This window comes from Sylvia atricapilla, chromosome 3, assembly GCF_009819655.1.
Source record: "Sylvia atricapilla isolate bSylAtr1 chromosome 3, bSylAtr1.pri, whole genome shotgun sequence".
In the NCBI taxonomy this organism is placed as follows: domain Eukaryota; kingdom Metazoa; phylum Chordata; class Aves; order Passeriformes; family Sylviidae; genus Sylvia; species Sylvia atricapilla.
The window spans coordinates 33994510-34276779 of NC_089142.1; the positions used below are offsets into that span (position 1 = coordinate 33994510).

General features: G+C 38.5%; 5 protein-coding genes and 1 long non-coding RNA gene across 9 annotated transcripts; 4 read left to right on the forward strand and 2 right to left on the reverse strand.

Moving 5' to 3' along the window:
• The first annotated feature begins 4626 nt into the window (after positions 1-4626).
• DOP1A (DOP1 leucine zipper like protein A) lies at positions 4627-64644 on the forward strand. Of its 3 annotated transcripts, XM_066315074.1 has the most exons (39): positions 4627-4688; positions 15719-15910; positions 17031-17212; positions 19391-19561; positions 20907-21096; positions 21710-21808; positions 22898-22997; positions 25328-25437; positions 27421-27529; positions 29845-29965; positions 30667-30786; positions 32441-32555; positions 32978-33007; positions 33421-33654; positions 36070-36691; positions 39565-39839; positions 40465-40621; positions 42699-42795; positions 43998-44257; positions 44943-46950; positions 47050-47161; positions 48054-48236; positions 48523-48648; positions 48979-49113; positions 49424-49479; positions 49972-50076; positions 50792-50858; positions 51607-51751; positions 51989-52068; positions 52615-52724; positions 52885-53034; positions 54301-54362; positions 54946-55098; positions 56389-56525; positions 57832-57887; positions 58756-58920; positions 59862-59991; positions 61886-61945; positions 64048-64644. In XM_066315074.1, the coding sequence occupies exons 2-39, from the start codon at positions 15773-15775 to the stop codon at positions 64351-64353; spliced, it is 7476 nt and encodes a 2491-aa protein (XP_066171171.1). In that variant the 5' UTR covers positions 4627-4688; positions 15719-15772; the 3' UTR covers positions 64354-64644. The 3 variants fall into 3 exon arrangements, with proteins under 3 accessions (XP_066171171.1, XP_066171172.1, XP_066171173.1); XM_066315075.1 differs by lacking the exon at positions 32978-33007; XM_066315076.1 differs by lacking the exons at positions 32978-33007; positions 61886-61945.
• On the reverse strand, positions 64636-72603 carry PGM3 (phosphoglucomutase 3). The gene is made up of 13 exons (XM_066315077.1): positions 72398-72603; positions 72060-72265; positions 71175-71359; positions 70800-70867; positions 70370-70503; positions 70018-70213; positions 69062-69219; positions 68573-68656; positions 67840-67938; positions 67404-67520; positions 67128-67250; positions 66210-66383; positions 64636-65616 (listed from the first exon to the last, which is right to left on the reverse strand). Exons 2-13 carry the CDS (start codon positions 72261-72263, stop codon positions 65530-65532), a joined length of 1629 nt encoding a protein of 542 aa, XP_066171174.1. The 5' UTR covers positions 72264-72265; positions 72398-72603; the 3' UTR covers positions 64636-65529.
• Positions 72604-73056: 453 nt separating this feature from the next.
• On the forward strand, positions 73057-76616 carry RWDD2A (RWD domain containing 2A). Of its 2 annotated transcripts, none has more exons than XM_066315084.1 (3): positions 73057-73132; positions 73929-74147; positions 75650-76616. In XM_066315084.1, exons 2-3 carry the CDS (start codon positions 73950-73952, stop codon positions 76325-76327), a joined length of 876 nt encoding a protein of 291 aa, XP_066171181.1. In that variant the 5' UTR covers positions 73057-73132; positions 73929-73949; the 3' UTR covers positions 76328-76616. The 2 variants fall into 2 exon arrangements, with proteins under 2 accessions (XP_066171181.1, XP_066171180.1); XM_066315083.1 differs by lacking the exon at positions 73057-73132 and adding an exon at positions 73618-73656 and having other exon boundaries at positions 73915-74147.
• A 2476-nt stretch (positions 76617-79092) lies between these two features.
• Positions 79093-233986, reverse strand: ME1 (malic enzyme 1). The gene is made up of 14 exons (XM_066315082.1): positions 233815-233986; positions 195535-195668; positions 188183-188332; positions 169347-169422; positions 168039-168200; positions 148141-148244; positions 115660-115769; positions 105653-105750; positions 103752-103865; positions 91127-91232; positions 88229-88371; positions 86008-86181; positions 81299-81397; positions 79093-79448 (listed from the first exon to the last, which is right to left on the reverse strand). The coding sequence occupies exons 1-14, from the start codon at positions 233917-233919 to the stop codon at positions 79290-79292; spliced, it is 1734 nt and encodes a 577-aa protein (XP_066171179.1). The 5' UTR covers positions 233920-233986; the 3' UTR covers positions 79093-79289.
• A 14748-nt stretch (positions 233987-248734) lies between these two features.
• Positions 248735-255466, forward strand: LOC136358921 (uncharacterized). Its single transcript, XR_010743180.1, has 2 exons — positions 248735-249129; positions 255341-255466. It is a non-coding gene; the product is annotated as an uncharacterized lncRNA (long non-coding RNA).
• An 18679-nt stretch (positions 255467-274145) lies between these two features.
• On the forward strand, positions 274146-278374 carry PRSS35 (serine protease 35). The gene has a single exon (XM_066315086.1). The coding sequence runs from the start codon at positions 274155-274157 to the stop codon at positions 275394-275396; it is 1242 nt and encodes a 413-aa protein (XP_066171183.1). The 5' UTR covers positions 274146-274154; the 3' UTR covers positions 275397-278374.
• Positions 278375-282270: the final 3896 nt, after the last annotated feature.

Below are 282270 nucleotides of genomic sequence, written 5' to 3' on the forward strand. Positions count from 1 at the left end.
CATTCCCGCTAGTCCTGTCACAGTAGGCATGGCAGACCGGCCCCCAAAACCTCCTTTCACGCAGTTCTAGAGAGCAATGAGGTCCCCCCGATTCTCCTCGGGACTTAACCCCAGCTCCCTCAGCCTTTCCTTGTAAGACGTTTTCGGGACCCTTCGAGAGCCTTGTTGCCCTTCTCTGGGTGCACTCCAGCGCATCAATATTCCTTATAAACTGAGGGGCCCAGAAACTGATCACAGCACTGGAGGTGCGGCCTCACCATTACAAAGTACAGAGGGACTATCGCTGCCCTGGTCCTGCTGGCCACACTATTGCTGGCCAAGATGCTACTGGCGTTCTTCGCCATCTCGGCACACCGCTCGCTCATACGGGCTGTCAGGCAGCCCCCCGAACCCTCTGCCGAGCAGCTCTCGAGTCACTCCTCCCCAAGCCCGTAGCACTGCATGGGGTTGCTGCGATCCAAGTGCAGGATCCAGCAGCTCGGCTCCGGGGAGCAGTGGCGGCAGGTGTCCCGCGGTCTGCTGTGCCCCGGGCTTGGCCGCTGCTGGCGGCAGAGTCAGGCCGGGGCGCCCAGGGATGAGTCCCTCCGGGTCTTGAGCCGAGGGTCAAGGTGTGCACAACCAGCTTGTCTCACGGGGTTTTCTTATGCCCAGTCGTCTGTGTCAACGTCGGGCTGTGATCTGCTTTCCTGCCACAGCACCGCCGGGAGGAGCCCGGGTCCGTTCTCTGGGGCACCTCCCCAAATGGACTGTGGGCTGTGCCTGGGGGTGTGTGCTCAGGATTCGTGGCCAAACAGGGTTGATAATGATAATAAGACTGCTGTTTTAGCTATTGCCGAACGGTGTTTGCACGCTGTCAAGGCCTTCTCAGTGAATCACTGCACTACCCAGCAAGTAGGCTGGAGATGGGGAAGAGTCTGAGGCAGGGTGAGAGGTAGCGCAGCCGACTTTGAACCGACCAAACTGATGTTCCATGGCAGGTATCATGCTTGGAAGTAAAACCTCGGAGCATAGTCTTTCCAAAGTGACCATTGCTCAGAGACTGACTGAACATTAGTAGTCTTGTTGTGGGAGGTGCTGAGTGATTTTCTGTAGGTTTTGGGGGTTTTTTTTGTTTCTTTTCCCCCTCATCTCCTAAAACATTATTGTCTTAACCCACAGTTTTTCTCGCTTTTGCATTTCTGATTCTACCCCTGAGCTAAGAGCTGGCTAGGGTCACCCTATCATGACTGTAAGGTTCAGTCTGAGCAGAGGCCTCTCCTGAAACACGGGCAGGCTCCCCAGCACTGAGGACTGTGTCCTGTGGCAGGTCATGCACCACTACTCAACCCCTGCCTTGTGAAAAAAAAAAAAAAAAAACCCTCTCCACTCTTTCTTGCAGCTTTACAAGTCTGCCTGAATTCCTCCCAATGCATGTGCACCCAGGCTCTTGAATGCTGACATGTACTCATAGCAAACAGGCTCTCAGCACCGGCAGGTGCTGCTCTGGGGTGAGGTTTTCTAGTGCCTCTCATGAGATCTTTTATCAAGAGGCTGTAAGTCCACCCTGACACACCTAGGTGACTTTCCCTTACCTTATGAACACTGTCACCACTGCACTTCATCCAGGATGCCGCTCTCACAGTATGTAAGAAGTTGATGTTCAGTATTCAAAAAACACCAAGGAAAGAAACTTTCCCCTTTCGTAAAAATGGAGTCTTTCCACAATGTAAAAAATGTTTTCTTTTTACGAAGCTAAAAGACCTGCTATGGTTGTAGAGAGTTGCTTGAAAACATGATCTACGTATCTTCAAAAATAGGCTCACGTTACCTTTTTTAGCAATTTATTATCAAAGACATGGTTATATTGAAGTGTGCTTAGTTCACAAAACCAAGTTATCAAAACCAAGCAGAAGCATCCCAAACAAGAAAATGGAGTAAAGTTATATTTTGTGGGAAAAACTACAGTCAACAATTTCAACTGAGTTATTTTGTTGGTTTTTACAAAGCATGAATTTATTGAAGTATTCTAAGATGGGACTATACTGTCCACTATGCTGTTCTGAGTGTGGTGGTTTGGGGTTTTGTGTTGTTGTGTTTCCTTTTTTTAAGGAAAAAAAATAATTAAGCCACATGGTGGGTTTATTTCCAATTAATTCACAAACAAATGTACATATTGTTGGCAAAATTATTGTGGACAAGTAGGTCAGACGTCAAACATAAACCCTATGTAATTATAAGAGAATTGACTCCTAGTATTAGTAAAAGGGCCTTTGATGTTGCAAAGGCTTACCCAAGGCTACAAACTTATGAATAATCTTAAGTGTTTGCAGGGTGTGAACTCATTCAAAATTATCTATTATAGGTCTCTCACTGTTTGTGCTGTGAAATAATTACAGGGAAAGGAAGGTAAATTTCCTATAGAGCAACTACACCCAACATCAGTGCTGCACCCAGCCCAGTATTTTGACTCCAACATCAGTAGAACAAGGTACTAATAAGGAAGAGCTCCATAGTGTGGTTGCTTTCAGGTACTTCCCCTGTGGGTACATCCCTACCCAATTCCTTTTGGTGTTCACTTATGGATGTGTTTGTCATCAATACGATTAATGTACACTTCAGCCTACAGATAGTTTCCAAGTCCCCAGCCCCTGGTGCTGATATGATCTAGAAGTTTTCTACTTTGCAGAGAAGAATTTTCTGTGCCTCCTCATTCTCCTACTGTGGGGTTTGGTTAACAACAACTTTGTTGCCTGTCATGATTTTGTAGAGTTTGATCAATCCTCTCCCCTGCCTTCTCTTTCTGCATTGAACAGACACAGTCACTATTGCTCTTGCTGTAATATAGCAGTGACATCTCTCTACAGTGCCTTTCCCAACTTCTGTACATCTCTCTTGAGCTGTGAAGACAAGAATTGATGCCGTAATCAATCTGAGGCTGCACCAGCCCTTTACACAGCAGCCAAACAACTACTTCTGTCTTGTTCTCAATATTCTTCCCAATGACATACAATGGTTTTTTGATTGCCACTGCACATAAAGTTGATGAAATAATTTGAAAAAAGTGTTTTGGAGCTCTGAGGTGTAACTGCCACTACTAAATTCAGCACAAGGGAAGCTTAGAAATCCAACCACTCTGCAGTGCAGTAGCATGTGGAAGCACATGGTCAGTTACTGACAGTCAATTCCCCTCTGTGAAGTTCACCACTGTTAAATAGCTCCAAAAGCATGATCAACCTAGTTAGCAATTACATCTCAAAGGCATTTATAAGTATCTTCAAAGAAAAAAAATAATTTTAAGTACACCATTTTAATTAAAACTACATGACACGTAAATTCATAGTTGATGCCTCAGAAAACCAGTGGAAATTGTCAGCTTTCCACGAAGTAACTATTTTTCCTGTACTGATTCCTGGTGTAGTTTAATGAGGAAAGGAATTGCATTTACTCTTTATTATTATCCCAAGTCTGGAGAATAAATTAGACTTCATTAAATTTTGGCTGGCAACGTAAGTCACCGAGTAGAAGATTTATAAATATTATGAGATTTTCCCCTGGCAGTATTTTAGAAATATCCTCACAACAGAAATATCCTTTATCCTCAGACAAAGCCTAAAATATTAATCACGTAAGCTGAACACACCTTTTTTTTTTTTCAGTTACTCAAGACATTTATAATCATAAGCTCTGTTTGCTATAATGAAGCCTGCTTAAATTTGAGAAACTGTAATCATGACTTTAAAACTAACAGATTACGCTCTAAAAGCTGTACCCCTTATACTGTGGAACTGGTTGGTTGAAAAATCACTCTTGCAATGCAGTAAAAAAATTCCTTCCGATACCATCCATGTGGGCACCCATACACTTCTGTGTGTAGTAAGGATTCAAGCATTCTAATCACAATAAATTTTAGAAAATTCCCAAAACAGCTGCTGCTAACATAAAGATAATATCACACCATAGCATCACAGACCAGTTTGGGTTGGAAGGGATCAGGTGGGAGTTGGCCTCTTCTTGCCAAGCAACCAGAGAGAGAAGAGGACAGAGTCATAAGCTGTGCTAAGGAAGGTTCAGGTTGAACATTCAGAGGCAATTCTTCACAGAAAGGATGGTTAAACATTGGAATGGGCTGCCCATGGCAGTGGTGGAGTCACAGGTCCTGGAGGTGTGTAAAGAAAGTCTGGACATGGCACTTAGTTAGTTCCATGGTGTGGTTAACATGGTAGCGTTTGATCCTGATCATAGGTCGGACCCTATGATCTCAGAGATCTTATCAACCTAATTAGTTCTATGATCTTAGGGGTCATCTCCTTCCAACCTCCACTGCCACGAGCAGGGACACCTGCTACTAGGCCAGATTGCTCAGAGCCCCATCCAGTCTGGCCTCGAACACTTCCAGGGATGGGGCATCCACAGCTTCACCGGGCAACCTGTTGCAGTATAATTTTCTAAAGAACCACCCACCTTCCATTTTTACCTGCGCTGTATTTGGTAAACTCAGTAAATACCAGGCAAGATGAACAAGCACACGCACTCGCACGGAGCGCGCTGCGCGCCCTCGCCCGCGGCCCGCCAGGGGGCGCAGCGCTGCCGCGCGCGGCGGGCGGGGCGGGGCGGGGCGGGGCGGGGCGCGGCGCGGGGCACGCCGGGAGCTGTCAGGGCGGCGCGGGGGTGCCGGTGGCGGTCGGGCTCTTCCGGCTCGGGTCGCTCAGGTAACGCCGCTCCCTCCGTTCCTTCCTCGGGACCCTGGTGCGGGCACGCAGCGCGGTCCGGCGGCGCCTGCTGCCGATCCCCTGCCTCCAGCCCCGTCGCCGCGCCGGTGCTGGGGAGGGTCCGCCCCTGGAGCCGAGCCGGCCCTCTGCTCTGCTGTGCCCTGCTTTGCTCTGCGCTCTCCTCCGGCACCGTCGTGGCGAATGACCGCCGAGCCGTACTGGGCTGTGTGCGAGGGGCAGATGCTGAGGAGCCCGGGGAGAGCTGTTATAGCCTGTTAATTGCACTGCATCAATTAACCTGTGGCACCTGCCCACCGCTCCCCTTGGGGCTCTGTGGCCCCGCAGCGCGGAGCGCGCCCGGGGGAGTTTGGGGCGCAGAGCCGCGCCCCGGCAGCGGCCGGCGGGGCCTGGCTTCGCCCTTGGTGGGGCAGCCTCCCCAGGGAGCTCTGCCCGCCTGCCTGGGAATGCGCGTGGCCTTGGGCTGCCAGGGTCGTCCTGCATTGACCTTGAGCGTCCAGGGGGCTGCGGGCCTCTTTTAGGTGAGATTCCCGGTTGTGGGAGTTACTGCGTATGGTATTTGGAAGGATACGTGGGACATACGGCTGTCACTGGGTTGTGTGGTGCAGGGCTAAATTTCATCTGTTGATGCAGAGATGGCCTTATATCTCGTGATGCCAGTTTGGAAAGCATGAATATATGACAGCTTCTGGTGTTAAATGTTTTTCAGAAAGAACGTTTTCATACGTGGGACAATAACCAGAAAAGCCTGAGCAATTTATCTTTTTAACAGACCTAAAATACATTAGATATGAGGTGCGGGTTTTAAAGAGCTGATTCTGGGTGACTCAACCGTTGTTTTTGTTGCTGATTGCAAGAACCCTTTCAGTCCTGGATCTTCTTTCAGTATGCAGTGATAGTGAAAGTGTTATGGTTTCAGATTAACTGCAGAGTGTTACTGATACCTGAATTCAGGCTGTAGGAGTGTGAAGAGTTAGGAACACTGTAGAACACTCTTTAGAAAGAGTGACAGGCTTGATGCTTGCAGGTAATAAAGGACCGCATTATAAGGTTGAAGATCCTGGTCTTTTCATTTTGCTGCCAAGGCTTGGCCTGTGTTAAATACTTAAGCAGGTTTGGCTATCAAATTTGCTCTCTTTGATTGTAGGTTTGGTTTGGGGGGTTTTGGTGGGTTTTTTTATGTTGGTACCTTTTAGAAACAGGATGGAATACAGTAGACCTTTTGCTAATAGTGTGATACCTAAATACTGTGATTATCCAAAATGTACAGTAATTTTCCATATAGCGTGTATGAGTGTTATGAGGGGGAATGTCAGTTTTGAAACAGGCAGAATATTTACTGCATAATTTGTGGTTTTGTTTTCATTGACATGAGAATTGGCACCTTTGGAAGCTAAGCAACCTGTAAGTGATATGGAGAGAAGCTGCATTTCCAGCTCACTGCATGTCTTGCTTTCCCGACTTGTTGGTAGCACCTCTGACAGTAGATATTTAAACAGCATTTTGCAAAGAAAGGGTATCTTATGTCTTCCATTGCTGAAGTGGCTGTGCATTTGAGTGGATGGTTCTGTTCACAAGGTAGGCAGTGCTTTTCCAGTGTAAAAGTATTGGCATGCTCTGTGGACCATTGGAAATGCTCACTGCAGGCACAGCAAGCTGTGTGGGTAAGGTGGTGCTGTGGTTCAACCCCAGCCAGCAGCCAAGCCCCATTTCTCCACCTGTGGGACAAGGGAGAGAATGAGGAGGATAATAGGAGGAGAACTCATTGGTTGAGATAAGGACAGTTTAATGGGGAAAGCAGCAGGCACACAAGCAAATCAAAACAAGGAATTCATTCACCCCTTTCCATGGCAGGAAGGTGTTCCATCTCCAGGAGAGCAGGGCCCCATCACACCTAGCAGTAGCTTGGGGAGAAAACAAACGCCATCGCTACAAATGTCCCCCCTTCCTCCTTCTTTATATGCTAGGCATGATGTCATCTTGTCAGGAATATCCCTTTGGCCAGTTTGGGTCATCTGTCCCAGCTCTGTCTCCTCTGATCCTTGCATGCACCTCCAGCCTGCTCGCCAGCCTGGCAGTACAGAAATCAGAAAAGGCCTTGGTTCTGTGTAACCCTGTGCAGCAATAACAAAAACATCTCTGTATTATTGACCACTTTTAGCACAAATCTAAAACAACCCCCTAGCAGCCACTACGAAGAGAATGAACTGTGCTCCACTGGTGTAAGTGGGCTCAGTCTGTAATCTCCTGTCATTGTTTTCTGTTTGAATACAGGGAGGACACTTCTGTGTGTTCATCACTGGTTTAATTCTCTTGGCCACCATTCCTGTTGTCCACTTTTAGTGTCCTCTCGCTTAGCCAGGAATGACTGCTTGCTCTGGGTTGGCTGGCTTAAAATGCTTATTCTTTTATCTTTTTTTTTTTTTTTTTCTCTCTTTGGTGGAGTTGTATGTTAAATCTGAATAGGAGATAGAAAAGAGGCTGCACTAAGTGATACCTGCTAAAGCATGAAATAGAAAAATGGAAGTAATTTTTCTGTATGCACTTAAATTGTCTTCCAGATTAATAACCATGTTGCTTTGACTTGTAGCTGAAAAGGAGCTGAATGATAAATAGGGACAGTAAGTGATATGTTTCCCTCTGAGAGGCTGGGGAGAGAAAACACTGCAGGATCAACCATTTTCTCCCAATAACTGAAACAAGAACACACCAAGGAGAACAGTAGTTTTACTAGTCAACACATTCCTATATTTATCAGAAACTTGTAGTTCCGTATAAGCATTAAAAAATAGAAGTCAAGGAACAGTGCTTTGCCAAACTTGGTTTTTCATTTGCAGAAACTATAGGGAATTTAACCTTTTATTTATGACTTTTCAGGCATACTTCTGAGGATAAAGAGAGTGAACAGGTTTTGGTCCAGGCACCGTTTTCAGAATAGTCAGAACAGCATTTGGCTTTACAAATTCCTTTGAAATCCACCTCTGGAACTGGGAAACCAGATGCATTGTAAAATATAACCACAGTGTAGATAATGCAGAGATATATGCATGGCATATGACACTATTTCAGAATTAAAATCATAGTAAAGTTACAGAAATTAGTTGAAATTTGAAATTAACGAATTACTAATACCTTAGACCTCAGGATATAATCAAAAAGGAAGATGGACAAAGTCTTGCCCAAATTCATTTTATTTGGTTATCCAAGTAAGGTAGGGATAAGGATGTAAGAGCTTCTGACATGCCTTTGTGAAAAGACCTGTAAGGATTTTTTGGAGGCAGGATGTTAAACCCACCTGAAGGTACATATTAGAACAATGGGTATGGATAAATGAAAGGCTATTGTGAGCAAAGAATAAATTAATAAAATACCTGGCTACCACTATTTTAGTGTTGATTTGGTAGATTCTGCGTTAAACTGTGTATCAGAACATTTAAAGAGAAGTCTCAATGTGAAGGCACAGCATTACCCTGGAAGCAAAGCTGCTCTCTCAGTACAGAGCACTGCAAGTGTAATGTAAGACAGTGAATCTCATCGAAGTCCTTTTTTTTGTGTGTGTGTGTGTACTAAGCTGAAAAGTATCCTGAAGTTGGCAAACTCACCTTTAAAACAGTGTACTACAAACAGCTGTAAAAGAAGTGATTCTGGTTTGACTTGATCTCATTGTTATGTTTGCTATGGCGCTTTTTTTTTTTTTCCGTTGTTTATTTATTTAAAATGTATTACATATTAATTTGACTTACTAATTTGATAAGAGTAAAAAATATGCAAGAAAGAAAAAGAATTTCTCGAAGTAAGCCTCCTCTCAATAAATGCTTGGGAAAGAAAAGCTAGCCAGTTAAAAAGGAATTCTTTTCAGAGAGAGTGTAAGGACCATTTGAAGGCACAAGGCTGAAACACACAAAAGTGAAAAATTGCAGTTTATTTTAGGAAGCCTGTCCTGTTCCTGTGCTCAGGCAGCTGGAGAGAAGATAACTATTTGATGTTGTGTACTTATCGAGCACTACTCAACAGGGAGGGCAGTGGTCCCAGGGCCCAGCGGGTGTGTGTGAGAGCTGGGCAGTTCTGCTGTGGGTCTGGGAAAGCACAAAGCTCACGGTGCTCACAGGTGTCTGCACTCTCATTCTCCCTATGGTAGTGCTTTTTCCAACCTGCTGAACTTGTGGTTTCCATGGATGTGGCTGTGTCAGGTAAATACCTTCCATATCCTGTTCAGAGTAATCCAAACAGCCTTATTGCTATTATTCAGTCTCAGGAGCTCTTTATGAAGGTGAAAACTGACACTGTGGTGTTGCAGGTTTGACTGTGGATGGCTGAAAAAGGCCCTACGAGCTCAGAGAGCAAGCCGACCTTTTTTTTTTTTTTTTTTTTTTTTTTTGGAGCATGGCATGGCAACAGTTTCTTTTGGTCCAGGGAGCGCAGTAGTTGATACAGTATGTACAATGTTACACATAGCTTCAGGGTAAGGATTTTATGTTTCTGTTTCGCTCAGCAATGTGAAAGTGACTGGTGACTCCAGGAGATTCAAATTCATGTTCTAGTTGAAGGTGTCCCAGCCCATGGCAGAGGAGTCGGAGCTAAATGCACTTTAAGGTCCCTACTAATTCAAAACATTCTATGATTTAAAAAAACTTAAATTTTTGGTATTGTTCAGATGTCAGCTCTGTGAATGAAATTATTCTTTTTAACATGTCTTTAATCAAGTTGTTTACATTTCTTTGATGGATGCATTGCTGCCAAAATTTAATACTTAAGTTGTTTGGAAAGATGCAACTCTGAGCTGAGATGAAAATAAAGCTTAAGGAGGCAACACTCTGAACACTTGTCAAATTGAGCGCATGGTAAATTCTAGGTGGTTTTTGTTTTGGGTTGTTTTTTTTTTCTTCAAATGTGTAATTGAATATAGAGGAAAATAGTGACCAGTTCTAGATTTAGACTGGAATATTGATTGTTCAAATACAGTGGTCAACAAAGGGAGGAAGGGGGCAAGAAAAAGCACTTGAAAGTAAGTGTTGAAGAATAACCACGATTTCAAGGAAGAATTTTTCCATTTTTCTCTATGTTGTTTTATTCTGACTTAAATTGCCATCTGTTTTTTAGTAAGATGTGTTAGATGTTGAGCATAATTTAGAATAAGAAGCAAGGCTATCTGGAGTTTTGTTGATTTTTTGCATGTAAAATGAACACTGATTAAGCTGTAATGTATTACATAGATAATTCAAGAATCATTTGTTGTAAGAAAGGAAAAATGTTACTTTAGTAAGAAGAAAACATTTTAGTTAATAGTTGACCTGAGTTGTAAGAAAGATGCAAATCATCATCTTTCATTTACTGAGTGACATAAGTTTCGATCTGTGAAATCTGAATATGTGATTTGATCTCATGAAGAACGATACTTTAAAAGTAGAGACCCTAGTTTAAGATTCTGGCATTCATGAAGTGCAAAAGTACTTAACTCTAGAAAAGATGATGTCTGCTATACTTTGCCAGAAACACTAAGATAGTCCTGAGCAGTATGCAGGCTGTAGTGCTCAAGGCTTGAAGGAAAAGGAATCAGTAGTGTTCTGTTGGTGGGTCTGGAGTCAAAATCAGAATTTTGGTCCAGTATATCAAACTGTTTTGTAGTTCACCTGTTACATATAGAAGCTGTTATAAAATAGAATTGAGTAGAGGGGTTAAAATGTCACCCTAAACTCAGTTTTTAAGAGGTAGTTGGAAGAGATACAGCTTTGTCCATGAGACTGAGAAGTCTTTGGTCATTTTCTTCTCCCCTCTGACAAATAGACAGCCATAGATTTGCTTTTTTTTTAATTTCAGAAAAATTGTGCTCTAAAGCATATTCGTTTAGGGTTTATTTATAATTGTATTTTTTTTTGTAAGTAGAAACTAGAGCAGTCGAATCCTTAGAAGGTTTGTTTTATGTTCCTTATGAATTTTTGGACTTACTCCTTGCTCCTCTTTATGAACTCTTAATGTGTGGTGTAAGCCACCCTTTGGAAGACCGTATGACAGGGGTAGCAGAAAAAACATTTTACATACCTGATGTACTTGCATCAGACTATGCTCAGTGATAGACTTAAGTTTATTCCAGTCTTTTTTCTGTGAAGAACATGCAAAAGAAGGAAAAATGTGCTCAGCTTCTTTTTACTGACTGTTTGATTTTTTATGTAATAATAATTAAACTTGTTTTGTAGCTTCATACGTAAGGAGGATGCACATCTAGTAGGGTACCTAAGCTAACCTAAGAATAACCACGATTTCAAGGAAGAATACAAGCCATAGGTTTTACTGCATTTCATTCTTTTTTGATGTGAGAATCACTCCCAGGAAAACATCTTGTGTTGGTTTAGAAGTTGCCTGTATGGGCAATGCACAGATTATTATATGGATTTGATTTTATTTAATATTTTTGTGAAAGAGATTTGAACACTTGGAACAAAGCTGTTTTTTTCTGTGGAGAAATGTAATGTGCTCTGTCCACTTGTGAATATGACTAGGTAGAAAAACTGTACCGAGAAGTTATTAATCACAGTATTAAATCTTACTCAGTGTTGTAGACTGTCACAGGGTACTAATGACATAATGGCTAGTTACAGTTAATAATACTGCCAGATGGGATTCTTTGGTTTTGTTTGTTTGTGTAGTATGGGGGAGATTCTTCTTTCATTATTCTACTGAATAGCACTTGGCCAAAATAACAAGCTCAAATGGGTCTTATTCTTCAGAAGAAGTTAGAAATTCCTGTTTGAAAAATTCTGAATAAGAAGACTCTGTGGAAAGTCAATCTAGAAACAAAGTAATTAACTGTAATTGGAAAATCTTTATCTGTGGTTATAGAAGAGTGTATGTATTTTATATAGTTGAATTTTATCTGAAGAGTCTGGTGTGGGATTTGCAGGATGTATTCATGTTGTTAAATGCTTCTGAGGGGAAGCAAAGCATAATAAATTACCAAATGACAAGGCTTCTGTTTTCTGTGTATTCAAATTTGTGTTTGTATTGAGTCTATTTAAATACAAATGTTTTTCTGCAGTTGCTGACTTAATATGTGGGTACTATACATGGCTTAAAAAGCAATAGCACTACAGTGAAATCAGGGGGTTTTTTGTCATTTGCTTTTTAATTGTCTACTAGTTTTTTTACTGTGCATCCTATAGCCACCCTTGAAATGGTACACAATTTTAAAAATGCCTTGGAATATTGCATTGCAAACCCCGAGAAATTCAAAGGAGCAAGTTTGTGAGCTCAGATTCTTGCAGTGCTTGGAACAAATCTTGAGATTTCTTCAAGTGACTTGATGTATGCAGATTTGTGCTCCACAATCAACCACTGGACCTCTACCAGTATTTCAGTATTGCAGATTAGTGTGAAGCACACAAATAGAGCAATTATCTGATGCTTGAAAAATATGAGAGTGGAATAGTAGCAAATCAAACCTGAAGAGGAGTTTTGGGGTAAAATAGATAAGAGAGAGCTTATGAATCAAATCTTATAACCTTATGATTAAATCAAAACCGAATCAAGATAAAAGCTCCATTTATGGAATTGATTTGATGAAGCTGCTGTTCCTCTCCACGTTCCTTTGGCTTCAGTGAAAAACATTTAGAGCCTCTTAAACAGGTGAATAGTTTGTGTTGAGGTGAGACAGAAGGCGCTGAGGTACAAAAGCTTTGAAGAATGAGCACTTGCTGTGGAAACACAGCTGAAGCAGTGTTGTGTTAAAGTGGGTTGGAGGAAAACCAATCCAACCTCATCGGTGAAGGGAACTGAAGGCTGCTCTGTGAACACACTGTGCTCAACCCCCAGCAAAAGAAGATCCACGGCCCCAGACCTCTGTTTTCCTTGTCAGTCATGTGCAAAGACTCCACAGGCATCCAGGGTACCCAGAATCGTGTGCTTATCTGTATTTTAATCCCTGCTAGAAGGTGAAGTAGAAGGTAGTTGGTGTCAGGACCTACTTCTTCAGTCACCTATGATGTAAATATAATTATATGAAATTATTTGAAGGTGTATAGTACATCTTAGGTAATTTCTTCCTCCTTGATAATAAGCTTTCTGCTGGGGCAGAAAACATATTTACTTTTTGACTTTTTTTTAAAAAGGCATGACCATCTAACAGGTCAGCAATTGCTTATGCCAGACTCATGAGAATGGCTTAACCTTCAACCTGAGAAGCTTGGCTCGTCTCATCTGGTATACATAAAAAGAAAAAAAACCCCAAAGGATGGTGCTATTCATATCTTTGTTTAAAAAGAGAAACAAATAGAGAACATTCCCAGGAAAGTTGGCCCTCGGGCCAAATGGTTGTTGGAGTCCAGGCCGAACCCAAGAAATGGTGGTTGTGTAATGACAAGACAAATGCTTTATTCTATGGGCTGTGTGATGGTGTAGCAGAAAATCCTATTTTTCAAATTTATTTTATCTATCAAATTTTATTATTTATCTTTTTTTTTTTTTTTTTTTTTTTTTTTTTTTTTTTTTTTTTTTTTTTTTTTTTTTTTTGTAAGCAGTAAACTATGGAAGAATAAGGGTGTGATACTTGTAAGGAAATAAACGCTACCAAGCTTTACATTGTATTGAAATACCAGCTGTAAAATCAAATGTTTTTAAATCTACATTTTTATTTTAGGTGAACAGAGCAGGAAAATATTGGTAAGAATACATTATAGAAACATGAAAAGATATAAAACTACATTGTGGAATATCTTCAGACTGAAAAAGCAAACCATAGTAAGCAAGTTTATTTTTATGTATGAGAACTAATAACAGTGGGCAATCCTATAATTCTAATGATTGTAGAATAGAAGTAGTCCAAGGTTTAGAAAAATAATATATAACATTTACATAGTATCCTTGGGTGCTTCACTTATTATGGCTAGTCATGATTTGTCTAAAAGTGGGACTTCATTGAGGGAAAAAGTATGCAAGAAATTCTTTGCATAAATTCTTCTTTAAAAAATCCAAATTTTTTTTAAGATAGAAAAATGAGACCATAACTGTAGACTAGTAAGAAAACTCCATATAAAACTTCATAATGATTAAATTTGCACAGCCAGTGTACAGTAGACTTGTCTAAAAGCATAGTTATTCAGTCTAAGATGTTAATGCATTTTTTTCTTTAAAATTAAGGGATTGTTATGACTAGTTTATAAGTCTGAAAGGAAGCTACCTGTTACACCCTGTGCTCTTCCTGGTTTGTTTCATCGTTGATAATCCTTTAGGAGACCACTCTCAGCTCTCAGGTCTTTCAAGCACTTGAGGAAGACAGAGCCCTATCTTCCACTCAGCTGTAATGGTTGTGTTTATACCTTAGCAGGATAAAAAGGATTCTGATGCATTCTTTATTCAAAAAGAATTATTTACTGTCCCAAGTTCTTTTTCCATCTATTGTGCCTGGAAAATTGGAATTGTGCTGCTTTTAGATGTTGGTTCTTTCTTCTTTTTTCAGTGTTAAAACTTTATTTCCCTTTTGGAGATCAGACTTTGGTGGTTTGGTACAACTGTCTCCTTGAGAAATCTGTTGGAATTTTACAGGTTTTCCAGAACAAAACTAATCTTTTTTGGGATTTAGTCCAAAAATGGTTATTATAAAACAAAACCACATGAAAATGATTGTTTTGGTGTTTTGATTTTTTTTTAAATAAAAGCGATATCTAAGTGCTTTATGCAGGTGAGATATTGTGAAATCTATCAATTTGACACTCAGAATGTGCTTTTTAAATAATGGTTTGCGTTTCTGATCCATCTTGGAGAGTCTGTCATTATTACTCTGCCATCAGAGTCAAGAGTGCAGAAACCTTGTAAATTTTGGCCTTTTTATTCACTCCTTCCATCCAGGTCTTTTCGTTTTGTCTGCCACTCTTGTTTTTCTCTGTTCTTGCAACTTTCCTTATCATACCTGGAAGACAGTCTGATGAATAGTACTTCTTTATACCTGTGCTGTGGTTTGTTTGGATTTTTCAGTCATGCTTCAGCCTGCACTTCTATACACAATTTTCTAACCATTTCCCTTTAATTGAGACAGAAGAGAGCAGCATCTGCTGAATGTGAAGTCTCCTCTGAAGCAAAGTATAAAAGAGATCCCAAAAGGTTGGGATCTCTTTTATATAATACTCCCATTAAATAATACTCTCATTAAAAGGGGCACCAAACCTGCCTTTTTCACAGACGTGCAACAATAGCATTTCACATTGAAATCGTATTTGCTTGAGGTGAAAGCAGCCTTAAAAACTCATTTCTTTTAAAAAGTTATTGAACCTCTGTTATAAAAAAAAAAAGTAGTCTATGACCTTTAAAAGTACAGGGTGGTGTTTCTGGAACTAGAATATCTTAATTGCTTGGTGTAGACTGCCACACAAGGAAAATATGTTGAGCAAATTACAAAAGCCTATGATTACAAAACACTGGTAAGCATGTATTTTTGTTGTGCCTGGATGACAATAATACAAAAACAAAGTAGAGTTGCATCACTGGATTAGAATAGCAAGTCTTGTAAAAGGAAGTGTTGATGCACAGAGATCCTCTTGAATACTGTGTAACTATTGTATGTATCCTTCAGTTTGTCTTCTGCTTGGAAGTGATTCAGAAAGATTGGTGTCTTCTGTTTGCAGAAAGGCTGGTTTGTTGAAAGGTGGGGGTTTCTGGTGATGGACCCAGAGGAAGTAAAAAAGAAAATGAAAAATTACTTTGTTGCATTGTTTAGAACAAGCAGTGCTTTACGGGAGAGACAATGCATTAATTTTCTAGACCTTTTTGTTTGGCTTGTGATGTTGTGATTTTTAATTATTTGCTTGGGTTTTTTAATAAGACTTGATCTTGGATGTGTTAAATATTTGTTAATATTTGTTTGCAATATGTTAGCTCTTGTTTATGGTTTGTTGTAACCTGATTTCAGATTTTTTTTAAGTCTGATTTTTCTTCCAGGAAAATGTAGTGGTTTTTTTACATATTTTAACAATATATCTCGGGAACAATTATTTCAGAGCTTTTTTTTTCTTTTATATTTTGAGTAGGTAATGTCTGTACATGAATTGCAAGCTGGTCTCTAGTGGGGACACTGTGGGAGGATGAACACGGAGGAGCTGGAGCTACTGACTGATTCCAAATACAGAAACTATGTAGCAGCTGTTGACAAAGCACTGAAGAACTTTGAATATTCCAGTGAATGGGCAGATTTAATATCAGCACTTGGGAAGTTAAACAAGGTATGCCTGGCAAGTGCTCTTAAAAAAGTTCAGGAATTGCAAAAGTAATAGTACAGAAGTGTGAGGTTCCAGCCATCTAATACTCTTGCAAATATTTCAGCAGTATGAGCCAAATGTTGGGTGTGTGCAAGGAGCAAATAAATCAACCAAGCACCTTCCTAAGACTTAGAGGTGAACCCTTTTGTAACTGTAAATAAAGGGAGAAGTTATTTACATTTCTAGTGGAAATAAATGCAACATCTCTTTTATTAGTGACATTTACTTCTAATATCATTCAGTGTTATAGAAATGATGTGAAAAATAGTAACTGTATACTATTTATGTATAAAATGTTCTATGTATAAAATATCAGCAGTAGTTTTATAAGGCATGAGTTTTAAAATAAGGCACAAATCATTCATGAATAGAATGTTATCATTCTGATTAATTTTAGCACCTTAGTTTAATGGGCAATATCACTTTAATCTTTAATAGCAGTTTACAAATGAATACAAATCCTGATATCCATAAAAGTCTTGTCTTAGTCAGTCATATGTGTTACTAGGGAGCCCCTCTCAGGCAAATGACACTACATTTGGAAGTGGCATCATTATTTTGTATAAAGTCTCATTTCTATTTTTTTTTATTGTAGCAGTTCTTACTGCATGTTTGTGCAATGTGAAGGCTATGATACAGAGAAAAAATAAAAAAAAAATGTAAATGCAATTCTGGTTTCCAATTCTGAAGTGATGGTGAAGTTCTGTATGTGATCTCACTCTCCAGCATTCTTCTAAAGCTATCCCATAGTCTTCTTTGAGCTGGTGATAATAGATTTTATCAAATGGAAATAGCAATTTTTGTCCTCAAATGGATGAGTAAATGACAAATGGAGAAGCTGTAGGCAAGAAGCCCATTGCAAGTGAAGTTTAAAATACCTTGGCAATTTCACCTGTAATGCATGTACAGGTGAAAAGCATGGCAAAGAAAAAGCTCCATGGTACATTTTAATAGCATTGGGTTTCTTCTTGTAACCCAGGTTTGTGTGGTGACTTACTGAACACATCCAGGAACTCCTTTATAAAATGTGCATTTGATGTTTAACTTCTTTTGTGCTGTTTTTCTTTGTGTGCTGACTTCCCAGGTGCTGCAGAACAACGCCAAGTACCAGGTAGTACCCAAGAAGCTGACGATAGGCAAGCGCTTGGCACAATGTCTGCATCCAGCCCTGCCGGGAGGGGTCCATCGGAAGGCACTTGAAACATATGAGATCATTTTTAAAATCATTGGACCCAAGCGCTTGGCCAAAGATCTGTTCCTCTACAGGTACAACATTTTAAACAACTCCCTTCCAAATGCATAGTCAAGATCCTTTTGTTTTCCTGCATTTTATATTCACAGTATTACTTTAAGGTATAGCGAGAATCAATCAAGAACCTATTTCTTTCCCTCATGTTGTTGGTGATTGTCTAGTACTTTTCTTCTGAATATTGTATAATGGAAGATGAACAGATCACCTAAATTTTTGTTAGGAATTGGTTTTAGTGGAAGAAAATGTGGAGTTTATTATCTTTTTCACTGAAGTAAAGTTTTCTGCCTGTATGTACGGTATGTATAATAATTGAAATGTTAACACTTCATTGTATTAACATTTTCCTATTTAAGTGTTGTTGGAAAAGAATCTGAGTATAGTTTGTTGCAAGAAACTTTATCATCAAATTAACAGAACAGAAAGATTTTGTTTTGTTGGCATGGGGAGGCAACCTTTTTCTCCCTGGAACTGATCATAGTCAAAAGGAAGGATAACCTTGAAAGGTTAAATTGTGTCAGCATATACTGGTTCCTAAACCTCCATTACAAGGTGTACATTTTTGGTTGGGTGGGGTGGACAAGACATTATTTATTACATAGTGAATAGAGGGGTGTGTGCACACTGTCACAGATGGTTCTTAAACTTGACTCGTCCCATGAGGTTAAAATTTCATCAGTTTGAGAAATAGTGGGATAAAATAGAATTCTGTTTAGGTAGAAAAGGTGTGCATTGATGCCTTAACATCAGCTCTTCTGTCTTGCATTGTCATGTCTATATATAATGACACTGAGAAAGGGAGTGTGTCGCTTCTCTGTTTCCACATGTTTTAAAAGATGCTGTGACCTCACAGGTCACTTTTTTGCTTGTATGGTGATTCAGTAGCTGCAAGATCTCATTAACAGTAAGTTCTAGGGTAATGGAAAATGCTACCTTGTATAATCTAACTAAAAGCTATTGTTCCTGCTACTAGACCAGAGACAGACATTCACATTAACGCATTATCAAAGATTCCAGTATTTGTCATGAAAGCAGAATGCCAGTGTCTGAACATTAAATCTTGAAGTGTGAGTAATAGCCTTACAAAGAATGACTGTGGGTTAGTAGGCTGCTTACTGAACAAAAAGACATTTTCTGTAGAAAAAAGGAGCCAATTGACAATGGTAAAATACAAGTTCTGCTAGACAGATAAAGGCAAAAATAATTTTACCAAAATTTTTGTATTTTTGGAACAAGTTTTGTAGGGTTTTTTTCCTCTATCATGGACAACATCTATCAGTATGGATATTTCTTTTAATAGTAGATTTGTAGGTGTACATTTTAAGACCCTTTCCTTAAAATTACCTTTTTTGCTATTTGATTTTTTTCTTCATATGTCAGGATCTTCTAATCTGAGTCCTCAATGATTTTGAAAATTGAAGTTGTGTTAACATGCATTTGATTACTGATGTAATTTGTAATAATTTATGATATTTAGTAGCAATAGCAAATATTATTTTAGTATCTATCTTTAGTATCTTCTCCTTAGGAGATCACATTTATAACTTTTGTGAACTCACAGTTACGTTCAAGTAAATTCAGAACACCCATTGCTTTCAGTCCTTTACAGGCCGTGTTATGAACAGCATTGTGAATAGAGTTTATTGTTAGTTTTAGAATCAGTTTTCAGATTGAATTTCTGAAGTAAATATGTCGTTTGATGCTGCTAACCGTATAAATGCCTTAAATTTTACCTCATGGTTACTTGCTGAAGTAAAACACCATGATTTTTCTTCCAGAAAATTATTTCTATAAATTTCCTCAAATTTTTCTTATCCAGTCTTGGCTTTTTAAGTGCAAAGAAAATGTAGTTTTAAATATTATTTTCATTGTGATGTGGGCAAAATTAACATTTTGTTATGCAGAGATGCTTCTGGTTTATCATAATTGATTTATTGGTGAAAGGCAGTCATCTCTAGGCCTTCAGGGCTTGTTATCACAATAGTAATAAAGCTTATAATATTAGCCTTGGGATACCAACCTGTCCATGCAAACGCAGTCATATTGTGTGACGGTCTATGCTTATACAAAATTTTAAGATAAAAATCTGATGCTTATAATAATTATACTGGATGTGCCTGTAGCAGTCTTTAGAGACAAATAAAATAGTCACATTAGAAGCTTCTTTAAAAAAATATAACATTTATTTTTCACAGTTCTGGACTATTTCCACTCCTTGCCAATGCTGCTATGTCTGTGAAGCCAACATTACTGAGTCTGTATGAGATTTATTACCTCCCTTTGGGGAAAACATTAAAACCAGGACTGCAAGGACTGTTAACTGGGATTCTGCCTGGGTTAGAGGAGGGATCAGAGTATTATGAAAGGTAAGGATACCTATATTAATAAGGTGATATGCTTCATCTGGGGGGGGAGAGGGGGGCATGTTGCTGTAACTTTCCACTATGTGCTTATATGTGGATTTTATTGTTTTCAAGGTGGTTGCTTTTTAATTTGATACTGTCATATTATTTGCAACAGAATGGTATGGTAGGAGGTTCTCAGCATTAATTAGGACAAATTAACTGTTAGTTGTTCCTGCTAGTAGTTATGGAAAGGGACCTGGCAGTAAGCAGACCTAGTGTTATATGCTAGTCTCTTCTCCTAGGTAGCAAGCTATAGAAAAAGAGAAAATGGCTTCAAGTTGTTCCAGAAGAGGTTTAGGTTGGGTATTAGGAAAAATTGCTTCACCTAAAAAGTTGTCAAGCCTTGGAACATTGGAAGAGGCATAGTTGAGTCACCATGCCTGGAGGTATTTAAAAGCTCTGTAGATGTGGCAGTTTGGGACATGGTTTAATGGTGGATTTTGCAGTGCTGGGTTTGACTCAATGATCCTGAGCGTCTTTTCCAACTTAAACAATTCTGTGACTCTTGATATGGGTTGACATAAATAACTGCAGCATCTGGGCTGCTGAGGTAGCATCTTATCATAATAAAGGGTGAAGTTACACTCCAACACTTAAAATTCTTGGAATTGTTCACATGCTTACATATTCTTGATATTTCCAACTTCAGAAACTTGGATTTTGACAACTTGTATGTGAAGAGCACTTCAACACTGTCTTTTTCTATTTTTGTGTAGGCAGATACACACAGTGTAGTTGGCATCACTACAACAGGGAACAAGGTCTTTCCAGCTTGCCTCCTGGGGCCTGCCATAGGGAGTAGAGGCACTGCCACATGAGTTGGAGGAAATGAGGATGGGGAAGGGATTGCTTGTGCTCAAAGAATTGGGATTTTTTTATGCCCTGTTATTACCAGAAGGACTCAGTGCAAGAAGTGAGAGTGCAAAAGCCATCTGCTTTGATTCTTTTCTTCAACAGCTATGCTTTCCTGCTGTCTGCCTGAAACCTCTGTCTGTAGCAACACTTAGCTTGAGGTAGCAGATGAAGGAGCTATTTGGCTCTTTGAACATAAGGAGTACATAAGGAATACATAAAAAGAAGCTGTGGGCAGGCCAAAAGCATTTTGCAAGCCAGATTGGCCCACAGGATTGCTAGCTGGATTGCTCTGTTCAGGCTGCATCATAAGGTTCAGTGTATAACTGGGTCTCTTGACCTCTCAAAAGGAAGTTTTGACCTTGCTGTAACAATCAATGTACTTATTAAAACTGGAGGCAGGGGCAAGAGCAGTGATACATGCCCTGATTCAGCTGGCTTGGTTTTACTGCAGAACGAACACACTGCTGGAGAAAGTTGCTTCAGCTGTGGATCAGTCAGCGTTCTACAGTGCTCTCTGGGGGAGCCTCCTCACCAGCCCTGCCGTTCGCTTGCCTGGCATCACTTATGTCCTCTCCCACCTGAACAGGAAGCTTTCCATGGAGGATCAACTCTACATAATTGGCAGTGACATTGAACTAATGGTAATGTTTTAATGGAACAATGAACTTCTAATAAGTAAGTAACAACGTTGAAGTTACTTACTTATTATGTAATGTATTTTGGGGGAATTGAGATGTCTTCTCTGTCTTTGAACTTAGCCTTTGAAGAGGATAAAAATGCATGTTTATTATAGCTCCAGTTAAACTGATGTTTTGGTGCATGATAGTGTTTCAGAGCTGAATTAACATTTCAGAATTGCTTAGGTTTTATGTGGAACTTTGCATTCTTTACATGCTTCAGCTGAACATGATTGAGTTTTGTTGCAGGTTTTGGTTTGGGTTATTTTTTTAAAGGTGTAGAGAGTTCTTTTGTCTTTTAAACTTAGGATATTCACTGGTAATAAAAAAAAGCACAAGCTTAATATTTGTATAGTTTAGAAAATGTGTTGATTCTGTGTTTTCTCATGGTGAAACTTTGTTTTCCTGTTTTTATCTTGTTTCATTATTCAAAATTTAAAATAATTTAATTTAGTACTTATCATTATTGATAAATATATATATATATATATTTTTTTTTTGTTTAGTGCTGTCTCCTTAAAATCTGCCTTCTTAAAATAATAAATAACTATTTTTTGGGGGGTTGCCATTACTGCAGGTGGAAGCAGTAAGCACTTCAGTGCAAGATACCAGTGTTTTAGTACAGAGGAGCACATTGGACCTTATCCTTTTTTGTTTTCCTTTCCACATGAGCCAGGTAGGTTATTAACATGAGAGATGAGTTGACAGATTCCTGAATATACTTCACTTCTTAAGTCAGTAGCAGTATTTGGTTGGTTTTTGTTAATGATTTTCTCCAAGCTCCAACAAGAGTCACAAGAGTTTCTCTCATAGGTTTGGCTGTTCTCATGTCATGATCTCTGCTTTTTAACTTAATGTGTTAACTTTGAAGTTAACTTTAACTTCTGTGTATGTAAGCTTGAATTATGTTTAGTCTGTGCAGAAGCTTTTAATTTGCTCCAATATGATGAGAAAGCAAATTACCTGTTCATTTGCAAGTTTCCAGTTCCCAGTGTTCAAAATCAGCAAAAGTTAATCCTCTTAGCACAACAGATTCAGGACACTAGAGAATTGAAAATGGTTTTTGGTTTTGGGTGAGTGGTTAGCCCTGGCAGTAGTGGAAGATAGACCTTACAACTTCTGGGTAAATTTTTCTTTTTGGAGTGCACTTATTGTTAGTTGTCCTGTTTTTAAATGATCGATGAATCATTTAACTCCTAGAGGAAAATTTATACAAGACTGATTCTCATCTTATAAGAAATTAGGAAAAACCTACACTTTTATGTAAAAAAGAACTGCGTTCTTGCTTGTGGAAGTGCTTCATTCACATTTATCAGTTACTGTAGGAGTATTTAGGATGTCTCTGTTTAGGTACTAAAAAGCTGTAATTATCAATACAGCATTTTTTCGATATTAAGACTTACACAAGCCTTTCAAGTAGTAAGAAACTGAAAAAGTGCTTCAATTTTTTTTAACTGGATTTTAAGAATTTTCTTCCAATGCTTTTGCCTCATAGTAAAATGAAACATTTTGTAACAAAAAGGAGCTGTTAGTCAAATCTCTTATTTTTGTTGTTCTTAAAAGGTGTGAGCTATTATATAGTATTTGTTCCAAACAATAATCATATTTTGGTTTCCAAAGAGCAAGACTGTGTTTTCTTGTACTGTGCTGAATTCAGAAATCTCAAAACATGAAACTAGTTAGGTTTTAATGAGCATTGAGCTGCTAATATAGAAAAAGCATGACTTTTCATAGTTAAATTTAATTGTGTTTCCAACTTCTTCAGGCAACACGTCCAGACATGATCAGAATTTTGTCAGCAGCCCTTCATGTAGTGCTGCGCAGGGATATGTCACTCAACCGAAGGCTTTATGCATGGCTCCTAGGTAGGTTTGTATTGCATTCCATTGGCCACTAAAAGTGGAGGAAGGATTGTATTTTCCTTAGCAGTGTTTGCACTTCTGTGTAAAAAGAATCTTGGAAAAACGAAATACTTAATTTCTTTCATAAGAAAGAAAGGCACTTTCTTTCGCCATGGACATAGAAGATGAAGAATGTCATCCTGGAACTCATTCCTGTGAGAAATTGTTGGTGCATTTTCCTCTAGCAGCAATTACGGGCCACATTCAGGGGTAGAGCCTGGTGTAGTAGGCTCATGGAAATAGGCACTCTGAAACTTTTTCTCTAAAAACATAGAATGGACAGAACAGAGAACAGGCATTATAGAGTGTAAATGGTATTTGGAGCACAACAGTATAGAAGATATGAAAAGAATGCTGAAGAACATTGATATTACAGTTTGAGTATGCAAACTTTAAACTTCAGTAGGTCACAGATTACCAATCACTTTTCAACAGCTTTCTGGAGTAAAAATTGAGCAATTGGGAGTACAATTCTACCAAATACCATAAAATCAATACAGTAAAAATTTATATTTTTGTACGAAACCAGCATGTAATCAGGAGGGTAGCAAAGAATTATAGCTATTAAAAGGCTCTTAACTATTCAGGAAATAGTTAGAAGACCAGAAATCAGAAAATTTTAGAAAATATTTACTCTTATTCAGCTGTGTTATTTTAAGGAAATGAAGACTGTGGTCACATGAATCTGACTAGTTACTCTTTAAACCCATTTTGAAAGAAGTCAAAATCATGGAAGTTCTTAAGTGTGTCCCAGGAATTGGAGACTGAATGGGGAAACATGAAGTGGCTTCTCGACTTGATATGTTTTGCAGTCTGCTGTTATCTTCTTTGTTTGACATCCCAGCTCACCAGCAGTAGTTCTTGGGCTACTCAGAACCCTTCCCAGCAGCTCTTCTACCTTTCCCAGGTGATAGTTAAGACATCAGAGGCACATAGCCTGTGGATGACTGGGGAGAAAGGACATGAGTAGCAAAGGGCCCTGAGGAAGAACTGAAATTTTGAAGGGAGAGAAGAAGGGTTTTGCATTAGGGAGTTGGTTGTGTTGCTGTAGGAGCTGCAGGGGTTTAGAAGTTAAATATGAGAAAATCCTGGCTTCTTTGGTTAATCATTCCTCAAGATACTGACTTGAATCCTTTAAAGAAAGTAAATGAAATGCAATATTATGCTCCAAATCTGCATTTTCAGATTTAGGGAAAAACTAGTCTCTAGATTAAACACTGCACTTATGTTTCTAAATCCATCTAAATTTGATGGATTGGATATGTCTTTTGCTATTATTGAAAAAGCTATTTTGTGTATTTAAAATATGCTGGTTTTTTAGTTGAGGAACCTTCTTTTACACCTATTTCATGAACATAGTCTCCACTGAAAGTCATACAGCTTCAGGGAGTACTTTTGCAGTGACTTCCAGGTCCTGTGTTGTGAACAGCTACTTTCTCTTTTTTGCTATATATTTGGACAAGCTTTCTGACAATATAGGATTTTTGCTTTTTTTTTCTTTGGATTTTGTGCTGCTTTTCTATTAACATGGTACTCTGTTCCTGATATAAGACATTGCAGATGGACATCAGTTATGTTGGAAGACTGTCTGAATTCTGTTGTTCTGTATGACATTATTTAATTCTGATGTTTACTATTCCTTCCTGTTGTTTTACAGCTAGAGGTGACCTATTAAGATTCTCTATGAATAGAAATCACATACATCTCCTTAAATCAGGTTATCTTAACCATTGTTAACCAATTGATTTTTTTTCTTATTTAACCCTGTTTTTTGGGCAATAAGAACTTATTGGGAAAAGAAAAGAGACAATACAAAGGTCCATCTCCTTCATGTAATTCTGAATTAAAAAAAATTTTTTGTAGTGTAGCTGATATTCTTTCTAAGTGCCTTAGTCATGTCAGTGTGTTTTGATGATCATCTCTATATATTTAAAACACTGAATTTTATCTTCTCATTAATATTGAAATATTTTTATGTGACAGCTTGTGGGGTTTTTAAGGATTGTGGGTTTTGCAGCATTTGTGAACATTTTTCTTTTGTACAAGAAGTAATTGTTTGATAATATTGCATAAGACTATTTTTTTTTATTTGTGTGCAAACTGCTTATGTGAAAGTATAACTTAGTTTCCCATATTAAACTCTATAAAATCATCTTTTCCTTGCCAACATGACTTGGACTTCATATTGGTAAGTTATCAGTGCTAGTGTGTTGATTTCTAGTTTAAAGAAATTCACAATATTTGTTCTATTAAACTACAAATATTTATCTGTTTTGTCTTTTGTTTGCCTGAAGGTTTTGATAACAATGGTGCCCTTGTAGGACCCAGAAGTACAAGGCACAGCAATCCCGAGGAGCATGCCACTTACTATTTCAACACCTTCTCTAAGGAGATGTTAGTCCAGGTAGCTATACAGTGTTTTATTGGGGCCTATATTTTTATAAACAGATCCTGGTCAAAGTTGCTATAACTTTATCTTTTGACTTGCCAATGAAATGTGACAATGTAATCCTATCTTTTTGTGATATTTGTGTCCTATTCTTCTAAAACTTTCTCAGTGGAAAAAATGAAGACATGACATAATGTGTTTCTCTAAAACAGCAAAATGAACAGAACAAATATTAGATTTCTCCCTTTCCTTTTCCACAATGAATGAAGCATATGTGGATGTCATTTGATAATGAACCCAGCACACTGGGGTCTGTTCTTTCATGAAACTGAATTGTAGAATTCTCTACTGTAGATATGGAAACTTCTCTGTGTCTTGGGAATAAGAAAAAAATTGATCAGATGGCACTCAAAGTCTGTGTTAAAAGGGTCGTTCTCCCTGCTAGGAAAAGGGAGCATCTTCTGCTCTCTGTTAGCAGCCAGGAACAGTTGAGAAAATTGGCAGTTAAACTAGTTTACCCTTAAAGCCTTGCTGTATGAGCTGGTTCTAAGAACTGTACTGCTTTTCTCGCAGTAATCGAAATACAGATGTCTTTTAAACTGCTGTGAGTCTGATCTTGATGTCAGGAAGACATTTTGTCATTAAGGCAAATTGATAAGGTCAGGATTTTTCTGAGTCAGAACTGTGATGCTATGTATGGGAATGAGAGTGGCAATTCTAGCAGTAGTAGCTGACACAAGAATATTCAGCTTCTCCCAGTTCAAAGCTGACACCCAGCATCGAGCTAGCACCTTCAGTTTTATCTGAAAGTTGTGAGATCTGCTGTTCCACTGATGAGGAAGAGACCTCAGAATTCCAGTATTCCAGCAGCAAAGATCTCATTGGCACTTTCACCCTTCTCTTATCATCTTTCTCCCTTCCTTAGCAGATGATTCAGAAATTATTCAAATGTAAAGAAGAGGCCTGAATGAGCTAGTTTCACCTGTACCTTATATAAAAGAAAAACATAATAAGCTTTCAGCAACATTTAGGCATGATTAATGGTTATGGTCTTTTTAAATCTGTCCATCTTTTGAACTTAACCAGTGTCAATAAAGCTTTTGTCTGAAAAGGGTATGGACATTAGAATCAGTGCCTTGCCTATACATAATACAAATGACATATGACTTCTAAAACCTTTTGCTGCCTCTTGAAAGACTTCAAAAGCATTGCTCCTTTCTGCCTTCTTCTCTAGCAGTCTCTTTGTGGTTTTTTTTATCCAGTAACTCATATCTTATTCACAGATACAATGGACTGAAAATTCTGGCCTTCTAAAGGCATATGAAAGTACAAAAGATTTTTCTTTTAAGATCCTTGCTGATAATACTTGGTTTGTAGCAGATAGCAAGGCAAAACTGGTATTCATCTCACTTTTTTTCTTCTTTGTCCTTTTTTTTTTTTTTTTTTTTTTTTTTTTTGAAACTCTAAGTGAAACAAACTAGCTCAGACAGTCAAGTCAGCCGGGCAGAAAACTAAGCAAAAGCTGTGGTCATCTCATGAGTTTTTTTTAATTCTGCAGCACATTCCCTAACCTGCACTGTATAGAAACTCAGTCTTCCCATTTATTCCCAAGCTGTCATTGCTATTTAGTCAAGAAAGTTTTCATCCACATCACTATATCACAGGACAGATGGTGTTTTATTAAGCCCTTAATATCTACCTGCTTTATCTTCTCAAATAATTTGTTCATTAATGCTCATTTCTTCTCTTTTTATTCTTAAAAATTATTAAGTTATCTGCTTATAATACTTTATTTTGATTTTGAATAAATACAAGTTACCAAGTTCTGTTCCACAGAAATGTTCTCAAAGGCAAAGTTGAGAGAACTTAATCATGGAAGACTGAGCTACAGTGAGAGGCATTAGTGGTCTCCACTACTGAGAATTTTCCCTTTATGTGTAGCTTTTATTGCTTTCTAGCTTTCTTTTTGTTTTCCTGATATGTTTTTGCTCTTTGTAGGCAATGGTTGGAATATTACAAGTTAATGGACAGGGAGAAGAAAGCACATTAATGCAAGACTTAAAGCCTTTTCGAATTCTTATCAGTTTGCTGGATAAGCCTGAACTAGGTAATTTTCATTTACTCTTTTTGGTTTGTTTCATGTGATTTTGCTTTGAAAATTTCTCTCTTTTTTTATAAAATTGAAAAAGTTATATGCCTGGTGCTGGCAGGTTAGCCAGACTTCCTAGATCTTCCAAGCTGTAGCTATGTTTTGTATTTAATTTAATGCATTCATCAGATTTACCTTTTACCAAATGCCATTTCTTCTACTTTCTACACAGGAAACAATAAGTCAAAGTCATAGAAAGAACTAACTGTGTGTTGGAAGAAATGCAGATTGGATCTTTTTCATTTCTTTTATCAAATAATGACTTTTACTATTATAAATCTCAGCTATTGCTTTTGGCAATCACCTGTTCTTTCTTCCAATATACATGCAGAGATGATAGCTATTAACAAGAAAACAGTTAAATTTTTTTCAGAAGAACTTATGCAGAGGAAGCAAGGGGTTTTTTTTGATTTTGTCGGTTTGTTGGCATGAGTTTTCAGTGTTTATTTTAAATTTTCTTTTCCCCTATTTAAAGTGTTTAAATGCCCTCTTTAGCAGATGAGTGCTGAGGACTATGGGACAAAAGTATTTACAGTTGAGACTTGGATACCTTGCCTTTTTCTTTGGAATACAGTTTTGAAGGTGACTGAAAAAAATTAAAATAATTTTTAAATCTTTTACCAGATTTGAAGATGGGATAATAAAGCCATAAAAATACAATAATCAGAGAAAATAATTGTTAGGACAGAAGAACTACAAGGAACAAAATATCTGTCAGAAATTTGCCTTCTTCCTTGTAATGTGTGATTTCTGGGGATCAGTCTAAATGTTCAGAGGCAATGTGAATGTTAAGATTTTATGAAGTAGCAAAACTTTAAGATTCTTTCAGCAAAATGAGATGGAATAAGCTAAAAGGATTTTTGCTTAACTCCGTGAATGTACTCTTATTGAAGCCATCTCAGTGAGGCTAGGAAACACATAAAAAAGTAAATTATATCTCAAGCAGGATTACTTTCTAAATTCCTTTCAAAATAATTTGGGTTTTTTTTTCTACAAAATTGAGATTTAGCTCAAATCCAAAGGAGAGGCTGTTTTATAGGCTCATAGAATGTTTTGCATTGGAAGGGACCTTACACTTCATCCAGTTCCAACGTCCCTGTCATGTTTCTCAGGCAGGGAAACCTCCCACTAGTCCAGGTTGCTCAAAGCCCCATCCAACCTGGCCTTGAATGCTACCAGGGATGGGGCATCCATGCCTTCTCTGGGCAGCCTGTTCCAGTGCCTCATTACCCTCTGGGTAAAGAATTTTTCCTTAGGATCTAAGATAAATCTCTTTTCTTTTACTCTAAAAGTGTCTCCCCTTGTCCTACTACCATCTGCCTGTATAAAAAGTCACTCTCCCTCTTTCTTCATAAGCCCCATCTAAGTACTGAAAGGCTGCAATGAGGTCTCTGTGAAGCCTTCATTTCTCCAAGCTGAACAATCCCATTTACCTCAGCCTATCTTCATAGGAGAGATGTTTCAGCTCACTTGTTATCTTTGTGGCTCTCCTCTGGACTTGCTCCAGCAGGTCCATGTCCCTGTGTTGGGCATCCCAAAGATGGATGCAGTACTTCAGGTGGGAGTACTATCTATTCTTCACAAGAGCAGAAGAGAAGGTCAGAATCACCTCCCTTGGATTGAGAGCCATACCTTTTCAATGCAGCCCAGGCTGCAGTTGGTTTTCTGGGCTGCAATTACACACTTCCAAAAATACTTTCAAAAAGTACCCTGCAGACTGTATCCTGAGCTAAAAAAAATCCATGCCTCAAATTAAAAGGAAGGATAATGCTCAAAATATTTTATCTTGTATTTGCATTTAAATATTTGAGTGTATTATCCATATGCAAACAGCATGAGATAGCTTAGGGGTGAGTATTTCAAAGTTTTTAGACTGAAAGCCACCTCTGATCAAGAATCCATGAAGCCCATTTACTTGTTCCTGAGCTGAGCTAATAAAAAGGGTGTGTTGGCTTGAACATGCTCTGTACTGCTGTGACGGCACAGCTTTTGAATTTGGTGTGTTTGTATCCAGCTGCCATTGCACACACATTGAACACTGGGCAAAAGGACCCTGCTTGTGCTTTGTGTTCTCCCAGGCACTGCAGTTGTCTCAGTGTTTCTGGAATGCAAACAAACCACACCTTAGGACATTCAGGTAGTTTATGAGACTGAACCAGAAGAAATTTTGTGGTTTCAATACCCAAAGCTAGCTAATGATTTCAGTAGCTTTCATCTGTGGACTGTTGGCAGTGCTATAATGCAAGAGTGTGACTGCTGGTATTTCTCTCTAGGCCCTGCCATCCTTGAGGATGTACTGATTGAAGTGTTTCGGACATTATACACACAGTGCAAAGCAGAACTGGAGCTTCAGACAGAGCCATCTTTCAACAAAGATCACACACAGCTAAGCAGGTCAATAATGAGTATTATGTATTTTGTATTAAAAATATATATATCTTTGTTGCTGGAACCATGACTGTGAAGCCTGTGGAATTGTGATATGTTTTCTTCATGATGCAGGATCTATTGACATTAATTGCAGCTTCTGTGTTCAGTGCAAAGGTGTGAAGTGGTTGGCTTTTTATATAGATATATTTTTAATATTTAGAAAATATTTTATTCTTTATCCATGACAAAAATATTTGTTTGATTGTGGATACTCTTTATATCTGTGTTCGTCAAAACCAAAATAGACTGATGAGTTTTCTTGTAGTAGAAAAATGAAGACTGCTACAAGAGAGCTATGGAGTGGGATATAGAGTTTCAGGATCTGAATTAAATATTGTGAAAGATGGAGAGGAGAGGGGTGTTCAAAGCTGGAGAAGGGAGGAAACAACTGTGGGAACAATTATGGTAAAAACAGATCTATTAAAAATGTGGTTAAAAGATAAATATTAAGGAAAGGATAGACGAGAAACCTAGCAACTTTGAAAAGACACTGGTATGAGCAGCCTGCCAATATCCTGAGCCCTTGAGCAACAGCTACTTGTAGGGATGAGAGGAGGATAATTTGTCAGTGTTACTTGACAGTGAGTAAACTCACAGCAATGTGTAGTTATATAACTTGAAAAATAAGTATAAAAATATAAAATGTCCTTTTTGGTTTTTTTCAGCAAACTGAGAGAAAACAAGAAAACTGCGGAATTGATTAAAACTGCCAATCTTCTTTTCAATTCCTTTGAGCCTTATTATATGTGGGATTACATTGCTCGTTGGTTTGAAGAGTGTTGTAGGTAGGTGATAATATTTCTTCTCTGTATGTGTAAAGTTGAACTTAACTTTTGTTTTATATACTTTTTTACTTCAAAGAAGTCAGTCTCATGAGATCATTTAGCCTGTAAATATTTTTTTCCTCCCATCCCTATAATCTATTGGCCAGTTTTCATCACATGTGGTTGTGGGTCTTAGCAACATGACTTCTCACAAACTCAGTGTCTGGGTTAAATCTAGAGACAGAATTAACCCCGCTACTGATGGGGAGACTCCTGAGTGACCTCAAAGCCACATTTTGTTCTGTTTGGCCAGTACAGGATTACTCATTGTACAAATCACTTCTGGTAAAACTGACAGATTTGCGAGACACTTGATGTGTCATCATTTCTCCTGCTCTTTTAGGGAAAAAGAAGGGTGGGAATCCTGTGCATAACAAGGAGGGCTGCAGGAGGAAAAAAAGCTAACCATAAATCAGGCAAATTGAAAATATTAACCGGAGAGAAGGGGATGGAGGGACCAGAGACGAAAAGGGTTTTTTGCTGTGGCAAGGGGTAGATGAAGTAGAGATGTCAAATGATAACTGTGGAATTTTTTTTCATTGCTTATGGAATTTCTTGATAAAATATTAAGATACTTGGACATGAATTTTCCTATGAGCCAGCAGTGTGCTGTCATAATTAAAGAAAACTGTGTCTTGGGCTACATTATGAGGACTGTGGGCAGCAGGTGAAAGGAAGTTATTTTTCCTTTCACTTAGTGTTTCTAAGGACAGACGTGGAATATTGTGTCCAGCTTTGGACACGCCACCTAAGGAGAAGTGTTGAGAAACTGAAGAGACTCTAGTAGAGAAACTGCTAAGCTGGTCAGTTATAGGACACTGCCTTGAAGGTTGAGGTAGGTGAGTTTGGTTTAGCTTGGCAAAGAGGGAAATTGAATGGCACCCTATGGCTTCCTGAAGGACATTTGCAAAGTTCATACAGCTATACTTTTTATAACAGCTGATGGAAAACAAAGGACAGCAACAAGTGGTCAGGTTGGACTTTGAGAAAAGCTTTGCTAAGGACATTGTGCAGCAGTGGAAGAGGTGGAACAGTGGAAGCCAGGAAGGCTGTGGAGTTTTCTTGTGAGATTTCCAGAACTCTGCTAGACAAAACTGTGGACCAATTTATCTAGCATTTTTATCAGTCCTGCTCAGTGTGAGAGGTTGATCTAGATGACTTAATTTTTGTGTGTTGGGCTGAATTGCTAACATAAGGAAAGTCATCTACAGACATGCAGGTGAGCATTCCACTACATATAAGTAGTGTTACTGTCAACATGGATACAAAATTGCATTATAAATAAATGACATCTGGAGAATTGGTTTTGTTTGGTTTTTTTTTCTGCATGAGTTGCTGTATTGTCTAAGTTTTTGTCTTCCATGCTTAATTTTCTGTAGCTTGAATTTCCTTATTTTACTAATGAAGAGAGTTTGTTTTACACCAAAAGGCTGGTTACTGCTTTTTCTGAAATAATGGCATGGGGCCAAATAAGCCACTTAACAGTAAAATGAGAAATTGCTTATTGGTTTACAGTGATTATCCCAAATATATACAGCTTTATATTAAGTTACAGAAATATGGTCAATGTAAGGGGGAAGGGAAAATATTGTGACACTGTCTTTGAATTTTGCAGGAGGACTTTACATGCCAGACTTCAAACTGGGCCTGGAGGTGACAGTGAGCAATCTGAATTACCTCTGACAAATTTCTGCTTGTTAGTGGATTTTTTGTTGGATATTGTTTCTTTGGTAAGAATTGCCTTGTTCATAACTACTATTGGGATTCTGTATATTTATGGTCTGCAGAAATACTATATATGTACTTTATTAATTGCTTTTCCTGAAAATATATTGATATAAATTGACATTAAAGAAGTTTCTGGTTCATTGTATGATTCTTAGTAGACTGGTTAGACATAGCTGAAATGGGTTTTGTGATGTTTATACCTGAAAATTTTAGTCTATCCTCATTTTCTTTTCTGTGTATTCCGAGTATAGTCTTTTGTAGTTTGATATACTACTTTATATGCGCAGCTTTCTTTTAAGGATCTTTTAAATGTCATGATAAGATGTATCTTCTTTTTCTGTTGTCATTGCTTAATGTAGCAGACTATTGGAACTGTTTTTTCTATAGCTGTCTTTCCTCAATTCTTTGCTTTCTCATTTCAAAGCCTACTAGAAGTATGAGAGTGCTGTGTCAGGTATGGCAATCAGCCTGTTCTTCCTTTAGTTCTTAATAACTTGTTTATCTTTGATTCTTAAACTTTTATCTTAAGATTAATAAAATAATAGTAGCATTCTTCAGCCTTCTTATGATATTTTTGAATATATTTGTTGTGTAATGAACAATATGTACTAGTTTGAAAAAGAGCTAAATATATTTCTATTTGTTTGTTAGCCAACTTTAAAGTTAATTTTGTAAATTTTTTTTGTAAAGCATGTATTTCTTATTCTTGTATTTTAAGATGTTAATTTTCCTTTTTCCATGTTCTATATGCTTAGAACACAGTTAAATAAATGATTGGTAGATCTATTATAGAAAATAAATTTCAGGGTGCAATTTGGCATGACAATTAACAAGTCTTTATTATTACTTTACTACTCCTATTATTAGGAGACTTACATTGAAATACAGACAGAACACTTGCCTCAGCTGTTGCTCAGGATGATTTCTGCATTGACAAGCCATCTTCCTACTTTGCACTTGTCTGAGCTTACTGATTCTCTCAGGCTCTGCTCAAAGATCCTTAGTAAGGTTCAGCCTCCGTTGCTCTCTGCTGGTACAGATGGTATCCTGCAGCTTCCTACTGGACACAGCAGCTCCATCAAAGAATGGGAAAATAAAAAGGTAACTGATTAGATTTTGCAACGTCTTGGAAAATTGCTTCTTATGTATTAAAAATAAGTGGGCTTTCTTAGCCTATGTTGAACACCCTACAAATCTTTGATTAGATATCACAATATATGTGAAACTTGGGTAACCAAAATAGCTTATAATTGTGGTAGAATTTCTTGATTCTTGAAGAGGTTTTATCCAAATTTAATACTATACCTGTATAAATCACTTCAGAATCAGGGCCTAAGAAAGAACTAATCAACTAAAGTTTGTTATGCACTTCAAGAGTATGATGATGTAAAAAAAATGATGTATAGGTGAAAAGAATTCACCTATAAGGAATATGTGAATTCTCCTCTTACCCAATTTATGTGCATTGGTTTAATACCCATCTCATATTTTACTGTCACTGTTAAGTTCTTAGAATAATTTATTAAAGAAATAAAATAGACCAGCCAGCCACTATTTCTCTTTTAACATTGTCCAGTTTGTTTTGTTCTATGTAGTCATGGCTCTGTGAGGTATGTGAAGTGACATGCCCTGAAATTCTTGTTTTCCAGCTGAAGAAACTTAAGGAATATCATAGATTAAATTAGGTTGGAAGTGACAGTTGCAGGGCACTGCTCAAAGCAGGGCTGATTTCAAAGTTAGATTTTACTTTAAAGCTAGGTCATGTCACTCAGGATCATATTTGTCTGAATTTTGAGTGTCTCCAAGGATGAAGTTACCATGATTTCTCTGTACAGCTTGTTTGTTTGCACTGTTATTTAATCAGAATTTCCATTGTTGCAGCTTGTGTTAGTTGCCTTGTGTTCTTTCACTCTGGATTTCTGAGCATATCTCCATCTTTTCAACTGCCTAGTAGGAACTCACAGAGAGCCAATAAAACATCATCACCCCCTTCCACAACTTCTAGCATTCTTAAAAGAGCTGATTAAGTCCAACTCTGAGCATTCCTTCTATGTCTAGAGCACCTGTGGTGACTTTCCATTGGGCACACTCAGTACATCAGAGTTTCTTCTGTACTAATGAGTGCAAAATTGGATACAATATTCTGATTGTGGACCTAAAACTGCTGAGCGGAGGGGATTAATTACTTCCCTGGATTTGGTGACAGTACTTTTGCTGATACAGTCCAAGATGTGGCTGGTCTGCTTCACCAAAGGAGTCTACTGCTGGCTTGTGTTCCCCTTGTCAATTAGGACTCCAGCATCCTTTATTCAGGATCTTATCCTTATTCTTTCTAGCTAGTTGATACCAGCCTTGTTCAGTTCTTTCGGGGTTTTTTCTGGTTGCCTGATTTTTATTTTTTTTTTTAATAAAGCCTGTTTTAATTGAATGATGTTGCCCTTTGAACCTTCATTGGCCTTCTGCTTCCAATTACAGCTGTCTTATATGTGGCCCTTGTTTCTCTTAAGAGATAATGAAATGATTTGCCATACTTCTAATAACTTTTGGATTGTATTTTGTAAAATGGAGCCAGTATTTGTCTCTTCAAGTTTTTTAGTACATAGCTTTCACTATTTTCTGCAGTAATAGCTCAAATTTCCATTCTTATTCCATCTTTGGTAAAGCAAAACGTTCACTGTAAACAATAATGTCACGTTTTTTATTTATTCATGAAAAACTTTTTCATATTATTACATGGTGCTCAAGTTCTGTATTTAATAAAGCTAATCATTACAGTCACAACAAATTCTGGGCCTGTTAGGTCCCAGGCAACATCTGCCATCCCTGGTAAAATGCAAGATGGGAAGTAAGTGGGCACCTGCATTCAGGGCCTCTGGTTGATGCATTTCTGTTTCAGTTGTTTTCCTACTTCATGTTCTCAGCAGGAAACAGAGGCTATGCCAGCTACTAAGACTGTAGAGGGCTAGAGCGGTGCAAAAAGCCACTGTTGGTGCTTTCTGAGTAAAAGCCATTTGTCTATTTGTGCATATTTTGAACTGATAAGGAATTGAGACATTTAATAAGTCATGAAGAACTGTTGTTATTGTAGCAACCCCTCTTTCTCATTTCAAGGAGATGATTTATTTTCTTTCTGGTTGCAAATTATTAGTAGTTTTTAAATGAATTATTATTTTTGTAATTATAACTTCATATTTGACAGTTTATGATGCTGTATAAATTGATAATACATATGCCTATGTATTTCAGCATTCTTTCATAATAGAGTAGACATGGTTATGGTATGAAGAAAATGTTAAAACCAATCATATTTAAATATTTTTCTTGATAAACAATTTTCTTTTAATGCTAACTTAGTCTGGCAGGCTTACAGAAACATTAACTATCATTTTGCATAAAATGTATTTGTATGAATACATTTAAAACTCTGGAATAAAACTGTTGCTTTCAAATGGTTATTGTTTTGCTGAGACCTAAATAACCTATGTTGAACAATCGTTAAACTTTTATTTTACTCAGGTGCCATCAGTGTCACTTGAAAATCCTAGTGATGTGTTTGAAGATGGTGAGAATCCTCCGAGCAGTCGATCATCAGAAAGTGGATTCACTGAGTTTGTACAATACCAGGCAGATACAACTGATGATATTGACAGAGCACTGAATGAAGGTCATGGTGCACCTGGCATCCCTATTGTTGGCAGCACATCCTCAGAGACTGAGACAGCATCTACAGTGGGTTCTGAGGAGACCATTGTACAGCCTCCTTCCGTAATGACACAAGGGACAGCAACTCGTGGTGGGAAAACGATCCAAAAGACTGCAATGCAGTGCTGTTTGGAATATGTCCAGCAGTTTTTAACCAGATTTATCAACCTGTATATCATTCAGAGTAATTCCTTGTCTCAGCCCTTAGGGGCAGAGCTTCCAGCAGACCCCACTAGAGCGCAAGGACAGAGCACCAAATGGGACAGAGAATCACAAGATGATGCTAAGGTGAAGAAAACAAAGAAGAAAACACCGAAAGAATATCTACCTGCCTTTATTGCTGCTTGTCAGCTCTACCTTGAATGTTCGAGCTTTCCTGTTTACATTGCTGAAGGAAATCGCACTTCAGAATTACACCCTGGGAAGCCTGAAGTTGGTAAGCTGCATTCTCATTTGTTCTTTGTTTTTAAAATAATAATTTTTATTTTTCAGCCAAAGAATTTTTAAATAATGATATCATACTTTGTGTGTGTTGCTCTTTGCTGTTCCTCTCAGAAATCTAAGTTTTCTTTGTGTCAATTGGTTTACATTTGGAAACAAAATTATTTTCTCATAGATTTTTAAGAATATTGCTGGCATGGAATTTGACAGTAATTAATATTGGGGTGAAAAATATAAACTATGCAAATGGGAGCCTGAGAGTAGAATTTAGATTGTTGAATCTTTCTCTTTACTGTATGGATCCACAATGGTTTTTTGCCATATTTTGCAATAACCACAGCTCATTTCAAATATGTTTTTAGCTTCCTTTTATCAGTTTTGGATTGATGTGCACATTAATCACTTTGGCAATACATGGAAATTGTGAGCTGTTGTCCAATAAAAATCATACCAGCTAAGAAATTTAATTGATTTTACTTTGCTCCTATTAAAGGAACAGTTCTTGCAAAAAAATTCTTCTAGCTATAATTACATTAAGAAAAAAAATAAAAATAGTGAGTTTTGGTGTGAGGTGATAGATGTTTGGTGTTCACAGATAGATGAAATTATTCAGATACAGACATGATTATAACATTGGCAGTTATCAATTACTGTAAATTGTGACATTTTAGGATGAACAATTCTTTTTAGTTCTACTTTACAGTTCCAATTTTGGATCCCCATCTGATCTGCAGTCTGAGAGTTGCTCCTTAAAATGTTTTCATAGTAGATATGCTTGGAGCATGCAAGAAATAGTAACACTAATTTTGGCTACTGTCACAGTCATCTCTAGTTTTTTTGTTTGGGTTTTTTTTTCCTAGGAAACTTCCTAGTTGTAGCTTTTTGTTCTTATTTACAATTTTCAAATCAAGGCTAAGTGGTGGGCGCTGCTTGGAGATGAGTAGTTTTTTGATTTTGGCAGCAAGCATGTTAATTTAACATGACTGCTTCTGTTTCTGCAGTCTTCAAGATATGTCGTTTATGTCTTCATTGCAACCAGGAGCAGAGCATATATTTGACTTTGTAATGTCCAGACATATAAAGTATTTGTCAGTTAAAGGCAATTTGGTTATAGCTGTTCATTAGTTACAAGTATGACAAGGCCAAAGATCTGCTACCTTTTGTATAAGATCTGAGAGTATTTGTGCTTTTATAGTATGACCTTGAAAATGCTAGATGTTTATTTATTTCTCTCAAACAGCCTACAAATGAGTGTTGTGTCCAAAGACCAAAATGTCAGCTGTTTGCTTACTTTTTTGGTGCACCTAGTGCTTGATTATCACTGCCTTGTGCACTGTAGAGCAGAGAGCCTGTAGAGCTTGAGTGGTATGTGCCTCATATGAGGGCAGTGCTTCTAGGAATTCTTTTCATTTTCATTAAATGTCTTGGATATGTGCTTCTTGTTCATCGTCTGAAAGTTCCTATTTGCGAGATATCATTTGCAGTCTCCTGAACAGTGTAACTTTGAGAAATAAGCAGAAATTGTAGGGGGGTAAAACCAACAAGAAGAATTTTGTTCCAAATGAAAACATCTGTTGTACAGAATGGCAGGGCAGACAGGAATAGTGCTGAGCCTACTTCCCATAATAGAGAATTGCACTGGAACAGAGAATGGAAGAAGGTAGTTACCAAAATTCTCACACTACCCTATCTAGTCATATGAGGGTTTTGTACTGCAGAAGAGGCTGTTCATTGAAGGGTTCCTAAATTTGGAATGTATTTTGAAGGCTTGCATTAATGATACATCCCAATAGCTCTTAATCACTGGTCAGTCTGTTTATTTGAGGGAGGGAAGTTAATCTGATATGTATAGAACATAATTGTGCTTTAATTCTGCCATATGCTTAATTTCTCAGGGATTTTTAATTGAAGAAATTAAAAAGGGAACTGAGTGAAACTGAAAACAATGGTTATATCTGTAAACTCTAGAACACAATATGGAATTGTTAGGTATATTTAGACTCCAGTGGAGCTGTGGATATAAATTAGAAATTGTATCATTTTTCTCTTGAATTTAAAAGGGTGCCTATTAAATAACACTTCTTCACTTGTGTGAGATTCTAGATACATTTGCCTTTTTAAGAACGTGATCAATAGAGTCCTTTCGAAGTTTTAAGAGAAGTTACTTTGGTATCTCCAAAGTAAAAGGATGCAATATCTGCTTGGAGGGTTGACTGTGAGCTTTGGGGAAAGACACTTTCAGTATCAACCCAGAATATGGCTTGATAAAGTGAGAGGACAGGAAAAAAGGGGAAACAACCACCTACATCGAAAAACAGAGTATGGCCTAATGGATTTTGATTTTCACAAAAAACTACTATTTTTAGTGTTGCCAGGCAAATCTATTTTTTGTCAATTTAAAATTAGTCTGCATGTATATTATATAATATATTAACCTAGGCTGTATAAAATATATTACAGAATTATTCCAGACTACTATCTAGAGTGGTAAGATTTGATTGCTGGTGAAGAATTTTGTGAAGAAGAAAAGTGTATTTTAATATGTGCCAACTACTAAAAGTTTAGCTTTGCCTGAAGCAGGAAATCATCTGAATGCATTTCCGTACATTTTTTCTTTTCCTTTTTAAAATTTTTCTATTTATTTTTGGTTACTAAATGTTTGAAGTGATACAGTGTTGCGTTCCTAATTGGATAATTTTAAAGATAAATCAGGAAGTATCTTCCTCTTGCGTTTGTTTTCCTAAACCCATATAATGGGCATATTGAAATATGAAGGGACAATTGCATATACAATTATGGAATACAAGAGGAAAATTCCATAAAATTTAGATTGTTAAATAAATGTATAATCTGTGATTTGTATTTCAGACTGTGAACAAGTACAGCCTCCACTGTGGCTACAGACTTTAATGAATGCTTGCAAGCAGGCAAGCGATTTCAGTGTTCAGGGTGTAACTATTTCCCTCGTGATGGACTTGGTTGGATTGACTCAATCTGTTGCTCTTGTCACTGGAGAAAATCTGAACAGTGTGGAAACTGCTCAGCCTCTTAGTCCTAACCAGGGAAGAGTGGCTGTTGTCATCAGACCTCCTCTTACTCAAGGCAATCTGAGATATATGGCTGAAAAGACAGATTTCTTCAAGGTTAGCTTCAGTACCTCATTGCTGTTTTCTTTAGACTTTTTCTGTCTGGTGAAAAATAGGTCTTGGCCCCTTTACCATGCTTGATATACCAAATTTTCTTGCTGAATATTTTGATAACAGTTGTAACCTGTGTTAGAATCTAAATAAAATACACAGTAAGTTTCCTGCTGTGATTCTCTTACTGACCACTTGTGTGAAAATCCTTGTTTAAATGAATATTTTAAAGATATAAACAAAACCTGATTGAATAGCAGTATTAATTAGCAAAGGTATGAAACTGAGATGTGCATAATCTTGGTCTCTGGTAAACAGTCTTTTTTTTGTGTAGTTTATGTAAGAAATCTTTTGCAAAATATAATCAGCCACAGGGTCTGTTATGTTGTTAATTATATTTCAATGAAAATTTATTTCTGTTCTGACTCCTTAACAGGAATTTTTTATGTAGTAAGTTATTGCACTGTTTGGAACAGTTCATTCTGTTCATACAAAAGGAACCATTTTACAGATTTCCTCTTGGTCATAGGGTGTCATCAGATGTTATACCTCCCATTGCTGCTTAGAGCAAAACAGGGTATGATAGTCATTCACTTGTGTCTCTTGCAAATTTTTCTTTTCATGTATAAAGCATATAGCTTTAACTCTTTGGGACCAGCTGGGTGATGGAACTCCTCAGCATCATCAGAAGAGTGTGGAGCTCTTCTACCAGCTGCACAACCTCGTCCCATCCTCCAGCATTTGTGAAGATGTTATTAGTCAGCAGCTGACTCACAGAGACAAGGCAAGTTGTTCATGTATTTACTTAAAGTATATACAGATACAGAAATATATTTAGAAAAAGGACTTTGTCCTGCAGAGGAAGGCATTAATAATTTCATATTGAAAAAACCATTTCCTTACTTTGTTCAAATGTTATTTTAGGTTTGTGATGGGCCTCTAGTTTCATGCTAGAGAAAGGAGGTTTTTCACCATTCAGCAACAGGCTTATGCAGGAAACTTTCTCTTATCAAAGTCATATGATGCTTCCCAATACTTAAAGTATGTCCTTAGTTTTTGCTGTTGGTAGGAGTCCTTGACAGGTATTTTACTTTTTTTTTTCTCACCTAGAAATTTGTTTCACATAGGGTTTGACATTCAAGTTGAGACCTTTGTAGTGCTTTAAATTTTAGGTATATGAGCTATTTTCATAGCTCCAACAGTATGAATGGCAAGAGATTACTTGCTTACACACTCTAGCAACCCATGGTTGTGTGGCTTCTGGAATGCTTACCTTTTTGCCATTCTGTTAGAGTAAGCAGGTGAACAAGAAGTGAATGTGAGCCAGTCTGTCAATCAGTGCAGTTCACAGCTTGCCATATTGTTAAAATTGGTGATGATTTTTAGTTTTGCTTAGGCTAGTCTGTAAACTGCTTTGACTGTGGGTGTAGAACTTGCTCATTTCTGCCCACCTTCCTGAGAAAACAGCAATTTCTTATATCTTCACAGCAAGGATTGCAAGGGCTTACATGAAGTCATATCAATGTATTTGGGAATTGGCATTTTCACTCTATTCAATAAATGTCAGTGAATTATTTTGTGTAACTGTATACATTTTGCAGCAGTGTTGTGGATTATATTCCTGTGAGAAGCTTTTTTTTTTCTAAATACAGATGATGTCTGCTTGACTTTCTAGAATGCTGCTATTTCTTTTGGAGTTTGGGTTTTTTTTTTGGTTTTTTTTTTTTTTTTTTTTTTGGTGTGGAGAGGTTGTTCTGTTTTATTTTTAGTTTGTTTAACATGACCTGTTTATTTTTACTTAAAAACTTTAAGTAAAAGAAAACTTTTAAAATCACAGAAAAGACAAAGCTTTTACTTAAAGTTTTCCTTATTGTGGCAGATGTTGGATAGATAAGCTGTTGCAAGGCTTCTGAAGTTGTATGATGTAAACTAAGTCTGGAAGTATGCCAGATTGACAGAGATTTTAACAGTTTTTAGTTTTGTCTCACTTTGGTTAAAGTTAAATATACCTACTGTTCATTCCCTATAACCATATATTCTAAGAACAAACAAGTAAAAATCTTTGTTCTCTTGTCTTTGCTTATCATCTAGTAGTTTAATTTAAGCCCCTATAGTACTTGAAGTAATGATTTATTTGGTGTAATTGTCCTGATTGGTGTGCTTTGTTCATTCCTACAGATGCTTACTAGCTTCCTTGTCTTTTGGGTAAAACTGTTTTTATATATGTGTTCAAATCATATCATTACATTTACTGTTGTTTGCAGCCTTGCTGGAATAATTCTTTGTCTGGGTCAGCCTCAGTAAAGAGAGAAATAGATCAACTGTTACTTTACACCATTTTTACCATTAAATATCCTGAGCTGCATGCACTTCAATGATCCATTCTGGTCCCTCCCAACTCAGGATATTCTATGATTCTATGATATTCTGCATATTATAGTGACTAGCATACTAGTCATTATGAATCCTTTGGGCAGTAAGCATGTCCTATATGTCCAATTTGTTCAGAGCTAAATTTTATGTTAGTGAAGAACTCCATCTACATGTCTAGCTAGAAAATTCTTCAATTTCTTTCTAGTACGGCAATAAAGGAATAAAAATAAGGTGACTAGAAAGAGACAGGCTAAACTTTAAGGCAAGATTACAATAGGAGGGAACCCTTTCATGGTACTAAATTGCTCACAGACACCTATTGTTGGCTACTACTGCTTTTAAGATTAAAAACTGTGCCTAAATACATAATCAAAGAAGTTAATTTCATTATATCTTACATCATTTAGGATGCTGTATTGCTTTCTTTTTCAAGATCCTATCAGAAGTTTTTACATTCTGGCAGATCTAACTTATTATTTGGTTCACAGAAAGTAAGAATGGAAGCTCATGCCAAGTTTGCAGTGCTGTGGCATCTCACACGAGATCTTCATATTAACAAGTCTTCTTCCTTTGGCCGCACCTTTGACAGGTTGGTGATTGCAAGTCTGACTCACTTGAAATAATTCTGCTTCAGAATCTTTGTATTATACTGGCAACATAGGGAGGTTAAAAATTGAAGAACTACAGTGTAGCTGTGAGAAGAAGGAAGAAGGACAAGAAATGAATTTGTGGACAAGAATTTCTGTTAAAAAATTGTTTTCACAGTGATGATTATGTAAGATGTTATTTTTTTTTCCTGGAAGCTATAAAGGGTGGGGAAGGAATGGTATTCATTTACCATCAATATGGTTCAAATCACTGTGGTCTATATTGAGCTTAATATCTGAGTTCTTGATGTGTTTTGATAAAAACAGAAGTAGGAGAGAGAAATCAACTCAGAACTGAATTATATTAAGTAGAAAGTAACAGTAAAACTGAACAACTTAAAAACCAAATTGCAAGGAAGTGCTTAAATATGAGTTTTTTTGTTTAATCTATGTTTTGTGTAAGAGGTCATTTATGGCAAGCAGCAGAGGATTTCTGTTTTGTGTTCAGGTATTGGACTATCTTCATAGAAAAGACTGAAGATCTGGACTCTGAACTACTCTTGTCTTCCTCAGCTAGCACAAATGTTGTGGAAAATGTTTATTTTGATTTTGTATTCCATGCTTAGTTGTAAGGAGTAAAGTAAAAAGGTTATTTCTTTGTCTTATGCTGTCACTCATTGCATAGATGTTGATAAATTCTGAGCATACAGCTAAAAGCTTATCAAGTTGTACTACTGGAGAATGTAAAACGGTAGGTAAATTTCAGAGTCCAATATGAATATTGATTTTCCATAAGTCTAAAAATGAATCTCAACACTGAAACTGTTAAAAGAAGAGAATAATGGTGGTAGGAACTGCTGAATTGTCAAGTATTTTTCTCCTCTCTGTTTTTGAAGACAGTATCTTTGAGTGTTTGCTTTTCCATATATTCTTGTGAATTGGCTTTTAAAGTTGTATATTTTTTAATGGCATACCACTTAAAAGCCAACAAAGGCTTGTTATGCTAAGAACTGTACAAATACTTGATCTTGCTACCTTTAGAGCACCTGTTATAACTGACTTTGTTACTAGCTCTTCCTGCCCACTCCTTCATTAGACTAGACTAAAATATAAACACCAAAGCATTGATTCCAAAGAAAATACTCCTTTGTGTGGAAAATCTAGTGTACAATATCCACTAGATTTTTTCTTCTTTCCATTCTAGATCTTTGTTTATCATGCTGGACAGCCTCAATAGCTTGGATGGTTCTACTTGGTCAGTGGGACAAGCCTGGTTAAATCAAGTGCTTCAAAGACATGATATTGCAAGGGTTCTTGAACCTTTGCTCCTTCTGCTTCTCCATCCAAAAACTCAGCGAGTTTCTGTCCAGCGAGTACAGGCTGAATGTTACTGGACTAAATCTCCCAATCCCCCTGAAGAAGAAAATGAAAAGCAGTTCATGCAGAAGTTCAGCTGTGCTGATGGTATGTACACAAGAAGACTGTAGGAAGTTCCCTAACTCCTTTGCTTGCTGTTTACGTGCAATGTTAAAAACACAGTAGAAATTTTTGAGGGTAACTGAAAAAAGTGTTGGAATAGCTGTGGCTTATATTTGCATTTGTGTGTTTTTTTCCTCATTCAAGTTTGTGTGTCTCAAGTATTGTTAAAAGTTTCATTGTTTTTACATTAAAATGATATGCAAGTATTTTGATTCAAAGCATTTTGTTACATCTTGCAGAGTCTTGGTAGAATGTAAGAATATGGCTTGAAGCTTAACCAAGTAATTAAACATTTTTTATGAATGATATGGGACTGGCTGAAAACATACCAAAAAGTTTTGAAGGTGTTTGCTTGTATTGTGTAATCTTAGTGTAGAAATTACTAATTCTGTTTTTTGTGAAAGCAGAAGCAGGTAAGACTGCGTAATGTTTCACTGAGAATGACATTGTTTTGCGAAGGTGTACTACTAAAATAATTTTGCTTTGTTTTTGTGAATGTGTCATTTACTTATTAATGTATTTTTTCTTGTGTCAAATAAAATGACACTATTTACCGTGCCTTCATAATTTGAAGTCTCTATAATAGTTTAAATTCTTAACTTTAATTCTGAATTCTTATTCTGAAGAACAAAATCTTATATGTGTACATTTTTTTGTGTTCTTCTTCAAGCATTCTCCCACATGCCTGTAAGCCAAGGACAACTTATTATACCTAAAGAAGGCAATGAGAAACAACTTGGTGTGGATGAAATGGAGAACTTCAGCCTGACTGTCAACCCTCTGAGTGACAGGCTTTCCTTGTTAAGTACCAGCAGTGAGACCATACCAATGGTTGTGTCTGATTTTGACCTTCCTGATCATCAGGCTGAAATACTGCAGAGTTCTGACTCTGGCTGTTCTCAGTCATCTACTGGAGACAACATCAGTTATGAAGTGGAAACAGAAAGCCTGAGTGCTCAAGATAGCTCTCAGACTCTGAAAGAAGACTCACCTGATGAAATAGTGCAGCAAGTGGTTACAGATCTTATATGCAAGGTTGTAAGTGGTCTTGGAGAAGAAGTTGAACCAGTTAAAGATGATCTGCATTCTGAGGATGCTTTATGTAAATTCAGCTCTTTGGATAGCTCTGTAGAGGTTACAAAAAGTGATGATCAAAATATTCAAAGTAGCCAGAGTAGTTTACTCAGTAATGACAGCTCACAGTTACTATCAGCTTCAACTGAGACTGGACTTGAGAGCTTAGGAGATGAAATGTCCAGAAATAACTCTTCACCTTGTATTGCAGAAAGCCAGCAGTCTTTCTCTGATCTTACTCTTTCTTCCATTGAATCAAAGTCTAGAAAACGTAGCCACAGTAGTATTCAGTTCAGCTTTAAAGGAAAGCAACCAGAAAAAATGTCAGAAAAAGAAACAATTGTTAAAGAGGCTGGTAAACAACCAGGTGCAAAGCCTAAGGTAAAAATAGCCAAAAAGAAAGATGAAGAGAAGAAGAAAGCACAAACGGAAAAGCTTAAACAAACAAATGTCTTCTTTAGTGATGGTCTTGATTTAGAAAATTGGTACAGTTGTGGAGAAGGAGAAATTTCAGAAATAGAAAGTGATGTCGGATCCCCAGGAATGCGAAAATCTCCTAACTTCAATATCCATCCACTGTATCAACATGTGCTGCTTTATCTCCAGTTGTATGACTCTTCAAGGACATTGTATGCTTTTTCTGCAATTAAGGCAATTCTGAAAACAAATCCTTCAGCTTTTGTAAGTGCCATCTCCACTACCAGTGTCAATAATGCATACACTCCTCAGCTTTCGTTGCTCCAAAATCTTCTAGCCAGGCATCGAATATCTGTTATGGGCAAGGATTTCTATAGTCACATCCCAGTTGATTCTAACCACAACTTTCGGAGCTCTATGTACATAGAAATTCTTATCTCCTTGTGTTTGTACTACATGCGGAGCCATTATCCAACTCATGTTAAAGTAACCTCACAAGACCTCATAGGAAACCGCAACATGCAAATGATGAGCATAGAAATTCTCACACTTCTCTTTGCTGAGCTGGCAAAAGTGATAGAAAGCTCTGCCAAGGGCTTTCCTAGTTTTATTTCAGACATGTTGTCCAAGTGCAAGGTTCAGAAAGTGATCCTGCATTGTCTGCTGTCTTCTATCTTTAGTGCCCAGAAATGGCACAGTGAAAAGATAGCTGGAAAAAACATAGTGGCTGTAGAAGAAGGCTTCTCTGAAGACAGCCTTATAAATTTTTCTGAGGATGAGTTTGACAATGGTAGTACTTTGCAGTCACAACTTTTGAAAGTACTTCAGCGGCTGATTGTGCTGGAACACAGAGTAATGACTGTGCCTGAGGAAAATGAAACGGTGTTTGACTTTGTCATAACGGACCTGGAGCACATTGGTCCCCAGCAGCCTATGACTTCGCTGCAGTATTTGCATTCCCAGCCAATAACCTGCCAAGGCATGTTTCTGTGTGCAGTGATACGAGCTTTGCACCAGCACTGTGCCTGTAAAATGCATCCCCAGTGGATTGGCCTTATCACTTCTACGTTGCCTTACATGGGAAAAGTTCTTCAAAGGGTCGTTGTTTCAGTGACTCTTCAGCTCTGCAGGAACTTGGATAATTTAATTCAGCAGTATAAATATGAAACAGGATTATCTGATAATAGGTATGTGTATAGATGTATAATCTTTTAAAATACATCTGATTGTGTTGAATTACTTTACTATCAGATTAACTCATTTAAAAAAAATTACTCTTCTTTTAGGCCTCTCTGGATGGCATCAGTCACTCCCCCAGATATGGTTCTCACTTTATTAGAAGGGATCACAACAATAATTCATTACTGCCTCCTAGATCCATCTACACAGTATCACCAGGTAAAATTATCTGGGTGTCTGAGAGATTCCTATGCAGTACATGTCAAGTCAAGGACTGTGATTATATTAGCAGTTATGAAGATCTGAGTGACAAAAATAACAAATGTGTTGTCTTGGGTCTACTGAATATGGGGGGTTTATTAACAATACACACATTTCAAACAGAAAAACAAGTTTCTATGGATGATACTTTTAAGAGAACACTCTTAGAGTTGTTTTCTTCTTTTGGTTGTTTGGTTTTTGTTATCCTGAAACAACTAAGGTATGAATTCCTTAACATCAAGACCTTTAAAATTCCCCTTTTTAGAGCTGTCTTCATTGTGTTCATCGTGCAATATGTCTAAACATTATCCTTCTGCTCCTTCTGTATATTCACAATTTTTATTTTTAGTCATGCAATATTTTTAGATCTGATATTCTGAGCATAGGGTCTGTTAAGAATGTGGTCCAGATTCCCTAAGCTTTTGCCCTGTTTTCTCAGTTATCTCGTTTTTGTGCTTTTTTTTTCCCATTTTACACCCCTTTAATTTCCATTGATTTGATAGTGACTGAAAGTGGGTTTTGTTTATGTAAATAAATAATTTTGCCTAGAGTATTAGCTAGACTTAAAATTCTGAAATAATTGTTTTGCAAAGGTATAGGCAGAGGATACAAAATTGATGGCTGTAGATATGAGGGCCCACATGTTCAGAGTACATTTGATATTGGACAACTCAATCAAAAGTTTCTCTATTATTTTCAAGTCTCAAAGCTGTACATATTGTAAGAATTAATGAAAAACTTCTGAAAAAGAGTTAAGGTTGAAAGCTCCCATGTTAGGTAAGGCTAAATTTACTCTATTTTAAATATGCTGTTTATGTAGATATTTAATACACCTCTCCTCTCCCACTAGCTTTTGGTTAATGTAGATCAGAAGCATTTGATTGAAGCACGCAATGGGATCCTCTCTATCTTGCATATGATAATGTCTTCTGTGACTTTACTGTGGAGCATCCTGCACCTTGCAGATTCTTCGGAGAAAACTGCTGCTGCTGCTGCTGCATCCATTACCACTATTAATCTTGGGTCAACTAAGGTCAGAACGTCAGGGATAATATCATTGAAGTTGTTCATTAATACCTTTGTCAGAATAATTTCAATTCCTTTCCCTTAAATCTGAATTGAATTTTTATACCTTTGTCCTCGTCTATTCACTCACCATAAAAACCAGGCTTTTATAAATGACTATTGAATATGCTTTTAAGCTAAAATGTATTAGTTCCATGCAATATGTCATCTCTTTGCTTTCTGCAGAGAAAATGTTTCAAACATAATGCCAAGGTGCTTATCTAAAGGGTATGTGTTCTGCTTTCATATTTCAGAATTTGAGGCAACAGATTCTGGAACTTTTGGGTCCAATTTCAATGAATCATGGTGTTCACTTCATGGCTGCTATTGCATTTGTATGGAATGAAAGGAGGCAAAACAAAAATACTTCAAGGACAAAGGTATGTTTATATTACAGTGGTCACTTCAAATAGTGGTAATACTTTTAAGTGATTTAGTGTTAGGAAGAAGAAAATTCAAACATTCCAGTGGAAAAAATACAATGAAGTATGGACAATATTTGTATTTCTTATTAGCAACTGTACTGTCAGGGAGGTACCACTTTAGAATGGGATAATCTTCCTGACTTCTTCAGCGGAAGAGTAGATGATATCAAGTCTCTGCATGAACTGTTAGTCGATAAAATTTCAATCCCATGGGCACATCTGCCTTAGTTTTGGCATAGCCATTGTCTGTGGTGATAATCTGTGACATACATCTGATTCTTTTAGGTTATTCCTACAGCAGGGGAAGAGCAACTTCTGCTGGTCGAGCTGGTTCGCTCTATCAGTGTTATGAGAACAGAGACTGTCATCCAGACAGTTAAAGAAGTTCTGAAGCAGCCTCCAGCCATAGCAAAGGACAAGGTATGGGAACTGTAGAAATCCTATTGTTTATATGATGTCCTCCTGTAGAAGTTTAGAACACTGATGATATGAGTACTTCATTGACAAAGCTGAGCAGCACAGTGTGATAATTTTCACTATATCTAAGAGATAGATAAAGAGAAGTATAACTTTATAGAAGGATGTCTGAATGGACATTTTTAGTATTCTATTAAATTAGGCTATACATTTAGACATTGCAGTGAAATTATAGCGTTGTCAATTTTACCTTGGTGAGGGGGGAAAAAAAGCCACTTCTTTCTGACCACACAGATTTCATGTCTTTTTCTAGAAACATCTTTCGCTGGAAGTCTGCATGTTGCAGTTTTTCTATGCGTATACTCAAAGGTGAGAGAAGAAGCAAAATTTTATTTCTGCCATCAGAAACCAAATGATCAATTTTAATATTTTACATCTCTTTGTCATAGGATGATGAATAGTCTGTGTAATATAAATAGTGGCGAAAGAATGGGTTTGAACTGTAGGTTCATTAAAAAAAGGTGGTTTATTTTGTGAGTTCCATAGTATTGCATCACCTTTCTTCCCCCACCTAAAAATCCTGCAGCTAATCTGCCCCATGCCCAAAGAAAGCTGATCTTTATTGTGCTGTAACTCATTCATCCACTCCAGCTTTGTAATGAAAAGCATCTTTTTTGAGAATGCTCTTCTTCTGCCTTCATCTGTTTGTTAATGACTTGATATAGCAACCTAGTATTAAAAGACTCTATATGGCTGTTGACTGCAAATATCTGACAAGAGAGTTGTGAGGTAAAAAGAAATGGAGGAAATACCTGAGGGAGATGATGTTCTCATCATTGGCATTGCTGCTCTCTCCATTAGGATTCCAGTGACCAGCTTAGTAGACAGCTGGGCAGCACTGCTTCTTCTGTTAAAAGATTCCATACAGGTTGGTCTTCCAGCCCCGGGACAGTTTCTCATACTTGGGTAAGTGCTTCTGATTTGCAATCTCAATTTTGATTTGCAAATCAAAATTTGCAATTTTCAAATATGCTCAAATGTAGGTGTATGAAATTATTCTGAAGCGTTAGTGTTCTTAAATCTCTGTCTCTTAACTTTTCACTGGTAGAGTTATTGCCTGAGTTCAGTGGGTCTTATCAAATTAGTTTCTTCTCTGAGGAATGGCTACATATGTTACATTTCATATTATATTTTGATGTAAGCCACCTTACCTTAATGATTGAGTGATTCAGGCTCTTTAAGCAACAAATGTAAGTTTCTGATTTTTGCTAAAAAATTACAATTACTCTTTCCTAAGTATTTGAAGCCCACAAGAGTGGGCTGAATTCTCAGCATGGAAACAGTTTGTGAATTGTTAGAAATGTAATTTTTAATATGATTTTCTGTATAATGCTTCAAGGACCATTTTCTACAATATTGAGTTTATCTTCCTTAGTAAATCCTCTCTAAAGATACTTTTGTATATAATCTAGTAAAACATATTCTTGGTAAACTTGTGATCAAAATTAACTTAAGGAACTTGAATGGATGCTTCCTGGAATATTGATAAGTAGTAATCCCTGAGGGTGTAGTGAATAAATACTGTGCAAATAAATGTCTTCAGATTTGTCCTAACTCTGAAAACTGTTGAATAATGTATTATGAGAAGAAAATCCATATTTAACTTCTATATTTTTTTCAGTGTTCTTAATGAGTTCATCATGAAAAACCCAAGTCTGGAGAATAAGAAAGATCAAAGAGATCTACAGGTAAGAAATTTGTTGTATATGTCTTTTGAAAATATTGAACAAAAAATGTAGAATCATGGCCTGGGTTGGAAAGGGCCCTAAAGATCATCCAGTTCCCAGTGCAGGAAGGATACTGACCTCTTGGGGCAAGTCCATCAAGTTAATTAGATCGATAAGGCACCTCTCAAGAGAAAAGCCTGGAAGAATTTGTTTTGTTCAGCTTGGAAAAGGGAAGTCTTCCAATACCTGGAGGAAGCCACAAGAAAGATGGAGAGGGATTGTTTACAAGAGCATGCAGGACAAGGGGGAGTGTCTTCAAAGTGAGAGTAGATTTAGATTAGATATTAGGAAAAAAATCTCTACAGTGAAGATGGTGAAGCACTGGAACTGGTTACCCAGAGAAGTTGCAAATGCTCCATCACTATAATTTTTAAGGCCACTTGGATGAGGTTCTGAACAACCTGGTTTAGTGTAAAGTGTCCATGTCCATGACAGTGGGGCTGGAACTAGATGCTTGAATGTATTAGAAATATTTGATATTAATTCTGTAGTAAGAAATTACTCTTTAATATCTTCTCCTTATATTTACAATTTACAATTTCTTTAAAAAGCTCTCATTTTCTGTGAAGTTATTTATCACTGATAATATAGAACTTATTTGAAAGCAGTTCCATATGTGATTATATGGATTTTCTACATGTCAGGATAAGGAATACAGCCCTTCTGCACAAAGTTTTTAAAATGCTTGTTGTTTTTTTTTTTCTGCCAGGATGTAACACACAAGATAGTGGATGCCATTGGGGCAATTGCTGGTTCTTCCTTGGAACAGACCACTTGGCTAAGGCGAAACTTAGAGGTTAAGCCTTCCCCTAAGATTATGGTTGATGGGAACAACTTAGAATCAGATGTTGAAGGTAGGTTTGTTTCCATCTTTATTTAAAACAAAACCTTAATTTTCATGCTAAAACTAATGAAGAGAACAGCTTTGCTGTATTTGAATGTATGTAAAATTCCTCAGTATCATTCCAGCACTAGTTTGTCTGGCAAAGCTTGTGCATCTTCAAAATGTATGTTTTTAAAATATGCTGTAAGGTAAATAATGTCTTGAGAAAACTAACTTTGGACATTTTTTTATTATTATCTTCATTTAGATATGCTGTCTCCAGCAATGGAAACTTCAAATATAACTCCATCTGTTTACAGTGTCCATGCATTGACCTTACTTTCTGAGGTAAATATTTCCTTGGAGATAATGAATATTGTCTTATAATGAGCTTCTGTAGTGTGAAAAGCTTTGGACTAGTAGCTTGGAGAGGGAGGTTTAATGGGAAACACTGATGTGAATGGATTCTAGGTCTTGTCACATAAAAGTACACAAAACTGATAGTAACCCATTGAGATGGATGAGGTGTAAAGCATGGCCTTTCAGATGCATAGTATAGCAAACTTTTTGAGTTTTAAACTTTGAGTGTTTATCCTTATGGTACATGTTATTTACTGCTGATAATTGCAGTTGGTCTTTGATTTTTTTTCTTTGTTTGTGGTTTATTCTCTAGAATGCTTTGCCCAGGAGCTTGTGCTTCTGTGCTTTTACCTTAACATGATATAAAAATGATAGAATCTTTATACTCTGGAATTTGCATTGTACCTGAAATGTGATCACTTCTATCATAAACTTGAATGTTTGGTAAAGAACCTTACACACACACAAAAAAAGCTGAATGATAGGCAAAAAGCAATTTTAAAATGCATTATAACATATCTTCTCATTTTATAGGTTTTAGCTCATCTCCTGGACATGGTTTTCTACAGTGATGAAAAAGAGAGAGTAATTCCTTTGCTTGTAAATATTATGCACTATGTTGTGCCCTACCTCCGCAATCACAGGTATCTTTAGTTTATTGAATTGATGTAGATGTCTGTAGCCAGTAGAAATTTCGATGGTGGCACTTAAGTTGAAACAGGCATGATAAGGATTAGATGTCTGTCAAACCTTCTATAGAGCAACAATTCAAAATTGGTTTATGTTGACTTTTTCTTTTTTTAGTGCTCACAATGCATCCAGCTATCGAGCTTGTGTCCAGTTATTAAGCAGTCTTAGTGGATATCAGTATACAAGGAGAGCATGGAAAAAGGAAGCCTTTGACCTCTTTATGGATTCCAGTTTCTTCCAGATGGATGCTTCTTGTGTTAACCAGTAAGATTATTCTTCTTGCTTATATCAATGCCCCTTACAAATTTTATGTATTCCATTAACACATGGGCCAAAATTTTCCAATAGATCTTTACTGAGAGAAAGAGATTTTCTGTGGTTTAGGTTACACTTGGAAATATGAAACTTATATTTCTATGCACAAATCTATTTTTAAAAATAATGATCTTAAAATTAAAAAAAAAAAAAAAAAAAGTTCTGTGAGGAAAACATGGTTAGCATTTTGTAGAAACATAGAATGATTTGCATTGCAAGAGACCTTAAAGATCATCTAGTTCTAATCCACCCGCTATGGGCAGACACCTCCACTAGACCAGGTTGCTCAGAGCCCCATCCAACTCGGCCTTAAACAGTTCCAGGGGCATCCACAGCTTCACCAGGCAACCTGTGCCAGGGCATCACCACCCTCACAATAAAGAATTTCTTCCTGTTATCTAAATCTGCCCTCTTTAAAAGTGGGATTACTTTACTTTAAAAGTAAATCCCTCTTGTCCTATCACTCCATGCCCTTGTAAAAAGTCACTCTTCAGCTTTCTGGAGGCTCTTTAGGTACTGGAAAGCTGCTGCAAGATCTCCCTGAAGTCTTCTCTTTACCAGTCTGAACAACCCCAGCTCTCAGCCTGTCTTCATAGAAGAGGTGCTCCAGCCCTCAATCATCTTTGTGGTCCTCCCATGGACCCCTTTAAATGAGTCCACATCCTTCATATGCTGGGGGGTCCCACAGTTGGATGCAACACTCCAAGTAGGGCCTTACCAGGACAGAATCACCTCCCTTGATCTCTTGGCCATGCTTCTGGTGCAGCACTGGATGCAGTTGGCCTTCTGGGCTGTGAACACACATTGGCAGATATAATTCAGTTTTTCATCTTCATCCACCATCAGCCCCAAGTCCTTCTGCTCAAAGCTGCACTCAGTATTCATTTTGTGCAGCCACTATTTGTGCTTGGAATTGCTCTGACAATTCTGCAGGACCTTGCACTTCGCCTCATACGTCATGAGGTTCACATTGGCCAACTTCTTAATACTCTCAGGGTCCCTCTGAATGGCATCCCTTATCTTCTTGGAGAAGGGGGTTCAAGAAACACAGTTTCAGAGCAAATTACATCAAGTAACTGATACCTTATGAAGCAGAGAGCTTGGATTGGAAGCCTTAGCCTAAACCGAAAGAGCAGAAAAAGTTTTGCAGATTGCCCTGAAAAATCTTGCTTTTATTCTTGCTTTTCTAATTTGTGTACAATTTTCCTCTTTTAGTTGGAGAGCTATTATGGATAATTTGATGACACATGACAAAACCACATTCAGAGATTTGATGAGTAAGTACTGATATAGTAGTGACTTCTCTGCAGTATAAACATTAAATAAATAAAAAATAAGTATCTTAAAGAAAACACTTGTTCAACATTTATTCAAATTTGATTTAGTCAGTGTTTTTCAATAGTTTTCTTTGACTATTTGTTTCTGGAGATCCAGAAGTAACCCAAAGTGAGAGGATTTCATACCATCCTGGCACATAGTGAATTTTGCCTATATGGCAAAGCTGATTAAGTGGAGTGGGTGGGGTGGTTTTTGGCTGGTTTGGGTTTGAAGATCTGACACTAACTGCTTAAAGAAAATTGATTCTGCACATTTGCATTTTCTAAGCATCAATATATGCAAATTTCATTTAAAAAAATGACTAATTTCTTTCCTGAAAGCCCCTAAACCCAGCCACTATTGTGTATAGTTACAGGTTTTCTTTCAACTTTAATTTTGAATTTCTGGTTACAGATTCAGATTGCAAACCATACATCATCTTAACATCTGCTTTTGAACCCCATAATTGCAAAGGTGTGCCTTGAAGTGAAGCAGAAGGTAAATTGATAAGCTCTTGGCTGCCCTTTCCCTTTTCTCTTTCAGCACGAGTGGCTGTGGCGCAGAGCAGCTCCCTCAATCTGTTTGCCAACCGAGACGCGGAGCTGGAGCAGCGCGCCATGCTCCTCAAGAGACTCGCCTTCGCCATCTTTAGCAGTGAGATAGACCAGTACCAGAAATACCTGCCAGACATACAAGGTCAGTAAACATGTATGCTTCATGGACTTCTTCCAGTTGACTGTGGAATGACAGAGTAACAGCAGGTTAATTTTTTATTCTGCAATATCAGTGTGTGATATTAGTTTATTGTTTATTTAAACAGATGATAGATATCTGTTTCCATAGCTGAAACAAAGTTTCTGCAGATTTTGGTTAAAATGTTTTCAGTCTTAAATGACTACAAGATACGCAGATTTTGTCGTTGCCAGATAATTTCACTGAGCTGTCATTTTATCCCATTTTAACCCAAGATCAATACCCTTGGATACCTGCACAATATGTTTTGACATGAACATCTGAGGTACAAAACCCTATCAGTTAGGGATAAATAGGAAAACTGACCTTGACATTTTGAATTCTTGACTCCTTTTGCTGGTGTTTTTTCCTCTGTTCAGTTTATCTGTCCTATTTATCGTTGAAGTTCATTTCTTACAATGACCCTTTACCTTTAGTGACTGGAAATGGGAATTGCTTGGATTTTTTTTTAAGACTATGCTAGTAGTTACAGCAGCAGCTTTTAGATGTATTGTCTTTTTATGCCACCAAAGGGACACTCTGGTCTCTTCTTCTATATGGAAAATCGGTTCCATCAACTTTTTTGTTTCATTTGTTCTGGGATCTATTTTTGTAAAATTATTTGGTTTGTTGGTTGGTTGTTCCTTTTGTGGGGGTTTTTTGTTTGTTTGTTTTTTTTTGGTTGGTTGGTTTTTTTTATTTCCAGTCAAGTCAGTGGCTGAGATTACTGTGTTCATGGGATCAGGTGATTTTACTGCAACATGCATGTGTTGATTTGACTGAAAATTTTTTTGTGTCTGCCTCAGTGTATATTGAATGCCTAGAGATGATCATAATTCAATAAAACTGTATCATCCCTTTGTAATTTCTGAAGTATTACGATGGTGTAGTGTTTTAATAGCAATAATACATCTGAGTTGTTCAGGCTGTTTTTGTATTGTTTGGAATCTGTTAAGTCCTCCTGTTATAATGGGTGGAACTCTGCATAAGATAAGCAAAGTTCCCAGATGCAGTATTGCATTTATGTAGAGAGCTTAACCAAAATAGGCAATTACACTGTTTAGAGGTTTCTCTCTTTTGTTCCTTCTTTGGTGGAGTGGTTATTTCTTTATGTTGACAGAATAAAACTAGTAAATTATTGGAACAGTAACATGGCAGATACTTGAAGCTAACAATGACAGTAAATGAGAGAAGGAAAAGATTCTCATTGGAATTATTCTGAACTGAGGGACCCTTCTTGGCTTTTTGTTTCAGAAAGGCTGGTAGAAAGTCTCCGGTTGCCACAGGTGCCCACCCTTCATTCCCAAGTGTTCCTGTTTTTCAGAGTATTGCTCTTAAGAATGTCTCCACAGCACCTTACCTCACTTTGGCCAACCATGATCACTGAACTGGTGAGTTGCAGGTGTCATTCATTATTTAGAGGACTGGTGCACATCTGAGACACAATCTCATTTCTCCTTAAGACTTTTAAGAAAATCTCTTGAGAGATTGTACAAATAAATGTGCAATGGTCACAAACTGAAAGCTGACTTATTTTCATAGTCTGTTTTTTGTGATGAAATTGAGTATCTGTTGGCTTACAGTGTTTCAGCTACTCAGCTGTCTCCTGAATTAAATTTGCATTTACCCTCATTGTTTCCTGTTGAATCCTAGTCCAATTTCTGCTTCTGTATGTGTACCCTCTTTTCCATTCCCACTCCTGCTCTTCTTTTTCAGTGTTCCCTGGTTATACTTTCCTGGTCATTCTTCTTCCAGCAATGGGGATAAGAATCCATGTATAGGACTCGGAATCCATGTTTAATTGGCAGTTGATGTTCATTCATTTCACATTATGGCTAAATTTTGTGACTAGATTTATACAAGGCATAGCTCAGATTTCTTTTTTCTCATTTTACTATTCATAACAAAACAGTAAAAATACCTGTTTCCAGAGCTTCTACCTGCAGAATCTCCTGTGTTGGCTGTTTGACACACTCCTAGGGCTTTCAGCTTTGGCAGTGGGAATGGAGGAGAGTGATGGCTGCATGCTGTGATCCATTCAGCCTGTTATTCAAGGAGTTCCCAAGGGACTGAATAACAGAGGGAGCAAACCAGTATCATTGCTGTGGTGATATTTTGTCAATCTGCAGGTGCCCAACCTAGCCCTTGAATAACCACAGATCCAAGCAATAGAAGGAGAAAAGCTATATAAAATATTTTAGTGTGTCATTTTAACAATAGATGGATTTAATTTTAAGCCTGTCAATGGTATAAATACTAGAAAACCCATTCCACTCAGTGTGGTCTGCTGATTCCTGTGCTGTCCCCTGGCCTTTGCAGAAGTTACCACAGTCTTGGAACTACTTTCAGATAGCAGGACTGTGGTGCTTCTGGGAATTCACACTTGAGCCTGACTGCTCCATTAAATGATCCCTTATTCTCATTTCATTTAGGTCTTGCTCTCTTTCTAAGTAGTGGAGGGGATTAGCCTTTGAGAGCTTTTCCAGCCTTAAAGGACACAGTTCCTTGTGGCCTTTGTGTTATTCAGGTTATATATAAGGGATGAAAGAGCTTTAGGGTGCCAGTGTGCACTCATACAGGAGAGGAAATAAAGCTCCAAACTACTTGTCTAAGGCTTATTACTCAGGCTTTCCTATAGTGTTTTCCCGAGTCACAATCCATTAAAAATGGTATTAAAATGTAGCATTTGATCTTCAGGTGCAAGTGTTTTTACTGATGGAACAGGAGCTCACTGCTGATGAAGACATTTCCAGGTAAATGTATGAACTTCCTGCTTGTTTAACTTTATAAAAATTCCTTGGCATGCTGATGGGCAGTTGAGTCATTCTTTAAAATAATTTGTCTTCGAGTTGTTGAGCTCAAATGAGAAGGACAAGTAAAGGTAGTTCAGTCTGACTGTGGTACCAAGGGCAGACTGTTCAGGACAAAACAAAAGAACTCCTGCTGTCAGATTGCTCATAAATCACAAAGGGAAATTATACAATACAATTGTCTGAGTTCTTACAATGTCTGCCTGACTAAAATGCACTGCTGCTGCAATTAAATTATGCATGGCATGACTTACACCTTTTCTGTGTCATACACTTACTTGAAATAAGACTCATGCACTTTTTTTTTTTCTCTGAATAAAAGCACACTTTCTTTTCGTATTAGAAAAGTGAGGTAGATCATTTTCTGTACAGTGTGAGCCAATATCAGTCAATGCTAGCAGCAGAGGCAGATTTCTCTAATGAGCCAGAGTTATTTGCCCAAGTTTTGCTCACTTTTTTCCTTTTTTTCACTAGGTTCTTTGTGGTTTTTTGGAGAGTTTTTGCTTCAAATTAAGTAGTATCAGTATGACTGACAATTTTAAACTTCCTCATAATTTGAATATCTCGGAATAAGATACAGTGTACTGAGAATAAGATACAGTGTAACACATTCACTATATATTGACATTTTATCACATAAGCATAAAGAACTGCACTCATGGCACAGACTTGTGTTGGGATTCGATTTATGAATTCAGGATTATGCTGGTAAATAAAAAGTTACACGTTTGCAAAGGCAAGTAAGAAAAATAAAGTTTCCATTGTGGCAGAAGGTTGTTATATCTCACCTCCCTGCTATAATATATTTTAGAACTTCTGGCCCATCTGTTGCTGGTTTGGAGACGACTTATACAGGTGGCAATGGCTTTTCCACATCCTACAACAGCCAGAGATGGTTGAACCTGTATTTGTCTGCTTGCAAATTTCTGGACTTGGCTTTAGCTTTACCATCTGAAAACCTGCCTCAATTTCAGATGTGAGTAGAAAACATTGTTATTTAAGTTTTTGAATGTTTTTCTAGTAAATCTAGTGTATAAAAGAGTCTTTGGATTTCTGTTTCCCTTCTTTCTTTGGACTTCAGCCAGGGCAGCCCATAGTTCGTTCCCTCACAGTATCTGAGTAGCCCCCAGGGCAAATGGTGCATATCAAATTAGTTCAAGCTGGTTTGATTTAGTATGTGGTTAGAGATTTGCCACACTTGAGAGATCATCAATAGTAGTGATTTATTCAAGTATTTTATTTTTAAAATACTTAGGCTTTACTGCAACTAAGAACTCAAAAATACACCCACCCATCTCAGTGAGTAATGCATGAGATCAAAGGACTGCATGTCATCTCAGCATGACTTGCTTAAATTACTCTTGCACACTCTGTCTGAAAGATATGGCAACAAACCCTGTTAGAAAGGGGATCCCATAGGTTTTTATTGGTCAGTAATGGGCATGTATACAAGCTGCTTTCCCAGTACCTCTGCAATCCTGCTCCATTATTAAAAAATGAATGCAAAACAATTGGCATTTGCTGGAGGTCCTGGGAATGAAAGGCCATGAAGGACAAAAGAGTATCGTGCCTCTTCCTTTACACTGCACGCTGGTGACTGTGTGAGGGCTGCTGCCCTGGCACAGCTCTGTAGACATTTGGTCACCCCTAACTATCCTACAGTTTATAAGACACTCATGTGGACTGGAGACTGGAATGATTTGCACACAGTGTCAGGTTGTGCCCTGTAGTATTTCTAAAGCTAATGTTGAAGGGTTTTTTTTCATTTAGTTTTTCTTGTGAGAGTTGACTTGGGTTTCTCTTTTCTTCCCTCCTCTGATAATTCACCAGATTTCCTCATCCATTCATATTTTTGATTGTTGAGAAAAGTCTGCATGTTCAGTATGGGTAACATCTGCTTGTGTTTGCTCATGGCAGGTATCGCTGGGCTTTTATTCCAGAAGCATCAGATGATTCAGGCTTGGAAGTACGAAGGCAAGGAACACATCAGAGGGAATTCAAACCCTATGTGGTGCGTCTGGCAAAGCTGCTGCGAAAAAAAGCAAAGGTATGTTGCTTTTTTCTTCTGCTTTTCACCGAAAAGTTTCATGTACAGTAACTCACAGTAGTGTTTGGGTTTGGATATTTTAATTTTTTCTTTTTAACAATGAAGAATAGAAGGGATTTTTTCTGGTGTAGGAGATCCCAGCTGGAGTAATCTCAAGTCAACATCAGGCAAAAACAACATGTAAGTATTGAAAACAAACAAATCAAACAAAAAAAACCCAAAATTAATCTAAGAGACAACAGAAAAAAATAATAATCTGTTATGGACAAAATGGCTATGATCACTGACTTTGGATTTCTTAATTAAAAAGTAAAATATGCTCCATTATCTAATATATGTTAACATAAAATCACTTTCAGATAGCCAGTCATATAGGTAGATACTAGTCTGACTACCTACTTTTTGAAGGAGAAAACCAGTTTTGTTAATGACAATCAAATATTTAAAAACCTGTTGCAATCCTGAACATGGCAGAACTAAGTGTGTTGAGACTGAGCAGAGGCTGGGACTGTGATGAATGGAGGAAGGCAGAGATCAGTATAAACAGTTCTCAGGAAATCTTGGCTGCACAATTTGTAGAGTTGGGAGCAGGATTAGAATTGTCATTATCTTGGTGCATGGGATGTATGAAACCCCCAGTTTGTGGACTTGGGAGCCTGATGTGCTGATGAAGCTCATGGAAGCTGTCCAAGCCTTGTCCCAGAGAGATCCCTTCTGCTGCCACAACTAAGAACATGGCTATCAGATATTTTGCTGCTCCTGCTGTGAGGACAGAGCCCTCTTGGACAGGCAGTTCACTGGGAAATGTTGATGAGTGAGCCAGGGAAGCAAGGAGGAACTGCAAAGCCATATGGCAGAAAGCTTTGAAGTTTTATTCTCAGGTTTCTCTCTGTATAGATGTCTTTGTCAGGGCTGTAACACTGGCAGCTTGCTGTAGCTACTGTATTTACAGTCTCTTATGTCTTCAGTGAGTAAAGGAGGTACAAGTGGCTCCATTAAATTTAGGGATAACATAATTGCAGGCAGATCTGAGCTATTGAAGCAAGACTCACAATTACGGGGGATAAAACTAGTATCTGAAGCATATCTGCATTTTTGCATTTTATCATTTTTTGGACCACAAAAATGAGACTAAATTTCTCTTTTTGCATGTATAAAGGAGTAATGAGTTTCAACTGCCTGCTCCTCAGGCATAGCCTCTAACCCTGGTGTTCAATGTAGTATCTGTTAGAAAGTTTTCACACTCCAAGTAATCTCTGTGCATGAATTTATGTATCATGTGTGATTTATAAATATACATGCTGCTGGTAAGTACTGTGTGCTGAGATAAATGCCTGAAGTCAGGACTCCCACAGTATGCTTCAAGAGTTCAGAAAACTCCCTGGAATTTCTGGAACCCCTTAGTCATCGCAGCAGTTGCACACTGAACCATAGGTAGGTGTATGATGATGAGATAAACATGAGATAATGAATATCGACTTCAGGCCATTTCTTTTTTATGCAAAGAAGAGTATTATTACGTATAGCTGTGGGGGTTTTCTTAGAAAATAACAGAAAAATGGAGTGGATCCTTACATTCCTTCAGGACACTGAATCATGTTTAGATTCATGTAGTATGGTGTTGCTTAAGCTCTGTTATCTGAGGAAAATGTGCTTAAAAACCTCCTTTGGCAGTGCTGGAAATAAACAGAGGCACAAACTGGCAACGCTGGTTTTGTCTAGTAGTGTCTTGGCCATACTAGCTTGAGTCTGCCATTTCAGATCACGGACTTGTTGGGGTGGGTGATTTTTCTAGCTGAAGCACAGCACCCAACCAAGCAACTGCACGGCCTTCACGGCAGATTATTCTTTTCATATATGAAATGCAGTCTGAAAGTTCTCTTTCCTTCCACAGGACAAACAGGAGGACTTTAAGACGGTGGTTTTGGAGGGAATGGAGATGGCCAAGCATCAGGTGAGGGTGGCCTTTGATGCTTGAGTTGTGAAACAGGCTTGCCATAATAATACCATCACCTCAAGGCCCTGGGCACTATTTAGCATTCAGTAAGAACTAAGAGATCAGATTTTTTATAGAACAAAGCTGAGAGAATTTGAGGTATAAGAACCCTTATTTTTATAGATAACTTTTATTTTTAAAAAAAAAGTTTTTAAGTTTGTTTCCTGTACAAAATAGATTACAAAAAGCTGATGATAGTTCTAAGAACAATTATGATTGCAAATCATAAGATTAAATTATAAAATAATTTTTGTCAAACTGCAGGTGAGAAACAGACAATCCCTGGTTGGTCTTCATCAAATTAACTGTCCTTTTAAGCATCTATGGAATTAGTGGTGTTTGCTTAGCCAATAGTGCCATGAGTAAATGGCTTGGACAGGTTCTATTTCATTGCTCAGAGTTGGAATTTGCACATGCACCCCATTAGGTTGGCTGCTGTGGGACACTGACACTTGCTGAGTGCTGGGGGCACATCCTGCTCACCACTGTGTAATGCTCAGCATGGTGCAGAAACAGTATGGAAGAAACATATCCTCTGTGAATACAATAAGTTTTTTAAGGATAAGCTCTAAAAAATTAGTAGCTTAATTTAAAGAAGATATCAACAATTCCTTTCGTGTTGGAACTTCAGTCTTCCCTCTGCTGTGGTTTGGTGTAAGCCTTTCTTTGCAAAAGACTTCTAAAGCTAAAATAGTGATCTGCAGGAGGGATTCAAGCCACCAGATACATTCATACTGAATTTAAACCTGATTGGGGTTTGCAAAATGGGTGCCCTGTAGGCTTCTCAGCTGCAGGACAGTTGCTTCATTTAAAGGGCAAAACCTGTATTTGTTTAAGTATCGTGTCTTGAAAAAAAAATCTATTTGCTCAAAGGCTGTGCAATCAGTGATCCTTACCTTATGCTCTGCTCCCACTGCTGTCCTTTCCCCTTCATTCTTCCTTCATTACCAAGTGGACCCCCTGCCTCAGCCACAGGCACTACCAGGGCAGTGGGACAGGGGTGGATCCACAGGTGCCTCTTCTTGGTGAGGCCTTTGTGCTTCTTTTCTCCTTGCTTGCAGAATAAAATCCAGTACTGCTGGAATTCTACTTCATGGTAGAAGCTCTCTGTACTGGTTTGTCAGTAACTGTACAAACAAGGGGTTTCTAGTGGTGATAGTACCTTACTGTCTAGATTTGAACATGGCTTTCGACTCAGAGATAAAGGAAATAAGGAAGCACTGTACAAGAATCTGGATGTTGGTGCTTGGGTATTTCAGTGCAAATATTTAAGGCAGCACTAAGCATGGGGTGACAGCAATGTGATGCTGCTGGTGAGCATCTGGTGTGTGACTGCTGCCTTTGCTTGTGGGGTTCCTGAAATTCTTTCCTTTGACATTTCCCCCTCCATGAAATGGAAGGAACATAATAACTGAGTTCTTCTGGGAATACACAAAGACTAACTGAGCCATTTTCCTTTGAGAACAACTTCAAGTGTTTCTCAGAATGTCCATGTGTGTTATTTGCGATACTAGAAATAGCACTGCTTTTTGCTCTTCCCAAAAACTCTGAACTCAACCTGCAAAGTGAAAATGCCTTGTATCTATTTTAACCTCCTCTGGGGTTTATTGTCACTGATGCTGGCAGTATCAGCTGGTGAAGTGTGTTTGTGTCATCAGAGAGGAGCCTGCTTTGGAAAGCAGCTGAAGTAGCTGGTGAAGCTGTCACCAGCTTGGGCCATTTGTGCTGCCCACAGGGTGCTGCCTGGGAGCAGCTCCACAGGGCTGCCTTGCTTTGGGACAGCCCTGAGCTGAGGTGTTGGACTCGAATGCCCACTGCAACTCTTCCATTAGCATCAGCTGACTGCCACCTGTACACTCTGAGACATTGTCTCTGCAGAGCATGATGAGGGGGAGCAGAGGATCTGCTTTGGCACCTACACTTCAGCATTGGTGTGATTTGTGGATAGGACAAATATTTTTGGACTTTAGAAAAGTACTGTATTATACATTAGTCCTTCATTTTCACCTGTGCTTTTCCTGTTTTGTCCTGTGTTGTTTCCCATGTCTCTGTATTTGCAGAAAAACCCAGAGGAGGATGGCTCAGGGAAAACACTAAGCTGGGAACCAGGTCACTTGCTTTTAACCATCTACACTGTTCGCAGCATTGAGCAGCTCTTGCCTTTCTTCAATGTACTCAGCCAAGTTTTTAACAGCAAAGTCACAAGTAGATGTGTTGGACACTCAGGGAGCCCTGTCCTTTACCCCAACTGTTTCCCAAGTAAGGACATAAAAATGGAGAACCTCAAGACCTTCTCCAGCAAAGCAAGACAGAAGATAGAAGAAATGGTTGAGAAGGATTTTCTTGAAGGTGTCATAAAATCATGAACCAAACTGGTACTACTCAGCCTAGATGTAGTGTAACTATCTAAATGAAATACTGTATCTTTCCCAGTTGTATAGTATTCTTTTCTTATTTTGTATGTAATGAAATACTTAATGTTGTATTTAAGTTAAATATTTGTAAATAAGAGAAGTTCTGGATGTGGCCTGAATCAAGTTTAAATATTGGTGGCTCATATTGATTATAGTGCCTACTATTTACAGTAAATGTTTTGTTGTCTTGAGTTCTGTCTTTAAAACAACGAAAAAAAAAATACAAGGTGCACATTTTTTCAATTTGTTTCCAGTTTATTTTTGTCTTTTTTTTTTTTTTTTTTAAAGATATACTGGAATTTGTGCTTATTTAATAACCTGTAAAATGCTATTATGGCAGGAGTTAATGCAGGACTACAATGAACTGTTTGTCAGAGGTAGAAACCCTGAACAAAAGTATGCCAAGGAGGATACTTGGTGTGTTTAAAACATTGCATCCTGTTGGCCCAGCCCCTCTGTGGTGCTGGGGAGCAATTAAGGCCACAGATGACAAACTTGTCTCTGTCCCTTCCCTCAAGTGTGGTTATAAAAACTATTACTGCAAATCACTTTCTAAATAATGTCATAAAGTTTCTAATGAAGATAATATTGCAATAATAGATTATTATTTGCAAATATTCTTTTTCTTTATATTGTTTCCCCCTCAAAATGAGGTGAACTGAATCTGAAGACTAGTGACAGCCTCTGTCTTACACTGTTTGCCCACAGATGATTGGGCTACTGGGGGAAGGTGGGGATGATGATTCTGCAGCAGCCACTGTGAGCACAGTCACAGCAGAGCTCCGGTCATGCAGCCATGGCCAGTGCTCTGAGGTGTGGGAGTTAGATTTCAGGCACAATGTGACAATGAACTAAGCTAGGGCAGGGAGGGGCAGAATTCCTTCTGGACATGGCTATGGTTTGTCAAGAAGTTAGACAAACTTGGGGAGGGGAACACTCAACAGCAAGAGCATCTCATTAGGAGGTAATTTGCTGAAGGAGGTTAAGAATAAGCAGAGTAATATTCCATTCAGTTCTGATCAATCCTTGCTACTCCCAGGAAGGGTTGGCTCTGTGCACAGCAGCACATGGTAAAAAAAAAGTAGTATTAAAAAGGTAAGGGAAGTTGTGTGCTTTAACTGCCATTCATTATATAGGCTGGGGTGGTGCTCCTTTTCCACCAGCGAGGTGGAAAACAGCCAGGCTCACTTCATGGGCGAGTGCATCTGCATTCTCCTGTGGAATATTGGAAAAGCTAGTTATGCTGCTGTCAGCATGAGAGAATAGAGCAAATATGTCATATTAAGGCAAGCATTTTCCTGCAAATGCTGAGTTCCCTATATTGCTCCATCAGCCACTGCCATCATGCTGGCAGAGAGAAGCAGGTTAGGAGCATGTGAAGTGGGGAGAGCAAGACCACTGCTTTTGCTGTCACCTTTAAGTTCTGATCTGGACTAACTTAACAGCAGCCAGAATTTTTTTCTATTTTGCTTCTTATGAAATTGTGTAGTTAAGGGCTGCCTCGGCAAATTTTTTTCTTAACCCTGAGCTGCTAGAAGGCTGGTTGTCTTTTCAAAATCATCTGGTGTTAAATCTGCCTTTATAAACATTTATATTTTCCTTTTGAAGATAAACATTGAGAACATTAAACATTACTTTTCTAAATAAAAGAAAATCCAAAGTGACTTTTTGTGATCACAGTCTTTTTTTCCAAATTTAGCATTTGTGAAGCATGATTAGTCTGGAATCAGACTTCCTTCATCACTCCCTGCTAGGCAGAAGATTGTTTAATGTGAACAAGCCCACTCACAAACGAGTCAAGCTCTGACCTGTGTGTCTGCTTCAGCATAGATTCTGACGACGTCCTCTGTTCCTGACGGACGGACAAACGCCCGGGACAGTCTGTATTTCTTTACAAGGGCATCAATCTTCTCCTGTAGCCCCGGGGGCGTCAGCGCTCGCCTTTCCGCGTCCGTCGTGTCAATAACGCGCCTGTCTGCCACCTGTGGCATCAGAAATAGGGTAGGACACAAATTCAGGGTTGGCTGTGTTCTGCTGCCTGGAGAAGAGTTCTGTTTGGGAGCTAATAAAGGGCTACTCAAAGACTTGGGGTTCCTTGGATCCCTGCAGCATCTATTAACCAAGTCTTGAGAGGCCTCAGCTGCTCAGTTAAAAAAAAAAAAAAAAAAAAGGGGCAGTTCTGAACTTGCCTTCTTGGTCAGCTTGAAGTGAAGCTACAGCTTCTCCCAGTAGATCAGAAACTTAAATTGTTTCCTCCATTTCATTTAGACTCCAGAGCTTCCTTACTCTATCTAACAGAATGCTGCCACATGGTACCTTCTGCTCAAGCTCTTTGAATGTTGAAAAGAATACAGGCTTGAATATTCAAGTTATACAAGGTGGCACAGCAAGAAAAATCCAGCTGCCCAGCAGGCAGAGGCCTTGGCAAAATAGGATTTTTCTAACTTGAAAGTTAGAATTTCTTCTTAAGTTAAAATTTGAAGAGTTTTGGTCAGGCATTTTTGGCTATTATTTCATCTTTTTAAAAGTCATATTTCTATTTTAGTCCAAGTGAAATCCTTGTCCCTCCTCTGACTTCTTCCCCAGCTTCTTTGGCCTGTTTCTGCCCTTTCATGGTCTGTTTCAGCTTTAAAATAAAGCTTATCAAAATGTGTGCAGGCAAAAGATGCTGTGAGCAGGGCCCCCAGAGGCTGCTGTAGCCTGAGCCAGCGTGGCTGGAACCTCACCTGGACCTTGAGCAGCCGATTGGGGAGGTCGGTGTAGAGAGCGTCCCACTGCTGCACAGTCAGACCCTTCAGAGCCAGGATTGCTTCAATAACCAGCATGTCTGAGACGGCATCGCCAACAGTCTGCCGACAGGGAGGGAAAACACTGCAGCAGTGAAGACAGGGAGGCAGCATTTCACCAGAACGCTTCCAGCAGCCCCCAGCAGCAGCCTGACGGGAGCTCACAAACAGGAGCTAACCCTGCCAACCCCGCGGTTCAGTTCGCTCAGTTTTTACCTGATTAATCAAGTCAATCATGTTTTCAATCATCTTTGCTGCTGCTCTTTTTTCATCATCTTTCTCCTCTTTTACCAGCTGTCGTATTTTAGTTTCAGCAGCTTTACTAAACAGCACCTAGAAGAAAAAGATGAGAGCTTGTCAAGACAAAACCAAGGCTCATGCAGTAGTGAGGATGAAACTTTTACCATTTAAGCCCAAACAGCAATCATTAATGTTTGCTACCATGAATTCCCACCCCCCTCCCATAAAGCACAGAGGAGCTGGTGGCAATGCTGTGATAAAGACAGAAGGAGTAAACAACTCTTATTTTCAAACAAGGAGAAAAAGTCTCATTTATAAAACCTAGCAGAGAGTGAAGACTGCTTTCTCCATGTAATTTAGCCCAAATTCTGTACAAAGAGGCTGATCATATGGATTACATGCTCATACTTACTGTGCCATGTCCATTTGCCTCAAAATAAACACCCACATCAAACTCCTGGGCCTTGTGATGCAAGTGCTTCACTCCTGTTTTGACACAGTGCACAGGTACCTGCAGCCCAGAGGTGTGCAGAGAATGACAACAAGGTTACAGACTCTCCTCAGCAGCCTGGAACTGAGCACCAACCCAGAAGGACTGTTGGAAACTAATCCATGTTTCATGGCCACTAAGGTCCCAGAGCTAAAATGCTCCACTATTTCTGCAGACCCAATTAAAAAATATTTCATTTATTCATGTAAATAAAGACTAATTAAAGAATTAAAGAAATAAACTCCAAACCTAGAGAAATCCAATTTAGTTTATAATTTCAGGGAACACACTTGATTCACATACAAACAGAAACCTACTCTCAATTCCTGAAAATTTAGCTTGCTGCAGAAAATTAAACAATCAGTCTCAAAATATCAAGGAGTCTTTATTGACTTGGTTGCAAAGCTATGAAGTCCTCAGTTTGTTTAAGTACCAAGGGATTTCATTAAACATTTTTTAAATTATTAAAAGCTGACTAGAACTTCTTAAGCTCTGCCCTCTTGCATCTCCTTTGCCACCAAGAATTTAACCACTACTGGAGATTTGAAAAAGTAATTTATTTTTGCTTGATTTTAATTTTTTCTAGCAATCATATTACAGTGGCATTTACTTTAAAAAAAATAATTAAACTACCTAGAAAAAGCACAGAGAATACCTTCAGTGTTTCCTGGAGGTAGCGTGTTGAATTCCCATTGGCATAAGCTGTTTGTACCACTGCCATCTCGAAGTTCTCTTGTACCTGAGCAAACCAATAAGCCAAGTTTTACTGTCCAACAGGCACATAGACAAACAAAAAAGATAAACAGAAAGATGATCAGAACTGTTAAATGTACAATTAAACCTCCTGCATACCAGAGGGAGGCACCAGCTCACTGAGAACATCTGTATGGTTAAAGCAACATGAATTCTGTTCAAGTCTTTGTACATCCCATATTGATTTTTCTCAGGTCTGTCTGAAGCAGCTCTTCAAGCTCAGACTTTCCAAACCTCTTTTTGGCCACAGCAGTGAGGTACAGGACGGATCTCTTTTTAAAGCTGGTTCACTTTAGGCAGATGTAGAGAGACCACATACCAAGCAACACAGCTTTCCTCAGATTACTTTACTAATTAAAATACCAGCATTCATTTAATTTGTTAGAGTTACCTTGGCAAGAAGTTCTTTTAGGAAGATACTAATTAAAGTTGCTATTTTATCTCCATCGATCAAGTGAAAATGGCCAGCTGTGTCCTTATAATAATAAACAATTCTATCTGCATCACCATCAAATGAGCAGCATCTCTCATTGGGCTTCATGTCCAGCCCTAGTGCACAGAGTGACAAATGCAAGTTAAAGACAGGAAAAGAAACAAAGTCAGGTAATTTATTTCAGTGAGTGACTAGGAAAACACATTTTCTTTTCAGAGCACAGGTCTGCATACAAATGACTCAGGCACAGTTAAAGCCAGGATCCATCCCCAGCAGGTACTGCCACTGTGCTGCTCCCAGCACTGCATTTCTCCAGTACACAACCAGCGTGGGAAGGGGAAGCAACACTACATCTTGGTGTTCAGATCTGGCCAGCAGCTGCAGTGAAAAGACAGCTGTCTAATGGAGAACTCAGTTTAGCCTGAAATAATCTCACATCCAAATCAGCCTGCTCTCCCAGTTCAGGGGTTTTCTTTTATACAGTTCTCAGGAATTGATTGAAATCATTTCCTCGCTGGTTTATATCAATGAGTCAGCCTGCTGGCACCAAGCTGTTAATTAACCCAGCCCTTCTGCAGGAACACGGAAAAGTGTCTAATACAAGAGAGAGTAAAACAAATAACACTAAGCCAGGCTTGACTGATCTTTGGACTCTGCCAGGTTAACATTCAGAAGAGACTGTCAAACATATTTCCACCAGTCAGAGAGACACTGTGCCCTTCCAAGCAGTTCAGACTCACACAGAGATGCCAAACCTGGCCATGCTATTGCCTCTTTCCACTGCACAAGGAGAGCCATTCATACAGTGACTCAGTAAGGAACAGGGAGCTTCACTTACTCACTTACCCAAGGATGTGGACCTTTGCCAGACCCTGCAGAGGAGGTAAAGCAACATAAAATTACTGACTACATACCTCCAGGTGGTTTCTGGTGAACTTTCACAAAATCTGCACCACATAAGTGATTCAGTTTCTCCTTGGTTCCATCATTATATATGTGAATTAGCACTTCTTGTGGAAAGTAGGGCTTCATTTCTGATAGCTTCAGGGCTCCTATTCCATTGGCACAATCAATCTTCAGGTGCTTCTGACTCTCTCCAGAGCAGTGAGACTTAGTGCAAGGGAAGAAGGGGCAAAGTGAACTGTTACCCCGGAGAAAACACACCTAGAGCATGCTGAATTAGAAACTTCAGGACCAAACAGGTCAACAAACAGAAGAGATTAACTTTTTTACATTTGCATGAAGAAGACAACACCTACTATTCACCTGTTTTATCAGTTCCATAAAAGCTTTGGAGAGTTTTTCATAATAACCTTCCAGTGTAGCTTTCCCATACTGCCCTTGGGTGTTTTGACAGCAGACCATGTAATGGAGCTGTGGTGTCGTCACCAGACCATAGTCTAGTGTGAAATAAAAGGAACAACGTTCAGAATGGAAGTGCAAATTAATTGTTGCTTATAAGTTGTACAGTGAACAGACAAACGTAGTACAGGAAACACATATGAAATTTTTCAAGTTGTCGTATGAAAACATAACCCTCCCCTGCCCTGCATTAAAGCCACACAACCACCCTGAAATAAGATTGTTACAAGCAGGGATGGAAATGTGTCTGGGCTGTTGCTTTAGGGCTGCATAAAAGAGTCACATTTACATAAAAATCCTGAAAGGAGATTAGAATTGCTGAAGTGTAACCTACCATGGTACTGACCACCTAGAACCTGGATACCATCTATAACTGACTGGGACAGCTTCTTGCTGCTTGGCCTGGAAAACAACAAGTACAGCTGATAACCTTGGCAAAGGCATTTATCTATGGACTTGGGAAGGAAGCATGTGTGGAAGACTCCACAAACTTCCTGCCAGAAGATTTAGACTCACTGTAAAGAAATCCAAACCTTTCTCTGTTTTAGGCAATTCCCAATAAAGTTTGAAAGCCAACACCCCCAGGGATTGCAAACACATGTAAAGTGCTGGACACAAGTGGACATCACACAGTACCCACTCAATTCCCCTGAAGACAGCACTGGTATTTCCAGAAGAGTAGGATATATCTACAGCCTTTTGTCATTACCTGGTGTCTCTGCCAATAAAAACTGAGGCATCTTTGTGCAGGTTCACTGCTGCCTTTTGGCAGATCTCAGTTATCACTTTCTGTAATTCTTGCTCCTCTGCATTTGCTAATTGTGTGGCATACTCTTCCCAGGAAGGGTGCAGCATTTCACCAAGAGGATCAACCAGCTTTACACCATTGTCTTCCTTACCAGAAAAACAAAAGAACAAAAAATAATAAGTCTAAAAGTAACTAATAAACTTACTAATAAACTAATAAAACCTCTTTGAAGACAGACAACACATGGTTCAGTCACATTGCTTCTTTAAAAGTGGAGAACTTCTGGGATGCAATAGCTTAGCTGTTTATTTAAACCTCCACCAAACCCCCAAAGAAGCACTATAATAGGTATATTGAGTATCCAACTCTTTCTTCCTTATAATTTTGGTATGAAATTCATTTGACATTAAAATTACATAAGGGGAGATTCTAATAGCCTTCAATACTCCACAGCAGCAGAAGTCTAAATGCCTGATTTCTAATTGCTGCACCTGCATGTTTATTTTTAAAATTTACAGACTTTACTCATGGGTTCTTCTCTTCTCAAGGTTACTCCCAGCTTCCCAACATTAGAAAGTTACATTGCAACATGAAATGTTTCCTGTGTTCCACCATTTCCACATGAGAAAAAAAAAATTCCCCACTTCTGTGTACAGGGGAAAAATAACTTCCGATTTACAGAGAGCAGCAGGCTAAATGTTTCAAGCAGGTCCCGGTGTCTTCAGGATCAGCGCTATGATGAGCTTTGATTCCAACAAACTGATCACATCTTTCCACCCTTCTACCAAAGCGCTTCCCAGCGCTCCAGCGAAGCGCTCACACGTTGAAGGAAAGGGCAGCTCTCACCTCAGGGTTGTGAGACGCTGTAACCATGATGCCAATGGTGGCCGCCACGGCCCGGGACCGGAGCACTGCCAGCAGGCCCATGCGGAACACGACGTGATCCAGCTGCTCGGCCCTGGTGCGGAAGCCGGCGGTGCCGTAGTGCAGGGTCAGCCCCGCAGGCTTGGGGTGCAGCGCCGAGTACTTCCTAAGGGCCTCCGGATCCATGTCTGGAGAAGGAAAGAACAGAGATGGAAGTGAGAGGAGACAAGTCGCTGTAATGTTTCACGCTCTGAAGGCTGCGGGCGCCTTAAAGCGCCGCCCTCAATCCCCGGGCAGCGGGGACCAGGACAGGAGCGCACCGGGTAAACGCGGCGTGACCAGACACAAGCAGATCACGCAGCGGCGAGGCGGAGAGCCACGGTTCCCAGTCAGCCGGCTGGATCCAGGGATCCTAACAAATCCCCGCAGCGGAGCCTCCCGTTTCTCACCGCGGCATCAGCCGCTCAGTGCGCCCGGCCGCGGCTCCATACACTGATTTCCGAGCTCAAAAGCAGCGCGTCCCGCCTCCCCAGGCGCTTGCAGGGAAGCCCTCAGCGGGATGTCGCGGCTCCGTGGGGACCGGCAGACGGACACCAGGCCGGGCGGGCGGGGCCAGCCCGACACGCGCCCCCTGCACGGCTGCTTCCCCGGGGACCCCCGGCCGCACCGGCTGGGACGGGACGGGACGGGACGGGCCGCGCGGAGCGGGACACGAGCGATGGGATGGGTGTGACACGGTCCTGCCGAAGCCGCCGCCGTGCGCCCCGCACGGAGCCGGCGCGGCCCCGCCCACTCGCGGGGAACCGACCAATGGTGGTAGGTGGGCGGGGCAACGACTGCCGCGTGGCGCCTGGGCCCCGCCCCCGCCCGGCGCCGCTGTCGCGCAGGCGCCGCCCCGCCCATCCCCATCCCGCGGTGTTCGGGAATGGCGGCGGGAGCCGGGGCCGGGCGGGAATCGCCGTGACATCCCGCACAGCCTCACTGACAGCGCGCTCGGAGGACACAGCTTCCCTCCCAGTGCGCGGCGTTTGGGTTCATTTTCCTCACACTGGCTGGTACGGGGCTGTGTTTCCGATTTGTGCTGAACACAGTGATGATGATGTGGAGATGTTTTTGTTATTGCTGGGCAGCGCTTACATAGGGCCAAGGGCTTTTCTGATTTTTGTATGCCGGGCTGGGGGAGCTTGGGAGGAACCGGGACAGGTGACCCCAACTGACCAAAGGGACATTCCAGACCATGGAACATCATGCTCAGTATATAAAGCTGGGGACGAAGGAGGAAGGGGAGGACGTTTGCAGCGATGCCATTTGTCTTCCCAAATCAGCGTTAGGTGTGATGGGGCCCGGCTCTCCTGGGGATGGCAGAACATCCACCTGCCCATGGGAAGCAGGGAGTTCATTCCTTGCTTTGCTTGTCTGCACGGCTTTTGCTTTCCGTGTGGAACTGTCTTTATCTCAACTTGGGAATTTTCAGCCTTTTACCCCCGATTCTCCCCCGGTCCCGCGGTCGGGGAGGCGGCTGTGTGGGATGTCGGGCTGCCGGCTGGGCTTCAGCCAAGACATCCAGACAACGCGGGGAGTATCGCATTTATACCATAAATCCGTTGTATTTATACCATAAATAATGAATGTGTCACTGCCCGCGCTCATCAGTGCCGGACTCCAGCCCGTGCTCTTTGCTCTTTCCCATCCCCGAGCCCCAGGGCTCCTCCTGACCGCCCCTGCCCGGGCTGAGCGCCCCGTGTCCAGCCGTGTTTAACCAAATTCTGCCCTTCAAGGATCCTGGGGCCTCCCTGTGGTGCTGAACCATGTGTTAAACCCCGGGATGTGACTCCAGCCCTCTCATTCCAGGCGTGTGTGGAGAGCAGTGCAATGGCTGTCACGGTAAAAGAATGCCTGGAGCTCCAGCTGCTGGAAGTGGAAATGCTCCTTTCGATGTTTCCCAAAAGAGGGGAATTCAGTCTGGATGCCGATGCCGTGCCCAGCGTCCAGCGCTACCTGAGTTCTGCTGACGGAGCCCTGCCCCCGCAGCTGGAATATCGCATCGCTCTCGATGTAGGGGAGGCGAAGGTGAGAGCTGCCAAGAGGCTTGTTCATGGCTGGTGGTGTCTTTGCTCCTGCACACACTTGAGAACTCCGCCGGGAAAGAAGGGCTAAAAAAAGCCAACGCATGTTTGTTTGCTGTTTGAAAAGTCAAGAGTAACAGAATATCTCAGCTGCTGCTAACATCTGCGTTAGAAATACAGTAATGTAAAAATAGCCCCAAATGGCAGAATGCAGTTATGAGGAGGCACAAGAACACAAAACCAAACCCAGCCTATGAGCAGAGAAACCAAACTGCAGTATGCTGAGTTACAACAGTTTAACTGATGGAAGAAACACATTGAACTAATTGATGTAAATACTTGCACAGAGAACCCGAGTGCAGGTCCAAGTGGATACTCATGCAGTGACTAGAAATAGAGAGCAGACAAACTCAGCCTAAAAGCCATTTTCCATGGAATGAAGGTAATCAAACAGAATAATTAACTGGGTAATGAGATAGACTCATGATTTTTTTTTTAAACTTGAGATACAAGCTTAGGTATCTTTCTAAAATGCACCCTTTCATCCATCTTCAGAGAGAAGTTTTATGAACCATGTAGGGAGGGCTTGTGTAGGAGTAGTAGGGTTTTTTCCCACAGCAGATAGTCAAGGAACTTGGAAAGATCATTAGTCATTTCATGATTCACTTCTCTCTGCAGGACTAATCATATGATTGTACACTGCAGTGAGTACCCCCTAATAGTCTACAGGAGCTTGAAGCACTGAGGACACACAAATCCTTCCTCTTGGACTAGAGGCAGGGTTCAGCTGCCAAAGAACTGTGGTGCTCCGTTTGAAAGCACTGTAGGAATAATCAAGAGAAGTTCATAAGACATCAGATAAGATAATCTAGAGGTCTCCCTGACCTGAAATGTACATTGATCTTTTCATCCCCTATAATCCTGATTCCTCTTTACAGTGAATACTTCCTTAAAATAATGGTAATGCACAGAATCATAGAATGGTTTAGGTTGGGAGCAACCTTGAAGATCAAGTATTTACAACACTCCCCCCACGTGTCTCTATATACAGTAGGTACAATCACAAACACCATTTCATGTAACTCTTGGCCTTTTATTCCAGCAGCTGGGCTGAGTTCATTAGTCATGTGCATTTGGTAAGGGGTGAGATTCTCAAAAGCCTTTGACTCCCACAGTTCATTGTTGTAGCAACACTGAGCTAGAAATACCCCTCAAGGGTAACTGTGTACCTTCTCCCAAGCCATGGCATTAGTTCTGTGAACAGCACAAAAGCTGCCTGGATAACATGGGAAGTGTTGCGAAAGTGACAGCAGGATGCAACAGAAGGAACAGACAAAAGAACAGGTTATTGGAACGAAAGGGAAGTACAACTAATTCCAGTTAGTAGGATGCTGCAATCTTGATTACATCTCCTCATAAACTGCTTCTGACAAGGAAGAAGAATCTAGTGTGTCTTCTGTAGCTGCAGAATTAATTGTCTCTGTGTGTGTGTTTTCTGTTTTTAAGGTCAAGGTGGAATTGCAGGTTCTCCTTCCTCATATGTACCCTCAGGTGGCTCCTCAGCTCTTTGCCAGATCAGATGCTCTGCATAGACAGCAACAGCTGCAGCTCAATACTCGTCTGGCCTCTCACATCAGCTCTCTGGATTCAGGAGAGCTGTGTGTGTGTGAGGCTGTGCAGTGGGTGAAGGACAACAGCCTGCCTTTCCTGGAAAACAGTGAGGCCTCTTCTGAGTGTGCTTCTAAAGAAGTCAGGGTTAAGGGAATGCTGCATCGCATGTGGATCTACAGCCATCACATATACAGGCAGGAACTGAGGAAAAAGATTTTTGACTCTGCAAAGAAGTTAAATCTGACTGGCTTCTGCCTAACTGGGAAACCTGGTGTCATCTGTGTGGAGGGACTCCGAGAAAACTGCGACGAGTTCTGGCGTGTTATTAGATATCCCAGCTGGAAGCACATTTCATGCAAGCATGTGGAGAATATAGAAACGGAGGGAAGCATTGATCATCTTCGTCTCTTTCAGAGTTTTGAAGACCTGCAGTTTCAGGCACATGGCGATTACGGCCTGAGGAATGACTATCACATGGATCTTGGCCAGTTCCTAGAATTCCTGAAAGAGCATCAAAGTGGACACATTTTTCAGATTTTATTTGGTGTTGAAGGCAAACTTTCAGACAATTGAGAGAAACTGTTTATGAAGAGTTCTAATTCTGGAGAGCAAGAGGTGTTGCTAATGCTGAAACATTTCGCCTTACAGCTGCTGCGAAAAGGGAAACTTTAACATCTGAGGGGAATGGTTCAAGTAGTTAATCTCAGCTTTTGTGCTGAACTGCCATGTATTTTTGGGACATGTTCACTGATTTTCTAAGACTCTAAAACTGGCATTTGTCTCTGTGAGCCATGCCTCAAAGCACTTGAAAGGTCATAAACATTCCACAGTGTGTTAGGAATTACACACTTCTGTCTCCTCATCTGTACTGTGCTGAGTGAATTGCTTCCCATCTCATCTAAAACTACTCTCTTTCAGTTTCCTTGTCATGTCACTACATATGCTTGTAAAAAAGTCCCTTTTCCAGCCGCCTTGTAGTCTTCCTTCAGGTATTGGTAAATGCTGTAAGGTCTTGCCAAAGCCTTTTCTTCTCCAGGCTGAACAATCCCCATTCTCTCAGTTGTCATAGGAGAGGTGCTCCATCCCTCTGATCGTTTTTTGTGGCCCTCCTCTGGACTTCTAGGTTCCTTTTAGGTTCATGTCCCAGAGCTGGATGCAATGGTCCATTTGAGGTCTCACAAAAAGGGAGAAGGTGGTGAGAATCACCTCCCTCAGCCTGCTGGTCATGCTGCTTTTGATACAGTCTAGGATATAGCTGACTTTCTTGGCTTCAAGTGCACATCATTGGCTCATGTTGAGCTTGTCTACCAGTACCAAGTCCCTCTCCTCAGGGCTGCTCTCAGTCTATTCCCCACCCAGTCTGTGTTTGTGCCTGGGATTGCCTCGAGCTTGAACACCATGAGGCTTGCACAGACCCACCTCTCCAGGTCCCTCTGGATAACATCCCTTCCCTCCAGTGTGTTGACTGCTCCACACAGCTTGGTGCCATCAGCAGACCTGCTGAGGGTGCAGTTGGTCCCCCTGTCTGTGTCACCACCAGCCCCTGAGGAATGTCACTTGCTGGTCTCCACTTGGACATCGAGCTGTTGGCTGCAACTCTTTGCAACCGACCACCCTCACCCACCAAGTGGTTCATCCGTCACATCCATGTCTCTTCCTTTTGTATGACAAGGTTGTCATACAGCCAAGTGTCTGTCTGGTTATCTTAATAACAATTTTCCATCTGTTCAGTTCATGGCATTTTATGTTTACACTGTGTTAGGCCAAACACCTTGGAAATGAAAATGGGTCAGATGAGACAAAGTTTAGTTTTCCTCCCTACATAACATAAGGAAATATATGTAAAATACAGACAATAGGAAAAAGCCCTATATATATATTTAATATTACAAAAAAATACAAATAACTTGAAGAATCCTTTTTATTCTCTCCATAGTCAAATTACTATGGAGAGAATTTTCCAGCAGCTTCTAAGAGGCAATGCTGTTAGTGGTTCATGAGGCAGCGTTTGCCTGTGGGGAAGCGTGCTGAGTGTGGGTAGTGAGTGTTCCAGTTTGCAATGCATGATCATATTTAAAGGTCATCAATATAATATGTAGTTGAAGAACACTGCTGTAAAGTCCCCAGCAGCTGTGCCTGGAAGGACCACCAGCCCACCACCTTCCACTCTGTGCCTGAGTGCCTTAATGTGAAAATGGGTACCAAGCAAGAAAAGCAGACTCTCTGCTGGCTGCAGAGTCTGGCTGATCGACTCCAACACTCAGGCACTCAACAGCAGCTGTTCAAAGACTGTGTTTCAGCAGACTCAGCTAATGACAACATAAATAACAGACATAATTTTATTTCAAATGAAACACGAGGAAATGTTTTAATACCATTCTCACGACAGCAATACATTGAAATGCAGAGGATGGCACTGAAATGCAGAGTGCTTCTGGTTGCTCAGAATATGATTCATGTCTTTACTGTGGTAAGTGTACTGTTTGTGTGATCATATCTTCTGCCTAAAGCACAGTGAGACAAAAATGTTGACATGTTCCCATTAGGCAGTGAGGGAGAAAATACCTCCCTTACTGAATCTGGGATCTTCTGTCTGCAGCTAGACAGAAAAAAAAAATTAATATTTGGTTTTCTAGAGATAATCTCTCTAGCAAAGATTAGAGAAAAACAGCAGAAAAAATGTTAAAGTAACCTTTGTTTCCAGAACCATCCACAAAATATATTACATTTTTCTTGGACTGGTAATTGTTTAAGAACTTATAATTCCTCGAAGTCTGTTCCTGGCATTTTGATGCTCCCTTTTTGTCAAGAAACATGGAGTTCAAGAAATTAGGCCAAACATTTGCAATGGATCAGAACAGTGGCTATCTTGGTGGGAGAATAAAATCCTTAATCTTATACAGAAAATTACCTTAGCTAATGGTAAATTTTTGCAATGTTGCATGGTACTGTTAGTAAACTTAAAATGTTCTAATTAGATGTGAACAAAAGGTTCTGCAGGTTTGGTTCTTCTAAAAATTTTTCATTTTATAACTCCACACAAGAGTGACCAGTAAGGATTTTCTTTGGAATAAAATATTCTAACCTTATGGTTTTTGCTTAAACTTTGGGGGTTTTTATTAAATAATTGGTTCACAAACTATGCAAATTACACTGTGACTGTAATGGATAAAACATCAAATGCATTTTTAAGTATCCATTTATCTGCTTAAGTTTCCATTGATGTTTGTGACAAAACTCTTGACTCCAGATACAACCACTTGTTTCAAAAAGATCTGTCAATCTGTAGTGTAGGACATCTCAATTAAAATAACAATCAAAATAACCAAACGCAAATATATTTCTCAGATTAATTTTTATTTTCTGATGTATAATTGATGGTTTCTCAATCTGAGTTTCTAACCAACTACTATGAATTAGAAAAAGTTTTCTGCATCTTAAAAAATTAGCTATTCTTAGGCTTCCTAGGCAGAAACAATCTTAATGTTTTAATGCTTTTTAACAGCAGCTGATTTGTTCATTCTCCATTGAATATTTACAGTTTGACTTTCATGGCCTCCTCAGGCCAGGTGTAGGAGTCAGCCACAAAGCTGTTGTAGTCAGTGCTGTACACCTGAGAGCGGATGAAGGCTTCGAGGTCCTTGGGCTGAGGGTAGACAGATGCAGTGTTCTTCCTGTAGGCTTCTTCTGCAATCTGGAAAGATGCATTGAACTCCTAATTAGTGCTGATAAACTATCTGAGTACACTTAGCAGGATTTAAAAGTAGGACTTAGTTCAAAATCAGGATGAGACTTCACCCTCTCTGGTGCTGGCAGTCACCCGTGTTCACACGGGATCCAGGTGAGTACCCTGGGAATAAGACTACAACAGGACGTTTGTGTTTAAGTGGCTCTGACTTGGGATACTTTTGAACAGGATTACATGTTCAGACTGTTACAAATACAGTGCTCCTCTTTGCACAGGAGTGTCTTAGCTTTTACAGTGCAGTGGTGGATAAAATATTCCACAAGCCCCAAGCACTGAGATACAATTTCTGCTTCTCTCTCATTACTTTATCCTGGTTTACCATCTTCCCAAAGCACTGTAAGAAAAGCCTGGATTTGTTCAAAGCTTTCATGCTCCTTGTATATTAGAGAAGTTTAGTATTTGCCATAGCTTGGTAATATACTTCAAATAAAGTAAACTCATGGGAAAAAAATAGTCCTATGCAGTGTGCAGGATGGCTAAAGGGAATACAAATATTTGCTTGCTCTTTTCTCACTCAGACCATACCTAAGTGAATCAATTATGCATCACAAATACAGCTGCAACAAAAATTAAGTTCAGAAGGGGTTGGAGCTCTCTCAACAAATCAAAGTAGCCTCTCACATCTGAAGATCACCTACTTGAGAAACAAGTATCTTCAGACTGGACATTCATCTGTGAAACAAGGGAAGTCTGGCAGACAGGTTTTATGCAACAGCACTGTGAAAAGATCTGCTTGAAACTATTTGGCAAATACTCTAATGCTTCTCCTTTGAATAAAAGGGAGTCATTCTTTTTCCTGCTTTCCTTAGCTCTTTTCAAAACATTAATGTTCTAGTTTAGTGAGAAGCTGAGATCCCAAGTCACCTTATTAAGACTCCTTTTCTAGGATTAATGTGAATCCCAACTCAATTTGATTGAGAAGCACTTTGGGTGTTTATACAAGGATATCTTCAGGCCTGTGCACATAATTGTCGTGGTTGAATAAGGTCTGAATTCATACCCAGTGCTTGGTATTCCAAAGAATTTTGATAGTGTTCCTCTCCTGCAAAAGGCAGAGGCTGTTGCTAAACCTCTTGAATTGGGTTGTATGAGCCAGAATAAGTATTTGCAGGAATAAAGTTTCAACAGAGAACAGGCAGAAAGAATCGCTTGGTAACATTTTCCTTCTTTTGTATTTTCTATAATATGTATGAATAGAGGAGGAATTTCTATCACTGTTTTTCTGCCAAACACAGAGCCAGTTTGATTTTGCCTGAGGAATTTATGTAACTTTTATTAACATTATTATTAAGTAGAGTTACTACTTGCCTAAGAAGACACGAACTTCGAGAAGGATTTTTCTTAAATATATAGAATGAGTGAAGCTATGGAAGCTGTTTCAAGTATGAGGGCTCCTTGTTATTTTTTCAGAAGCATAAGAAGTGGAATTACAGTAAGGTGACAAAGAGAGAAAACAATAATTGTAGAAAAAAGGTCACAGAAGACAAGGAAAAAGTTGAAACTGATAACCATGAAGGGCCAAAAGCCCTTCAGCAGTGCAGCTGGCACGACTGTGGTGAACAGCAGAGTCGATGCTCTACAGACATACACTCTTGCTGTAGTTCCACAGCTTGTATTTGATTATTTATGAATTTAAAACTTAATTCTGAAACTGCTACATGTCCAATCTTGACTGATGTAAACCAGCTTGTGTGAAGGTGTGTTAGGTGATAAAATCAAACTGTGTAGAGCTGTAAATCAAACTGTAAATCAAACTGAGGGAAGACAAAAAGCCACAAAAGGCTGAAATGCCTTACCCTCACAGCGATCTTCAGTGACACGTCCTGAATGGTGACTAAAGGAGGGTAGAGGCGACCTTCCCGTAAATTGTCTTCTGTAACTTGCTGTGCTATCACCTGAAATAACACAAACATGTTTAACTTGACATGCAGATGCAGCTGTAGCTTGATTAGACAGTGATAATGTCTTCAGCAAAGAAATTATTCTGCTTTGGCAAATCACAGATACTGCTTAATCCACCTAGACAGCATTTTTTAGAACCACCTTTGTCATTAGGAGAAGCTGCTCAGGAATTAGAAATGGAGGGGAATTATGCCTTTTTCTCACTCCGACAAGAGAAGTTACTTAAGTCTTAAGTCCACATATAAACTAGCAAATAGTTCATTGTGAGATACAAATTCCAGCCAACAATTGCAGTTGGCTTCTAAAGACTTCTAAAATACAAAGAAGCACATGTCATTCTGACAGTTGTCGCATTAACCTGTGCAGGGAACAGAACTGAAACCCTTAAGTGTAAAATGCTCTGAATGAAATTACTGGCAGCTGGTATATCTGCTATCATTAGCTACAATTTGTTTGTCTTTTGGGGACTTGAAATAGCCTTTCAGGGCGATCCAGATGTGGATAGAAGGAAAACTCTGCTCCGCATAACATCTGGTGCAGCCATGTATGACACAGCAAGAGGTTCTGAAAACACCAGGAAAGTCCAGGAAACACTGAGACTTGAAACTGATAGCAAAGCCCAAAGAGAAAGCAAGAAGTGCACTTTTGAGGGAATATTCTAGGAAAATACTTGAAACAAAGCACAAACAAAACTTCCTACAGCTCCTGTTGCATGTGGGTAATAGGAACCTGTACATATGCTTGTAGACATGTATGACTGCATCAGAACAGGTGTCTGCATGCATCCCTTCCAGCAGAAGTAAGTAAATAGTTTGAAATAAAGTAACTCCAGGTTCAAAAGAACTCAGTGTTCTCTTGAGCAGTCTAACCAGAATGTTGGTAGCTGTCCTAAGTTTTTCCATTTGGAGTTAAAATGCTGACAAGAGCCGTAGGCTTTTGAATATAACAAGTGAAAAAGAAGTATTTGTTTACATTTAAACCTCGTCTTGAGAAATACAGCAGAGAAAAACCCTCTAGGGGGAGCTAAGAGAATGTAAAATCAAGTCACTGCTCTGCATAACAGCAGCCAGGTTATTTCAAAACGATATACAGCGCTTTGATGTGCATCTGAATGAGGCACTTACAACGTGAGGTCCCTGATGTTAAGAGGGCTCTGCAGGAAAGATGAAAGCTGAAGAAATCTACAGCAAGTCGCTCTTACTGCAAGGCATCATGAAAATTAAAGGTTCAGGAGTGGTGTGCTTCTCTTTTGTGATTCTGTTTTTGATAAAAGGCAAGCTACAAAATATTTGAGCAGTGCTGAAAGTGGGAGAGGTAGCAAGATAACTGTATGGATGCCATGCTGTTCCTTCAGACATACTCCTGTAACAGCACTGAAAACTATGCAAAAATACAAACCCAAGCATTTCCAAAGAGAACAACACCCTCTTCATGTGGTATTTGAAAAACACTCCTTAAGAACATCAAATCAGTGACAGGGGAAAAAATGCTGGATTTGGGATTACTGAGAAAATAAAAGGTGTCACAGAATACATAATTGTGTCAATGTATATATCAAAATGTAACACCACTTTGAGCAGAGTGTGTTTTTTCTCCACATACTTCAAACAAGAATGGGGTAGAATCATTAGGGGGTATAGAGAATAAAAAAAGATAATAAAAAATATTTTTTGATCAAGGAGACAAAACATAATAAAATACACTTGGGAGAAAAAGAGAAGACTGAAAGGAAATGCAAAAGACAACTGAAGGCTAACATTTCTTATGTAGGCTGTAGGGAAACCAAATCATCAAACAGCAGATAATTTTGAGTTTCTTTTTCCACAGGACGCATAATTAAATTGTGACACTAATTGCCAAAAGATGTTCAAATGTATAAACATGTTTAAAAAGCTACTAGGCTCATTTATGAAGGAAAAATCCATACAGGGATAAAACATCCAGCACATGAAGGCTATACAGTAAATGCTGCCAGAATCTGAGAAGCCACTTCAGCAGAAGGATCATTTTGCATTTCTCTTGTTTATCCTCTTTTATTCAGTTTCTGTAAATGATTCCATTCACAGGAAGATAACAAACTGTTTGGACCCTAGGTCCAACCCAGTGTGGTTATTTTAATGTTCTAAATATTAATTAATCAAAGTTTTTAACAGAAAAAATAGCAAAGCGTTATTGCAGAACCTAAGTGAAAGGCAACCAAGACAAAATGGCATAAAGCAAGTGGGGGCATCTTGGTTTTTGGAGGACATATTCTCCATAATGGAAGGATTTTGTAGGATTATTTTTGAACCAAACTGCAGGTGGCACATGCAAGAATATTTCCTTAGTTCATAATTCTCTGCCTCTTTTGTTGTGTTTGGTGGGACTTAAAAGAATAGGCAACATCCATTGTTATCACAGACCAACTGCCCGCAGTTAAGAGGTGTCACAGCTTATGGTACCTTAGATTTATCATCCAAAATCAAAGTCACACTCTATTTTACTTGGCATGAAGGAAAGAACATTGAAAGTAAAATCTGTTCTAGTTATAATAACTACTTATTTGTGACTTCAATCAGATTTAATTGGAGAGGTGGCAAAGCAAGAAGCAGGAGGTGCAGGCATGTAGCTTGGGCTGCTTACATTTTAAAATTTCTTTTTTTTCAGGTAAGCTGCCTTGGCAATCTAAGAAGGTGCCTCTACTCAAAATGCATAGGTTTAGTTCTCTAAATTTTACATCTTGGATGCTTCCATTTCAAATAAAGAATATTAAGCACTATTCTAAAACCCTCATGGAATTATCCTTCCATTAAAAAAGCCAAGAAAATAAAACAAAAAGAGCACATTTGCTTTTGCTTTGCAGTGTAATTATTCAGCTAAGGGCCTACACAGCCCTGCCAGCCTTTACACCCCTGACACCTCTCCTGGCAGAGTCCTCTGGCACCCATCAGCTCAGCTCACCCAAGGCCCACAGCCCCTCACATGTCAGAGACCAGATGTGAAAGCCCTGAGCTGGGAGCAGTAAGGGGAGCAGCTACCCAGAGATCCTGCCACCAACAGAACTTTCTGTGCAGGACAAAACCCACATTTTTGTATGTCAAACTTTCCTAGAGAGTTTACTAGGGGAAGGAAACTGGCAAAACCTGTACCAAAGAGTCAGGAAAGAACCTCTACCCCAACAATTTTTTGTTACATTTTTTTGTTCAGAACTGATAGTTCTCTGACTTCATAAGACTATACACAGTTCAATCCTGAAACATTGACTGAAACACAGTTCAATCCACACGTGTGCCACCCTTTGCCATCAGCTCTCAATATATAGGAACCATTTCACACAAACTACAATGAAGCAATTTCTGCAATGAAGTAAGGCAATTCTAACACAGCAGTTTTGACCAGGAAGTGAGGATCACCATATCCAACTGAAATTACAGGGGAGGATTTAAAGGGAAGAGGTAATTATCCAAAGGCTTAGGAGACGGATCATTGCCCTTCTATGATGGTAAAAGCCAGTGGAGACAGGCTGGGCTTTTTACTAATTTTAAAGATGGAATTTGTGAATGTATTTCTTACAGACAGCAGGCTGTCAGCAAACCTCTTTAAAGATGCCATAGCATGCATCTTAAAAAACCTCTGAAAGTTCAGCAAGGACAGCATGCAAGTGCTCACCCCTTAAGAAAGCTTTGTATGACACATACTGCCTGTCATAGAATCACACTGCCTATTACCTGCCCTTGAGTGACAGCCAAGGACCACTTTCTTCCCTTTAAACCATGAAGAGAACAGAAGGAACAAGAATCTGGAATGAAATATTCCTTAGAGAAGCTGCAGGAGATGAAAAATGCATTCACAGTCTTTTTTCCCCTTCTTTTTTATTGTTCCATAATTCAAATGTTCCAGTTTATTGCTTGGAGACCTCCTTGGTGCACTGCCTACACTACCCATGTATTCCCAAGTGTGCTTATACAGCTTCTTGGAAGAGTAGGACACTGCATTTTGATGAAGTGCTATGGATTGTAACTGGTATGAACTGGACTGGGCAGAAATTCCCCCTGAAGTGAGCCTGGGTCAGCTGGAGTTAACATGCTAAATTGAGGGTAGCCTTCTTCCTTATTTCCACACTCTTTAAACCCCTCCCCCCCCCCCCCCCCCCCAAGTATCAGGCTTTCAATTACTTTGCATGGATATGGTCAGACCCATGTGCATTGCCCAGGGCTTTCTAATTCAAATTCAAACACTTCTTCTAAGCAAAACACACACGAGTCACCCCAAAGTTACTAAATCAATAATAGTAATTCCTTTCAATCTAAAATCAAACCTATGCACTTGTTCATGCAAACTGTACATATGTGCATTTACCTGCAGTAAGATAGTACTGAAATCTTTCTTTTTTTTTCCTTCTCAACAGAAGGTAAAATTTATCTCAGGTGACCCTAGGTCAAGTGTTAATTTTTAAAAATGACTTGTTCAAATACAATTTATAAAGAACAATACACCTTTGCAAATAAAGGCCTTACACAGAAAGCAGTGTTTTTCCTGTTTTAAAGTTTACCTCTTCCTGTTTAAGTGCCCATCAATACAAAGTCACTAAATCAGGGAATTAAAATAATTTTGAATACAGTACCTCAGCAGTTGTGAGGAACACATCCTCATCAATATGTCTCATTCCACATGAAATAACACCAAGGGCAACTCCTGGGAACACATAGGAATTGTTACCCTGTCCAGGATAGAGAGTTTGTCCACTTGGAAGAGTGACAGGATCAAAAGGACTTCCACTGGCAAAAATCCCACGTCCCTAAATTGTAAGAAGAAAAAGAAAGTGCATTAATTGAGAGATTGCTGTTGAAATCTTTCTCACATCCTTTTAACTCTCCACCCCTGAGGAAGCTGGTTGCATCTGTTTAGCATTTCTTCTGAGAGGGTGTTAGAGCTGTTTGCCTAAATGTCTCAGGAACATCAGGATACTGATCCTGGAGATCACTGGTGATTCTCTGTGGCTGTCTAACCCTATCTGTACAATTTAGAAGGAGGGGAACTGAAGCCAGCAGTCATTATTAATTTTGTGCATCCATGCCAGAAGAAGCTCCACGGGAAGTACGAAGTTGTAAAACCCAAAGCGGGCAATACTGTTATGGCAGCAACAGATGGTGATACTGGACCTTTTTTCCCAATAAAAAGCACTTAAAAAAAAGACACTGAGGCAACTAAATGTCACACTTTTGGATGAGGTAATTTCTGAGGAGCTGTGGGCAGGCAGAGCTCTCTTTTCTTCCCAATCCCCACTTCAGGCCCTTGAGCCCATTCCGCAGCTCGACAGAATGACAGAGGTGCAGGCTCTGTCCCAGGAACATCATCCCACAGAGCAACAGCCCAAGCCAGTGTGGAAGCTCCTCTGCCTGGACCTTGGAGGCCCTCTCTTTGTAACATACTGAGTAGGGTGAGGGCACCAACTCAGGTACTTGCCAGTGCTGACAAACATGAGAATGTTTCCCAGCAGATTTTTGGGTAATGCCAGGTAGGACTGTGGCTGGCAGGGCCCAGACTGGTGCAGGTAGGCAGTAGGGAAGAGCCAGCCTGTTTGGGTGAATTAAGATAATTTAGGTACATGGATACAAGTTACATGGTAACCCTTGTCCTGAGGACAAGAGATCCGCTCTAAGTCGGTTCAGGTTGCAGTTCCTGTGGGAGTGGCACTGCACAGCCTTGGTGCCTGCAGCCCAAAGGGCTCTGGCTCCTGCCTCCCTGGGGAGGGAGCACCCTCAAATTTAAGCAGTGAATTTAGGTGGGGGAGAAAAGCCAGCCTTTATTTATGCTAGCACTGCTAAAGTGATAAATATCACTGTTAAATACTTCAGAGGCACTTTGTAGCAGAAATATCTCTGCCTGTTTTAGAGAACTGGAAACTGAAACACATTATAGTGAATTTTAAAATAGGTCACTGTTGCTATTCAGCTCTTCAGAAGAATATTTTGTTTTGTTTGGTATCATGCACTATAATCCTGGCCTGCTTATTATATGTTTTGGTGACAGGTCAAATACCTCAGAGTGTCTTTTGCTCTGTTTACCACATGTGGTTAACCCACTACAACCAACCCTTCATGTAGGTTGCTCCTCTGGCTCCTGCACTGTGTTGTAATTACATCCGTGCTCTGGAGAATGGACATGCTAAATTTGTCTTTTAAACACTGAGGAACTGTCATTCAAAATGCCCTGTATTTGACAAGAAATCCAAATAAATCTGCTCTGAAACACATACAGCCAGGTACACATACATTTTATATTCTAGGCTGAATTACAGGAAAATGTGCTTATCAGTACTTCAATAATAAATAAGCAAGCACAGTTTTCTTAATTTTAACCGATGTTTATGTAAGAGAAAACTTTGTAAGAAGAGTCAACTAACCCAGTTCTTAATACAGAATGATTTTAAAGATTTTGTTTCATGTATTGATATATTTTCTTACCTTAAGGACTATTTATGAAATCTCAAATGAAAAGCATGCCCCTGTGTGTATATATTACACAAAATGGTACAGTTCAAAAACAGACATAATGCTTTAATGATTGATAGTGACTGATGCTTTGGTTATATAAAGATTGTGAGTGTTGCCTACACCAATGAAAGCTATTAAATGTTTTTATGAGAGGGCAAGCATAAGTGAATTCAGTGAAATTGTCTTGATAAAATCTGAAAAATCTGTTACTAAATTTAACTCATTTTATCTATGTACAGAGTAATGATTAGTACCTGCTACTCCACCCTCTGTCCTCCTCCCTTTTAAAATTTAATTTCACATTTACTTTTCATGACTTAGACTGGAAAGATGTTAATCTTTGGTTACCTCTGTGTATTTGTAGCACTGCTCAGCAGTGCATTCTGCTTTGCTGGTGGGATTGCTGAGAGCAAAAATTATAGGACGTTTGTTTAGAGCAGCCATATCCTGAAGAATTTTTGGAGTAAAAGCACCACCAATTGCAGCAACTCCTAAGGAAGAAAAACACACACATAAAAAGCAGATATATTAAATTAGTTCAAGGTAAGACATGACCATCACTTGTAAAAAAGGCAGCTCCTTTTTCTGTCTCTCTCCCTCTTTAAAATGGAGTTCAACCTTTTTCTAACATGTAGTTGAAATAAAATTTTATATAAAAGATTTTGCAATAGTGAAACTTCAGTATTATCCCTAGCACAAGGCAGAACCTATTTGTCTCTGAACCTATTTGTCCCTGTACAATCTGGTGAATTTCTCCCTCTCCCTTTTCTCAGGCCCTTTGTGTAAGACAAAAATGTTATCACCTAACCTGCAGCTAGGTCCAGTATGGACTAGATAAATGCAGCTCTGGGTCCTAAAGTTTTGTGCAACAGACTGGATAGTTTTTCCCAAATCCAGTGTGTCAGATTTCAGTTTTTTCTGACACGATGAGTGAAGTCTTTGCCTTTGATAGCTGAGCTGAGCTGTCAAATAATTTTGAGTCAAGGCCTTCCCTAACAGCATTTTTTTTTTTAATACATCCCTTTTCCTTGCACCAGAGATGCTTTTCTATTCCCTATACTGTCCACACTTACAAATGCTATTTGCAGGAACTGAATGCCACTCTTGCAGGATGAAATCATCTAACTTAGGCTGCACTCCTGCTGCTTTGTGGACTTGCAGCCAGTACTTCAATCTTGGACTGCAGACAATTCATGACTGAGGGGCAAGGGGTGTGATGTTTATGAGATGCCAAGTACACCTGTATTTCTGAATAATCTTCAAGAGCTGGGAATTCAAGGATATCCACACCTTCAGCAAAAGTAAACAGATAAACAGATCTTGGAGTGAAACTAAGGATCTTTATTTTACCAGAGGCCCCTCTCATCTGGCTTGGAAAGAAGGTGGCCTCCTTTGTCCTCAGACAGCCCATTGCCTGACACCCCATTCTGTTTTCCACACAGCATTTGAGTTTCAAAAGCAGGAAAAAGAGCTTGTGTTCCCTCTCTTGGGGAGTGGAAATGGATTAAAAGCCAGACTGGAAGAGGAGAGCCTGGAACTTGGGCCTTTCTCAGGTCAGTACTGTAACATCTTGTCACCAATGCTCAAATGAGCATCCTTGACAGTGCCCAGAATAGAAGGATGGCTTGGGATCTGCCTGAGGAGAGCACAAGGTCCTTGGGGGGAGGTGAAAGGAGCCCTCACTGCCCAGAGCTGGCTTGAAGGTCGTGCTTCAAGACTGACATTACTTTAAGGCATCTCAGAGTATTTTCTGACTGATGCATGGTATCATCTGTCACATACTACTATTTTTTTAAACTCTGAGCTCTCTGTACTTCACCTTCCATGAATGTAAAGAAAGGCTTAGATGCAAAAATTCTGATAGACCAGCTGAACTACTCTGTGTTTGATGAACAATCGTATAAGAGTTTGTTAGACACCTTGGTTTCTGGTTAAATCTTCAGTTGCCAAGTGTTCAATGCCTTCTAAAACTGCTTCTGGACAGCCAACAGTAAGAATGACAACTACCTTCAGATTTAAGGCTGAAAACAAAATGCTAATGGCTATTTATTTTCTTTTTCTTTTAATTGCAGTTTCTTAGACTGCATCTCTCTAAATTAAGGTTTTTCCTTGAGCCATTGCAGGCAATGGAATGTGTTTAACGATTTTCTCAGACAGAGCTAAGTAAAACAGTGGAAGGAGGACTATCAACAAATTCCCCCATGACTCCTGGTACTCCAGGGAACTGTCTAGTCACTCAAACCAAAAATCCCCAATATTAGTTTCTATTGCTGTTTCTGATGGAAGAGACTTCATTATACAAAACTGATAAGAGAAAGTGACCTTGAGGGAGAGTCACATAGGTTTATACATAAAAATGATACAGAGTAAAACCATATTTCATGACAGCAAATCTTCTCTAAGCATCCACACACCTTTATCTGGATAAATATTAATTCATTCTACTCTTGTGTCCCTCTAGCTTTTTCAGCCTTGGTCTCCTCTTCCAGTCATATCTTCATGTAGCACAGGAAAAGAAACACTTCATTTACCTCACTGATGACTACTGGCAAAAGCAGATTTTACTAAACAGGAACCACGTGGTGTAGGAATAGTCAAAAAGGTAGCTGTTAAAATGTAGGATAATTATCACTGTGGCATTTCAGTTTTCTAGCACCTGAGGAATGACTTTACTAGCCAGATATATTAATCTTCAAGTCTTACTTGTTTTAACAGAAGACCAAGACAAAATTATTCAGAGCTGAGCAATCCATTATTGAGATCACAATCCTTCAGCTTTTACAAAAGAAAAAGTCTTTGTAAAATCTGCATTTTGGTTGGTATAAAGGACTGCTGGCTAAGGACCTAAATGTGAGCAAAAAGAAGACTCAGATACAGCACCCTCATACTTGCATAGCTTTACATGAGTTTAGCTCAGTTTTCTCACTCCTAAGTGAGAGGTTATTTGTATTACACCTTCCACACTACACCAGAAGTAAATTAGGAAGGTGGTAAGGTCCTCCATCAGATGTTTAAACCCAGTCAGATTATTTCCTCTGTAAAATGGATGGCTCAGAATGAAAGCAGTGCCTGGATAGTTACTATTTTTCAGTTGCTTAACAGAGTCCATTATACACCCAGTGTTTTCTGAAAATACACAAAGGTAAACTCTGTTCAGAGGAACTTGATCTTCTCTTCAGACAAAACCACATCCTCATTTTTTTTCAACAAAGAATAAGGTCATTGCTTTAAAGTCAGAGAAATTACCTATTAGCACAGTTGGTTTTATATCTTTAACAATATCTTCTAGATTTTTCAATTCTCCATGTTCGTGGGCAAAACGCTGTTTCTCATGTGTTAATGAGGCACGCCCCTGAGTACAGAACAAGAAGAAAAAATATATTTCAGTTTAATGGAACATAAAATCCTGGGATATCAGTTTACAAAGTATCTGGTTTAACACATCCTATTTTAATTTCTACTTTTGCATTTATGATATCAGACAAAGTTACACTGTGCACAGCTAACAGGCTTAGAATAATTTAGGACTAATCTATTTCTCCAAGCAGTCAATAAATTCAGTAATTGTACTTTAAAATGAAAATAGTTGTAGAACAGCGCAGTATTAACATCTATTTGAGAAATTGTATGAGATCTGTAACTTGGCAAAATAAAAATAGTTTCTCCTAGCTTTTTCAGCTTTGCTCTTGTCCTTAAGTATGAAGACTATACAGTGTGAGTATTTAGACTATAGTGGAGCTTACATTTGTCTTCACATTTTTCGTATTTAAGCCATTCATTATTAAGGATGGAATAAAAACAATTCTAACCAGATCTCTGGTGCACCGTTTCTGCATTAACAAAACTAACTCAGCTATGAAAACCTTCTTCTTGATCTCTACTGTTAATTTCCACCCAGTGATGCCCAAGAAGGTTTCCAAAGGAATAGGACAGATGCAGGAGAAAGGGCTACAAAGTATCATTGACATTGACTTGGGCTGCAAATTGGTTTGAGCTCAGTTTAACATGGAGTGTGGGATGAGAATAGGCCAGAGTATGTGAAAATTCTGTTAGTTGTCTAAATATGCAGAGCTTTGTTGTACACAGACATCTAAAAACTTCAGAGAAAAGTTTAAAATCAGCACGCCTCCACCCCTCGTTTCAGTCTAGTGCCTACAGAAAATATCACTGCAAAGGCAATGCTCAAACACAAGTCTAGAAGATGGCTCCAGCCCTTCAAACAACCTACAATTTCAGACAGAAAGATGCAGATAAAGCAGATATATAGGGAAGTACATGAGGAAAACTGAATGCTGAATGTAGTTTTGACCACATAGCCAGAACAGATAGGTATCATCTTCCCAGCCACACCTTTTACAACTTATAAAATGAAAGTTTCCTTAATCTTAGTGAGATTATTAAGGCTACACTGAAGTATTGGAACAGAATTCATTCTGTGATTCCAGCAAAGTCTACGAATTTGAAAATTTTGTCTCAATTTAGACCTGCATACACCATCAGACATAAGCCATGATTCGTTTTTATAGCAAAACAGAGAAAGCTGATGCTTCATTTCAGACCACAGTTCTGCAGTGTGGCAGCATGTAGTCATGCCAGTCCCATCACCAAAGCTCCTTTGCTGGTCCTGGCTCAGGCACTGCCAGAGCTGGTGGGCAGAAGAAGAGGCTGTTTCTCATTTCCATCTTGAAGGAAAGTGTTTCCATCCCAAGGGTGCCACGGGAAGCTGTCATGTGGTCAGGGCTGACTGAGCTGCTCTGCCCCACAGCATGCTAGCTGCTTTTGGCTCACCCATGATTACAGGGCATTTCCACAGATCTCTCTTTTCTACACATTTTTATGTCTGGATAGGCTTATGCAGGTCTTAAGTGTTCTCCTAGAGTGATCAGCGCAGAAATACTGAGATAAGGGCACTTCATTTCCTTTGTGGATAAAATGTGGAATTGTCAGCCCTGAGGGAATGCCACAGTATTATCATTTTTGGCACATTCGTGCCGGAATCATTCCACCACCATAAGCATTTTGCAGTCTGTCATTTCCCAGCATCCCAGCAGATGTCCCCACAGTCTGCACACACACTTGAGACCCATCTCATTTTAAAGCAGGAATTTTCCTTAATGTTTTCCAGGGGAAAATATGAAGCTTTCTTTTTGTCAGCAAAGAAAAAAGAAACCCCAACATTTATGACTTCCAAACCAAAAGCTCGTTGCTAGGATTAAGTCAAAATACTATAAAAAAGCCACTTCTCATTCTCATTCTCATCTGCTGATTGGTTGGAATTGAAACGCTTGGTGACAGGTTTGCTGGGGAGCCAGGAGTGAATGCCCTGGGCCACCATGCAGTCCCAGGCTGCTGCTTTAGATGGTTCCTTAATGGCTCATCGTGCTGTTGCTGAGAAGGCCAGTTTTCCTTCTGACCTTAAAATACAACCTCTAGGAGACTGCCTTGGGCTATCAAGGAAAAAAAAAAATCATCTCCAAGGGCTGTGACCAGCTCATGCCTCAGGGTGTGGCAGGTTTCTGAGCCCCTCCACCATCTGTAGATCTGGACAGATTGCTCAGGAAAGCTCTTTGATTTCTTTCCTCAGTAAGACAGCCAAGAGATCAGGCCTACTTAGTGGATAAAAAAATGCTGCTGTTCTTTCATTTTCAATTTCAGTCAAAACAAATAACCAAAATCCTTCATGAAGCAGACATACTTTTTTATACAGTTTTACACTTGACTGACTTTTGAGTAGGTGTTAAAACACTTACTGATGAAACACCAGGGATTCAAAGTCCTGACATTGACAACGATCTCTCATTTAATTTGCTACAAAGGAGTACTCAAAGGAGTGAGGATGTGATCCACTGCAACATTTTTCAGGCTGCTTGGTAGCAAGACTAGTGCTAGCCAGATGGGTCAGCTCAGGTCAGATTCACTTCTGCCTTATCCTCATTTCTAATCTGCTTTAAATTTCACACATGATATTCTACTATTCTAAAAAAAAGACATTCAAATAAATGAAAAACCCAAAGCAAGTCAAAACCCAAACAATTTAAAATTTACTTATTTATTCAGCTTTGGTCTGAATTAGTTTGATCCCATTAGTCAACACAGATCATGTCTCCAAGTAAATATTTTTCTAGCATATTAACTAAGAATGAAATATTAAATTATGTGGCTTAGCAAAACTAACAACAGCTATGCGCATAGAGATTTTTGCTTGGGAAACACGTATAAAAGAAATTGTATGGTTGGGTTGTTTTGTTGGTTGGTTTTTTTGTTTGTTTGTTTGTTTTAAATATATATATTTTAAAATAAATTAGAATCATAGAATGGTTTGGATTGGAAGAGACCTTAAAGATCATCTCCTTCCACCCAGCCTGCCATGGACATGGACACCTGCTAGACCATGTTGCTCAAAGCCCCATCCAACCTGGCCTTGAACACTTCCAGGGATGAGGCATACACAATTTCTCCGGGCAACCTGTTCAGCGCCTCATCATCTTCACTGTAAAAAAAAAAATCTTCCTAATTTCTAACATGAATTGACTCTCTTTCAATTTAAAGATGAAATCCCTTGTCCTGTGACTCCATGCCCTTGTAAAAAGTCCCTCTCCAGCTTTCTTACAGGCCGCTTTAGGTACTGGAAGGCTGACAGAAGGTCTCCTGGGGCCTTCTGTTCTCCAGGGTGAACAATCCCAATTCTCTCAGCCTTTCCTCCTAGGAGAGGTGTCAGAAATGTATTTTAATTGTTAATTCAGTGATCCCAAAGGAGCTGCATAACACCTCCCTAAGCCCTACATCCAAGATTTCAAGACCAGCCAGTTGATTACAAAACTTCAATTGTTTAGAGGCCAGTCCTTTAGACAGTATTTTTTTTCTCCACAAACTGATAAACTTCTAAGTTCTGCTCTCCACCAAGTAGAAAGGCAGCAGCAAAAGCATGACTAGCCTTCCTCTGTGCCCTGCCAACAGGGCAAGCAAGGGCTTGCAGGAAGGAAAAAACAATTCTGTTTTGTGTATCTTCCTTAAAATAAGGGGTTGCCAGTCCATTTAGTACAAGCTTCCAGACATTCATCCCTCAATGCCTGTAGCTGGAATAAGAAATCACAGAGTTTTTGTCAGCCAGCAGAAAGAAGAGGATGGAGCCAAAATGCAGAAGCCTCAGTTCTGGATTTGTGTGGTTTTCTGTCTTGTCTCCTTCCTGACACTGGAGAGATGTGAAGTGGCTGGACCTGTCAGTGCTGAGCTGCTCTGACTAAAACATCTTCCAGAAGCACAGAGCACATCTTCTGACATTTCCATTTCCAGCCCCAGCTTAGCTAGCTTTTGTACTGTGGCTGCTGGGAAATGAGCAGTAAAGGATCAACACAAAGCAGCATAAATCAGAAATTGCTCTGGTCTGCCTACATCTCCATAATCCTAAGATTCTAACACGGCACAGAGCTTACTGGTGTTTCCTTTCTTCTCCTAACAGGAAAAAGAAAAAATGTAAAATACACAATACTTTGAAGAGTTTGAATGACCTCTGAGGTTTTGTGTATGAAGCTCTGAGTCTTTCAAGTAGAAACATCATTTTCAGTCACATGCAGATATGTTTTTTAAGTCCACTATCTTGCTCTTTCAGAATCATTAAAAATTCATTCAGTCAATGAAAAGGGCTCAGAAAAACCAGCAGTTTAAAGACCTTTGCAGTACATCAAACCTCTATATAGTCCATTGTTTCACTGAAGCGCAGTGAAGAGAGATCACAGGGGAGAGATTTTTTTGAAGAGATTTTTTCCAGAAGCTCCTATCAAAGGATGTTATTGCACTGTTGTTCAAACAGCTGTACAAAGACTCCTCTAGGCCAGGCAACAGCTGTCTTAAGGTGTATTATGTTTTCTATTATGTATAGCATATGTAGATGTACATAAAGATGTATGTCTTTCTCCTGCATCAAGGAAAACTATCCAAATCGAAATAGAAAGTCTTTCACACTGAAATCCACAGGTGAACCAAGAGATTAAAGGTGATACCTGTGCAGCTATTTAGAGAGGAGGACACAAAATCACAAACTCTTTCAATAGAGAGAGGCAGGCAAAATGAGAAAAGGTTATATATTCCTCTTGCTTTTACTTCCCGAATGTATTCATCATCCCAAGAAAGAAATAAAAAAGCACCAAGACTATTTCTTTATAATTTGATATACTATACAATATTATATTTTTTTATCTTTTATAGAATAAGTTATTTTCCAGGGGCATTATAATAATTTGACTTGAATTAAAAAAAAACCAAAAAAACAACCCACCACCACCAGAAAATAAGAACAGTCAACCAAAATACTACTAAAAACTAACGTACCATAAAGAAAATCATAGTATCTTTAATGGATATTTAGGTTGCCTGAATAAACTATACAATATACTTTCACTAGAATACTGATGGTTGAGAATATTAATAACACTCAAAAAGATCAGTAATCCTCAAGTCCAAAGACTCAAAATGAAAATGCCAGAAATTACTTTTAAGTGGAAAAGTATTGCCTCTATCACAGTGTAATTCTGTACCAGGTAACATTTGGGTTATTTTGGATTTGAGCAAAAGAGAACAAAGCAGCCTGAAAACAGATATATTAGAAGTGACCGTGGCATCTGAGATGGAAAGTAATATGAACTAAATTCTTTATTAGCAAATGAATTACAAAGGTGGACTGTGTTAAATCAGCAGATGAAGTACAGAGATAAAGAAACAATAGCAGCATTGTCTGATTGTGACATTATGTATGAAAGATGTTGGCAATCCTAAAATGTCTCTACCCCTTAATAGGTGTAGAGTCATTGGTATTATATTTTATTATTACAAAACACAGTCACACGAACACCAGGACCTTTCAATTCAAGGACTCAGTAGTTAATAGCTCTATGAAAAAATTGCTTGTGTTTTGGATTTGAAATGAAAGCATTTCATAGGGAGCAGTTTCAGGGAGGGTTCTGAAGTTTTTAGTTTAAGGGTCTGATCAACAGGGATCAGGTTTCAAGCAAATGTACATCACAGTTTTCACAGAAAGTTACTCTTATCATCACATTATAGCCAAATTGAGGCTCAGATAACAAATAAAAATGACCCATCAATAAAACCCTGAGAATTTTCATAGAAAACAGCTGTAAAAACAGTAGACCAGACTGCACAGCAGACATTTATATGGGAAATCAGAAAACGGGAGGCAAACCTTACAAACACCACTAATGTGCAGCCTAATGCCATGGCCTGTTTGAGCTGGTTCTGCCGGGGCTGCCCCATGAAGCAGGGCTGGAGAGCAGCTCTGTGCCAGAGAGGCCAGAGAGGCAGGGCTGGAAGCTTTCCAAGAACTGTTCTTCCCATCAGCTGGGAGGCAGCTGTGGATCAGGCAGAGCACTCTGATGACTGCACTGTCCCACATTCGAGGCAGTGCTGGCACTCCTCCCGTCTCACAACCAGGGAGGCACAAAGCTATTTATATAAACACTTGCCTCCATTTCACTGTGTCAACTGTGGCTTATTTAAACAAGAGCTCAGAGATCAGTACACAGATAAATTAACAAAATAATTTGAGGTTCTTAAATACTGAAGACATGAGAACTACAAAAGACATGAGAACTGTAGACTAGAGAGCAAAGCAGTCCATTAGTAAGTTGAGTATTTCCAACTGCAAATGTTTGGGTTTTACTGGGATTTTTCCTGTGAGTTCCCTACTTCAGGCTGAAGAGAAAAACAAACAAAAAAGCAACTGTGAGAAAAAAAAAAAAGTGGTTAAGAGTCATGGGAGAAGGTGGTGAAGAACCTCCCTTTTGGGAGATGGTCTCTATGTGGCTTTATCTGTTTCATCACAAGTAAATCCATGGTCTAAAGGTTGTTGAGAGCTCTAGGCAGGGATTTGCAGAGGGACCTGTGTGGGGAGGCCCCAGAATCATGAAAGGGATGGCACAGGAGGGGCACAGAGAGCAGGCTGAGAGGGGACAGGCCAGGCTCCTCCCAGCTAGAACTACAGGACAGCATCAGGTACAAGAAGTCACAAAATGTAAAATAAAAAAGGTGGAGGTTGAGTGAAGGGGCTGACTGAAGTCCAAGGGCCTGCAGGTGACAGGCACTCCTGTGCAATCCCATTTAGGAACCAGAAAGCAGAGACATGCAAGCCCTCCCAAAACCCCATACTGAAACTGCCTCCTGATCAGGCCCTTCATCTAACACCTAAAGGTGAAGAAAATACATTAAAACCAAACCAGGCAACTTGGGCACACAACTAATAAACAGTTTGTTGCCAACTGTGTGAAAAATCCACAACACTTTGAGGAGACAATGCCATAATAGTAGGTAGTAAAACATGATTAGAGTAAGAAATACAATTCCAGTGTTGACTTTAAAACACATTGTTAAAAAAGTAGGGCTGTTTTAGTCCTGTAAAATTTATAAAGTACCCTTTCCATGTACATAAGCACACACAGTTAATAGGTTAACAGGCAGGACAAAATTTATAAAGACAATTATTTCAAGAAGATAAGTTCTGAGAACCAGGGCAAATCACAAATCCACAGAACAGCAGAAAATGGAGAAAATCAATCATGAATTTCAGCGACAGAGCAGGAGCAAAAAAAATAATAAACTGTCCAAATTAGGTCCCCATCTCATGAGCACATCTTATGCACACAGTGTCAAAGAGTTACATGCCAACAAAGGCAACAGGTTTTGGTGCTGTCTCTTTTAGTGAAACACCCCACCCATCACCCTTTTGCCTTGTCCTCACTTGTCATACATTACTCACTGAGCATGAGTAATGCCATGAGCATTTGGAGACAAATTAATGTTTCCTTTTTGAAAAACTTGTACTTGATATAGAACATGATAAATGCGAGATGAAAGAGCACAGATTAATTCCCCAGACAGCAGAAAAACTGATGAAGCAAACAAGGATTGCTTTGCTGGGATGTTACATGAGTAAAATGAGGCAGAAAGTGCTTTGAGTGATTGTGGCACCTTGGAGATACCCAAAGCATTGCATCTTTGCTAAAATGTAAATAATTTCTTTGGCTCAAAGAGTCCCAGCCAGCTGCAGCTCAAAAGAACTGATCAAGAACAGAAGTGTCAGAATAATTGACTGTTCATAAAAAGAAAGCTAGAAATAATTAAAAGCTAGCAGAACTGGCAGACATGGTATATAAAAGTTAAAACTATTATCAAATTCACATCTAGTATGAAATTGAGGCTTTTTAAAAGAGTGATTACTGATAAATTTTTTTTAAAAATCAGTAACAGACAGTCTGGATGGGATTCAGTTCAATATTATGATATTTCATTGTGAGCTCTGAAAATTCTTCCACTTGTTATATGAGTCTGGCACTGAAATTCCAGTATCATTCCCAAATGTCCTCCTTTCTTTTCCATCATTCTCTAAGCAAAGACTGAACCATATATATACCCAGGTTTGACCAAACCATGAACTTCAATCAGGGTCATATCCAATGCCAGTTAATTGGTTGTGAGAATCTTTTGCAAATAAGATTGCCAGGCACAATGAAATGGGGGAAAGAGGATGAAAACTGAAATCCTTTTATGTGATTATCTACAGGTTTATCTGGATACCTCCGTTATAATTAATCAGGACCACAGAAATTGTTAAATTTTTGGTATCTATTTCAGTCTGCCTATGATACTAAAAGATCAATATTCTGAGGCCTTCAGCCATCAGACCTCAGTGAATATTCTCGTGCTTGTCATACAGACTTTAAGATCACGTATCTAATGGATATTTAAAATACAAATTACTCAACTAGACGCAAGTATTACTATGCTCATCTAAAAAGAATAAAGTGCAAAGAAACATTTCTCCACAGTGACTTACTCTTTAAAATTAAGGATGTCATTCATCCCTCTGTAAAGAAACAACTTCTGTGCACTAGAGATTGTGTAGTTTACAAAAATGTAATGCTGCTTTGCAAATTACAGAAAATCTTCACTGCAAGAGAAGCCCATTTGGCATTCCCTGTCCATCCTCAGCACAGGAGCAGCCATCCTTGGCAGAGGGTGGGGGGAAGTTTCTACTAAGTCCATTTAAATACTAAAAATGCCTCATTAGCTGTATCATATTTCTACAAAGTTCCAAGAACCCTCTTGCCTATCACACTACCCTTTTTGGTATTGTCTTAGAAAACAAAACAAAAAGCAATAAAAGCCTTTGCAGCACATTACTGAAATGCTCAGACAGTGGTGAACCTTATGAATATCCCAACATTCTCATTCTGCCTCTTCTCAACTAGTTGACATGGAAGAGTTTACTGTCTTTAAAGTTCATGGACTAAGACTTGGCTACTACTACAGCTAAACATGACACTATGACAGCTTTAAAGAAGACACAAAACGTGTTCACCACACATTAAACATTTATGTAATCTGTGAGATTAACAGAAAAAAAATGGGAACACTGGGAACAGGGGAATGGAATGTGGGAGACACTACCCACCAATGTGTTTATATAGGTAAATACATATTCATGAGACAGACTGTGATTGTGATAATTCAGAACTAAAGATGACTCCCAACTGATTATGTATAATCTTCAAGTATGCAAGAGTGCAAAACCAACTTTAAAGTGTTTCTTAATTAAGCATTAAAATTTCCATTTGAATGCACTGGGATACTTAAGACAGTAAGTTTCAAAAAGTCACACAGTTTGAGCAGCAAAATTCTAATGACATTAGGATGTGCAAAACTTCCTCACCCACCTTTGGAAAACAGTTTCAAAAGCTGAAAGCATTCTGAACAAACTTGAAAAGACCAAACAACAACACCAAACTGGTATCTACAACACTGTAAATTCTCTAGAAGAAATTACAGAATGCAACTATGGGCAGTATAATAAACACAGCTTCCATCACCAGCTCTTTTACCACAACATAGCAGAAAAGTTGGTCATCAGGCTTGGTTTAATGAAAACAGATGGTTCCCATGGGGGGGAAATAAAATTAACAGGAGAATGAAAACACAGCTGCACTTGAACTAAAATTAAAAAGCCACAAAGGAAAAATTCAGCAACAAAAGCCTGATAAGTGACTTCGTGGCAGCTTTTGAGGGTGGGGGAAGAAGAAAAAGGTGGAAACTGCAGCCAGGTCAACAGCAGTTTCCAGGTTATTTTTCTTTAGACAGAACTGGTTGAAATTCTACAGAAAGTAGATGAAAGGAGAAACAATGCTTAAATCTATAATAACACATGGCAAAATTAATGATCAAAGGCCAGCAGAGAATATAAATGATGTAAAAATTAGTTTAGTTGGACAAAGTAGCTGCTGAGTCTTCTGTTATTTTTCATATTGCTAAAGCAACTGATCAGAATATTTCTAGTACTGAAAAGGTCCCCCTGCTTCACACAAAATTCTTTGAATCAAGCAGGTTTTGGTGAGGCAAATTTTAAAGGACTCTTCTTGATCAGGTTTCTATTGATACATGTCCTTAGTAATAAGAAATAAGTGACAGTTTATTTATGCAAAATTTGATTAACTGGTGATCTACGCTCTGATTTTGGTAATTCTTACCTTTGCAATAATGAAAGGGTTTGTAATAATAGAGTTCTTCTGATTTTACCTTGTTCTCATAAATCTTCCTCACTTTACTTCTCTTATCTCATTTCTAAGAGTTTGGAAAGTTTTATCAAGCCTTGAAGCATTTTTCTGCAATCAGCTAAAGCCAAAACAATTTCCCAAGTGGATCTAAATCACAGCATTCTCTATCAAGCCAGAAAAAGGAACCAGGAATAGTTTAATTATTTACTCACTGTATATATAACTTTCCAGCAGTTAAATCTCAAGCCTTTTGAGGCTTACATTGTATTTTCTTTCTTTAGAGGGAGGGTATTTTGCCTGTTTGGTTTTTTTTTTAAACTTTTCAGAGAGGAACATTTTGTTGCAGAAGAAAGCCAAGAGAGGACTTGCACAGCCCTAGACCAAGGACATGTTTCCCTATGTCCAGCCCAGGCCTTGCACTGACAGATGTCCCTCAAACACAGCACAACACAGCAGCAAGCACCCACCCATTCTCAAGCCCCTCAGGACAGCCAGATGGGAAAACCAGTGCTGCCAGGTCTTCCAGGAATACAAGCAATGACCTGAAATATGCACCATCAGTTCCTGCTGCTTGCATCAACATCTGGCCACAAATTTAGCCCTAATCTACCTCAGACAGCTGTTATGTCTGGCGATCACAAACAGTTCACAAATACACTCCAGGCAGGACATGAAATTCAGTGGACTGCTTTTTGGACAAAACCCAAACTAAAGCTCCACCAAGAAGAATAAGCAGAGGAAAGGGACATGGAGGCTGTGTGAGACACTGATTGGTTTTGGCACTGCTTGAGAGCGCAGAAGCTCCAAGGTGGTGAGGAAAGAATGCAGTCACCAAGTCACTAAAAATTTAGAACCTATGAAAGGAATGAGTTTCTGCTTACCAAGATCAACAGCCTGGATTCTCAGCTGACTGCCAAATTAGCAGTGAGAGGTGTGAAGAGACTGGGATAAGAAATCAGGGAGCAACAAGAAAGGTTGGTTAACTACCTCAGCTGGATGAACATGCAGCAGACCTCTTTTACTGCTTCAGGGCTGTGAAGCTCCTACACTTCTGCCCCTGTCAGTTTGTTTCTTTAATCACCAGGAGGTGATTTTAGTTCAATTATATAATTTGATATGCCCAGTTTCTATGGTGAAAGAAACGGTGGAACCTGATTCCTCTTAGGCAACCTCAAGGTTTCTACAGCCACAGACAATACATAGGCCTTTAGTCATTTATGTTTCGATGCAAAATCACTTCAAAATTATTAGATGAAAACCAAAAGGATTAAAAACACTCATTAAACAAACAAACAAAAATGCACCAGAGGAAAAAAAATCTGTGTCCTAGATACCTGCATTCTTTGGTACCTGACCAGGCTACTTTTGTGCCTTCTGGCAAGGGATGACCAAGATGACCTTGGTAATATTTACCCATCTCAATGTCTATGATTGTACTATTTTCCTTTAGCAGAATGAGTGAAAGGTACTGTGATGCTGTTCAATAAGCCAGCAGATACTGCCTGCAGAATGCATCCTCCTGATGCACAGTTGTGTGAACCACCAAACATCTTTAGTGTCAGACAGCCAAAGAACACTCTGAAGTGTGGTAGCAACAAAGATGACCACAAATACAACAAACTGACCAGCAAGGTGAAAAAGCAAAGGCAACTGGCTTCTCATCCATTTCCTTTAAGTAGCTCACAAACTATTAAATACATAACCACCTTTTAAAACATACCAGTTTCTTTATTCTGGCACATGGAACTCATATGTTTCTTTATTTTGGCACATGGAAGGAATGAGGTAAGGGTGACTGATGAAGTCTCTCAGCAGCTTCAAATTCTGACCAGTGTTGATAGCACTGCAGACCACAACATCTGCAACATGAGCTGTATCACTGTGCAGACAAGCTTTTTGTTGCAATGCATCTCAGTTCTTGCAGAAGGATGACTTGCCTGCCATCCTAGTAATATGCCTATAAATCTTTGTCAAAGATTGTGCTAACAAATGATAGTCACATTTAGATGGCAAATATTAACCCCCGAAGTTGAACATTTCTTTTCTTACACATTTTTTAATGAACTGCTGAAAATTTTTCTTCATTATGTGCTCATCCCTAGTAGAAATAGAACAGGACCTCCAAGCATAATCATCCTCCTTGCCAAGTAACATGGCAGTCTGTCATTAATTTAATGAACTTTAGAAAAGAAAAACAACTCGCTATGCCAAGAGAGATATTGCTGCACTCGCTTTCACAGAGAGTATGTTCTTGTCTTTATCTACAGAATGCAAGTAGTATTGTGATATTTAAAGTAATGACAAAATTGCATTACCTTTACAATTAATCCCTTGGAGTCAACCAACCATATTCTTTTGGTAGCCGCATCTTTGGATAGCCCTTCTTTTTCCATAGCCATAAGAATGAGGTTTGCTATCCCCAGTGCAGCCTGAAAGAAAAAGAAGAAAAGTAGAGTACAAAACAAGAAATGAAAGAAATCCCCTGCTCACATGTTTAATTCACCCATTATTTTAGATAAGGTTTCTAATTTTAATAAACAATAAAATGGAATCATTATTTTTCAGAAAATAAACCTAAATGAACTGTTGCTACCATTTGGTAATTAGAAACTATAATGCAGAAGAATAGCATAGATGAATCTTAAATGATACAGATAAAACATAGTATAGATAAATTTTCACATGGCTCTTAGAGTGTGAAGAGCACAATAAATTTTGAGGCTGGAAACTAGAAAATGCTAGAACCCACATTTACTCCACATAATGAACACTTCCAGGGCTGGTTGGATGGGGCTCCCAGCAGCCTGGTCTAGTGGAAGGTTCCTTGCCCATGACAGCAGGGGTCAAAGTAAATGATCTTTAAGGTCCCTTCCAATCCAAATCATTCTATCATTCTGTGATATTCATCTCAGAATACATAAATTTTTTTTTTCTTCTTTGAAATTTTTGTGATTTAAACTAAAGGAAATAACAGTCCGCATGCCAGAAAGTAAAACACAAGAGCTTTTGCTCTTATCTTTCTCTAAGATGTCCATCAGAAAGGTAAGCCTCCTTTAACTGACTATTCATGTGTTTTGTAACTCTAGACTTGGCTGTGCTCCCAGTCAAAGCAGGAGAAAGAAAAACTCACGTATCAATGTTTTGCTGAAACGTGTTCAATTCTTACTGGATTTTATAATATTTCATCTGACAGATTAAATGTCATAGAGGTACAGATTGAAAACCAGGCAACAAAACAAGCCAACAGACTGCATTATATTTCTGATTACAGGCCAGTATATATATTTTTGGAGGTTGGTTCTGTTTCTCTTCTTTATCACTGAGTTTCATTGAGAACCAAGTGAGATTTCCCTTGTTTTTTTTAAGAAATAAGTAGTTTTATTAAAACCTAGCTCCTGCAAGCAGGGGTGATAGCTACCACTACCTCTTTGCAGCAGCAGCCACACTAAAACTATTGACAAAAAAAAAAAAATTAGACTATAAATTCATCTGCTTGTTGAACACGGAACAAAACCAGGGAAGGAACTCCAGAGAGATGGATGGCCATGATGCAGAAAGGTGGTGACATGGCAGATATGGATACAAGCCACTTTGAAAACTGCAGACATAGCACCAAATATTTAATGAAATTAAAGAAGCCAGCATGGGGTTGTAGGCTTCATCCGAGAGATGACAACTCACACTGTAGATAATTACAGTCTGCATTTGTGTGTCAGCAGCTTAGAAATTAATACTGAAAAATTAGTACAAAAAAATAGTGTGCATAAAGATCTTCAGAAATGGATGACTTTAATATGCAGAATACTGAAAAGCTATATTCAATAACAAAAAAACCCAAAGGGGTAGTTCTTACTAAATAATGCTGACTCGGGTAAATACATTATATTTACTTTCTCCGCTGTATTTCCTCATCTTTCAAAAAACATTTTGCTTGGTTATATCCAGAGCAGCTCAATAATTTACAGTGGAAGAGCTAAAACTTGAAGTTCTAAAAAGAGAACAGATCCCCCAAAAATGTCTTAAGAAAAATACAAGGCTTTACCAGATGATCAGAGATTTTTCTGTAAATTTACAGCTGAACCAAAAAGCAACTTTCAGCAGGTGTTAGTAATCATTCTACCCATTTCATCTTCTTGTTTATTGGATGCATGTAACTCAATTAAATATTAATAAAAGTCATCATAAAACAATTTTCCCCATGTACAAAAATACCTACCTCTCCAGCTCCCTGGAACAACACTGTGTGATCTGATAATTTGTTCTTGGTGATGCGCAGAGCTGCAAGAAGACCTGCAACAGCAACGGATGCAGTTCCTGAAATTAAAAAAAAAAAAAAAAAAAAAAAAGAAAGAAAGAAAGAATATATGTGGTTACTCTCAAAACAATTACAAAACTTTACACTTTAATTAATACCACAGCGTATTTTGGCTAAAAGATACAAGTACTGAGGGTAAAAACAAATAGTTGAGTGGAGTTGAAGTTTGCTCTACTTTATTCCTACAAAAGTTAAACATAAGTGAGAATATCATCAGAGTAACATTAAATAAAATACAATTGATTGAGTCTATGGATGGGTATAATGGCTAGGCCATTCAAACTCTTGTAAAATATTCTAGTTATGACCTTTTTTAGAAAGAAGGGTGTGAGAGTCCAGAGCGAAGTATTTTGAAGAAATCTAGATACTGAAAATTAAGTTACTGGTTTCATTCTTCCAATAGATATACTCCAAGTACAGTAAAATAGAAGGCTAAAATAAAACTTCATTTCTCATGGGGAGGTTGTCAGAGTAGAATATCAAATGGAACGTTTACAGAGAAGGTAACCAGCTGAAAGAATAAGGCCAGCTTATTTAAGACTTCAGTCCACTGTGACAGGAGTTTCAGTTTAGTATCTTCTAAAACACTGGAGGTACCTTTTAAATCTATCTTTGAGTTTTACCACACAGGGAAATAGGCTAACATTTAGTTTTATGATTTAGCCTGGGGAGGTATTTCTTCTCCAAATCAGAACCCCAGAGAACAAGATACCTGTCTGTCTTTGAATACAGAAATTTTAGTCCTCATTGTGAGAAACAGCTATTAATAAAAAGTAGAGCAAAAAAGAATTCAAGCAGGCATCTAACTCAAACCTGTTCACAGTGGCAGGGTAAAGCTAACCTCTGTGACTGCCAACATATCTTTGTCTACCTTCTCCTTAAGGTCTTCTTTCAAATACTCTTACATCTCCTCAGCAAGCTATTGTAGTGCTTAACTGTACTTTAGGTTGAAAATTTAAAATCTAAACGTTTCTTTTCTTCTTCATCTTCCTCTATTTTGGCCTCTTTATGTAGCACCGGAGAGCTTTTTTATTTTGCAAAAAGTAATTTATTACATTTGAAGAGAAATGGTGTTCCAATCAGCTTTTCTTACCTGGAACAATCCCAATCCCCCCACTCTTTCAGAAAGTTTTCTTAACTTGAACTGAAATCAATACACTGCAATGCAGGTGAATTGTCAGCACTGCTGAGTCAAGCTGTCAGCCTCTGTCATGCTCAAGAAAGTTGTATTTAGTCACCAGGACCTCATATCTGGCTCTTCTGACCCAAAGACTGAAGGTGACTCCTTCTCCCTCACAAAGCCTACTGGAAGGAGAAGACTCTCTTTCATGTGTTTGTGACTTCATGCAACAAGCTTGTATTTTTCACAAATTATTATCACCACTAAAGCATAAGGTGAGCCCATAAAAAAATAATCAGACTCTATTCCTGCAAGGAACTTGGATCCCACAAAGACATCCCATGGACGGGAATGTAGTAATGGGGTAGATAATACCTCCAGCAAAGTTGTGTTTTTAGAGGAGATGCTGAAATTGCAGACAGCACTGATTGCTCTAGGACTGAAAAAGCTGTCCAGACACTAACAAATAGGTACTGAAAGGCAAAACACGGGTTTCAGTAGTCTTTGAAGATTTATAATGGCTACCTCATTCAAAGAGAGCTGGACCACAGAGATATGAACATAGGCCCTGCAACATCCAGTTCCAGGAATAAGAATCAAATTTTTTCCTCTCTGGGCAGCAGCTGCCACTGACTGACTCAAGGAAATCAAAAATGAGGCCATGAATTATTTTGAGAAGCCTGCAAGAACCTGAAAGGAGGAGATTTGTTGGCTCCTGTCTGTTCCTGATCACCACTGCCCTAACTGCAGTTGTCACTACAGTTGAGGGGAGGATTCACATTGCTACTGACTTTTCCTTCATAAAAAGTGTGAAATAGATATGACCAATCCGACAAAAGCACTTGGCCCAGAACCAGTGTATTGGGCAGATGTCCTCAACATGCAGCTCCCCAAAATTTGCTATTCACAAGCCTATTTTCTCAAAAACAAGGAGAATTTTGAAGCTGAGACAGCAGTAATCCCACATCAAATGTGAGATGCTCAAAACAGGCGTTCATACTGCAGGCATCCAGACCACTGATTTTCAAATATATGTAGCTAAAACCAGAGTACCTAAAAGAACAGAAGTAGTAAAAAGCCTGGTACTGGGTAAACCTTTTCTTCTATGACATCATTTGGGTACTTAAGGCTAGGCTTGAATATGTGGTTTGTACGTAGGATCATCTGAGTGTCAAGAATGGTTACTTTTTCAAAACTAAAAGGTAATGCTTAATAAAATTTAAGAGCATATTTAAAGTTAGAAACTCACTTTTTCAAGTAAACCCACTAACAGTTTAAAAAGATGTATCTTCCGAATTAAGTTTGTTATGTGCTTTTTATTATGACTTTTCATTTCAATCATCAGAAATACAGGACACCTTGTTCTCAGCCCACTTAATGTTTAGACCATACAAAGTTGGCATTTTTTACTTCTTTAGTCATTTTTATGACTTATTCTATCCCTGATTTCTAAATAAAAAAAATCTTTAAAATGGTTCCTCCGAGAGATGGCTTTGGGAACAACCATCAGGCTGACACACTTCCACCCCACAGTCTCCAAGAACTAGCTTGTTTCTTTCCCAGATGAAATTAAGTCTTCCTCTGGCAAGTGCCAAGCTGGCAAAGAACAAAAATGACAAAAAAGAGAAGCCAGAGTGTTCTCTTAGTTTCCCTTGGTACTCTACCAAACAGTCCTCAGAACCAGGAAGAAAAAATCTCATGGTCTCGTTGGACGCCAAATTTTTTCTCTTATTTTATACTACACAGCTGTGCTTGCAGGGGAGAGGGAGGAGGGAGCCTACATAACACAGCTTATTCCTAGGACCATCAATCTGGTCTCCTGAAAAGGAAAGCTGAGCTGGAGCACTGTAAGATCCCCGTTTTCCTTGAAGTTGTGGCCATCAGAGCACCCTGCCCCCATTGGAGTTCTCAGAGGGCCATGAAAGCTGCTTTGTGGTGACAGAGTCAAAATGAAACACTAGAGATTTATAATGAATGGGAATGCTGGGATACCACTTATCTTCATGGCTGATGTTGCTAAGCTTGTTAGCCAGAAAAATGGACTGTCATTAAGTATTACCAGTTGAGATATTTTTACAAACTCTGTCACTACATAATCTTCTGCTTTAAGGAAAAATAGAAGGTATATGAAACATAAATGAAATCCGGCACTGAATGTCAGTAACACTTTGCATTGAATATTTGTATGGGATGTGAGCTAGTATTACCTGTATATCCATTATGAGGGCGATTTAGAACAAAAGTTATAATAGCAATAGATAAAGGCTTAAATATGACATTTCTCTCAAATTACGATTTGCACAGAACTGCTCTAAGAAGGGTGTTTAAAAGTATTCCACACCGATTTTATTCAGCCTTTTGACTCTGAAAGGAATAATAACCCAGTTTATTAGATTACTGAACCCACTATCACTGCTGCTGGCAGTGGCTGTCATCACTCCTCGTCAGCAGCTTCCCTTATTCCTTCCCACTGAAAGGGGAGCAGTGGCAGCCTGAATAGCAGATCTGTTTAACCGGAACTGCTCTGACTAACGCCATGACCTTAAAGCTCACCCTGAACACTGGCTCGAGTTTTTGAAATGAATCAAAATGCAATCCACATCTATCTGCCAAGGCAGATGCGAACCATTTCTTGTGGACATCACAAGGCACAAAAAGAATTTTGTCACTTTTCTGACTGTCATTGCTGTAGGAAGGAGAGAATCGGCTTGGCCAGAGTAGAGGTTAAATCTCTTGTGTGCAGGATAAGATAGACATTGTTCAAGAATATGGTTTTGAAAACCCATTCTATTGTCCACAGATTTCTAGAAGATTAAACAAAGCAAATTTAACAAAGGATATTTTCCTAAAGCAATGTCATCTGCTGCAACAGCAAACATTTCATTATAGTTTTCTAGGAAGGTAAGTCATGTCTTGTATAAACACAACAGATGTGAAATTTCAAGGTACACTATTCTATACCAAGTCTTTGTTTTCTGTGCAAGATTCTTCAGCCTTGTTACAGTGAACTGCCCAACAGCATGAATATGTTAAAGGAAATCCACAGCCTTTTGGGGTTGACTATAAATGCTTGGAAGCACAGAGTACTTTCTCAGCAGGTAAAATTGAACAAAGAAAAGGGGGGAGGAAACCCCCAAAATATGACAAATAAGAACTTAATTTATACTGGACATAATTTAATTTAAATCAGTGAGAAATGGCTTATTGCACTGAAGCCTTTGTCCATTATTTAAAGTTTCAAAAAATAAAACTTGTAATCAAGTGTTAGTAGTTCCTTTATGTTATTTTACCTATCTCATTTTAAAAAGCTAGCCAACATTAAGAGGAAAGAACTTTCTGCAGCAAATCAAAAAACCTGAGGTATTCATTCTGGACTAAAAGATTAGGGAGTGGTAAAATTCATATTTCTCAATACACAGCATAATAGAAATCACATGTTAACATTGCCAGCCACCCAAATATCACTTCACAGAGTGCCAGGGAAAAAAATCCAGTCCCATCTCCTACATTTACAGGGAAAAAGAGGAGTAACCATCCTGTGGAAAAGGTGAGATCTCAGTTGCTAGTGAGGCAAATGCTACAGCTGCGAGTAGTTCAAAAGGCCCCTCTTTTTAAGAGATGGGAGCTCCTTCTTCTTTCCACAAATGGGCTCCTCAAAGGTGCATGTGCACATTGCCCTGCTCTGCAGCAGGCAGTGAAAAGGGGAAAAGGCTCTAGGCAAGGAGAAATGTAGCCTTTCTAAAGCACCAACCATTTGGCATATCTGGAAAAGGATTCAGAGTCCCGGCAGCACAGGATGACTGAGGCTGGGAGGGGATTTGGTGTGACTCCTTGCTCAAGCAAGCAAGGCCACCTGGAGCTGGCTGCCCCAGAACATGGGCAGAATGGATTTCTTTTTAAATCCATAATGAGCAAAAGATGAAACAGAGAAATACTTGTACATACATGGAAAATTACACAAAAGCTACAGTAGGGGATTTACTTGAAAACATACTGATTGAGATGTAAATTTACCAGTGAGTAACAAAGAGGGGATATCCAGAATATACTGAAAGAAAAATACACTTCACATATGTTTTAAAAGGATTTTTAAAAAATTATTCTATTTAAGTTATTTAATTTAAAAAATCTCAGCATGTTTCACTTAAAAGCCAATGTCTCTGAAAGTAAAGCACATGTCTATGAAAGAAATTTTCTACAGTTTGCATATCTTGTCAAAATTTGAGCTATATGATATAAATATCTGCACTTGTCATATGCCATTCCACTCTGCTTTTTTCGAAGTCTTGGTCAGAGAAGGAACTGTAAGCCCCATGCCCACCACAGCCATAACAACAAACCTGAAATCTTCTCTACAATTTGATTTCAAGAACTGAAATTTCCAGGTACCAAATGTATAAATGTCTATATTAATGTTAAAATAATTGAATCTTAAAAAGGACAATGATTGTGACACAGAAATTCTGATTTCTGAGAATGGCACTGACTTAACATTGAATTGGTCACAAAACAACTTTCATGTATAATTTTCTTAGTTATTCAAATGGCAGGCTGCTGAACACTTAACATATATTTTAAATAAAATCAAAATGTAAAATGAAATCATTATATTAAGTTATATGTGGTCTACATTTTTCATTTTAGGTCTCTTTCTTTTCATAAAATGTTGATGCAATCAAACAACACAGCTGCTAAAAACTAATGACATCTAAGGTCATGACAGATACCAAAGTTAATTCCAATCCAGCACAATCTTTCCGTGTAAATATTTTTATTGGCATAAAATACAGGCCCTGCATCCATGATGGGGGAAAGAATTGCAACTGTGGGCACAGTGAAGTTACAAGAACTGTAATTCCAGTATTACAGAGCAGAAAAACACTTATTTTTGTCTTATGCTACAGAAGTTTGTCATTGTCAATTGAGACAATTTTTAAGTACAGAAGGGGGAAAAAGATCAAAACAATTCTAATAATTAAAATAACTGACCTACATAGAGGCAGCAAGACCAGAGAAATTTATGCCATTATTTGAAAAGTATCCATGGCAGCAATGACTGTAACCAGCTACCACAGGATAAGCACTGAGAGACCCACAGAAATCAAACGCACAGCTCTAAGGACATGCAAACATGCCTTAAGCCACTGACTGTTCTCCAGCAGTAGAAACTCTTTTAACAGACTCTCCAAAGTCAAACTGGCTGTGGAAAGGGAGCACTATGGCACCCTGGGTTTGCCAGGGGCAGGAAGGTGTGGCCCAAGCCAATCCCACCCACAAGGAGGATTTCAGCTCTGCCTTGTACCTAGGACTTCAGTTTTAGTAGATCTTAAGAGACTTGTTCAACCTCCCTGCAGAGGGAAGGAAACTGGTTAGCTTCTCTAAGGGAATTTTCAAACTATGAATCCAAAGACTACCTCCTATGAGGGCAATCAAGCAGAGAACATTTCTCACCCCGAGAAACAGCTTTGTTTGGCAACACAAGCCCTCATGGGTCCATTCCCAGGCAAGGGTTGGACAGAAAAAAAACCATCACATATCATATCTTCTAGAAAATTAGACCCTTTCCTTCCTAAATATATTGGAGATGAGCAAACCTGACCTCATTAGGTCAGTAACCTGACCTAATTCAGAAATTTCTAAATGCTGTAAAGTTTGACATTACAAAATTAATTCATATTTCTCCCATATGGGAAATTATGATCAAACCCCTCTCAGCTCTGGAAAAGGTTCCCCAATAGTTAGGGAAAGCCTTTGGTTCAAAACAAATACTTTTAAACCAAAAGCTTTTTCTGATTTTCTTTTCCAATAATCTGTCTGTATTTCAGAGAGAGAGAGAAAAAAAGCATCAAGCTGATTTGTGGTTAGAAAAAAAACAGACAGGAGTCCAAGGGAAAAAGTGAATATTTTCTCCCTAAGGAAACATTGCTATTGTGTTTGTAAGAAGATAGTTTGAAAATACAAATATGGAGAAATTATTATCATTTCAGAGGGAAGAAATTCACCACTGATCCAAAAAAAAAGATGCTTTCTAAAATGCTAAAGTACAAAAATTTTTATTATTCCAATACAGATTTATACCATTTGGTCAGAATCTTGTTCACCTTTGTTCTCAATTCCTTGTGTACAGAGAGGTCATGTAGAAAAAGTTACAAAGCTTTCTCCAAAGTAAAGGATGTGACCATACTGTAGCAGGGATAAAGACTCTTCCCAGAAATTCCTAAATATGTCTACAGGTGATGCTTAATGGTCAATCTTTAGTGGTTTTCTGTGATCAGTGTTTTGGGAGACTTTTTCCAAATGTTCTGCAATCATCAGTTAGGGGCAGGCTGACCCCCTACAAACAGCTGTGAGCTAGGAGAGGGCAACTGCATTTGTCCCAGTCAGTACCTGCAGATGGGTACATGCAGCTTGACATGTTTTCTTCATCTTTTTTTAGTGTCTGTCAGAAATCAGGATCACATATCATGGTATTTTTTAGACTTGAGATACTGAAAGGTCCTCATTGCATCAGTAAGATACATAAGTATCCTTTCTCTGAATATCTTATATAGAGAAAAAAGTCCTCAAGCCTTTCTAGGAAAGATATTAAACATTTCTTTTGATCTTAAAGTAGCTTTCTCTTGAAAAATATTTGTGCTAGGAGAACCTGTAATATATATGCTTACATGGTATTTAAAATACCATGTAAGCATCATCTTCAGAAGATGATGGCAAATTACACGCAGTGTTTTGTTTCTTTGCTTTTATTTGTCTGGTAATACTTGTCAGTTTTACTGCTGTAGAAAATACTACTTGTATACAGAGCAAGCCACTCTTTCAAGTAGCCTGGAAAAAAATCATGCTATTTATAATCTGATAATCTCTAAGGAACAGTTAAAGAAATTAGCACCATCCATTCTCATTATAGTTGATAGGTGAAAGATCCCTAGGGTTTATAGAGTTGCAATAGGAAGAGGGATAAAAGATCAATTGACTGTTATTCTACTTCCACATTATGGGAGAAGATGACATGCTATGAAAAAAAAAATTGCTGAAGGTAACTACGGAGATAAGATGACAAATGACAGAGACCAGAAATAAAAGCATCCACTTTCACCACTTGGAAGCTACACAAATATTAAGGATGGAGATCACCCAAAAGTCACAGGCATTGTTTGTGAAATATCAAGGGCCCCACAAGCACAAATTAGATTGCAGGGAATTAATAAATTAAAAGATTGCACATGGCTGTACTTCTAAGGAAGGACAATAGTTGCTGCAGCAGCTCAGACAGAAGCCAAAGCGATACCTTCCAACACTTCTGAATGTCACAACACTTCCTTCCAAGGTGCATGAGAGAGCATGAAGTGGTTTGAAAAGGAAAATACATAAAAGGCCTTGTCAAGTAAGTTTACCCATAGTTGGTACACTTTTGCTGAAAATCTTCCATTTTTCTGAAACCACATTCTACTTGAATCCCTTTCTGATTTGCCTTAAGGACCTTCATCCTGCAAGGAAAGGGAATCCCCTGTGGGAGCTGAGCCTCTCAACAACCAAGGGAAACTTCCAGATGCTGTTTGGCCCGCTATAATGAAGTGCAGTAGCCATGGCTACACTCAGACCCTTCAGGGTAGGAAGCACCATGCTCCTTACAAAGGGAAATGACATTTTATAATTAGTTTATTTCCCATCTGGGAGGTTGTCCTCCATAATCTATTTCAGATGCGGAAGTAGAACTCGAACAGGCTTATAGCAGGAACATGGGTCATGTGGATAGACAAATCCCTAACACTAGAAAGACAAAGGCTATTTGAATCCACTGCCATGCACTGAGTCACTGAAATATGACCCAGTAAGGACTTAGGGAAAACTCCAGCCCCTAACAGTTGGCTTAAAGTGTCACTGAAAACCATGAGAAATGAAGACAGGTTAACTTCCATTTTTGACCTGTCACTGCTGAGACCTTCATATAGTCAAGGAAACACGAGGGATAAGAGACAGCTGGATACTGAGGGCCCTCTCTGGGTCAGTTCGTCTGACTTCAGCCTCCTCTCAATGATAGCAGCCAGTGCCCTAGAGGAAGTTATTCACTTACTGCCCTAGAGAAAGTTATTTTCCAGTGCTCTTTTCCTGACTGGATATAAGGCAACCCAAGGAGTAGCATACACCACTTCAGCCCTACTAGTCTGTCTTCTTGGGAGGGGGGAACAAGATGCCTGTTTAGATTGAGCACTGGGGAATCTCCCTTGTTGACATTTCCCATCCTAGATATTTTCCTTTTTCCAGCTGCCACAAATTATTTCAATGGGAAAAAGAGAGTCAAGGGGATCATTTCCCTCTAAAACTGAATGAGATTGTGAGAAAAATTACATGAATATTTAACTGAGTTGTCAGCTTAAGAACTGAAATACAGCTTGACATTTATCAATCCAGTTGCATGGAGGAACAGTGGAGCAATTGTCACTGAAGTGACTAAAAACCAAGAAAGTACAGTCCAGATTTGAGCTTTGACATTTGCTCAAAGAAGTCAGTAATTTATATGGGGAAAGCCAGTCACATACTAAACTTTTTAAAAAAAACCCAAAGAGTGAACATCTAAATAAAGCATGAGGTGTAAATGGGAGGTGAAAGGTTAAGAGCAAATGCAGCTCACCAAAAATCCATGCTGAGGAAATCCAAGGCAAAACATGACCTGTACATCTACAAATAGCACAATAAAGCTGATAGATTTTTTTTCTCCTCTGGAAATGAAGACTTATTTTTCTGGATTGTGGGAACAATAATGAAGAGAAGAGAAAAAGTCTGTTACCTTGAATGTCATCATTGAAAGTGCAATACTTGTTCCGGTACTTATGCAGGAGGCGGAATGCATTGGCATTAGCAAAATCCTCAAACTGAATGAGGCAGTTCATGCCATATCTGAAAAAAAAAAAAAAAAGAAATTATGCATTATGTTTAAAAAGCTTCAAAATTATACATTAAAAAGCTAGTAACATTTGTGGTCAGATTTTGAATACAAGTATAATGTGAATCATACAACTCTCAGTGTGTTTTTGTTGTATTTGCTATCTTTAGGTTCACACAGATTTAGAAGGCATAAGCATACTATTAATAGTATTTACTCAGTTCTGAGTTCTGAATAGGAGATCAGTGAAAAAGGCCTTCATCCTCTGCAGACGTCTCAAAAGAAGTCTCCACTGAACACCTACCTAGTGAACAAAAAAAGTCTCTCCCAACACAAACCACTCTATAATTCTGTGGGGTTTGTTTCGTTTTTGTTTTTGTTTAATATGGAAACTCAAGACTCCTGGAGCTAGATTTGTATGTCAATACCTAACAAGTAAACAATTGCCCTGCTGTGCCAGTAAGGTTAGTCCCAAAATAAAAGTTAGTAAGAAGTTAAATTAAATAAATATTACCACTACAGATCATGGAGAGGTTTGGGCTGGGAGGGACCTTAACAATCATCTTGTCTCAAATACCTGCCACGGGCAGGAACATCTTTCACTAGGACAGGTTGCTCAGAGCTTCATCCAACCTTGCCTTGAACACTTCCAGGGACAGGGCATCCACAGCTTCTCTGGGAAACTTGTTCCAGTGCCTCACTAACTTCAGAATAAAGAATTCCTTCCCAGTATCTAACCTAATCCTACTCTCAGTCTGAAGCCATTCCCTCTTGTCCTGTCACAACATGCTCTTGTAAATATTGCCCAGTCCTTATATGCATTTTTAGTAGTACTGTCTCCGGATTCTTTGCATACCTGTCACATATGGCATTTTCAAGTACTTTCTTACAACAAAAGCAAAAAAACCCACAAAGCAATGAAAATATATCTACAAACACTACACAAAGAATGGATTCGAGCTCACAGACATTTGCAAGAGGGCAAGATCTCTACAGCACACATCCTGATTGAGCTAAAGGAGGCTTTCCTTGTTTGCTAACAGCACAAATCCATGAGAGATAGTCAAGCTGTCAATTCATGCTTCATCCAGAAAAGCAATACATACATACAGTGAGCAGTTCAGTGTAAATAGATTAACTGAGCTTTTCTTTAAACCATACATCTGTTTGGCAACCACATTAAGCAAAGCTATCAGTATTATTTAAAAAAAAAAAAAAAAATTCCCGCGGCTAATTTCCATGGAAAACACATATTTACGGCCATATTACAATTAGCCAAATCTATGGGGATTCCACTGGCAGGAATGGTAATCCTTGCTGAAAATAAATACATCTTCAGGTTTGATGGAAAAACCTGGACTTCTTCAGCAACACGAGAGGCAACTGCTTAAAAGAAAATTTGGCAAGTCCAGTACTGTAAATCACAACTGAGTTCAAATAAAAAACTAGAGCTAATTTCAATAATTAATTTAAATTTATAACCTGGTTCAGTTTTTGACATAAATTTCTGTGATTCCATAAGGGTCCAGGAGCTGACAGTTGCATAATAATATGAAACTAATGAGATTATCACTCTGGAATCCTGGAGCTTGGTTGTATGTGTTTCTTGGATGTCATTAGGCTGGTCTGTTTCTTTATTTTACCATATATAACATTCCATTTTCTCATCTGCATTTTATTTTTCTCTGTTTTCTTATCCATTATCTTTGTAGACAAAGACCAAAACTCCCTGTGAGTTATATTAAAACACTGTCCCTGTAGAAAACAATCATCCTATACTGGGCAACCCTATCCATATTAATTCTCTGGGCCAGATATCATGGCTGTTTAATTAAAATGGAAAAAATTCAGGCAGTCTAACTCTGGGCCTCTGAGATTTTGGCATCACAGCAGAAAAATTTCTAAGCAGCATTCTTATGATTGCATGTGTAACACCTGACATCCAGGTAAAAACCTGAGACTTCAGTGCTGCACACAACCAGCAGTACCTCAAAGACTTGTGAATTTTGAGGCCTATGTTCTCAAAAAAGACTGATCAAATCCAGTAGCTAGGTACCCATGAGAGACAAGAAAATTATGCACTGTTTCTCTGGTTGAAGTATTCTTTTTCTCAAAACCACTACCAAATGAGATGTACAGATGAGGTAATACAAAACAGCTAGTATCAGGCATTCCAGAAAATCCCTTGGCAATAATGAATTGGCTACAAAGGTGCCACACAGTTCTGGAAGCAGTGACCATACCAAAAGAACCATCAATTCTTCTGTGACTTCCACATCTTACAATCACAATCACTTAAAGCAGAAAGTTGAGCCAAAACCTGAATCAGTATTCTCCTTCCTGTATCACTCAGCAATAACCTTCCACCCTTCTCACACTCAGATGAATAGTTTTAGTTTTATTGGCTTCTCCACTATAATTGGTAACTGCTTGAATCAATCCTTGTGGAAGAAGGACATGTTCTCTCTGTTTGCACCTCATACCCTGCTGTCATTGCAAATTTTTGGCTTGAAACTGCACCTCTTCACAGGTGGGTAGGGAACACAAATGACTGCAAGATAAAAAGGGAACCAAGCACTTTGGTGCTTGTTCACATGCAGTCATCAAACCCTGCTGTGCCTTTCACTCAAATTCCAGCAGATGTGGACCACTACAATTCTGTGAGTCATATTGTCTTCCAGATATTCTGAGAAGAGAAAACAAAGGCTACCGCTATCCTAAAAAATGACCATCTTAACATCTTCCATCAATACTTGATACAGATAGAGCACAGACTGACCTCACTGAGTTTTCTCTAATGATACAGAGTGCCTGATCAGGCAGGTCCAGACACCATTAATAGATTTGCTACAAACAAAATCATCACGTTTAAAACCACCATTCAGTGACTGTGGCTGACTACTAAAAGAGAGCATGTTAAAAGACAGCTATTTCAGGCATGTCAATAAGATTAGGAGACAAAACTAGAAGAAATTGTCATGACATAAAGCTCTCTAAGAGGTATTTCTTTTATTTTAAAAGTAGTGGACTACCTATTTAATATGATAGTGTGAAAGAGTAGGGTGTACTGCTTATTTAAGTAGCTGAACTTCATAATCCTATACCTTAGGACAATTTTATCTCCCTCTTTGAAATTTGAAGACAGGCAGATCTCCAACATAAACTAAAAACCTTTTATTTTGAATACGTCACCAGCAGCGGAGTTCCTGAAGCAAGCAGACATTTTATTCCATTACAATGCAATACAAATGGGAGTGGGAGTGTTGATCTGCAGAAAGGCTCTGCAGAGGGATCTGGATAGGCTGGATCTACAAGCTAACACAGCGGCATGAGGCTCAACAAGACCAAGTGCTGCGTCCTGCACTTGGGTCACAACAACCCCACGTAGGGCTACAGGCTGGGGGAAAAGCAGCTAGAAAGCTGCTTAGCAAAGAAAAACATGAGGATGCTGGTTGACAGTGGCTGAACATGAACCAGTGTGTGCTCAGGTGGCCAGGAAGGTTGATAGCATCCTGGCCTATATCAGCAAGAGTGTGGCCAGCAGGACTAGGACAGGGATTGTTTCCCCATGCTTGGCACTGGTGAGGCTGCACCTCAAGTGCCATGTCCAGTTCTGGGCTCCTCAAGTCAATGTCCTCATTGTGGTGCTGGAGTGCATTCAGAAAAAAGCATAGAAACTGGTGAAGGGGCTGGAACTCAACTCTTGTGAGGAGCAATGGAGGGAGCTGGAGTTCTTTAGCCTGGAGAAAGGAGGCTCACAGATAACATTAACACTGTCTACAACCAGCTACAAGAAATTTGTAGCCAGGTGGGGGTGAGCCTCTTCTCCCAGGCAACCAACCACAGGATAGGAGGACAGTCTCAAGCTGCTCCAGGGGAGGTTTAGGTTGGACATTAGGAGGCATTTCTTCACAGAAAGGGATATTAGTCATTCGAATGGGCTGCCCAGGGAGGTGATGGAACCACCATCTCTGAAGGTGTTTAACAGAGACTGGATGTAACACTCAGTGCCATGGTCTAATTGATGTGGTGGTGTTTGGTCATAACTTGGACTCGATGATCTCAGAGGTCTTTTCCAACCTAATTTATTCTGTGATATGAGTCACATAAAACATATCATGCCTTCTGGTTTGCTCAAAACAGAGCCAACAGTTCTACTATCACTGCTTTCGACCCAGGGCTACACAGGGGATACTGGGGAAATGCAGGAACATGCAACCAACATGAATGTTCATACTGCCAAAAGAAATTATGAGACCTACACTGTCAAAAAAAAAAATCTGGTAAAATGGTAAAATCTCCTCCTCAGCATGCAACCATAAAAAAATGCACTAGTGAATTCTTGAATATTTTTGTGCTCTGAAAAAGACTTCTCTGATAGCAATAGCTTGGCTTGAGTCCTGCCTTAGGAGGGATGGATTATTTTTGCAGGCAAGTGTTTTGTAGCTGTGCATTCTTTTCTTCCGCCTGTTAAGGATGTGTCACTGCAGTAGCTGATTAAAGAAATATAAATTGTCCCTAGAAAGCGATAATCCAGATCACTGTTTCTCCTTGTAAATCCTGTTTTGTCACCATGCCTTTCTGTGTACTTGGATTTTAGATTCCTGCTCCAAATCACACAGGCAGTCTGAATCAGGATCCAACTGGACAGAAGTTCAAAACCGTATTTCCTTTGTTTTATTATGAAGAGAAAATGCAGACCAGAGGTGGCAAGCATGCAGCATCATATTTGTCATCAAGTATGGGAGGCAAATGCTGGACAATGGATTAAAATGAACCATCCCACTGAATAACATGTGGTTGCCAAAAAAAAAAGTCTCCAATACTTCTCCCAATTTACAGCATATTTTTTGTGACAGTCTTAACTAAGTTTTCCCCAATTATAAGTAAATTTATATTCAATTGTCTATGACAACAATTTTAAAATTCCAAATAATTCTATGGAGTATATCTTTATACAAGTGTCTGGAGAAAAACGTCCACAGTTTTGTAACCATCCCAAATATACAGTACAAGTATTTTGGCAACTCAATGCTCTTAGGACTTCAACAGGGAAAACTCTCAAGAATATGGCTTTTGGTGACAGTGGGAGCTATAAAAGTTTGGGCATAATTTTGAATTCAAACCATATGATCAGTAACATTCATGCTTACTTCTACAGCTAAGAAGCTTTTCTGGATGTACATTTGGGTCATTCGTTCTTACTGCCAGCCATTGTTTTGGAAACCTTCCTAAAGGAACAAGTGGTTGCTTTTTAGGTTTTTAGAGTTTCCAAGCTCCTATTTGACTTCTTTTTGTTGTTCATACATGTCTGGAACTGAAAAAGCCTTAGAAACCATCAGAATTGGTTGCTGCCACCCATTCCTAAGAAGGAGCAAACCAAAATGATAGCAACATTGGCGCTGTGTTCCTTGCCTTGTGCGTCATGCAGCTGCCCTGCCAGCCAGAACCATTTATAGTGCATCAGGACAATGTGGAAATTATCTCCTTCCTCCCTGCTCCAAATGCTGTAAGCTTGCTCATTACCATATATCTCACTGCTCAAAACAGATTTAAAGCTTAAAGAACACTGCTACAAACTCATCTTTGTGCCAGGGCTTTGCCTGGATGCCTTCCCACCCTCCCTCCTAACAACTCTTAGGACCTGGGTGCCTCCTCCTCTTCCTCCTCTCCTCCAAGCTATCTTTAGCTTCATTTCACAAGGCAATTAAACTGCTGCAATGAGCTCATATATCCATCCCAGCACAATTGTACTGCTGCTTAAATTCTGCTACAACTGTAACCCGCTGCTTAAATTCAATGCAATTTGAAAGAGGGGATTAGAGTTTTGCACAATAAATGCTACATAAATATTCTGTGGAAAAGGTGGCCCAGATGAGATACCCTCCAGCAAGCACCCCAGCCCCTCTGCAGCAGATGGTATTACTCATGCTGCCTCTCCAACAGCCTGATGTGCTACAGCTGCAAAGGACAAAAATCTGTCCAAGGTGCACTGAGCTCCAGCCAGTTCTACAATGCAAATACCTTCCCAGAAGAGGTATCATTAAATTGCAAATAACTTTCTCTGTCCTGAACTGGACCAACAAGTCAGACAGGACATTCTTCAGAGGAAGAGATTTTCTAAAGAACTTAATAGAAACTGTCAGCATCTCTGCTTTCCACATGAAGGACTCTGCTTAAAATTCCTTTTTTATTCCCCTGTAGGCAACCACTGGTTTTATTTTAGCTACAGAAAGCATGTACTTTCATAGGACTTTTTCATAGCCATTTGCTGTTTCCAAACCACTCCTTTCCTCAGTGAGCTCAGTCCACATCCAAAGCAGGCATGGAGATGTGGGAGATGGCAGCATTTAGCACCCACCCTAGTACCAGCAGCAGACCCTTTCTTTACAAAAGGTTTCCATATTACTATTCCCTGGCACAACCACAGTGCTCTGGCACTGTACCAGTGCTTCTAACATTCTTCTGCTTGCTCTTTCCCTGTCCTGAACAGATTTGGTGTTCATTTCCATGGCCTCTCTATCCCTGGAGTAGTGAGGAGAATGGGCTGGAGATGACTCAATTTTCTCCCATTTTCCCCCCAGCCAACAGCACTGCTACTTGTGTGGACTTCACAGCCTTAGGAACAGAAAGGCTTAAGAACAAAGCAATGTTCATTTATGAAGGTCTTGAGGGTGGTGGTCCTAGATGTTGTTGTTCATAAGCAGAGAAGGAAAACCAGATTCTCTGCCTACAGTCAGGCCCTACATACAAAAAGGGCTTCTCTTAAAACAGAAAGTAATTAAATCATTAGCTTTTGTGGTATGCTAACAGAAACACTTGCTACAGTTGCTGTTTTTAACCGAATTTATCATCAGCCATTTTTGTGGTTGCATCACGCTGTAGCAGGGACTACTTGCTCTTTAAATTAAAGTCTTTTGAAGTCCATCCTACTGAGACAATAAGTTGACAACAGTTCTAAACACATCCACACTTAGTTTATGTGCATTTTCAAAGTGCTGTTGAAGGACTAATATGGATGCTCACTACTGAACTTGAACTAGATTTCTTATACTTCAATACCTAATTGAATTAACTCCCAAATGTCATAGGATTGCAATATATAAAGGCTGCAAAAGAAGTAAGTTACCACATTGTAAAATTTTATTTTTTTCTTGTTGCAAAAGTATTTGGGTTGTTTTTTGTTGTTGTTGTTGTTGTTTTTTAAATTTTGATTTTCATATTTGTTCTAAAGTATAGCACACAACGTTTTCAGGAACTGGGCTTGACAGTAACTTCAGACTTTTCCAGTCCACATGTATAGACTTTTGTAACAGAATTAGGGAGGGTGGTGTGAATGAGGTATGAATGGAAATGTGTGCACTACTTGAAGCAGCAGCAAAACAGAGCTGAGAACAGCAGCACACACAAAGATGACTGAAGGAAAATTTAAAATGTCCCATTTACATCAAGATAAGCAGGCCTGAGCTCTGGTAAGGCCACAGCAAAGACACCTCTGGGACCAGGACTCTACACCTTGAAAACAGCGACAATCCCTATCACAGCACATCACCTGTACCCCTCTTTATCCTATAGGCTACAGCATGAAGCCATATTGCAATCTGAAGAAATTCAACATGAGGACATACAGGCACGAAAAATTTATGGAGGTTGAAGTAAGAAATACCCTGAGGCAAAATAAGCATGCCAGCACAGCTGCTGGATCTTAAAGGAATAGAAGACCTGTATAAAACCAAATCTATCATCACTTATGACCAGAAGGCCAGAGAAAGCATTGAGGACTTCACAGCCAGGGCTCTTTTACCTTCAGAGTCACACATGAGCAATCCTGGTCAGACCTTATAAACACAAACATGCTGATGCTTTCAATATTTAAGAATGAGAATGAATAATAAAATCAACTTTTTTTAACACTCTAACATAAATCCACCTCTCTGTTCCATATCAGCTTACACTCAGTGCTGTCAAATCAATTTCCTATGGTGGATTGTGTCAAGTTGCCTCCTCTCCACAGGAAGGTGGAAGGATGACTGTCCAGCACTGATACTGCATAATGCATATACAAATAAATTACACTTTTGAAAGTTCACAAAGACAGACATGAGCCAAACTCTTTGGCTAAGTTCTTGACATGCCCAAACATCAGCCCCAGCAGACCAGATCACTGCCATGAAAAAATACACGCCACAAACTTCCACAAATGCAGAAGTATGAGGGCTTGCCTAACACTCAGGTTAAATCTGAAGAGGAAGAAAACTATATTGTAAATTTTGGTAGTTTTTCTCCTTAGAGAAAAAAATGGTTCCATGTGAATTTGAAGTAAACAGCAATTGAATTATTGTGATGGTTTCTCATTAATTCATACTTGTTACCTGACCCTGACCCCACCTAAGTCAAAAGTAAAACTCTGGGAGCCTGAAAACGTAATTCTACTTGTCTCCTAGCTATTCTACTGCTTTTTCCAGTGTTACCACTTAGCTGATTTAACTGTCACTTAAACCAAAGAACAATCTCAAATTACCTTCAGTTTTACATTCACTTAAAAGAGATGAGTGCAGATTTGAAACAGATGACCTGAGATTTATTTTTTTTTCTTTTCAGCCTCTTCGAGTCTTCTTTAGAGACTTGGCACTGTGACACTTTTGGCTGAGGGAAGGAATGGCACTGAACAGATGGATTGGTCAAGTGTCTGAGCAGACTAGATCAGAAAAGCAGAGAATCAAGAAAGGAATCCATCTCAGCTGGAAACAGTAAGTAGTTTTATTCTTCATGAATCTTTAGCTGTGTGTGCTAAAGGTGTTGTTTCACTTCTTGGCCTCCCAAAAGATAGAGTGGTCTTTCTTAAACCATTCAAGCTTACTTTTTTAATTAAATGGCTTAATGCTAAACCAAAAAAGAACTGGTGTTATCAAAAAGAAGAGCATGTAAAAATGCATTACATTGTTTGATAAGTCATCCTACACAACTTAAAATCAATTAAATCTAGTTTCAAAATGGTATTCCTGATTACTTTGTGACTGCAATCTTTAAAATTTACTGATTATTACTGTCTGGTCCAGACTGTCAGCAATTTTACTTTGCCAAGAAAAATACCATAAAGCCACACTTTTGACGTTTCCCTGGTGTTGGTATACACCTGCACATCCTACAAATTAGTTTTTTAATGCTCTAAATTTTGAAAAAGTCATCAAAAAGAAATAAGTACTGCAGCAGGTGAACAGTGGTCAACAATTGCTCAGGGCTATTACAAGGGAAGTTCTCTGCAGATCTTAAAGTATGAAAGGTATTGTGTTACATATATTACTATTCATAATTACTGTGATTAGTGGAATCATTTATTCCAAGAAGCCTGGATTCCTAAATCCAGGCAAGAGATGTTTCTCTGGACACATTCTCAGATTTCTGTATGAAAATGAGAGCTGCCCTTGGAAAAAGTAAAGGTTTCAATTTGGCTCGACAAATTAGGTTTGCATTGATTGTGTGTGGCATTTTGCTTATAACAAGATGCATTTTCTTGAGAATGAACCTTCATATATTCACTGCCCAGAAAATAACTTTTCCCACTTTCCAGAAAGAGAGAAGGGTCTGGATTACAGAAAAAAAATTCCTTGGCTGATAATTCTACACCAGAAACTTTCCTAAAAATTTTTAACAGTATTCACTTAACTGAATCTAATAGTATTTAAAGATACTACTTTAATGAAGTCTAATTTATTAAGGTATTTATTTAACATATGAGAATTCCAGCTAGGGTCAAGAAGACTACTCCTTTGCTTTAACTTCAATGCCTGTTTTGATGCCTCAGTGAATCAGGCCTGAGTGATTTATGGTAAATGTAATACCTTTTTGGAAAAGGAATTGTATCTTTTGCCAGAATCTAGAGATTGCTAAGTAGTCTTAGGAGGTTGAACCAAGATGACTGCACTTCCTTACATATTTGATTATATTGGTATGAGATTATAGGTATTTTTCCCAAAATAAAAGAGGCAGCTGGATAGCCAAATTAGTAGAAAGCCTGGGGCAGCACATCTGCTCTTTCCCTCTGCTACTTAAGGCATAATGAACAGATGGAAATCTGAATTCCACCACTGACAGCCTTCATCTTGACTCTTAAAAGGCAGAGAAGTAATGAGCTTTCAGAAATGTCAAAAGGAGGTTGTAACAGGAATACTTAAAGCATTTCTGATAGATGAAATACACTCTAAATATCTGTACTGTTTAATCATTTATGAAACACACCTCTCCCTTTCCAAGTTCTTGATGGTGCTTTTAGGGCATTAAAATATCTTATATACCTGCAACACAAATTACACTTGAAAGAAAAGAAGCATATTGGAGGCTAGACTGAAGAAATGAAGAATATAGAATTTTCAGAAAAAGGGTGCTGTTTTCAAAGCATTATTTAGACAGCATACTGTTTGACTTGAGGAACTGTGACTATTACAGCAGAATATTACAGAATCACAGAATGTCTGAGGCTGGCAGGCACCTCTGGAGATCATCTCACCACCCACCACTCAAGCAGGGTCAGCAAAAACAGGCTGGGCAGGACCACATCCAGACAGCTTTTGGGCTATCTGCAGGGACAGAAACTCCACAACTTCTCTGGGAAACCTGTGCCAATGCCCAGTCACCCTGAGAGTAAAATGGTTTTATCATTATGATTTAGGACAGCGGAGTAACGATATGCAGAACTCCGATCTCTTTGGAGGGCATTATAGTAAAAATATTGATAGACAGATTCTTTTTATACAGTGTTTCAGTACAATGAACAGGATTGGTCCTTTATAGCAACACCTTTTTGTAAACATCTCAAAAAACACCAGGTGTCAGGGGCAGGTTATCTACAGGGATTGTTTATAGGGATTATTTTGGGTTCCTCCTCACTATTTCCCAGGCCAGCTTTTCTCATGGGCTTCAAGTCACTACCTGGAGTCCAAGATCTATTTTCTGAGCACTGTCAAATTCCCACATGGTTGTTTGCAATGCTAAAATTTCTCTTACATTTAAGCAAAATGTTTGTGTCTTATTTTCCCTTGCCCTGTCATGGGGCACCACTTATAAGCAGCTTGGCTCAGCCTACTTTAAACCCTGCCTTCCAATATTTGTACGCACCTATGAGTTGCTGCTTCACTGGAATAGACAGCTCCAGCTCCCAGTCTCTCTTCACAAATCTAAATTTATGAACCAAGGAACAAAAGTAAAGGATGCTACTCTGGATTTTTTAAAAAATAAATTAAAAAGCCATAGATAATGGATATATGCTGTTGCTCAGCAACTATCATGGCCAAAATGTTTAACATAAATAAGGGCTGAACAGATAAGGGATTATCAAGTATGGATAGAGTAACCTCACTTTTGTATTTCCTATAGTATAAATAGCACTATAATGACAATTACTGATGTTTGTAATTAAAGATTTAAATACCAAACCAAATTGATTCTAACCAAATGCCTCATTTTATATAGAAGGCCAAACTAGACTACAAAAAATGTTTTCTGTCCTTATTAACTTGTAATAAATACACTGAACATGGCTAAAAAATGCTTAAATAGCATGGAATTCCAAACATTTAATTAAGTTGACATGCTCAGCTCTCTATGAGATGACTACAAGAGCTTACAAAACATAGGTTTTGAATGGCTATCTGAAACAAATGAAGAAAAGTTGCATTGCAGATATAACAGAGGAGGTACTCCACATTAATGTGAAAAAACCCCTAAATCTTCCTAAGCAAAACATGAAAAATAAAAGGTAGCAGAGCTGCATAACTAAAGCAGAGATGAGGTAGAGGTAGCAATAAAGTTGTGCAGAACAAGAAAGAACAAGAACTATTTTTGGTATAGGAAAGCCAAAATTTTCTCCAGAGGAAGTGTGAACACAGTGCATCAAAGGAAGAAGAGTTTGGCAGCAACATTTGGACCACCTGGAAGGAAACCCAGTTTGTCTCACAAAGGCCAGAAAGTACTGTAATCCACAAGGGATAATATCCAAGACCATGTATGGTTTGGAATCTATTCCAGTAAAACATAAACACAGAGAAGAACTATGCCCAGGGAAGGACACCAGAGTCATCCTACACATTGTAGTGAGACGGAGAGCACTGTTACTTCCTTGGAGAAGATGGGGTGGTTCTGTTTGAGTAGCATTGGTGGTGCCATTTTTTTTTTTCAGCTCAGTGCTACTCAGCAGAAATTAAATATCTATAAAAATAGGGAACATTTCCAATGCACATCACACATAAGATACCCCAAACCCGATAACATTATAAAAAATGAATGTAAGCATGCGTTCAACCAAACTCTTTAGGTCCTGGGAATGGTGACCTGCCATTCCTCAGACAGCATTCTTCCTTCTTTCTGCCCTTCCCTGAGCAAACATATGAAACAGTGTAAACCTGGACTGTAGCTTCAGACCTTGCATGGTTGTAGGAGTATTAGACACTCTCTAAAGTTAGAAGCACCAGGCATTTTTGGGCCACAAGATTACTACCCTGTGTTAAAAAGCTTTTCCAATCAGCTCTGCAAGTGAAACTGGAACTCAAGTCAATAATATACATTCAATCTGCAGCAGTTGGCATCAGCAAGCTAAAGGAAATCATTATCTTTCAGAAGAAAACAAAATTTAATAGAAGTTCAGAAGGCTTCACAGGCTCTACACAGTTGCCTTTAAGCACACTTCTCATAGACTTGAGACGGTTGGCCTAAAACTGGAGCACTTCCACACAATTATAGCACATTCTGCATCTCCCATAGCACACATGGTTTTCTGACCAGTCACATCAGTATTACAAAACCAAGTTATGACTACTTGGTTGCTCACTGATTTCATATGTGATGATTGATTTTAGTTATTCTGGACCAGGAAAGGAGCGGTACACACATAAAAAAAGCCCCAAAACTTTCTGAGATCAATGACCTCATAAAATCAGATCTAATCAGAAATTTTTAAACAAAAATGTGTCCTTAAGCAATTTGGTATTACGTAATGGTAAGAAAGAAAACAAAACTGAGAGAATACTTTTCTTAAGTACTCAAGTAATTACTGCTTTGAAACTATTAACTAGAATTTAAGGGAAAATCACATTTTATTACTACCAGCTAAACACATTTTTCTAATTTACTGATACGGTTTACCTAAGCCACCATGTTCAAAGCTCCACACAAAGAGTAAAGCTTCAAAGATTAACCAAAACTCCTTTAATTGCTCTTCAGTACTCCGAAAGTTGCCAGCACTATTAATATTTAAATGAAGTCAAAACTTCAGGTATTAACTTCAAAATCACTCCTAATTGGATTTTTACCGGGGAAAAATTGCAGGAATGTTTATGAACTTTGCCACAGAAGTGGAATACTCAAGCTCAATAAAATGGTATATTTATAAAGGTAATGTTTTTTCCAGGAGTCATCCTAAAGAAGGAACAGCCGCTCTTGCTTTCATTGCAGAAACAGAAGCGTTCTGGAATCCCGAGAGAAAGGGAAAGTATGAACATTGTATTTTACATTGAAAAACTGGCAACATTTCCAGCTCACCTACACTGGACATATTATTACCACCTGTGCTAGTGGTTACGGTTACTCTTTACCATCCTGAATTTAGCTTTCTTAAAAACTGCCTTTGAAGTAAGTTGAAACTTTTCAGTCCAAACTATCTCACTGGTAAATTTATATTCAAATATTTATTAAAAATGACTGGAAAAAAGGTTAATTGGAGACTAAATTAAGGTCCCAGAAGTGTTCTAACTCTCTTTTAACATTTTAAACAGGTGGTTAGAAGTTCTAAATGGCTCCTCCTCAATGTCTCCTCAAATATTTGAGATCCTGGGGATTATATCAGTGATCTCAAAAGAGCATTGTATAAAATTATAGCTCTTATAATCAGGGACTAAGTGGGAACAGGAAGTGGCTGCATGCTCCTCAGAACTGTTTATAATCCTCTGCTAAGCCAAATACTACCTTATCCTTTTCACACAATTATTTACACTTTCCCCAGGGCACATCAGACGTGCACCAAATGGTCTCCCCATGTCTGCCACACAGCGAAAGAAGAAATAAATGTTTAAGATGTTATTTTGCATTATAGGGGCACAGCACACTAAAATGCATGTTCTCTCTGGATTTATTTCAGGATGTTTAGAACATAACACTACATCTAAACTAGAATCCTTGGGTAAGGCTGTGGCATATTGACTTCGCAGAATATACATGCACTTCAAATTAGCTGGCTCAGATACCACCTACAGTGGACTGCAAAAGTAGGATGTACCAAATAGTTCAAAGGAATATTTTTTGTGGTTTTTCTAAATTCTATTACTAACTGTATTATGTGCTTTTTGCATATAACTCATTTATACCTTCGATTTTTCAATATTAATTCAACAAAAAATCTTTGTATATATTTTAGTGGACTTATTAAATTGCTTTTTTGGAGATGAACTGTTGGAGTTCCTATGGATTCAAGTACCATTGAAGACATACTGAAACTAGACCCACATCACACCTTTTTAGAAGGATTGGAGGGAAACATGAAGGAAAGTTTTATACTCATTCCAGATTCTCTTTTTGGAATTTTTGTTAACACAAAAACTTTCTGTTAATTGTGATTACTGGTAAATTCTATGACTTCTATGATCCAAAGGAATTAATACATATATGTATACCAATGACTTCAGAGAATTGATAGATATGTTCAGGTTATCTTGCCCAAAAAAATCTACCTAAATCTATCTTGGTTACTTCATTAAGTCCCTTGCCCATGATGTATTGATGAGAGATCCACCTACCTTTTAAGGTTAGTTAAGTTTAAGATTAGTTCCTTTTCATTAGCCAATAATCTGACTTTCAGTCTTTGCTGTCCAGTTTTAATATTAAAATGTTCACATCCACAGTTAGAATTACTTGGTCTACGTGAGTACTCATTATTTGAGTGTATCCTATTGGAGAATAGCACCTACTGAGAGGAGTTTATGAGTGCCAGTTAACGCAACTTTACTGTTTTCTGGGGTTACTCATTCACAAAACTGTAGAGTTGGATTCTTCAGCCTCCTAAGATTACCCAGCATCCCAAAACCCCAAAAGCTTAAATCAAAGAAGAAATCAAAGAACTTTGCTTGCGGAGATGAATCATCCCATCACTTCATGCCAGCCAGAAACTTAACTTCTGGAGTAAGGAAAGAGTATTTAATAGGTTTTGTAGAAAAAAAATATGTGCACATGGGAAAAAAAGGCGAAGTATTCTACTCTTGTGCAATGTCTACATTATGCAATGAAGTGTATAACAAAGAAAATCGGGAGGGGAGGTTGTCTTTCTGTAATGCTTTCTTGAGAATAAACAAGCTCAGCATGGCAATTATTATTACATCTAATAAAGCAGAGCTTTTGATTTGTCTGTGTACTTCCTATGACTGCAAGTCTTCTGAAAGAGGTCTGATAATGTATTTATAGTAATAGATTACATAGTCTAAAAAGTGTAAAAGGCTAATTATGCTTATTTTATGTTAATAATATTGTCTATTTCTTTCAACCACCTCTCTGAAAGCTATTTTCCCAGACGTCTAATACACGACTTTTTTGAAGGCCATGTTCAGGTAATGTCAAACACAGAATACCCAAAAAAACCCCTGTGTGACCCAACACTCTCCAAATACATATTTTTTTGCAGAAATGTGGGGAGGAATCAGAAGAGGATATTACAATCATTTTTATTCCAGTCATTCAGAAGAAAACATGCATATGCACAATTACCCCGCTGGGAAGAAATGCTTGTATGGGGAGAATTTTTATGAAGAAATATGAGTTAATAGATTGAATGATGCTTCCAACTTGTACAGTATCAGATGAATATCTACATGTGTATGTTCACATTTGCTATGGCATCTGAAGTGGCTCCAAAAATCCATTCCTCACTTGCTAGTTGTAGTTTAGTGGATGCATAATCCATAATGTACTGAATATGATCAGAATTATGCTGTCAAACGATGATCCTCTAATGTAAACTGTCATGTACTATTATCAAAGAATCTCATCTGGGTCCCCTAAATGAAAAAGCTCTTGCTAATAATTTTTGTTATTACACAAGATAGCTTAGAGCATGGCATCTATATTTCCCTTAGTCCTCAGTCTCCAAATTCCACCTTTGTGGGCCAAATTCCACCTTTGTGGGCCAAATTCCACCTCTGTAGGACAAAGATCTTGGTTTGAATAATGTTTTTATTTGCTGGTAGGCTTTAGTAGCTAAAAATATAAATAGAGTCAGAATGATTATATCATAAGCTTTGTTCATACTGGCAGGATCATCTGTATATTAAAATAATAAAAATAGAAAGTAAATAGCAAATGTCTTACTCACTGCCAATAGACAAAAAACGGAAACTGTTTCCTTACTCAGTATCATATTGAATCATGTGCTCAAGCAATGCAAAAGGTAATGCAAAAACCATTGCTTCCTTCCAACTTCAAGAAGCTATGAAAGACAGGCTGACCAAAAAAAAAAAAAAAAAAAAAGAGGTGGCACAAAGGAGAATAAGTGTTACACTTTGAAACTGCTTATTTACTTAATTGTACATTCCATTGCAGCATTCCATGTAGCAGATTAAAAGCGTAAGCTAGTATAGTAGCAAACACCAGGAAATAGCTGAATGTTTATCTATCCTACAATTAGAGCACACTGTATTTTCATAATTAATTTTTGTGAGCTGCAATAATCAGCAAAAAATTAAAATTTATGTGATGTACATTAATGAAAATGATGAATTGCAAAATGTATTTTTCACAAGTTTAGGAGAGCTGCCATCTGATCTAAATTACTTAATGAAAGGACGACCAACTGAACATGAAGAGTGCTGTCAATAGGGTATTGCACCACTACTGAACATCCTCCTTCAGGGTTCTGGAGGAAACTCCTCAAGGATTCAGGAAAATGTTTTCTTACACATATACCCAGCCAATTTCTTCTTGTTTTCATTTATCTCAGGGCTCCGACAGGCAACGATAAACTGAATTCAGCCAAAAATTAATATCAGATGGTGAACAGAGTTTAGTTCTGCAAACTTCTCTCAATCTGACAACAACAGCAGAAAAAAGTCTCTCCTCATTCTGCATCTCTCCCCTATATGATTTAGGAAGTTAGATCATCTGGACCAAGACATTAGCTACTGTAGTCAGGCCATACTTTTTTTGTTGTTGTTGAATTTATTCAGTTTCTCATTCAAATGCTCACAGGACATTGACACAGGGATGGATTTTTGGTCAGGAAACACATGTCCATTACACCGCTTCCCTCCCCCACTTCCCATCAAAAAAGCCAGGAAAGATGTACAATAACTGTAGCTGTCTGCAAAGTCTCTTCCCTAGAGATGGGAATAATGAGCTCTTGGAAATGTTTAAAGTGTACTAAATAAGAAAAGCATCTAGCAATGATCTGGTAAAACAGTTTTAAAGCCATGAGAATCTACTCAGTATCTCCAGCACTATTATTTTAAACTGAAAAACTAGGACTATAGCCAATTTTATACTTCTGGAATTATTATTGTTTTATAAATTTAAACATATATACACACATATGCATCTTTTAAAATGTCTACATTTCCTGGCATTTCATGCAGACAACTAGGGCTTCAAATCTCCACAAAATTCAGCTAAATAATCAAGTCCACACCCATCTCTAAGTATTTGAAGTATAGATGCGTCCAAAATGCTTTCAGTTCATTTCTTTGTTTGAGCCATTGGGAAAAAAAAAGGCACATTAAGAATTTGCAAATTCATATTATATAATTTCTGGGATAACAACTTGGAAGAGTGATAAGAGACTATCTCTAGAGATTCCTTCATGAACCCCCTGGTTGGGGGCAGGAATAGTGCTGTGAAAATAAGTTTAAACATTTAAATACAGTGAAGGAAACAGCTTATGCAGTCTGAGTTGTTGTACAATGGCTATGACATATGAACTATTGCATAGCATAAAGAATAATAATCCCCCACAGACAAACACTACAAATAACAGCCATGGATGTCCATTTGGCAAGTTCCAGATGTTGTTTTTAATCCTTCAATCACCAACAAAGGCTAGAAGCATCACAAACAGCTACCCTGCACTAGCCACATGCCCAGAGTTGGGCTCTTAGATGTAGCACTCAGCACCTAAACTTTTCCAAGGTTTGGCTGGAATCTCCAGCAAAAATCCTTGAACGCTTCTGAACTCATGAGCAGTAAATGACCTGAGCTCCAAAGGAATCTCTTCCCTGCAAGGATGAGTGACACTGTGGCTTTCACTCTCTCCTACAAAAATCTCCTCATCAGCTCTCAGCTTTCATATCTAGTCCAAAAAAAATCTCAAAATCTCTATTGCCTTTTTTTTTTTTTTTGTAGCTTCAAAGTCTTGTAGCTTTCAAAGAAAGACTTTCTTAATACATCAAAGTGGTTTTAGATGCTGGAACCTCACATTTTTCATGATCTTCTTGCAGCGTTTGCTTGGTGGAATTTGAACACAGATCTAGTAAGTTTTGCTGTACAGGATGGCCTTATCTTTATGCCAAGAAATAAACATCTTTTTCTCCTAGAACTACAGGGTATGCCCTAAGCAGGAATATCTGGAACGTACCAGATCTCTGAAAAAGCCAAGTTTTCAAACTGTAGAACCACAAACAAATCACAGAATCCATATTTACTTCACCATTGAGGTCTCCTCAGCAAACTGTACAATCCAAAGTGAAAAATATGGACTTCTTTCAACAGAGCCAAAGCTCACAGAAAATAGAATAGTTCCAGTTGAAAGAGACCTATAGGAATCACCTATTCTAAGTAATCACCTATTCTATGGTTACCTCAGGGTTGACCATTAGTCAAGGCATATTATTAAGGCATTGCCCAAAAGCCTCTTAAACATCGACGTAATGCGCTTCTCTTTCATCCAAGAGACAGCCAGGAAGTACAAAAAAGCTTGCTAGTGCAGAAGTAAAGCTGTGCAAAATTTAATGTTTATCTGGATCCTTCTAAACAGATTAGCTCTGCATGCCACTAGTTGACCAGAGCAGATCTAACTGGAAGAGACTGAGCAAACTGTGAAAAAGGGGGCTGCATCCCCAGCATTAAGACCAGATGGTTGTTACATGGAAAACAGGTGTGATCTGTCAGTGGAAAGGAACAGATCCACATGCAAAAAAGGAAAAAAAGGCATGTGGAGCAAACCTGACTTTCTCATATACATTTCCATCCATTTACAGTAAAACTCACTCAATAATAACAATATGCTTTTGACCATCATTTTATGTTGCAGGATTAACCAAATAATATATATCATCTACAAAAATAGTCCCCAAGTTTTAACTTTTTATTTTTGTTGAGTAATAGAGTATGTGACTACAAATATTTTCAACGTGTATATAATAGATTTGGAATTATACCAACAAAATTAATAGTAGTATAGGAGCAGTCCTCAGGACAGCAGGATACGTGGCGAAAGTTCTAAGACTGCATTCACCACACAACCTTTTTTTGGATATTTTGCAGAATTTAAATCATAAACAGATGTTTGTGGAAAGAAACTGTCTCCTCTTTCATATATACAATGTATTAATCACTCTAAAATAAGACTATAAAGATAGTATCTTGCTGAGTCTTTTGTACTTAGCAATGTTACTAAATACTTAATTTACATCCCATTTGGGACAAAGCTTAAGAAGCAGCATTTGAGATGCTTCAGTGATCTACAAGAACAGTTTAAAAACTATTTAAATATTTTCTATTTTTAGGGGGGAGAGTGATAGCAAGGAAGTATTAATGAAGCAGAAAAGCAGCAGTTGTTGCTTATCATCTGTTTATCCCTTAATAAGAGAAGGGTGGGAACTCTGGTGTGCTATGACAGAGCCAAGCAAGGAGCCAAGCACGTGGGATATACAGCAGCCAGCCAGAGCATGACAGAGACAGCAGGAGATCATGAAATAAATTAATTAAAAAACGAAACCAATGCACTTAGAAAACCTGTCATAGAACTGCAAATCAGCAACCCAGGAGGATATAAAAGAAAGAACAGCTGTGACATAGAAGGATTAGAGGTAATTATAGGTCGGAACAAAAACGGCTAAGCACACAGCTAGGATTAGGACAAAAACCAAACCTATCCAGAGAGAGGTGGAGTTCATTTTCTCATTTACCTGTGAGGTAGGGTGCTGCCTTGTTAAGCAGAAAACATCACACCAGACAAGGTTATTGTCTTTAAAAGCTTCGACCCCTGCCTCACCAAGGAAGGAAAAAAATCAAGCAGACCACAAATAATTGTGTCATGACCTTCAAAGCCTAACTAAGGTCTATATCATGTTAGGGGGGAAAAAGAGTAATTCTGACATCAGTTGGTCTATCAGAGCTGCTTGAATCCACAAAATCTGGCAAATCACTTTTTTACTCTGGTTTTGGTTTGGGTTTCGGGAGCGTTTTTCAGACGCCTTCACTAGCCTTAATCCCCAGCATCACTGGATAGAAGGTGCAGTACTTTACTGGTGGTGCAATTCCCTCACTCATCATGGCCCTTGCAGCCAGGAACGTCAGTTTAGAGCCAAAAAGATAACAACCCACTGGTGGTCTCACACAGCACACACAAGAGGAAAGCACACAAAAAGGAGATATCAGAATATTCCCAGCAAAGGACCATCTTTTATTATATCCACTTTCTGAGGATACAGCAGTCATACCTGCATTAAGACTTTCAAGGTGACACCCCTGAGCAGCAGAACACCGGGTTTTATTGACTAATAGGTCAATAAAGTAAGAAAAAGCAAACATTAGCAAAGGAAAGAACTCAGTTTCCTGTAAATGTGACATTTAAGCAGAATCTTCAACCAGAGGCACAGTCTGAATCCCAGTGTCAGGTGCTGCAAGTGAAGAGTGTCCCTATCAGATAGACTATTTAAGTCTGTAATTACTATAAACTGCATAACATTCCACAATGATAAAAGCAATTTAATCCAGGCCTATTATGGTATCATCAGTGCTGCTCAGAACTTCAAAATTACCTCATAGCACTCTCTTGCTTTATGGTTGACAGATGAGTAACACAGTAGAATTGTTTTTCTGCATCCTATCTCTACCAAAAGTTAGTCTCTTCTATTTTAAAAGAATTATACTACCAAAAATGGAGCAAAATGAAAAAAAAAACACCCTCTTTTCTAATGAAAATACCTACAATTAAAATGGAACCCCTTTCCATTCTAGCCATTCTTATCTAAAGGGCATACTTATTATTGTTTGTATACATTCACATTTGACTTCTAAAACTGAACACAAGAGTGGAGTTTGATGCTTATTTAAAAAAACATTTTTTTCTTTGTGAAGAAGCAGAAGTTAGCCTTGGCCATTTCTCTTAGAATGATTCAACTGCTTCGAAGACACTTCTGTAGCCCAGGAAAAGAAATGCAATGAAAAAAAACTTCAACAGCCTGGGCAGTTTAGTTAATACTCAATTTTCGGTTTTACTTTACAGAACTATGCATTTGTTTAGAATTCTCTGTTTTCATATATATAACTTTGCTTAGTTTACGTCAGTGCAGTCCAATCACATACCTGCAATCCCACTAAAACATCTACATGCAAACCAATCATTTCAAATACTCAGGATCAGAACATTACTTAAAACTTCCATCAGCAATATTGCTGTGGTAATCAGCCAAAAAATTACTTAGGTGAATTTTCACATTTTTTCCAATCACAGCAGGATTTCTAACACAAAAAGAAGGCAAGGCAATAAAATGAGATGAAATTTGAAAACTGTGGCAGTATTTATTCAAGCTAAAACTGGTTTAGTGGTTTTCTTTGGAGCACAGACTACGTTCTTTGTCAAAAATCTCTGTTGTCCCTCCTTCTATTAAGTGGTTCTTTGACAATACCTCTGCTCTGTGAGCCAAAACTGCTGCCAACAAGCCTCAACTAACACTATAGCTCTGTTCACCTCTTCAACTGTTTATATTCATATTAGCTCCTTGTCCTTAACCATCTGACCTCCTGCTCCCAAACACAGAGCACAAAAATTTGGTTTAGCACCTTATGCTGTCCTGCACATGTAGAGTTGTATGAAAGAGACACTTCCCTGTCTTCTGAAAACTTCTAAAGTTTGCTCCATACCATGATTTATACCAATAGGTGCAGTTACAAAATATCAGAATTATGGAGTTTTTAATACAACCAAAAGCCAGAGAAGCAGAACAATGGCCACTAGACATCATCAAAGCAGCTCTGCCTGCAGAGCTCAAAGAAGGCATTTGGGACAAAAGCAGTGCCAGCTCTTATGTCCAGAGACCAATTCTTAGGAGCCGCCTGCCCAGTTGGAGGTGTCTGTTAATGCAATAGAGCAGCACAGCTGCAAGAGGCTGAGTATTTCAGGTACAATGCCAGTTCAAAATGCACAGTGAATTCTATACACCGTGATCTCCTCACTGGTTCTGGATTTTTTGCCAAAAAGTCACTTAAATGTCTTTAGGCTATGGGCCTGCAGCATCTGAAGGTGTTGCTGCAATTAAGTGAGGATGTGCAGCTGAATTTGACATCAGGATCATACCCTAGTACTCCTCACATATATTATTTCAAAAATGGCCACCATGCATTTTAGCTAACAGCTACAGATGAGCAGCTGGTTCCCATTTTGAAATCTGATTTGGAAAATATACAAAACCAGCTGCACTCAGTTCTCTTATCCTGAAAATATCGTTCTTTAAAAATATTTTCCATATATAATTTACAGCTTCTATACTTTCCTGGCAAAGAAAAGAAAACAAGTCCTTAGACTGTGTAGTCTGGCTTCAACTGAAAAATCACTTCTTTTATACAAATTTAGAAAAATTAACAAATTTAACAAAGCATTTCTTTTTATCTGTTATGGCATTCTTAAATCAGCTGGTATAAATGTGTAGGATGAATTATTTAACTAACTGTTCTCCCAGTATAAATTCAGTAGAATCACTGTTGTCCCACATCTGAAGAAGTGTAGTGTTCCAGAAGTCAAACAAGTGCTCACATTATAATTAATTTTTCAGAAGAAAATACCTTAATCAAAGATTTTAATAAGAACTTGATACTGTAAGAAGATCTCCTAGTGTCTGAATCATTATATCCTGCCAGAGAAATGGACTCCATAGGTTTTCAGATGACTCCAGGGATGCCAAATGTGAAACCTCTCTAACAAGACAGGCATTCAATTCTGCAGATACTGAAAAAAGCTAGATTGATTAATTAATTGATCGATTTTAATGGTGCAGAACCAGAGTATATGTAAGAAAGTGTAAATATTACTTAAATATTACTGTAAAATCAGAGATTCTCATAGTTGGTTAAAGCACATGAGATATGATATTACTGTGAGAACTGTAGGATTTCAGAGACTTGCACAAGTGTTTTCTGTTCTTACATAGGGACCACAAATACATATGACATCTAGGCGAAAAAGGTGGTGATTAAACATATTCAAAGCATATACACTATATGAAATTAACACTAGTTAAATTCTTTGTGGCAGCTTTTGGCTTATTGAAAGAACACTGGTTTTTTCTTGCATTTTTCTTGTCTTCAGATTTGAAGACTCTTCTATTACTAGTAATTATCACAACAATATTTCAGTTTATCTAACAGACACAAATAAGCTTGCTCATATTCATATGTTCTGCTGAAGGTAAAATAACTTTTCTACATGTTTTCTAGATCAGAACTCTATCCCAAGAAAGAGCAAAGATCCCAAATATCTATTCCACCAAGGTCTTTTTTAATAAGGGGAGAGAAAAAAAATTAAGGATTTTACTTATAGCAGTAGAAATTAATCACAAAGCAATTATAATCAAATTAAATGCACACATTTTTTGACTAAGTATTTCAGAAATAATATCTTCTATTGTTCTGTGATTCTAGAAAGGAGGTTATACTTTTTCTAGCAGTACTTAACTCCATTTCTGTTAAATTCTGCATAGTTAATTTTGAACAATCCCTGCCAGCAATCTCTTTCCAGTAAGCATTTAGGCTTACTACAGATCAGCAAGTGCACGAACAATTAATTTGATGATAAAATCCACCAAATTCTAAAATATATTATTAATCACTAATTATTCTCTTACTGTTTCAAAGGTATAATGTTTGAAATGAAAACCAGCTTTCTGGTTTTGTACAAAGTTATATCCCATTTTTAAAAGAAGAAATATCAGTGACATGGTGCCAGAGATAAAGCAGTCATGACATTTATTCTGCAGGAGCCAATGCAGTGAGAGCAGTAGAAATTCTTCCTACCACATTATTAGGAAGATCTAAAAAATAAGGGATTAAAAAAAAAAGGATCTTCAAATCACTCATATCTCACTCTAGCTTTCAAAATCTGTTCCTTTTTTCTCTCATATACACTCCCAGTTATATAAAGATGACCTACCAGATCACTATTATTTGTTTCTGGGGATACAATCAGCATCCTTTGGAACCACAAAAATCTAATTATTAAAAGAAATTCAGTTACAGAATTGCAAATAACTTGTATGATTTAGCAATTAAACAAAGACATTAGCTACTAAGATAACATAATTTATTCAGAAGTTGTTAGCAGTGGCTGCACTGTTGAGTGTCTGTGAAGTGTCAGTTAACTGCACTTACATATGGTAGCGGGCTTGAAGTGTCACATTGCATTTTTCAGCCATGGGTAATATTTTTACAGTGGTTTATAAACACCAGTGATTGCTAATGCAAAAATAAGATGTGCATCTGGAATTTCCAAAAAGGGTAAAAAATTCTGCAGATACCAAGTATTGTCTCCTTACCCCTAGATTTAAAAAACAACAATGAATCAGTGAAATAAATCAACTGTGTGACCTTGCAATTAAGAACATCAGTCTTTAGCTCCCTTCAATTAAGCAAGCTCTCAGTTTGCTTTATTGGCATGAAATTGGTATAGAGAGACTGCAGGGATAGGAGGAGAGAGGCAGTTCCCAGCATTTAACTGATAATGTACACAACTCCAGAATTCAGTTCTGGAATGCTTTTGAATCCCAGTGCCAAAACCCTGGCAAAGAGTTCATATGACAAGGCTTGCATAGCTGAAAGACTAACAAGGCCATAACCTCAGCACACAGTTAAATACTTGCATTTTACAAGTCAGCATTTAAATCCACAATTAAGCATCAAAAGAGAAGTATCCTGATTTTCAGAAGTGCTGTTTGTCCACACTTCAGTACACTATATGGCTAGGCAAGGACATATAGATTCCTACTAGGATTGTAGGATGGGCAGGGAAGCCAGTGAAGTTTCCATTGCAAGACTGAAAAAAAGTTGTTGAGTCTAGCAAGTGCCCTGTCTTAAACAATCTCAAGGAGCATAGATAGTTAAATTCTGGGAATATGCTCATTTGCCTAATCTGGGACTATAGGTCTTTGGCTAATGCCAGTGTCAATTTTTAATACAGTGATGACAACACTTTAAAAAAAGAAGATGCTTGGGTATAAAAAGATCTAAACTTCAGTTCTAGGACATCCTCTGAAGATCCATGGCAATGGATCTATTCTCTCATGATCGATTTTATTTAGAAAGGATACAACTACAATGAAAAACAGTATAAAAATGCAGTTATTGCAAGTACCTGATACCCAAAACAATGAGCCATGATGGTTTATTGCTAAATCAGCCAGTGGCAAAACAAGTCAGTAACAACCAAATGATGAATAGGTTATGTCAGTGATATTAATTAATGGCTTACTGTTTGTAGGCAACCAGGCAGCAGAGGCAGCCATGGGGATGGGCTGATCCACTGCCATGGAACAGGAATCTCAGCAGTAGCAGTTTGGGTGGGATACTCTGAATAAAGCACAGCAGAATTGCTCTCTGGTGGAGGTAAAGGACCAAAGAGAGAGAAAGCACTAGAGGTACTCAAATCCAATTAGCCAGACCATCAGTGACTGAAAGTTTTCCTGAGAGATGATATATAGGTAGAAATACTTCTTGACTTCTAATGGGAAAGACACAGAGCTGGGATAAAAGGGACAGATAAGTTACTGCATTCTGATGTGAACTGAAGCCAAACTTTTGACATTTTACTTTACTAGAGTTTCCAAAGGGGGGAAAAAGAAAAAACAAACAAACAAAAAAAAACACCCCAAAAAACTGCTGCTTTTGACAGCCTAGAAAACTACTGTATTTCCATAACAACAATATGAACCTTGTTAAAATATTCCACTCATACAAATTATTCAAATAAATCAACATTCACTCCATTTACAATACAGTGCACCAGCTAACTTCTGTTGGGAATGCTGCCCACCATTTGCTGGAGCTATAAAAGATGAAGGAAAGTAACTGAGATTATCCAGACCTTTTCCATTTGAAAAATCCCTTTCTAAAATAGTTTGGAGAAGAAAAGACTAGGAACAGCATGTTCTTCACTTCTTGAGTTTTGAATGGCTGCAGCTAGTCTGGGACATAATTGAGCATTATTAGAATATGAATACATCCAATTTAAGCTCCAGATTCAGTTTTGGTACAAGAGGCATATTAAAAATACTAAAATATTCCCCCACTTTCTCTATCTTATCTCAAAGCCCAAAACGATAGCCTTCCCTCTTATTACCATGTTTGAGAATTTTGTTCCTTTTTGTTTTCTTTAAAGGATAAATGAGGTTTTATTTCTTCAAGGTTCCCCTGCTGATCTTTGCTAAGAATTTCTCTAAGGTCTTGCATCGCAAATATCAGTTAAGTCTCCTTCTGCAAATAAACTTGATGTGATTAGGTTCTGTCTATCTTGCTACAATTTTGCTTCACTGACAGACTCACTTTTCCTTTTACTACTTACTGTGTCCAAAAAGTCTGTAGAGCATCTATCTGTAACATTTCCAGCAACCAGATACGATTTAACCACCAAATGAACCAACAGAAAAGGGAAGAAGAAGGATACAAGGCACTAAATAACAAAATCAAACCAATCTACCAACCAACCAACAAAAATTGCTTGCCTACATTCTTCTTTCTGCGATGTATTTATAAGGATACTCACACTACGAGTGAATTAATTAACCTACTCCCTTTTACTTAACAGAACACACTGAAGCAGATATCTTCTACCAAGTCTTCTTTCCTTCATGTCAGAGCTCCCTGGATCTGGCAACTGAAAGAGTGCCAAATGTGCACACAAGCATCTCATCTCAAAAACACAGTAGAGTTAGTTTACTTTTCTTTTTCCCCTACACAGGCAGGCGAGGACAATTCCAAGCAGAGTATACCACTAAGCACCACAGCCCGGGGAAGGGCTCAGGGTTCTTTAACAACCTTCCTAGAAATGGCATCATCTGTTAATAATTTAAATGTTGCAGGTGGAATCAGTTACAAGTCATCATAGTTAATCACAAAATTTGAAGATTCTCCTCAGGCAAACCATCATAGTTGCTTGAACTATTGTAACTAAGTAAACCCTGATTATGAAACTGTTTTGAGTTTTCCTCTTCCACAACACCGTCCATTATGCAAAGAAACAGTTCCTCATTTAAAACCACAATGTGGGGTTTTTTTTAGTCCAAGAGCCTTCTTTAATAGGCAAACAAGCTAAAGAGCCTTCTGAATAGCCTTGTGATTATAAAAAAGTGCAGCTGGGAGTCTAGGTGGCCTGGACCCAGATAGTTTCAGGAAGAATGCAAACCCATCAACAACTGGAAATGAATCTCAGACATAAGCACAGGAAGGAACTGAAAGAGCTGAAAGAGCAATTGTAGCTGTAGTCAAGGCAGCCTACAGGCTACTGCTGAAGGTCCCACCTCCTCGTCTCCTGCTGTCTGCAGTGAGAAGTTAATATTCAATGCATGGTGGAAGGAGCAGGTAGTCATAGACTGGAAAAATTGCTTCAAAGGGTCTAAACTGCAATGAGGGAAAAAACCTCCATAGAGAACGATCTTCACTAAGTCTGCCATAGGAGGGAGTTGTTGCAGCAGCATTTCTTCCTGCACACTTTCTGACAGCCACTTTAGCTTGATCAATATGGGAACATATAGGCACGATGTAAGTCTTGGTCTTGTACGACTACAGTGCAAAATAAGACAGAGGCACCAATGCTCTCACAACCTGTGCTTGGAATACAGTCAGAATGTCTGTGTGGTCCAACCACTCCCTTAACGATGCACAGCTATATGCACCTTATAAGTCGACTTCTTGCCAGTACATTCCCTTGCCAAAAGTAAGGGCTGTATGAATTAATTAATTTAGTCACAAATTGAACTATATTCTAATGTAATCTACTAAATGAAAACAGCTATTAAAATATTTTTCTAGTTTTGATTTTGTGGATATAGTGCTTTAATAGTTGTTCTCAAAGTTAACTAAACCATATTTACCATAAAACACTGCTTTAAAGTAGTATATGAAGTGAAATGAAATACTGCTACCATCTGTGAATAATGTAATCAGGCAAATGAGGAATAATGACTACATCATGGTAATTTAGGATAGAACACTGAATTACAACTGTCAGCAGCTTGGTTTATAGCTCACAAACTTGAGAAAAGCACAGCATATAGAAAGAGTGGGGAAGGATCTAATCAAAATGTCATTGCAGAAGAGAACATAAAACGACACATGGCATTACTTTTCGAGGGTCCACCATTATTATTTGTATCTTGAAGTGTAACTGAAAACTTACCATCACACACACACAGAAAGATAATTTCAGTGACACAGGGCTGCTCATATGCATCACAAATGCATGGGGTTTAGCTCTTAACAGAGTAATAAATAATTCCATGCAACTCTTTGGGGTTGTGGTAGTTAGGCAAGGAAAAAATCTATGGAAATTTCACCAGATTGTTTCCATTTTCTAAGTTTCCTATCGGTCCATAGGCCAGAGGTACAAGTCAGTATTTTCCCTGCCCAGTATAATGACTTCTATTGGGGATAATCTGCAGCAAAAAGCAAGCTGGTAGGATGCTGCTCTTCCCTACTCTGACATTCTTTTGACAGGTTCAGGGTGGAAGTTATCTTTACCAGATTTGTGAAAATGAAATATACTTTGAAATAGGGAAAAAAATTCCATACTCTTTAAATCTACTTTTTGCATTAGACAAGGAAATTCATGTCCCTGTTATTGAAAAGATGCTTTTTTCCTCTCCTTTTATTTCTTGTGCCATCTCTATTCTATGTAATTTTCCCTTCAAGCATTTCCATAATCCTTTCACTGTTGTACATGAATACCTCTTAGCCACTGATATATGTGTCTTTGCATCATCACAGTCATGCAGAGAAGAAACAGGAACTGGAACAACACAGAGCTATTTTCTCTGGTTACACAGGAAGCTTTGGTGGATCAATCCTAGCTACCAAAGTGTTGTTTAGCAATTCCTCCTCTCAGAGTTTCCTCTGTAAATATAGATATTTAAGAACAACTTGTCATTTGGAAAAATTTACTTGTCTGTATAAAATGTTTTATGACCCATTTCTGCACAGGGCAGAAACTTAAAGGTTTCTGAATTCCAGTTGATATTATGTTCTTCACTGATGAAGACAACTCTCCATTTTTTTCTCCTGTCATAAAATATTCCTTCCACTTGGAATATTCCTGTTCCTGTAAACTACTGCACTGACACAAAAGCAAGAACCACTTGGTAATGCCCAGAGAAATGAGAGTATCTGCCCTCAGGGAGGGTAGCTACTGGCACTGGTAATAAATAAATAAATAGATAATATATATGTATTATCTATTACATACAAATGTAAGTAAACAAAAGCTGTTAACTGGATTTTTGTCACCAGAAATCGAGATACTTTCCATATTTTTCTGCCTTCCCTCATCTGGGAAAAATCAGAATGTACTAGTTCCATTCTGCCATGACAGAACACTGGATACCATACCAAAATCTTTTAGTAATGATTAGTTTAAGTTAGGGGTTTGTTGGTTTAGTTTGGGGTTTGTTTTTTTTTTCTTTTAGTCCTGACTCTTTCATAAATAATTTTGTTTCATAAGAAGAACATTTTTGGGGTGAATATCAATAGAGACTGAGAAGAGGAAAGTATTGCAGTTGATAAAACTATGCCTTTTTATAAAGCATTTTCTTTATTATCATGCCATTTGCCGTATAAAGGTGGCATTTCAACAAGAAACACTATAAATTATGCTGCATCAGCTTATAAAAATCTAGATTTATAAAATTTAACAATCAATCCAGATGACATCTAGGAAAACTCCTCAGAAGCCAGTAAAAAGCCTTTACAGAGTGTACCGTCCTGTACTACTGCCCCCTCCTTCTTGCTCCCAGGCAATGCTTCTAAAACCTGGCTCTCACTTCTGTTAGCATTTGGCCTCTCTAGAGAATCATGAAGGTGAAAAAGATCTAAAATAGGTATTTCACATAGCTTTCCAACTTGAAAATATCTGTCATCACCCTGTCTTTAATTCAGACTTATTAAAAATACGTGACAGCCTCATGCTTTACAATGTTCATGATTATGTATGCCTTGGAGCTGTATTGAAAACACCACGACAGCAGATCTCACCAGAATTTATCCCATTCCCAGAACTGATTAGGCAGTGCTAAATAAGAAAGCTTCTTTTGGAGCACCATGGCAATAACTTAACAATAAATATGATTAACAAAAAATGTAACAGACCAAACATGCATCTAAGATTAGCACAGTAATACTCGCTCAGTGAAACAGCCAGCAGAAGGCCAAGAAAAGTGAAAAGAGGAAAAACATAATAAAAACTTTCTTAAGGAAAAAATAACTATCATGTAACCAAAGTGTACAATTACCTAGATCACCACAATAAAGGGAATCTGACCTGCATATTTAACAGTCAGACCTGTTAAGCCAGAAATCAGCTGTAGGTGCTAAGTCTGCCAGTAGCACATTAAACACAAATCTGAATTTAGGGAAGTGTAAAATTATTGACTTGATTTTGATTTAACTACATCACTTTTCCCTTCACCTTAGTAAAAAGGTATCATAAAGAACGTAGGTGTCACACTACAGGCAAAACAATTCACAAGTAAACCATGTGAAGTTGGAATTACAATTTTTAAATGCTCCACTTCAAACATGAACTTCAACCACTGCTGACCATGACAAATTTAGCTGAGAACAAAGTGATCTTTCAGAAGGTCAAGCAAACACAAATTGCTCAAAATTACAGAGCTTTAAAGTAAAAAGTAAAATTGCTCAAAATTACAGAGCTTTAAGTAAAAAGTGCATGTCATCCAAACCTTCAAACATTACTGAGATAATCTGCTTGACTTTGATTATTTCCTTTAGTATGAAGAACAGTAGTTAATTTTAAAGACAAGGCGAGTTAGAGAATGTATTATGTTAGAGATTCTCAAAACATAGACCACAGAGCAACTTCTAATGCTCTGAACATTCTTTTGGGGAGGTGACTCAACTAGGAAGGTTCATCAATGTTATCTGCAAGGGAATACCCAGCAGAGTAGAAAACATACAACAGGATAGAGTCAAACCAGCAACTTCCATAAGAAGATTATGAACAAGAGAGTGGCAGTGGGGATGATGGGGAAGAGTTTAGTAGCACATGAAGGAATATGTGTTTCAGGCACAGAAATTAATACTACCTGCTTGGCCAAATTTCTTTTGCACAGCAACCAAGCAGAAAGAACAGAACTTGTGTATGTCCAGGTAAGGTATCAAATGCAGATGGGGCACAAGGCAAGACTGAGGAGCTGGAAAGTATATCCCGCTTCCACAGCTCAGCCTCATCTTTGGGAGGCAGATGCAGAAAACACATTCCTCCAAGGATCCTGACAGTTGAGCTATTTTAGATATACACATTGAATGAAGAGCTAAAACTCTAAATATTTTAACAAACAAGGAAAATATGAGCAAACGTGTTATTTGACATGCAAGGAGAACTATTTTCTGCATCACAGTCTAATAATAAATTTAACTATTTTCTGTATAGGAAAAGAGAAGCAGTGAAAGAACTGGCCTGGTGTAGGTCCATAGCACAACATTTAAAATTAAAACACTTCAGTGTTTTAAGCTTAGTCTTGTCATGGGTTTGGTGAGGGCAGAGACAGGGGTTGCCAAGTATGATAGCTTCTTTTAGGCTGCTGACATCTCATGTATGAAATCACAGAGACAGAGAAACTCACGTAGGCACAGCACTAGACACAGAAAACTGTTAGGCAAATATTTAACAATCTAAATCTAAAAAAAGAAGTTTAAAAATTATTTATATTCGGATGAATTTTACTGCTCATATAAGTCATAAAACTGCAATATTGAAGGTAAATAGTTAAGGCAGTTTTAAACTCATAAAATACTACGCTTAAAATAAAAATTATCTGGAACCTAACAACTCTGTCGTCTTTTCATAAGCTACTGACCTTTATTTCTCTCAAGATCAAGTTCACAGTGGAATTCACCCATCAGTAGCACAGATATATCACTTACCTTGCAGTCACAGCTTCCATGAATTCATCAAGAAGATCATCATAGGCCTGACCTCTAATTCTCTTGTGTCTCAGCCCAATATACAAAGGATCTTTCAGCAATGTCTGTTGGAAAAAAAAAAAGTTTGAACTATTACACGAGCAAGTTACAATACTACACTCTTAGTTAATAAGAGGGGGACAAAAATACAGTGTTTGAGGATTAACCCAAGCATATGAAGTACATATCAACTTATCCCACCTCTACATTAGGACCAAAGAAACAAAAAGAGATTAAAGAAACACCCTTTTGTATCAAGGAAAACGGATACCCCAGTCTCAAAGCAAGTGTATAGTTTCCAAGTGAAAATGTAAAGTTTACTCTGGGATGTCAATTTCAAAAGTATCTTTTAAAGCTTTAGGATAGTAATTTCCTACTTCTCTTTTATATCCTGAAATTGCTCTGACATTCTAAAAGAGCTATTTTCCTTTTTTCTATCATCTTTCACAAATCTCTCCTGTCATTTCAACTGTGTTGATGAGCTGATACTCAAAAAATGTGCTGTTTTCTAAAATTTAATATGCCAAAACATACCCAACCCTTTGCCCTTTTCCTTCCAAACTTATTAGATTATCAGCTTAGATTCTAGAATTCTTCATTTCAGCCATCCAGGTTCCATCAGTTGGATATGATTTCTGAATTTGTCTATGATTAAAGCTTGTACTTCTTTCTTTAGCTTTACAATCCATACTTCCCATAAAAACACTAAACCAGTATCATTCCATGTCTTCACTACTAGAAGGTCTGATGTATTTCCAAATTATAACTTACAAATCACTAAATTTGTACTTCCCCACATCAAGTCTCACACTTCCACTGGCTCTCCCAGGAACTCAGGTATAAAGATGCCCCTTGTTATTATTTCTCACATGCCTCTGAAAACAAGCTAATTTCCCCATTGTATATAGTGTGCAATCCTCCCACACGTTCCCAAACAGCTTGCAGAATACATCAGAAGCTTGACTAAACATTTTTTATCCAAAAACAATTTGCAAACTCAACAGGGTGGCAGAAATTTTTTTGTACATCAGCTTCAATTAGAAAAATATTGTGAAGAAAAATACAGACCAAATCTCCTTTCCAAGAGAGAGTCTTCAGAATGCAAAATGAAAAAAGTCTGGAAAGCTTTCTCTGCCTGACCCAGACTGGGAAACAGAAATCTGATTTCTGAATTTTAGAGAAGTGTCTAAAATGCCATCCCAGCATTTTTTTACAATGTAAAACTGAAAACAATCCTCTGGGTCACAAGCCCCTGTTAAAGAATTTTTTGAACCAGTACAAAATTTAAAATTTTTGGTGGTATTCTGCCTCCTGATGCAGACCTATAGATAGAGATGTTTATCTCTCCCTCGATTTTCTCTCCACTTCCACAAAGATGTAAAGACTAGATTAGTGTTTTAAAAGATTAGTGTTTTAAAAAAATCAAGCTGGTTGAAAAGCTAAATTTTCTTGCTAAAAAAAACTTGCTAAATTAATCACCAATTCAGAACAATTTGTAATACATTATTTACAGCCATTCAGAAGTTGTTAGTTCAGCTTTTTTGAAGCAAAACACGAATAAAGCTCAAAATTAAAATTACTTTGTAATTGAAGGTGGCGTCATTACACGGTATTTTATTCCCTTCACCAACACACTTTAAAGCATTCATGTCCAAGTAGCATTTTTTTTTTCAGAAATAATTTTGCCTGTGTATTCACATTATCCTAAATATTATAGCAGCAAAATCAAAATAATAATTCTGTAGCAATTCTAGATACTGCAGGAAAAACTGGCAAGAGATTGATCTGGTATCTGTCAAAGTAATTGTCCATTTTGAATAGTTGTCCCTTTTGATTAGTCTTCTGTTTTGATATAATAACTTCAAACTTTGCAGTCGAGAACTATTCCTGAAATTATTTTTTAATTTCCTTTTTGAGTTTGTCTAGTTATTAAAAAGGACCTCAAGAAAACCTGAAAAATCAAGGATAAATTTATATATCTGGGAGATAAATTCAAAGGAAGTGCAAATTAACTTTTTAACAATAGGCAATCTTCAGACAATTTTGGAGATCCCATACGAGTTGTCTCATACTTCCCACCAGATAGAGCACACAGGGTTGGAAAGGAGAACTGCCAAGCCTCAGGAGCCTCTGACAGAAACATCACGGTAGGACTCAGAAACAGCAATCTCATTTCTAAAATCCCATTGCTGCAGTTTTCCATGCCAGCAGGCTTCTGCTACTCCATGTCCTATGCATGGATCTCACACGTTCCACTGTCAATTCAGAATAAATAACTTAATCCCTTTCCAAATTCCCTAATTTTTCTTCCTCAGTTGATTTGCTCCTTTCAAAGAACTTCCACAAGCTTTTTATTAAGCAATGTCTGTTTTCTCATTTTATAAAACAACGCTCAAAAAAAAAAAATCAGTCCTTTTATTTTTTAAATTCTGAAGACATGTTTCTAAAACACTTTGCAGCCAGCTTAAATCAGTCACATCCTTCAAGAAGACAGTGTAGATGGGCAGTGATTCTATGAAAGTTCAAGAGAAACAGGCATCACATTACTCTGATCAAAAAGTGCAAAACCAGCCACGGCTCTGCCTTGAAATGTACGTAGGCTCTTACACTCCTTTTGCTACTTCTGCATTTTTCACGTCTGTGAGCGTTTAAATCTATAGTCAACACAGAAACTCAGAACAGCTCTATTTATCATTTATAACATATAGGACCACTGCTTGAGTTTATTCACCTGTCTTTGATGCTGGAATTTAATGTGAAAAATTTAATACAATTATTACAGTCTTTCTGGAGTATGTGTAAACCTCTAGCCTGGGAAGTCTCACCAGCAGAGACAATTAATTCAGCAACACATCTCTGATGAAAAGCTTGGCCAGCTATATACTCAGAGTTCAGAATTCCTTTACAGCTCAGTGCATTCTGCTTAACAAACGTTACAGTTTGACATGAAATAGCCCCAAAATGTTCCTTTATGGTCCTGTTTGGAAAAAATGTATGAAGAAGCCCGTGGCAGACATAAAAGAATGAAACATTCAGCGAGTGAAAAGAACAGTGGCCACGTCTGCGCCCTGAGTGGCAAACCATTGTGGAGCCGCTCCCTTTCCAAAGGCCACTGAAGAATGAATAAGCTGCTTAAGCACATTATCCCCTTATTCAGGTCAACACCATGCAAACGAGGACCGTGGTGCTTGTTTTTTTTTTAAGGGGGTTCACGCATCTTGAGAGATTAACATTTGCTACCAACTATTTCATGGTTTTCAAAACAGATTACCAAAAAAAAAAGTTCCCTCGTATAAACGAGTATGTCAAACTGACATGATGATTAGGTACTTTTCCTCAATGACTTGGGTTTCTTTTGTTACCCAGCTTGTTGTCAAAGCTTAAACTTTGTTTTGTTCTTTTGGAAATGAAATCTCCCTCAAAACATAACTCTCCTTTTTCCAGGTTGTGGGTTCCTTCCTTATGCATATCACACGATACTGAAAAAGTTGAAGCCAGCTTATTTTTAGACATGTTCATTCTAAGACTAAAATAAAAAAAAAAAAATCTGATATATTTAAGTTTATCAATGTGGTACATTCAACCTTTAACAGAAATAGTGTTTTCTAAGAATAAAGGGCTTATTTGAAGTTCTGGTAGTGGAAATATCATATAGGTCTATTTACAATTAGCTGTGCAAAATAACAAGTTCTTTGAAGCACCACCTGAGCGCATTAAAACTGTAATGACCTTTGGGGGTTTTAAGAAAAAGGCAAACCATTTATGCCATCTTACTTAAAGAGATCAGCAAACCATCAAAGTTCAAGCAAGGCTGAGCTGTGCACCTGGCTCTAATTTAGCTACAAAAGCTAAACCAGTGAGGAACAGAAAACTGCACACTTAAATATTTCATCAGTTGAGCACAAACACGCTGAAATGTCATTTATTTCCAAACTTGGCACTGAGATGTTTCTTTGGAACAAATATAAACTTTACTGAACAGCTTCATGGAAAATTGTAGGGGAACATCTGCAAGACCCTGAGACTTCCCACTGACAAAGATGGAGCAGAGATAGTTCAGAATTAATCAGTGCTACCTAGACAGTGTTTGGTGTACAGTAATGCTTCAGAGTAGCAATGAACCCCACGCCATGAAAATGCCAAAACCCTCCAGCAGTTCTGCAATGGGAAATTATTTGCACTAGAGGCACAGTTATAGGGCAAAAAGAGAACTGTATCTGCATGGGACATCTGAAGCTTTGGGACAAAGACATGCCACATGCCAGAAATTAAACACATTTCAGAGCATGATTCATCTAACAGGGCACACAGTTACCAAGAACACCAGGGGGAGGCCACTGCTATTTCAAGTCTTAATATTTTCTCACATTAATACACTCTAAATTCTTCTTGTAACTTTCTTGTCTCAGTTTTAATAGGTTGGGGAAGGGCTGGTGAACACAGGAAGGTTTCTGTTCTCTAGGAAAGCTGCATATTCCAAACTTTTATTTTTGTTCCACAAGATTGAAATTTCACTTGATGTGAAATGTTCTCCAATAAAAACAGTTAGCCTGTTAGGAATATGCCAATGTTTTGGACTTAACTTCAACTTCCATCAATACTCATTATCCAGTAATCAATTTGCATTGATTTACACTTTCCATTTGTAAGCACTAACATGCTGAATCACAGTTTTCTGTCCTTCAAGAACTGCTTACAGCAGTTTTCACGACATTAGAGAGTGTATAAGATTTCAATTTATATTAGACTAGAAAGCCTTTCTTTTCTTTGAACAAGCTTGTTTTTAAGTCTGAAATAGAGGATGATACCCTTAAAATGTGTAACAAATTCTGTGATCCAAATGCTAAGTAAATTTTGGATGAGTTGACTGCTGCTAATTGGGTTTGAGGGTGTCGAATACTTTGTAAAAATAAGTTGCATAATCAAAGATTATGCATAATCAAGCTAAAGATTTTTTCTGAAATTTTGTTTTTATTGAATTACATTAGCCATATGACATACTCACTAGGAAGAGATCACAGCCCCTCCTATCTAAACACCTGACCTTTGTCAACATATTTGCAAATTTTAGCAAGGGGCCTCTTGCAAATGAAAAAAGGAGCCTTTTTCTCTGTTTCTCCCTAAAAGAAGGAGATCTCATATTTGGGAGTATCAGCTAACACTTTATCTAGACATCCCCAGGACAGGTACTGGCATACAGAGCAGTAGCTCCCTTTGTCCCTCAGTTTCCTCCATGGGCTCCTCCAAAGGACAGGATGTCACAAAAGATTCCAAAATAGGAGTCCAAAACTGGGCATCACAATGGGTCATTCTAGCTACTAGAAAAGGAGGAAAAAACCCTGAACGTGAGTTTTAACAGTTGAGCCCAGCTGTGCTCACCTTGTCAAAACCAAGTGGCTGTCAGTTCTTTAGAGACAAAGATACAGCCATACTATAATTACTGTTTTGCCACCTGTAACCCTAAAAACATCACTGAAAATTGTCCCTTGTCTGTTCACACAAAATTCTAGACTTTTAATAGTGAAGAGTTCAAAAGATAATACATTCATAGTGCTCCTTTGTCATCAATCTTGAATGCAGTGCTTGAAGGGAACAACTACTGTGGAGTAAAATCACTAGCAAAGAGTATTATGGATTTTTGAGACAGTACAAAATATAAAAATTTATTAAAATTCTGGTAAAGCAATATCTTAATGTAGCAGAAAAGCAGTTATGGTGTTTAAAAATTCCACTTAAAAGAATTTAAGGTTGTGGAAAAAATATGGAGAATATTTTCTCTTTTATATGTGTATAATGATCCTATAGATTTGCACATCCAGACTAGACTTCTAAAATTATTTCTCCTTAAAGACAGCCTTCATTTATTCAACCCAACTAGTTCTTTAATTTCATAATATCATTAACGTGTGACCTTTACATCCTGTACTTGCTTCTGCTCAGGGAGTTTACTCATTCCTTAACCTGAAGAGGAATTCAAAGTTGTAGCTTTGAATGCTCACTGAACTCTGTTGCTTCTATTCTAGTGATTTCCCACGCACGCAGACAGCCTTGCCCAGCTGAAACGCCGTCAGCTCCAGCGAACTTTAACAGCAAAATAAAAATCCCTCTAATGGCTGGAAAGAATGCTTCATGAAGGAATCTTGTAACACGCTATGAAATTACCGCAGCCCGTCCCCAAGCAAGACTGCACAAAGCCAGGCTGTGCCAAGGACATTCTGTGGGATGTTTCCGGCGCATGCATGTGGCACTGAATAAAGGCCCCAGTGTGTGAGTGCTGTGGGCAGACAGTGGCAGGGTGCCCAGGGGGACAAGCCTCCAGCCCCCTCGCACGGCACCATCTGCCTGCAGCTCTCCAGCCCCTGCCATGGCTACCAGAAGGGCTCCTCCAGGAAGTCAAACACATTCCCATGAGTAAGCACACAAAGCTAAAGAGCACCCAGCCCTCTGAGAGTAACATTTACAAACATACCTGTGATATACAAATGTGTGGTTATGTGAGCCCTCATTAGCAAGGGTGCAATCAAGTGGAAAATCCAAAGACAGAAAGCTGCAGCAGCAAGGGGCAAGATGCACTTGATTTTTCAGATTTTTCAAGGGGCTGCTGTTTCTTCCAAGCCAGATTGGGACATGACTCAACATGACTCACTTGTGACCACAAGTCAGTTTGTGGAACCAAGTGATGGATGACGAGCTCAAGGGTTGTAAATGGTGTAGGGGCAGAGAACATGCTGCCTTCTAGTATGAGTCGCTGGATAAACCTGAGTAACTCTCATAGCTAAACCCCAAAATGCTGGAAATTATAAAATATTTTATGGAAATTATACTTTTATATAAAGTTTATCTTATGATTTTTAGGTGTAATTCAAGATTTCTGAGCACTTGAAACACACAGTTACAGCCAGGGGTCCATTAATGATGCATATGTCCAAGCTCCTTTCTAAACAATCTGGAATTCACACGGACACCCAAATGTCCTTACTTGGTGGGTTCTGAAAACTGCAGGTAATACACACTATAGATAGGTTAACCATATATTGCCATACTTGACATCAAATACTAAAAATTAAATTTTTTTAAAGCAGCAATACATCTGACATCAAATGAATTATATCTTTTTCAGAGCAATTTGGCTTTTGTTTCACCTACTCACCTTTCCAGTATTCAGTATAAAAATTCACACAACAATAACAAAGCTTTTTCAGTAAGTGACCATTGATATTAAAAAAAAAATCTTGCAGTAAATGTACTTGGACAATCTGACAAAAGTGCTCTGTGCAACTTGATGTTTATGGCAATTTCCAATCAGGAAAGACTTGGGAAGAGCTGAGTAGTGCAACATACAAGTACAACTTTGCTAGCCAACAGATAAAGCAAAAAAATAATGATATTTCCCTGAAATTTAAATGCCATTGGAACCTTTTTTTCAGGTAAAACACCTTACATTGATGATTTTCAACCAGTTTAACTTCCAAAAACTATTAGAAGTACGTTTCAGAGAATGGCCATCATAAGTCATTTGCTGTTCATAAGGAGAAAAGAAGGCGTTTTCTGGAGGATTGGATTAGATGTTTATGGAAGTACTGAAATTGAAAGAAAAGAAAAAACTGCCTTCAAAGCTAGCAAGTTAGCTTGAGTTTTTCACACTAGAAAATGAAAAATTAAAAACTTTTTCAATTTTAAACATACAATTGGGCCAACATCTTCTGTTACAGAAGGTTAGCTTCAAAAGTAAGATAATAACTTCCTTGTTAGACTGATCTTTAAAGCATCAGAGTTCTTCTAGTACCATGCTTGTGTATTGCCACCATAGGGATTCATCAGGTCCTTCTCCTAAATCTACATTAACTTATGCACCAAGCAGCAGCTGTCACAAACAGCAGGTAACTAAGGCACATGATCACCAGGATGAAGGGGAAATAATTTCTAATCTTGGAAAAATACTGAGGAAAAGTATAGAAAGATCCATTTTCTGTGTGAATTGTGCCAATCTGAAAATAATGTAATGCGTTGTATGAACACTGTCACCATGGATGGAATACAGAGGCTTCTTTTCAGAACAGGTTCTCAAGCATTAGAACAACCTGCCCAGGGAATTGGTTGAGTTCCCATCCCTGGAGGTCTTTAAAAGTACCTGTGGCACTTCAGCATATGGTTTAGAGGTGGACTTGGCAATGCTGGGTTAATAGTGGCACCCAATGATCTTATAGGTTTTTTCAAACCTAAATGATTCTATGACGCAACCTGGTCCCAGAACCATATCTAGCAGAGTTAGTGAGGAGAACAGGGAGGTTCATTCATTCATTGTGTATTTTAAGAAAATAAACAAAGCAGCAAGATAAATATTCTGCATTATGTTTAACAGTCTGAGAGAACTCTCCTGATGTTAACATCTGTCTGCAGGAATAGGGACAATGCCAATTCCACAAATGCCTGTTATTTGAGTTGGAACTTGGAAGACACTCAGAACCATGGTTTTGGAGGAACATTTCATCAGACAATTTTAGCATGCATAACTCTTTTACACAGTAAAACTGAAAACAAATGGTTGTCTGCATGCCAGTGGCATTTCTTGAAAAACTTAATCATTTGCCTATTGAGAAAACAATAGTCCTAAAGAATCCAACATCTTTTAAGACTTCAGCACATTGTGCTGCATGTAATCACTAATATTTTACCATATAAACAACAGTCAGAAAGAAAAGAAATCTGAGAAATCTCATGTATTTTATTCATATAATTTCCAGAAGAAATCTCACAAGAAATCTCCTGAAACTCTTGATATCTACTTTCTATAAAAGCTTTTACTGAATCACAGAAAAGGCTCAGATGAACCATTAAGCTCCCTACACAACTGACCTCCCACAGGCATCACAGAGTTAATGACTACAATTTCTTCTTCATGAACCCCAGCTGCCACATGGCTAAAATCTCAGTCACATGTCCTGTCACACATCAAGAAACATGTTACAATACCCTACACTTTGAAATACAGCTGATGGATAATGGGAATTGGAAGCTATAGAAATAGATTACTGCAACCAAACTTTCTAAAGTTTCTTGCTCTCAAAAAACATGAGGGATAATGCGCTAAAACCTACTTGAAGGTCCAGCCATAAGTGCTTATAATAAATTACAGAAGGAGGCCAAACAATAATCTTTAAGAAGAGCCCAAGCAGTATTCATGGCAGCCTATTAGTACCCTAAAAAACAACTCTAGCCTCAGTGAAATGCTTTAGAGAAGTTAGAGATACTTATCTTTCTTTTTTCCTGTAAAGTTAACTATCTCAGTACATTACATTCTTTAGCTTAATCAAGAGAGTGACAAGATAAAGCTGCTTGGGGTGGTTCAAACACTATTAATACATCTATCTGTTCTGTACCATTTTTGAAAAGCAACAAACACATCATTCGCTTTATGTTCATGCATCATTACATTTACAATTTTGTTTAGGATAGGTAGCTGGAATGTCTAATTATAAAGACTCATCCAGCTTTCAAAACTAGACAAAAATACAGCAAAAACCCTCAAAATAAACCCAAAACCAAAAAGCAAACCAGCAACAAAGTGAATCAGCACAGAGCAAAGACTTATTGAAGATGACACCAGTAAAGGCCTGTTATCAATAAGCATTCAGAAGAATGCCATCTTAATAATTTTCCTTTATCTGAAAAATTACAAAGATAATATAAGCCTTAAAAAAACCTTCAAAGACCTTTTCACTCATTAATTAGTATAACATTACATTAATATAACATTAATATTCTCATTAATTAGCATAACATTATATTAATATAACATTAATATTATACTAATAAAGAAGATTTTGCTAATATTGTATTAGCTCACACATTATGACAGCAGAGTGTCTTAAGTCCACCAGATAGGTAATTGAACAGAATTTTAACAAACATATCAACAGACACCATTTACAGAACTGAAAATCTTATTCTAGGTTACTAGTATGTCTCATTTCTAAACCAACAGTTGTGATATTTTGTTTTTATTTCTTTTCCATTCACATGTAACTATAAATCTCCACCACTTGCTGTGACCTCTCCTCCGTTTTATTATACTTATGTCTATTTATTTCATTTACTTCCATAAGCTATTTCCACATGGTCCTTCTTTTGGCCCTGACATCCCTGTCTCCTGTGCTGACATTCAGACATTTTCTTTACCAGAGCCAAAAGGGTTGGATCTCTTCCTAGACCAACAAGTCACGCCAACAGTGTCCCCTGGACTGAAAAAAGTATGTTGATATTATTTTGGTGCTGGCATCTCAACTATATATCTGTCCTACCACTATTACAAAAGAAGAAAAACTCATTCTGTGCACAAAGTAGACTTGCTAGTGCAAGACCAACATTTGTCAGAGCACCTTTGCAATTCAAGCGTGACAAGCTTTGTCCCAGAAGACAGGCTGCCTTATGTGGAGCCATAAATTATACATATTTTCCCACTCTTTATGATAATAGCTATATTTATGCCCATTCCTTCTCTAGTCTTCCCCACTGCCTGTGAAATTGCTGAGGAGGTTGACAGCAGTTACTGTGAAAGCCAACAAAAACAAACACTATCTGTTGCTGTCTTCTGAGCATAAAGAATTGGAAATGTCCAATGTATCTTCAAACAAAGTCTGTCATCAATTTAGTCTATGGATATTGATGCATGCTATCCAAAATAAGCATTTCCAGATATTAATTTCTGCCCTCTTTCATGTATCCCCTTGCTCTGAAAAGTGAAGTGAGAAGAAATTAAATGGACAGACAGAACTGCCTGTAACATTAACACACAGCTTGTTCTTTCTAGTGTCAGTTGAAACTGAGACTTAAACCCTGTGTCACCATCTATATTCTTTCTTCTAAAACCCTTCCCTCTTCAACTTCTCAGGTCTTAAAAATCATTATCAACACATTGTTTGGTAAATGTGAAAATCTGAGGCACCACCTAGTTTTTTCACATTTTCCACGGTCTAACAAAATAGAAAATTTCACAAAAGAAATAATCATAAATAGCAAATTTCACAATAATAAATTAACAGTCTCAGAAAAAGAATACCATAAATTCCTAGCCAAAATGACAAAGTTTAACTGATGACAATGGATCAAAAGTAGCAGACAATTGCTGAGGTCTTCTCACGCACTAAGCAATGAAATGGCATTTCTCAAGAGCAGTGGAATGACACTTCTCAAGGATAACAAGAGTTTGTTCAATAAGAGGTTGACATAAGTTCAAAATCAAGTTTCAGTCTCTGTAAAAGTCCCCTGAGTCACACAGTAATCAGATCTCAGATGCAGAGAGAGGCAAGTGAAGTGCAACTGAGTATGAATTCCCGTTAGCTAACTTAAGAACCTATACTAGATACTTCTACATCTAAGCTAGTCTAACTTTTTATAATCAACAAATAAGAAATGAGATTAACAACTATTTTAAAATACAACTCATCAGACCACTTTGAGACTGTTCCTCTACAAGAAGCAGCACCTGCTCCCCTTACCAAACTGGCCTCAGAGGATAAGCTCAGGTTAAGATGACTGTCAAGCTCCTTACCTCTTTTTAAGTCTTTCTGAGCTTACCTGGTTTGGCCCCAGACTCCTAAGACTAATAATTCAAACACAAGATTATAACTTGTCCATTCCACTGAATTTGAAGTGGGTATGCCAGAAAAGTCTAGATTTTGGTTTAGTACACAGACAACATAGAAAAGCTGGATGGCTAAAAGCAGACAGCAAACACATCTTTAGTATTTTATGATAGCTTCAGAGAACTTTAGGAAAGACAATTTAGAATGATGGTGGATGTAATTCTGGCACTGAAATATATAACAATATATTATTTTATACAACATGCAACTTAAAAAGATAATATATACTTGAAATTCTCATTTAATTTAATTATACTAGGACAATTGCATGCATTTTTAAAAATGCAGTAACCTTTTGTTGTAAAATAACAACAGTAAGTCCCTGGTGAAAAAAAAATCTTTCCTCCATTGTTTTTTTAAGTTTATTTAGAAACGACTGTAAGTGTTTTTGCTACTGACAGGAAATGAGGATCAAGGTATTTTTCACCCCTCTATTAGGGTAAAAGAAGATGAGCACTATAACAGTGGTATTGTAAACACAGAATGCCTTTTTACTGCAGTAGTAAAGAACAAAGGCCATTACAAGTCACCACAACACTGAAGGAAATGCTGATAGTGTACACATTCTAAAACTAAGAATAATATTTAAAGAGAATAAATGTTTAAAATCCAGGCCCATTTATATTTGAGTTTTATTGGTAAAAGCACAGGTACTCATAGCTGCTGATGGAGGCCTACCAAAATACGAGAAAAGCAGCTAAAGGAAAACAAGAGAGGAGATGCAATATGTTCCCCTGGGAACACCATGATAAAGAAGAGCAAATTATCTTCTACATTTGCAAATAAGTAAAAACTTTCCACAGCTCTAAATACCGTGGGAAATGTTGTTCCCCTCTGGGCACAATTACTTCATAAAAGGGGTAGGCAATATTTTGTGTTTTAGCTCTCTTAATATATCATTAGTAGAACTCATCCCCTAGGAAGCAGAAGACATTTGTATACAGTCTTCTTGAAGGTTTAATATAGCCATGGAAATACATAGTAAGGCAGAAGATATAGAAGAAACAGTAATTAAAAAATTGCAGTAGGCTAGGGACAAAAGTGAAGACAAACTCAAAGAGGCTGTCTTTAGAAGACTGAAACACACTTGAAATCTCAGGACCTTGGGTAAATCTAGATCTATTACTACACTTACAAATTCTCAAGGATCTGAGTTAAAACACTGAGTAAAAATAACAAGAAATTTTCAAGTTGTGATTTTTACTACCAGACACATTGCAGCTATTCAATAAGAGCACTAAAGAGCAAAAAAATGGAAAACTCACAAAAATTACTGAAGAACATCAGCTGTCAGATACTTGTGATCCACTCAAACATGTCACCCACTAGTCCCTGCACTGAAGGAAAATAGTGGGTCCTGTAAGTGCCATCCCTTCTCCAAAGCATTTTTAAGTCTGTAAGTGCATTTTGGGTGCTGGCACAGTTCCGGGAATTTCTGCTATTTAAATAAAGCACGTTTAGGAGAGATTGATGATGCCATATTTATTTTAGACACGGGCCTTTGGAAGCACACTGGAAAGATAACACTAAACCCCTTAATTTTAGAGCATGCATCTATAAAATCAGATTTAAGTGTCCATTCCCTCTTCTACCACAAACTCAGTCCACTTCAAATAACTGAATAGATTTAAAAGGAGACTACCAATTCTGACAAAATAAAAAAGGGATTTTGTCTCCTTCACAGTGGGCTGGACAGGACTTTAAGTTCACATATTACTTTACTTTTCAATACTTCTGAACACTAAAGAGAATGGAAAAAATTACTCATGACATTGACTCTAGAAAAAATAGTATCCAATTACATTGTTTTCTTGCCAACTCGAAGTTTCAGAAAGAGGAAGAAAAAGCAATGGTCATCTATTTACTCCTTTGCTCAAGTGCTGCCTGTATACTACCAGGGAAGGCAGTACAGCAGCAAGATCTAAGGGAAAAAAAAAAACACTTGTGAAATAAAACTTAAATGGTAAAGTGCAATTATCTCCTGCCAGTCTGGCATAGACAGGCAGCAACCAAAAAATAAAAAACCCACAGATTATTTACTTCATCAATAGTTTTACAAATGTTTGTGCCTGGAACTCAGCATCACTGGGCCACAGCATCACTTCTGAGCACCTTCCTTGGCCTGACTGTTTTGTGGAACATGTAAAAAAGCCTCTTTCCATTAGCCAGGTTAATTTAGTCAACAACATTTTAACATAACTAAATTTAAGCTGCACATCTGGAAACCTATTTTGGTCACACGTAGTGTCATTTGTATTGCAGAAATATGCAAAACTACCAGGGAACACACTGGAGAACATAACCTAGAAATGAGATTCTCATATATGCACCAGATACAAAAATAGACTCTTTTTATATAGACGAGACCAACCTCTATTAATAGAATTCAGGAAATTTCACTGCTATTTCGCAGTAAAATTGTCACTGAAATGTGTCCAGTTCTAACAATCATCATTCAAGGGGAAGGCAACCGGACCCTTTTAAAATCAGAGAGCATAATAATTCTCATTACGTATTTACTATATTTTAAGAAAAGTGTAAAAGCACCACTATTCCACATATGAATGCAAATTGTGATTGTCTTTTATTTATAAATCCCTGCAACTGTGCACAATTTCAATTATTTACTTGAAACATTTATATCTTTAGACTGATAAGGTATCAAATTACAGGTTTCCTCTATAATCAGTTTTCTAGTGTCCAGGTTTCTATTTTGGTTAAAATATTAATAATAAAAGCAGGTTTGCTTCTGTTTTCTCAACAGTTTTCATTTGCATATTTATGTGTAGGTACTTCTCAAGAATATGAATCTTGGAAGGCTGGTACTGATTCTTGGAACAGACAATGGGACATAATTTGGGGCTAACTATCATAAGCTGGAAAGCTGAGCTTGAATTTGCACCTCAGCTTTTCTGGATTGCATATTCTAGCACAGATGCCTGTCATTCCTCCAGAGGAGTCAGAACTGCCAGCCCAGGCATGCTTATTGACCTATTTAGGGCAACTGTGAGAACCATCACATTCCTGCACTTCAATATTTCAGTAAGTTAAGAGAAAAAAAATATTCCAAAGCAAGCATGCAGGAAACAACTTGAAATAGCAAGTCCCTGAACTGTCACAGATGAAGGAGTAGCTGCCCTAGCAGCTGCCCTAGCAGCTGCCCTGCATATTTCTCTCTCTTGTGCACTTTTCAGTGTTTAAATCATAGAATCATATAATTACTTAGGTCAGAAAATACCTTTAAGATCAATGAGTCAAACTGCTAACCCAGCACTGCCAAGTCCAGCACTAAACTATGTCTCTAAGCACCATGGCTACATAGCTTTTAAATACCTCCAGGGATGGGGGACTCTACCACTTCCCAGGGCAGTCTGTTCCAATGTTTAGCATCCCTTTCTGTGAAGAAATTGTTCCTAATATTCCATCTAAAACTCACCTGGTGAAGCCTGAGGCCATTTTCTCTCATCCTATCTCTTATTACTTTGGAGAAGAGACCACCAGTTATACAAACAAAAAAAAAAAAAAAACAATTCAGACACACTTTTTTTAAAAGCAAACTGGCCATCATGATTTATCTGCACATTAAGGGCATATACATGTGGCCAATCAGCTTTTTAGCTATGTCTACACAGGGAAAGAGAATGTTTGTGTGCCCAGCTTCCTTGCAGCCAGTACAGCTGGAATGACTTGTGACCCCAGGGCAATCCACACAGCACAGTGCTGGCACTCAGAGCACCACCATGTCTTCTGCTAGAAACTGCCTGTGTAAAAAGTCCTTTCAATATGAGCTGTCCTGGCTCTTCCACATTGTGTGAAGGTACTGTTTGAAAGAGTTGAATGCTTTCTACCTAAACGGAAATTTATGGTAAATGGTTTAAATTTAAAGCTAACACACAATCTTTCCAAATCTCCCTCAACTGGCTATTGCCAGTATTGAATTTACACATGTGATCAGTTTAGAATTGGTGTGGCAGCCATGAACTTGTTAAAGCTTCTTTTCTAAGGTATCAAATAAACACAGTTCTCATTCCTCTGCTAGGCATCCAGTATTAGATTAAAATTTTTATGGTCAAAAGAAACCTTTTCAGCACTGGTTTGACGTCTATATAACACAAGGCGTCAGTCTTGCTAGATTTCATTACTACTCTGTCTGGATAATAGTACTTTAACTAAACCATGTCTCTTTTGTGACCCCTAAACAATAAAATACTGCCTCCAAGTCACTGATAAACATATTAAACATTGCAGAGCTGGAAAAAATCCCCTGAGATACTATAAACCCACAAGTACTTTATTATTCCTCACAGAAATACATATTTTAAATTGCCTTTTCTCCAGTAACACATGAGGCCTGCTTTGCTTCTTCATTAGTCTAGTTTCTTTAGAGAAACAGTAAGAATTCAACTGTCTTGCAAAGGTAAAAAATAAGTCAACCAAAAATCTGTAAACTCTCATTAGACCAGAATCACTGCATTTTCAATAAGAGCATTACCTTTAATCCAATGTTCCTGATTTTTTCAATTCATCCCAGATACATCTAAGAAAACACTAGTACCTTCTCCACACCCAGCTCAGCATGGTACACAGAATGCTTTAACTACTTTGGTTTTTTTTTTAAGAACTGATAAAGCATTATTTGGACATTCTGATTCAAAGATCTTGACAAATTTTTAAAGCTTTTTTAACATAGTCGCTGTTAATGAAATGGGAAATAGGACTTCTTGTCAAGGTAGACAAAACTCACATTTAAGTATATCTACCATATTTCTAGGGACAATCTAATACTTTCCTATGTACCATCACTAAGGAAAAGCATTAGGGAAAATGGAAAACCTCATTCTTACTATTCATAATTATTTTCATTAAGTTACTTTTCTTTAGTGTCTTTTGCTTTTTTACTGCCTATAAAGATAGTTTTTGACCTTGGTTTCTATTACCAGGCCTTGCTGTTTGCTTGGCTTTAATTAACTGCTAGTTTTCCCATCCCTGTAAGCCAGACCAGTTTTTAACCAACAAGGCTTGTCTCAACATTGTTTATTTTATGAGAGTTTATTCACATCTTTTAGGCAGAAAACTCTCATCACTCAAATTTTGATGTTTAAATGTTTCTCTTTGATCCAGCTTATTTCCATCATCCTTAAACTGTCCCTCTTCCAGTGCTGAACATATGTTTCAGGTAGATCTCCACTAATTTGCAGCTGTGTTTATCTTGACAATTATTCATTTTTCTTCTACAGTCTATTTCTTTAACCATTGCAGGGTGATTTAACATATATCTCTGCAACTTTAGATGAAGACTCAGGATCCAGAAATCATACCACCTCAGGATTTCAAACAACAGTTTCCTATCAGCACTCAGACTAATGCCTAAGTATGTTTTAATTGTATTGAAATCCCATCTAAGAAGCACCATCCTCACACCTAAAATATACATGGTTACTGGAAAGGCATAACTTTTAGTGAGATTGCCATGGTTTGCAGTATATAACTAGCAGCACTCCAAATAATATTTTAAATGCTTTGAATAAAAATATTCCTCAATATTGACTTGCCTTGTCAATTCCTTACAAAAGAGGCCTATTATTTTTGGCAGCAGTCAACACTGCTTGTTTTGGACACTCAGTCCCACACTGACTCCACAGAACCATTTACTAGCTTGGTCACACAGGACTTTCTGCAAGGTCACTTTTTTAGCCATAAATAAGCAGTTTCCATTTCTCTTGCTTATTATCTAGGAAATTGTATAAAATCGTCCTACTTGCTTTTTTTTTCTTTCCTTGATTTTATGAGTAACAGGATGATACCCTAGCTAAAAAAAAACTTTGCTAAAACTAACAGTTAAAAGGACTTTAATAACCATCTCAAACTGAGTGAGTTGCTCCTCAAAGCAAAGCGTTTTGCTCCTCAAAGTTAGTGTTTTGAGTTCTGTACAGGACAAAACAATACAGAATGAGAGCTCATCAACTTGGGGTTTTTTGCAATCTTCTTTAGAGTAAGAATTAATCTTTCTGGAGAACTCGCAGGTTGTGCACCTCCGCATTATAGCTGCCAAAAGTACATTTTTAAAACGTCCTTTGAAACAGGGAGGCTCCCACAGAATGGGAGAAGGAACTAATCTAAATGGAAAACATCTGCACATTTCCAAAAACATGTTCAGCATAATTTTTATTTATACGTGCACAACTTTTGAGAGTGATTTCTATTGTGTCTTACTGTGGAAAATCCTGACTAGACTAAGAAAATACAGCCTAAAAATACACTTATTTATTCAAGAGGTTTAGCTTTTAAGATAAGGAATTGCAATGCAATTCCATGCTGGCTTGGCCTAATATAATCAACTTTGCCAGAAGAATGTGCATGCCTTTTGGTCATTTCGGTTCTCTATAGTAACTCATCAACTGGTTACATGAACCTAAGTGCTAAGGGGGGAACAGGGATGTGCTACTGGGTGAGAGGAAGGGTGTTGAGGGAAGAAATTAAGAGAGATGGTACCCCAGGATCCCTGACTTTGATGAAAGAAGCCTGGGAACTATGTCCAAGCTCCCATTAATGAATACTACCAGGCCCATGTCATATAATCACTTAAACGGTACAGCAACAGTCACACCTGTTCATATTCCAAAAATTCAGAATCCATTCCCTAATATAGGAAGCCATATCCCAATGTAAAAAAAAAAAAAAAAAAAAACACCAACCCAAAAGGCATCCTCCTGATCAGAAGGTATTTCAGAGCATCAACAAACTTCAGGTAGCACAAATTTCAAATTTTATGCACATTGTAATATTTTGTGTGCTACTCTTTCATATGCATTGAACTCAATGCTTAGGCACAGGAACAGTGACATGAAAGTTGGGCTACTAGCAGGAATAAGCCTGTTTTGTTGTTGCTGTGTCTATATATACATATTTGATATCTTTCAAGCAAATAATATGCTACAAAAAATTTAAATTACAATGAAACATAAGCAAAAGAACAAAATTAAAAGCTTACTCAAGTACCAGAATTAGCTGATACAATTAACTGCCTAGAAACATACATTAAAACATGCATTAATAAATCAGAAAACTGTCTCCCACTGCTCAAACCAAAAATAAAAACATTTTATAGTTATTGAGACTTGTATGTGATTAGATATGGCTACTTGCTTGTGAGATGCTCAGATACATCTCTGTATACACAAAAGCCCGGTCTGCTTTTAGAAGAGGAATCTGGTGGGACGCAGAGAAAGTGGAGCAGACATTTGTTATTCAGTAAAGCTTTCATCATGTACTGCCTAAATGACCCCACTGGGACAGGGGCAAGAGTGTGTGTATAAAGCTGAAGATGTACACACCCAAACCAAACAATCCAGAAGCCCCAGCTAAATTTACTGGTACAGGAATGCTTTGTTTAGCTATAATACATACAAATCTCTGATACACTTATCATGCATAAAGTTTAACATTTGTATCATTTATAATACAACATCTTTACTTCTATAGAAGCATTAATACATTGCAGGTGGCTGTCTTTTTAATTTCACAACATTCAGAGTCTTTAAGTATTCAAATAGTCTTTCAGACAAAAAAAAGCAAGATCAAGGCCAAGTAATTAATCAGTATTCCCAAGAGTAGTGGAAAGAAGAGGGCCAATTTTCAACAAGTTTAAATCTCTTCATTTCACACAAATGGAAAGCCAAGTTAGAAAGGGTAAGGTCCACTTACTTAAAGCACTAGAACCTCACTAGGGGAAAATTTATAGCACTACAATGCTTTTTATAACTAAAGGGAACATACAATGGAAGTATACAGACACACCTTGCCAGCACAGATCAGACTACAGCCTTAAGCAATTTACCAAAATGAGGGGCATAGTTACTCTGAATCTGAATTCAGAACTCATATCGGAAATCACTGCAGAGAAATTCTGTGACAGAAGTGGAGAAAGAATGCTGCCTTAAATTATTTTTTTAACTCTATCATCCTCCTCTTCTTGAGATCAAATTTCCTGTATGACATTTTAATATGCACAGTGTATGCAGCATATGTTTAGAGACAACAGTGTCCTGAATTACTCAAACCTTAGAAAACAGTCTACACTATTAGAATTAGAACATTAGAATATATACACTGTATATCAGGATGAGACATTTTCCTTACAACTTTTTAGTTTGCAAAGAATCAAAGCCAGCATTGTAACAAAAACCCTTCTCTATACCTCAGAAAAGGATTTACCTCATTATCTGTTCCCACATCCAGCATCACTGGTAGACACTCATGAGGTTTTACTCCTCCACATGCTGTATAAAGTGCCAGTTTACCAACAGGAATGCCCATCCCATAACAGCCAAGGTCTCCAAGCCCAAGAATACGTTCACCATCAGTCACCACAATAGCCTGGAGGAAGATATGAAGACATGTAAAAGTCACTTCCTTGCTTGTATGTATGAAGTATTCCATTATTTTCTTACCATCGTTTTTTTTATTTTACATGTAAAAACTGTAACAGGTGCATACAAATCAGTAGTACCACAATAGTGAAAAATTGTTTTATTTTGCTGTGGTTTTGTTACACTATTTTAGACTCTTGTTCACTGTAAATGGGACTTTCATATAAGACTTTTAAGAATACACAAGAGAGGTATTTAGTATTACATTACAGGAGAACTGGCATTGTTCCCACTCGCATTTTTTTCTGTCAACAGTATGAAAACAGAATAGGAAGGGAAAGGAAGTTATCCACAAAAAAAGACAAACCACAAACTCCTGGGCTTTGTCATGTCTGTTTTCAGCAGAACCAGAGCCATTCACTCCTACTGGCCTTTGTCAAGGCTGTCTACAACCACCTGATTCTTACCTTTCAAAGATGTATGTTTTCTTCCCTTGAGTAAGTAACACACTCAATCATACTTATATCAGGAAGCATGTACTCTCATTGGCAGAAATATAACTTAGTGAAACCCCCAAAACTGTCTATGCCAATAAGAAAGACTTTTCATAATAAAGGAGGGAAGTGCTGAGGATGGCAAACAGCTGACAACACAATAATTTCCTTGTCATACTTGGTAGAAATCCATTTTAGTTGAAAATTTAAGAACTATTAACTCAAGCTCTAGAATGGGATTTCCAGGAGATCATGTGGGCTCTTCCACCCTTGGAGATACTCAAAACCCAAAACCTGGACATAGCCCTGAGTAACCTGTCCTGGCTGACCTTGTTTGAGCAGGAGGATGGCCTAAATGAGTGCCTTCTTACCTCAATCATTCTTTGATTTCCTGAAATGCAGAAAAAGCATTCAGGGTTGGGTTTTTTTGCCCATAATATTCAGTTAATCAATTAATCAGCAAAGGATGGCCATAATTAAAAAAACAAATGTTCAAATGCCTCAAACTTTGGCTGCAACAGCATTCTTTCTGTTAAAAAAAATTAATTAGGAAGCCACCAAAATTTAAACTGATAAAAAGCTTATAAATAATTTTTTAACCAATACATCTTGGATACAAAACAGAATCAACTTTGTTATGCAACTAAACCTGTGCTTACCTTGATGACACTTTCTGGCCAGGATTTAAGCATTGTAGCAATGTGACCCCGGTCATGGATAGAAATAAAAAGGCCCCTGCAAATAAAAAAATACATTCATATAAACAGGTAATTAAATAATCATAAATCAATGTAATATAAATAAAGCAAGTATAATTGAATCAAATAATACATTAAATCTATGAAAATGTATTTCCAACATATATAAATTCAGTTTGATAGTAAGAGATTATTTTTGTATGAATAAGTAAATTAATCACCCGCATTTAGAAGTAGGAGAACAACCAACTAAGCTAACTGAGCAGAGAGAACCCGTAAAAGTCCTTTCTGAAACCAACTCACTCAGCAATTGATCTCTGTTCAAATGTGTTCATTAGTTGCCCCTGACCACAAAATGACTTTCTCTTAAGACAGTGATCACTAGTGCCCCAGCAGTCCTAACATTTAAAAACAAGAATAGGCCAAAGCTTCAAGCTGTGAACAAAACCTGAAATAAGCCAGATATTATCATAACATAAAATAAATCAGGAGCATTCAGTTATGTGCTTAGCAAACAGTCTCCCTATTTCATTAGATTGTTATTTTGATTTACAAAAGTGGAAAATACCCTTCTCGATAGAGAACATCCTAAACACTGAACAGAACAAATCTTTACTCCAAAGTGTGTTTGAAAATTGGCCTTTAGTTCCAGCACTATGGAAGAGTTTAAAACAAAATAATAGAAAAATGTAATTCTCCATTCATTTTCTGTTTATTACCTAAGCAAAATCGATATAGCATCTTATTCTCCTATTCAGCATTTCATTCTTCATTTATTTTGCTTGACAGGTAGATTCACATTCAGGTCCCCTCAGAGTTCACTTAATTCTATTTTTTATCTACTTTTTTTCATGTGATGTAGTGGAAAAATGCCATCTCTCAAAACCCATGAATGCAAATGCAATCTCCCAAAATCCACAAAGAAAACATCAAAGAAGAAGCCCATGCCAAAGATGTCTTCTTGTAATTACATTTTGCATTAGTAAATATAAGGCATTATCTTCTGGAAGTATTCTAAAGTATTTCCCATTGCCTATTTTGAAGATTTTAAAGTAAAAATTGGATAAAATTATTGAAAAGATAATTGAAATCTAAGTCTACCAGAATATGACCTTATATTCATACAAGTGGTCTTATAAGTCTAAATGAAACTAATAAATCAGGAAAATGCTTGTCAGATATGACTGCACGTACACCAAGTCAAGCAAGACATCTCCCGCAGTGTTAAATGTATACTAAGGCAGCGAAATTAGTCTGAACATTATATTTAATTTCATATGTTTAAATAGTTCAAATACATTAGATGATGTTTATATATAAATTATCACGTGATTTATATTTTTATATTGATTTTTGTATTTAATATCAAGTGTCTTCTTTCCCTCTGATGCCGAGAACATGCAACTGAAATTTTTTATTATTTAGGACAAAAAAGCAATGTAAGTCATGCTGTTATTAGCCAAAGTATTTCGTTTTATTCATTTTCCCCTAGAACTAGAAATTGTCTCATCCTGGCATTTCTAATTCATTCTCCTTCTGTGTCCATTTCCCATGCTCAGAACTAACAAAGCAGGTATTAATGTCTTCAGTTGCATCTATCAGCAAAATAATTTCTCCATCCCAGTGGAGGCAACAGGTCTTCAGGGACAGGTGGATTAATTTTACAACACTTTTCACAAGTTCTAGTATTTACTGCATACAAGCATATCTATTTGTGAGCCAGCTATCTGAAAAAAGATGTCCCATAACAGTGAAATGCCACAAAACAGCAAAGAAAAATACATGATGCTTCCTTTTTGATGTATTGTACTGTGCATCATTTTATAAAACAGCCTGTAAACTGTTAAATCATAAAGTACATCTTATCAAAATTGCTGGCCTCAAGAGATGACTGTGACAGATGAGTGTGTGAAAGCCAACACGGAGCGTTGGAAGAAAGGGATCTTGTCTCCATTCTCCAATTTACACCAACCTAATAGATTTGTGTTAAATGAAGCAAGATTTTGTATTGATTTTCTAAAGAGTAAGAGCCCAGCCGAATGTGCCTAAATGACCCTTCCTTCCACACTAGGCAGAGAGGTCACCATGGAATAAATTCCCCAGCAGAGGAAAATAAAGGCAGGGTGGCTGCTCCAGAAGGAATTTTGTTAGGGCATTTGTAAGGACCTTTGAATAAGTATTGAGAGTGTATTTCAGAAATCTGTTCAAGCAGGATCAGATTCACACCACAATGGAAAATAGAAGCTGAAGTGTAAATAGTGATGTCAAAAGCATTTCACTCCCCTCTTTCTCCCTTTCCCTCCATTATTTCAGTAGTTTAGGAAAACATTTCTGGACACACTGGCCTGACCAAGAAGATGCTCCTAAATTTAAGGGAACAGAAAAACAGGATTTTTTTTATTCTTTTATCTGTATCTCTTTTCCTCATCCTTCATTTCTTTAACTTAAACATTCTTCTTCTGTAAGGTATTCTCTGCAAGTAGGTACATCAGGTTGGTGAGAGGAACCCTGACTCACGAAGGTGTCAGCCACAAGATTATTCAACCAGTATTACTGGGACGGAATTCACTGGCAATTCTACCCGCAGAAAGCCATCAAAGGGTAGCACTACATGTGTTTTTTTCTTTTCCATGAGGTCATGCCATGGCCAGGGAAAGTACCAACTGCATAAGGTGAGATAGGGCTGAGAAGCTGAAAAAGTAGCCAGCAATTAGCCTACCTAGCAGACATTATACCTATTTTGTGTCTGCTATAGCACAGCTACAAGAATGATGCATAGGGTAAGCCAGATGATTTAAACTGGATTCAGTTCTACATGGATTTCAATCTGGAAATATGACTGAATTATCCATTTGAGTATAATGTTAATGATAAAAATAAGCACAGTGATGCACACCCTGGTCTGCTGGACAAGGAAGAGACAGGATATGCACCTGTCTGACAAAGCAATTCAGAATGAGGCTGCTAAAGCAGGTGGCCAAGTAATGCACATAATCACACAGAGAAAAAAGCATGATATAGGGAAAACAAAGGGAAGAACATACTGCTTGTTTTTCAGCATGCACGTATTTCACATTTCTAAGAAGAAAAGCACCTCATGGGGAAGCAGGATTAAGTTTTCTCGCACACACTTTCAGAGCAGTCCAGGTTGGCAAGCTCACTGGAAAAGCAACTGTGGGTTTTACAATACAGTGTGGTCCTTTCTATTTTAATTGGTGTCTTGGTTACACATACTATCTTTGCTTGCAAGGCAAGAGGGCCAATCACCAAAACTGTGAGTTAAAACTGTTCTGAAGCTTGCAATCTCAGATCAGTCTTCTAATTAATGTGTTCATTTTGAACACAGTACAGTGCAGATTGCATTGCCTAAGCACACATGCAGAAGTGCTCATCTAGTGCTCATCTTTGGCCCAGTGAGCCCTCAGCTCAGCACTGGTTGATACCAGCTCAGCCAAAGTAAGCACTGCTAGTGACACCCACTTCAGCTAGCCAGAAAATGTATGAAACTACAGCAGAGGAACAATTAGGCAAAGTAACTATGCCTCTCTTCTTCTCATCACACCAGCAGTAAGACTGAAGAGTAAGGGAGGGAGCCCACACGAGGACATCAAGATCTACTCAAAGGGTGGACCTATTTTGGTCACTGAGTTCATTACACTGTAACAAATATTACCAGTTATGTGGAGGTCATTCTAGAGCACATTATTTGCATCTGTTTTATTAAAATTCGGATCTATGAGAACAAAGTCAACAGAATGAAATGGAGCATTTGTTTATTGTGTTTTGAGGAAGCAATGATCTACCAGCAACGTATTTGTCTATTTTCTCTTAAAGGACAGTTTAGGAAAATGTGTCATTGTAACAGAATAATCCTTTCTTTCCTCTTATAACAACAGGAGGCAATCTTAACATGTCTCTGAAAATGCCAAACATGTTTAATGAAAGAAAGTTCAGACTTTTCTCACAACCCTACAACCCTACATATTCAAGAGTATTATTTGAATTATGAACTGTACATAGAATTACAGTAGAGGTGACTTCACTTCCCCACACAGCCTAAACCAACAAGCTTAATAATGACAACAAAACAAAAACACACACACACACAAAAAACAAAAACAAAAACAACAAAAAAAACAAAAACAAAACAAAACAAAACAAAACAAAAAAAAAAACAAAAAAAAAAAAACACAGGGGACAGACAGTATATTTCTGAGCCTAGACTATTCCAAACTTCTGCATTTGGCAAGAAAGAGGTAAACTACTTCCCTATACTTCCCTGGTACCTGTTGAAATTACCTCTTATTTTTAAAATCATAAAAAGCAATACAATGCAAACTTTGTACCAGGAACTAAGAGTACCTATACCCTCCCCAAAGAACATTCTACTCTTTTTTCACCACATTTCCTATTGTGACTGTTTAATGTGGTCTCATTTCTCCTTATAAAATATGTTCGAAGTTTTCATTACGTCTTACCATAGCAGGTTCTTTTGCATTGCAAGGCCACTGAGCCTTAATAAATACAAAAGATGGGCTGATTTAAGAAATGCAGCTGTTGACAGCTTTATTCTCTTTACATTTTCCTTTGTACAAGGATGAATTTCATTACTTTGCAATACACAGGTATGTTTTTCAATCTAAAAAATAGCTGATGCTGAAATAGCAGCTGCTACTGACTGTCAGCCTGAATTCATCAGTGTTAAAGAAATCTTTACATTTTCTAGAGGTAGCACACTCAAACCATATTTAAACAAAGAAGTTTGTAAGAAGCAAAAAAAAAAAACTAAATCAAAAACAATGATCAAAAATAGGACAGGAGCATTAAGAGAACAGTAGGTACTACTGGAACCTCTGAAAGAGTGGAGCTGTACATGAGCAAAATGTACTTCATAAAAAAGGTAGATTCTAGAAGGGTATTAATGACAATGAGGGTAGAGGGTAATAGACTAATCCTGAAAAGACATATAAGTTTACAAATATTAAGTGTTGTTTCATGGTTAGCATTTAGTTTTGTAAATGACTACTGATTAGAAAATTATCAAATACTCCGAAAGACAGATGCTAACATCTGCCAACTCCACTTTGCTATACATAAAAAAGTAATGAAAGCCTCATATATTTTTGTAGTGACTCAAAAGCCCAATCTGGCACAAGAGTGTAGAGGAATGATTAAAATACAGAAAAATACAATCTTCATAATCCCTGTAAATGGGAAATGCTTATGTCAAGGGGTCTGAACAGTCTATCTTCAGACACAGAAGGAAACCATTATTTAGTTTTATTTCAAAAATCTCTTTTGAAAAATACTGGTTCATGACAGTCTTTATCCAGTGTTGGGAGCCTCTGTAGCTTTCTTTCACATGCCCAAGTCCATCAAAGCTGCTCATGCATCCCTGTTTGTGAGTGTCATGCTCCAACAGCCACTACAGTTAAAAATGACATCTACAGAGAAGAGAGAAGTACATTTGGGCCACTTACAGAATCACACAGTATCAAATGTGAATTAGCCTTCAGAACAGGAAGGTGATAAAGTTAACCTGAAAGACAGCAGCTGTAAGCCTGGCATTTGACAATACAACCTCAGGGGAATGAGTTTTCAGAAAAGAAAAGATAAGGTTTGGAGAAATAGAAGTTACGTAACTCTAGTGACACAAAGATTCAGATGGGAAACTTGTTTAGTACAAATGTTAAAACTTTACTTAAAAATAAACTATAATGATAGAAATAAAAAAAATAAAATAAACCCCCACAAACAACTGATTATAAAGATTATAATTTTTCTGATGCAAGCTCCAGCCAGATGCAGTGCTCACAATGCTGCCTGAAGTAAATACAATATCCACACTATGCTCAAGTCTGCCCAAGCTCTTTGACTGGAGTCCATGGCTCTACCTTGTTTCTTTGACAATGGACACTGTGTGCCTCAAAGAGACACATCCAGGTGGCACTCAGTCAGAAGAGCTGGTTCAAACAACCCATGGGCTCCAGGAACTTCCACATAAGTTGCTTCCACATAACTTCCTTCTGCCCACATCTTGGGTTTACTGAGAAAACTGACTTCAGGTCTCAGCACATTCCCTCTTCCACCTCACGTGGCATTAGGGAAGCAGGGAACCAGGGGCAGCTATTCCCCACAATTTGCAACATAGTGAGTAATGTAACTTGCTGTAACAATCCTGATAAACCTGCAGGCAGGGGCCAGATCACACAGACATTGCCCCATCTGCCCTTCTGTATCTGAAACAGGCTCCAGAGCTTACATACAACATACTTTTTCTGAATTGTAAATACAACAGAGCAGGTGATCATGAAAAAAAAATTGCACGCCACCCACAGCAGTACAGACTGAAGGCAAATGACAAAGGAACAGAGTCAAAACCTTCAGCAGTCCTGTCTTACTACTTTTCTCCAAAAGGTCTGGACTTTTTCAGCCTCTTGAGATTCTTGCTACCAAAGCATGTAATCTCTACATTACGAGTTCAAGTGTACACAGATTTTTTTTGCAAAAAAGCATCTCTTTTTCTTGAAACATTTTGCTTGTACTCTCTAAAATGCCCATCAGATAAACTCAGGCTCCAGAAGTGGGGAAAAAAGTCGAGGCTTTTGTACAGTAAAAAGCAACCCAATGAAGTAATTGCTCAAGTGCTCTCATTCAACCCCCAAAAAATTACATTGTAAAAAAGTCAGAGTAACAGCATGACAAGCCTTACAGCGGAAAACTTTAAAACAATTTTTACATGGTACGAAGAGTAATTATAGCTCGACACTTCACTAATCAAAAAATCTCTAGTTTTGGAAAGCATAATGTTCACCTCAAACTATATTAAAAATACCTCATAGTAAAAACTTCATGGACTTAGTCATTGCAGATGTTTTGCATTACTAATATAAAATACTCTTTATTTTATATCTAGATATCTAACACTATTTTTTATTTAGTGCCCCTAATAATTAGTACCTCCTCTACTTGCACAGCATTTTGTAGTCCAAATGTTCAAATGAATGATGCATTTTTCATAAGACTAAATCAAATGATATTTTTATAGTCACTTCTTAAAACATTAATTTGCTGATTTTATCATATTCCTAAAGCATCAGCAATCTAGACAATCAGCTTTTACGTATTGTTGCTTAGCCACACAGCAGCAATTCAGTGGGATGTGTTTCTTTGCAAAGGAAAAGGCAGACTCTACAAAATACTATGGTTTAAGCACCGGAGCTCTTTTGCTCCAGAAGCTACTTAAATTCCTCTGACAGCTGATCAATAAATAACTTCATTACTTACACTCTAATGGGCACAAATAGAACTATTTGATGACCGTGAATGAGAGAATGGTTTACCATTCATTTTTAAGACAAAAAATAACCTGCGGTTCTGTTTCAATAGCTATCATGTTTGTATTATTTTATGCTAATCTTAACTGCATACAAAACCATCAACAAACAACATCCAACCATGCTAGGAATGTTGCAATGTACTTGTAATGCTAGTGCTGTTTTTTCTAAAAAAATCCCAAACTTTTAAATGCTATTTAAACTGTGAAATATTCAAAAAGAAATTACTATCCTTCTATTTACTTCAATAACTTGTGCTGCTGCCTTGGCTCATTGGTACACGGAAAATTTTCCATATTTAGACAATAATATTCTTGAGGTTAATTTAGAGGTTAATTGACCTCTAAATCACCATAATTTGCTCTCAGTAATTATTAACCAGGACAAAATTGAAGACTTATTAAAAAAAGCTGCTTCTTATAGCATTCCTACTCAACTTCCACTTCAAGGAAGTCACTTCTGAAATGAGACACTGCCTTCCATTTGTAGAGCTGATTCTAATGGCTCAAAATGAACCATGAAAACGTACAAATCTCCATTTACCATTTGCACAATTTTTAAAAATCTAAACAACCTGATGAGCAGCACTATTTCTGTATTTGCTGCCTGTTAAATTTTCAGCGTGAATGAATATATGAGACAGACCAAATTTTTAGACCTGTGTTCAATAACAACAACTTTTAACATGGGGAAAAGACCTGCAGGTCCAGCTCTATCTCAGACAGAGAAACTGAGAAGCAACATGATTATTCTTAAGATTTATGTAATCTGACATTAACAAAGTTCCAACATACCAGTTGTTTTCTGAAATGCACTCACAGAAGAAGTATTAATATTTTTCCAGGAAAACCCAGGACATGTAACTTACCTATACAAAGTGGTTTTAATTATAGGGAATTGAATAAATTTAAGAAAAAAAATATTTTCTGACCCAATTAACAATTACTAGAAGCCTTTATCATGTAATTTGAGCAAATAATTATAATAGATGGAACCCCAAGGAAACATTTTGAGCATTAAACATCTGCAATGTATCTGGCCATTATGCTAAAAATTAACTTCATCCATCAGGGGCAAACAGTCTTATACTTTCACTTGTTATTATAAAATTCAGTCACGGCCCCATGTAAAGTTTTTCATTTCATGAATTCAGGATGAAGGGAAAAAAATGCAGCATACAACAATCCCAGCTAACACAAGCTAATATTGCTGGTCTTCACTATACACATAGAGGAAACGAAGCCCAGGATACAGAACAGACCTAGTGAGGAGTCAGAGCCAGCCCTATGGGGTGATGGAGTATTCAAACAGCATCATCTAGCAGCCACAACACAAGTGCTTCTGAAACTTCATTGGGGAGCTCCCAGCCTCTTCAAGGGAATCAAAAGCTCGAGTCCAGTGTCAGGAAACACACAAGCTTTTCTGAAGATATTCCCTTTCAAAGTCTGCATTCTGTGTTATCTTTCAACGATTACATTTGTTTCACTCTAACACAGAATGAACAAACCATTCATCAAATGACTGACATTATAGCCACCCTCAAGAAGAGTTCCATTTCAATGCACAAACTGGAGCATTGCTATATTCAAAGTTAAGTGGCAAAGCAAAAGTAGAAATAGGCACATTGCTTGCAGCAAACAGAAATAAGGCAAAATGGAAATCTTTTTAAAGACACTATTTTCTTGAGAATGGTAAGTTCCCCATGCTCATATACTACTTATTTATGAAAAAAACCATTATTAATTGAACAGAAAGCAAACCACGTTACGTATTTTCATTGCTAGAGATAAATATCTATGTGTCACGTTTAAGAAGTTCCTTTTGGATGACCAAAGGAAACTCTCAGATATACTGTTGCCTAAAACAGGCTGTATGAATAACCTGACCCTCAACACACAGTGCAGCAAACCTGTACATTCATATGTTCTTTGAATAAATCTAAAGAACATTAAGAGAAAAGTTAAAAGCCAAGTTGTCATAATACTGTGACTTTTGAAATGGAAATATGTCACTGCATCTCTATAAGCTACATTACACATTTATCTCAGGAATAGGAAACTCTACCTTTAGGCAGAAAATTCCACCAGAATGCCTAACACAATAGTTAATTTCAGCATACTAGAGTACTAAAGTGAAGTTGTGAAAACCCCTAAACTCCCTTCTTCTTGAAGACTAAACAAAAATTCATGTTAGAAGTAGTCATTTTGGGAATGAAGAAGCAAAAATGAGAACTGGCTTTTCACTATCTTTGTGCCAAAGGCATGTGTTCTCATTCACTACTAACTGAAGCTTGCTTTTTTTTTTTTTTTTTTTTTTTTTTTTGTATTTCTCAGTAAATGTTTCCCTCATTTCTGCCAGTTGATTTAAGCCTTCCATATCACTATCTCCATTCAGCTGGAAGTCCATGCTTTTCCTACAAGAATGACTAGCTTTGGTTTATCCACTTGCATCTATCTGATCTATGCTCCCAGCAGACCCTTAGCTGCCATGTTCTAAAAGATAGTGGGTTTCCTGCACGTGGCTTAATCACCTAACACTCGTTAGCTGAAGAAGCAGAACTGACTTTCAGTACCACCACTGAAAGAGCAGTCAGGATGTCAGATGCTTCACAAAGGTTTCTCCACCCAGCTGCAAACTACATGATGTTACTGCTACTCTACAATAGATTCAGTAATTTTATTATGACCCAGTCTTTTTATTTTTATTATAATTAACACTGCTGATATTTTTTACTGAGCTGTGCCCATAAGAAAACAATTTTATGCAGCTGTAAAACTTTGCTAAAAAAGCATGAAAGTGCCTTCCAAGAAATAAAAGGGTGCACTTCTATCCCAAAACTTTTTTCTTGTCTTTTTCAGAAACCTCCTATGCATATGGTTCTCCCACATGTAGTATGTTGAAAGCTCCTGGACCAAAACATCTAGCCATAAATATAAAGAAACACAAGATACATTACAACACACAATCATCCCGTTTATTATGCTCTTAAAGGCCTTGTCTGCACTTTTAATTTTTCATTTTGAGACTTGAATATCTATTTAGAAAGCTTGCAGATAGAGACAGAAAACTATGATGTTAGAATAGCCAAGCTACTGCAAAGTTGCAATGATTTTGCTAGGGTTCTTCCTTCCTCTTTCAGACTTTATCAAACATAGTTACAGAAATTACTAAAGGGTGTTTTTTAAAAGTTTCTAATTGTCTTTTATTAGAAATGCAACAATGAGACAGTGTTGGACTGTGAGTAATGAGAGTATTTCAAACAGAGAAGCTGATGAATATGCAAGCAGGGGTTTTGGATGGTGCCAAAGGACGTGCAACAAATGTACAGAAAATGGGAGCCGGAGAAACTCCAGCTTAAGTACACCCTAAAGGGAAAACATCCTCTGAGCATGGGCTGGGATATGAATGACAGAATGAGGTAATAAAGCACTGTAATGATTCCAAATCACTGGCATCTCATCTGAATACTACTGGTACTTGTTTTGCAGTATCAGATGATAACAACAGGAATTACTGGGGACATTGAAAACTCTTTGTATAGAATAAGAGCGTAGGATTCCTATAAGAAGATCTTAATATTAAAAACAAAACAAAAACCTGCACTAGATGTTTATCAGTTGACTGTAACAGTTCTCTGCTACAAGCTCATGTTACCAATGCATAAATCCCTACTGCTGGTGATACCTAATTGTAAACACATGCAGCGACACCATTTATTTTTTATCCCACTGAAATCTGGAAGCAAGCTCTTTCCCTTCCACAGCACAGCCCTAGGAAGGGAGACAGACAGCCACACCAGTGAGTTGGAAGGTGTTGGTTATCACTGTTTCTTCATATGGCACAAGCTGTTACTGTCTGGGTTGTCCTAAATGAGTACTAGAATGGTGAATAATCCCAGCCCATGGAAATGGATACAATGTGCAAACTACTGTCAAAAGCAAGCTGCAACTTCAGGGCCGTCCCAAGGCCACTCAAGGCAGAAGGGAGGCCACCATACCTATCCTTATGTACAAAAGGAAGGATGGAGTAACTTCGTTTGCAGACACTGCATTGGACTTGATAGGCTCTGAACTAACTTCTCTTAGTGAAAGGATGTGACTTTTCAAAGGTTTGCTTTGGGGGTCAAATGATGCTGACAATTAGAAAACTAAAAATCTGTCAAGTTTACAGAGGCTGTTTAATGAGGGGAAAAATTTAGTAGATAAATATGGCTTGTATAGAGTTAGACAGAGCTAATACGTAGACCCCTCCTGTACTGTATGACCTGACACTTTACTGCTGCCAGTGGAATCTTTGGACAAGTAGAGGTGTGAAATATAAATAAAATCTCTGCTCCTAAAGTACATTTCATTAAGGAATATACTGCTTTGGGGAATCAGGGAGCTTGTAAGCAGAAGGCAGTATTGCAGGCTAGCATAGAGTCAAAATCTCCCTAAAGCTTCAGGAAAACAGGAAGACATAGAAGAGTAACATGGTTGTATATTGATACAAGTAGTAGTTATTGATATAAAACTGTAACATGCCAAAATAATACCTCTATTTTAAATGCCGATACATCGTTTATTTGTTGCAAAGGATATAGCCTACCTTTTATGTGGTATTGGCACTAGAAAGAAAAGATTAGTCAGAGTAAAGACATTTCACTTGGAATCATGTACTTTTTGTCCAGTCTTCTGCACGTAGATCCACAAGATGACTGTTTCAGTAAAGGAAACAAGAAGGTTCTAATAAATACTGCATTACTAACTGTCACACAAACTGTCTTTCCCATTTAGTGAAAAGCATCTGTATGAAACTTCTTTGTTTCAGAGGACTGTCTCAGTAGAATACAATGAAAAGAGGAAGATAATCACATGCCAAAATCCACAAAAGTAAGTTCCCATTAGCTCAAAGTGCAGATGATCTGGAAAAGATAAATTTGAGTCCCCCAAATCTGTGAAGAAGGGAGAACATTCAGTCCTAACCTCACACAACCCACAGTAGAAATTATTAAAAAAATAACAGTACAAGCTAAATGATGACAGAGATCCCCTGGAAATAACCAGGACTCTGAAGGAAGTGAACAAGAGAACATAAAGGCATGGCCAGTATTTTAATTTTGGCCCTCTTGCTCAGAAACCACCAAGGATGTCTATAGAAGAGCACCAAGTCTTCCTTAGAAAACTGTGTTAAGAATGACCAAACATTGACTGCTGCCAAACATTTTTTGAGTCATGTTTTGAGAAGGGATGGCCTCATTTCCTCCTGCTCACAGCCAAGATGTACTCTATCCAGAAAAAATAGAGCAATGCACCTACAAACTTAGGTCTGAAAGCCAGAAATTCCATGCTCGTGATGTGCTTTAGGATAAAGCTGTTAAACTGACCACGATCAAAAGTCCCTGAAATATTACCTGCAGAAGAAATCATGTATGAAGTTTACGAGAGCAGGAAGAGGCTAATAATAGCTAAAGCTCCAACTCAGACGAGACTAAATGGAAGAACAACTCCAAGTGCTACTTCTGTAAACACCACCCCCTCCAAGTAGTGTAGGTTATACCTACATGCAAGCACCAAGTACATACAGAAAACCCTGGCACATGGAGAGTGTTATATTTCATAATGCTAGGCCAAGACTGCCTACTCTTAGTTTGGCACAGGCTAATCATTCATGACTTTATTCTGAGGTAAAATTTTAATAAAAATATAAAAATTCACACTGTACCTAAATGGTGAAACCTATTGCCAAAATATTATGAAAAGTCATGAATTTAACAGTTCTAGAGAGACCAGATGACTACATGCATATAAACTAAAGAATATCATAATGTTTTCAAGAATCAAGACAACTTTTTTTTTCCTTCAATAACTTCTTACATGAGAAACTGGCCTAATATTTTTACAAAGTACTCTAAGACCAAAATGAGGCCCACTAACATTTTCTGTGCTAAACCTTCACACCTTTCCCTGCAGCAGCATTACTGTCTGCTGATAGACTAAGTTAAATACACCTTGGGCACAATCCAGTCTAAAAGACAGTCTAGGAGAAGAGAGGCGTTCAACACTCTGCTAATTCTCCTTTTCCAGCTTTTCAGAGAAGGGCAAATGTTTTGCTGAGAAGATTCTATTAGCCTTACCTTCAAGCCACAGAAGCAACAGAATGCTAAGCTAATTTTTAGCTTGATGAAAGTAACAGCAGATCAGAATCATGCCAGAAAGTAAAATTACTGATACAAGGCTACAGATAGGGAAATAAAAAAAAAGTGGAGAAAATGTTGCCTGGAATATGTCAACAACTGTCATCTTCACAAAAGACAGAAGTGAAAAATGACCAACATGTATTCCAAAATTGCTTCATGAGAAGTTGCAATTGCCATGATTATGAGGCTTTAGAAGCCATAAAGAGAAAGATTGTCTAAAATCAGAAGAAAGGTTACAGCTATATTAATTCTCTGTTGACATGTTACAAAATAACTTGCCACCCAAACTACTTTGTTAATACACACACCAGGTCCTTCAGCAGAATTCCAACAGTCTATTTTCAAAGAAGCATTTTGCTGTTTTTTGTATTTATTGCAAAACAGTTTGATTTCATACGCTGTCCTAACAGCCAAGACCTTATAAGATATTAGTTAAAAAGCTACCACATTTCCTTTTTTCCATTTACAGATTAAAATTCTACATAGTTTTCAGAGAGGAAAATACCAGGAGAAAAGGTGAAACTAGTGCTTTTTCCATCTTTTAATATAATTTTATGTTACAGTACATACAGTAACTACTTCTAACTAAATGAAGATACTAAGATAACCATGCATAGCAACAATTAGATGAATTAAGCCCCTAAATAGTCATATGTATACATATATATGCTTTCCTAGGGGACAAAAAACCATCTAGATATGCTGAAAAAAATCTAAGGGAGCTGTTATTCTGGTGAAAAAGTTATGTGAAATAAATCCAGACATTCTAGTAGTCTCAATCAAGAAAATAGGACACATCCAGAGGACTGACAGTCTCAAAAAACTTCCAGGAAATGAACCTTCTTGGTTCATGTGATCATGGGAGTACTTGACAAGTTCTGGCCTCCAGTAAGCCAAATCTGGTTTCTAAAATGATTTGGATGCCACAGACATCCATTGGAATTAAGAAAAATAATTCCAATAAAAGCCTCATTAAGATCCACAAAAAGATTATTTAATGTACCACAGGATCAACCCTGTGCTGGCAAGCAGACTGCAATTTCTGATGCCAAGGTTTAACATTGCATGCAGTCACAGGAAATAAATATTTCTCCCCTCTCAATTTCTTTTCTTTATTAAAAAGTGATGCTATCTTGCAGCTGGCAATCTCAGCCTGTAAATAATTGTCAACAAAAAAAGAACTCATATTTGCAACATTTGCATTCAATACAGTGCATCTGAATCATTGTAAATGTAAATACATAAAAAGCACAAATAAATACATTATTTTTGAGAAATATAAGGAAAGGACTAAACCTCAAATTTCTATGTGCTGAGTCAGTCATGCACTTTAGCGAAAAGGAAATCTGGTAAACAATTTCAAAGCTGACATTATTTGCCTTTTAAGAGATTGCATTAGACCAAATAGAGCTGCTTTAAAAATGGTTCCTAGTCAGCCTGACAGTCTGTGACTGCATCATGAGGTTATTTCAGAGAACTCTGCCATGCCTGTGTAGCTACATCAGCTAGCCGGGTTTGCACTGATCGTATTCTGATTGAAATGGCTTTTCCTTCTAGGAATGGCAATATATAAACAGTCACTGAACATTTTAACAACATCCAAAGTCTTCAGCATAGCAGTACTTGGCAATTATACCTCCCTCTCTGAAGGCTGAGTTTACAAAAGAATCTTAAACCCCTGGGTGTTCTCCATACAATGTAAAAGGTTGATTTTGGATTCTTAGAGGAAATTTCCATTGAGCTTTCCCATATTTTTTCTTGTTGGATGAAAGAACTGTTGTATTTACAGAAATAGATTCTTTCTTGGTACGTAATCAAAAGCTGTTATATGTATGCACATGCCTTGTGCAACTGAAGAATTTTTTACTTCAGGAATTTAAATGATGGATAGAAACTCTGAACCAAGAAGTGACCTAGTAGAAATTCTGAGATAATGCTTTTAAAGATAGCGTGAGCATTACAATAGAAGCAGAACCCCTTTATATTTCCAGCATAAGTAAAGCTTCTATCTGTACAGGTCCAAATTCCTTTTCTGACCAACTCCCTGAAGGATCCTTTATTCCCTCATCCTCCTCAACAGTTAGGAGAGAGACTGGACACACTGGTCTTCTAAATTATGTTTATGTAACAATGTGGTGTAGGTAGGTGCATGTTACAGATCTGCGATCAGATCTGTTTACTTCTACAATAATACTCTTATTCATTAAACTGCTGCATTTAAAGTGGACTATTCAGAGTGAGAAATGCAATCCTGAGTTGAGTCTGAATATTACAAGTAAATGTCAATTGCACAGATGAGCTTCAAACCAGTGAGTCAAGTTACTTTGCAGCTGGTTCTCTTGAGAAATGATGCTTAATCAGATGGTTAGCTGGTCAGCCTTGAATGTTTATTCTAAAACTGCAAACTATTGCTTCAGGATGAAAATCTTCTCCTGAACCACAGAGTCCTTCTGTGACTGTGAGCACATCATGTGAGCCCATAAAGTCTTCTAAAAAACACATAAGGGAGTCACAGAAGATGATCTCATTTAATGATTCCAAGAGACACCTACTATTTGAACTCTAAATTAATTTTGTTGTTCCTTGCCCCAAGAGAGAACTTGTGAGCCAGGTGCTTCAAACTCATTTCACAACGTAAAGAAGTATAACTCAATATTGAAGATTGGAAAAAATCCTTACAGACATAAACTAAATATGACACTGCTTTGCGAACTGAAGTGAGATAAATATAATCTGCAGCAACTGCACAATTTTTAACTTAATTACCTTCAAGTCTGTTTCTAATGGGATCTGTACTAAACTATGAAATAGCAAACATTTTCTGAGCTGTGGGAAGAGGCAATATTAAAAATATTCTGAAATAAAAAAAATGTTGTCAAAGAAAAACAGTCACTTATCTGTAAAGACAGCACTTACATATGAGTCAGCATAAAGCAGATACAGACAGTTCTTACAGATGAGAACACTTTTTTTTTTTTTAAGGTATGATCGGATATTATGTTTTTCCTTGATGGCAACTTCTTGGAAAAAAAATCAACCAAAATTGTAAGATGATATACATCATTACATCTGGACTAAATGTTATATATTTTATTCCTTTTTGCCTTCTGAATATTAAATTTAATGTTTATATTTTCTTTTACATCCGTCTCATGGAGGATGCTGTTTATGAGGTATGCTGGCATATAAGGCTTAATGCTAAATGAGTCATGGTCTAGAAAGCAATTTCAAGCTAAATTATATTGCTTGCTTTGCATAGTTGGTTTTGGAATAATTTAGAAAAAGTTTTCCTTAGGAAAAAGACATATTTCTGTAACAGCACAGTGGAAGATTGCATTGTAGGTATTTTTCTTAAACAGGAAGTCTGTCAAAGATCATAGAAGCACAGAATGGTTTGGATTGCAACAGACCTTAAAGACCATCTAGTTCCAACCCTGCTGCAAAAGAGACATTGAGGTGCTGGAGCATGTCCAGAGAAGGGCAAAAGAGCTGAAGGGTCCGGAGCACAAGTTGTGGGAGGAGTGGCTGAGGGAACTGGGGTTGTTTAGCCCTGAGGAGGCTCAGGGTGACCTTATCACCCTCTACAACTGCCTGAAAGGAGGTTGTAGCCAAGCAGGGGCGGGCCTCTTCTCACAAGCAACTAATGACAGGATAAGAGGAAATAGTCTCAAGCTGTGGCAGGGAGCTTCAGGTTGGACATCAGGAAGAACTTGTTCACTGAAAAGCATCAGAACAGACTGCCTGGGGAGTGTGTGGAGCTGCATCCCTGGAAGAGTTTGAGAAATTATTTGATGTATCCCTTTAGCTGACATGGTGGTGTTCAGCCAAAAGTTGGACTCAATGACCTTGGAGGTCTTTTGAAAACTTAACGATTCTATTACTCTAATTAAATTGGGTGTTTTTCTCCACAGATGCTTCACTCATCTAGGGAGAATGGGAAAAGTACATGCATGGGCAGAGGTGCTCCTTGTGAAATATTTTGTATGGCAATGAATACCAAAACAAGGGGTTATGAGACCAGTGTAAACAAAGACCTTATTTCCAGACACATTTAGCACTTTCTAGAAGACAATATAATCACCATGGTGGTAAATACTAAGGCAGAAAAAGGAGATGACTTCTCTTACTGAGGGAGGTACCTAAAAGCCACAGATCATTAAACAGGTTTAAAAAATGTTTCTTGAGGCATTTTTGAACTTTTTAATATGCACAGAAGTGGGAATTCTTGTTTTCTGCAGCTGACCAGATGGTCCTGACTCATTCTGTCAGTCACAAGGCCAAAATGATTTTCACATTAAGAATAAAACTTTGAAGCCATAAGTCTCTTTCAAATATCTCCTGCTGAAGAATTTGTGAGCAGTCATTTGTTCCCTTACGTCTTGCAAACTTCTTACTTTTGATCAATGCCTTCACTGTAAAAACCCCATTTCTGTTAACAGAGCTATGCACATGTAGCTCATTTATCTCTTTCTTTGCCAAAAAATTCTCTAGAAGGCTCCAAAGCGTTGTTCCAGTTTGCACGTGAAGGCAGTGACATACACAATGTTCTCAAACAGCAACTACCATAAATCTCAAAATCTGTGAGTAAATGTTAAAAGAGGCAGAGTGAAACAGAAGTGTCTATCCTTTCATACCATTTCCTCATCATTCTATAAATCCAGATATTGTATACAGAATAAAAGCACTCCAGTAACCAACCTATGAAGTAAAGAGATTATTAAGCAGCGAAACAGACACTTGGATGATTTTTGATAGTTTTTAAGTTATCAGTAGGTACATATGTAATGCATTTTAGTTTGCATACATATTGTTTTTACATATGTATATCTGTGTGTGGTTTTGTGTGTCTGTATGTATAAAATACCAATAAAATAAATATTTTTATAGGCAAAAGTCTATGCTTTTCAAGTTTCTAAGACAAATGTAATACAAAAGGTACCATTCTTCTCCAGTCTTTTAATATGCAGCTAGGATTCTATAACATTATAATAGTTATACTATACAGTATAATACAGTACATATCCTGTACAGTTCAATAGTTAAAACAGCTAATACGATTTAAAAATATATTCATGTTTTAATGTAATTCAACCAACCGTCTGCCTTATTAATGCAGATAAGAAACGCACAAATTATTGTTTAATGTGGACCAAAAGTGTAGCTTGAATTATCTCAATTATTGCAGTTTTGACTTACATGCAGCTGTTAGAAAACTGATGCAGAAATCTGCCAAGAGGAAAATAAGGTACAATTACTTTTATTTGAAGTATAAACTGACATACCTTGGCCTCCGGAATGCTAAACCATATTGTTGGCAAGCCAGTCCCACAGTGGGAGTATAAACAATAGGCATGAATTTTTCAATGTCAGAAGCCAGCACTTTATAGAAAAGTTTTTCATTTCGATCCTGAAGACTCATTAGCAGCATGTATCTGTGGAGAATTACATAAAATTAGACAGACATCAAGAGAACATATAAAGGAGATTTAGAAATATATTTGTGTTTGGACAATTAAAATTACATTTGTTCTATAATAGCCTCAGTCTTATTGAAAGTATTTCAATTCCTCCTAGTCTTAACAGTACAAATGGCTCAGACACAAAGCATAACAAACTGGTTGAGAAGAGAACCTGAAGCCATCACAAAGTTGTCAAACTCTACATACTCAGGAAGATAATCTCTCTCAGGTATAAAACACTGTGCTGCAATTGAGGATTTGGTCTGTCAGAACCTTACCTGTGTATATCAGTTGTTCCACTTGAAATGAGAACAGCATTAAATATAACTTAAACAAGCTTACTCACTTGCCCTAAGAAAACAGAACTAAAAACATTAAGCTTTGCATGCTCTCTACCTTGATAGATATTTATCTTAAATCCAGACTAATACTTCAAATAAATACTGAAAAACAAAGCTTTTGAAAACAAAGTATGGCCTTTCATCCCTTAGGTCTATGTTTGACATGAAATCTGCAATGTTATATCTCCTAACTAAAATCGATTTTGAGAAAGATCTATATTTATTTTAGAAGAAAACCAATGAGAAAAAAGAATCATAAATGAATGTGAAAAAAAATGTTTAACTTAGCTTCTTTTGACCACCATCACACTTACATTGAATAATTACATTACTGTTTCAAGATACCAATCACGAAGCCAAATGGCAGTGTGACAAATGATATGAGTCTATGAGTGACTTCAAGTTATACCAGTTCACAGAGTATAACTGTCACTTTCTGAGCACTTAAAATTTAGGAATTTAGTAATCTTAAACCTTACTTGTCTATTCACTAGTTTTAGCAATGTAAGTATTGCTGTAAAAAATAAGTAGTCTTCGATACCAACAGGCTTACACAAAATCTTTAACTTAAATATACAATTTATGTAGGTTTTTTTTTTAATTTGTAATGGACTACTATTACTTATACTCAAAAAGTTTAATATACCCATCATTTTATTACACAAGTGTTCAGGACAGATGTAGAACACATTCATTCCAAAAGCCTAGAGATTGTGTACTTAAATATTATTTCCTTCTGCATAGTTAGGCATCAAATGCCCCAGTAAAATCTAATTCATTCTTTAGGAAGACACAAATATAGTCAGATAATCATCTGACAAAGAACAGCTTAGTAAATCTGAATCCATTCCATTCAACCTTAGCTTGCCTATCCCTGTATCAGGGGAGCACTTCTTTTGGGATCTGTTACATAAACCTTTAATGAGCACTATAAGCAAGGCAAGCAAAGCCAGTTTGGCAGTTGGTGACTGTAATGAGGTGACAGATGTGAGGCAAAACAATATCCCTGCCCTTGTGTCATGAAGGGTATTTTAGACCCTAAAGAGATAAAGATCTAGAAAAGTTGCAGTTGTTCTCCAAATACCATCACCATGAGGCAATAGGAACCACCTTCCATCATACACATTAGTTTTGAATGTTCTCCAAGGTTAAATTACATTCTGCTCTTCTAGTTCTCAGCTACAAATATATATACATACATTCTAATTTGCTTTCATATTATGAGATTTCCCTATAGCCTTTCATTTTTCCAGTATTTCATTATGATATGGCATATATTTCAGTGTCCTTGAATTCTCAGAGAATTTTCTTTATTAAAACCTTTCTTTCTCCTGAGATGATGATCCCAACGTTTATCTTGAAATACAAGTTCTTGCACATGCAGTGAATTCACATGAAGACATTCCTTTTGTTTCCAGAAAACATTTAAAGTGATGTTAGAGAATATCATGCATATTTTGGCACCCACTCCATACTGGACACTGCAAGCACCATGTGAGCCACAGCACCATTCCAAAGCAGTTGCCAGTATTTTATTGTTTTATCACTTTCTTTTAAAATGAAGTGTGGCTATCTAAGAGTATAAAATACCTTTTCATGATCCTTTCTTATTACTCAGATCAAGCCCAGCTTTTGAACAAGATAAAATCTTTTACAAAAGAAGCTAAAAGCTTAGCAAAAGGCTTCCTCAGGGGCTTCAAATGAAAAACGTTTTTGTTAAAACTCTCCACTTTGTTTTTATAGCATTAAACTGGGGTTTCATTTTCTTATTTGTATTTATCATGCCATTTTTATATTCATGATATACTAAAGAACTTGCAAAAGGAGTAACTGCATACTACTTATATTTTCAAATATTACATAATTGATCATATCCACATCAGTAAAAGAAATACTACTATAAAATAAAAAGTATTTCTAGAGAAGTGAAATTTTTATCAGAAGGTTACTTTTCCAATGGCAGGTATATGTCTTCTTTCTCAGCATTGAAATTTGCTTAGTTAAAGGTATCAAATTTCTCAAGACTTCTTTCAAAAGGGAAAACCAAAAACACTTCATACTCAATGTGGGGTTGTTTATAATGCATTAGACAACAAGTATTCATCTTTTAGTAACATCTAAGTATCTACACATAAAATCATGGAGTGCTTTTCAGCATTGTGTTTAAAAAAAATATTTAAAATTCAGTATTTAAAGGAATATTTTACTGAAGCCCACTTTTAATTGAAAACATAATGAAACCAAGCAATAAAACAGTGAAAATAATCATTTGTGCTATAAAAAGGGAGAAAAATATTATTTGTCCTTAGACAAGGAGTCCTGAATGAAGATTTCAGGGAAGAGTTTCAGAGGACAAAAATCAAGGTCTGGCAAGTCAGACAGAGGAGACTGCCAAGCACTCAAGTTTCAGTGTGTCACTCTTCCCCCCTTGCCTGTTTCATACTAGTCTGCTGTTATGAAGGGAATGAAATACAGTAGCAACAAAAGGATATAACCATATATCATCCAAACCCCAAAAGAAAACTGATATAACTACCAGAAAGTTACTGATGATTTCTCAGGATAATTGGCCCAACTCTCACTGGCATACACTTTACAAGGCAAAACAGAAAGGTGAAAACAGAACAAATGCCATTTATCTTTTGCTCTTATCCTGAAAAATATGAGAGTAAATAAAGAAGGTGGGAAGAAAGGCTATTATTTTTAACCCGTGTAAGACACTTAACTCTATTACTTACTCTGCACCATCAGTGTCTATATAAAAATTCATTAAGGACAGCAAACTTTAAGAAAAAAACAAAATAAGATGGCCTTCTCTGGAAAAGCAATTTGATGGCCCCTCTCCTAATGTTAACACATCCAGTATTACATTTTACAATGTGACTCTTCAAAGAAAGAAAAGCTCAGGCAGAAGATGTCATGGTGCCAGGAGCAATAATTTCAGTATCAATACAGAGCAAGGAGAAAGACAATTAAGAACACAGAGGGGAGGGAAAAAAAAAATAAATTACTTGGAGAATCCATCACAGCTTTTCCAAATTAAGTTGGAGGAATAGAATCTTTTCCTCTTATTGGTGTCCCTTTTGCCAAGCATCCCAGGCCAACTGATCTGCTGCTGTTCCGCATTAATTTTGTGTATGAACTCTTGGTATTTCAGATTACAACAATTTCATGCTACAAGTTCACAAAGGCATTCCAGCAGTGCCAAAACATGTCATGCCATGGTACTAGCTATCAATTCAGTTTTATGAATTTACACACACCCTCTTTCCAAGCAAAACCAGGCCAATCCTGCTAATGTAAGATGCTGTCATACACAGCATATATGTTTCATCAGATGATACCTTTCTAAGGTCTTTAACAGCTTCCACTTCTGCAATATTTAAATGCCTGTACTTAATCTTTTGTATTTGGATGTAAAACACACACGTAGACACCTACTGCCAAGCTCTAGAAAGAAAACAACAGCCTTCCTTCAAATCTTTTCAATCACTGTTTCTATGGGAGCAAAGATTATGCTAGATGCATACTGCAAGAAACATGGGGGTTTTCTTGGAATTAGGACATTTACACTCAGTAGAAGACAAAAACTGCATACTCTTATACAAGATTGTCCTTGAGTACCTGCCCTTACAGGGAGCCCTTGAGATTTCAAGTTCCAGTTAAAACAGTCAAAGCTTCTGACATTCTTCATCAGTGAAAAGATCCCAGGAGTAAATGTGACAGGGTCACACTGACTCTTCTTCAAAATTCTTTGATACAAGTAGAATTATGGGAGACTAGCATTTACATATTTAAGGACTGAGCTCACCACATGTAATGCACATATTCTCCAAGCAGGCTCCTAATTGACATACTCCAATGAAATTGTCTGACATTTGACTTATAAACACACCTGCAGGTCACATTTTGCACATGAAAATTTTTGCACACTCAATTCATAGAAGAATTTTATCTGCAAAGGAGCCCAAGATGTCAATGTTTACATTGTCTTAAAAAGAACATCTTCTTCATGTAAATGTTATCAAGTCTTTCCATCAGTGGTCTTAAATGAAGACCTATGCATGTAACCCAGGGTTTTTTTGCTAAAAAATAGAGGCAATATCACAGCTATATAAAGTCCCAATAATACATATGGAAAATTTATTTTTTTTTATCATGACACAGCATAGCATGAGCAGTCAATTTATATCTGCTAGGTGTTCAGACAGAGTATAAATATGATTTCTTAAAGAAAAAAATCCATTTGGGAGGTACTTGTGGATTTATATAATTTAATATTCTTGAGGGACAACCTGACTTCATTTAGACAATTTGCATTGATCCAAGATTATCCCTAAAATCTTATTTCTTAAGTACTATGGACTTGTGCTATGAAAGCCCACACTAGCTCAGGTAGGAACAGACCTCTGGAGGCTGCCTCATGTGCCCTGCTCAAAGCAGAGTCAGCTAGAGCAGTTTGCCCAGGACCATGCTCAGTCAGGTTTTGAATATCTCCCATGGATGGAGACCCCACCACAGCTTCTCCAGCATTACAAACGGGGCCAAAATGTTTATTCACATTGTGAGGAGAAGGAGATGATTCCAATACCTGGACCAAAAATTACCGCTGAGAAAGTAGCACAGATACATGTCACAGAATAAAACTGAAAAATAAACACAGCTATTCACTTTTCTTATGTTAATTACTAAAACATTATTTGAAGTATTTTTACTAGTGGACAAAACAGTGAGAAAAAAAGCCTGACTTGTAAGAGTTTCAAGCTATTTCTGTGAACAGAAGAGTTGCTAGTTTTCTCATTTGAACTGCATCACTAAAATCGAATTAACAAGAATAAATTTGTACTGTAAAGCTGCACAGTACAATATAAGCTTTGTACTAAAGCAGGCACTATAATAAAAACTGGCTCTATAATTTAAAATGGCAAGCTACAGTCTAATGCTTAAGATACATGGATAGAATAACTTAATGTTAGCGCTTCTGTTTTACAGATGTCTGGTCACAGGAGCAGGAAACAAATTTCTTCCTTCCTCAACTATGTATTTGGAAAAGAGAAAACGCCAAAGAAGACTCATAGGTGGGAAAGAATGACACCAAGTTTTTGTTTAATTAAGCATTTACATATCTTAAAGTTAACTGGGGCAGTTTTGGAAAAATATTCTCTGAAGCAAATGGCCTCTGGAAAACTTTTTGTTTATATTTCTTTGTAACCGTATTATATTTCTTTATACTTTTGTATTGTTTGTGTCTATCATACGAGGATTAGTTGTACTTTAAAAAAATATTTCCTTCCCCCTACCTCCAAGACAGACATTTCTCTTTCTCTTTTTTTTTTTTTTTTTACATAATAAAGATAGCTGCAAAGTACTCCCACAATACTTGGAGATAGTTATTTTTATTTCATTATTCCCACTGCAATCAAAACTTCAGCATTCAGTGTTTTATTGCAGTTCAAAAGGCACATCATTCCAAGTTATAATACTCAGTCATTTAAAACTGATAGAATTAATTCTTTCTTCCTTTCCTGAAGAAACTTTTCATTTTAGCAAAAATCCACTTGAATATCCATAATTTTCTGCTGAAAAATAAAAAACTAAGATTTGGAAATACTGCTAATCTCTTTTTGACTGTTGAATAACTAGACCTGTGATGTTCTATCTGTGATGTTTTGGGAAGCCAGGAGCATTTTTCTGCTATGATTTGAAATAGAAGCAAAATTTTTTCCTAGTTAAAAAACTCATACCATAATGGGGTAAAGGCCTTTTTTCTTCTGGTTTTCAAGTTACAGGTGAGGAGAAATTCCAGCAATTCAAGCTGAAACAAGCAGTTGGAACTGCTTTAAATGTCCTGAAACACGTGAAACAACAAGATGTATCATGAAGGGACTACCTCAAGGCAGAGTTAAGGAAGAGACGGGAACAGAGGGACAGAGAAAGTTTTCTCCTGTGGTAACATCAATGGTTGAATCAGGGGCCTTCATGAAATTTTACACTTTCCTATATGCAGGAACTCAAACTCATAAACATTCTATCCTGGGAAGCTACTCCTCTGTAATAATTGACAGTGGTCTTCCTGAGAGCACTGGAGAATAGCTAACATACAAAAGACACCACAACTGCAAGCTCTTCACTTGCAAGGAAGGCTGTCCTCATCCTATTGTGGGTCCATAAAAAAAAAAAAAAAAAAAAAAAAAAAAAAAAAAAAAAAAAAAAGGTTGTGGCAACTTTAAATTATAAAAAAAGCATTGTCACCAACAGATGAGTACCTAGAGACCATATATTACATACTGATAGAAAGACATCCCATGACAGAGAAGAGCATGGCACAGGAGAAAGAAATGAAGAAACAGTGTTTTGTTCTACAGCCTATAAAATGCAATCTTCTTAGAAAAAAAAATTAGTTTCATAAATATTTAAAGCCCTTCCCATATTTCTTCCTTAAAATACCCAAGCACAGCAATACTATGTTACATATTAGTTTCATAACATTTTACAAATCTACTATGTTTTAATACATATGCATATAACTTTACCTGCATCTATATGCAGGTAAAATCACTACTAACTTTTAGTTTCACGTGAGTTGATTTGCTTCCGGTGACTTTTGTAATATTTGATTATGAAAGAAAATTCATGTGAACAGCTCTGGAAGATTACAATTTTAAAGCAGGAGCTGATCTTTTGAAGAAAGCATTCTAGCAAAAATATGTATTTAACTTAATGATTCTCAATAATCAACAACTACAACCTGAAAAAACACCCCAAAATTCCATCTGTACTACCATACAGAAAAAAGTACAGTGAATAGGATAAACTTTCATAGCCATACTTTACCTGTCTAGGTCACATGTCAGCCTTTCAAAATTCTTAAGAATTGTATAAACCTGAGCATCTTGACCAAGAAAGCAAGGTGGCAATAGTCCATGAATATTCAACTGTTGCCTCTCCTCCAAGGTAAAAGCCATACCCTGAAAAAAAACAAAAAATAAAAACCATGTATAGATGTACAGAAGAGATAATTAATTTAAGAAAACTTCTGCAGCAAATCCTAGCCCAGGTACTCAGCATCATAAAATCTACTTAAAATTAAACTAATTTTAAATTTATTAATTTTAAATAATTTAAATTGTAATAATTAAGAATTGCGTCATTATTTGGGGGAAAAAGTTCATTGAGCCAGAAGAAGACAGGCCTATACAGATGCAATAACTCCATCCCAGCACAGAACAAGTTACGGTCTCCTGACACCACAAGAGTATCACCTGCAAAACTTCTAAGCTACAACAGAAGAAGAATGAAGCCATATATTCGCTCCACTCATTTTCTGCTTTTAATGAGGTCTATCTGTCTAAAACATCTTCAGAAATTACCCAAGGTACTGTAAGGAAAATGATGCCTCTACAGCAGAAACGTGACTGTGGGTTTGGCACACCAGCATCGAGCACTCTGGCCACTGAAGTTTTACTCCGCTGTGGTAACTACAGCCAGACTGATGGACAGGATCAGACCTTTGACAGCTTTAGGGGATAAGAAGAGTCAGAGGAGTTTCTTCTCTATATGAGCTAGGAAATGTTTGCATTTGTTTCACACTATAGCCCCTGGCGCAGACATGCAGCTCTCCTTGATCACCATTCTGCCAGCACTGCTTCTGCTCCAGAGACAATACTGGCTGATCTTTCTTAGGTTAACACCAGAACTCTCTGTATCTTTGCAATATACTTATCATGTAGCTTAAACACATTCTAAAGTTCATGTAGTAAAGGTTAGGGAGCATGTATTACTCTATAGAGAAGATGTCTGTGTGTGTATGCACATACAAAGAAGCTATTATACAGCTCCCTAATATTCAACATCTGTGATACAACTACATAAGAATACCATTTCTAACCCAAAAAAATACTTGAGAAAACACCTTGAGATCCATTAAAGAGGAGAAATTAGTAATTGAGTATTTCTGCATTAATTCTCCTGTGGAAAGTAAATACTACTGAGGTACTTTCACTACCACTTCTACAACCAGACTTTTAAAATATCTTTGTTCATGTGACCATTAGAATTAGCTAGGTCAACAAATGACAGGAAAAAGCAGAGAAAACAAGAGCATAAATAAAAAAAGTCTTCCTTCAGTCTACATTTTCACTATTATCTTTTCAAGAAAACAAATTCAGTCCTTTATACAACGTCCTTACCGCCTTTCACAAAACATTTGGTAAGTGATACAGCGTGATAAATTCATGTCAGATAGTTTGGTTACCTAGACAGGTTCTTCTTTTTTGTTTCTGTTTTTGTCTTTTTTTTTTCCTCAGAAGTAGTCACTTCATAGGGCTTATTCTTACAGAACAAAAGCATATTTACAAAATCTTGCTGTATCTTACTAATCTACATTTCTTACACCATTTTTAATCTAAATTTTGAAGTGGTTATGTCACTGCGACTTCAAAAAAAGTAGGGAAAAAGTCCTAAAGCAGCTCCATCACACTATCTGCTCTATAATGTCATTAATCAAGTTGTTACCTTAAGCAAAATGATAACTCAAAAAAAAAGAAATATCTTATAATGAACACTTTACAAGACAACATACATTTCCAAAACGTGCTTCTCCTTCTCTAGACAGGATTTGAAGGGAAACCAAGTTTAATAAAGATCTGTAACTGTTTTGCTGTAGTTCTCCATGCATGCAAGATTTCAGAGTTTCCAACTGCATACACAAAGGCTGTATTTTTTTTTTCCCTAATGGACTTTCTGTGACCAGAAATGTCATGAATGTCTGTAGCTGCTATGCCATTTTGAAAAACCATGGAAGAAGGAAGAGTCAACACTTGTCATGAGTTCATTCAGTGTTGATCCCTCTTATCGCCACTAGACTTTCCCGGACTTAAAGAACCCACGTGTGCTCATGCACACTTCCAAATGAGTTCCAAGTGACTGGATTTCAGGGAGCTGCATAGTTTTAATGGATCTTCTCATGCTGGTAGTAAAATGACAATCCAGCAATTCTCTGCAATTCTCCTTTCCCCTGTTTCCATTAGTCAAATGGAATGAAAAAAAAATTCTGAACGTCTGTGTTTGGCTTTACATTAGGAATAAAAAAAGGACTTTAATTACTATAATAGGCTTTCCCCTCTTACTGGAAAATATATTTTATTTTAAAACAAACACATGTGTTACATCTTGCCAAATGCCCTTTTTAAAAAGTACTTCATCTTGAAATAGTGTATTTTCCATGTATTACTACAGCTTTAGAGTGTTAATTTCTTTGGTTCATTACTACAAAAAACCAGCACCCACCTACACCCTCCAGGATTTCTACGGTTAGAAAATCCTTTACTTGAATATTCCTCTTTAGCACAGATATTATGAACTTTTCAAATTTCTAAGATGAAACATTAATTCTTTTCTTCCCCCCTCAGATCCCATATTTGCTCAGAAGAAAAGAATTATTGTTAAAATGTCACCTGAAAATTTGATAAAAGAAGGCTATTTTTATGAAATAAATCCTATCCTATTCCATCTGCTTATAACAGGGAAGATTTCAATCATGCAGGATTTATGGCTTACGTCTAGATTTCTTGCACTAGCCTCAGATTTACTTTTCTACATAAAAATCCTTTTCTTTTTCCTGTTTGAAGTGTTGTTTCCTAGCTATCCAGCAGAGAGGGCTCTAGGTCCAGCTTGGCTTACACACTCCTTTCCTTTCAAGAGAGGCATATTTTATGCACACCTGGATGGGACAGATTTCCATCACCTAGCATCCAAACTATTATAAACAACGTGGATATTTTTATTCTATAACTTGTATTACAACTAAATTTTTAAAGAACAACAACAGTATGACAATCTAAAAGTAGCATAAGGGCAAGAGACCACAACGGTAAATATTAACCTCTGCCTAATCAGTTTTGATTTAGTCACTGCTTTATATACATCATAGAGGTGAAAAGTATAGTTATTATCAACCCTCCCAGTTAAGAGCTTGCAATTCTTCTAGAGTTGTGTTTCACATGTTTCAATATATGCTCTGGTTTGCTTTTGGCAAAACCAAGTTGTTCTTCAGCCACCTCATTATCTTCCTTTCTCACAGTCCTTTTGGTCAAATATTTGGGTAGGTTTTTTTTCTTACTGCTCCTTAGGCATAAATATCCTTTCAGACTCTCAGTTGTACATGAAAAGCCCTCTGAGTTTTCAAAAAATTGAACTCATTGCAAATACATATAATTCTGAATTTGTCTCTCCATTTGTAATGTTGTGAAGTTTTGTAATTGTAGCAGTGATTTCTGTTACTGCACATCATTCAGTATTCTTTCATTATTTAGTATCTATTGGTTTATCAACTCCATTCTCAACCATCTGTCCTCTGCTCATAATCTCTAACCCCCCAAGGCCTCTCTGCAATGTTGTTCTAGTGAAGTTACATATACATCAATACCCTTCTTCAGTTGCAGTACTGAAAAACCACATAACAGAATAAACAGCACAGCACCATCTTGTATCAAATCAGCTTTTTGCATTGGCTTTTGACCGAATTTTCAAGCAGTGCTTGAAAAGACAGACAGCACATTCAAAATACTTCAAGAGCTGTCTCAGCCTCTATTCACAGTCAACAGAGACAAATTTTCTCTCTTAATACAAACTAGATTGCACTGACATAGTTTTTCTTCAGACAGAATATCTGAAATGCATATAATTGCTTATATAAACCTCTCTAGAAAAGAGAGTGTACTAAACAAGTATGTGTCTCCTGTTCCATGTATTAATGAGATCCAGCTTCACTAAAGGTTGCCAGTATTCATTGCAGGGACCTTTCTCCAGCTTCCTAAGACCTAGCCATCTTTTGTTGTAGTAGTAAAAACTTCCATTTTTAAAAACTCCAGCTCATTTAGAAGAATAGCTTGTTTCCTCCTGTTGGCCTTACTGCAGGTGTGACACAAAAGTATTGGCCTAACAGCACATAGAAGGAGGCTGGCTTAGAAGAGGAAACCATGTCCACATCCAAGGTTCTCTATCTCAGTGACTCTCTCATCAGCCTCTGGAAGGAGAAAAATCAAGGCTTGTAAGACTTCAGGGGTTCAGGAGACAACCACCAGCAGCAGTACTCAAGCTTAAGTACTCACATGTATATCTGAACCTCCTGTATCCATGAAGGGCAAAGAAAGAAATAAGGAGGAAGGGGAAAAGGTTTATAGCAAGGATGTATATCTAGAAGTACCATCCATTCTGTGAGAAAGAAATCTCTGAATTGCTGGTCTAATATACTGCTAGTGGAAAATTACAGTCTCTAGAGTATTTTAGGGATGGACAAGTAGGTTCATCGCTGTCTCAAAAAAGCAGAGACAAAGTAAAAAAGTTCAAAAAAAATCTATCAAAAAGTAAAAAACCTCTCTGTTAAAAAACTCATTCTTTACACTCAAATCATAAGAGTGGAGTGAAAAAATGTCAATGATATCATCAAAATAGCACACAAATCTGAGGGACTCAGATATGCTCAACATTTGCTGCCATGGCTGAAAAGAGGAGAGCTGGCACCTTGTCCCTGCTTGCAAGGCTCCCACTGCAGCAGTCGGTAACCCTGAGCTGAGGCCAGGGAGAGCTCTGCCAGACAAAGCTCTGAGAAAACCCCACAGCTGCCTGCAATATGCAGGATCTGAATCAATTTTTGAACAAATGGACTACAGAACCCCACAATTCCATTAAAAAAAAATCAGTGGCTTCACTACTAGTTGCCAGTCACACATCATCCCACACTGCTCACACCACTTCATGTACAAGACTCTCCAGAAGAAATTCAACTGCAGAACTAGATGCAGTCCTTAGGAAACCATGATCTTTGTTATGCATGACAGTTTGCAAGGCAATTCTTTTGCTGGTCAAGCTTTTGCCTTCAGCAATTTTGGCTTTTCAAACTACATCAATACTGTTAGGGAGAAATCCAAGTCAAAATTAATTTCTCTAAAGGAAAATCTCTTTGGCTGAGGAAGCGAAGAAATGTATGTATAGTCCTGGTAGGTATGGGCCACATGAAAACAGTTTCAGGCACCTAATGTCATAAACCCCTTTAGAATCAGAATATTTAAAAAAAAAAAAAAAACACACAATCAAACAAACCGACCAAAAACACAACTGCAAAATTTTACACATTCAAAGAATTTTTAACAAAATCTCTATAAAAATACAGAACATATTTTCAAGCATTTTAAGCTACATTTAAGAGTTTAATGATCTGCAAATCTCTTTGAGCTATTTCATATAATTTATGTTTTTTTACAAAGTCACCTTACAAACAGGCAAAAATAAAGTCTTACAAGCATTTCCTCTCCATTTTTCATTTTTATTCTCCAAACATAACTTCAGAGAAACCTGATAAATACTTCTAATACTTCATGTCCAACATTCATGTCAAGGCAGAATACACCAGGAAATACTTAGAATAACTAATCTGAGCACAACACTCCATAATGATTTCATTCTGCTGAAAACAAACATGGTTCATGGCAAGAAATTGGTGTTGGAACAGTACATATGGCTAAAGATGTTTTGTCTGTTTTCTCTATCCATACTTGTCATGACTGCCAAGATGTATTACAAGCAGAGGCAGCTAATGCAGGTATTTGGGCAAACATCTCTTCTGCAACCAGTGCTTTAGGCCACACCAGTCACAATAAGTACCCCAGTAGGTAAGGAAAGGGACTAATTTTTTTAATGGTGTAAATTCACACACACTTTTCTGTTCAAGTGGTTTCTTTTTGACCTGAAGAAACAAACATTTCTGTAAAATGTCAATTTGTATTAACTTAGATATTCCTGTTTCTTCCTAAGAATATCTGCTGTAAAGACTACACACAAAAGAAGGGTTTGAACAGCTTAATCTAGTTTCAATCTGAAAAAAACCCAAAATTTGGATTATTAAAATTTTGGCAGAAAAAAGATATCCTTCTAAATGGTGTATATGAAGGCCAGGAGAAAAGATGACAAATACAATTTGATAAGAAGAAAAATATGCTCAACAGCAGAAAGCTATGAGACTTCAAAGATGAATAGCATAGAGTTAAATGAAAACTGAATACGAAGATACAACTTTTCTGTTGTGATCCTCTGGCAACACATACAGACAACAGCTTTGCTTCCAGAAGCAAAGAATAATTGATAACCCATTTATAATGCACACATTATTTAAAGTATTATTAGACTGCAAGTAGAAAAGTCACTGTATGACAGACCTGCCATCTTCCAAAAAAGTTACTTTACCCCAAAACTATGCTCAGATTCTCCATCAGGCATTTCATGAGGCATATTGGTTAGCTCTGGATGATGCATCTCAGATTAAGGTTTAAATAATCAGTATACTAACTAGTGATTAACAGCCCATTAGGTTCTCTGGTAGATAAACCGTGGGGTTTTTGCCTGTCCACAGTACCTAACACAGATTTGGTATAGGTCTTGGCCTACAGCTGAGATCCCTGAATTAGCAATGAATCCTGCTAAGTGCCTTCACTGAAGTTTGCAAAGCCAGACACAGAAAGGCATCCACCCTGGTTAAGATGAGGAAGGAGGAAAGCTAAAGAAGGAGGACTGGTGAAGTGTAAACACCAGAACCCAACTTACATACAGCACCTGTACTCCTTTTGATAAGCCCTCATGCACAGGCATCTGTCAGGACTTGTGAGACTGTGAGGCACGCTGAAGGTGCATAAAAAAATACATACAAAAGCTGATGGGCACAGCTCTGAACATACAAGAAAAGAAGAAACTGTCCTATATATTATAACTGTTCTATATAAGCTACAAAATGCCAAAAGCACAGGTTTTATGCATTTTTCTATAAACACAGTTTTTTAACAAGTATTTTAAGTTGAAGAACTATATTGTGACATTTGGCATTTATGTTTCAAAGCTGTTTTTCTAGAGCTGTGGTAGATCTGCTGCAGTGTATTGAACACACAAAATTTTTTCCCAGAAACATCAAGTGACCTGAAGCCTACTCACAGCTCAAATCTAAGTCCACAGGATTCTCAAAAGCAAACATAAAAAGTAAAGTCAACAGGGGAAACTGAAACAAAAGTCAAAACTAGCTTCCAACAAATAAAGCCCAGATAAATACAGTAGCTAGTACACACACCCATGGACTTTTGAATCAAAACAAATGCAGATGGCCAGAAGGAGATGAGACTTCTCTTGGCAAATTCATCATGGGAATGTGTGGGCAGCTTGGCAGTCATTCCATGAGCTGATACAGTGCACACAAGCATGACTCAGACCAGCACATTAGAAATGACTTTATCACAGCATCTTTAGTTTAACAATCCTCTAAACTAAGGCAAACAATTATCTGAACATAAGCAAGCAAACCAATTTTAAGAAACTATTTCTATATATGTGTTTTATTATACACATACAGAGTAAAATCTTTTTTTGCATTGCGTAATCTCCCCTCACCCTAACGTTGAGAAAAATGGTTTACACAAACCACAAATAGTAACAAATAAACAGTAAAAGAAGTCACCAAGATAATAATGTATAAAAATATATTGCATGCTGTGCTTTAATGTAAGACAACAGCTGGGGTCTAGTTAAGATTCTAAATTTAGTTGTTCATAAGCAATATAGGCACCTATGCATCCATGATAATTACAGGATAAAGTTAAAGCTCACTCTAGAATAGGTACCTTGCAGTCACTAATCCAAATTGCTCTAATTACTATACTGACTACAGAACAAATTCAGATTTGTACACATAAGCACTTACTGACAACTGGGAAACTTGAAGGTATTGGAACAATCAACATTGCTTATTACAGTAATAAATCCCCTGCATAGCAGGCTATCACAGCACCAGACAACAGCCAGGCACAACACTCCTGTATCCCAGGGGGGACTAATTGTCTGTATGTGGCTGCTACATCAAACTACTACCATCCTTTGGACTTCCCAATCCACATGTCTCATTGAAAAATCATAATATCCTGAATTACTCACCTTGTTTCAGGGATATTAAATCCCAAAGCAACCCGAAAAACTGCTAGAGCTGCATTTGTACACTTTCAGATCAGAGCTGGCTGTCTCAATATCTGGCCGTCTCCCTATTGCTGCTCCCACCTGAGAGCTACAATGAACACAGGCGTAAGCAACCTGGGAGCTGGATCAACAGACGTGGTTATCTTTCATTAACAGCAACACCCTCATTCTGCTTGTAAGAGCAGCTAAATTAATAACAGGCTCACTAACAAGTATCAGCTGTGGTCTGACTCAATTCCATAGCAGAGGTATCCCACCAGTGGAGAGAGACTTATCTTGACTCTCTTGGTTGCCCCTAGCAGACAAGGCCAACAGCAGCCTAAAACACAGTTTAAACTAAAGAGTCAGAGATGCTGAACAGATATGCATATGTAGGGGTTTGGGATCTTTTTTGTCCCTGCTTGGATATTTCTGAGCCGTTTTTATTCTTTTATAACTCCTTTGGATGCACTGACCTTCAAAGATAACTGCTTGGGAAAGCTATGGCTATGGAAACCAGAGACAAGAGCAGTTTACCACATCACTTACAAACTTGTTGAGAACGTTCTTATGACAGATTTTAATTTTCAATACAACTTACCTATGCTACAAATTAAAAAAACTGGCTGTAAGCCACTTCAGAGCTCTAGCCCTCTGGATGGATCATAGTAACAAAAATAATTTGGTCAGTTACCACCTTTGTCAATACTGTTTGTCTTCTAAAGATGCACCAATGAGCAGATTTTTTTAGATATTACATTTATATCATAAGAGCATAATAAATTACCATTTTAATGATTTTTTAAAAAATAAAAATAAAAGAGGTTTTACTAGATCATATCTGAAATTCTACTTAAAATAAAAAATTATTTGTATAGTAGATGCTATTAGTCAGTACCCTGTATCTCAAATATGTAAATCTAATCACAGGATGCTTGTAATTCTAGCAATGGAATAACTGACATGGAATCCCTATTTATGAAGGCAATTTAGATGAAAATAATATCAGCTGACCTAAAATATACTGTTAACAAGAATTATTCCAAACAAAACGCCAAATAATAGCTAACTGTAACAACTTTACAAGTAAAGCACAGTCACCAGGCATGCAGTCTCCAACATACAATATTTACATTTGCAAAATCAGGTGTTATTTGAGAGTCAGGCATGATTTCCATGTAAGTAGGAGAGGAATTTCAGTAACTGCCAAAAATTCCATCTGTCTGAAAGAAGTACTTAACCAAATACAGGTTAGTAAGCCCTGAAATCCTGAGGGGATTTGATAAACCTGATATGCTTAACAGATTTTATTGTTGCCTTTCAGAGACTAAACAGATTACCAACTACCGTATTCTGGGCTCCTGACAGGACTAAGCAACTAATTTCATTTCACTGGCATGATGAACAATTAACAAAAATAAGCATTTTAAAAACTGTAACACAGATAAATACAGGGAGTTGTGTACAGCAGAGAACAATCTCAATGCTGTGGCCTTGGCTTCTCCTACTACAATGGTACACATTCTCCCTACTGTCCCAAGTGGTGACAGGGGCGCTGGCCAGCCTGGTGAGCTCCAAAGCTGCAACCTGAGAGCTGATGGCACTGTCGTGTTGAGCAACACCAGGCACACAGATTATCAGGTTGCTCATGGGTAGTGTGCTGTTTTACTGTGCTAAAGTGACATGTCTACCCAAAATCAGTCCTCTGGGCACCCTCCACAGACTGAGAAAAGTCTGAGTGGGATCCTAGGTGGTGCCTTTTCACTTCTTTAGGATTATAATGAACTATTTCAGACAAAAAAATTAGATTAATACTTTCCATCATCATAGGTAATCCTACAGTTACAGTATTTCTATTACCACAGCCTGGTATTATGATCTGTAAGCCTGTCTGTCATACACACTTATTGCATACATTGCATACCTATCAAGCATTTCCCATTCTACAGATAGAAACTTTCCTTTAATCATCTTAGTCTAAGGGGTGGTAGTATCACGTATACATGAAAAAAGCCTACCCAAACCCTTTGTTTCAGGAGCTTGTTACACCCAATCTTGGCATCTTTTCTCAGAACTGGGCAGTACTCTAAAACAAGGTGTAAAGCAACATCCAAAACTTACATTCTGAATGCATTTGATCTATAAGCACAGCCTTAATTGCTATCCAGCAGGTAGTCATTCAATTTTTGCTGTAGCCATAAGCATCCTACTCACAACATTCATTGTAAATAAAAGGACTTTCCTTGCTGAGAAGTCCCTGAAAACTCATATTATCATGAACAAAATTACAAAGAACAATTTGCCAACATAACACTTTGAGTAAGCTTATTATTATTTTTTCTATTTTGAATTCTTAAGCACTCAGAGTAGCCATCAGTAGCCACAGTCAGTACTAGAACCACAGGCTGAGACTATTACAGCAGCTGAAATAGAAGCTACAGGATAGAAGAGTGCATATTGTCATACATCATACACCTTCCTGAAAATTGTAATCTTACCTGAAATTTGCTAAAATTTTGTTCAGTTCTATCCCTTTAGATTAAGGCAGGAGAAAAACACAATGAAGGGCTACACTGACTGGGTAGGCAAACTCTTTAAAACTCAACAGGGAAAATAAGACACAACCAGTCTAAAACTTTAGTGTGAGCTTTGATTTTGTAACCTAAAACTGTTACTGAACAAGTTATATGGAGACAGCAAAGTCATGCAAAGCCTTCCAGAGTATGCAAAAAGTTAGCTGATTAAAGAAAGATATCTACTAACGGTAGAACAATTTCATTTAATACTGCTGCACCTGCTGCATTCATACAGCTCTGCTTTTGCCAAGATACAACCTGCATATCAATAGTATCTGCTTGCATAGAAAACATTAGACTGAAAAAAATCACAGAAAAAGCTGTGATAAAATGGGGTATATCACTTTTCTTTTTATTTGACGGCTCTCCAAAAGAGCTTGACTCATCAAAGCAAACAGTAGACTGAAGGAAAGTGAGCATTATGGAAATAAAATCTGAGTGGGAGTTAAGGCAAACAGCCAGTATAAAACCATCTGAATTTGCTATCAGGCACACAAAGCTCTACCTGAAAGAAAATTCACAAAGGTGAAAAAATGACAAGAATCTCCTCCCACGACACCAGATTCATTTCAAGTTGCTACCATTTTCAAAGCAAACCAAGGATTAGTTGCCCTTTTATCTAACTGTGCCATACACAGAAATTCATGTCTAAAACAACATGAAAAGTAAAACTAAACAGAAAAAAAAACCCCAAAGAATCCCCAAACCATTATGTTAAAAAGCAATTTTCTATGTTGATGTTGAAAAATGTAACCTGATGGTAAACATGAAACACAAGTCTATTTGAATCTGAAGGAAATATTGCTCCTTCTATTCTAAATTTTCACATTTCCTAGAATCTAATTATGCAGACACATTGTAAGCTTTTTCTAGCTACACAACAAAATAACTGCTTTCCTAAAGAAAGCTATGATGCCAGACGCATCACTTGTACAAAATGATAATATCTTGTTTAAAACTAATTAATCTGGAGTGAGCTTTAACCACTGTCCTTGGTGAAAGCTTGGAAGGACCTGCACTGTCTTCAAGGGCAAAAAATAGGAAGATAGGAAAAGAAACAGTAACAAGAAAACCTAGCACAGACAAATTTTGACACTAATACCAAATTTTCCATTTCTAGGTGTCGTGCTTTTTCTCTAAAAGATTAAAGGATCACCAAAAAATGGCTGAAAAGCTCATATAACAAAATACATACTTATTTTCTGAACTCAAATGGCGAAACAAATTGAAACAACAAGATTTCAAAGAGCACAACAATCTGCTTTATAGCTTTAGTCACTCAAAATGCCTTTGGGGGGTTTTAGACAGCTTATGGTAGGAACTTTAAATGGAAAAGTAGACCAAATTCATCATGGTTGTTGTACCTTGGCTACTTACACTGTAGTGACACTGCCAGATGCTATTCAGACCATTTCACATGAAGGCGGTAGGACCCTTCAGATATTCACAATCACTCCTGATGACTGTGTACTGAGAGCTTAATGGCAAGCTTCACAACAAAACAAAACCTTTTATTGCACCACTGGTCTCGACTGTTTCAGCAAAGGTAACACTCCTTGCTGTGTGAAGTGGGAGTGACAATCTTCCAAACCAGGATGACTCGTTTCTAGAAGGACTAGTTGGACTCTCCTTCCCCAAAAGTGTTGGTCTCAAAAGTAGTTTCTGCTGTTGTACAGAAGCATCAGTTTAAGTCTTTTAAGTTTCTTTCAAGGATAGCAAAGCAATCCCTGAAAGAAACAGATTTCTTTCACCAGTACTGGCACGCAAAATAAGACCATATGTCTAAGCTATAATATGCAAGATTTTCCAAAGACAGCTTATTTTTTCTAGTAGGAAATGTAATTTACATAGACTGAACTTCAGGATTCGTTTACAAGATTCATGAGAAAAACTGGCTTCCTGATAGTATAGAAAAACCACTGCTCACAGTGAGCAAGCTTTGATACTGCAAAATCACTAGCCTTACTGGGGACACCAACCCAATTTAATTCTGTCTATCTGCCTCTCACAGCGAGAGAGAAATGGCTGACTTTTCTAGAAGAAAAGTAAGAACAGGAAAGGCACAACAAGGAGTGGCTTGGAGCTACTGAAAGAGTACAACAGTGAGCAGAGAAAGCAGGCCAAACTGATGTGGCTGAAAGCAATGGGAAAGGAAAAGTTAAGCAGAAGGCCCAAGCAAATGGGGAATGAAAAAGCAAGCAAAACAGTAACAGGATTTATTTTCAATGAATAACTAAAAAAGAGCTTAAAGGTAGGAGTCATGAACAAAATAGAGCAAGTCCAACCTGGGTAAGGAACACTAAGATCAGAGAACACACACAAATGCAAATGTGAAGGCTGAAGAAATGAAGCTCAGACAAATACAAGAAGGAAAAAACAGGTGCGGCAAGTAATTGTGCCAGAAGAGCTTTGGACTGCTGCAATCCGCTTCACACACACTGCGCACACAAAGAGCCTTACTTTGCTGTCTGTTACTAATTATGCCTGGATGGAAAGCTCAAAGCACACTGCAAAAGGCAACATTTCTTTTCCCAGGCAGGGGTGGGCAGCATTATCCCACTGGAAGCTCACAAGGATGAATCCAGAACCCCAGCTGGCTTTCAGCAGGAATTATAAATCACACAATTTAAAGGGGATTATGAGGGTCCCCCAAACAAAGCAGTTATCCAAAACACATCATCAGTGGGGAAAGTACCTCCTCGTTTGGCAAGTCTTTAAAGCTAGAATCTTTAAATTACTGTGTTGAACCAGAATTATTTACTAGTCTTCTGTAAAATGAATACTTTTGTTTAAGGTCTTAAACTAGTCTATTATTAGTAGTACTACAAAAAAACATTAAAAATCCCTCTACTACATACTCTTAATTTCTTCCACATGTAGGAGAATGAACCGAGAGGCATTTAGAGATTTCTGACTTTTACATTCTTAAGTAGGGACACAGGTTGTGAAAGGTACACAAGCAACTCCAATAAACAAAGATAATTCGAATACTCTGAATTTATGTGTACAGAATCCACATTCATCCTTTTACACATACAGACATATTTTTGAGAAACTAGGTAACTTCCTCCATAGACTACACAATTTGCCAAAGAAACATCTTCTGGCACAAACAATGGAAGGAGAACACAATTTTAAAGTGAAAGTAATTAAGTCCCAAAGGTTTTAGTTTGGGTCATTACCTATGATACTATGGTGTCTAGTGTTTGTCATTTCTCAAGTGTCAGTGATAGTCAAGTTTGTTATCTAAAAGTAGGTCAGGAGAACCTCTTGGCTGGGCTCATGTAGCTCTGCAGATCAGTAGATCTTGTACTAACAACTGTGTCAAGTTTGAATGCCTTCTCATTCTTTGCTATCAGTTACACTGTTAAAGAAATCTCCCTGTTCAAAACCAAAAACCAGTCAACTCATCTCCTTCTAAGAGGAATTTTACACTACAGGAAATTCAGAAACCTTCAGAAAAATAAAACATTTTTACTTGCTTATTTGTTTCAGATGAAACCTTAAGTGAAAATACACAGCATTGGCAGAGGTCCACAATAGAATTCCAGAGATTTCAGCATACCTTCTAACCCATTAACACAAAACTTATCTAGATCATTACATATGTTTTCACTTACTTCAGACAAATGAACAATAGTATTACAAAAATCACCATTGCTTATTCTGTTTAAGAAACAACACTTATGTTTATCTGCTCTTTGCTTTCCATAAGCTTCCCAAGCATTTGTACTGATTTCAACTGTATGGTCTGACTTCAAAGGTGGATTATTTAATAAAGGAATAGTAACATCCATAAATAATACTGCAGGCAGCTTAAATAAAATCCAAGTAAAAGAAAACACGTCATTATATAAGTTGTCTTCTTCTACCATCACTCCAGAAATCCAACCACATGCTGGGCTCTGAAACAGCTGACCAGAAATTAAGAATATCTGCTCAAATTAGCACTATTTGAGAGATAATTATCACTGGACATGGAGCAGGTCTAGACTGCTTCCTAATTTTTGATTTTTTTTTCTTTCTAAAGAGAGGAAACCACTAAAATACATCCTGAGCCTCAAAATTAGATAGAAAAAAGTCATGCCAACATCAGACAGTTTTAAGTGACCACAATTCAGATGCCCTACATAGGCTTGTTCTCAGGGCCAGATATGTATCAGCAGAAAAAAATCCTAAACTTGTTTCCCTCTTTGACAAGAGCCCTCAAAAAAAAAGGTTTTAGTTATAACTTTGTGGTTGTAATGAACTCACACATCACTAAGTATTTTCCTGGCAGCTAAAGCCCCATTAAAGCAATTATAAACTTTACATCTAAAGTATTTGATTTACAAAAATTTTTGCCCTGAAGTGGATAAAATGTCCATGAGAGATACAAAACCACAGATGACAACACTTTACACTAGTCCCTGTTGGGTTGAAAAATGAAAAACAGAACAGATAAGAAATAATGGGATTTCTTGAGTTAATTTCCTTTAGCAGTATCTAACCTCCACGTATTTGGCCCTTTGGCTGTATCAAAGTGAAGAAATAAATGCTGTTTTTAACCAGCCATTTACAGTCCCACCTAACTCATAAAACCATTGCATACTTAACCATCTGAACCATGCTTACCCATTTAAATTAGCTTTCATTGCTCCCTAGAAGTCAGGTGCCACAACTATGAATCAATTTGAACGAAGTCTTTTTTAAAAATATAGGAAAAGAGTTAACAGCTGGAAATAATTTTAAGAGAATCAATGTTTATAATGTAGTTATCCATGAAGTCCAAAGCATTATATGCACAGAGTTCATGACAGCCACAAATAAAAGAGAATCACACAGCTTGGAAAGGCCTTAAGGAGGTCCACTGGTCCAGCCCTATTCAGAACAGGTCCAGCTGGGCCAGGATGCTCAGGGTCAGCTCCAGGTGAGAATGACTCCCTCCAAGGTTGGAGATTCCACTTCTCTCTAAGCAGTCCCTCCGCTGCACTTGACTGGCCTCAATTTTTTCCTATACTTTTCCTCAGAACTACTTCAAATTTCCCACACTTGAACTTGTCTTCCTGGCCTCTGACCTTTTCACCGTGTCACCAGGTCACACAGGTCTTTTCCTACAAGCCTTCCTTCTGCTTGTTTCCCAGACCATTCTCTTGCACAGTTATTCTATCCTAATTGCTGGGCTGCTCATCTGCCTTTATCTAAATTCATGACGTTCCTGTCAGCCCATTTTTCCATCGTTTCTAGGTCACTCCAAAAGAGCAGCCTGCCTTACAACACGTGCAGTCCTCAGGCCTGCAGATAGTGCAGTCTCTCTCATTACACAGCTTATTCATACAGATGCTAAATTGTTCAGCCCATTATGCTTTAACCACAGTATTTCATTATCTGAAATAATAATTTTGTTCTACTTCCCAGTGGTACAGAAATCATCAGTAGAGCATAAAAGTAGTGGTCTGAACTGAGCAGCTCTCGACATTGCTCCAAAGTCTCCTCTTATATAAGTAAAATTCAGAATGAGCCATGTGTAATTTCTGTGATACCCATGTGAATCTTAACTTTTTCTTTGAAGGCTTTTCTCATATTGTTAAGATATGTTTTCTTCCTTATCTTCCCAGGACATTGTTGGCCTTCCTTCAACCTCTACTCCACTGCAGTCCTCAACAGGATTTTCTGGATCATGGTGTTTGAGTTTGGATTTGTAGTCTGTTTTTAATTCAGGTTTTTAGAAATTGAAAAGATAAGTATTCAATAACTCTTCAAAAATGAAAAATAAAGTTGCAGAAATACTTCTTTAAAGATAATTTTAAATATTTATTTTCACATTCGCATTTTAGCAAATGAGTAAAAGGTTTTAAGAAGCCTCTTCTTCTTCCTTTTCTGTAAAGAATATAGCAGTTAATTTGTTTCTCTGATCAATGGGTGAATACTCTGCAACAAAAGAAAGCATGACAATTATCTGATAGTTACTAACAGCTTGACTGTGTTTATTTGAATCAAACCTTTCAATTTTGAGGCAAATTTTTGTAGCATCACCTACTGGTCTTCCATGAGAAACTTTTATTTGGGATTATGAAAAGTGGGAAGATCAATCTAACTTCATTTTCTCTACACATCAGTTATCCACAGTTTAATTTAAATTAATGTAATTTACTAATGGCTGAAAGATAGACATCTAATGTTTTTCTCTTGTCCTAATTATAATTGATATTGCTTCTAAGTTAGATTATAGAAATATTTATAGCCCCAACATGGGTTTTTTTGTTTCAGCATTGTTCTTAGATACAGACTTTTTTTTCCCCTTAGTACTTATATTGCATTTACTCACATTATTTGACAAATTAGAGAAAAAAATCCTAATCTAACTTGGTAAAAAAATTACTTTGTTGGAGGGGTTTTCTATGTCAATTCTGAGCTTTAAAGAGTTGTAAATAAAAGAAGAAACAAACAAACAAGCCAGTGGACACTGCAGAAACATTAAAGTACACTGATTCTGAGAGGATTATCAAACCTACCAACATTGTATTGTTAAACAGCTCCAATTATCACAGTTCAACATTAAATCCCTACAATACCTGTTAATGGAACAACATATTTTAAGGTAAAATTCCAGAAGGGATCATTCTCATCTGCATACAGAAAATTTAGAATACTATTTTTTTAAACACTACCGATGGTAGGAAGTGTCAGCAAGGGAGTGGAGAGAGGGAGATCCCTCTCCCAGCTTCAGCTCAGACTTCTGTAGATATCAAGACCTGGCAGGGGTCTATGTCTGCTCTTGTCCAACACAGGACAGCCCACAAAAAGCCAACACAGATGTGCCAGGCTGGATCACATGGAGGAAATCACAAGTCCAGCCAAGCAGTTACATGAGCAATGGCCTCGCTGGATGTGACAACAGAAGAATGCTTCTGGAAGATCAGTTCCTGTTGTCAAAGACAGCAGCAAAGCTATGCTGAAAAAACACTTCCTCCTGCAAGGCACACATCCCACCTCCATGAGAGAGCTCCACTGACCCAGCTGCATCGGCAAATTCTTTGTTCAGCCCTCCACAAAATCACTGCCCATCCCTCCCCAAGAGAACCTTTAAGAGCTCTTCACATCACTGCCATTAAAAAAAAAAAAAAAAAAAAGGCAAGTCTGGTTAGATAATTTTGGTCTGTATCTTGTTTCTGCTCAATGGCCTATGCAAACCACATACAAACACAAAAAATCTGCCTCAATCTGATCATGCATTTGCAACCAAATGAAATGGAAACTAATAAATAACCCTGGTTAATGCAGTACCATGTCTGAAATTAAGAGTAGTGTTACCCTCTTTGCTAAGGGAGAGCTGATAGCAATGTCATAAGTCATTTTTTGAAGCAGGGAAGGGGAAATGGAACATCAGTCAGGACACTTTCCCAGTAAAACACACACAACCTAAAGTGCTCCAGCCCCTTGAATGAAGTGATTCTGACATGCACTTCATCAGCTTTCTCTACTAGAAACATAAGAAAAAATCTAACTACTCTAACAGTAAAAACAACATTCTGGTAACCTTTCAGGCTGGGACAGTTAGAAAAGCTGAAATACACAATTTGTGTCCTACTTTGGTTTTCAAAACCCCTACCCAGACCTGCTCTAAATCCTATAAATGAGTGTTTTGAGTTTTGTCAAGGATTAGCATCTAACCATCAGAAAGATTAATAAAAACAATTTTCCAGGTGATTGTACTAATATAGGACTTTTTACCTCTAGAAGATTTTCCTAGGTATACACACATCAGTGTACTAAAATAAAAATCAGGATACATCATCGGTGCTAATGAATATAAACACTGTTGAATATTCTTTGCCACACTTCCCACACTAGGAGAATTCACAGGAAAGCTGGCCTGCAGATGGTCTTACACGCTATCAGTACATGGTTTACCTAAAAAGCTGGTTCCACGTTTTGGTAAAACAAGCTCTAAGATCCCTTTATTACTTTGTTTTATGGAGTTTGTGCCTCAAATGAATATGCAGAAAAACGTATTAATGGAGGGCCTACAAATGTTTTTCAAAAACAGCAGTTTGAGAATTTAAATGCTGTATGTTCCTGCCAGCCTGAGGAGCTGCAGACAGATTAGGATCCTGGCAGCAGGTCAGCAATGGGTGAGTAAGGCTGGAAGACCAGCCTTACTCGCCTATTGAACCCTGGATCAGACACAACTGTTAGTATCTGAATTGGCACTAAGCAATAGCAAGACAGACTTTATAACATGAGACTACTATCTTAAAAGTATAAAGGCACTTAGCTATATAATTCTTTTTAACAGCTCCTACGAAATAGTAATTTATTAAGACATTAGACAGGAAGATAGCTATTAGTAACAAATGCATGGAGTGACATACAGTGATCAAGTGCTCAGATTCCTGCGTCTCCTACCACTGCTGGATGGCTATTGCTATGGGCATTGGACCCCACCTAATTTTTAGTACACTGGTTAAAGTGAGCACGGTAGAAATATTTTCCTCTCTCCGACTCAGAGACCCTATCTCATATTCACACAGAGCAAGCACTGCTCCCAGGTGGGAAGGTTGTCCCTATGTGTAAGTGAAAAAAAACAAAAGTATGTTGTACATAGGCAGGTCTACATGTCTATTTTTTCACTCTTTCATTATTACATTCTGTGAAACCATGTACTTCTCTCAACTACTCTCAACAGCAAACTATCTGTAGGTAGCAAGCCAGTAGCATTTTAAGTTGCCTTTGCTAGCTCTAACAACTCACTCAGCTGGGGCAGATGACAGCTTGGAAGAGAAATGACAGGACACCTCCAAGAAAGTGCTGCCTGCATTTTGGTGCATGTCACATATCACTGATCTTATTACAGGTGAAATTCTCTCACTTCCTTGTTATGAGAAGGATGATTGCTCAAGCAAAAACAAATCACAGTATATCAGCACTAACTTTGAGCCCCAGCAACACCATAAATTGCATCTGATAAAAGTGAATTTTGTACAAAGGCTATTGTCTTCTCTTGCACGGATTTAAACCGCACCATACGCTTATGTATATTTAAAACATACAATGAAACATTTTTTATTGCACTAAAACATGTTGGGGCCTACAGAATTGCCTAAACCCTGACAACTAAAGGCTTTGAACCCCTTATTTCTTAATGATACATATTAGGTACATGCACATTATGTATTTTGCTTGAACTGGAGGCAGTTTTTCAATCACATTTCCAGCTGTCACCACTCACTGTATTTCCCTCATGTTCTGGAACACTCTTGGAGCACTTGAAGTGAATTATTTTGGGATAGAAAGCAATGAGAATATAGGTTCCAGGAGTTTATCTAATATGCTTGAGCTGTAAGCAGACAGTCCATTCATGGAATCAGACTACAATTAGCTCAAAATTACAAAGAAACAAACAAACAAAAACCCCTACCACAACACCACAAACAAAAAAACCCCAAAACCCAAACAAAAAGAAAATTCAAAAAACCCCAACCAAACACAACACAAAACCACCACAAATGGTTCACTCCTACCAAAGAAAACAAAAACAAAAAAACCTTAATAGTGCCAAGCCTCAAAATCTCATTAAAAAGTCCTTAACATTGTATACTGTGGGTGTCTGATCTACAGATCTATGCCATTTGCTATTGAAAATAGAGGCCATAAACCTCAGCATTTACTACTTGCATATTGTTTGCAAATCTATACATGTGAGCACATAACTTTAACTAAGATGTACGAGATTGGTATGGAAACTATTCTAATATTTCCACAGGCTACAGCAAGTGCTATGTTTTTTCTCTCCAATAGAATAAAGAAAAATGTCACATTCTTTTTTATTATGTACTTGTTAGATTTCCACTGACACGTTAACATAAGCAAGAATAATATGATTAAATTATTCTGAGTTGTGCAGTCATAAGAATTGCACATGACTCAGAACAACTGCAAATTGGGGAAAAAAAAGCCAAGAGTAACTACAGCAACAGATTTTGGCTTTCTCTCTGAAGAGGTTCCTGATCAGCAGAGATGTGGAGATTCTGACTCGTGTAGGCTTTTTCTGTGCTACTTCTACTCTATTATCATTGATTAGGTCAAGTGCAGCCCCAATATGTCTTCTTTATTTCCAGCCAAACTTTACAGTTTACTTGCATCTCTTGTAACTCCACAAGTTAGCAAACCTCTAGCAGACAAGTTTCTTCTCTAGACACCAAGATTACTGAACCTGTAGAGCTCCAGCTTGTTTGAGGGTCTAGACCACAATAAGGAAGATGGCCAGTTAGCCAGTAAATGCCATGGATGTTGCTTTACACTTTTGAAGTAGACAGCACATTCAGCAACCCTTCAGTGCAATGGGACAAGCTTTTTAAGGGACTCAGAGGTAAAAGTATACAGATACTCCTCTTTCCTCTAGGATATAGGTTCACAAAGCTCTTTTTGATCCGGTTTCATTACATTCACACACATTGCACTATTTTGAAGCTGTCCCTGCTTTTGGCAAAAAGCTGGAGTAGATAAGCTCCAGAGGGCCCTTTCAACCTAAATTATTCTCTGACTGAGTCTCATTTTCTAAGCTACTATTAGAGCATCCAGAAAACACCGAGAATCCAAGCAAAACCTAAAGCTGTAAAACAGCTTTAAGAAAGGTACTTGGCATGGGAACAGCTGAGGGCTGAAAACAGACAGGAAAAACAGAGAATGAAAGATTCCAAATATCAGACACAGAATTCTAGCAAGACTGGTTACTCCCTTTTTCAAGTGAGTGAAATCAGTTATGACAGCAAAACAGACCACACTTTGAACTCTTAACTACATCAACCTATCTGCAGGTTGCTAGCCAGGAGAGTTTCAAGTTGCCCTTGCTAGCTTCTGTACTACTTTTTTTAGTAACAGAGCTAGTAGCTAGTTTTATAATTCACTCAACTAGAGCAGTAGACAGCTTGACACAGTTTGTGTGGAGGCTTTTAAAATCTGTCCTTTATGTCTCCTCTGCAGCACACTTGGCTGTGGCTTGCAGTTTAATTTCCAAGCACCAAAACCTAAATGAGCTGAGGAGAGTAAAAACAACTAGGGTACGGAAAATAAAAGAAGTAAAAATCATCACAGCTTAGTTGCTCTGTCGACCCAGCCAGAAGGTTCTCAATCTGTGAAATTAAGTTCTTTAGTGATGATGGGATTGTTCACTTAGTACTATTATTAGAATTCCTTGACATTACTATGAACAATCTTCAGAAACTGCCCCAAACGGCCTCCTCACTGACCAGAAAGAGCAGGATGGGAAGAGAACTAGAGGGCTCTGACAGACCTTCCCCTCACAACAGCTGCTTACACAAACAGAATGAACGTTTCCCTGAATAAGTATTTCTCCAGCTTCTCGAAGAGCTGCCTTACTTATTCTGTATTTCCTTTACAGGAGTACTGACTTCAAAATCACACATTAAAACAACAACAAAACAAAACAAAACAACCAAGCAAACAAACAAAAAACCACACCACACCACTATACTTTCAAAATTCCATGTTCCACAAATAGCAGCAGGGGAACCAGAAAGACAACAACTTCTCTTTTCTTACAGTACTCCAAAACTAGTACAATATTGCTAAGAGACTCCTATTCAACAAAATGTACAAGTTTGACACAGTGGTCATGCATACATGCATATACGCTATGTGTATGCAAACATTTCTTCCTCCGGCTGCTGTTTTTATAAGAAAAATATAAATGCTTAGCCAAGTAACTAAGATCTCTGACTGCAACAGGTAGCAATATTAGTTATCACCTATCAGGCTGACAAACTGTTCTTGCTCCTTGAATATTTACAAGGTAAGTCTCTAGATGGTGGCTCCCTGTTCTTATGATACAGTCTTTAATCTCCTTTGTTTCTGCTAGAAGACCAACATGACAGGACACAAACAATCCAGGAGATTACTGAGAAGTGTCAGAGATGACAAAGGAGATTCTGGGTGAGCTAGTCAGGGGTGATGTAAAACTGGACTGGCTTTTCACAAATTAAGAAGACCTGACTGGGAACACAATAATCAATGTCAGTCTTAAGTGTAATGACCATGGACTAGTACAGTTCAAGATCCTACATGAACAGAAGAAGGCAAGCAGGAAATTACAGACTGGGCAAGGGTAAATCATCCCTGATCAACCTGACTGCCTTCTACAGTAAAATGACGGCACTCATGGACAAGGAAAGACAGAATACGTCATTTATGTCACTTTAAGCAAGGTTTTGACAACTGGATCCCAAAAAATCCATGCACCTAAGCTGGGATATTACAGTGTAGATGGGTGGACAGCCACATGGGTAAAAGGCTGCTGCTGGATGATGGGGCTCAGAATGGGTTCTACTGCACCTCCCAGTAAGAATGTTGCAGGAGTCTGTAATGAGACCTGCCCTGTTTAACATCTCTATCAATGACCTAGAGAGGGCAGTGGAGCACAAAATCACCAGGTGTGCAGGTGACACCAAACAGGGGCAACTGCAGATATACATACCCAAGAGCAGGGCTGGCATCCAAAGGGACTTAGCCTGGAGGAAGGGCTGACAGGAACATTATGAAATTCAACAAGGACAAATGCAAAATGCTGCAATCCAGAAAGTAAACAATACAGGCTGCAATGATTCAGGCTGGTGACAGACTGACTGGCTGGGAAGAAGCAGGTCTGTCAAAAAGGACATGGTGGACAGCAAACTGAGCAGGAGCCACCAGTGTGCACAGGCAAGACAGCCAATAGTATCAGCAGCAGTATGGTATGACATGGCCTGAGGGAAATGCTTACCTGGCACTCATTAGACTGCAGAGTCCAACTCTGAGTCCCTAACATCAGAAAAACATCAATAAACTGGAGCAAGTTCAGTAAAGGGCCACCAAGATGATTTGGGCTGAAGCACATCCTCAGTTACGGAACTAGACTTTTTTAGCCTGGAAAAGAGAATGTTCTGGGAGGAACCTAAGAGCATTCCAGCACCTCTGCTGAGGCTGTCTAGAAGACAGATCGAGGCTCTCTACAGCAGTATGCAGCAGAAAGACAAGAGACAACAAGCATAAGATAAAAGAGAGGCTTAGACTAAATATAATGAAAATCAAATTCCTCTTGAGTACAGAAACATACACAGGTTGCCCAGAGAAGCTGCACAGTTTCCATCGTAGAGATTTTCATGACCTGACAGGATCATGAAACTGTGACAGCCCTGAGCAACCTGTCCTGTCTCCATATCTGACCCTGCCTTGAATGGGAGGTTGGATTTCTGAGAACCTTTTTGACAGGAATTACACTATGGTTTTATAATAACATTTAACTCACATTCCCTGTGATATTACAATTTTCTTTCAGTAAGCAGCATTCAGACAACAATCTTAACAAAAAAGAAAAAAAGGATCATTTCAAGAAGCACTGCAGTTTTTAGCAACAGATTCATGAATCTGGGACAAAGCATTAGCCTCATTGAGACAGGCCAATTGCAGTGCAATAAACATACACCAAAAAATATTTTTCCCCAAAATTAAACTAACATGCTTTGACAAAACTTAATATGCAGATAGAATGTCAGAGCACTGACTAAATTGGGTAAGTAAAATCATGAACAACGTTCATAAAAACACTCTTTGCAAGGTCCTGAATATGGAAAACTAAAAGAGGAGAAGTACTTTTGCTTAGAAGGTATTCTTTTAAAACCAAGACGTGCTGTGATTACTTCAAATACTGCAGTCCCATATGCCACATGTAACAAAACCACTCTATGGTTAACTTGCATTTTCCTTTAACTACTTATATCAAGGCAGAGTCAAACAGCAGCAAACACAATCTAGAGAGGCTGAGACTGTCTTCATGCTATAACTCAAAAAAAGTTTCCAGCCAAACAGGTTCTGTTCCTGCAAACATTTTGTGTTGTTAACAGAAATCCATCTGCCTATAAAAACATATAATGTGAAATGAGGAAAGGATAGAACAGGTAGGAAAAATTTCTTTTTGTATCACCTTTAACCCAAGCTGCATTTCTCACAGTGCTAGCACAACACACACCAACAACATCCACACGAGATTAATGACGATTTTTATTATTATTATTACTATTAATTAGATCTGCTGAGGATAACAGATTCAGGCAAGGCAGCGCAGACTCACCAAAACAGATCCAGCTTTGGGTGCCTACAGCTGTATGTCTAATACTGCCCTATTGCTCTGTTCTCCACATGGCAGCCTTCCCTCTGTAATGTAATGAAGTGTAAATAACAGGTCAGTACAAAATAAATGGGGCTTTTATGCATGTGCCACATTTCCTCATGGCAGCTGAAAGATTATTTCTTTGTATTTAAGTAAATAGATGCATGTAAGTATTTTCAGGGACAAAAAAAAATGCTTACCATGTATACTTTGAGAATTGCACTGCTGGCAAGTTGGAGCACGGCCAGGCAAGCATTACCTTTCTGTAGCTACTTATATAATTATTATCAGGATTAGATTCATAGATATTAATTTGCCATGTAGGCTTTCTGAAACCCATAACAGGAAAAAAAAAGGAATCTACTTTGAATTAAGAAATTATTACAAAATAGGAGAGAATTAGGATATAATTCCATATTTTGATAGGCAAATAGATTCATTTTCCTAACTGTTAAATCTTCATGGAGCTATCTTTCAAAGAAAATCTTATTTTCCTGGGTATTTAAACTACAGAAGTGTGATTTCCAAGAATATCATAAGAATTCATACCTAAAGAAAATGTATGCAGCTCCTTCTATTCAGAAGACATATACATGTATTCGTTTTAGCACATTTTAAGAAGGAATCAAAACAATTTAAAAATGTATCTTTGACAGTAATAGCTCCAGCATACAAGGTGCTTTTGTTCAGCCTTTATACACAATTTCTGTGCGGGACAATTTCTCTAGGAAATCAACATCAAAATTCTTAAGTTTGGGAAAACAGTTGATGTCAGATTTGTATCATCTCTGCCTATTCAATAGCTAGCAAAATCGTCAGACAGCTAAATATACCCATAGAAAGTCAACCTTCGTTCACATCATGACATGCATTTAAGCCCTGGAGACATGAATTCTAGCTTCTTAAATAAGTGAAGTTTCACTGAGTTAAAAACTACTGAATAGTGCCTAGCTGGAGGTTAAAATACCTTTTCTTGCAGAAAGTATTGACCTGAGTTTCCCCAGGCGTTCAGGTGATAAATACTGAACACTTTGTCACCTCTTCTCCCCATTCAGCTGGAATGGAGGCAACTCTCTGAATGCTGCCCAGGACCAGGAGGCTTAGAGGAGGCAGCCAAGGGTCAGCTACCTCTTCATTTAATTGGAACTAATCTGCATGTGGCACAGCATGGCCTGAAGCCAGGCGCAGGTTCAGCTACACAGATGGATGAGTTCTTCCTGCCTATTCAGATCTTTATTTTCCCTCCACAGCATTCAGTACAGGCCATGATTTGCAGTCCTGTTTAATGGATTTTCATGGATCTAGGAAACTGTATGTCCAGAAGACTGCATATCCATTATACCCTCTCTACTTTTAATTGCAATACAGCAGAAGGTAAAAGGACATGGATAAAATATGCCAGGACTATACAGATTCAACACGAGTCTACTTAGATATGACTTTTAAAGAACTATCAGCTTGCTGATGGACTACTGCAAAAAAAATAGATGATGATTCCCCCCACCAAGGAAAGAAATTGTACATAGAAACTAGATTACAGCAGTACAAAGACAACAACATAAACGTTATCTAAAAAGACTAATTATACAAGACCAAGTACTCCACACTAGTTTTCATCCCGAACACTTCTCAAATGCTGTTGGCCTATTCAGATGAGAAAACTAAATGATTAAGATTTAATATTCTTAGTGCATGACCTAGTTTCCAGTCCAGTGCCCAATCTACTACAATATTTTGCCTCTCTTGATGAAGCAGAGCTCACTAATTAAGGGGCAAAAATGTGTGTACTCATAAGCATTACATAGTTCTGAAGGAAGACAATGAAAGCTTTTAAAGACTTGTCAAGTGTACCTCAAAGCAAACCAGAAAGGGTGTCAGTCAGCCACACCCCCTGTTTAAACTGCTGGTGGTACATTATGACAACTATATGATGCTTTCCTATATTCATCTATTCTTCTTACCTGTGTTTTACCCATTACTTCTTGATGAGAAATAGTTAGATGACTTGGTAACCATAAAACCAAAAGAAAGTTACTTGCCATAAACAACACAAAGTTTAGAAATAAACTATCATTATTATAAATATTTAGGAAATTATGTTAGTTTGAAGGATGAGTGTCTTTATGCTACTGAAGTATTTTTTTTCCCAAGAATTACACCTCAAAAAAACCCCCACTATTTATTTCCTGCTTGGAGTTTATCCTTGTGCTCCAGGAAGCACAAGAGCTCAGTACCACAAATAGTCTGGCAGGAGCTCACAGGCTCCAGTTTTGCGCAGGCTCCTGACCTGGAACACTTCTGCTCTTACAGCAAACACAACACCAGTGGCTACAAGACAGAGCCACACTGGTTATGTTTCTCCAGGTAAGATGCAAAGTGAGATGCTCTACTTTTTCTGAGCTTAGATAAAGTGTTCCTTTCAAGCAGCTGCTGAGGATGAGTGCTGCAAGCCCTCTTATTACTGCAGTACACAGAAAGACATGCTTTCTCATACCTCTTTACCCACATTCACCCAGATTTATTTATTCCCACCTACAATAGATGCGTTTAGTTCAACCACTGTGTTGTGCTAAATGTAAGAATTTGCATGCTCCATAGGAATCAAAAAACATAATTCAGAATTAGCAAGCTATTTTTTTACCTGACCCTCGACTGACCTAAAAAAAAGAGACAGATGCCAAATCCTATATTACAGGAACAAGAGTAATGCTTTATCCAGACTTAATTTACAGAAAGCTATGCAATTGGTAAGCCTCAATCTCAGAGAATCTGTCATGAACTCTCATCTTAACAAAAAGCAACAACATAAAAAGAGATAAACCACACTGATTTTTTGCTCTCTCAAGACTATAGTAAGTCATAAATTTGCATCACAGAACTTCAAAACACTCCCGGGATAGAGGCAACTGGAAGGATACCACGGTGATGTCTTGGAATTGAAAGGACAACTGTCCCACAAGAGCTCCAGACAAAAGCAAGGGAAGAATTTCAGAGGAATCTTTGGAATTAACATGTCAAGCAGTCACCTAAAACATATCATCTGAGGAAGATGGAAAAGACTGGACAGAGATCAGAGCAAACTGCTGCAAGATCTCACTCCTGCAGAAGGTCCAAGAGCCTGAAACTCAATTCCCTGAAAGAAGGCTCTTCATTCTACCCTAGCCCCTTCTCCTAGGACATGACTTTCAAAACTGGCTTATGCTTGGGCAAAATCAAACCTATGCAAACCTAAGGACCTTAGGGAATTACTCCAATAACTGCTACAGCAAAAAATCAAAACTCTGAAACAACTTTTCACTTTTTTATTTTCTCATTTTCCTGTAAATAGCAGCAGATAATTTTATCTTTCAATAGTAGAGATTCAAGTCAAATCAAACCAATGTTAAGTGCTTTGGCAAACTGAGTTACTAATTTTCCTTGGACAATACTATGTTCTTCTATTCTGACTTTTATCTGTAACTATTGAACTCTCTTTTACTATTTAGGTAAAGAGGCTTTACTGCCTCTTTCGTAAATACATCCCACACGCATAAATCTGCTTTGTTAAAGTCAGGTATCTGGAGGATGAAATCCAGTAAGTCAGCTAGACACCAGTACCATAAATGTTATAGCATGCCTCATAATCATCACCATGCACTCCCTTCCAGGACAGATTTAAGGCAAAGATTTTTTTTTCTTGGCCATTAAAAAGTCAGAATTATTTTTGCCTTTGTGAAAAAAGGAATTACATTTTCAAGATAACTCTTTTTCTTCTCATGCAGAGCAGTACTATCTAAACTCCATGGCAAAAGAAAACTTAAAAGGGTCTCACTCACAAGGGACAAAAGGAAGAAAATTAAACCGTGATATCCAGTCTGAATTGGATACCAAAATGATTTCATACCTCATGGCACCTACTCTGTTCCAAAGATAAACACAACTCATTAATAAGACATGAATGTAAAATACTAACAGCATACTCAAGACTTCATCTATTTAAGCAAAGTTACATTGAACCAAAGGTGTTTTCAATTTTTCAAAGGTGTTTTCAATTTTTAAAATCACTTCTAATGGTAAGAGGGATAAGAAGAAGCAGAACAGCGATTTAGCTTTAATATTAGACTTTGTTTTTTGAGGGGAATAAGAATTTTTTTCTAAGCCAGAACTGGATAACAGCTGCTACTCAAACAATAACATAAAAACCTAAGCATAAACATGCAATGATAAAATTCATGGTTGCTCTATGCCTCACTTATATCTTAGGACTGACAAATGTGCTTTCTGAGCTCCCACACCAGACAACTACATCTTGACATATTTCCACATCTTTGGCTGAAATTCGAAAGTATTCAGATCCTAAGAGCTTTTTTTTTCCTTCGGTTCTATGTTATGCGTTTTTGATGTATACAGAAAGCGTTTACTTCGTGCTTCCTCTGGTTCCTCTTTATTGTAAACAAATTCAGGTCCTGCTCAGAGGATTGCATTTCACACAGGCACTAACAGTATTCAAGTAAATTACAAACAGTGATTTCAACAGAAAGTACACAGTGCCCTTGAAGGAGTGCCTCCAGGCTGCCCCGTGACCTCCTTCTTCTAAGGCAGGATTTTTGCTTCCAGAATTATGCAACAAATTACATTAGCAAAGCTTAAGACCAAAACATGTCTCCTTATGCATATGATTCAGGGGTTATTTTTCATTAACTCCTAAAGTAAACTACACCAAGAAATATGCATAACTGATTCTCAGACAAAATTAGAGGCCTGTTTTTAACAGAAATAAATTCCGTTTCCTCCACAGCATTTTTTTCACTGAAATCACCCAAAGATTTGGGCTAATAAAGTCATCTTAAATATAAAATGAGAGATTATAATACTCATCACTTTAAACAAATTAGTCAAACTAGCCAAAACCACTTTCCTTGCAAACTATAAATATTTCAACATTTCTTTCTACACTGGCTGCTAGGAAACAAGCTTTTGAAATCTGTGGAGGTTAAAGGAGCTCAAACTCTCCAAGCGACAATAGATTGGGTTTTTGGGTATTTTTAAGGATTAATGCACCAGGATTAATGCATGATTAATTTCATGGCAGTTTTGCAGCAGCTTCCTCCCTTGAATCCTTCTACAATTCATTTACTCTCAGCTTACACCACTAAAACTGGTATTAGTATCACGTTCTTAGGTCTTTCCCCAATACCTCCTACACAAATTTATCATCCACATAAAGGCCATGAGCTTATATTTGTGAGTATGGTCCAACCCTTAGGTTTCCTGCAGCTGGAAGATCCTGTCAGTTCCAGTTCCTGGAGCTATCTGTAATGTGTGTCACACTGACAGTCCTTGAGGCAACCTTAAAATTCCTACTATCATGCTGCATGCCACGAAATCAAGAAAATTAGTCATAATGATAACCCAACACATAATTACACAGCAATTTTCTTATTTCTCTGCAAGCACATAATTTTATTCTAGAAAAAAAATAGAAGTATTTTTAAAATGTAAATTCATGGAGATTCAGTATCAATATGCCTGACAGCAATCATTTACTTCTCAATTAAAATTATAAATTTGCTACTGAGGGGAGAAAGAGTAAGATAAAAAAGAGTGGTCAACATAGCAGCTCAACCTATGCAGGCTGCATAGAATGAATAGTATTAAAAATTACTTAACTTATTTTGAAAATTTCTGAAAGCACTTATTAGATGACCTCCCCTACCTTCCTTGCCTTCATCCATGACTTTGATTTTTTTTTTTTTTAGATGAACAGACATACAACACAACTCACAGACAGCTTGCACACTTACAATTTCAGAACCACACATCATAAGTTTTGAGAATAGGACACCAACAATAAATAACACTTCTTAATGTATCAACTGGGTAAGGCAGATTTCTCATGACTGCAAGCTCTTCTAGAAAGCAGTGCTAGTGACTGTGTATGATACCCTTCTCCCTTAATGGTATGGCAGGACATTCTAGTGTCAAGACAAATTCATCCTCTGCCTCTGAATAGCATCCATCAGCATCTTAATGTAAATATTTGGATTCCCATGTCAGGTATAACACTCGAAAGCACCAAAGCCTTTCCTCAGTCTCTTGCGATTCAGTGCATAGCCTTGCTACTTCTACCTGTCCATGGGGAAGTTTGTTCCAAGTCCCACCTATCTTGGTTTATAGGTACATGGTTGCTTATCATGTTTGTCTGCAGTTTCCCGTACAAAATTTTGGCTACCGTATATTACAAGCTGGTAATCCTATCCACTTCTATTTCCTATACCAGATTTAGCTCCTTGGTGTTATGTTAAACCACACAATGGAGATAATTTCTGTAAAACTATTCCCAGTCATGGGCCAGGACTGGTCTGGGCACAAAGTACAGAGAAGGCATCTCCATGAATGACAAGACCATTCAAACAAAGCTTAACTAATGGCCTACTACCTTTATTTAGAAACAAACTTTTATTATTGTATAACCAATCTCATTAGACAGGCACACAAACTGATAGTGTTATTTCTGTTCTTTTCTGCCCTTTCCATGCTACTCTTCCAGCCACGATGGGCCACAGAGCACACAGGCAACCTCCATACATTTGCTCCAGCCAGGGGAGCACAAAGGACACCTTAGAAGAGCTCTTCACATTTGCAGGGAAGACAAACCACTTGCTACTGTGGCCGAAATCCCAGGATCACTAAATGACACTTTCGAAGCTTCCTCAAAATAGCTGTTCCACTTAAAATTCTCAACTACAAACTGGAAAAAACTTAATGAAGGACCTAATTGAAGGACGTTAATACTCTCTTTCAGACCTCCAGATCCTGAAGCAAGGAGACCTTTGGCAGGAAACACTGAATCAACCTCTGCAGGTATGGGTAACAGCAGCCAGAAGCAAGTCAGGAATGAAATACACAGTCCATCTGAGCAGGCAAGGAAGGAAAGCATGACAAAGCAAAAATGGCACATTTTAACCTCTGGTCATTGGTTAATAGAAAACATTGCTGTCACATACAGTTCTCTTCTTCCTCTCCTCCACCGTGCTAGTAGGGCTGGGGGAGAGAACCTCGTGCCTCCTACAGTCCAAACTTCTGGATTTTTCAGCAACAGCTTGATACAAGACACTGGTTCAGCAGAATTGGATACATAAAGTGCAGAATGCAAAGTAAGAACTTCTGTACTCCAAGATACTCTCTGCAGTTTATTTTAACTAGACAGAAGTAAAATCTCTCAGTGAACTCTACTCCTATTTATTGTCAGCATCCATAAGATTAAAACACTCAAGTACTCTGGCCAGCACCTCTATAAAACCTACTGTCAAAAGGCACACGTTTAACCCAATTTCAATACAGAGATCCTGCTTACAAGGTGCTTTATTCCAGGATTAATGTTTCTATTCAAATAACATTTATAAGCAATGGCCATAGGATTCCTCAATCAAAAGTAAAAAGGTCAACTTTGTATTCAACTACTGAAGCTCACAAGAAAAATCACACAACCAAAAATTGTTTTTAAGGCCTGAAGCAGCTTTGCAGCAAAATAATTCGAGGCTTCAGCTTTCTGTGACAACTTATACCACTATTCAGTTGCTATTACTGCTATTTAGCTTACTGCATAACTTCTTCTCCTTCATTTTATTTGCTTTTAATTCAAGTCACAGAACTTTGATCCCAACTTGCTGTCTCAGCACTCTTGTTTCATAACTGCAAGCAAAGAACTGGATGCCAACAGGAAGAAAAGAACATAACACCAACCACAGCAATTTACCTACTAGCTCAAGAGCAAATTATTGGAGGCAATGAACACTGTGAGCCGTATACATTATATAGAAGACAGCAATAAAATAATCTGATTTTAACTTTGTGCTTTCTCCAATATTTTTCCTTATTAATAGTATGCATGCAGGACAAACTACCTTAAAATAAGAAAGGTGGAAAATACACGGAACTTATTTTTAAAGCCCCTCCACACATAGTGGAAATAAAAGCAGTCAGACAAAAGACATCCTGCATGACTACTCCTCCCTCACACCTCAGCAAGGCATTTACAGTAAGGAAGAATACACTGCCAGTGTGACAACCTCCTCATCCAGCCCACCTGTGGTACCCACCTGTGAGCCACTGTCGAGCTCACACCCTTGCCCAAAACCCAAGGAAACAAGGTGGCTGCAGCTCTGCCAGTCTGCAATTTATAGTCAAAAAGCAAACAATCCTTGTATGAGCCAACTTGACACCTGAAGAACCTCCTGGTTTAGGCCACCATTCCACAAAACAGCAACTAGTGTTGAAGATCCCATTAGGAGATGAAAAATGTAATGCTTGTCAAACACATGGGCAAAACTGATAGAAGTTCACTCTAAAAGGCTTCAAAGACCAGATTCATTCACTTTTTGTGCCAGCAAAACCACTATACCACATACTCTTGTCAAAGACCTGAAAAATCACGTGGTTATCCCTATGAAGATCAGAATTGCTCTGCTATTTGACCTAGCAGGGATAAGAACCAAGAAGTACTACTGTTAAAAACTTCAATGCTTTAAAGGGAAAAAAGTTAAAGGAAGTAGAAGACAGTAAAAGTAATCAGCAACTATACTAAAAAAAATTCCTCAAATTATACCCTTACTTTCACATGGAGCCAACAATCTTTTCATCTAAAAAACACTCTCATACCTGCAACCACTTAAAATTAAATGATCCCTTGCAATATGAAGTGACTTCCAGAAAATCTATCTTACAAATTAATTATGAATTATAGATAATTCTAATAAGCAATTTAAAGAAGTGTTTTCATTCTCCATCCTCAATGTCATCAGCTTTCTTCCAGAACAAGAAAAAGCAACATTCATGGAGCATTGGCTACTCCAGAGGACTCATCAGGTGAAAATACACACATTATCAATAGAAGGAAAACTAGTCTTCTATTGCTCGGTATTTGATAAAGGAATAGATTTATTTAATGGAAGTTCTTAAATGCGTCTTCTATTTAATCCATCAGACAGAGAAAATCTCCCTGGAATACTTCTGATTTTTTTACTGAGGTTTGGGTTTTCTGAGACCTGTTGCATGGTTGCCCACTAATGTCAAAGTCATAAAACCTTTTTTATATGTCACCCAAGTCAATCACAGGTTTATACTTTGTCAAAATCAAATTTGCTTTTAGAGAGGCAACTAGTTTGTACAGAACAAAATCTATCTGTATTTCACAAGCATTCACATCCCACTGTCTGAAATGTAGAGCAAAACAGGAAGTCCATGAAATCTCTCTAAGAAGTTTACAACCGATTTTTAGTAAATTAGTACACCTAGAACACGGAAACTGATAAGAGAGACATATGTTCATATCTTAATGACTCTCTAATCACACACTCACTCCCTCAGCCTGGAATTGATTACTCACCAGAGGCACTGCCACACTTCTGCCTTTCCCGAGGGCTCCAGTTGAGCCACAGCTACAAATAAGAGACAAGGAGGATGCATGGATCTTTGCCCTGTTCCAGAATTGTCCTTCTATAGTAAATCCCACAGTAAGTCAATGCACTGACAGTCAACCCCAGCCAGCAACTCATAGCACTTAGTGAGAGCCTGCTAAGGTTCAGGGGCATCACATCTGGGAGAAGTAAGGGTAAAATACCAATGCAATTGCAGGTGGGATGGACACTGAGAGCTCTCAGACATTCAGCAGCCCTATCAGACAGTCTGTTCTGAAATTCTACAGAAATTCTGAATAAAGAGAAAGAAAAAAGAGGGACCAACAGTTTACAAGCACATTACACTCAGCAATGACTACAGCAGTCACTCAGTAGAGGAGTTAAAATCAGGCATCTGAGGAGGAGAAAGAGCCCTCCAGCACTTAGATTTAATAGAGTCACTTATTTACTGCTCACTGACTTGCTCTGCAAGAATACAAAAGCAGCCTGGAACCAACGCACTTCTCCAATGGCAAAGTTTCTCAATCAGGGAAGAGTTTACACTTGGCAGCTAATACAAGCTATTGGGAAAGTTTTGTATTGAAATGCGTGTTTGTCTATCTTCACACAAAGATTCTGAAAATAAGCAGCTTAAGGGAAAATGGGATTTGTTTAAATATCAAAAGGTAAAAAAAATTAAAGATGAAACTGCAGTTAAACTGTTTGCGTGCTTTAAAATTGCGAACTGAAAGCATAAATTCCATTTACAGTAGGGAAAGAGCAAATTACTTCCACACTTCTGTAGCTCATCAGCTTAAAGAGCATACAACTCCCAGCTAAATCTATTTCAGTGAAAAGAAGTGAAACTGTGTTTGCTTTCCTTGTAATTGCTATTTACAATGTATTTGGCTGCCTGAGGGAGAAAGACCATTACCAGAAAGGTTCTAAATACACTTTTAAACACTAACAGCCTAACATTTCAGACAATAAACTGAATTACAATTATTGTCCATAGACTTGGACACACATCCTCAAGTAATTAAATTCAGTCTGTTACAATCCACTGTTCATCATGGTTTTTTATGTATCATTGCTGCTGACATGGCACAAACAGCTCAAGGATCCAAAATGCTTTACCAAGGGTGTGGAGGGAAGGGAGGGGAAATAAATGACAAAACAACCAAACATTTTTTAATTGATTTTTTCCCCACTGAAGGCTGCACATGTCTGTAAATTTCTAACATGGTCAAACATAAAGGATTTAAGAATGACATTGCCTAGGGAGTCAATTTTGCCATCCTAGTAGAAGTAGAGGCCAAACAGAAAAGAAGAAATTTGGGTGTTTACCCTGGCATTCACACAGCCCTTTCTCTCAAAAGCCAGGAAGGTTAAGTATAAAAAGCAACGGACAAGTGTGCAGAAATCCAGTTCTATTGTTGAATGAATGGGGCACTTTAATGGAGCACCTGAACGGAGACATGATTTTGAGGTTGGGTTTTATGTTTTGGTTGGGGTTTTTTGTGTTAAAATCTAGCACTTATTTCTTCTTACACCTGTTTTTAAAGATGTTCAGGTATAAGTGGTTCCATGTCAATTTTTCAACTTGCCTCAGAAAATGAATATGTTATTCGAGGATACAGGCCCCAAGCTTCCACATATTGAAGCATAATTCAGTTTTACCTGCTTGCCAAGTTATCTCTCTTAAGAAACCCTGAAAACATCATTTGTCTTCTTTTCCTACAAGTCACTGCTAGATACCACTATTTCGTACTCACAGTCTACTTTTGCCACATACATGCAAATAGGCCTCCTAAAACTGGCACCGTTTCTAAAAGAATGTGCTGATCCTGAGAAAGTGCAACTCCTTAACAATGGCCAAGATGGCAGAAAGTTCTGGCACCTTGCAGGACTGCAAGAATTCCCTGTACTTTAGAAACATTAAAGGAGATACTTTATCTACTTTAAATTGAATTCTCATCAACCTGATGCTTGTTTAACAGCCTTGACAATAGAAAGTGGGAGTAGCAGCTTCCACATGTGCAGGCTGACCACAGGCTATCAATCTGGCAACCACATGGGCAGTCCTCAGCACATTTGAATTTAGTGCACCTATACAACATCAAATATATACATATTAGGGTGTGGGTAGGCACACATATATTAGGGTGTAGAACATCTACACCTGCAAAAATATCACCTGCCTCAGTCAGAGAACCAGATAAGCTAACCTTGACCAGACCAGGACCAGACTTTTCTCACAGGCACAAAGACCAGATTTCTAACATCAAATTCTATTCACTGGGTGGATGTGGCTGGTAATGAACAACTATCTTTTTCAGCTTCTCTTCTTTATGGTACACATGTGCTGTACCACAGCTGAGAGAGTATGACAGAATAATGCCTAACCCAGGAAGAGCATGGTGCTAACCCACCATGGTTGTCAGTCTGATTGTCACACAGGCCATTCACTTAAGATCTGGACTTGACAATCCTTGTGGGTCTCTTCGGACTCAGAATACTCTGCAACTCTTGTCTTCTGTACCTTAAAATCAAGCAAAACCCTTCCTCTTTAGCACCTCATCTGTGATGACCCATCCTTACTGTACGCTGTTCAGGGGCAAGATGTAAGGTGTGCGAGGGGAGAACCACTGCAATGAGCCTGCTGCTAACCGCCCTTCAGTCAGTGCATTTTAGAACAGGCCCCTTTTTATTTCTTAAAACAAGGTGAGTTTTCTTTTGAGTTGGTCTTCCTGGTTATGCTGAATCACCGTTTCCCATTAATACTACAGCTGCTTAAACACAAACCCAAGCAAAACAGCCTCTCCTCAGTTTCTTCTTGGGAGTTTTATCTTTAAAGTTTTAACTTGCCTTTAACCTGACCTCAGGAGACCTTCTCAGGCCTACACACAGACTTAAGAAAGCCTCTAAGTAAACTCTGTAGTCAACCACCGAGACTAATAAAAGCACTATTCATCAAACTAATACATGGAGCTTTTAGTGATGAGTCAATGTGCCCAGTAAAACTAGAGACACAGTTTTTGTGAATTTACCCAACTCAGCAGTAAACAAAATGACTGTACATACAATCCAATGCCGATGCACAAGTCAGACCACCATTCCAGGTAACGTGCAAGATGGAATTTGGAGGGAAGAGTCTGATCAAGGCTTCTTGTGCTAGGTGTAGCTTATTATCTACCTTCAACCATTTTTCATTTTGGCAGGAAATTCAGGGCTTGTCATGCCAGTTTAATTATTTTATTATTTGAACTTTGCATCTTTATCAAGGCAGTTGTGCAAACACTTCCTACTCACCTCTATGTTTCCAAGATTAGTTCTACAAGTTTAGAAAGTTTAACCAAGCTGAATTACCATTTTGAAGCAAACTGGAAATGCGTCAAAAAGGTTTTGCTGTGCTATGGCATCTCTTAGAAAAGCTGACTGCATTCGCTGATGCAGAGCAGGGAGGAAACTGCAGTTGCATTTTCGAGCTCCAAGAGGAATAGCAGCGATAAACACATTTTCCTCCTTGCCAAGGGAGAGAAAACGCAGGGCAGCACCGACAGCCACTTCTGCCCGCAGGAAACGAGGTGGGGCATCCGTGGAAAAGAGGACTGGAAAAGAAGGAGGGTACCGGGAAAACCAGAAACACGGCAGCAGGAACTCGCATCAGAGCGGCGTAACTTTGAGCAGCATCCTCCTCCCCGCGCTGCTGCTGCAGCTCCTCTCCCCCGGGGCGCTACCGGGGCACGGCTCCGCGGCCCGGGCCCGCCGGGGCGGCAGCGGGCAGGGCGCCGGCCGCCCCCCGCCGCCCGAAGGAAGAGGAAGCGGCGCCGGGCCCGCAGGAAGTGCGGCTGCCCCGCGCCCGCCGCCCCCGGCCCGGCGGCCGTGACAGGTGGCGGCGGCCACGGGCGGCCCCGGCTCCGCGGGCAGCGCCCGGCAGCAGCGCCCGTCACCCGCGGGGGCCGCGCCGAGGGCTCGGGCAGCCGCCCTCCTCGCCCAGCGGCACACCTGCCCCGCCCGCCCCTACCTTGTTGAGGTGGGGGTCGCGGAGCACCTCGTAGCCCCTCTTCATGGTGAGCTGCAGGGGCCGGGCGGCGTCCCGCCTCTTCTCGTCTCCCTTCGTTGCTTGCATGGTGCGGCGCGCCGGGGCTGACTGCCGTCAGGTCGCTGCGGGAGCGGAGGCAAAGTGGCGGTGGCTCCTCCTGCTGAGGTGACCGCCCGGCGGGGTGGGATGATCCTACCGGGAGAGAGGGAGGGGGCAGAGCCGCGGCGAGGCGCCGCCGCCGCGGGAGGGGGGCACCGGGGCGCCGCTGAGTCACCGGCGGCTCCGCGCACACCGGGGCGGCCGCCAGGTGCGAGGGGCGGCGGGGGCGCGGACCCTGCCCTGCCCTGCCCTGGCCGGGCCGGGCTGCCTGGCGCGGCGGAGGGGCCGCCCGGAGCAGCGCCCCGGGATCACCTGCCGCGGGGGGCTCCGGCTCTGCCCCGTCTCGCCGCGCTCGGAGCTGGGGCTGCGGGCACCGCGCCCGGACCGCCCGGGACCCCGCGGCCCTGCCGACACACACCGCGGCCGGGCCTCCGCGCTTCAGGCGCGTTCGAGTTTCACTTTCCTTCTGCTATTTAAATGGCCGTGAAATCCAATCTTTCCCGAAGGGGACGGACTGCATAGCTTCGTACAGTCAGGAGCACATGTTTGATGTAATTAGCTGTGGGTTGGCTTCAGCTGTGGTGGCTGGGGTTATGCCTGGTCAGGATGGAGAGCACCGGGGCAGAGCAGGTGTTTAGCTGGTTTGTACTGCTAGCCCTGGCACTTTTTTTTCGGTATTCTTTGTATACAACCCATTGTGTACTGTATGACTGTGGCTTTATTCCTCTAAATCCATGTATGTAAGCAAAAATAATTTCCATATGGATGCTGTAGTCCTGCCGGAGAATTTACACAGCTTCAAATGTTTGACTAGAGGATTAATTTAGAAGGGTTTGGTTTCTGTTGTCAAGCAGCAATGAACAGATACAGAATTTGCAGCTCTTTCAAACTTATCTCTTTGCGTTTCATCAGTAGGCCTTGTATCCATACTACTACCTAATATTCTATTTTAAAAAAAGTCTCCCACAGAATCTGGCCTTTATCAAACTTCCTATTAAGTAGCTCTGGGAAGTTTATTTGCAGTTAAATAACAAAGGAAAGTTGGAGGCATTCCAAGTCTCTATTTCTGGAAACGTGACTTGCAAGTCAGCAGAAAATTCAGTAAATAGATTTCTCCCTTGCTCCACCATCTCAGTATTATGGAAAGCAATAAATTAAAATTAAAAGTTTCTTCAAAACTCTAAACCTGATGTCTTTCTGATCAATTATCTAGCTTTCCCTGGATTTGTCTGGCTAGCTAAATACCTTCCTCCCCACTCAAGTTCTGAATATTACCTTTAGTAGGTATCAGAGATACGGGGTGTTATTTCAACTCTTTCTTTGTTATAAAATTGAAAGGCAACATGAGAAAAGCCTTTCGCCTTTCTTTGTGAGTACACTGAAACCATTCTGATAGAATGCTAACCTAATGCAATATTTTGTCTGAGTGTAATGTGTTCTGCTGTAATTTTTATCTTCATGTTGCAACACTGTTTACAAAAAAACCCTCTTTGATTTATGTGAAAACTCATTGCAATCATTGTGAGTACCTGCTCAGAGGTGAGCACTTGTCCTGACTCATTTTGCCCAAGTTATAAAAGGTATGTAATGAAACAGCTAATTAAAGTCAACTTCAATGGGATATATACATATTTTTTAATGTAATCAGAATTCAGAAACCGTTTACTGTTGTGTTTTAAGTGTGAATTTACTCCTCCCTATCTTCCTAAAAAGTAGAATTTATTTGTTTGTTATGTCCAAACACTAATAAAAACTGATTCATAACTATCTTTAGAGATAAATGAGTTTTAAGAATGGCAGCAGATCTTTTCAGCTCAAAAAAAAGACCAAAGTAACAAGAAAAATGGTGTCATGCATCACCTGTCACCTGTAGAAATCTTCCATTTGAGACCTGGAACATTTTACCATTTAATGAGATGAGTAAGGATTCATTTGTCCAAGTCTGCTCTTAGTGATTACTTTTCTTCTAGACTTTATACCTTCCTTCAAATTCAGTTGTGCATTTATATTGGCTTTACAGAGTATCTTTGATCAAGAGAAATTTCAGAGTCGCTTTTCTAAGACCTCAAAATATTCAAACAGTAAAAATAATTCAGGGGTCCAAAGGAGTAATGCTCAGCAGTTACATCTGCAGTCAAAGGTCATTATTCCAAAAGAGGACTGCACTGCACAATAATTGCATAATATAGTCCTATTTATAGGACTACAAATAAAGTTTTTGTAAGTTACCAAATTATATGTAATGGCTGTGTGCACAATACAGATTTTTTGTAAGTGTTAGCCCACATTCAGATTATTAGTAGGCATTGTACACTATTGATGTGTTTCTGACAGAAAATACAGTGGTTTTGCCCTTCTGGCTGGTACTTAATTATTTTTCTCAAATGCTTTCTATAAGGAACACTTTTAAAACTCATACTCGTGATTTTTCGTAAGTACTTATGGTTTTTCTCCCCCGTTTCTGTATTTCTCGTCTCTCTCAAACCTCCTCAGATGTACTAAGGATATATGAAAAGCTCCACTTGAAACAATCCTAGGGGAAAAGAATAGACTAGAAGGAGGTTGGGTGGTGTGATTTAACCTCAGCCAGAAACTAAGTACTATGCAGCTGCTCACTCACTTTCCGAGAGGGGAAGGAGAACTCAAAAAAAAAGTAAAACATAGGGGTTATGTTTGATAAACAAAATAGAGTAAAATACAACATAATAATAGTAATTAAAAGTGAGGTAATAGAAAAAGAGGAGTAAACCCAAGGAAAACCCAGTGATGCACAGGACAATTGCTCACCACCTTCTGACCAAACTCCAGCCCGTCCCTGAGCAGCAATTGGCCCCTTGTGGCCAAATCCCCTGATTTGATTTGATTTGATTTAATGAGCATGATGTTATATGCTATGGAATATCCCTTTGTGTCAGCTGTCCTGGCTGTGCTCCCTCACAGGTTCTTTTGTGTCTCCTTGTTGACAGAGTATGAAAAAATGAAAAGTCCTTGACTGGGGTGACACTATTGAGCAACAGCTGAAACATCAGAGTGTTATCGACATGATTCTCCCACTAAATCCAAAATGCAGTACTGTACCAGATAGTAGGAAGAAAATTAACTCTATCTCTGCCAGACACTTGACAACCTGCTTTGGCAAGCCAGTAGTAAGGACAGATAAGTATAGGAAAAGTTTTCTTTGTTGTGTTTCATTAAGATGACTCACTGTGTTAAATATTTTAGAATGGAACTTGGGAAATATCCTTCTGAAAGGCTATGAAGGATTAGAGGATTTGGACTCCCTCAAAGTATTTTTTGAACAAAAGTTGATTTTTGTGAGCTGCATATCCTTCTGTGATGCTGGGGAGGGGTTGGCTTTCAGGATAGCAGTTTGGATGAAGAGGAAGGGAGGGAACTTCTGTCCTGATAAAAGCATCCAGTTTTCATCAGTTCCAGTTTACCCTAAAAGTACCACTTTTTGGGTGGTACTTTTGTGTCATGTCTGACCCCATTAAGAGCTGTATTTGAACTATTACCAACTGATGGTAATAGTTGGGTGTTCGCTGTGGGGTACTCCTCCAGGCAAGACCTCATCAGCCCTGAATCAATGGAAAGTTTTGCTTCATGTGTTTGAACTATACCAGTGCCCTCCATACTTGTCAGCACAGTGTTTGCTTTTTTGCAATAGTGCAACACTGTTAACTTCTGCAGGGCTTGTGATCTGGTAAAACCCCAGGTCCTTTTGTGTGGGGATGGAGGCTGGGTGAATTTGTTGGAAGAGTCTTTTGAGGTCATTGAGTCCAACAGTTAACCCAGCACTGCCAAGTCCAACACTAAACCATGGCCCTAAGTGGTATGCCTACACCACTTACAAATACCTCCAGGGACAGTGAATATGTGTCCACTAAATAATGGATGGAGATGGTCCTTTAACTCTCCTTTTGCTGCTTATGTTTTTATAGAAACATTTGTATCTATAAATTTGTTTACTGAGACATAAATTATTATTAAGCTATAATTTTTTTTGTTGGATTGGCAATACCAAGTCAAATTGGCAGGGACATGAGGTTAGTTTTAAAAAAGATTGTTTCTTTTTTAAAAGATTGTTTGTAGATTGATGATCTACAAACAGAATTGAAGCATTTTTAAAGTCTCTATAACGTAAGCATTTTACAGTTGTTATAGCAATCCTAGGTAATTTAAAAATGAAGTTAAATTTTTCATCCGTGGGAGATATGTTTTTAGTTAGGCTGAAGGAGAAGCAAAAATTGAACTGTATAAGCAGTATGAGATTATTGTTTAATAATTATATTTTTATTATCTAGAAGTGATTTTTATACCACAAAGGTGGACTTTGAAAAGATTTACTTCAAAGTAGACAATGTACTCCTGAAGTTAAGAGAAGAATCTACTAGAAGGTTTGAAATGCCTTAGTGCCAGCACTGTGCTCTGCCAGCCTGCCTGTCCCTGCCCACACTCCCCGGGCTCCTGCCCACCCTGCCGTGGTTCAGTACCCCATATCAGCTCCCGGGGTCATCGATCACTGCCCAGCAGCACCACAGCCCCGCCTGGGCTTGGCCGTGGGCCCTGCTGCCCTGGACCCTGACCGCCTGTGGGCTGACTGGCCAGCCTGGCCTCCTCAGCCTTGTCACTACCCAGTCACTCGGCAGTCACGAGGCTGTTTCTGACCCTGGTTACCTCGCTGGGCTGAGCCCACTTCATGTCCTCAGCTCAGCCTCAGACTGGCCTCAGCAGTGCAGCACACGTGGACAGGGCTGCCTTCCGCCGTCCCAGCCTGCCACCCCCTTCAGTGGGACTGTGGGAAGAGCCATGGCTGGTGACACCTTGCCTGCCTTGCTGGCCCAAACAGGGACTCCCCTGGCCCCAGCCCACACCGCACCCTGGCCAGGAAACAGGTATGGAGAAGGCAGAGCCGGGCTCTGTTCACAGAGGAGGAGTGCAGTGCTAAGAGGTAGCAAGGTGTACCCAGAGAACCTCCAGCTGGGCTTGAACACAACATTTTCAAGCAGAAAGGGTGGTGAGCACTTGAGCTCTCTGCCGAGAGAGTTGAAGAGTTCAAAACTTGACAAGGCTGTGAACAATCCAGCTTTGAAGTTCAGTTTGTTGACAACACAAGGTTGGGCCAGATGAACTTCAGATATCATTTCTGACATGGACTGTTACATGATTCTGCAGGTAGTAAACTGCTAAGAGTGACAAATTCTCTGAATGTGCAGGCATTTTTACAGGAATTTCATTAGAGCCACAAAAAGCTGTTCCTCCTCATGAATTCACCAGCTTTCTTCGATCTTGCTCTTCAGTTTCTGACTCTCCTTCTATTAAGGCTAATGTCTGTTCCACCAGTGGGATTTTTACTCAGAACTTGCTTCATACCTCTCATACTTTATCCCTTCCCACAAAGGGTTTTATCCTGTGTACATTAAATTTAGTTAAACTGCTGAACTTAAACAACTATTGGTAAGTATCCTAAGACACCATAATTTTGGAATCCATTGCTGGATTCATAGAAATACTAAAATTATTTCAGCATAACACATACAAAATATATATAAAAACCAATAAAACATTAAGAATGCCTGTTATAATTTCTCTTAGTCAACATTTCATTGTCCAGATGTCACAGGACAATCTGGAGATGTTGTGGAGATGTTGAAGCACTGTGAGAGCACATTCACATACACATGGTACCACTAGGAACTTCCATCACTTCTTAAGTCAGATTAGGAAGAGACATATAGAAGTAGTTGCATGTCTACATAGCCACTCAGTTTTGCTTCACAGTAGGCCTGGAGTAGAATGAGACTTTAGTTCTCCCACATCCCAGTGTTAACATTTTGACTGGTAGACCATGTCCTTGTAATTATAGTAAATCTAGCACAAGGCAAATAAAATGTGCATGCCACAGTGCAGCCTGTTCTCAGAAGATACTCTAGCTATTTATGGTATTTATGTTTCAAGAAGAGTACCTAATGCTCAAAAGATCCAACCCTTTTCCAGTGTTTGTCCAAATAGTGCAGTTTTCTAAGAATTTTTCTACAGGAGAAAACAAAAAGAAACAACCCCCCCCCCCAAAAAAAAAAAAAAAAAAAAAAAAACCAAACAAACAAAAAAACCATAGGAAAAAAACCCAAAACAAAACAACAAATAAAACCCCACCACCCCATCATACTGCAGAGGCCCAACTATTCACTTGTTGTTTTTTAATCTCACAAGAACAAAACTAATGTGAGGTGTAATAGACTTCATAGGTGATTTAAAATGCCAGTGTTTTAAATATACAGACTTTCTCAAGTGACTCAAGTGATCTACATAAAGGTGTGAAAACTCACATTCCTTCTCTTCAAACAATTTGAAATCAAGCAAATATTCCTTGAAATGTCCTGTTAAAATTAATTTCCTGAATTGGCTGGGGATGAAGAATGTAAAATATTTCTAGACTCCAAAGCCTGCTTATCTGAAGGATAGTGTTATCTTTTCATCACTAATGAAAATGCCTGTATTTAACATTGCACATAGTTTTAAAAATTTAGATGTGCACATTTATTTCCATCTCAAATCTTTTAGAGGTATTTTGTGGAAGAATGTTTCGGATTAGGAAAATAAAAAATTTTAGACTGTTTGTTTAACTGTCTCAGAAAAATTTTTTCTTGGCTTCATTTTAGTTGCACTAACGCTGAATTCAGAACTGAAGATTTTTGAATGCCAGAATTAAATTACTATGACTTTATGGTATTATTTGTATCTTAATGCTGGGAGTTCACTCTCTTGCTAGGAATAATAGGATTTAGAAAAAGGCCCCAAACAGCACTTTTACTTAAATTGCTGTATCAGATCTATGTTCCAGCAATAAGGGTGGAAAATCTGCAAGACTCCTTCCATTGTTTATAAAGAGAGGGTGAATTCTTTCAGCTCTGTCAATTACAGACAAAATTTCAAACAACTTCAGCACCTTTAGGATAATTTTGGAACAATATTACCAAGTGCACTTCCATTGTTTCCTTCCACAGTTTAGCAACAGACAAAGCACGCTCAGAAATTTTCCTCTTTTAACTACTTCATCTCCTGTACACAGGAGCCCATGAAGGGCTTTTTCTTTTCCACATGTTAATTACCATAAATATTTTGGAGATTGTTCTACAAACTCTGTTTTGTCTTCCAAATTGTTAGCAGTGTTAAAAACAAACTTTCTGACAAAAATGTTGGCAGAAGCTCAAACACAAGTCCTAGCTCATCAGAAACCCTTCCTTATGCAAAGGGAACTGTGTGGGGTCCTTTACATGCAGTTCACTTGCCAAAACATGTGAGGTTTAGTGTATGAGATTCCAGCTGTGCTTTGGTTTTTTATGTGCAAATCATTTAGACAAGACCAATTAAAAGTTAAAATCAGTTAAATCATCTGGGAAGAAGGATAAGGCAGTACATTTTGAGGTAGAGAATTGCCACTCTGCTTTAACTGTAGGCTGTAAGGACTAGGTGAAGGAATCGTGGGCATCGATGGCAATGACTCCTGGTTTGCAGTTACTTGTAAAAGGCCTAGACAGCTTTAGCATGAGTACAAAACACAAGTGCAAAAGAAGTATCATGGAATGGCCTGGGCTGGAAGGGACCTTGAAGATCATCTGGTTTCAACCCTCTGCAGTGGGCAGGGACACCTCCCACTAGAACAGGTTACTCAAAGGCCCGTCCAGCCTGGCCTTGAACACTTCCAAGGATAGGATATCCACAGCTTCCCTGGGCAACCTGTTCCAGTGCCTCACCACCTTCATAGTGAATAACTTCTTTGTAATATCTAATCTAAACCTGAAAGAGTTCTGTCTAAAGCCATTCTCCCTTGTCCCATCACTATGTGACCTTGTAAAGAGTCCCTCTCCTTGTAGTCTTCCTTCTAGTACCCCTTAGGTACTGGAAGACTGCTATAAGGTCTTCCCAGAGCCTCCTCTTCTCCAGGCTGGACGATTACAACTCTCTCAGCCTGCCTTCATAGTGCAAGTCCAGGATGGGGTTGCCTGTCTTGTCTGCAAGTAGACTTTTACAGCTCATGTTGAGCTTCTTGTCAACCAAACCCCAAAGTCTTTCTTTCCAGGACTGCTCTCAATACATTCTCCACCCAGCCTGTATTTGTGCTTGGGATTGTCCTGGCCCAGGTGCAGGACCTTGCACTTGGCCTTGTTGAATTTCAGGAGGTTCACATAGGCCTATCTCTCAAGACTGTCCCTCTGGATGACATTCCTTCCCACTAGCGTGTCAGCCATATCACACAGCTTTGTGCCATTGTGCTGAGGGTGCACTCGATCCCACTCTTTATCATTTTTCCAAGCTTAACATCTAACAGAAAACACTCAAGTAAGGGCTCATAGTTCACACTTCACTAGAGCATAAAGAAGAGTTTCTCTCCAACCACTTTTTAGATGACTCTTACCTCATGATTACTCAGGTAGTAGCAATCAGTGTCCCATGAACTTATTCACTAATAGATCTGTTCACCTTGTCATCCAAAGAGTCTTTCTACACAGCTCTATAGAGGCCCTCAAAGCTCTGGAGACTATCGCTTTAGTGCAGTGATTCTGCATACCATGAATTCTTAATATGAAGCTAACAAGCATCTAATGAAGATTTCTGCAGAGATAACAATAACTTCCTATACCAAAACCCCAAAAGAATGCCATATTTCTAAGACAATATTTTAAAGATGAACTATCCTGGTAATTTTGAAGTTTGACAATGTTTTCCAATAGCATTATGTCCCTTTACAAAGTTAAGATAATTTCTTCTGACCTTAATTTGTAAAAATGTACAATGTTATTTTTTTGTTTTGCAAAGGAAAAGAAATAACAGAGACTTTGTTTAAACAGCGGATTTTCTAGTTTCAAGTGGTCATGTACAAGATAATTCACCATTACTGTGGATTTGCAGTTACAGGGCAAGAATGACAGAGTTTCAGAAATAATGTGGTGTTGTTGCCTGTGCATAGCAATTAGTTGGTGGCCTAGTTCAGATGAGAGTTTCAGTGTCTTATAAAGTCCAAAGAATAGCTGTCCTAGTTAATATAATTGACTGCAAGAGGCAGTTGAAGGCCAAAGTTTATTTATTTGAGGAAACATTATCCAAAAATTAAACAAATTTGGGCAATAAACAAGCTGTAGGGAGAAATATGATTAAATGAGAAATTTTAGAAATAGACTGATATAAACATTACTGCACAGCATTAGATATCTTATCTGGCAAATAATCATTGTCTTCTTGCTTATGTTTGTGAGCTGTTTTATTGATTCATACTTGTACGAAGAGACTTCTTGAAGTCATTACACATTACTCAAAATGTGTTTAAGTGTTTATGTAAAATAAATAAACATGTATATAAACATACCACCACTTGTTACTCTATCCTACCATTACTGCTTGTACAGTTCTCATAATTCTTCTAATGAATGCTCAAACCATTGGTTTCCCTTATGGCTTTACCCAGAACCTCTAAATCTCCATTAAAAAGAGAGTGTTACTGATTTCCAGCCAATCCTACCTCTACACAGCCCATGCAGTCTGTGCTGTGACATGCCTCCAAAGGAAGGCACTCACTGCTGAGGGAAGTACAACAGCTACAATGACTCAGAAGCCTCTTTCCTAAGTGGTGCTAAGTAAATTAAAGTAATCCGTTGTGTATGTTTCATATTTGGATTGAGTATAATCTGCCATTTCATTACTCACTCATTTGCTATTGAAAGGACTTTTGAAACGGCATCTCACTCTGCCTCCCTCCCTGCAGCTGTAAGCATAGTCAGACTTTTTTTTGCCAAGCTCTACTTGGCCAAAGTTTCATGAGTCAGAAAAGACATGACTTTCTCAAAATCCTGATATTATCTATCTTTTCTGTGTGGAAAAGTTCTTCTGTGAACTTGCTCTGACAGTGAAAAAAATGCTGCAGATGACATTATTTGTGGTAACTGAACAAATGGTAGGAGTATCACCCTTGTTCCCTATGCAGTGTGAGCTCCCCGTTCTCTGAAAGCCAGAGCTTGGTTGACTTCTGATGCCCGTAATCAGTGCCCAAACCAATCTCTGTTACCCCAACAATTTTAGTGCTTAGTTGGCCAACACTAACCAGGCCTGCAGGAGATGGATACAATGTGCACGTAGCTGTACTGTGGAGCGCTAAGGCAATTTACTGCTGTGCTTCTCAGCTGCTCAGATGTGTCAACCAACTGGTCATTTAAAAGCGTAACGGTGGTCCTACTGGACTGTGCTTATTCCATGTGTTAGGAACACTGGTCTGCAGAGAGGCAGTTATGAATTTACTGTGGCTGTCTATGAAGTGGTTGTCATATTCAAGCCCTGTATGCTGCAGCTTCACTGGGTGCTTATTCCACCATAAATTTATCAGTGGGAATAGACCACAGCAGCTTACTAGCTGATGCTCTAACAGAAACTGAAAAAAGCAAATAGAAAACCAAACGTTAAGGATTTTGACAAATACAAATACCTTTAAATACATCTGCATGGAGGATAAGAATGGGCAACAGTCTTCTAGCAATGCAGGCCTGTCCCAAAACAAGTCCAGTCATTGTGGCATAATGAATGTGGGCTATGTTCCCAGAAACCACAGTGTGGCAGAGGTGCCACTGGCATAAGGTTTAGTATCCATTTTTCCATGGTAATGCAGACTGCAGGTGGTGCATTTGGACATGAGGAAGAAGAAAAGTGATATATGTGTTATTATTAGCATATGTTGAAGAGAAATGTCAATATTCTTTATCACATGAAATGGTGCTTCTCCATCATAAGGTGAAAAATCTTGCCTCATCAAACAGCCACCTAAAGGCGGTAGGCTTTTTTCCCCTTTTGTTACTAGAATAAAAAAAAAAAAAAAAAAAATTACTTTCCTCCAGTGCAAGAGTCCCCAATTTTTTTCCACTGTGTGATGTAAATGGAGCATTAACTAGTGGAATATAGGTGGACTGGAAAGGAGTGTTGCAGATGGCAGGAGCTAGTGGTCTACACAGTGCTTCCATAAAGTAGGTAACTGAGTAGGCAGCATCTTTCTGTTATTTTTGTAACTGACTATAGTCAGTTTCCTTGTAATGAAATTAAACTACATACTTGCTTTTACTTCTCTGATCACATGTGCCTCAAAACTGAGTTAATTTGATTTCTTTCTTGCTAGAAATTATTTATTCAAACTGAGTCAGAAGCCAGTGAGTGTTTTAGACCCCAAAGGAATTGTTTGTTCTAAGAATTAGCTACGTGGGATGTGCATTGAATCCAGAGTCAGACCCTTGAACAGATTGTTCAGCTGAAAGGGGGAGGGTAACTTCCTTACATTACAAGACATCGATTTAACCTCTCTTGAAAAGATAATTCAAATGGTCTAACATGGTTGCTCTCAGTCCAGATGTTAGTATGTTCAGTTTTAGCTGTAAGGTCACACACTATGGTTGGGTCAGGAGCAGAATCTGTGAGAAATGTAATCTCCCTCTCAGAAGAGCACCGCTGTAATCACTGTGTCCTAACAAGCATGACTGTGCAAAGATGCACTGTGACTATGTTCAATTACACGTAGCATTTGCACAACATTTAATCTGCAAGCTATTTTGTAAAGACCAAGTGAATAATCTTCGTGACACCTACTTGGAAACACGTAGTTGCACGTTTTTACTTTCATTTTGCGAAACATTATGCTGAGTGCTGAGTACCCTGAATCTCCTTTGGTTTCCAGAGAAATCCTATGGCTCTTCTAGAACTGTGCTTTTTCATGATTTAGCAGCTTTCAAATACACATAGCTAGTGTGTATATATAAAGACATAGTCCCTTCCCCTCTGAGTTTTAAATCTGAGGTCCTTGTCCAGCAAATAATTCTCTGCTTATTATATTTTTATATGTGTGAGAGGTTCACATTAAACTTCCACTGGGAGATGTTAACAGAAAGACCACACCTGCTGAGCTTCAGGCTTTTGGCAAGTGCACTATAGAGGCCTAATGGGAATTCATGGAGAAGAAAGGTTGCCTGCATTTAAAAAGGGTGTGAACCCTCCAAGTTCTGAAGCTGTGTGCAAGTTTCTATTTAGATAACCTGTAAGCTCAGCCTATAAATTGTCAGGGAGATTTAATGAATAGTGCATGTGCACTACATCAAACATTTCTCGGCCACTATTTTCATATGCACCAAAGTGCATGCGTGTTCATTACAGACAGCTGTACACAATAAGACATGTTTAAACTTTAAAAAGGCACATTATTTCAATGTATCTGAATGAAGAAATCAGTGACCCACTTTCTTTAATAGCTAGGAAGCACTTTTTGTGTTTCAGCAAGTATTTCTAAAGGGGTTTGTTAATCAAGCAGTCCTGAGACACTTAATCCTAGAATATAGTATTTGTGTTTAAAAGAAATAAAATGCAAGTTCTATCTCAGCCATGGCTTCAGTTTCTGATTTTTAACGCTTGGCCACATTTTTTTCATGAACTCTACTGTAAAGTATTTTTAACGAGCTATATTGCATTTTAGAAAAACACTATATATGAAATATAGAATATCCTTTATCTTGTCTGTGGACTCCATGCTACAGCTGTAAATCTCACATTTTATCTTTCTTACTTATTTCTGGTGAGAGACAGTGTGAAGACGTCAATGGCTTTGGAATGGTATGTATTATTTATTTATGTCCCAATTTTTTTAGCAGTTGTCTTAATAAGAATGAATGCTCTTCAGCTCTTGCCAGCCTTGTAGTAGCTCTCAGTCCCCTTTCTTTTCTCGTCCCAAGCTGCTTAGTAGGTCTATTATTTCATTTGGGGTTAAGGTACAGCATGTCTCATAGTTTTAACTCCTGAATCTTCTCCCTTTCACCTAAAGATGGCATTCAGATGAATTTGTAGCATGATGAGCCTTTCCTGTAGTCTCTAAAAACATGTTTTCTATCTCAAAATACTTTCAAATGGTGATCCAGATTCCTGGACACCCTAGGTTTAATTCAAGATATATTAAAAGACTCTGCATGAAGTGAAGACTAAATCTGCCTTTATATTTAGATTATTTTTTTTCCCCACTGTTAACTGAACCATGTGTTGTAACAGTCTGCTCATTTCTAAAGAGCAGTGATCCTGTCTCCTGCAGAGGCTCTTCACTGTGAACTCCCTCCTGCAAGATGCTGAGTGCTCTGGCCCTCTGGTTCTCATTCTTCCAAGTCATTAGCTACTGAGACGCTGGACTAAGATCAGTGCATAACACTTCTCAGGATATAGCTTTTTTTCCAAGAAGGATTGTTCCTCATTAGCTCCTGTCAGAGGATGGGTCCTAAATAAAGGAAATAATCTTGTCTTTCTATTTTGTTTGTTTAGCAGAAGAGAGACTATTAACCTGGACTGGAGGACTTTAAAACCAGCTCAACTTACAGTATTCCATCTGTTTTGCTCTATAATGATGTTAAGGTTATGATAAGCTGTATATTACTGTGTAAAAGTTAAATTAATAACAAAAACAAATTAATACCAAAAATAATCTAACACATTCTAACTTTGTTATTATTTCATCAAGCACTAATCGACTGGGAATTTGGCCAGTATATTAAAAATATACTTAATAAATCCTGCATTATTCTTGTGGCTCCCTTCCATATCAGCATATTTTGTGATTCTGTGAATTAAGCACTTAGATGTATGTGGACTGCACAACAAAACAGTGAAATAATTCATTCATGTATGTGACTACTAGTATACCAATTTAAAACAAACCTTTTCTTGGAAGGCAGGAAGGCAGTGCGACTTTGACTTACGACTTACACAGTAATTTAGCCCATGAACTGAGAGAAGAGTAGAAAACTGTCTAAAATATACCAGGCACGTGTTCTGTAGGAAAGGAAAAGTTTTGGATCATCTAACTGGCACTCATTTATGCACTAAATTTTAGTGTGAAAAAGGAGAATAAATTTTAAAGATGGCAGTGGTGCCATCCCAAGTCACCCACTTCTGTATCTATAGCTGTTTGTGGGACAACACAGTAAAGCAAATCAGCAGCTTAATTTAAGTAAAATTAACTACTTTCCAGTGGATTATTGCTAACCAAAGTAATTATCTGCACTCTGTGTGATGCACTCAGAGCTATATACCAGCATGTAGATGTGATGAAAAAAGGCTGGAGGGGTGGAATTTCAGCAATAACTTCACTTGGTAGTGGCACTATATACTTGTCCCTGAGGTACCAGTGGAAACTTGTTCTCAGTGCAAATGGAAAACATTTTATAAGTACTAAAAAGACCCGTTCTAGGTAGATAAAAGAGCTTTGTAGTTGACTCTGAAAAGAACTTGACCTTCTGCCAGAGCCCTGCCTGTGGACACGAGGAATCTTGCAATTACTGACTGTTCCATTTGTCAGCAAATACATTGTTGTAGAGAATGTTGTGAAGATATGTTTCTTCAGTCTGTAAAGTGGTTGCATGAGAAAAGTGAGCCAGGCAAGAAGGGCTATATTGAGGGCAAAAACACTCAAAAAGCATTGAAGTTATTAAAGCATAACACACTATGTTATATAGTAATTTTGTTTCTTAGGAAGTGACTTGCAGGTGTTTGCAAATACTATCTACTAAATATTCTGCAGTAGTTGCACTTGTCCCCTAACTAACTAATTTCACTCTTCAGTTTCGGTTTCAGTTTGCATGCGATTTTGCATTTCCCAGGTGTTGGAGCAGAGATTCCCTTGCAGCCCCATAGGGCAGATCATGGTGAGGCAGCTGCTCCTCAATGGAGGTCTACTCCATTGGAGCAGGTGGACCTCCATTGGTGGGGCAAATATCCACTGTGGTGCAGATATCCCATGGAGGACCTCACTCTGGAGCAGGGGGATGCCTGAAGGAGGCTGTGACCCTGTGGGAAGCCTGTGCTGGAGCAGGATCCTGGCAGGACCTGTAGCCTCACAGAGCAAGGAACCCACAAGGGAGCAGGTTTGCTGGCCCTGTAAGGGGACCCACTCTGGGGCAATCTGTCCCTTGAAGGCTGAACCCTGTGGAAGGGACCCACACTGAAGCAGTTTGTGAAGAACTGCAGCCTGTGGAGAGGATCCACGTTGGAGACATTCAGGAAGGACTGTCTCCTGTGGGAGAGACAGGAGCAGGGGAAGAGCATGAGGAGTCCTTCCCTGAGGAGGAAAGATGGGCAGAAGAATGTGAGGAACTGACCAAAGCCACCATTCCCCATCCCCTTGTTCTTCTGGAGGTGAGCAGGTGGAGAATTCATAAATGAAGATGAGCCTGGGAAGATGTAGGGGTGGAGGGAAGGTGGATTTTAGATTTGTTCTTACCATTCTACTGCCATGATTTGATTGACAATAAATTAAAATAATTTCCCTGGGTTGAGCCTGTTTTGTCCATGATAGTAAATGCTGAGTGTTCTCCCTTGTCCTCATCTTTACCCAGGAGCCTTCAGTTGTATTTTCTCTCCAATGTCCAGGTGAGGAGGGGAGTGATAGACTTCTGTAGGGACATGGTGTCCAGCTAGGCACAACCCACCTCTGTTAGTAAAAAGACATTTTGTAAGTCAAATCTTTGGACATGTGACAAAATGGCATTTGTAATGTTATCCGGATAATCTGTAGTGATTTAAAATCCTATTGTAGTTTCTGTATCACTAGTTTTATTATTTGATTAAAATCCAGCAGAGCATTAAGGATTAAATTTGTCTGAGGATGAATGATTTACAATTAGTTAGAAAAAATGAAGGTATTAAAGAATATGCCAGGTTAATTTATTTGACAAATGACTGTAAAGCTACTTACACAAACATTTCAGAACAGAGCAGCACCTAGTAGGTAATAAATTTTGCAGAAGAAACAAAAAACATAATTAGTTGAGAGCTGTAAAAACAATGCCGGGAGGTATAGCTAAGTTCTATCTCACTACGAATGCAGAGGTTGACTTCCACTGCACCCCACAGTTGTGCTGGGTCCCTCCAGTAGGTGACAGTCTGTAGGCCAAAGGATCCATTGGTAGGAAGATATGCTATACTTGGAAGTTAGGACATGGTATGGTGATATCCAGCCTGAGATTTGTACAATTAATTTGTATTACAGTATCTGCTAATGCCTATGCCAGCTGGTGGAGGGGGTCCGCCGCTTGGGACCCAGAGAGCCACAGCCACCCCAAAGGATGACTCGCTAGAAACAGCTCCTTGGGGGGTCAGGGCTCTCCTCAGCTGGCAGAGGGGCTTCTCAGCAGCGGGCAGAGCAGTGATTTTTCAGCTCAGTGATTTCAGCTTTCAGTGATTTCAGCCCAGTGCTCTTAGCTCATGCCCTTGTGAGTTAGCCCCTCTTTTAGCCGGCCGTGGTGAGAGAGAGAGAGGTCTCGTATGGAATTTCCGCAGGTGGTACTTTATTGAGAGGGTACCAGTGAAAGGGGTCCAGGGATGAGGAACCTCTCCTGATCAGAGGAAACTCAGGGGGTTTTATGGGACACCAGGGTGGGAGGAAAAGGGTTCAGAACCAATCAATTGTAACAGATCTACATAAAATCCCGAGGGGGCTTGTGGGTCTCCAGCCAGGTCGCCGTGGCTAGGAGGTTTGTCTTTGTCTTAGGTGCTCTGGCTGAAGTTGCGAAATTCTTCCTTGACTCCTCAGCTTGGCTCCCTCCAGGGCAGAGCAGCCGGGGCTCCGCCCACCTCCACAACCCCTCCTTTTATATTTAGTAAAAAAGCCTCACCAGCCGTTCTTTTAAAGCAGCGTAGGAGGCATGAAAACATAAGCAATATGATAACAATCACAATGAAAATCCCTAAAACACTTTTAACCAAGGAGGCCACCCACCCTGTCAATCCCCACTGTCCAAAGAGGTTGTCGACCCAGTCCAGAGACTTTTCTGTTTTTATGTCTTTTACTAATCCTTCTAGTTTCTGTATGTTCGCATGGATGGATGTTGAGTGTGAAGAAAGGTAACAGGGATGGGGCTTCTGAGAGGGAATATAAGCAAGAGTGATTAGCTTTGTGGTGAGAGGGGGAGGGAGGTTTGGCAGGGGTTGAGGGAAGGGAATAATTTGGGGTGACAAAAAGGGGTGTTAAACACGTAAACTGAGGATCAACTTTTGGTCAGACTATTTCTGGCCTATGGCTTGGGTTTTTATTTCTGGGCATCTTGCTCGGCTCTGTCTCGTCTGCTGTCGGGTGACGGGACGGTTTCTTTTCTGGTATGGGGTCATCCGGCGATGTCTCCTTCTCCAAGCCGAGCTGGTCTGGTTCTGAGGAGGTCTTGTGATTGACTCAGGAGGATTTTTGTCTATGTTTGTGGGAGCATTATTAGGAGGGCTCAGGTATGGTTTAATGTTCTTTCCTGGAAACCATTTTGGGCCAGATGACAGTTGGACACAGGCATAGCCTCTCCCCCAGGTAATCAATTTGAAAGGGCCCAAGATCTGGTGTGTTTCAGGATCCTTTACCAGCACTGGGGCTCCCTCCAGGGCAGAACAGCCGGGGCTCTGCCCACCTCCACACATGCCAAGCTTTTAGCGCTTTCCATTTTAATCTCAATAATACTACAGTTACATTGACATCTAGCTTTCTAAAACACTACATGTTCTTAATTTGTTTATGTTGCCAACATTTGTTCTTTTACAGTAGTGTAGGAAACACCTAGTGGTGACTGATTCAAGCCACTTGCAATCTGTTTGAATTTGGTTGTGACTTTGCTGTTGCGACAGGATCAACAGCATAATTTTCAGCACTGCAAATGTAAAGAAACAAACTGTTCCAAAAAGTCTAATTCTGCACATTTGTGTCTGTAGGTATCGTTAGCTTAGGTTGTTGCATTCAATTATTGTGAAGTGTTCACATGTTCCATATCCATTACTTCACATAGATATTAGTTGTGTTTCATATATTTTGACAGTCCTAAGCATTTCAGTTAAAATTCTAAACTTTGAAGAAAAGATGTTGCTAGGCTTCTGGGGACACTGAAGTGGGAAGACAAAGAGACAATAACCTGTACAGCTAATAATATTCAATCATCTCTAGCTTCCATTAAGGACAATGTACTTTTTATTTGTTGACTTCCTCAGCACAGATGCTATTGCCCCTATATCTGGAGGGTTTTTATAAATATCTTCTTAGCAGGTGGGCAGGACATGCAGATTATGGGAAAGGCAGTACAAATGGAAAGTGTATCAATGCTATAGCTGACAAATAAACCATTATTTTACTATATGCTGTCTCTGCACTGCTGCTAGTGTTACTCAGTCTCTGCAGACACAGGGTCTGAACCCCTTCTTCTCTCTGTGGGCCTCAGGGCTTGGGGATGCTATTTGTTATGACTCCCTAAAGAAGGCTGCACTTCCCTTTGCAGTCACTGACTCTAGTGGGAACTGCATTTCCCTCAAGTAGCAGAAACACCTCTTTTGTTGAAAAAGCAGTGCCCCACTAAGAGCATATCTAGGGAAAAGCCACATAACTTCCCCTGAGAAATGTATATTTTCCCCTAATCTTTGCTTTATAATTCTCATTACTAAAAAAAGATAATGATAGAGGACCTTCTCTAATCAAAGGCTCATCATTAAAAGCAGACATGAAGTGAGGAAGGACAGTCTGACTCCACCCTCCAACACTGAGCTTTTGTCTAACTTGCAAAAGCTTCCAATTGTGCCAGAAAAGGTGGCAGGGTGGTTCTGGCCTCTCCCAGAACTACACCTTTCTGTCCCTGGGAGTGGTCAGGGAAGTTTGGGACTTAGCAATGAGCATTTTTCTGCTTGAGTCTTCTGAGTCCAGTCAGACGTACAGGTTTGGGTGCTCCTAAAATGCAATTGTATATACTCTTTTGAACGATGTTAATATTCCCTGTCCACATAATATCCTAGGTCACAGTAGGTACCAAGTAATTTGGTACCTTTTCCTCACCTCTCTTCTCAGCTAGTGTGGCTTGATGGCTTCATGATCTTTCACATCTTCCATGTCTCACAAGAGAGGAAGTGCATTTACTGGAACAGATTTTGCTTCCATGAATTTGTCCAAACCACTTTTGATTTATATGTGGACTTTTAGAATCCACAACATTTAGGGAGATTCACTGGTTAATTATGTATGCATAATTATGTATGTATAAGGTACTTCTTTTGTTTATTTTTGATCTGTTTCCTGCTTGTTTCATTTGAAGTTGCTTCTATTGAAAAAGACAGTGAAAAATCATACCCTGTTTCCTATCTCCATTCTACACAGGATATTGGAAACCTTTTCCTTTTTCTTCTAGATCAGCTGTTGGCCAGAATGAGTTTTCCATTTTCTCATACTGAGCCTTTTTGATACTCAGCACTCTCTTTATTGCCTATACTTATTTTATAATTCATGGAATGGATTAAAAAAGCAACACATCATATTCAAGTTGTGGGGACATTTTATTTTATGATAGCATGGTACAATTTTGGGATTTTTTTTTCTGAATTCTTTCCTAATAATTCCTAACTTTCTGTGGGCTTTGACAACTGGTTAACCATGAGGTGGTATTTTCATAGAATTATCTACTTACATGACATAATTTCAGGCCATAATGGTAATTATCTACTGTAGGTATATCACTATGTATGTTAAGCTGAAATTTTTCTTCCCATACATACCACTTTGTAGTAATCTCTGCTCAATTTTATCTGCCATTTTATTACCTGGACACTCAGTGATTATCAATCAATAACATGTATTTTTGCAGCTCTTCATATTTGCCACCATTTTTAATTTACTTCCATCACTAAGTATACCTGCAAATATTTTCTTTTGTACCTACTTTGTCCTGGAAGGCCTTGCTTGGATTTGGCTTATGTAGGAAGAGTTTGAGAGAAGAGAGTGTACTGAAAGAAATCTTTGAGAAACTTGTGCTTGTGGGAGGAAAATGTTTCCCTTTCTTCTCCTTCCACACTGGGCTGTAGCTACTTTTAGAAACAGAAGACCTCACAAGGCTCAAAGTGGGATGCCCAGTACTAGTGGTACCTTTCTCATGTCTTCCTACATAACTGGATGTCTTCTGCAGTTACAGAGACCTAATACATCGGCCTTCATATGTCATCTCAATGAACTCAATTGACAAGAAAGTTTATTATCTAACTTCAGAAAAATTCCCTAGGAAACTAAACCATTTTCCCAGATGCCTAGACTTGAGAATATGAAATTCCATACTGAGAGTAAGTAGCAAAAATTAAAGGCCAAGGTTATATATTAAAACCTACTCTCAGTAAATTAAAAGGGAAATTAGATGTTTCCTTTAATGAATGAAAAATGCAGTGGTTAGGCTTGGGAATGATGCTCTCTCCCAGGTGGGCACAAGGATGCTGGAGTGGTTTCTTTTGCATCCAGGTTCCCTGATTCCTTACTCTTTGCACCAGTCTTCTCAGTCTTCTTCTCTTCTAACACAGAATTAATGCTGACCTTGTACAGAAAAGCTGATTCCTCATTCATCTTCTTCCCTCATCCATCAACAACTAACCCTAAACACTATGCCAAAGATTTCTAGTACTGCATGTCCTCTTTCCTTTGGGGACAGGAACCCAGTGGGAATTTCCTGCCTCTTCATCTCAAGCAGGCATGGATTCTTTACTAAACCTGTCCACGTCCTCAGGCACATATACCCAGCTTCATGGGTTTTCTCTCACTTCCTTCTGCCAAGCCCTCTGCATTCAATGATTGATCCTGTAACTAATTTCACTAGTCAGTTTTCCTTGGCAAAACTCTAAAGGGTCTTAATTTGCTGATGTCATTTGTCTAGTTAATTATTGGGTTTGGGTTTTCTTTCATATGATTAATATCTCTGCCAGAATTGCAGTAGCTATTATCAGAATTGTGGTTATTTCATTAAAATGCAAATTGCTGCAAATTGATATTATGCTTTTCCCCCTAATTACTAAAGTATTTTATATACTTTCATATTATTATGAGGAGTTTGACAGTCAGATACAATAAAAATATGAAGATATTCCAAAATCAGATCAAAACCCAATGCTATTTTAATTTGAAACCTGAAATTATATGTCTAAGTTTGACAAGGAATACTCACACAGACAGCTCTAGGAACAGTGTAAAACACTTATATGATTATACCAGCTCATTAAATTCCCTATACTTATTAATTTTGTGTCTTGTTTTCAGCTATGTGTGTTACAGCACAAAGATTTGACCAAATATGATGTGAGCAAATCTTAGTATTGATGACTGCTAAAAGAAGAGTGCTTTGCATGGGTAGAATTGAAGGAGGATATATTTCAGATTTCTTTGTTGCTCTGTTCATTTATGTAAGAGCAGGTCAAACATGAATGACATTTATGTGGATTTTTTACATTCTCCAAAATCATGAAGTGATAGGATAGGCCTAAAAACTAAAGACTGCTGCTTAATTGTCTTTCCTTTAGCAGCTGGAGGTTATTACAATTCTGAAGTTTATATTGACCTGTCAGAATTTTTTGTGCATAGGATTGTCTTGTACTGGAATTCCAGATCAGTGGAAAACAAGGAAGCAAAAGAAATACAAAACTATCATGAGAAATACTGGATAAATAGATGGAAAGAAAGAAAGAAAGAAAGAAAGAAAGAAAGAAAGAAAGAAAGAAAGAAAGAAAGAAAGAAAGAAAGAAAGAGAAAGAAAGAAAGAAAGAAAGAAAGAAAGAAAGAAAGAAAGAAAGAAAGAAAGAAAGAAAGAAAGAAAGAAAGAAAGAAAGAAAGAAAGAAAGAAAGAAAGAAAGAAAGAAAGAAAGGAAGGAAGGAAGAAAGAAAGAAAGAAAGAAAGAGAGAAAGAAAGAAAATTGCCATTTCTGCTGAGCTAGGAAATATAACAGCTCAAAAGTCAATGTTCTTGCAACTAATTTGGATGCATGGTTTGACAAGGAGTATGACAGTACAGACCACCATCATCTCTTCTTTGTAATTGATATAGTGGAGAAAGGAATTTGTTTAAACAACCACTGCTCAAATATTGGAATTTTTCTCCTCTTACTTGCAGAGAAGTGTGAAACAGTGCCATGGGAAGACAGAATGATAAAATTTTAAGTCTATTTATTGTGAGATACTTAGTTTCAAGACATAATCTCTGATACATATTTTGAAAGTGATAGAACAGTGTGAATGCGGATCCAATCTTCCCATAAGAGACAAAACTCTGGAAATCTTGGAAAGACAGATTCTACTTTTAATAGAGATCTAGATTACCATTTCCATTTACAAAAAAAAAATCATTACCAAAGTGTCCTAAAAAATTACAGAGGAAGCATTAGGATCCCAAACCACAAGCTTTCCGACTTTATTCTAAAAACCTTTGGGACTTTAATCCTTTAATTAAGGATTCATAGTTATTTCCCCACAAGAACACAAGTATTACTTGGAGGATATGTAATCTAAACAGCTGGACAAATGATGACTTCACCATGTAGTATTTTTAGCCCACCGACGTTTTAAGTCAATATTAGTTAAAACCTCGATGTTTAAATTATCCTAACTTCTACATAGACAGCTGGCATTTTTAGAACTTCAAGTCTAAGCAGTAATTTAAGTTTTGTAATGTTTGCTTGTTGCAAAACAATGAAATTTGACTTCTGCAAATATTAGCAGAACTGATTTGTTCTTTGGATAGCAGAACTGAAAAATGAAAACTATACCTAAATTAACAGAGGTACATAAGCTTGGCCCTCTCTACAAACTAAAACCTTTTTCCAGTAGCATTTCACACTTTTTAGTAATTCACAATGCTAATTAATAGTCTTTCTAGAATTATGTCTTAGAAGTAAAGAATATCTTTTGTTGAAGGAAAATATGAATATTTCATATAAGGAGAAATTTTCCTGTTGTCATCTCAAAAAAGACTCCTAGAATTAATAAATGCGACTAAACAGTCATGATTCTGTATGTTTTACAAAAAAAGCTGATTCAGGGGAACTGAATGCAGTGTTTCCAATTCTTTCTGGCAAGTACAACAAGAATAAAGAGGCAAAGAATAAAGTCAGGATCACACCATGGGAATACCATCATATTTTTCTAATTAATTCAATTCAAGAAAGCCTTAATTGAATATTTTAGAGTTAAGATAATAATGCTGCTAAGCAGCAATGCAATTTGCTGAAGTCAACAAAGCATGACTGTGATAATGTAAAGAAAAATTCAAAGACAGTGAATTTTCCCATTAGTCATATCTTCTTCCCTTGGGATTTTATTTTCTGTGCTTTAGTTTTTAACCTCAGAGTCATATTCATGTATTACTAAATCACTAACAATTGTTGTTTAAAAATCGTGGCTTCGTGAGCCCAGTTAATCCAGATGAGCAGTCTACCTCCCTAGAGGAATTTTCCTATATGGAAGCTGGTATGACCTCCACTCAAGCAGTTTGCACACATAATTATATTTTTGATGGGCTCTACTTGTACACATGATTTGAAAATAATTTGTAGAGATTTTTTTCTGGAAATTTGACCCATTACTTTTGCTTCTTTACTTTTACATCACCCATTTTAGTATTTTTTTCCCATAGATACTCAAATTAATCAACTAACTATTAAGTTATGCGCTTGACATCCTTACAGATAGTATATGCCTGCATTATTTGGCAGAAGGCAAAAGTACAGGTATGTATTATGAGCAACACTTCATATCTGTGGATAGTAAAGCTAAGAAAAGAGTGGTTATGCTATTCTAGGCCTATGTAACCACCCATTTCAGCATGTTTTAATAAATTGCTGAATGAACTTTAGTGGAAATTAAATTTACAAGGTTTACAGAGGGCAGATGCTCCCTTTCTAAATATTGATAGCTGCCACATCCCCAGTCAGACCACTAGCAGGTGTCCAGGAAGCAATGCAAACTAGTCCTTAAGTAAATAGTATTGTTTTGTTGAAAATTTTTACATCTAGAAATCTCTGGTCACGTGTAAAATTCCAATCCAGCCCAACTGGGCCTTTCCTTTTTAACTCCTCCCCCGTGGTTTGACAGATCTCGTAGGAAAAGTGCAGAAGAGTTGATGGAGTCACTGACAACTTTATAACTTTACTCAGCCATTCGGAGGCTCGAACAGTCCACCAAAGGCTAGAGAAAATATTTACACATTGTAAAATCTTCCTGGATTTGAGAAAAAGGAGTAAATAATTGGAACAATTACAAATGAGCTTGAAAAGGTTCTAAGTAACTTGGGACCCCCATTCTCTGGAAGAGTTTTACATTATCCTAGAGAACTCCCTTTTATTGTGCTGTTACCAAGTGGGAAGCCTTTCTCCTGGCTGGATGGTTATTTACCTTGGAAGGCCAAAGCCATTTTGTTCTGTAGTTAGTGTTTAAATTAGCCATATAGTCTTCAGCATCTATTTCCAAAGGAAATCAAGGGACCAGTTATTTCCATGTGTTTCTGGCACGCTACAGTTATTTTTCTAATCCATGTGACTACAAATGGTGGCTTCCTACTTACTCAGCACTGACTGTCAAAGTGTAAGGAAGTACAAAGCTGATACATGGTAAATGAACTAACTTTTTTTTAAAGCTCAGAGATAACTGAAATACAGAAAAATATCACCACAATCACTTCTGAACAAGGAAAAACATAATGCTTTCTGGAACAAAGGTATCTTTTGTGCTCTGAGATAAAGCTGCTGAACTAACTAAATATGCTTAAACAGGAACTGCTTGAAGACTGTAGCTTGAATGCCAATTTTCAAATGAGGATATATTTTTAGATGCAGTTCATGAATTGCTAAACCTAGGATTTTCAAATGGAAGTGCAGAGCTGTTGCTGCAACTGTGTGCTAACAGTAATTGTGATTAAAACAGAACAGGTAATGGCACAACCAGAGCAACTATATATATTAATTTTTTTCTTCCAAAACCAGTATTGTGACAACTGAAGAAATATATGTGCACGTGTATTTCATCCCATGCTGCAAAAATTAATTTATTTTTTGTGACATAATTGCTTATGTAATCTCCATCTCAAACCAGGACTCCGCAGTCATCTGCTGAAATATATTGTAAACAGCATACAGACAGAAAGGAGAGTACAAAGAGAAAATAAATGGTCCGTGTGCTTGGTTTTGCTTGGTTTCTGCCCATCAATAGCCTAAGTGTGAGAAGTATTCTTTGTGTGTCACAGAAAGCGAGAGCTTTAAGGAAGCATTTCAAGGGGCCTTATGGAGTAAAAGAGAAGCTCCTTTTGAAGTGAAATGGAGAGAGCCAACAGCACGTGAACCATGATGGTGTTCCCTCCAACACAATGTGTGAAAAGCACTGGATGATGTTACAGGCAGTGAGAGGAGTTGGCATTGTAAGAACAAGCAGCACCTTAATGAATATAAAATGCAGGTGAAGACACTTAGCTTATGGTTGCTGTGTTGAGGAAAGATTATAGTCCCATGATTTCTGGTGATAATGTGAATGTGTTTAAATGTTTGCCTCTGCTGCAAGTAAGGTGAGGTTTGTAGAAATACAAGAAGCAGCCAAACACCTTCTTAGGGAGTTTTGACAAAACATACAACTAAGGAGGATTTGGTAACTGAGTCACATGTAGTATTAGTTTAAAAATTTTGGCTGAGTAGAAGTATGTGGATGGGTGATAATTCTGATGAGTATCAGTTTTCCATTACAAGTTTGGGCTATAACTTTCCATTTATTTTAACTTGCATGAAATTCATTCTAAAGTCAATCTTCTCACATCTGTTTTGTTTTAATGTTGTTACACTTTGCAAGGAGACTGTGGTTTAGAGAGTTAATCAGAAGCAAAAATTGTAATGGGTAGAGGAGGAGAATCTATGTGCTTATTGAATCCCCACCATTGTTTTTCTCTCTTGAGACCTGCTACAAAGTGAAGTGAAAAAGAACCCCTTTCACTATCTTACTTTGAGCTTTGGGCTTGTCTCCCTTACCTTATTAGTTGTACCAGCAAGCAGACTAAATAAATTAATGAGATGAATAAGATATTGCTATCAAACAATCCACAGAATTTTTGAAGATGCCACCGAAGATGCATGCTCTAATATATTTAACTCAAAAAGCCATTCAAAGTAAGAAGTGCAAGTATTCTGGGATAATAAACAAATCAATATGCTACTTTTGATTTGTGAATACATCTAAAAGTATTGGTCTGATTTAAGCTGCTTCCTAGTGGTTGTCTTGCTCCACACTCCTTGCATTACATGTTCTATTGTGTTATAGCTAAGACAACCTACTAAAGAATTGTGAGGCAGGAATGAACAGAAGCAGAACTTTTTCCCAAAAAACTTCAGCTTGTATGATGGTTAATTCAGCTCTTGTTTTTCCAGTTACCTTCCAGACTTATGCCCAAATTTAGTTTTCCCAAGCAACATCAGAAAAAGAAAGCGATGACATGTTGTCTAATTTCTGCCATCCTTATTTTTTTTTTAATTTTTCAGAGAAGTTAACATATTTTGTTAATTTGCCTGCCACAGGGGAAAAAAAATCATGCTGCATCTTCTTTCTTTTATCTTCCCTTTGCCAAAGTACTGCTCCTCTGAGAGAGACCGCAGTGAGTATTTTTGCATGAGGATGCACCTTTCCTGAACCTGGACATGTCACGAATGACAGTGAAAGGTTGCTAGACAGTCTTAGGACACATCTCTGCTAAGATAAAATTTAAATTTAGTCAGACTTTATTAGAAAAAAAAAGGCAAAATAATCTCTCAATAGACATTCCTTTTATCTATAGGTTGCCTTAGAGGGTACCTCTGCCTATAACCCCTTGAGAATGATGCTAGATCTACAGAAATCCTTAGGGCACTAGCACAGTTGAAATAACAGTCAGGAGATGTGATTCTCCTCAAATGCTACTGCAGAAATCCGTACTGAGAAAGTGCAAAGGGGTGTCTGTCTCGGACAAGGCATTTCTGCTTTCCCTCTCCTTGCTGAACTATTTACTGGGTTGTTAGCATGTGGAAATGATTCCAGCAGCAAACTGAAAACCTACAGACAGCCTTAAAACTATCTGAAATATGCAGAGGCTTTGTGGTCCAAGAGGGATGGTTATGAGTCATGACTTCCATCTCCTGTATCACCCACGAGAAAGCAGCTGTGCTTTCCCACAGTTACCAAGGTGACCCCGTCCTGCCTAACACGGGGGGTCCGCAGGAGACAGCTACCTGAGGTGCAAAAGAGAAGATGGAAGTACATGCATTAAAAACATGTACTGGGTCCTACTTTAAGAACCTTAAGACCTGCTAGGTCTTAATTTTCCATGCCAGCTTCAGAGGCACAAAGGTAATGTTCCCTTATCTGGGTGGCAACAAAGCATGCTTAGCAACCCTGATGCCATATTCACCACGGGTTTTGGCAATCAATATAATGTTGTTTTCCTAATAGTAATTATGGCTCTGAGAGGTATAAAAGGCCTGTGCTCATTCCAGTGGGATATTAAGTTTGAAGTCTTAAGTGGAACCTTAAAATTTCCACCATTATTAGTATTACACTGTTAATAATTTTAGCAGAAACATCTAGCTATTTCAAGCTTGTAAATGGAATTTTTAAACCGTGCGACCAGGTCTTCCTCTGATCTGACTTGATATCTACAGAATATTTAGTAAGGATTGAAAAAAAAAGTTTGCTTTGTGATGGAATAACATTCTGAAACATGGTTTAGTAAATGATCCTTTTAAAGTGTGCTTTTTCCTCTCAGGTTTGTATTAATTTTAAATTCATGCAGCTATAGTTGAAAAAATAGTCTTATGCTCTCCTGGGCATGTTTACAATGGGAGTAAATGGTTAATGTCCACCTTCAGTGACACTGACAATAAAGAATATATTCCATAATACCCATGAGTTAAGCCAAACATCCCCTTTTTAATTTTTTTTAATGCAATTTCTGTCACTCCATGCTTCCCTACTTTGTCCATACTTCTAGAGGAATACTGCTTTGGTATTCTGTTTGGAAGTTCCACAGGAACTCAGTTTTCTGCTGAATGTCACGTTTTTTCCAGTAACATATTGCTGGTAATTCCTCTGATTTCTCAGACTTCTTAAGATGTGCATTTCACTGCCACTCACCCTCTGCTGGTTTGAATGGTGAGATTAGGTGCCAGGTCTCTTGCCATTTCATCTTCCCCTGGATTCTCTTTCCCCTTTCTTGGGTCAGTCATGCTGAAGGTAGCTAAAATCTAATTTTATCTAACATGTCAATGTCACTCTATTAACTTTTGTCTGTGGTATGCTGTTTCCATTATAGGAGTTTAGAGGCTTGGGGAGGGGATGAATATCCTGCTTTAGCCAGGCAAATTTAAGTTTTCTTCCAAAGCTTCTCTGAGTCTTTGTTCATGCACTTCTTTTCTCCTAGCATCAATGTGTAATTTATCCACATCATGGTATGCTGCATTAGCATCTGTAATTCACTGATTTTCCAGCAAAGCTGCTGATGGGCTTTGCAATGGGAATGGCAGTCAGAGGAAACTATTTCCTTCAAAGTAGTATGCTCACAAAAATGGTGTGGGTTAGACTTTTTTTCCTTAACAGTACCTGCTTGCAACCTGCCAACACATTGTGTGCATAAAAATATTTGCCATCTGACACATCTCCAGAATTACCTCTTCTTGTAGAAATTTTCCTTGAGGAAAATGTTCACTTTCCATATATATATATATATATATACACACACATATATGTATCTCTGTGTGTGTATGTAATTTCCAGGAAGATACACATCAGGTAAGAGCTGTATGTTTTGTTTGTTTAGCGATGAAGCATGGACAATCGACTCTGCTTTTCTACTAAGTGCACAAATGTTAGAAGAGTGAGCCTGTCCAGCTTCATTTTCAACTGCTGCTCTAGAGGGACATAAAAATGTGCTAAAAGGCAGGAGCTGGGTGGTGACTGGGCTGTTAACTAACTTACTTTCTGCACAGTTAGAAGAACTTCTCTCCTGTGGGTTATACACTGAGGCAGAACCACATTTGGTTTTACTTGCTGCCTCACTGAAGAAAAAATTTGTAGAATCATGAAACAGCCTGGCTTGGAAGGGACCTAAAAAATGATCTTGTTCCAACCACACTGCCATGGGCAGAGACACCTTTCACTAGAACAGGTTGCTCAGAGCTCCATGTGTCTACTTGATTTGATCACAAACTTGACTCAGATTTAAGTCAGAATTGGGACTTCATCTGCTTGCACTACTACAAAGTGAGGCTTTTTTCGTGTCTGTTACTTACCCATATATCTAGTTCCTAAACCCGTATTGTGGAAATCAGGTCACAGTTAGACACCTCAACTTTCACATCCCTGCTTTTTGTCATCTGTATGTTCCTGTGTTGGCGACAGTGCACTTGTTGTTAACATCCATGTGTCTGGCACCACAGCACTTTGTACACCCACTCCTAAGCAGATACATCGCCAGCCTGTACTGTGATAGTCCATTGGTCTATGCAGAATTCTCCTGAATTCTAGCATTTCAGGAGAGCTAGCAATGCTGTTTGTCACCCTCTCTGTCCCCATTGTGTGCACTGTTAAACAATTACGCAATGTATTGCAGTTTTTGCGTCTTTTTCAAGTTCTCAAAGGCAGGGTCTCTAACAGAGGCCTGTTTCATTCAGGGTTTTAGTCTAACCGGTCAGCACTGTGTCACAGGCACCTCTGAACAGCACAATAACCAACCCCACTGGTCCACAAAACAAAAGGGCCTCTGTGGCAACAAGCTGCCACAGAAGAGACACTACCATGGAGACTATTCGTGATCCTGTAAGAAATATCCATTGTATTTCACATCCCTTTGTTCTGAAAGCAGTAGGAAATATCTCACGTCCATTCATCACGAGCCAATGAGTTATCCCAAGTTTAGAGTTTGAGAACTGGAAAAGTGTTAAAACTCACCAAAAATAGTCTGCCTGGGATAAGAAAAGTAGAAAGGAAGTGAAACGTATATCAGCTGAGCTGGAAGAGTATCCACAAGTACTCAAGGTTCAACTTGAGAATTAAAGTATGAAGAGAAAAAGGAGTTACCTGCACTTTCCAAGCAATCATTAGTTTTGGAATAAAGCATGTGGGTGCATGTATATATAAGTAGAAGAAGAACTGAAGGGAAAAAAGGAAGAGATTAAAGCTGATTTCTTGTGGGTAATACAATAGCTTTTAATATGGTTATAGGCATTTGCATTCTTTTTTTACATCCATGAACCTTGTTTCTGTTTTCCCAAGTTGCCCTGCCTGTCTTCCCTTAATTCACACGTGAAAGAATATGTTGTGGGTAGGTGCACTACAAGGAATACAATTCGGAGGTTGCAGACAAGGCGTGTTGTTGCTGTGATCAAACATTTTTTGCATGTGTGCAAGACCCACGTGTTCATTCAGCACCGTAGGGCCAAATGACATTCCAGGAGCAGCTGCCCAGCCACTACATCCACGCTCAATGCATGTTCCCCACAGGGAAAGTTGAAGCTCCTATCTCAAATTTCTACCTGAAAAAAAAAATATCTGGAAGAATCTTACTTGGAAACATTTTGTAAGCCATTTTGTGCATTAATTACCCCAAGATAAGATTACAAAAGTTCTGTGAATTCGTTCAAATCCAGACTACAAATCTGATGGTAAAACCTTGGGAGTTTTACTTTATATTCTTTGTGGATATGCAGGAAGAATTTTGATAGAAGTTGGTGCATTCTTGATGTTAATGCAAATTTGTTTTATTTATTCTCTGACTTTCAAATTTTTTTTAATTTTAGGTATCAGTCTTTCAAAGTTCCAAGTGAACATCTCTCAGTTAGTATATGATCTCAAACTTATTTTTGGAACATGTAAACATACCAAAAGGGTTCACTAATCTTTTGATGAGATAAAATTACTTCTGAAGGATAAAATTAGCATGCCGGAAAATTTCCAACAATTATGTTTTTACAGCTCTACCCTGTATATTATACAGTGTATTTTTAAAGAAATATGCATTACTTATGTCTTCTGCAAACTTTATTTTGAAGAAAATTTTAATGTGATCATTATGTTTTTTTAAATCTCTCATTATTTATGAAGAATGATTGATATTGTACAATCTTGTTATTACAAGAAATAAAATATTAATGAAACAGGCATCCTGGTTTTGGCTGGGATAGAGACAATTTTCTTCCTAGTAGCTGGTTCAGTACTGTGTTTTAGATTTAGTATGAGAACAGTGTTGGTAACACTGGTGTTTTAGTTGTGACTCAGCAGAGCTTACCCTGAGTCAAGGACTTTCAGTGTCTCGTGCTCTGCCAGTGAGGAGGGGCACAAGAATCTGTAAGGGAGCATGGCCAGGACAGCTGACCCAAACTAGCCAAAGGGATATTCCATACCACAGAATGTCATGCTCAGTGTACAAACTGGGGGGAGTTGGCCTGGAGGCACAGATCACTGCTCAGGGCTGGGCTGGGCTTCAGTCAGTGGGTGTTGAACAATTGTATTGTGCATTACTTGTCGTTCTGGTGGTTTATTCCTCTATTTTTTGTTGTTGTTACCTCTGTTTTTCTTACTATGGATATTATTATTGTGGTTATTGTTCCTATAGTGTCCTACTTTATTTCAATTATTAAACTGTTCTTATTTCAGCCTATGGGGTTTAACTTTTTCTGATTCTCTTCCCTGTCCCACTGTGGTAGGGAGAGTGAGTGAGAACCTGAGAGGGGGTTAGTTGCTGGTTGAAGTTAAGCCATGACAGAGAATTAAAGAAAAAATAGTTTAAAATAATTTACATTTGAAATTTAGATTCCAGAATCAGGAGGGTTTTTTGACTGATGGGTCAAAAGCACACTGATCTCATCATCCAGATGTCAATAAACAGAAATGAATCTGTGCCATCCATATTTTCTGAAAAACAGGAAAGAAAATATAGGACAAGGGGATCAGTTTCTACAGGTTACCAATAACAACATGCTTTGTGCTGCACTTATTCGGCCATGAATGGTCTGGAAAAGAGATGAGTAGCCAGGTAACAAAGCCTAATGAGGCTATCAAATTATTTAGCTTAATAAAGATAAGACGACCTTGATCATCTGCAGGAAAGTTTATGGGAATAACTGAGCAATGAAATGGCAGTGGAATTCAGTGTAGATAAATGCAAAGTACTGCACAAGAAGAAAAGGGCCCTTCAGGTGTGAAATGGCAGGAACTGATCTGGTCATTACTTCTCAGGAATGAGAGTCCTGAAGTTATGAAAATGGCCCTATGGGAACGTTCGCCTGGTGACCACCAAATGATAAAAGTAAAAATATACCAGTAAGTGTTAAGAAATCATCTGAGAACAAAACAGATTATATCTTTTTGCTGCCACAAAAATCCATGTTATGCTTGCATCTTCTGTATAGGTAAAGAATTGCAGAAATATTGGTTGAGAGGGACCTCTGCAGGTCACCTGGCCCAAACTTTCCCTTGAAGCAGGACTACTGCCAACACTAGATCAGATCAGCTGTGGCTTTTTTAATCTGAGTGTTGGAAACCACCAAGCATGGTGATTCCACAACCTGCCTGGGTAATTTGTTCCAGTGTTGCATGTTCCTTTTGGTGAAGAAATTTTTCCCCATGACCAGTTTGAAACTCCCTAGCTGCAGTTGTAGCTCAACACAGCTGCCCAATACAAGTAGTTGTCATTCTTTGTTTTCTACTTGCCACTGCCAAGAAGTGTTTGGCTGCATCTTCCTTCAGATGCTTTTCTGGTCCCTGAACTTCAGCAATAGGATGGAAAACAGGAATGTTTTTGATGCAAAGCACAGCTAACTTAAATAAAATTCTTCAGGGTGGGAGAGAGTTACAGAGTGTATGATAGAGAACTAGTGAGCATCAAATGAAGATAGCAGTAGCCAGGTTGAAAAGACACCAAAAGAGGCAAGATTTTGTTTGACCTGGAGAACTTGTTACCAGAGTAAGTTGTAGATGCTACAAATCTATGTAGGTTAAAGGGAAGATAGGCAAGTACCTGACAGAGAAATCCAGTGAAGGTTACTTACCGCACCTGCCTTGTAAAATCTGAGTCTGAAATATTGGTGGCAGTGAAAGTGCTGGAGGGAACTACTGCTTTCAGTAATGCAACCCGACGTTGGTCTAGCAAAGCCCTTGGTCTCACCCAGTGAGGAAGCTCTTATGTTCAATAAATTGCTTGTAAAACTTAACTACTTTACCTGCATTTCTGCCTTGCCTTGTTAATTACATTGGTAATTCTTCAGGTAGTTTTCTCCAGCACACGAATTATTTCTATATTACTATTATTATTCCACTTTGTTTTTTAAGTTGTGTGCACAAACAACAACAAAGTCAGGACTGCAAACAAAATCTCCGTTTTGAGGAAATAAGCCTCAGTCTTCAAAATGAAACTGCAGGCTGCAGTTTGCTGGCCAAAACCTTACTTCCAGCCTGTTTACAAATTTCGTTCCATTACGTTTTTGAAGTAAAGACTTTTAAAGGAGGAATATGCCTATGATTAAAACAACGAAGCAGCACTCTAGAGATCTCACCCTGATCTCCAGCAATGCCACAAATTTCCTGCTGGTTTCGGCAAATCAATGAGCCTTCATTTAGCATGAAATGAGTTTTCAGCAGATGAGCTCAATGGAAGTGCTCGGGTTAAGCACTTGCAGAACTGTTTAGTGAAGGTACTTTTCACCCTGCGCGTCTGTGTGGCGGTAGAAAGCTTTGGGGAGGGCCCTGCTGTAGTGCCAGGGGGTGATCCGAGGAGCAGAGACCGCCACACAAAGCTTTCTGCCTTGGGACGGGAGACCACAGGGACACCAAGGGAAAGGAGGAAGGCAAAGAGGAACAAAGAGTGATGAGGAAAGGAGGAAGCCGCTTCTCACCTGGCCTCTGAGGCCCAGAAGAGCGGGGATGGTCCAGAGGAGGGGGGCAGGGAGGCTCCCTGAGGAGTGAGGCGCTCCAGAGGAGCCGTGGGAACGCCATTCCCCGCTCCTCGCCTTCCCCAGGAGCGCTCCGGCGGGTTCGGGAGCGGCGCTCCCCGCTGCCCCCCACACACAGGTGGAGCCGTGCGACGGGGCTCTTCCCTTGGGACGGGGTCCCTGCACCTCCCCTCCTGTCCCCGCCCCGCCGCCCCGGCCCGGCAGCCTCTCCCGCCCGTCCCCGAGCGGGTCACCCCGCGCCCGGCGCCCAGAGGAAGCCGCTGCCGGGGCGATGCGCGTCCCCGCCCCGCAGGCAGAGCCCCTTCTTCCCTTCCCACCCGAGGAGACACCGGGATCTGCCTCCGCTCCCCTCGGCCCTCCCCCTCGGCTTCTTCCCTTTAGCCTTCTTTTTTTTTCTTTCTTTCTTTCTTTTTTTTTTTTTTTTCCTTTTCTTTTTTTTTTTCTTTTTCCATCCCCTCCCCCGCCTGGGAAGACCTGGCCGCTCCCCCCGCCCCGTCCTCAGTAGCCGCGGGCGCTGGGCGGCGGACGAGCGGCGCGGAGCGGGGAGCCGGGAGCCTGAGCCCCGGGGCTGCGGCCGCCCTGCCCTCCGTCCGTCTGCGGGCCGCCAGGTATGACCGAGACCCTTCCCGGAGTCCGCCTCTGGGAAAGAGGCAGCCCTCAGGGTGGGCAGGAGCTGGGGATGGGATCTGAGGGCTGAGGGGGGCTGCCCGGTGCCGGGGACCGGGCAGTGAGAGGTAACCAGCGTCTCTAAGGTGATAGTTTTATTGCGATGTCATTCTTCCTACGCGGGTCGTTTTAAAAAAAGATGGGGCTGAGCGATGTCAGTACCTTGAGTTTGGCAGCTGAGATGTTTTGTATAAAGTTCCTGCCTCCTTAGCCTGATGGATATATTTTTGATAGGACTAAAACGCCACGCGTTTATCCGGTCCTTGTTTTTCATGTTTGAAGCCGATTTCACGAGACGGCTTAAACGGACTGAGGCAAGGGCTGTATTTATTGGGTTTTCGGGAGTTTTGTCTCTGTGCTGTGCCTTCTGCGGGGAGCAGGAAAGGAGCCTCTTCACCCTTCAAAACAATCTCCTTTAATTCTAATTCATCTCCTCAGTATTAGCGCTACCATCTCCGGGCTTCTCTGGAATTGACACTAATTTCATCCAGATTCGTCACTGCTGGAAGCAGATTTATCTTGGAATAGCAAAAATAAAAGAGCCATGCCAAGGTATTTGACTTGCAGGCTTTGCAGAGGGGGAAAACTCCTTTGGATCAGGCGCGGAAACGCAGAGCCTCCCGCGGAAAACAGGACCAGGGGATGCCTAAGGAGAGATAAAAGCTTACTTCCCAAATCCTCCTCTTCTTCTAGGACAGCCCTGGGCTTTAACACACGAACACTCAGGAGCGGCTGGCAACAGCGGAGAGGGCAGAGGGAGGGCGGCCACCCCGGCAAAGCCCGGCCGTCCCCGCCGTTCCTCCGGCCGGTTCCCGCTCCGTGCCCACCCGCTGCCGGCGCGGGGCCGCTGCCCGGCTGGCAGGGCTGGAGCCCCGGAGCCGCTGAGCAGCGCAGCAGTGGCCTGGGCGCGACCTGCTTCCCCTCCGGCTCCTCCCGGCGCGGCGGAGCGGGGAGGGGATCCCGGGGAGGTGATCCCGGGGAGGGGATCCCGGGGAGAGGATCCCGGAGAGAGGATCCCGGGGAGAGGATCCCGGAGAGAGGATCCCGGAGAGAGGATCCCGGGGAGGGGATCCCGGGGAGAGGATCCCGGGGAGGGGATCCCGGGGAGAGGATCCCGGGGAGGGGATCCCGGGGAGAGGATCCCGAGGAGAGGATCCCGGGGCGGAGGGGCGGCGGCGCGGGGCTGTGCCGGGCACGGGACCGGCGCTGCGGGAGCGCCGCCCCGCGGCCGCGGAGGGCACTGCGCCACGGGGGAGCCCCGCGCCAGCGCCGCCAACCCGCGGTCCTGCATTTTCCCCGCGGGTGGGATTTCAGAAAGGAGCTGTCACGCCTGCCGTGTAAAATTAGTTCTCCCTATGAGTACTGAAGCTGCCTAAATTTTTGTAAGAGCCGGGAGCCGCAGTGGGGTTTTTTCCCCCAAGTCGGAGAGGAGGAGGACAACATCCATACAGCACTGTATAGTGAGCGCGCCTGGAGGAGGGAAAGGGGGAGCAGTGACAGATAAGATTAGGGACCGTTCAACCAGCAACGGTTTCTTGCAGGGAGCGTGAGATATCAAAAATTTGTTCTCTATTTTGCTTTGTCGGAGTAGAACTGTGAATTCCAACTTTCAGGTCATATCAAGAATAAGGCCAAAAGCAGTTAACAGAGATGGTTCTTGTAGCAGCCTCTGTTATTTTATGGCCTGGAAATTGCATTTAAAATTGTGTAAGATTAGTTTGAAATGTGTTGACTTTCCTACAAGGAGAAGGAAACTCCAGGGCAGAGGCTGCACTGAAAAAAAAACAAGATAAAATATTGTCAGGAAGCTGGACTGAATTTTTCTTCTGTCTGAGCTACACTGACATGTAGATTTCTTCCATGATAGCTTGAAGAGAAACTTGTTCTAGTTCTGCTTGACTATAAGCCTTTTTTCTGAGCATCTATCATGCATTCAGCTGGAGTAAGGTAGATTATAATGACAAAATATTTGAAGGATATCCCCCAAAATTAGGTAGTTTTTGTTCTGTGGATACAGAAATGTTTAATGTTGCAAGCAAAAAATGAGGAGGACTAAAAATAGTTTCACTTGTATGGGTACGCCTGGCAGCTGGAATGCCACCAAAGTTATCAGCTGAGTTTGGAAACTGGAGGAAGAATTCCAACATTTTCATATAGCTGGGGATCTCTCTCTTTCTGGGTTCCATCTTGTCTTCTCTCAAGCAATTCGTCATACCTTAAAGAGTTGCCTCAAGAATTCCAGTTGTTGTAAGCCAACCCCAAATCTATATGGGAAAGGAGAGAAGGAAGGGAGAGGGCAGAGCATCTTGGGGGATGGAGGAAGAGTGGAGAACGGGTAACATGTTGAGGGGCTTTTTCTTGCAATCAGCTTGAAGCCTTCCCAGAACATTTCCTCCTTCCCCTGGAGGCTGCATTCTCTCTCCCCTTCTCCAGCCCTGCAAAGTTATCTTTGCACCCATCTACACATTTACATCCTGATTATCTGGCAAGAGGAGCCCTATGTTTCCCTTTTGCCAGCAGCCTATACTGGGCCCTGGAAACTGCTGACATTGCCCATGCTTGGAGTTGGCCTCTAAACAGTAGAGATGGGGTTAGTAAACAGATCTTAAATGCACGGCTGGAAATGGCAAAGCTGCCTAGCAGAACCACTGCTCGGGTCTGTAATGGGAATCACCATGTTTATCAAGTTCCTTGAACTTCTTCCAGTTATCCTGAAGTGTAGTTACTTCATTCCCAGTGACAAGTGGGTCATTATAAATGGAGAAACTCTTGGCTTCCAAGACTGCCTTTGTAAGTAGTGAGCACTTCAGTATCATGTTTCAAATGGAAGGCTCCAAGGCATTTATTGAAGGTTCTGTGCTTTGACTGTTGTTTTTGGGTTTTTTTTCTTTCTAAAGAGTGGCAGAAGGGAGCCATAGCACTCCACCCATTTGCTTGCAGAAAGTCTCTCTATAAAGCAGAGAGGAAAAAATGGACTTGTCTATAAACTTAGTTATGAGATCATCTGGGAAGGCATTAGCCATCACATGGAATGACATCAACCCAGAGCTTTTGTGTGAGCAAGCATTTAATAACTGGGCTTTCCATAGGGCTCGCAAAGTTCAGCTACAGAGGAATATCAAATATCCAGACCCTGAAGAAAAGCTGAGAAAGGGAGGAGTATTCTAGGGAAAAATAAAAAAAAAATTAATTCTCAAGCTTGACATTACAACCATCTTGTTCAGCAGCTATATTAGGGCAAAGCAAATTTAAACAGCTTTTCTACATTCATATAATATTATTTATCCACAAACCATGCCAGTTTGTGACAGGCTGGAAATAAAGACAAGGAGATGCTTCCTCATACAACATGGAGTAAAGCTGTGGAACTCCTGGATGCAGAACATTATGGCTACAAATTTCTGTATGTATTCAAGGGAAAACTGTCAAACTATAGAAGAGAAATTATCTCAGGTTTCCTTACACTGGAGAAACTACCTCTGCTCTAAAGTCCACCAAGTACAACTGGTTGTAATTAAGAAACTATAAGGAAGGAGGAGCATACATGGTTGCTCCATTCCTATCCCTATCCTCTACCCTAGGCAGCCACAATAAGTCAGTGTCAGAAATAGGATTTTAGGAAAGGCAGGCCTTTGGTCAGGCCATGAAAGTATTATTATGTTCTCATGATAGTATTTTTTTTTATTCTAGCACCTTCTAACTTACCCACAGATATGTAAAATAGTAATTCCTCCTCATATTTAATGCTAATTGAGCAATAACTGAACAAACATTTTGAAGGTAACTTTGTGTATCACAGTTAATGTTTAAATGTGCACGTTTCTGCTATGCCAATAAGCTAGACTGGTGTGAACAACTGATGTCTCTCTACAAAATCTTGTGCCTGAGGTGATTCCCTAGATCTGCTTTCAAAACTTTCAGATATCTTTTCATATAACCACATACACCCCAGAGCTCAGACCTGTGAGTCATTGTAAACTCCAGATGTCTTAGGAAAGTCCACACGTCTTCTCCAAAACCTGAGTTAGCTGCTTTAAAGCCAGAGAGGGTTTCCTTGTATTGTAAAATATAGTATATATATACATACATATATATATATATATATATATATATATATATATATATATCTCCTAGTAAGTGGACTCTAGCTCAAAGTTGGTGTTCCATTCTGGCAAAGGTGAAAAGTATCAAAACTATGCTAAAACAGATCCACACTCAGAACTTGGCATCAGGAGCAACAAGCTGTGGTTGAACTCTCGTGCTTACTTAACTAAAAAATTATAAATATTACTTATTGTAGACAACAAATATATCCATGAAGTAAAGATGCCTCAAAAATCATAGGAATCACTGGTCCATTATACAGCCTTGAAAGCAATGTTCCCACTTATTTTTTCATATACCTCTATTTTTCATGCTAGATCTTCAGCTAAGCTGTAGCCAGGATGTTTCACTGGAGAGCACCACTTCTATTATTCTAAACTAAAATCGAGGAAAGTGGTTATGTTTGCCCTGGCCTACACTGCCATTGCAATGTAAACCAGAGAGCTTAACCACATACAAATCCTTGAATTGCTTGGCTTTTAAAGTTTAATCATAGACCCTTTCTTTCTTCACTGCTGAGGTTTCCATGTAATTGGAATGAAGGATGTTGGAACTGAGCACAGGTTTCCCAGTGGCAGCTGCCAGTAGTTGGATAATGCCACTGGCATCAGTGCTGCCAAAAGAGAAAAATGGTCTTTTCAGTAAAGTAGTAAAGTTTTAAGTTCAGAATCAAGAGTTCTGGGTTCAGTTTCTGCTCTGCCTCAGACTTCTAACAATGTTGCATTTTTTCCTGCATGTTTCCCAACTACAGATGGGAATAATACTGCTTTTTGTCTTTCCCATTTAATGAATTAGCTCTTGGTGTGGTGCATCACCCAATCTAGATGGGATATTCCACATGTGACCATAAAACACAGAAGGCACAGTTCCTACAGCCTTTGTGGGATCCTGAAAAAGGCATGTGATGAGTAACCAGGCTTGTTCTTCCTACTTGGCTGAGCTTTGCTGTATGTATATATAACCAGGAGACTCCTCTACACCAGCAACATTCTCCTTTCCTCATTTTTCTGTTTATCCTAGAAAACCTGGGTTCCTTGGGATGGCAGTTAGCAAAGTGCCATTTTTCATACAGGCGCAGACACATAGTTCTCAGCTGGGTGGGTAATGGAGAATCATTGGTGACTTTTAAGTCAGCTAAAGCTACATTTTGGCCGTTACATGAAAGAGCACAATTGGTCTGGTTTCCCAAGGGTTCCTAAGCCTCATGAGTGTGGTCTGTCTATCCATCTCTGCTTGGATCCCAGCTTTTGAACACACTGAGAGTTTTCAACTATGTTCTACCTTCAACTATACAACTACAGTAAAGAGAAGCAGAAACATAATATGTAACTGCAAACCTTTGGAATAAATAAAACCAGGCTGCTCTACTGAGTGGAATGACTCAAACTGCTGTCCACTGAGAGAAAAACAGGTAAAAATCAGCTGGTTTCATCTTCCAGTAAGTAGGTCAGCATGGATGGTGGCTGAATTTTCTGCATCCATCCTGCTAGAAACAATTGGAAGAGTCAGAGGAAATACAGGGGATATCTGAGGCATTTCTATTTTGAGCAGATTGTAGAATTCTGTTTCACTGTAGTCAGTTCTAAAATTGCATGATTATACTTAGAAGATACTAAGATAACTGTGTATATTTCCAAAGTGTATTTTCAAATCTCTCTTTCTTGTTTTAGAAAAAGTTAAATAAAATGGAGCACATGTTACTGCTATTCATACTTTTCATACCTATATTGAGTCTCAGTAATGGAACAGAAACTGAACAAGATTTTACTTGGCACTTAAAGAAGATTCCCCAGATTGTGAGAGAAAGAACTTTCTCCCTTGACAGCCCTAAATTTGAAGCAAAACCCGAATTAGAGCTGAACAGTGTATGTGGGATTGAATGTCAAAGAAAACTGCCAGCGCCAAGCTTGTCTGACTTGAAGAACCTCTTATCCTATGAGACTGTTTTTGAAAATGGCACACGGACCCTGACGGAAGTGAATGTCCTCGGAGCAGGGCTTGACCCAGCTGCAAACACGACCACACGCAGGCCTCCGAGAAGGAAGAGGCAGATCTATGGAACAGACAGTAGGTTCAGCATCTATGACAAGAGGTTTATGACCAACTTTCCATTCAACACAGCTGTGAAGATCTCCACGGGCTGCAGTGGCATTCTGGTTTCCCCCAAGCACGTGCTAACAGCAGCCCACTGTCTGCACAATGGCAAGGATTATGTTAAGGGCAGCAAGAGGCTGAGAGTGGGCCTGATGAAGACAAAATCCAGGGGCAATGGCAGGAAACGCAAAGGTGCTAAGAGGAGCAGGAGAGAAATTTCTGCGGCCAAAGAGGATCCCAAAGCTGCCACAGAATCAAGGCGACAATCCAAAGGGGATGAGAGAAAGCAGAGGCGATCTGGGAGGAAGCAAGGGACCTCAGATGGCCTGCCCTCCTTCCAGTGGACCCGGGTGAAGAGTACACACATCCCAAAAGGCTGGTTTAAGGGTGTCTCTGGGGATATTGCCCTGGATTATGATTATGCTGTTCTTGAGCTCAAGCGTCCCCACAAAAGGAAATACATGGAGCTGGGAATCAGCCCAACAATCAAAATGATGCCTGGGAGCATGATCCACTTCTCAGGTTTTGACAATGATCGGTCTGGGCAGCTGGTTTATAGATTTTGTAGCATTTCTGATGAGTCCAACGATCTGTTTTATCAGTACTGTGATGCTGAGCCTGGCTCCACAGGGTCTGGCATCTATCTCCGTCTGAAGGAGCCAAACAAAAAGAAGTGGAAACGCAAGATCATCGCTGTTTACTCAGGCCATCAGTGGGTGGACATCAATGGTGAACAGCAGGATTACAATGTAGCAGTACGAATCACTCCTCTCAAATATGCCCAGATTTGCTTCTGGATACATGGGAATGATGGGAATTGCACACAAGGCTGAAGAGAGCCAAGCCTCACTTGCTTAGCACCCTCACTGCCGTGGAGTGAAAGGCAGCCACAACAGTGACTGGAAGAGCATCACTCCACACCAGAACGTTTCTGAACTCACAGCTTGCAGTAGTGCTATGGTGACTTAAGGAATGCTGAATTGCTAGGGGAAGGGTAGAATTGTCAGGCAAAGTATTTCTAATTGTAATCAACCTAGATACGCACTTAAAATCCCAAACTATATTTATGTTTGCAACGGTGATAAATTCAAGTCATTCATGAGGAAAAAAATGGCTGCACCTGTTTGTCATTTTTTTTCCCAGGGAAAGGGTTGATACATCTCAAACTGATGTCATTAAACAATATCTATTTTTTTTTTCCAATGGATTTACTTTTCTCAGGGTTCTGTTCCAATTCTTCAAATGCAAGTTGTGCATATGACATGTTACTGTATGTGCAGAATGATCCAGAGAACTACATGAGACCAAGATGTTATTCTGGAATTGTCTAAAGACCACAGGTCCATGTTGAGAAGCAGCACTATAATTAATGATTGTTAGTTTGGAAAACTTCCCCTTCTGGTTGCTGCAGAAACATTCCTATGGAAATTCCAAATTTATGTAGCTGAGGGTTACACCTTAAAGACAAATTCACTTCATTGCTCAGTAAAAACAGCAAAAAATAAGTTAAAAAATAAAAGTTTTCATGTTTGGAAGAAGAATATGCATCTGGACATAGTTTAATGTCTTTAAACGTTCTTTGAGAAGCTATAAAATCTTAAACACACATATTTGCCTTCCCATTAGTATTTGGAGAACTGTAGGCTTAGTTTCTAGTCAAATGTTTAGTTTTACCACTGGGAGAAATCACTGACTCCTGAAGTGGCTACTTGACAATCATTTGGAGCTTCACAGATGATATATTTTTTAGATGCTAAACATTTCTTCAGTTTTTATAAATTACTTTTGTACGAGTTCAGCTTCATAGATAGGATAGTATGTATTAGACTGGGAGCTGGAAATCAATATTTTAGTTTGGCTTTACACAGTTTTGCAAAGTGTGTGGTTTTAATCTTGTTATACTCAGATTCCACCTCAACATGATTCACAAGGTTAACTAAAAATTTCTCCCAACTTATTTATAGCACCTTCTGAATGGTAGAACTATCCTGTGCATTATAAAAGGTATCTTATTAGATAGCAGCAGTAGTTAGAGAATAATTTGGTTCAATATGTTTGCAGAACCATGTATTTAATGAAGACGGTAGACACAGACTGAGCTTGACTTTTACACACCTTTAAACACCAACCACCTTCTTAAAAACTGTTGTTGATTGCTATATAAGTCTATATATTTTCTTTTATGTCAAGACTTTGAAGTACACAGAGTTTTTATGGTGCTATATGTTAATCTAATGACATAAAAGGATACTGTGCCTTTCTGATCACATCCTTTGGGTTTCAATACTTTCGGAGTATTCACCAGCATAATATTTAATTTTTTTTAGCATAAATTTATGCTGACCAAAATACTTTTTTTTTCCTATGCAGGAGGAAAAAATACAACAGGTTTTTAAAATACTGTTTGTTTGTTGGAATCTTTAAAACATGCCTATAATATCTTTTGATGAAATAAGATGATTTTAAATAACCCATTTTTTGGTAGATGGTTGAAAGTACATAACCTGACACACTGAATGTGCAGGCAACTTTGTCATTATTGCCATATTATTGCCAAAGCATAAAAATTTAAGACTTGCTTCCATATCATAACCCTAACAATGTTTCATTCATTGGAAGAGATCTCACTTTAAAGGAAACTATTTCTTTTAATGTCAACCTCTCCAGGGAACAATCAACTTTTCTTCCTTTATTATGTTTTAATTTTATTTTGTGTGATTGTTTGCAGAAAACTAATAATAATTTTTAAGGTTTAGAAATAAATTTCTAAGATTTTAGGATTAATTATTTTTTATTGTTAACATCTCTATTAATACATGTTGCTTTGCTGACAGTAATTTTAAATCACCTCAGTCCAGTATTTAATACTCTTGCTCTATGCAACAAATTTATATTATTCTTTAGTCAGGTCTGTAAGGTTTTTCTTAAGTGCCTTTTTCCATAGTTACTGTGACAAATAAGGTACCACATCATTAATCTAATACAAGACAACCCAGGTCCATGGATTTTTTCACAATTATTGTCTTTATTGATTTGGGTCCAAAACTGATCAAGATAAGGGGGTTTAGTACATTTCTTGTTTTGTTGAGTCTTATTTAGGTGTGCTCCTCAGAAGAAGAAATAAAATCTATTTCTTTACTGCTTTGGGAATTGGGAGCAATGTTTGTTGTCAACTTCCAAATGGTCTTGTTATAATAATCATCTGTTGTAAATATCTCAGCTGCAACCTGAGGTTCTCATACCAGGTTGATAAAACCTCTTCATTTGCAGAGAATAAATACTAGAGGCTCAGTGCTTCATTTTGTGGTACTAAGAGATTAAAGAGATTGGCCAGAGCAACATAAAAATTAATTTAAAACAAACTAACAAACAAACGAGCAAATCTGTGTCTCAGTGCCCCTGCACAAACACATGCAAATATACAGGCTTGGGGAACAAGGTGATGTTTTGATTGAGTTTTGGTGTTGTCAACACCTTCAGGCCAAGGAATGCAGGTAGAAGACACAGACAAAATGTTTTTCATGCTGTCTCTGCATGCTAGGCAACATTTTGGTCTTCCACTTGGCCTGAGTGAAAGTCAAGGGGGTTATCTGCAATGTAAAAAGTTAAGTCTAAGTTTGTATTAAATTAACAAAAGAAAAGATCAACATTATGTAGGGGAATGAGTTCTGTTATATGAGGTATAGAGTACCCAATGCTTAAATAATTGCTTAAAGAAACTCCTTGACTCCTTAAGATTTGCCATCTTAATTTTGCAGATTTATGTGTCTATATGGACTATGAATCAGCATGAATATGGCCTAAATAAAAAAAAAAAAAAAAAACAAAAAACAAAAAACAAAAAACAAAAACAACAACAACAGCAACAACAAAAAAACCTCATCCACATGTGGAGGAAAGAAGCAGCTGGGGAGTTCTTTCTATTCTGCTGATAAGGGATGACCTGGCAGCAAACAGCTAATAAAACAGAAAGAAAGAAGAAGTACATGGTATGGAAGACCAGGAAGATGGAAATGGCGTGCAAAGGATAAAGAAAGTGTGCAAAGTAACAGATGAAATAGCTGCAAGGTAGCAGAGGCACTGATTGTGAGAAAGAGTAGGCAGATGGTAGACACTTAATGGTATGAACTGAGATGTGAAATTCACAAGTTTCATGAACAATTTTTCGCTGTTAAAGATAAAGCTTTTCTTCCCAGCCAACAGCAACAAGGAAAGGGCTGTGAGAGGATTCAGGCTGTGGCAGGGACTGCTAGCAGGGGTTTTGACCCTGCTCTACAGTCCATGCCTGAATTCAAAGGGATTATGCTTCTGTTCATTCAGGGTCCTTGGAAAGCAGCAGATCTGTGTTCTGACCAAAAGGCTTGGCAGTATCAACCTCCCAGTACACTGCATCACCAAGAGTGTAGTGAGTAAGGGGAGTTTCTCAAACCTGACCTTTTGTTGGGATTCCTGTAAAAGCTGTTCTCCACTGGGGAAAAAAAAATCAAACAAAAAATCTCAGACTTAAGGCATTTAAATGTTGGCTCCATTTTTTGCATATATCTAGAAATTGTAGGCAATAATTTTTTTTCAAGTGTCTTCTGTTTGTGTTTGGCATCTGTAGAAATTTAATCAACTGCTTCTAATTTTAAAGCACAGATTATTGCAGATAGTTCCATCTACAAATTCCTGGATTAAAGAATGACTGGGGGAAAAAAAGACTGTTATTAAATTGAAGCTTAAAATTTCACTCTAATCTCAAAGGATTTGGAAGTATATTTGGGTTCCCTTTGCACCAGCCTTTTGCTCCAAGTGTCAGGGCATTTAGGTTAAAAACCCCCAGAAGTAGCTTGGAGGATTCTTTCATGCTCTTGGCTTTTTTAAGACTGACAGAAAACTGTATAATATTTTTAACTGTACAAAATGACAAGCCATTTGAGAAAATAAATCCAAACTTTTGTTCTGATATTATATGATGCACTTATTATGTCAATAAATATTTTCTGTTGTTTTTCTTTTCCTCTGTCATGATGCACTTTGTTAGCTATGGTTGTGTTACACAAGCTTCATTCTCTAACTGCCTGTAATGATTTATCAGTGAATCATCTGGGACTTGGTCTTACAAGATATTAATGTCTCTTTAAACTTGTTCTGGGAAAAAAATCTCCCTGTCTTCAAGATAATTACTCCATGAGCAAATTTGATGAGTAAAAAATTTAGTTCAGCAAGGAAATGACTCATAGTCTATGCCGCAAGTTACTAATTCTAAAATAAGTAATTAGTTCTGTTTCTGCTATTTGCTATAGTTACACTTTCTGCCTTGGAGAGCTATTGAACCAGGCCAAATTAGAAGTATGAAAAATATTACAATATTGGTTCTTAGAATTATCTTAACTCTGTGCCCTTGAAAGATTTTATCTCTGAGGGTAAAAGGAGAGATTTTTGGCTAGGTCAAGAGCTGCTGGAAACACTTAATGGAAAGTTAAGAAATTATTGCAGCTGTGATTAACAGTGTGTCTAATATAAGCAATATTTACCAAGGGTCTGGCAAGGGCTTATCCACCAGCTTTTATATGGGTCCTCACATGGGGGAGAAGTAAATACCACAGGGAAATAAATAGGATTGAAAGCTTTTTAACCAAGAAAAATGTCCATTTGGGGCTGGTAACAGAATCTATATCTTTTTATTGCTACTTTTTGCCATGATCTGGGAGAATGTCTTAGTGCCTGAGAAATGTTTCTCAGCCTCTGTAGAGAGAACACAGAGACCCAGGGGTGACAGCTGTGTCCTCTGCAGGCCATTCCCAAGCCACTGGCACGGATGTGGTTTCTTTGGTGGAAGATATATTCCAACACATGTTATGGACCTCACACTCCCATGGGCCTTGGGAGGCTTGAACTGGAGTCTTATCCAAATTTCTATTTAGCCCTAAAATGTTCCCATACAACCCAAATCCCTGTGCAGGTATTTTCCAACCATATTCCCATTTCCCACAGTGTTTAACAAATGTTCAAAAGGCCTTCCCCAAACAACAGCACCTTATGCTGTTTATTATGCAGGTATTCCTCAAGAATCATTCATTCCTTCTGTTTCAAATATATTTTTAAATCTTGATAATGGCTAATCTTTCAGTTGTTATTGCTAAGAAAAGAAATCAGATATACTGGAAAAGCCACACAAATATTTACTTGTGCTTCTTGGAAATTATGTACACACCATACTTTTTGCAGTTGCTACGGTGCCACTTTTCCATGTGAAAGAGTTTGAAAACTTTGCATGAAACCATATTGGGCTGGTTTTCAGATAAATTACTCAGCTGCCCTTTGCCTGCAGTTGCAGCATTCTCCCACCCCTCCTCAGTTTAATTTCCAAATTTATGGATAAAATGCTGTTTAAAGCATTTTTAATAATTTGCTTAATCAAGGATGAAAGCAGCCAGAAGACGGCACACAGCAGTGGACTCTTTCTGGCTGTATCTCTCTGTGGACATTCTGACACAAGGAGAAGAAGAAGACAAGAGAAGGCAAAGGTGAAGCCCATGAACAACAGCAAAAAAGCTCAGTGCCTTACTGAGTGGAAGAAAATGTGATTTCTATTTTTTCCTACGGTCAAAGGCAACACTAGTTTTTGTATTTACAATTCCTTTGTGTTTTCTTGAATGAATAATCAGCTAAATTTTTTTTGGCTTTGTACAGGAATGAACCAACAGTAGTGGGGATAACATGGCCTTGAACACCAGCAGGGGCTTCCCCTCCTCAAAACACACACACTAAAAGAGAATGCAAAATTACCCCAAAGGGAATGACTAGTAATACAATGAGGAGGCAAAAGTCACCCCTAAGAAAAGCACCAGTGGGATATTTGGGAAAAAAGTTTATGCATAAAGGTAAAGGAGACTTTATAGTTACATGTGGCATATAGGTTTTTCTGCCATGGTTGTCTGTGCAGGATGTTGGTGCATTCCAGAGCTGTGGTGAGTTACACGGTGAAAGAAATCCACCTGCTGGTTGTCTATCCCAGCACCACCCCACAGCAACAGGGACCTACTGTGCTACCAAACTCTCGCTGCTTATTGTGAGTTTGAGCTCAGCCCTGGCCTTCATAAATGGTGGATGTGAGCAGGGGCTTCCAAGGATGTGGCCACTCACATTAATGTTTTATATCTTTTGCTCTACATCTATATGGAGGAATGTATGAGGCCATTTTTAATAAAAGTAGTTGAAAGCTGAAAGCTGAAAATTGAAGCTCTTGTAAACAAATGCTGCATCACATTCTCCTCTCATTTACAATGGTCAGTCTTGAAGAGAAATTTGACCCACCACACTGTATATACATTTACTTCTTGTAGAACATTATACACTAGCCATTTGTGACCTGGAAATTTCTTTCAGAAAGAAATAAAAAGGAAGCCAATACTCGAAAGGGAAAGTAGCTTTGTCAGTGTTCAACTTGCTTCTCAATTTACTTCCTTGCTTGCCCATTAACCTGGTACAACAGTGATCTGTGATCCAATAATGCTGCTCATTCAATTAATGTGCTGAGTCTGTCACTTCTTGAAACTTATCTTTCTTTACCAGTTCACACTAGATAAATTCAGGCATCTGTGTGAAAACAGTGTTCACGAGCTTAAAACCCCCCACAAAAACAGCCACCACTACTAGTATTTTGTTATTTTATATCAGTTTCCAACTTAATTTCATTCTTTCCTGCCTATCTTAAATTCTTTA

Bases quoted from the DNA above. Each gene is read 5' to 3' on its own strand.
- PGM3 (XM_066315077.1), bottom strand. From the start codon at position 72,263: ATGGATCCGGAGGCCCTTAGGAAGTACTCGGCGCTGCACCCCAAGCCT. The intron at 70,868-71,174 runs GTAATGACAAAA...GTTGTTTTCCAG, and splicing joins TTTATTGGCAGAGACACCAG to GCCAAGCAGCAAGAAGCTGT. The intron at 70,504-70,799 runs GTAGGTTACACT...ATTTCACACTAG, and splicing joins TCTAGGTGGTCAGTACCATG to ACTATGGTCTGGTGACGACA.
- PRSS35 (XM_066315086.1), top strand. From the start codon at position 274,155: ATGGAGCACATGTTACTGCTATTCATACTTTTCATACCTATATTGAGT.
- ME1 (XM_066315082.1), bottom strand. From the start codon at position 233,919: ATGCAAGCAACGAAGGGAGACGAGAAGAGGCGGGACGCCGCCCGGCCC. The intron at 148,245-168,038 runs GTAAATCCTTTT...TTTTTCCAACAG, and splicing joins ATGTGGGAACAGATAATGAG to ACATTGCTGAAAGATCCTTT. The intron at 115,770-148,140 runs GTAAGTGATATA...TTTTTTTTTCAG, and splicing joins ATGGAAGCTGTGACTGCAAG to ATATGGCATGAACTGCCTCA.
- DOP1A (XM_066315074.1), top strand. From the start codon at position 15,773: ATGAACACGGAGGAGCTGGAGCTACTGACTGATTCCAAATACAGAAAC. The intron at 15,911-17,030 runs GTATGCCTGGCA...CTGACTTCCCAG, and splicing joins CACTTGGGAAGTTAAACAAG to GTGCTGCAGAACAACGCCAA. The intron at 25,438-27,420 runs GTAGCTATACAG...TGCTCTTTGTAG, and splicing joins CTAAGGAGATGTTAGTCCAG to GCAATGGTTGGAATATTACA.
- RWDD2A (XM_066315084.1), top strand. From the start codon at position 73,950: ATGGCTGTCACGGTAAAAGAATGCCTGGAGCTCCAGCTGCTGGAAGTG. The intron at 74,148-75,649 runs GTGAGAGCTGCC...TCTGTTTTTAAG, and splicing joins TCGATGTAGGGGAGGCGAAG to GTCAAGGTGGAATTGCAGGT.